General features: G+C 35.8%; 17 protein-coding genes and 1 long non-coding RNA gene across 63 annotated transcripts in view; 7 read left to right on the top strand and 11 right to left on the bottom strand.

The window, feature by feature from the left end:
• The window catches only part of ube2g1a (ubiquitin-conjugating enzyme E2G 1a (UBC7 homolog, yeast)), a 215,238-nt gene extending 207,365 nt beyond the window's left edge, over positions 1 to 7,873 (bottom strand). For 3 of the 5 annotated variants that reach the window (XM_073949894.1, XM_073949890.1, XM_073949892.1), the window contains exons 1-2: positions 7,758 to 7,873; positions 6,827 to 6,920 (exon numbers count right to left, since the gene is read on the bottom strand). The gene's annotated coding sequence lies outside the window, so the exon portion shown is untranslated. The remainder of the gene's footprint in view (positions 1 to 6,826; positions 6,921 to 7,757) is intronic. The other 2 variants (XM_073949893.1, XM_073949895.1) reach the window with 1 other exon arrangement.
• Positions 7,874 to 17,612: 9,739 nt separating this feature from the next.
• ruvbl2 (RuvB-like AAA ATPase 2) lies at positions 17,613 to 29,188 on the bottom strand. Of its 2 annotated transcripts, none has more exons than XR_012405746.1 (15): positions 29,129 to 29,171; positions 28,396 to 28,450; positions 27,800 to 27,855; positions 27,559 to 27,700; positions 25,714 to 25,843; positions 25,290 to 25,356; positions 24,165 to 24,271; positions 23,743 to 23,836; positions 23,515 to 23,638; positions 23,306 to 23,400; positions 21,503 to 21,621; positions 21,245 to 21,364; positions 21,033 to 21,162; positions 20,121 to 20,920; positions 17,613 to 18,657 (listed from the first exon to the last, which is right to left on the bottom strand). XR_012405746.1 is itself a non-coding variant. In NM_174860.2 (15 exon segments), coding segments are annotated over 15 exon segments (1,392 nt in total). In that variant the 5' UTR covers positions 29,141 to 29,188; the 3' UTR covers positions 17,616 to 17,884.
• Positions 29,189 to 38,961: 9,773 nt separating this feature from the next.
• ftr83 (finTRIM family, member 83) lies at positions 38,962 to 46,731 on the bottom strand. 4 transcript variants are annotated; one of them, XR_012406032.1, is made up of 8 exons: positions 46,093 to 46,729; positions 45,423 to 45,518; positions 44,762 to 44,995; positions 44,464 to 44,623; positions 44,168 to 44,239; positions 42,322 to 42,387; positions 40,246 to 41,060; positions 38,962 to 40,081 (listed from the first exon to the last, which is right to left on the bottom strand). XR_012406032.1 is itself a non-coding variant. In NM_001326488.1 (8 exons), the coding sequence occupies exons 1-7, from the start codon at positions 46,666 to 46,668 to the stop codon at positions 41,002 to 41,004; spliced, it is 1,263 nt and encodes a 420-aa protein (NP_001313417.1). In that variant the 5' UTR covers positions 46,669 to 46,731; the 3' UTR covers positions 38,962 to 39,921; positions 40,971 to 41,001. The 4 variants fall into 4 exon arrangements, 3 of the variants coding, with proteins under 3 accessions (NP_001313417.1, NP_001313418.1, NP_001313416.1); NM_001326488.1 differs by having other exon boundaries at positions 38,962 to 39,921; positions 40,971 to 41,060; positions 46,093 to 46,731; NM_001326489.1 differs by having other exon boundaries at positions 38,962 to 39,921; positions 40,975 to 41,060; positions 46,093 to 46,731.
• Positions 46,732 to 60,380: 13,649 nt separating this feature from the next.
• LOC103908733 (uncharacterized) lies at positions 60,381 to 64,590 on the bottom strand. Of its 3 annotated transcripts, none has more exons than XR_002458890.3 (6): positions 64,532 to 64,590; positions 64,343 to 64,404; positions 63,804 to 63,870; positions 62,953 to 63,005; positions 62,727 to 62,842; positions 60,381 to 62,135 (listed from the first exon to the last, which is right to left on the bottom strand). It is a non-coding gene; the product is annotated as an uncharacterized lncRNA (long non-coding RNA). The 3 variants fall into 3 exon arrangements; XR_012406905.1 differs by having other exon boundaries at positions 62,953 to 63,000; XR_012406904.1 differs by lacking the exon at positions 64,343 to 64,404.
• An 8,635-nt stretch (positions 64,591 to 73,225) lies between these two features.
• ftr82 (finTRIM family, member 82) lies at positions 73,226 to 81,326 on the top strand. The gene is given in 7 exon segments (NM_001075103.1): positions 73,226 to 73,934; positions 75,407 to 75,502; positions 75,865 to 76,098; positions 78,020 to 78,179; positions 78,750 to 78,806; positions 79,275 to 79,343; positions 80,407 to 81,326. Coding segments are annotated over 7 exon segments (1,722 nt in total). The 5' UTR covers positions 73,226 to 73,349; the 3' UTR covers positions 80,928 to 81,326.
• Positions 81,327 to 84,061: 2,735 nt separating this feature from the next.
• ift22 (intraflagellar transport 22 homolog (Chlamydomonas)) lies at positions 84,062 to 86,608 on the top strand. Of its 2 annotated transcripts, NM_001017884.1 has the most exon segments (5): positions 84,065 to 84,329; positions 84,409 to 84,491; positions 85,295 to 85,384; positions 85,474 to 85,676; positions 86,069 to 86,362. In NM_001017884.1, coding segments are annotated over 5 exon segments (564 nt in total). In that variant the 5' UTR covers positions 84,065 to 84,290; the 3' UTR covers positions 86,218 to 86,362.
• On the bottom strand, positions 86,564 to 89,133 carry atp5l (ATP synthase, H+ transporting, mitochondrial F0 complex, subunit g). Its single transcript, NM_199757.1, has 3 exons — positions 89,046 to 89,133; positions 88,462 to 88,622; positions 86,564 to 86,766 (listed from the first exon to the last, which is right to left on the bottom strand). The coding sequence occupies exons 1-3, from the start codon at positions 89,095 to 89,097 to the stop codon at positions 86,668 to 86,670; spliced, it is 312 nt and encodes a 103-aa protein (NP_956051.1). The 5' UTR covers positions 89,098 to 89,133; the 3' UTR covers positions 86,564 to 86,667.
• A 1,413-nt stretch (positions 89,134 to 90,546) lies between these two features.
• On the bottom strand, positions 90,547 to 108,968 carry nherf4b (NHERF family PDZ scaffold protein 4b). Of its 5 annotated transcripts, none has more exons than XM_021476283.3 (10): positions 107,574 to 108,968; positions 107,277 to 107,341; positions 105,511 to 105,722; positions 96,206 to 96,407; positions 94,196 to 94,332; positions 92,863 to 93,067; positions 92,594 to 92,790; positions 91,716 to 91,940; positions 91,140 to 91,364; positions 90,547 to 90,991 (listed from the first exon to the last, which is right to left on the bottom strand). In XM_021476283.3, the coding sequence occupies exons 1-10, from the start codon at positions 107,615 to 107,617 to the stop codon at positions 90,911 to 90,913; spliced, it is 1,593 nt and encodes a 530-aa protein (XP_021331958.2). In that variant the 5' UTR covers positions 107,618 to 108,968; the 3' UTR covers positions 90,547 to 90,910.
• A 2,206-nt stretch (positions 108,969 to 111,174) lies between these two features.
• abcg4a (ATP-binding cassette, sub-family G (WHITE), member 4a) lies at positions 111,175 to 164,295 on the bottom strand. Its single transcript, XM_682593.9, has 15 exons — positions 163,783 to 164,295; positions 152,926 to 153,154; positions 133,287 to 133,404; positions 133,037 to 133,169; positions 130,022 to 130,072; positions 127,148 to 127,293; positions 126,913 to 127,036; positions 125,112 to 125,226; positions 122,642 to 122,787; positions 122,447 to 122,545; positions 118,765 to 118,933; positions 118,477 to 118,577; positions 118,141 to 118,299; positions 116,437 to 116,555; positions 111,175 to 116,204 (listed from the first exon to the last, which is right to left on the bottom strand). The coding sequence occupies exons 2-15, from the start codon at positions 153,143 to 153,145 to the stop codon at positions 115,979 to 115,981; spliced, it is 1,926 nt and encodes a 641-aa protein (XP_687685.2). The 5' UTR covers positions 153,146 to 153,154; positions 163,783 to 164,295; the 3' UTR covers positions 111,175 to 115,978.
• A 2,153-nt stretch (positions 164,296 to 166,448) lies between these two features.
• Positions 166,449 to 181,437, bottom strand: si:ch211-117m20.4. 2 transcript variants are annotated; one of them, XM_073952271.1, is made up of 6 exons: positions 180,462 to 181,437; positions 180,176 to 180,337; positions 179,900 to 180,067; positions 176,037 to 176,240; positions 175,922 to 175,940; positions 166,449 to 167,986 (listed from the first exon to the last, which is right to left on the bottom strand). In XM_073952271.1, coding segments are annotated over exons 1-6 (669 nt in total). In that variant the 5' UTR covers positions 180,577 to 181,437; the 3' UTR covers positions 166,449 to 167,985. The 2 variants fall into 2 exon arrangements, with proteins under 2 accessions (XP_073808372.1, XP_694967.3); XM_689875.10 differs by lacking the exon at positions 166,449 to 167,986 and having other exon boundaries at positions 173,552 to 175,940.
• tcnba (transcobalamin beta a) lies at positions 167,854 to 170,427 on the top strand. Its single transcript, NM_001128735.3, has 4 exons — positions 167,854 to 167,957; positions 168,724 to 168,865; positions 169,991 to 170,124; positions 170,290 to 170,427. The coding sequence occupies exons 1-4, from the start codon at positions 167,879 to 167,881 to the stop codon at positions 170,361 to 170,363; spliced, it is 429 nt and encodes a 142-aa protein (NP_001122207.1). The 5' UTR covers positions 167,854 to 167,878; the 3' UTR covers positions 170,364 to 170,427.
• tcnbb (transcobalamin beta b) lies at positions 172,703 to 173,922 on the top strand. Its single transcript, NM_001252649.1, is given in 4 exon segments — positions 172,703 to 172,824; positions 173,054 to 173,207; positions 173,415 to 173,548; positions 173,671 to 173,922. Coding segments are annotated over 4 exon segments (432 nt in total). The 5' UTR covers positions 172,703 to 172,745; the 3' UTR covers positions 173,736 to 173,922.
• A 210-nt stretch (positions 181,438 to 181,647) lies between the features above and the next one.
• On the bottom strand, positions 181,648 to 191,888 carry hinfp (histone H4 transcription factor). 7 transcript variants are annotated; one of them, XR_012405835.1, is made up of 11 exons: positions 191,853 to 191,888; positions 191,242 to 191,456; positions 188,793 to 189,022; positions 188,309 to 188,408; positions 186,519 to 186,671; positions 186,277 to 186,354; positions 186,010 to 186,140; positions 185,755 to 185,893; positions 184,472 to 184,596; positions 183,159 to 183,369; positions 181,648 to 183,088 (listed from the first exon to the last, which is right to left on the bottom strand). XR_012405835.1 is itself a non-coding variant. In XM_068221133.2 (11 exons), the coding sequence occupies exons 2-11, from the start codon at positions 191,402 to 191,404 to the stop codon at positions 183,080 to 183,082; spliced, it is 1,329 nt and encodes a 442-aa protein (XP_068077234.1). In that variant the 5' UTR covers positions 191,405 to 191,456; positions 191,525 to 191,888; the 3' UTR covers positions 181,648 to 183,079. The 7 variants fall into 7 exon arrangements, 5 of the variants coding, with proteins under 5 accessions (XP_068077234.1, XP_068077233.1, XP_068077232.1 ...); XM_068221133.2 differs by having other exon boundaries at positions 186,020 to 186,140; positions 191,525 to 191,888; XM_068221132.2 differs by having other exon boundaries at positions 186,020 to 186,140.
• A 652-nt stretch (positions 191,889 to 192,540) lies between these two features.
• dpagt1 (dolichyl-phosphate (UDP-N-acetylglucosamine) N-acetylglucosaminephosphotransferase 1 (GlcNAc-1-P transferase)) lies at positions 192,541 to 199,927 on the bottom strand. The gene is made up of 9 exons (NM_001089411.1): positions 199,442 to 199,927; positions 199,211 to 199,331; positions 198,651 to 198,864; positions 198,149 to 198,295; positions 197,293 to 197,377; positions 196,833 to 197,021; positions 194,374 to 194,461; positions 194,103 to 194,258; positions 192,541 to 193,219 (listed from the first exon to the last, which is right to left on the bottom strand). The coding sequence occupies exons 1-9, from the start codon at positions 199,594 to 199,596 to the stop codon at positions 193,154 to 193,156; spliced, it is 1,221 nt and encodes a 406-aa protein (NP_001082880.1). The 5' UTR covers positions 199,597 to 199,927; the 3' UTR covers positions 192,541 to 193,153.
• c2cd2l (c2cd2 like) lies at positions 199,553 to 253,853 on the top strand. 20 transcript variants are annotated; one of them, XM_073950771.1, is made up of 16 exons: positions 199,553 to 199,941; positions 202,106 to 202,359; positions 204,317 to 204,752; positions 226,802 to 226,897; positions 233,325 to 233,444; positions 233,801 to 233,914; positions 234,047 to 234,160; positions 234,348 to 234,450; positions 238,697 to 238,829; positions 239,961 to 240,025; positions 240,215 to 240,336; positions 244,070 to 244,241; positions 244,324 to 244,428; positions 245,799 to 245,929; positions 247,894 to 248,131; positions 250,420 to 253,853. In XM_073950771.1, exons 3-16 carry the CDS (start codon positions 204,378 to 204,380, stop codon positions 250,668 to 250,670), a joined length of 2,139 nt encoding a protein of 712 aa, XP_073806872.1. In that variant the 5' UTR covers positions 199,553 to 199,941; positions 202,106 to 202,359; positions 204,317 to 204,377; the 3' UTR covers positions 250,671 to 253,853. The 20 variants fall into 20 exon arrangements, with proteins under 20 accessions (XP_073806872.1, XP_073806871.1, XP_073806870.1 ...); XM_073950769.1 differs by having other exon boundaries at positions 199,715 to 199,941; positions 245,796 to 245,929; positions 250,420 to 252,658; XM_073950772.1 differs by having other exon boundaries at positions 199,836 to 200,270.
• On the top strand, positions 253,231 to 253,847 carry h2ax (H2A.X variant histone). The gene is given in 1 exon segment (NM_201073.1): positions 253,231 to 253,847. A coding segment is annotated over 1 exon segment (429 nt). The 5' UTR covers positions 253,231 to 253,273; the 3' UTR covers positions 253,703 to 253,847.
• A 269-nt stretch (positions 253,854 to 254,122) lies between the features above and the next one.
• Positions 254,123 to 270,070, bottom strand: hmbsa (hydroxymethylbilane synthase a). 4 transcript variants are annotated; one of them, XR_012405796.1, is made up of 15 exons: positions 269,904 to 270,070; positions 268,089 to 268,142; positions 265,958 to 266,030; positions 265,596 to 265,645; positions 265,400 to 265,455; positions 263,607 to 263,684; positions 262,835 to 262,912; positions 262,556 to 262,631; positions 262,240 to 262,353; positions 259,898 to 259,936; positions 259,446 to 259,565; positions 259,278 to 259,331; positions 256,406 to 256,492; positions 254,729 to 255,162; positions 254,129 to 254,567 (listed from the first exon to the last, which is right to left on the bottom strand). XR_012405796.1 is itself a non-coding variant. In NM_201154.1 (14 exon segments), coding segments are annotated over 14 exon segments (1,077 nt in total). In that variant the 5' UTR covers positions 268,257 to 268,300; the 3' UTR covers positions 254,123 to 254,991.
• A 1,834-nt stretch (positions 270,071 to 271,904) lies between these two features.
• On the top strand, positions 271,905 to 286,300 carry arcn1a (archain 1a). Of its 2 annotated transcripts, none has more exon segments than NM_201459.1 (10): positions 271,905 to 272,076; positions 275,327 to 275,590; positions 277,290 to 277,469; positions 278,012 to 278,211; positions 278,294 to 278,458; positions 280,150 to 280,315; positions 280,522 to 280,669; positions 280,781 to 280,889; positions 281,036 to 281,240; positions 284,872 to 286,300. In NM_201459.1, coding segments are annotated over 10 exon segments (1,530 nt in total). In that variant the 5' UTR covers positions 271,905 to 272,073; the 3' UTR covers positions 284,962 to 286,300.
• Positions 286,301 to 288,358: the final 2,058 nt, after the last annotated feature.

Raw genomic sequence — 288,358 nt, 5'->3', positions numbered from 1 at the left:
ATTATGGGATAGCGCAACGTGCATGGGATGCGCACTCTAGAATCTCGCCGGAAGTAGCAAGTCATCCGGGTATTTCTCGCCGACTAATTTCGAATTCTATGATTTCGGACATACTACTCGGCTCGCATACTGATTTTAGCGTACTATATAGTATGGAAGTATGCGGTTTCGGACGCAGCCAAGGACTAAAATACACAGCACATATTAGGACTAATTAAGGAGACGCAGGTGAAACTCATGAGACTAACAACAGGTGGGAAAACTGAACAAAGGAATCACATGATGACAACAAAAGAACATGGAACAGCACAGACCCAGTCAGGATTTTTTCTATTTTAATTTTTTTTTCTATATTTCTGTTTCACAGAAAAAAAAAATTCAACCAATTTGCAAAAATATAAGTTTTAATAATTAATTTCTTATAACTGATTTATTTTATCGTCAATATGAGGACAGTACATAATAGGTGTTAATAATTTCGACTTCATGCAGCGCTGCGCAGATCGATCAAAATCTGTCTAAAAGCGGTACATGCTGGTTACAGATTTTGTCCGCATCGACGCTATCACATGTGGCATCAAAGTATTGTGACAGCACTCCGACACCAGAAAACTGATTCAGCCAGTGCAGCATCTGCGATGACAACACCAATATTTAACGATTGGCCGAGTTCACCGCATGACAACAACCATGTGTGTTTTGAGTAACGTTTTGACAACTTCCGATTCAAAAGTTTCAAAACAAACAATTCACGTTTCATAACCTCTTGTGCACATCATGCTTATTAAAAGACTACCAATATTTTACTGAAGTAATCTTTTTTTGTTAAATAATTTGGTTAAGGCTAGATTGTTTGCACAGGTTTATTTTCAACCTTTTTTATACAGACTATTTACTGCATTCAGCTCCATGAACGATTTAAATAATACATTTTAGTGAATAACCTAAATATTAACTCAAATAAGTCTTACAGACTTGAAATAAACAATGAAAAAGAACTAATATAAATTAGTAAAATCTCTCACCAACAACAACTGTTAAGTAAAGAGTGAACCCAATAGACAATCCCTAGAGGAAACATAAGATCTGGAATGAAGGTGAAGCAGCAGAACTGAAGCTAGTAAGTGATGAGTTAATGATCAAATGGCAGATGTAGGATGTTCAAATTCCATTCATGCAACTCATTTTCAAGGTGCATAGAATTGTATAATACTTTATTTGACATGCCGTATGTTTAAATTAGTAGTACTCAAAAGGTATGCAATTTCAGCACACCGTAGAAAGTAAAGTTTGAGCCAAACTCTGTAGAAAAGTGGAATTCAAAGGGCAGACCTGAGAATCCTTGGTTTAGATCAGGGGTCTCAAACTCAATTTACCTGGGGGCCGCAGGAGGCAAAGTCTGGGTGAGGCTGGGCCGCATAAGGGATTTTACAAAAAAAAGTCCTCAAATGTCATTATTAACAGTTTTAATTATTTCTTCTGAACATGAAGTGTCCTGAACATTAATAGAACATTGAGTGAAGATTATGAACAGTTCTTCTGATCATGGCATCTTTTGCCTACTCCTTGCTGCCAGAGACTTGACAGCGCTTCTTCTCACAAATCTGAACCACATTTGGCTTAAGAGCGGAAGCAGTTGAGACCCTCAGTATGGCTTGAAGATGATCATCATTAAGTCTAGACCTGTACTTTGACTTATTGAAGTCCTAGGAAAAAAAGTGGGGGAACTCACTCAAAACTTCCATTCCCTCACCTAAAAAAAGGCGAATATATGTATAAATAAAACACCCCCACCCCACTCCAGTCACATCAGTCTGTACCAGTCTGTATCTACCTATAATATCAATATATATAAGATGCAGGGCAGGCACGTGCACATATAGGGCTCAACCTGTGCAGAGCACATGCCCTTTTTAGTCTTGCATAGAAAGTGCCCTTCCAAAATGATCAAAAGTGCCCCCGCGACGCGACACACCCTCAGTCCCGCTCTTCAGTAGGCGCGCGATAACACCGCTCTTGAGTACGCGCGCAACAACACAGCTGACCAGAACGCGCGCGACAACGCGCATTGAGTGACAAGCGCGCTGTGTAAGGATAGAATCAGCGAAGCGGGGAGCGCTCTCTCTCCCCGCTCCGCTGATTCTGTCAGAGTACAGCGGTCAGCACGGGCCACAAAATATTGCACTGAGGGCCGCAAATGGCGAGTTTGAGACCCCTGGTTTAGATGAATGTTTAAGTGCTGAATGTTTTACTCTCAATAGCCAAAAAAAAAAAAAAAAAACACAAAAGAAATTATAGAGTTCACACATAAAGTATTGTTTAGTTACCTTATTTTGACTGCCCGCTTTACTAAATAGTTGACAATGTTTTGACTGTTTTAAAAAAAAGACATTTAAAGAATGACTGATTTAAATAATGGTTTACACACACAGCATTGCTGGTTCACAAAAAAAAAAAAACAAGCAACATAATCTTGTTGCACTACTACACTGGATTTTAATTTTATTGTAAAAAGCCAACAAGAAAACATGTTAAATGAGATTCTGAAGTATTTTAAGGCATAATTAAAAAAAATAAAGATGATTTAGTGTTCAGAAATGTTTAATTTTGATTATGTTATTAAATAAATTGGTCTTTCACTTCGTAAAATCAGATTTTTCATAGTATAGTATAAACTGTATTATTGTATTATGTATTGATTCCGGTACTTTTACCACAAACCGACATAAACCATTTGGTAGAGGCTGATATTTTAGAAATGATGGGGTGTTTTGAAAAAAAAAATGCATTGAGTGTGTTAACTAGCGACATTACGAGTTAAGAAATGCAATCCAAACATTTTTTTCTAGGTGGGGTAGTTAAAGGGTTAACTGAAAACCCCATTGCAAAAACCTATAGGAATTCTGAAGGGAACCTACTGTGAATTAGTTTTGACTTAATTCTTGCACTACTCAATTGTTATGCTGCTATGGGTAAATCATATTCCATGTTGTATCTTGTAAAAATGACTTTAGTTCATTTTTAAATATTGAGTCGTCAAGAACAAGTAAAGCACTATGTATTCTGAATAATGGTGGGATGGATTGATCAATAAGTAGCAGTTTATTTGACAACTCTTAAAACTAAAATGACCATTTCATTACCAAGATATCATGGAAGGTTGCATTGGCAATAAAAAATAATTTATATAATTCTTATTACATCCCTGTAATGTTTATGGCACATTTTAATTCCATCTGCATAGTCAATCTACCTAAATTTCTATAAACCACAACATCTCAATAAATCATTGAAAACTAAACACACTAACATTACTATAAACACACATGAATGTTTATATAAAGCACTGAGTTTCAAAGCTGGTTGAGCAATATGACCGAACACAGATACCAGCGGTCCTTCAACTCCACCAGTCCTTTAACCCTGTTACTCTCACACCAGTGAGACAATCACATAAACATTCCATCAAAATAAAAACAACTTGTTACATAACTAAATGTGACTTTAAAATCAGGTCATCAAATCTACACACAACACGGCTAATCTGTTCTTTCAATTTGAGCGTGCTTTCTAAAGCGCCATTATGAAAACGGAGCATCATCAGCCTGAGAGCGATGCAGTCGTAATGATAATAGAGAGAGAGAAGCAAATGAAGGGGAAAACTGTTTACACTGCCTTGTCACACCCCTGCAGCAAAATCTCCCTCTAATACTGCGGCAGCAACAAGACACACACACACATCAATAGAAACAAACGGGGGGCTATTCTGAAGGTGTGTGTGTGTGCGGATGCACGCTCAGCAGTCTTCTCTAGTCTGTACTTGACTGAGGAAAATTAAAAGAAGCCACAGATGGAAAGAGGAAGAATAAAGTGATGTAAAGCCTGTCATTTTAGTCTCGTTTAAAGTTCAAGCGGGCTGATGTGTCAGAACAGACAGAACAATAGCTCTCAGGAAAATGTCACATCGGAATGCCAACAAAACATTACTATATATTGCTGAACCCATCCATGACACTGGGAATTGCTTTGTCAAAAATTATCCCAATTTACTTACAATATAATAACTATTATATATATATTTTATTTAAAATTATAGGCAAACCAAGTGTGTTTGTTCAAAACCTGTGTAAAATTCATAAGGTTTTTGGAAAAATTACAGTTATGGTAAAAAAGGCTTTATTTAGTTAATCTAGAAAACAGTAATAAAAAAATAGCAATTTTTCAATTTTTTTCTTTGTGTAGTGCTTTTCACAATAATGATCAATCTAAAGCAGTTTTACAAAATACACATATTGCTAAATTAGTTAAAATTGTAATTATCACGTTAGAATTACCTAATTGTATGTGAATATACTTCAAAATCTCAGGAATTATTTCAGTCTTCAGTGTCAAATGAACCTTTAGATAAGGGTCACCAACCCTGTTATTGGAGAGCTACCTTCCTGCAGAATTCAGTCCCAACCCTGATCAAACACACCTGAACCAATTAATAGTACCTAAAGCAGCACTTGATAATTACAAACAGGTGTGTTAGGTCTGGGTTGCAACTAAAATCTGCAGGAAGGTAGCTCTCCAGGAACAGGGTTGGTGACCCCTGCTTTAGATGATCTACATTTTAATACGCTGATATTGTCAAAGTGACATTTCTTATTATTATCATTGTTTATAACAGTTGTGCCACTTTTTTGTGCATTTTATTTTGATGAATTGAAAAGGGCAATGTGGTGGCGGAGTGGGTAGCACATTCCCCTCACAGCAAGAAGGTTGCTGGTTCGCGCCTTGGCTGGGTCAGTTGGCATTTCTGTGTGGAGTTTGCATGTTCTCCCCGTGTTCACATGGGTTTCATGTTTGCTCCACAGTCCAAAGACATGTGGTACAGGTGAATTGGGTATGCTAAAATTGACCATAGTGTATGAGTGTGTGTGTGAATGTGTGTATTGATGCATACACTCACTGGTCACTTTATTAGGTACACTTTACTAATACTGGGTTGGATCCCCTTTTGTCTTCAGAACTGCCTTAATCATTCATGGCAAAGATTTATCAAAGTACTGGAAATATTCCTCAGAAATTTTGGTCCATATTGATGCAGTTGCTGCAGATTTGTCGGCTGCACATCTATAATGCGAATCTCCCATCCACCACATCCCAAAGGTGCTCTACTGGATTGAGTTCAGGTGACTGTGGAGGCCATTTGAGTACAATGAACTCATTGTCATGTTCAAGAAACCAGTCTGAGATGATTTGTGCTTTATGACATGGCGCATTATCCTGCTGGAAGTAACCATCAGAAGATGGGTACACTGTTGTCATAAAGGGATGGACAAAGTCAACAACAATACTCAGGTAGGCTGTGGCCCTGACAGGATGCTCAATTAGTACTAATGGGCTCAAAGTGTGAAGATCTCCACCACACCATTACACCATCACTAGCAGCCTGAACCGTTGATACAAGGCAGGATGGAGCTATGCTTTCATGTTGTTGACCCCAAATTCTGACCCTAGCATCAGAATGTCGCAGCAGAAATCGAGAATCAATGTTTTCCAATCTTCCATTGTCCAATTTTGGTGAGCCTGTGCAATTGTAGCCGCAGTTTCCAGTTCTTAGCTGACAGGAGTGGCACCCGGTGTGGTCTTTTGCTACTGTAGCCCATCCACCTCAAGGTTGGATGTGTTGTGTGTTCAGAGATGCTCTTCAGCATACCTCGGTTGTAACGAGTGGTTATTTGCGTTACTGTTGCCTTTCTATCAGCTCAAACCAGTCTGGCCATTTTTGTCTGACCTCTGGAATCAACAAGGCATTTGCACCCACAGAACTGCCGCTCACTCAATATTTTCTCTTTTTTGGACAATTCTCTGTAAAACCTAGAGATGGTTGTACATGAAAATACCAGAAAGTAAGCAGTTTCTGAAATACTCAGACCAGCCAGTCTGACACCAGCAACCATACCATGTTCAAAGTGGCTTAAATCACCTTTCTTTCCCATTCTAATGCTTAATTTGAACTGCAGCAGATCATCCTGACCATGTCTACAAGCCTAAATGCATTGAGTTGCTGCCACGTGATTGGCTGATTTATATATATATATATATATATATATATATATATATATATATATATATATATATGGTAAAAAAAATAACAAAAGTTCATGAATCATATTAAACTAGAACAGATTATAACTGATTTTATAGTTTCATCTTTATAATGATTTTTATGTCAAAGTTATAATTCAAGCTACACATGATTTATTTTTATGAAGTGGCAGAAATGGGTTCTTATAGAAACTATAGCAAAACAAATTTTGGTCCAGCAATGTTTTCTCTTTGTGCCAAGATACAACTGTGTGCAGTGTGTACATTACCCTATTTTGGGCTATTTTGAGCAAACACAGAAAAAAAGCCCAAAAACATAAATGTAATCGTCAATTCCAGAGAGCATTACATTTGTATACTTATTCACACATTTACGTCGCACATTATTTACACAGTCTTTTTCAGTGCATTTGGTAAATTTAATAACCATGAAACAAATGCACAACCCTGTGATGTGCTGCAAAAAGATGCCCACATTGGTGGCTTAATTACACTTTCATCTGAACCAGACCAGAAACACTGTTTGTTTTCCCCTTCTATATATAGCATGCCAATGTGTGTGTGTGTGCGAGCATGAATGAAGCTCAAACATTGTGCAGAACTCTTCAGGGGACTATCACCATCACACACCTGCATGTTTGTGTACCTGTCAGCGTTTGCCAATCATGTGTGTGAATGTTTTGCTACACAGTAGGGTGTGTGTTTGCTTTAACAGCATATGCAGAAGCACCTTTTCGGGATGATGACGTTCAACCAGTATGTGGCACAGAAGAAAGTGAGACTGTGTGGAATCAGATGGAGAACTGAAGGAGACAGGAACTATCCTAAAGGTAGCGGTGTTTAAAAAGAGAAAGACAAAACATATGTGGGTACTTAGTGTAAATTCCATTATATAAAATTATTTAAAAAATTTAAATAACTAGACTTTAGAAAGTGTAGCTTGGTTATTCAAAACTAAGGGTATGCAGTATGCTATAACAAACATCACTATGCAATTTCTGAGATGCTCTGATTGGTTGCCAGATATTGCTGTGTTGTTTTTATGTTATTTTGAGTGGTACTGTAGGTATTTTTCATGATTATAGGTGGTTGCCAAGATGTTACTAGGCACTTTCTATAGCATTCAGGGTAGTTTGAGTGTACTGATATGCTGTTTCTAGATTAAGGTGAGTAGATTTCAGAGATGGAAATTAAACATTTTCTAGTTTTCTATAGTGTCTAAAATGCCCATTATTACAGAATCAAAGAATCCAAAAAAAAAACTGAGCATGCTTTTTAACATTTTCTATTTGTATTTACTATTTCCATTTTTTGCGTTTTATGCAAATATGCATAAACTTTTATTCTCAGTTTGAGCACAATATATACACCTTATCAACTGCAGTTGTTTCGTTGATTTTAATTACTTTGACCTATTAATTAAATGTTTAAATGTGCTGCGTTTGTAAGTGTGTGTGTGTGTGTGTGTGTGTGTGTGTGTGTGTGTGTGTGTGTGTGTGTGTGTGTGTGTGTGTATGTGTTTTATTGAATAGTGATGGTGGAAGTTTCGTGAACCTTTAAAATTGTGTCCAAAACAAAACAACACGCTGTTCGGGCCCTGCTACATCATGCACAAAAACAATATTATTTTAATTTATCATGAATATTCAGTATGTGACTACCTTGAAGCCAATAGCGTCTCCTTTGATAATTGATGATAAAAAGCGGTGCGGTCTGCACCTGTTCATCTGTGTCCATCTTCGGTTCTTCATGGATAAAGATGGAGAAGAACTAGGTCATCAGTGGAGCTCGTAGCGCTCTCTATAGGTGAAGATGATCAAGACACGACGCTGTGTGAACAGTTTGTCAGTGTGCTTGCTGCAGAATGCTTCAAGTCACCCTATCCACGGTGAGTATGGTTCAGTTCTAGGTTCACTAGGTGAAAGGTGAAACGTTTTTTTGTTTTTTTTTAATCTAATAGTTATTACCACACAATAATAATGGCAAACACTGGTCTTTCTATTAGGCTACACATTTTCTACAACCTTATGTTTAACTATTATGTCAGTGAGAAAACATTAATGAAATACATGCTAATTTGCATATATTTCTGTTCCTTTTCTTGGAGGGAGGGGGGTCTTTTTTTCAGTTCATAATTCAGGCTGTCAACTTGCTGCTAAGCAGTTTCTGTTCTGTTTTACTTTACTTCTGTCTTTAAGCTCAATACTCCTCAAACATAACATAAGCTATCACTGCTATGCTGATGATCTCCAACTATACTTTCCAATCAAACTAGCAAATTTATCATTAGAAAATCTTTTCCTATGCCTTACCGACATTAAGACCTGGATGACAAATAACTCTCTGCAACTAAATGAAAATAAAACAGAAGTGTTAATATTAGGTCCTGCTGCTACCAACAATTCAATTAAAACTCAGCTAGGAATCCTAAATGACAATCTGTACAATCAAGCCAAAAATCTCGGAGTTATCTTTGATCCACTCTTGCAGTTTGACAAACATGTAAATGCGGTTGTGAAGAGCAGCTTTTTTTCCAGCTTAGATTGGTGGCAAATGTTAAACCATTTCTTTCTAAAAAAAGATTTAAAAAATCGTAACCCATCCTTTAATCTCCTCTCGGTTAGACTACTGCAACTCTTTGTACATTGGCCTACCTTAGTCAACACTCTCTCGGCTACAGTTGGTTCCAAAATGCAGCCGCCAGATTAACAACAGGAACTAAGAAAAGAGATCATATCTCTCCTGTCCTCGCCTCATTGCACTGGCTACCTATAAAATACAGAGTTGATTTTAAAATTATTCTTTTCACTTATAAAGCTTTGCACAATTCTGCCCCGGCCTATGTCAGGAAGCTTATTAGGCCATATAGAGCTTTTAGACCACAGGTGTCAAACTCAGTTCCAAAAGGGACGCAGCTCTGCACAGTTTAGTTCCAACCCTAATTAAACACACCTGATCAAACTAATTGAGTCCTTCAGGCTTGTTTGAAACCTACAGGTAAGTGTGTTGGAGCAGGGTTGGAACTAAACTGTGCAGGGCTTCGGCCCTCCAGGTATTGAGTTTGACACCCCTGTTGTAGACCATTAAGATCCCATGACCAGTTTCTTTTGTCTGTCCCTCGGTCTCACTGCAAATCAAAAGGTGATCGAGCTTTCAGTGTTGCGGCCCCAAGGCTCTGGAACAGTCTCCCTCTGAACATCAGAATCTCTCCTTCTTTGGATGCTTTTAAATCTAACTTAAAGACTTATTTTAACTCTCTTGCCTTTGAGTGATGCATGCATGTTATTTTTTATTATTTGTATTTTAGTATTACTTTTAAATATATTTCTTTGTAATTTTTAATACCAGTTTTTTTTTTTGTTTTATTGTCTAGCTTATTTTATTGTAAAGCACTTTGGATCAACTACGGTTGTGTAAAATTGTGCTCTATAAATAAAGTTTGCCTTGCCTTGCTTTTTACAGTGATTTCCAACATATTGCTAAGATACTGTCAGTTTGTTTTAGGTGGTTGCTTGGACTTTTCTGCGCAGTTTCTGTGATATTCTTTGTGTTATATAGTCATTTTGTTGCTGTTTTTTTTTTCTAAGCTGTATATGGTGTTACAAAGTATCACCTGAAATGTTCTGGGACATTGGGTCTTTCTGGCTCAAGCTATATTTGTAGATATATTTACATTTTATAATTTAGCACAGGAATGTTCAAAATTTTAGATGCCAAAGATCTCTAAATATGATCATCTTTGTGTCAAGGAGCCATCCTCATTCTTTTAACTTAGTCTCTTTACTCATCAGGGGTGCCCAAAGCAAAATGAACCGCCAACTTATCCAGCATGTTTTACACAGCGGATGCCCTACCAGCAGCTTCCTAGTACTGGGAAACACCCATACACTCTCACATTCACACACACACACTACAGCCAATTTAATTTCTTCAATTCACCTGTACCGCATGTCTTTGGACTTGTGGGGGGAAACCGAAGCACCTGGAAGAAACCCACGTAAACACAGGAAGAACATGCAAACTCCACACAGAAACACTAACTGACCCAGCTGAGGCTCGAACCAGTGACCTTCTTGCTGTGAGGCGACAGCACTAACTACTGCAACACTGCGTAGCCCCAATAAAACACATACATAAATTTACTTTTAAATAAAGAAATAAAACCAAACGAGCAGGTCTAAAGCATTATAGGAAGAAAATTTCATTCTATTCCACTCATGACCACTCAGCTTAGCAGATACTTTTGGCCAAAGTAGCCTAACATTATTTATAAGCTAAGACAAGGAAGCATCCATCATTAACGCTCTTAATTTCAGCCCACCAGCCATGACTCTTGAAAACCCTTAAGATTTAACATATCACATCTCCCTAACAAGGAGCACAGTTTGAAGCAATATTCCTGTCCACAGGACAAACCGTACAGGACAAATTACACATCAAAGTTTAAAAGTTGAGGTCAGACGTTTGTTCAGACCCCTAACTCAGTCTGTACAGTCTAGAAATAGTCTTAGCAGGCAGCACTAATGAGACAGAGAAGGTGAAGAAGAGCAAACAGAAAGAGAGGGGGGGAACAGTGTGTCCTCAGTGAAGAAGATGCTGCAGTTTTCTCTGAGCTTTATGAAGATGCCTGTTTCTAGGGAGAGCAGATGATGACAGACGCTTAACGCATCACAGCGTCTCCACCACACATCATCCTCTGGGAGTTATCCACCTTTTTTACTATTTTATTTTAGATTATGGATTGCACTTCCGTTATGGAAAAACTTCCATTCAATATTATTTCAAATAATAGGTTTGCACTACAAATAGTACTTATATATTGTGTAAACTGTCTGAAAGTAAGGTTTTCTTACAATCATATAGAATCGTCATATATAATTTCTCCATATCTCTAATAAAATACATTGTGCATTTATAAAGCGTGCTTCATACAGAAGGCCCGTAGTCAGGGCGGATATATGGTTCGAAAGACCCACACTTCCTCTGACAAAGTCCAGAATTTGACCCCAACGTGAGCTCATTTGTCCCACTTTGACTGCTATACCGTCATAAAATGTGAAAATAACCAATAGAAGAAGACTTTCAGACAAATTTCAAAATTAACTATTAGCCAAATTTGACTGAGAAAGGTGGAATGAGCTGTCCCGTTTGTTATTTGCCTATAGGCTGTTAGAGTTTTTATTTCAAAACAAGTTTTAACAGATTTCTAACTGTTTTCTTTTTAAATAATGGATGACAATAAAGTTGTATTTTAAAATGAAATATTTTTTCATATTTCTTTTTTTCATTACATATTTTTCAATGCTTATCTTATAACAGCACCCCTGAAAAAAAAAAAAAAAAACTTGGTCCAGGAGGGCCGGTGTCCTGCAAAGTTTAGGTCCAACCCCAATCAGACACACCTGGGCTAGCTAATCAAGCTCCTATAGGCTTTCTAGAACCATTCATCCAGGTGTGCTGAGGCAAGTTGGAGCTAAAATCTGCAGGACACCGGGTCTCCAGGATCAAGTTTAGACAGCCCTGTCTTATAACATTATTTATAAAACTGTAATAACTTACAGTTTAAACGCAAGTTTGTAAACATATACCTTGTAGTAAAATTTGGTAGCATTTTGACAAAATTGTAGGAAATTTTGGTACGTATCACGGGGGTAGCACAATCGCCTCACAGCAAGAAGGTCACTGGTTCGAGCCTCGGCTGGGTCAGTTGGCATTTCTGTCTGTAGTTTGCATGTTCTCCCCGTGTTCACGTGGGTTTCCTGCAGCTGCACTGGTTTCCCCCACAAAGTCCAAAGACATGCGCTATAGGTAAATTGGGTAAGCTAAAATTGTCCGTAGTGTATGTGTGAATGAGTGTGTATGGGTGTTTTCCAGTGATAGGTTGCAGCTGGAAGGGTATCGGCTGTGTAAAACATATGCTGGATAAGTTGGCGGTTTATTCTGCTGTGGTGACCCCTAATTAATAAAGGGACTAAGCCAAAAAGAAAATGAATGAATGAATAAATTGTTGATACAATAGATCAATGTTTAAAATATTACTAAAATATATAATTATAACTTATAATTAAATAGAAAATTAGGCAAATAACTGCAAAAAGGTCCACTTTTTGAGAAAGAACCCCCCCTTCCAATACGCTGCCTACGGGCCTGTACAGGTGAGTGGGTTTGACAAAAACCATTTATCAAAACACTCCACCCAGCACTTCATTCTCTGAGCACAGTTCCTTTGTATAAAGCATATCTTGTGTGTATTGCCTTTTCTTGTTGAATTGCTGAATGCCTCTTCAATTCAGGGTTTCTGCAGATTTCACCAAGTTAAATGTAAGAATTTATAAGACCTTTTTAAGACCATAATGAAGGAAATTTTAGACTTATACAAAACTAACTGCTAAGGTTTTTTTTTCAAGAAAATATTTTCACTTGCCCTATCAACAAAAAAAATTACAATTTATTATGTTTAATAATACAATAATTATTATTTATTTATTCGTTTTCTTTTTGGCTTAGTGCCTTTATTAATATGGGGTTGCCACAACGGAATGAACCGCCAGTGGGATTTTTTTTAACCAGTGGATGTCTTTCCAGCTGCAACCCATCACTGGGAAAATAATAATAATAAAATAATAACAAATAAAAAGAAAAACTTTTAAACAAATGTTACGGTAAGGAAAGTAATTAAAACATGATGGTAAAAAAAGTAAAAAATGATATTTTTAAATAAAAGTTTTATTAAGATTGGGATTGTTGGTGATTGTATGTTAATGGACAAACTGGGAAGCTGTACATAAGCAAAGAAAAGTTAAGACCTGTTAAAAAAAGAATTAATACCTACATTACAACACAATATTTCAGTAGATTTAAGATTTTTTATTATATTATTATTATTATAATTTTTTTAGATTTAGGACATTTTAAGACTTTCTTAAGACTACGCAAATACCCAGTCTATTGTAAGTCATTTTGGATAAATGTTCCAGCGTGACATTAGCATCACAATCAACTCTGAGTTCAATTTACTTTGTTCCACCATGTTAGTTCCTTTTTGTATACCTTACAGTACAAAAATATTAAATTTTGTTATTATTTTCCCATAATTTTATTGTAGGAAATATTTCCTGTCTCACTTTTCGAAGTTATTCATAGTCTCCTAACAGTAATTTGTTAATTTCAATAAGTTTCCTTTTCATACCTTCTATACTCGAATACCCTATGAACGACAGCTCATTATATCCAGTTGTTTAAAACACTTTTTAAAATACAGATTAAAAGAAGTTACCTCCATTATTGACACAAAGCATAATGCAGCATAGGAAAAACATGGATTCCCACCTGACACCTTGCATTAATGTACAGTTGGTGTGGGATGCAGCTTGATATGGGGGTCATGAAGTTGATGAAGAGTTGCGTCTGGTGGTTTATTAGCGATTATGTCAGGATGACCCGTGCTGACTGAAGCAATCTGTCAGGGTTGTTCAATCCCTGAGCGAGAGCACTAGCTGGTGCTCCTCAACACACACAGATGGATCACGCCAGAAAACAGATTGCTTCATACCTCACTGTCCTCAAATCCAGCAACACAACATTGCATAACACACAACATGGCAACCAGGCCTGGGTGTTTATTTACACTTTCATGCATGTTTAGTGATGGAATGCAAAAGATGTAAACCTCTAAACATCAGTATGGCAAGATTTTGGGAGATGTGGAAGGACACTCGTCGGCATTTTTTGCTCAGTATACAAGCTGTTCACAGCGTAAACGCTATTCCAGAATATCAAGGTTCTTATTGCTCATAATTTACCTGGGTTTAACAAACAACCCTGACTTTTCGTACACAAAAATCCCAAAACACTGATTTAATGTCATTATTTGCAGTCAATGGTGCGAATTTTCAGCATCATTGTTTTGCAAAACTCTTGTGTTCATGGATGCTTCAGAAATCAGTCTAAGTTTTCCATTTGATGTTTAAGTTTTTTACTAACAATGCTGAAAGAGTTGTGCTGCTTCATGTGTTTTTTGTGCAACAGTACTTAAAAGGGACACCTTGTCGGCACAATAGCCTAGTGGTTAGCACTTCGACATATGGTGCAGTAGCACTTCAGGGTGTCCCAAATTCGAATCCCAGCTTGATGACATTTCCTGTCCCTGTCTCTCTCCCACTTCCTGTCTATAATACTGTCCAATCTACTTAAAAAAGGTCAAAAATAAATCTTTAAAAAAGGGACACATTACAATGATAAATAACAGACAATTATACGTAACAAAACATTTGATGTAAATTTAACAGTTTTGTTCGGCCACTTTATTAGGGACAACTTACTAGTACTGGGTTGGACTCCCTTTTGCCTTCAGAACTACCTTAATCCTACGTGGCATAGATTCAACAAGGTACTGGAAATATATATTTTTAGAGATTTTGATCCATATTGACATGATAGCATCACGCAGTTGCGGCAGATTTGTTGTCTGCACATCCATGATACCAATCTCCCGTTCCACCACATCCCAAATGTGCTGTATTGGATTGAGTCTGGTGACTGTGGAGGGCATTTGAGTACAATGAATTCATTGTCATGTTCAAGAAACCACTCTGAGATTATTCATGCTTTATGGCATGGTGCATTGGAAGTTGCCATCAGAAGATGGGTACACTGTGGTCACCATAAAGGGATGGACATGGTCAGCAACAATACTCAGGTTGGCTGTGTCGTTGACACAATGCTCAATTGGTACTAATAGGCACAAAGTGTGCCAGGAAAATACCCCCCCCCCCCACATCCCTACACACCATGACCATTGAACACCACACCATGACCTCTGGCATCAACAAGGTATTTGTGCCCACAGAACTGCCGCTCACAGGAGATTTTCTCTTTTTTGGACCATTTATGTAAACCCTAGAGATAGTTGTGCATGTAAATCCCAGTAGATCAGCATATTATAATGATTTCTGCAAGATCACGTGACATTGAAAACAAGTAAAAACATTTTTAATAGATTTTATACATAACTTCATAATATATAAGTAGCCTATTTATAATAAGAACTGCACGTTTGATCAAATAACTACAGCACTTGCACAAAAACATTTAACTATTCCATTTGACTTATGAACTTTATAATGCATATAAATCCTCACAGAGACAGCTAAACCTTATTGATGACACTCTAAGATTGAAATCTCCAGTCTTTTTAAATACTTTCTTTCTTTTTGCATACTCCAGTGACATTCATTTCAGGATTGCAGCAGATGCTTCGGTGATGCTGAAGCAGAGGATGTTGGGAGAGCTGCCCACAGATGGGATACAGATGACAGATTAATCCTCTCGAGTGAAAAGGAGAGATGAGGAGAGTTATGAAACATCACAAACATCTCAGGTAAGAGGGAGCAGCGAGGCTCTTTTCACCCTTAATCTCTCATGAAAGTGATTTATATTTCAATATCGCTCCCTTACAGGGGATTTTTATCAGTGCACTAGTCAGAAAGTCTACAAAGAGGAAAATAAATGGGTTATGATCTTAAGATTAGTCAACCTAAGAAAGCAGAAAAAATAATGTCCCCCCCCTCCCCCTGGCCAGTCTGCGACCTAAAATAATCACGCTAAAAAAATTCCTCCAGTTCATTTGTCTTAAGAAACAGTCCAGTATCCCCTTAATGGTAGCGGATGTCATAACTTTGAGGCATCGCGCCGAAGTAACTGGGCCTGGATTTAGCAGAGCTTTCCAACGCTTTTCCTTCCCTCGCTGCCATTTATCCTGACATGTTAATAGGTGGTTTTGAATTACGGCCTTATCTCTGGGACTCTGCAAAGAAATAGAGAATGCGCACTCAGCTCTCACAGACCTTTTCAATTTATATACCTTTGATTTCATCTAGCTGCCCATTTTCATCCGAGGCTCTTTTGAGAGCCAGCCAGCGGCGTCTACTCAATGTGTCTCTAAGGATTATATCTTATGTCCTTTCCTCCATTTTAAAGCGGTCTGCTGTTTTGTTAGTAATGGTTCTTTTTTAACAGGCAGCAGACAACCTGTAAATGGAAGGCTGTGTTCAGTCATGCGACGTACGGAAAACGTTGCTTTGTAACCTCAGACATGATGACGACTGCGTGAGGCCGTTCTGCTAAGATTACCCAAAAGAAACGCTCCACTGTCCATCTATATCCATATACTCATTGCACGTGAATGAATTGGCCTGTCTTCTGTTTGGTTAGCAAAGACCGCACATCATCTTTTGGGTTTCTAAATCTCGCCCTGGTTTTGTTAAGTACATACAATCCTTGTAAACTATTATAGCACGTGTGGACACTGGTAAAATATTGACAAACATCAGAGTTCTCAAACAAGTAAAAAAAAAATGAAGAAACTTTCTGGTACACTGATACTCTTGGTGAAGGATAAAGTGATGTCCACTCCACTGGCAGGTTACCGAGTAGAGAATTTAATATTGATTAAATAGTGCCACCTAGCCTTGGGTCATGGTCATTATTATTGCTCAGAGTAATAAATATTAAAGGGATAGTTCACCCAAAATGTAAAAAAAAATTCTGTCATTTACTCACCCTCTATAACAGAGGTCACCAACCTCGTTCCTGGAGGTCAGGTGCCCTGCAGGGTTTAGCTCCAACTTGCCTCAACACACCTGCTTAGGTGTTTCGAGTATACCTAGTTAGACCTTGATTAGTTGGTTCAGGTGTGTTTGATTAGGGTTGGAGCTAAAATCTGCAGGACACCGGACCTCCAGGAACAAATTTGGTGGCCCCTGCTCTTAGTTCAAAAGCATAATTTTGAGCTATTTGAAAAATGTTTTGGAATTTTTGACTTCTGTAGTTTTTAGTTTTCCTTCTATGGAAGTAAATGGTTACCAGTTTTCATCATTCAATATATTAAATATTGATATATATCTATATATTTTTCAATATAAAAAAAAACAATTGAAAAACCCAGCTAATTCATTCATTTTCCTTCGGCTTAGTCCGTTTATCCATCATGGGCTGCCACAGCAGAATGAACCACCAATTTATACAGCATTTGTTTTACACAGCAGATGCCCTTCAGCTACAAACCATTACTGGGAAACCTATACACATCTACCTTCATACACATACACTACAAACAATTTAATTTATCCAATTCACATGTCTTTGGACTGTGGGGGAAAACAAAGAACCCAGAGGAAATCCACACCCAGAGGAAATCCACAACAATATGGGGAGAACACCAACCTCGATGCTGTAAACGGAAACCTATTAATTAAAAAATTCACATTAAGCTTTTACCAAAAGAGTTCAACACTGGCTGAAAAACACTAGTTATGCATATAGCCCGTTCTAATTCGATATTATTCATAATCCAAAATATTACTAATTACTGAAATAGTATATAAATAATAAAATATAAGTCTGCCTACTTTAACATTAGGCTTGATTCATGACTATTGCCAAAGATTTTTTATTATTTCATTTTGACAATCAGTGGCTTGAGGGTCATGAGAATGACTAATAAGAGTCTCGTCATGTTCATGGTCAAATATCTTTTATTTCATCCTTTAAGTTGCCATGTTATACAACCAAACAAGAAGAAATTATTTTTATTCATTGCAAAACATATAAAATCTAGCAATAGCAAAAAAAAAAAAAAAAAAAAAAAAAGGACTTGAAGATGAGGATTTGAGTGCATGAACACTGAATTGCCTGAACACTTGAGAGGTGGCTCAGCACTAGGAGAGGTCATAAGAGAAAGGTCTTCACAGGAGCAATGACTGGACATGCTTATTCACAGCTCCACTCGTTACGAGGTGTCCATCTGAGAGGTTTCTGAATGATGGAAAAAGAATGGCTAGGTAAACTGGATGTAGACATTTTAAAGCAGTTATACTGCCTAATTTTAAATATGAAGCACCTATTTGCTATCTGACTGAAAGAATGATGACTTGCATGTTACTCCATGATTTCAACAGAATAAACCAATAGCATGCTCATCCATATACTACAAATTATCCTTACTATTAGTGAATGCAGACCTATTCATGTACATAATTGAGTACAGGCCATTTTGAAAATGAATATTTTTCTCCATTTCTTTGTGAATTTAGACTATGTATTTTGGTGCATTTAAACAAAAGAAGATTTATTGAACAGATATATTTATTAAAATAATATTTTAGTCACCAAACATATTTAGAAATTGAAAGAATACAATTAAATTCAAAACAAAATATTGCAACAAAAAAAATTACAACCTACAAAATTTCAACCAAATTTTACATTTTTTCCCTTCTTTTGATTTTTCCTCTTTTAAAAAAAATGTATTTAATATTTTTCTATAACATTTAAATTTGGGTGCACTAGATTTTGGACCGTTATCATAAGTTATTTTGTTAGATTAGCTCCAGAATTGGCTTCAGAACTGATTAATCTAATGTATATACACAAATATAATATTGCATAGCTTCCTATTAAATATGAATTTAAAAGATAGATTTGTGAGGGGTGTACTTTTATATGTTGAGCACTGCACATGTGTCAAGTTGCCGTTCATGATGGTTTGGCGCCATCTTGCGGCTGAATTTTAAAGGGGTGGTCCAGAATGTTATTTTTAAGGCTTGGTTGTGTTAATAAGATGCAAAGCAATGTGTGCTCATGTTTAACTTGAAGGAAATCGTGTTATTTTTTCATAAATCTCACTTTGATTATACACAGCTACTCAGCTAACATGAAAACGACTGTCATATTTCCTAGTTCCTCTAAAAGGCCCACCCTCAAGTGACTCTGATTGGTCATCATCATAATATGCTGTGATACGCCGATCGGCTTCACGTCACGCCCTGACAAGCACGCGCGTTTTGTGTAAACAGTCAGTCAGTCAACACGTGTCTGTAACGAGTGAAAATGGGATGCGGCTCCTTTAACTGTTTCTGTGCCTTTTAGTGTGTTTATGCGTGTATACGATGAAGTATTTGTAACACGAGAAGCGCATGTGCGCGGGAGAGATTTTTATTGTTCTTTTTCTCTCATGCTCGGATTAAGTTATTTTCTGTGGTGACAGAATAAAGCACAAGATGTGAGATGAGACCTTTGTGAGCCTGGATTGATTTGTTTTTGATGTTACACTCCAGTTGGGAAATCATTGCTGTATTTTTTTTAAATCAATGCGTTACAGGACGTCTTTCATGCATATGGGGAATATGCCTGTGTAAGTAACATGAATCGTTCACATATCTTTTGCGACTTTATTGTCCGAGTTGTAAAACGCATAGCAAAGCTGCCTATAGAGAGAAACTCTGCCGTCTCCCACAGATAGACGCAGGTGCTGGCCAAGAGTGCGTGTATGTGTATGTGTGTGTGTGCGTTTACAGCCGTTTGATAAATATGGATTTGTAACGTTAGCTAAGTCGTTAGCGGTTACCATAATTTCCCGTTGTTTACATCTTTGCTACAACACACCGTTAAAGTTAGACACTGTACATGTCATGATCAATTTTAACAAATAAAAACACTTACAGGTCATGACTCAGAGTTCACAGCGTCTCCTTGCTCCATCTTTGAGGAGATTTTAACTGAATCCAGCACTGAACTGGGAGAGATTCTGGAAGCTGTGTTTTGTCAAATCATGCTTGCTATGTATTTTATAGTTCTCTGGAACATAATTAATATTGAACTGTAAGCACTTCTGTGTTTGGGTCGTGTCATTTGGAAGCCCAACAACAGAAACAGAACAGCTCTGTGGAAACAGCAGGATGGCATTTCTCTCTCTGCAGTAACGTTACAGCGCCTCTGGCCACGGCCTTTACCTGCGCAGTGTGGGATGCGCAATAACGAACTTTTGTGATCTCACAGGGGGCGGAAGTATTTTTTGTAGTCCCCAAAATTCGTTAATTGTAGGCGTTGCTAAGCTAACTCTGTACAAATCAAGGTCTCCCTTTGCATTAAACTTTGAATATTTTACATTCAGAGATGCTGTTTATGTTCACACAGCTACATTACACATCAACTGAAGTTTAAAATATAATATCGTAGTGGACCACCCCTTTAATAGCCTAACAATAAGTAGGGTAGCCTAATGTAGATTGCATCCAATATTTTTTTCCCTTTGGCAAGATTTACATTTAAGGCTCAGATTAATGACAACATATGTAAACTGCTTTTTAATTTATTAAAAATATTTTCCCCACTCCTGCAAAACACTTGCGCTGTTTGAATGCACATAGATCTGCCCCTTTCCTGTCATATATTACACATGCGCACTTCATTGCGCTAATGCAGTTCATGGTGCTTACATGCCTTATGGCATCAATCTAGTTGCATGAATAGATTTATTCTTAAGTCAATTGTTAAGATCTTACGCCAGTAAAGAAAAACAAGTTAACATATTTAATCATTGATCACATATGTGGTCTGCTTATTAATTATAATCGGGTTAAGAACATAAATGTAAATTGTCACTAAGAGTTTTTGAGGCTCCACAAATAAAAACAGCTCCAAAAGAAAGTAAGCTCAGTAGTAGAATGCCATAACTACCACAAACAGTATACAGACAGTATACAAAAACTCTTATAGAAATGATTTACCAATCAAATTGTAACACTTTTGGTACAGCGTCAAAATAGCACTAAAGCATGTGCTTGCTGGAGAGAACAGTTTTTGTAAAGATAGCTCTTTGCTGCAAGATCTCCAGAAATCTAGGTTATGTAAAGTAGAGAAGAATCTTACGTGTTTCATTGAAGAGGAAGGAGTCCTGATACTCTTTCATGTACTGTGAGGACCTGGCCTCATCCAGGAAGAGAGAATAAACCCTTTTAATGTCCTCCACTTGGACTTCTGTGCCCTGTGAGAAATGTACGATCACAATCAGAACACACACAAAAAAAACGCTTGTTTCCAGTATTATTATTTTTTGTAGCACAACCATAATGTGCATGTGTGTGTGTTGACATTACCCTGCGTTTACGGCACACCAGGCCTGCAGTACTGATGAGCTGGATGGCGTAGCGGAGTGAAGTCTCCTGTCCGATACGTGTTAAAACTGTATGTGCCTCTTCACTGAGCTCAACATCCTCCTCCTCACAGCTAAAGCACAGGTGTGTATAGCAAGAAATGAGGCAAAACTCGAAATTCACAGATTTGATATGATACATGAACGTACTCTCACCGAATCTTTAGGATCTGTCTGGTCTCTTTCTCTGTGTAAGGAGTAGTAGCGATGATAAGCAGACGGTCCAGCATGTCTATGGGAATACCATGAGGACTCTGGTAATTGGTGCCTCTAATTCTGTTAAAAGGAAACGACAGTGGATGAGGACAAATGACCCACTTTATTATCATCGACTATATTATTATTGACTACTATATACTAATATATAACCCATATTATTATCATCTGGCAGTTGTTGTTGTTTTTGTGTTATACCGAGTGATGCCTCTGTTGGTAGCCATGATGAGTACAGGAGAAAGATCACTCTCTAGGGCTCGGTTCAGGAATGAAAAGCATTCTATGTCCAGCATGTGGACCTCGTCTATGAAAAGAACCTGCAAGCACAAAAATGCTCAACAAAGGCAGTTTTAAAGCAGCCATAAATCATATTTATTGATTAATGCTCCTTTTAACTAATTTCGAAAGCATTAACATAAACACAGAAACAACCCACATGAAGCATTTCTTGTCAGTGACACAAAATAAAATAAAAATTCATAGTGTTTAAATTCTTGTGTCATTATAGCATAAGTAAAGCTTTTTTATTTTATTTTTTTAATAAAATTTTTCAACAGAACAACAGTGGTACTTGTATCTCGTAACAAGTACAGACAGACAGTTTTTGTTAGACATTAAAATGCATACAAATAAAAGACATTAAAATTTGTTAGACATTAAAATGCATACAAATAAAATAAAAAAATAAAAGGAAATTATAAACTAAATTTAGAAAGACATAGTCACTGAATGCCCTCAAGAAAAATCTAGAGGGAGGACCAAATGCACCAGAAGTCCTGAGTAGGTTAATTTTTCCAGTGGTAAAATTGTGATCACTCAGCCACATATTGACTGAAGGTATCCGAGCAGTTGACCATAATTTTATTGACAATAAAATCTAACATTGCAATATTTTTTTATTCTGCGATATAGTAGTGTGTGATTGAATACAATTTCACTGGACTATTAGGAAAGAATTTGAAATTTTAGATTGATTGGGATGAATCTGTAGGGGAGTGCATGCATAAAATAAGAAATAACCATAGAACAATTCAATAAAAAAAAGATAAGAACAGCATTTAATTGTTTTTCGAGGAGTCAAAATGTATTCAGGTATACAGTAATTGAATAGTCAAAAGTAAAATAATTCTGCATAGTCTTCTTTTTATAAACAAATCAATAGAATTTATCGCTATTCATTTAATTTAAAGTTAAAAACAGTACAATTTCTTACGTCCAAATGCTTTTTAAAACCCTCAATATAATGATAAATTATAATCCAGACCCAACATTGCGTATACTCGTTATGTGACGATTGCGAATTTTCACATTACGATATCTATGCTCAAACGATATATTGTGCAGCCCTAAATAATAGTACTGAAACAATTTCTTTACTCACGATCAAGACACAGTTCCACTGTACAATTCAGAAGGTGTACCTTTGGGGAAGTTATGTTTTTTTAATCTATCAAAAAATGTATCATTTTTAATTCATGTGGTTGTCTTGTTGAATGCTGCTATTTTGTGACTGTTGTATGGTTGTATTTATGTTATCAGTGTTAAAGACAAATTTCCTTTTACTGCCAGAATAGACAAACTTAAAACAAACAAACTAAATTATTTATATTCAGTGAACAGAAAACACTTCAAAATATTTAAAGGCATGGAAATTTTCGTACGAGAAATTGCTTGAATGTGTTTTTTTGGATATATTATTTTACCCATATGTTTTACATTTTATTTTCACAAAGATTATTTGAAACTTTAAATCTGAATTTTTGTAAATGTAATTCTGAGGACTTGAAAATTAGATGTCATTTCTTTGATCATAGATTTAGTTATTATAAATTCAATAAATAATACAGCCAGGAAAGATTTTTTGCTCTTTTATAAAAAAATTTTAAACAAATAATAATGCATTAAAACATAGATTTTACTAAAAAGAAAAAGCCAACTCTTTCTGTTGGCTGGTAAGGTAAGGTAACACTTTGACTACCTTACTAGTCTGGGTCTACTTACCCCAGGAATAATTTCAGCTTTGCCTTCCTCTCTCCATTCAGACACTTTAGCATTGATCTGCTCCCGAACCTCTGACTTAATCTCTCCTGTGTCGCCTGCAGAACAGACCATCAAACAACACAGCGCATACTCAAACATCTATGAACAGATATTATTAAAAAACACCACTCAAAGAGCAGTATAAAAACAATTACAAGAGCATGGCAAACCTGAAAATAAGGCCAAGAATCCCTGTGTGCGGCTGTTGATGACGTCAATTTCATGAAGAGAGACGGTGTGAACAACCTCCTTCCTTTTTTGAAGTTCCCCCTCTGGACACTGCACAAACTGCGTCTGAAATAAACATTAAACACAATAAACATATATAAAAAACTCTCTCTGGGAACTGGTGGCATTGATTGATGGATTCATTTCACAGATGAAGACAAACTGTGTACCTGTGCTCCCATGGCATCATAGTCTCTTGCTCGAGTAAATGACCGTCCAAGCTTGCTAATCTTCCCTGTGGCTTTATCAATAGTAATCACATCTCTGCAGAAAATGAAATATGACATTATGAGGTCATTTAACAATTTAAGCACATGAAAGCCTGAATAATGAGGTTTGGCTCAGACCTCAAAAGTTTAGTTTTGTTGTTTATTCATATAATAAATGAGAATTATATTGTATAAGTCTTGCCAAAGTAAACACACTGTTCAAAGCATATTTAATCATTTATCAACCTAGCAATAAATAAAAGTAATCATCATCATTTTCAAACGATCACTATAATTATTAACACTGCTATTGTGCAGCCCAGTCTGGCGAATTTGTTATAAATAGAAAATGACCACAGATTTCAGCTTTAAAATCCACCTACCCGGCTTGTACTCTCTCTTTACTGAGGCTCTCGATCATCTTAGTCCCCAGATCATATATGGTTTCCATCTCTGTCGTCTTCAGAGTGAGTTTACCAACTTTTGCACCCTTAACACAATCACAGAAAGGAGATAAACTCATTCACAACCAACAGGGTTTACTTAAGGACATTCCAAGCCTCTATGTAAGCTCAACTTATAAAAGTAGCTGAAAACTAATTTCTCACTTTCATAGTAATTTAAAAATTCATTTCCCACTGAAGGATGATAAACATCTTTAATAATGCTTCCTAGCCAAACAATTGAATTGGTTTAGAGAGCATTCTAGAAAGTGTGTTGCCTGATTAAATCTTCTGTTTGTCAGGGAATGTTTTTTATCTGGATTTTATCAGATTAAATAAACCTTTATTTTGGTCTATGGAAAATAGACATATGCCGAATTGCAGATATTCAATAATTCACATGAACGTGAGCAATATTGCTATCGTGGGCACAAAATACAGTGACTAACTTTTAGAGTGCCTTTGAGGAATATTCAGATTGTTGTATTGGCAGTGGTTCAACACAGCACCAAATGATTGAAGTCTAAGCAGGGCAATTTATTTTCAAACATTAACATTTTCACATGAACATCTATACAGTAAGGCTTCTTTTGTTAACATCAGTTAATTTAATTAAAGCCTTCTGTACACACCATTTAAAGAGGAGCTAAAGTGCAGGACACTTTGGGATTCAGGTGTGTGATTAAACAGACAAATACACTTAATATGTAAACGTGTGCCCTGCGTGTTTTATTTTAAACACAACTGATTTTCTCTTAAATGAGCGCAAACAGTTACTAAAGTAATCGAATGCTTTCCTTATAGATCTGTGCATTCTTAAAGTGACCTCTACTATGAAACAAAACGAGAGATTCGTTTTTAGCTCTTCACTTCTTTAATAACAGAGGTGTCACTTTTTAATGGCATGTACTGATTTTGGATAATATGCCTGTTTAAGTAATCTTTTTTAAACAGCTTAGCTTAATATTTTAATACAGAAAACAGTTTAATCGGAAAAGCAATTAATCTGAACAAGACAAAACTAATACCAGCAGAAGCCTAATAGAGAAAGAGGAGAAGACTCACTGTTCCTGTAGCAGGTCTGTCAATCTGAATCTCTACCACCTCTCCTTCAATGATCTCCGTCTCCTCTCTGGCAGACCAAAAACACAGAACATAAGTCGTCATGCCATTGTTATTGCAATTAAACTAACCACATACCAGAACAATCAAAACAACTATGAATCTATAATATCCAATGAAACATGATCCAAAATAAATGTTAATCCTAAATTCATTACACACTTTGATAAGGAATATTATAGCTCACATAAAACAGCAAATGAGTAACTTATATTTTCAAATCCTTAATCTGCAAATCTTTTAATCCTCAACTGAAGATGTCCACTCACTTTTCACAGCTCAAAATGTCAAAGTAACAAGCATATAAGGCTTGTCTTTGATTGAAGATTTGACAGTAATGTTTATTTCTTCATTCAGGCTCACTCACTTTATTCTGACTCCTATGGCCTTGCGGAATGCTTGGCTCAAAGCCTCAGTCTTGCTCATCTCCAGAGAGAAAATCTCACTCCCAGCCAGAGCAGTGAAAGGTGTGTCAGGACCAAGTGACTGGGCAATACCTGGACATTAAACAGAGCTCACAGTTATGAACAGGTACTGCACTTTATTTACTATAATATAATATAATATAATATAATATAATATAATATAATATAATATATGCGTGTGCATACATTGATGAACAGATATATAACATTTTAGTGAAATAAGATGATAAAAACCATAACAAAAATAAAAATAATAAAAAACAAACAATAACAAAAAAATTAATAAATAAATATCGCCGTTAATCTCATTTCAAAGTTGCGTTGGAAGCTGGGTCTATTCTACGCAAGCTATGGTGACTTTCACCTTGATATTTTAGCACTGATGTATACCTGACCGGTGAGCTGTGCTCTTCAGGAGTAAGGACTGGTGAGAGTGTTATGGAATTTAATAACGCACGCCAAATGGAAAGAAAAAAAAGCTTCCGCATTTTGCGATGTGTGTGTGTGGTCCTTTACTGACAGCTGCGTGTGGATCTTGAAAATATGGCAAAAAGTCCTACATGACGGTAATAGTTTGATCGCAGTGTTTACTTTAATAATGCCACTAATATATACATACTCCACGTCTTAATTCCATTTCTGTTAAGTTCAGTTATGACTTTAGTCGGATTAAGGTGATCAAAATAATAATAATAATAATAATAATTAGCTGTTTCGAGCTTATGTAGGCCTACAGTTCAAAATCCGTGTTTAACTGAATAAACAGTTAGTAAACACAAGTACGTCTTATTGAACATCCTTTATTTTCATCACCAATTATCATAGTAGAACAGTTTCTCAAGCAGTTTGTGATGCATTTTGGAAACAGGAGATGAGTCCCCGGTCTAATGTGCCACCTGGCTTTAGAAACTCGTTCTCAAAGACTTAATATTTGGGTAGCACGCATATTCTGAATGCCTTCGGCAGAAATCAAATGAGCCATTTTAATCTAGATTAATTCCAAAATTAATCGAGATTAAAAAAAATTTAATCTATGCCCATCTATAATAATAACATAATATTCCATAATTTAGCATAAAAACATAAAAATTATATGAAAAAAAACTAAACAAATTTTTGCAAAATTAAGTAAATAGGACACATTCTAACGTATGTGGATGACATATAAAGCTTTATTAAGCTTTCACTGTTTTGAATGCTAAAGCAGAGTTCAGACAAATTTTTACTACTAAAATTTCATTAAATTTAACATGATTTTTCCAAGGCTTTAAAGTAAATTTTCATGACCTAATGTTTCATGCAATGTCTACATATGCGTAGTAAAAGAAAAACAATGCATATTCCAATTTCTTACAACATATCGTAAAATACCCAGCAATCTACTTAAGTTTCAATTAATTTTTATTTCTATGTAAAATTGATTTAGAAAATGCTTACACAGCACTAATAATGTGAGAGTACACAGTACAGTACACAGATATCTGTTTTTCATGACTTTTCCAAAACTTTGTGGGTTTTTTGTTTTTCCAAAACTTTTTCAGGCCTGGAAAATGTCATGTGAAAATTCCATGACTTTGCAGGTTTTCCATGACGATATGAACCCTGTTAATGAGTCCTTTATGCATCTGTACCATTTACACATAACATTTAAGAAATTAATGATACACACAACTACAGTGATTTAAAAAAAAAGTACAAATGCTGTGCAACAGCTTAGTTTAACTTTGTAAATGAGTTATTTACTCTAAATTGAATTATTCATAATAATTATTATGAAAATAACACACCCATAGCAATAGCTGTCTTGCCCGTCCCAGGTTGGCCAGCGATAAGGACTGCGCGACCAGCAATCTGACCATCTTTGATCATTTCAAGAATCAGCCCGGCTGCCCTTCGAGATGCCAGCTGGCCCACCATCCCCTGAGACACCTAGTGAAGGAGAAAGGTTTATAATTTAGAATTGTTTATTATAAACACACTGTGATTCACATTTAAGCCACTGGTAAATCAATTAGAGTCTAAGATTACCTGTCGTGGCTCCAGAGCATCATCCAACCCAAGGCCACGAATGTGAGAGTGTGCGCCTATGAGAAAAGCCAAGATGTGTGTCACTTCAGGAACAACTTTGCTTGATTTTGTATTTCCATTTAGTATATTCATTCATTCATTCATTCATTTTTCTTTGGCTTAGTCCCTTTATTCATCAAAGGCCGCCACAGCAGAATAAACCGCCAACTCATACAGCATATGTTTTACACAGCAGATGCCCTTCGTGCCTCAAACTGGTAGAAACATCCATACGCACTCATTCACACACATACACTATATGTCTAATTTAGTTTATTCAATATACCTATAGCTCATGTCTTTGGACTGTGAGGGAAACCGGAGCACCCGGAGGAAACCCACGTCTACATGCAAACTCCACACAGAAATGCCAACTGGTCCAGCCAGAACTCGAACTAGCGACCTTCTTGCTGTGAGGCAACAGTGCTAACCACTGAGCCACCATGTTGCCCCCATTTAGTATATAGCAAATAAAATATCTTCTCATTGCATTAGTGCTGTTTTGTATTTTTTTATTTAACTTATTTTAGGATAGATAACGTTAGGTGTTTTCTTACCGATTCTCTCAATGCGAGTGATGTCCCGCACCTCCGGAACCTTTGTGGTTGCCACCTACATTAGTGAACAAACAGGTAAATATAATATTCGTTTAAAAGTTATTTATAAAGACATATTTTATTGTGTTTTTGTGTATGTGAGTGTTATTTATATGTAATTTGACCGCTCAATAGACGTTAGGCGCTTGCGTTGCCATAGTGACACATTCAACACAGCAGAAGAACTAACGTTAGCTGAACGGCAACATTAGCAATGTAACGTTAACTTAGCACAAATATATAACGTAAGATGCACAGTTTTAATACAGTAATTCGTGGCATATGCTCTAATAAAGCGATGTACGTAATGTTATATGAATTTCATATTACAGAAACGTTGACATGATAACGTTAGGTGAACAACAATAAAACAAGCTTCATGTTCACGTTAACGTTGGATAAGAGTTCTCTGAGGATTCCCAAAGTCCAAATGTCTCAATAAAAGCAACTTTCACAAATTCACACATCAAAATACCAAACTTCTGTATTCGGAATTATTGTTGTAATACATTGACGCACATGTGCTAAAAGCGAGCTCACTCACATATGAAACGTATTTATTGTCATTAACAAAACATTTCAACGGCATACATACAGCACAAAGTAGTGGTGCATACATTTGTGTTATGTGTTTAACCTGAGCAGGTAGCAAATAGGTCAAGAAAGCAGAAATAAAACGTTATTTATAACATACCTGCGCTGCCATGTTCTCTCGCGAAAGGCGGTTGTATCTGAATGGGTGCGCATTGGAAATTCGTCCGGGGGAAACAAGTGACCGTCTACATGAGTTCTGGATTCTTCGTTCATGTATCAAATATCACACATGAGAAAAAACATCACTGATGATATATTTTGTTTCTATATAGAAGATCAGTGGTTAGTTCTTCATGTCACTTTGTTTTTGAATGTCAGCATGATGTAGACCTAGTTATAATAATGTTTATACAATACATTTATAATGATATTTATACATGATCAGACTAGTCCGCTACTTAAGCAAAACTGATACAAAAACTTAAATTTGATTTTCTAGCTCAGGCCCAAACAAATATTTGTTGCATTTCTTAATAGTTTAAGTTCATTTGATTGACTGTATTAAAATTAGAGGATAGTATCAATGCATTTATTGGGTAAAATAAAACTGCTACCTTTTACTGTAATACGTTCCCATTCCCAGAATTAAGCTTGGTACACGGTCATAACCATACATGCAAAAAAAAAAAAAAAAAAAAAAAAAAAAAAAAAATATATATATATATATATATATATATATATATATATATATATATATATATATATATATATATATATATATATATATATATATATATATATATATATATATATATACACATACACACACACACACACACACACACACACAATCACTCCTCTAAACTCATTCAACTGACTGAAATCTTAGAGCGATCTCAGGTAGACAAAAGCCCAACCCAGCCCATCCCTGATTGTGGCTATTTTAAGGCAGTGCCGTGCCAATGTTTTTTAGGAATTATATATTAATTTAGTTCCTTAAAAAAGTAAATAATCATATAAAAATAACCTTTGGGTGTCATCACCATACAGCAGGGTTTCTGCGGGGTCCTAAAAAGTCTACAAATTTAAAAATCGAACTTTTAGGCCTTAAAAAGTCTTAAATTTGCTGTTCTAGGTTAAATATTTTTGCACAGGTCTTATTTTTCCAATGTCCACGTAACGTGACAGCAACAGCAGTGGGAAAGGAGGAATGTTTTTATAAAAGTTTAGAAAAACTTGAGGGATAAGTTTGTTAAAACCAAAAAAAAAAAAAAAGGCCATGGCAAAATTTTGGCAAAAAATTGTAGAGCAACCAATTTTCTGTAGTTATTAATACTTAACTTTAATTGGTAAAACTGTCAGAGATATGAACAAAAGTGAATGATGCATTTCATTTTAAAAATCTTGAATGGTTATAAAAATCTTTATAATCATTATTAAAAAATCATGAGAAATAGTTTGTTTAAAAAATCTTGAAATATATTAATTATTTGATGTATAGTTCTGGAAACTTCCTACTTCTCAGTTTATCTGTCTGACTTGTCGTTTTCAAGAGCCTTGTCCATTTGGGGATGTGTGATTAGTCAGCAGAGCTGCGCGATGCGGTGCCAGGCGAAAGTATAAATCCGCCTAAAGATGTTTGTTTTTTTTTCTTTTTGATCTTGTGATTCAAGTCTTAAATTTAATATGTAATGGTCTTACAAAGATCTAAATTTGACATTACGATATCTGCAGAAAGCTTGTACAGCTGTCGCCGCCCCTCTATTCTCTATAAATGATATTTTCCTTGTTTTATCAGGAGAAGATGGTAATATTCAATTAGTATTGCATCATTTAGGTGAAATTTTATTGATAACTGCAAAGTGTCTTAAAACAAAACCAAAGTAAATCTTTATAGTTGTTTTAAAATCAACATAAGGAAGAAGACTGTTTAGTTTATTGAAACAAATTAAATGGATAGAAGAGCCTGTAAAGTCATTCCTTGTCTGTGTTTGTTTGTCTATTCTATGTTTTTATTTATTTTTATATTATTGGTTTGATTAGTATTTGTGCTCTGTTCTGTAAATGTAGATGAAAATGTTTGAATTGTGCCTCGTATTTTTTTTATACTGCAATAAATTAAAACACGTGACCAGAGTTCTGACGTGGAAACGTATGACGCGATGTTCAAGTTCAAAGATGAAAATAATAAAGAAAAACGGGGACATTATTTATCTGGGTATATGGGCCCTCTGTTATTATACCTAATATTTATTAAGAGATGTTCTGTGTTTAATAACATTTAACAAAAAACTGTAGTGTACATACAGCTCCTGCTGCTCTAATTGACTTAAGGGTGAAATTGTGTACATTTAAATGACCCTCGTCATTCTGTCACCACGGCAACACGAGTTGGTTTACAAATCCACGCTACTGTCTATAGAGTGATCGATTCTGATCATCCCGCTGCACAACTCTGAGCAAATCTCCCCTCGGCTGAGTTACATCAGTTTGGAAAGTTGTTTTGGAGTTGTTGATGATGACGCTGCGACGCTCACAGAGGACCAGGACTGTCCCCGGACACCTCAGGGACTTCTTGCTGGAGCGACACCTGAAGAACGCGGCTGTCCTTCCTGCCCTTCGTCCCGCAGCCCCAGTCCCCCCAGTGGGTGAGTGTCTGCAGGAAGAGCCGCTCTCCATCCACGGTCGGAGTGTACAGGAATACCAGGGCATCTACCGCAGTGTGATGGACTCCACAGTGAAGAAGCGTGCTGGCCGATACACCCTTCAGAAAGGATTGGAGGTAAAGCAGCGGCTGTGGGAGAAGCTGGGCCGGCCTGCGCTGCTGGAGACCGAGCAGCCTGATGGACGTGTGCTCATCACGGAGATCAGGTCCGAGTCCAGCGTCCCCCCTCAGATCAAGGTGGACATTAGCAAGGAGCCGCTGCCCAAGGAGCCCCGGAGGAAGAGGCCCAGGCACTGAGCCATCCTAGTGCCAGATGAAGGATAATGGGCACGTATGTACATACTGTATATATTGTATATAGTTATAGAATAAGTTTTCAATTAATCAAATTGAACTTTTCATTCAAGTTTATCACATTGCTGGATGTTTTGGTGATTGTCCGTGCTGCTCATATTCGGCTCTTGGGTTCTTTTGGATGTTGACATGCGGTTAGTGAGGTTTTCTAGGCGGTTTCTTGCGTGTTGCTGGTCTCCTCTGAGTGGTTTTTGGCACATTAGTGGTTGTTGTTAGGGTTGTTAGTGTTGGCTGTTGGGTTAGGGTAGGTTAGGGTCCCTCACATGGTTTGCAGCTTGACGTGCTGTGAGGGCTTGTGTGCATCAGTGATGCTGAGAGCTACGCCACTGGTACTTCACAGCTACCGGTAGGGTCACCCATAGTGGACAGGTCTCAGCTGAGATGCCTGACCAAGACAAACCACCTGATTATGGACAGCAGAAGATTGGCCTGATGCTCCAGACAGAAGATGTCCCCTGTCACCACACCACGCACACACACACGCACACACACACACAACACACACACAACACACACACAACCACCACACCACACACACACACACACACACACACACACACACACACACACACACACACACACAAACCGCACACACCACACACACACACACACACACACACATACACACACACACACACCACACATACACTCACACACACACACACACACACCACACATACACTCACACACACATACACCACACACACACACACACCACACACACAAACACACACACACACACACATACACACACAAAAAAAACTAAATGTTTATTGGCAAAATATTTATTAATTACCTTAATTTAGGAATATTTTTAATTATTTTGTTAAAGAAACTCTTATCCGTGTCTTGAAATAGGCGAGTTTCACTAAAACACATGAATGAAATGAATAGATTGTGTCATCAAACATGTAATACTTACGGCCCTGAAGAAAAAGAAAAAGAAGTGACCAAGTCATTATTGGTGTTCCTGAATTGAATTCATGCAAATTATTGCAAAAATTCTATTTTAATGTTTAAAGTTGACTCAGAAATTACATTATTGTGTTAAATGTGAAAATAAGTAAGTAAACATTTACCAAAACTAGTCTACAATACAGAGAAATTGATACAGATTTAAATGGCACAAAAGTGTGTAAATGATGACGACATTATTTTGTGTGTGAACTCTCCCTTTATTTCAAAGAATAGAGTTTATTGCACTTTATTGCATTTTATTATGAAAAAGTGTGATTTTGATTAAAAATGAAAATAATCCTCAAAATAAGAATCTAAATCTTCCAGCAGGTGTAGTAATGTCTAACCAGTGAGAGGATTCGCTCAAACAACGGAATCATTCAACAAAGAAGTAAAGCCAGCGCTGTCTGGGCTGTTTAAAACAAGGATTCGTTCAGAAAGTAGACACACAAAAGTTCTTTTGAGGCTATTAAGGTAGGGTTTAATGATGTATTCTCAAACCTCTGAGTAGCCATGAGCATAAGATCTGAGTTCAGAGTTTTCATTAAAGAATTGGTATTGACCCAGAGATTACTCATAGCCTACTGTATTACTACTACTATTAATGAGGAGCGAGGCCAGACATTTTGAAATGGGGTTGGGCTTTAGTGCCTACTCTTATACTCTTAAAAGTGAAAAATAACTAGTTTCTTATATTTATAATCTCTGATAATTTAGTAATTGATTTAATGAGTGACATTTTTGAGCATCCAGTCCTCATTTGTAAATAAATAAACTGCAAAAATGTGCAGAGAATCTGAAATCATTCACTTTGCCAGGAGGCCAATAGAAAACTGACATTGTTATTCAGCAATAAATATAAGTAATTTAATTCGATTCTGAAATCAAATTTTTTTTTTCTTTATTAAGCTAGAAACAATAGCAAAAAAAAAAAATTATTATTGGCAACCACTGCAGTAACAGTGATCCACACAGTGGCCATTAGCTAGCTTGAGTCGTTGTTTATTTAAAGTCGATTTATTATTTCAAAGTAGGAATTAAATGCATAATTAGAAACAAATCTTGGCTTGGCATTATTCACCCCTGTAGAAACACTGTGCAGAATAAAAATGCTAAATCATTCTCTCCCAGTAGCTGGCGCAGACAGATCAGTAATGATGACCAGTGAAGTATCTAAACTTTTGATTAATAAAGGGAAGTAAAAGTAGACTGAATTAAGCCTATAAATAAAAAAAATAGGTTTAGATGATTAATAACTGCAAATAAGCAGAGGCCTTTATAAGCCCGTACTCTAAATAAAAAAGTAAATAACACAAACGTTCACATTTATTTCCTTAAATAGTAACTAAGTAACACATTGAGCTACCTTTTTAAGTGACTTTAGATTGTAACGGATTACTTTTCCCTCAACAGGAAGGAGTTCCTCAGACAGGAAGTGGAGACCAGTACTTTAGGAAGCCCTGCTGCTGCTGCTGCTGCTGCTGAGTGTCTAGAGCACCTTCAGTCCAGATACTGGATCTCTGCTCACCTGCACTCGACTCAACTCTGATGCAGCACCAGGTGGGTCCTCATTCACCGTCACTCTGTGCTTTTGATAAATAAAAAGCTTTTGGTTCCCTTTAGTTTAAGCCTGTTTCACACACTACATGGCATTCATTGCAGTATGTAGTCAAAGTTATTAGCCCTCTTGTAAATTTGTTTTATTTTTCAAATTTTTCCCAAACAGAAGAATTTTTCACAGTATTTTCTATAATATATTTTATTCTGGGTAAAGTCTTATTCATTAAAAGTATGTAGTAAAATTTTATGAGCTGTCATCAGGGCAACGATCATAGAAATCAGTTATTAGAAAAGAGTTATTAAAACTATTATCTTTCGAAATGTGCTGAAAATACATATATTATATATTAAGTTGTGCACATATTAATTGTAACATAAACTCACTGGCCACTTTATTAGGTACACCCTGCTAGTACCGGGTTGGACCCCCTTTTTCCCCTCAGAACTGCCTTAAGCCTTCGTGGCATCTATTCTACAAGGTACTGGAAATATTCTTCAGAGATTTTGGTCCATATTGACATGATAGCATCATGCTGCAGATTTGTCGATTGTTGATATGATGCTCAATTGGTACTAACGGGTCCAAAGTATGCCAAGAAATGATCCCCCACACTATTAAACCAACACCACCACCAGCCGGAACCGTTGATACAAGGCAGGACAGATCCATGCTTTCATGTCCTTGATGCCAAATTCTGACCCTACCATTCGAATATCGCAGCAGAAATTGAGACTCAGACCAGGCAACATTTTTTCAATCTTGTTTTGTCTAATGTTGGTGAGCCTGTGCGAATTGTAGCCTCAATTTCCTGTTCTTAGCTGACAGGAGTGGCACCTGGTGTGGTCTTCTGCTGCTGTAGTCCATCCGCCTTAAGGTTGGACTTGTTGTGTGTTTAGAGATGCTCTTCTGCACACCTCGGTTGTAACGAGTGGTTATTTGAGTTACTGTTGCCTTTCTATCAACTGGAGCCAGTCTGGCCATTCTCCTCTGACCTCTGGCATCAACAAGGCATTTGCACCCACAGAACTGCCAGTCACTCGATATTTTCTCTTTTTTAGACCATTCTCTCTAAACTCTAGAGATGGTTGTGCGTGAAAACCCCAGTAGATCAGCAGCTTCTGAAATACTCAGACCAGCTCGTCTGGCACAACAATCATGCCACGTATAGAGTCACTTAAATTACCTTTCCTTCCCGTTCTGATGCTCGGTTTGAACTGCAGTAGATCGTCTTGACCATGTCTACATGCATTGAAATGCTACCATGTGATTGGCTGATTAGAAACAAGCAGTTGGACAGGTGTACCTAATAAAGTGGCAGGTGAGTGCACACTATATCTGCTATAACGTATGCCCACAGAACATTTGTTTTCATCCATATTTGAAATTGAGTGTCATGAAAGTAATTTTAAACAAAAAGTGGACAATTTACTTGCGAACGGCTTGCATGCTGTCATTATTATACATCAACATCAGCGTGAACTCAAGTTTGTTTCTATATCTCTTGCAGTTACAGGTTTCAGACATGAACTTTGTGAAAAAGGCTCAGAATAAAATGCAGATATCAGTTTAAAATTTATAACAACATGTTTGTCCCTTCATGTTAAGAAAAATGAATAATGCTGCCCCGAAGATCAGCAAGTTTCTCTAAGTTGACCAATGTCTTCATTCTGAAGGTAATGATCCTGCCGTCTTCCAGCATGGTAATGAGATCCAGAAGTAGATTCAGTTGTTTTGTCATTGCAGATTGTGGAGGAACCTTCTAGGAGATGCTTGAGTTTGATCCAGAATGGCTGGCCATCCTGAAATGGACAGACAAACCTTCAGAAACCCTCCCACAGTTGCTGGAACCCTCCGCTGGACAACAGACTACACAGCAGATACAAAACACTTGACAATGATCACAATTGCTCATTTTCTGAAAGCTTTCTGATACCACATATTCGTTTCTATTTCTAAATGTTTTAGCATCCTGTTCCTCTGCTTCTTTCAGGTGGGATTTCAGCCCTTCAGACAGACATCTATGTCCTGGTGAAGGGCAAAGTGAACAGACTTACAGGGAGGAGTTTTTTCAACTTCCTTGATGACTTGAAGTTTCAGAAGAACTGCATTTACGGGAATTAAAAATGTAAGACAATATAAATGACTTTATCCTCACTTTTGTTCAATGTAAAGTATCCTTCGCTAAATAAAACTGTTCATTTTAAAGTGTTCTTTGACAAAAAAGAAGAAAAGGGAAAATTTACTCATTCCAAGCTGTTAAATATTGTAATATAATGTTAAAAAAGCTTTGTTATTTCTTCATTAAGTTAGCTTAATAGATGGGGTTTCCTATAAAAATAATCAACTGATCGTGTTAAAATCAGAGATTTGACTCATTTTAGATTTTGTACATTTCTCTGGTAATTAGTCAATAGTTTTTTTTTTTGTTTGTTTTTTTTTGTAAATTACTGGTGACATTTCCTAAATATAGAAATGACGTTTAAACATTTCTCTCTCTTTTTTAACTAAAATAACAAGATAGTATCAAGTTTTCATACATGCTCATTTTACTCGACACAGTACTAATGTTTTAGCTTTAGAGGAGTTTTCAGTCACAGCGAGTTTTTCTGGCAGCTGCCATTTTCTGAAGAAATGCTCTAAACCACAATATTTTTACTTGAAATGTTAAAGAGATGTTATCAGACCATAATAGAATAAAATGCATATGAACATTTTACTTAAACCCATACATTTCAGTCTCCTGTCTCCTATTTCTTCTGATAAACAACTGTGTTTGAATGGGATCATTATTATAAATGACGTCCATTCATTATCAGCATCATTAAATGTAACATCAAACCAAAATATGAAATCAAACAAATGTAAAATTAAGAAGAAATTTAAAAATAAAACACCGGAAACTAATGTTTTGGGTTAAAGGGGTACAAAGAGTTGAGATTCCTTTATCAAATGACAAAAGTATGCATGGATCACAGAAATTAAATGAAAAAGACAGAATCAATGAACTATGAATAGTTTTACTGCTCGTCTTCAAGTATGAGCGGGCGCCGCCATTGGAAACTGTTTGGCTGGAGACTTCCGATCTGGTTCACATCAATTTCTAGAGGTTAAAAACAGCTCGTTATGCTGCTTGATGCTCTTATATGTTCTTGTTGTATTATTCTACTTTTCATGTAAAGTCATGAACACACTTTTTTGTAGAGCAGGTAGTAAAACTGCTCTAGGCTCAGCTCAGGTGAAAACACTGAACTGAAGAGGAACCAGAATGAAGGAGAGGACCAGAGAGAGACCCAGCGCTCCTGACAGAACCCAATCCCTCTGGTTCTAGCTGAACACACAACAGTCAACAAGATCACACACACACACACACACACAAACCGCACACAACACACACACACACACACACACACACACACACACACACACACACACACACAAACACACAAACACACACACACACTGGGTGTTGTCAGACTCCTTGTGCAAACAAAAAAGCAATTACAATTGCAATTAATAGATAAATGTATTTGAAAATTGAAAAATGAGTCATACTTCTGTGGTTATTTTGGTTAAAGTAACCTAAAAGTAATACAAAAGTAGTGTAACACATTTCTGAGATATTAATATTGTAATGTAACTAATTACAAAAAATGACAGTAACTAGTAATATATAAGGTATTACATTTTGGAAGTAATTAGCCCAACTGTGCTCGTAACATTGCTAATGTTACGTTACCACCAGGATTATATTTTAACAGGGGCTTGAAGCAAAACTGGCTATGCACATTTTAACACAGCAGCTGTTGCATTAGAATTTGTGAATTAGTTTAAATTGTTAAATAGGATAATCTGTAAAATATTTTAAATAATTATATATATTTTAATACTGGTCTTTATTTTTAAAGTTGTTTATTCTATGAAAACAACTTATTGGAGATTTATATTCTCATGTACCTTTTGAGAAATAGTTACTCTTTACTGGTGAGTACATTTTGAGTTAATTTTAACTTAAGTAGATTTATAGACATATAACTTTACTTTTACTTAAGTAAAATTGTTTGGAAGTAACAGTTCTTTTACTTAAGTAGAATATTTTATTACTCTTTCCACCCCTGCTGCTTTACCCAAACCATCCAGGTCTGTTTTGACCATTGGCAAGTTTTGACCCTCGAAATACTACAATAACTATCACTTTTATAATTCTAAAGTTAAAGATTATGCAATTAGCCTAAAATTACCCTTTTTTAACTTCTCAGATGTCAGAGCAAATCTGAAGCACTAGGCCAACAGAAACGAACCTTATTTGTAAGTTGTAAATAATGCGGTAAAAATGAAAGCAACCACCAGAGGCAACTATTGTAAAATGTCAGAGGTTGCACGTTAGATTCAACACTGTGTAGAAGCATCTGTGCATCCCAAGTTAGATTTTCCCCAATTTGTCAAAGAAATGATTCAATAACAGTCTCAAAGAACACTTTATTATTATCATTAATGGTAACAAATTGACCCACATCAATCAAACATATTATATAACCTGTGTAAATCTTTTTTCTGAGCCAGATTAAACTTCATAATAATCAATCAGAACAATCACACAGATGGACACAAGGTAAAGCATAAAATAGATTAAAAAAACAAAAATATAATAAATCTATAATATTCTTCACAGTTTATGCAAAAACAAATCGATGTAAATGTTAAGATATTTTGCGCTTTTAAAAAATTCTCAATATAAACATATTAGCTATTTGATATGCCACAGACTATGACTACCAGTTTTAATACAATCCAATCATCTTCACAAGAATCAGAATCTCATAAAAAAGAGAATAAAAACTCAAACTCATTAAAAAGAAGGAAACAATGCCCTCATATCCCATTTTAACCATCTACAGCTGACAAATAGTAACAGCAGACTCGTACCACACCCAAAAGCCAGGATACACTGGCTCACTGAAAGAGGCTTTAAACTGATGAATTAGTGACATAGACTCAGACACGGTGTAGAAAGAAAGAGTGCCTCCTGCACAGTCCAGAAAGACCCCGATACGGGAAGAATACGGCGCTTTAATCTCAAGCTGGTCTTTGTTGTGTCGGGCTGAGTAGCTGGAGTCAGAGCAGAAGAGGCTCCAGGACTTGCGGTTGTAGCCGATTCGAGCAGAGTCTCCATAACCGGCCCTCTTGATGCCTTTATAGGTGATACCGACAGAGGCTCCCTCACCGCTCCACTCCACCTCCCAGTAATAAGCACCTCCTGAAAGAGACTCCTTACACAAGACCTGAGGCAGGCAGTCAAACCTCTGGTTGCTTTCGCTGTAAGATTGAGGATCTTTCTTCAGTGCTGCTTTCCTGTTGCTTCGGGAGATGTAGATCTGTCTGTATGCCGTGTCGGGGTCCAGAGTAAGCTGGCAGGCATCTGGAAAATAAACAAGACAAATGGTGAATGATCAGGATTGGTGAAGTAATTGAAGACAAATGTCAGTTTTGTTGAAGACACCCCTTCTCAAAATGAATTTCTGCCCACTTTGCATGAAAGTATCTTCATCCATGTACAGCAGGGATGTCGAAACTCGGTCCTGGAGGGTCGGCATCCTGCATATTTTAGTTCCAAACCCAATGAAACACACCTGAACCAGCTAATCAAGCTCTAGGTATACTAGATACTTAAAAGGAGGTGTGTTGAAGGAAGTTGGAGCTAAACTATGCAGAACACCGGCCCTCCAGGACCGAGTTTGGACACCTTTGATATACATAGTAATTTGGTGCTTTAAAAACCCGAATTAATCTATGAGACACTGTATTAAATAGATGCTGTAAGTAATTTTGTATGCATTAACCAATATGCATGGGTTAAGTACAAAAGACCACAGGTTTTACTAGGTGATTTTTAATTGCAATATGTGAGTTAAAGGGATAGTTTGGCCAATGATGAAAATTTACTCTTTTTTTACTCACCTTCCAAACCTTTATCAGTTTCATTTATTCTTTTGAACACAAACCCCCACCCCCAATAGAAAAAAATACTATTAAAGTCAGTGGCTAATGGTCTCTAACATTCTTCAAAGTACATTTGTGTTCAACAGAAGAAATGAACTTTACACTTTTACTGTGGCTCAAATAAAAGAGCACTGCATTTGCAATGGCAAGGTTGTGGGTTTGATCCCCAGGGAAAACCAGAACTGATCAAATGTGTAGATTCAATGCAATGTGAGTTGCTTTGAATAAAAGTGCCTGCCAAATTTAAGAATGATAAAAAAAAATCTCAGTAAACAGGTTTAGAACAGAGAACCCCAAAATGACAAGACAGACAGCATGTGGTTTACTTTAAGCTACCCTAGACGAGGATTTCTGATCTAGGAGCAGTTTTGCAAATTATAGCTTATAAATATGAATATGTCAAAGCAAATATGATCTTAGATCAGCATTTCTGATATTAAGGTACAACATGGATGTGGATAAAATCACCTGCCTAGTGGTCGAGGCTGCATATTGGCTCTCAGAGCTGGTTGGACATTTGGTGGTGGTGTCTGCCAGAGGTGCGCGAACGTCTCTGATCTAGAGGGCCGAGAGTGTCGATAAACATTTAGGACACCCTGTATATTCATTTCTGTAATCTTAAACAGCTTAAGTTTTCATAAGTCTTAGAATTAAGTATTAGTCTTCAAACTTTACTGTATTTATTCATGCGTTAGCTTACCACAGATTAATTAACTTGAACAAAATGACAGATTACAGAAAAATCAACAATACTGTGAAATATAATGAACTGATTTTTCAGTTGAGCACATTCATTTAATCCTTCATTAATTCATTTTTTTTCCGGCTTAGTCCCTTTATTAATGTAGAGTCGCCAAAGCGGAATGAACCGCCAACTTATCCAGCACATGTTTTACGCAGCGGATGCCCCTCCAGCTACAACCCATCACTGGGAAAAATCCATACACTCTCATTCACACACATACAATTCATCTATAGCGCATGTCTTTGGACCTGTGAGGGAAACCCACGCAAACACAGGGAGAACATGCAAACTTCACACAGAAACGCCAACTGACCCAGCTGAGGCTCAAACCAGCGACCTTCTTGCTGTGAGGTGATCGTGCTACCCACTGCGCCACCGTGACGCCTCAGTTGAACTCATTTAAAGGTTAATTTATCTTGTGATGGCAAAGCATATTGTCAGTCTTACGTATCAGAAATTACACTGTTTACAAAATCAAAATAATTTCCTCTCAATATCATAATTATATAAAATGATATAATTATAATGATAATAATGGTAATTATCATTATTAAGAAAGCATTTTGTGAAAACCTCATTATTAAATAATTTGAATAAAACAATTCCTTGCTTCCATAAAAGTTCAATTCTTTTTAAAAATTCTTCTTATTTTTTGTACAGCTTGATTTGTTTTGTCCTCTGAATTAATACAGCTGACTTTTCTTAGAAAAGAAGACGACTACATTTTTAATAGCTTGACTGATGGCAGTTATCGTGAATCACCCATACACCCACACACTAAGCAGTCTACGCCTGTTCTTGCAGTGTGTTTGGACACAAACTCAGTATGTAAGGAATGATGTTCGACTACTCCCACTAGACATTTAACAGGACGAAAGACAGCCTGTTTTCCTAACACTTCATGCAAACTATCCCAACATATTAAAAATGATTTGATTAATCAGGAGTAGAAGAAGTGAGAATTTTGCTGAGCTTGAACTTAATATCTTGTGCGTGTGTATTCTCTCTACAACAACGCCCTCCGTTCATGGGCATACACAAAAAAAGGAAATTCTTGTATGAAAATAAACTTACACTGAAGGAACTCGTCTCTGGTCCGGGGAGCACTGCTGAGGCTCTTGTACATGTCAACATCATCAGCTAGAGACACAATAAAGAGAGATTTAAGCAAACTTCTAATCATTGAATTAGTCTGATATTTTATAGCAAACAGATTAAGTTACAAAGAAAAAAAGCAGTTGTAGGTACTTTTTGGATGGCGTGAAAGGCACTTTCAAACTTCATAGCATAGAATGCACTTTAACCAATCCTAACTTAAAACAATATTGCCTACAGTAATTTTTCACCAATAGTCAAACTCTGTGTACACCCTTTTTGACAGTGCAGTTGTCTATCTGTGCCTACATGTGTGTATTTTTCTTAATGCTTTCATTTGTTTTTTGTCTTTTACGTATTACTGTCAACATTGCCAATTGTATATTGTTTTGTTTTTTGAAGTATGTTGTTGTATTTTGCACTGTCTGTATTTGCACTGTCTGGAGCTAGCACCTAAGCTTTTCACTCATCATAGTACACATGCTGCTGATGATGTGACAATAAAAGTGATTTAATTTGATTTGTTAAATACAGTGAGAAGTGAAAAAACAAAGGTTTCAGTAATTTTTTTAAAGAAACTATCACAACAAAGACACATTACATTGATTGAAGATAAAGTAAAGATTTTTAAATTGGAATTAAATACTAATGTTTCAACAACTTCTGTTCTTTCCAACATTTCTATTGAATTACTGTCAGGGTCACTAGCGATCCAGTCTGTGCAGATCGCTAGTATACACACAGATCGCTAACTGACCACAAATCCGCCATTTTTAAGAACTACAAGTTGCAGTCATGCGCCAGAGATACACACACCGGTTCCTGGTCCTATTTAACCGCACTAACACAGCTGAAGCTGCTCAAAGACTAATTAGTTGGACTATTTATACAGCACACAAACACACAGACTTGTCTTGTTTTGCAGTTTTGTGACGTTAAAACGCATTTTCCTTGCCTTACTTTGGCATGTTTTGACCCTTGCCATGTTTGTTTCTTTATGTTGTTTGCTTCCTGCCTGTACTGACCTATCGTCTGTGTTTTTGACAAGACTCTGGATTTGCCTACATACATCCCCTGTGTTGACCTTTGCTTGCCTGACCATTCTGCTGAATAAATTCTTCATTTGGAATCGCACTCCGTTGTCAGCGTCCACTTCACATTACAATTACAGTTTCCACCAAAAAACTTAAATAAACAACCATTTTAAAACAGATAATAATAGTAAGTTATTTCTTGAGTAGTATATTAGAAGGATTAATGAATAATGATGCTAAAAGTTAATATACTTTGTCTGTTGTCTCCTTCAACAGACATTTAACTGACTGTATGAAACTTTGCAAGTACATGTCAACTTACACTAACTCAAACCCTAACCCCAACCTAACAGTCTACTTATAATCTCATGAGAATTAGTTGGCATGTAGATGCAATGTAACTTAAATTCAACAAACGGACCATCAAAATAAAGTGTGACCAGTTTTAAACTCCAATATTTCAGAAGATTACTTTTTACAGTATTTCTCAATAGTTGATTGCTTTTATTCTGTAAGAATCCAACAGATGCCAGATTTTGCAGTGTACATGCAACTGAAAGCCAAATTAAAACATCCATTATGTATGTGTGTGTGCATTTCAGAGAGGAGAGCGTCTAATAATTATGTATTTTTAATGTTATGCTAGGCTTAAGATCATTGCTTAGCAACAGGCAACCCATTTCTTGGAGCCCAACACTAGCTTTTGACAAATGCCATTCCAAAATTCCAGCTATTCTGCACAAAGCAAACAGCGGGACAGCTAAAGTTTCTCATTATTTTCATTAACTTACCCTTCATACTCTTTTTGCGTTCCTCATTTTTCTTCTTGCGTTCCTCCAGCTGGCAGAAAGGCATTTTGTTAACTGGAAAAGAATTGAGAGTTTTAAAGAAGGCCGGTTTAATATTTAATAATCTCAATATAATGAATGAGAGAACATGTGATTTGTTTAATCATTCCCAAGAAAAAAATATATAAAGTATTTAAAATAGACATGACACAATGTTTAAAATAAAGCAAGACTGTGTTTGAACACTATATTCAATTCTATGTTGGATCCAAAAAATGCTTTACAACTAGACTACATACCTGTCTTTGCCACTTTGACCAGCTCTTCATTGCTGAACTCATTTAGATGCTGCTTCATCTCAGAAACAGCCTTGGTAACAGGGCCGAAGGAGTAGTAAGGGTTCACAGTCACAGACGGCAGCTCCTCAGCATCAGTCTGGGCTATCAGCATATGATAACTCTGAAAAAACAAACAGAACGGGTTTCAATATCTTCTCTATGTGGAAAAAGAGAATAGTTTGCATAGTATTTAATTTCATCGCTTGTCAAACTGCACATTGTGCTTATGCTCAGTGATAATATATTTTGTGTCAGTCACCTGGATGAAGTGGATGTGGTCCTCGGTGCGAGAGAGTTGCGTCAGTTCACCGTCTCTCCTCTTCAAATCTGCAATTTCTTGCCCCAGACGCTCCATGTGGCCCTCAGCATTGTTCAGCGCAGCTTTTTTATTGGTGGAGATGAGTTTGGTCATTTCCTGCTGCATTCTTTCAATGGAACGAAGCATGTCGCCAAACATCTTTTCACTTTCCTGCAAGGCCCTTTGAGCTGAGTTCTGGAAGAACAAATCAACAGGTTTTCTTAAATATTGGAAACTCATAATCCTTTCTATGGTACACACACGTCTGTTTACAAAGTATACCTGCTTAATTCTGAATAAGAAAAAACAATAAAAAAATCTGCAAATACTGCAAAAAAAAAATTATTTTTATTTTATGTGATTACTTTGGTAACATTTTGTACTAATTCCCACTATTAGTTACCATTTACCTGCTTATTATTAAGATATTGGCTGTTTATTAGTACTTATTTTTATTCTACATCCCTAATCCAATACCTTAACCCAACTACTACCTTACAAACTAATAATAAGCAGCAAATTAGTACTTAATTGACCAAAACGTCTAAATTAATAGTTTGTTATTAGTTCGAATTGTAACTTAAAATAAAGTGTGACCCTTACTAATTATTGTTTTACAAACCTTAAGAGCATCCACAGCCTGTTTTAACTCTTCCATTTGCTTGACTCTGTCATGGATCTTCTCCTGGATCTCAGCTTGGGTGGCGCCCAGCCGTTGCTAAGAACATTTAAAAACAACAAATTTAAGACAATGAGGTGTACCGAAAAAGGAAAGTCACAAATACAACATCCTTCCACACCACAGCCACTTCCAAATGACAATTCAGTCACTCCTTGACAGATTACGCAACTATTTGAGCAACATTGTCATCATTCTAAAGCTTATTAATTCATTTCTTCATTACTTATAAAATAAAATCTTCTTTAGCAATGAATCCCAGCTTTGTCTATAACTCACTATGCATTTTTTTTTACTGTTAATAATAAACCCATTTCTAAAGCATGCCTCATTTCCTCGTCTTCTCTTTGGGTGGAGAGCCCTCACTGCACATGTTTGTTTAAGGGGGGTGTTGGCAATTCTTACACTCAGTCTAGCATATCCAGACATACTGTTTTTAGCATGAATAGGTGCAGTATTTCATACAGCTGGTGGAAGGTCTTCCATACTGTTACATTCACTGGCATTTATCACCATTTAATCTGTTGCCAAAACAGATTGACCGGCATAACATTTCTGAAGGTAAAAATATGATTGCAAATGCACTTTGGTATAGCTTGTGACATGATCTTACCTGCATTTCCGCCCTTTCCTGTTCAGCGGACACCATGTCATGACCCTTGTGCTCCTTCACGGTACACAAAACGCAGATACACATCTGGTCAGTCCGGCAATAAAGCTCCAGACCTTTCTGGTGCTGAGGGCAGATTTGACGATCCAAGTGTCCGATTTCATCCACCAGCTTGTGACGTTTGAAGGTGGACGATTCATAATGGGGCTTCAGGTGCTTCTCACAGTAAGAAGCCAAACACATCAGGCAGGACTTGACAGCTTTAAGTTTCTTCCCGATGCAGATGTCACATCCCACATCTTGGGGTCCAGCATAGTTGTAGTCAGGGGACGGAGGTGCTGGTGGGAAGCCATCTGAGTTTCTCAGAGTTGAAGATGAACGTGAGGATTGAAGGCGGCGTGGGCTGGGCCTCTTGTTGTAGGTGACCCTGCACTGGGGACACACATATTGTCCAGTTTGATCTGCATGATCCCAGTAGGTCTTGATGCAGAGAGAGCAGAAAACGTGACCGCATGGGATGGAAACTGGGTCCCTGAAGTCTTCCTTGCAGAGGTAACAGAGGTCCTGGTCATACGACATGGTTAAATCCCCAAAGACCTCAGAAGAGGAAATGTACGTTTGTGTGCGAGACAGGAAAAGTGAGTCAGGAGTGCCACAACAGCGAGTTATATAGAGTAAACAGGGAGGGAGTCTAAACTGGTTATGCAGAAACCAGCAGATGAATGGGGGAGTGGCTGAGGCACAGGTGAGGAGAGCAATTGAGAGAAAGAAGAAACATGTATTGCCAGATGTCAATGAACATGATGACAGTGAAGAAGACAAGCATGGAGGAAATGTATGATCTCAGGGCATAACATTTCTTGAGAGTTGAAGGACTGTACATTTGTTAAAATAAAGGTTGGGTGTTGCCGCAATTCTATTCAAGAATCAATGGGTTTCTTGAAGAATCTTTTGGTGAATAGTTCTTAAAAGAAGTAGTCTTAGTCTTAGTGTATAAAACAATTGAATAATCTACAGAAACCTTTTCACTATAAAGAACCTCTTGTGCAGTAGAAAGATTTAATAGATGTTAAAGGTTCTTTATGGAACTACAGATGCTGATGAAGGCAATTTAATCTTAAAGTATGCCAAAGCTTTTATTTAATTATGAGAAGAGTATGCATATACTGTAAGCATGCCGCCTGATTTTTGCTATGCATGTACAAACTTTGGATGTGTGCTTTAAATTTGTTTGCATTACTTTGTTTGTTCACAAGGTCAACACTGAACCACTAGGTTCTGTAGAAAACATTCTTTCCTCTCTATATGCACCATATACTTTCCTACAAACACTGTTACAAGAACTAAATAATAATAAAAAAAAATACAACAATAAAAATAAATAAATAAATAAATAAATGTAAAATAATAATAATAATAGAGACACCACGGTGGAACAGTGGGTAGCACGATCGTCTCACAGCAAGATGGTAGCTGGTTCGATTCTTGGCTGGGTCAGTTGGCATTTCTGTGTGGAGTTTGCTTGTTCTCCCCATGCTTGCGTTGGTTTCTTTTGGGTGCTCCGCTTTCCCCCACCATTCTAAAATTGTCTATAGTGTATGTGTGTGAATGAGAGTGTATGGGTGTTTCCCAGTGATGGGTTTCAGTTGGAAGGGCATCTGCTGCATAAAAACATATGCTGAATAAGTTGGCGGTTCATTCCACACTAACGACCCCACACGCTCAGAAATAAAGGTACAGGAGCTGTCATTGGGGCAGTACCTTTTTTAAAAGATACATATTTGTACCAAAGAGTCCACAGTGGTACCTAAAAGGTCCATATTAGTACCCAAATGTAACTAAAAAGTACATTTGAGGTATTAATATGGACCCTTCAGGTACAAATATGTACCCTTTGAAAAGGTACTGCCCTAGTTACAGTCCCTGTACCTTTTTATGAAAGTACAGAATAATAAAGGGACTAAGCCGAAAAGAAAATGAATGAATATTAATAATAATAAAAACTGCTAATAAAAAAAAAACCTGCTAAACTAATTTGTAAGTTGCCTTGGATTAAAGCATCTCCTAAATGAACAAACATATTTTGTTCTTCAACAGAACGTGGAACAGGACTAATAATAACAACGACAACAACAACAACAATAACAATCATCTGTACAAAGTTATTTTTGTTACTTTTAACCTCTGGGTAAAAAAGTGCAGAATCTGGACAAGGTAGGATTTTTAGGTAGGATGTCAACATGACGTCAGATTGCCATTGTACACAAGTGTCATGGGGACATTGCATTTTGGGTGAAAATTTCCAAATTCCAATGCCGGACAGACGTTGGATTTTGGTCACTTTCAAGCTCAACCTAAAAACAACCAAGTAACAATGTCCAATGAGCTTAATGTTGAGTGGACGTTACCACTATGATGTCTATCAGACGTTGGATTTTGGTTCCCATACCTGATGAATAAATGTTAGTATTTGACTTCAATATGACGTTGGTTTAAGATGTTGGATCGAAGTTGGATTTTGGTTACTTTCCAACACAACCTAAAATCAACCAAATGTCAACGTCATTTGATGTCATTATTGGACATCAAAATAACATTGTCCTTGGACGCCGACTAGTCATTGAATTTTGGTCACCACAACCAAAATCACGACCAAAATCTAGCCTAATATTAACACTGTGGTCTAACATGGTCTAAATTTAATAATAATATTAGGTTATATAATAGTTTAAAAGACTGTGGTTTGATTGTGGTTGATTGCAGGTTTTATTTGGAATAGAAAAGCACTCTTGCATCATAAATAAGCTCATTTTACTTGCACATGCATTTCTGTTATCCTTGATAAAGCTTGTCTTGTGACTACTGCGTCTGTTGGCAAGCTATGATCTCATCGGTGGAGCATTTATGAGTAGTTTTAGGGGCTGGCAGACACCTCAACATTAGGTATAGCACTCCACTGCGGAGGAGTGCTGTGATGGATGAGCGCTTTGAGACCAAGTATATAGTGACCTTTGGCACACGCCATCAAAGCTAGGAGGGTTATTTATTTGGAGGGAGGATAAGTGTACTTTGGGTTTTTTCCTCTCTCCTTGAAAGACTATGAAGAGTGTTTCATATTAAAAGCCCTTTAGCAACCAAACATATGGACTGTGTAAATAAGTTGGTGATAGCCAGGATGGTTGTAGCATGAGGAGAGCTGAAACACTTTCAGTTTAACTGCTTACTTTATACATAGTTTGAATTAATTATCATAAATGACCACCATCTACCTGAATTAAGTTTTGAAGGACTTTATATACAACTAAAGTTGCATTCAAATCAGATTAATGATTGTTCATCCACTAAACCTGTATCCGTCATGTTATACACAGGAGAATACATGAGGGATAGGTGCAAAACCAGATAATTTATGCAACAATGTCAATAGAGTGCAGAGAAGGTAAGTATTATAGTTGGTATGGTTCTTGTCTGGAAATGAGTCTTTTGTAAAACGCTGAGCAAGGAATGCAAAAGTAGCTGGAATCCAGAGCAAAAGCTCATCTGGTAAGTTCAGGTTGGTAAACAGTAGACCGGACGGTGATTGAAAAGAGAAGGGATTTTTATTTGTAGCGTGTAAAAAGTGTGGGGATTATAATGCAGATGATGGTGATCGGGGTTGTAGTCCAAGGTCCAAGGGTGATGTGGCTGCTGGTGATGAGTCGCTAACGATATCACCTCAGTTACAGATTATCTTATCCCATCTTTCAGATGAGATGTTAAACCGAGGTTCTGACTATCTGTGATTATTTAAAATCCCATGGCATGTCTCGTAAAGAGTAGGAGTGTAACCCCGGTGTACCAGTCAAATTTCCTTCATCTGCCCTTACCGACCATGCCTCGCCAATCCTCAACCACCGAATTGAACAATCTATCCACTCTACCAAGCTGGTGTGTGGTCAGTGCACTGGTGCCATTGTCCTATGATTGCTGTCTCATCAGTGGATGCTGCACACTGGTGGTGGTGTGTAGAGACCCCTCTCATGATTGTGAAGCACTTTGGGTGCAAGGCCATACACAATACATGCGCTATATACAGTAAATACACATTACATTATCTTGATATGGGATCTACTTAAAATCTTATGATGTTTAATAAATGTAATAACAAATAGCCCAGCTAAGAAAAGTAACAACACAATTTGTTTTTTAATAATTATTTTTTACTAGATCCAAAAAGATGAGACAAGAGGATACAGTAGCTAACAAGCTGGAATTCAGTTTTATTTATTTATTTATTGCACATTTTGCTCAATCATTTTCCCATCTTCTCCACTATTTTAAAGTATTACATCACCCCTATTTAAAACTTTTTTAAATAAATGCTTGACTTTAAACACAGAGCTCCCACTTTAAGCAAAAATTCAAATTTGCTGAATATTTCCCTGATTTTCACTCACTTCAAAAGGCAAAGTTTCATGACATCTAATGAATAGAAAAACAGGCCACTGATGTCATACATTTATTAATTTTCTTTTCAGCTTAGTCTCTTTATTAAGCAGGGGTTGCCACAGCAGAATGAACCACCAACTTATCCAGGACGTTTTACACAGTGGAAGCCCTTCCAGCTGCAACCCATCACTGGGAAACACCCATACACTCTCATTCACACACATACACTATGGCCAATTTAGCTTACCAATTCACCTATAGCGCATGTCTTTGGAGATGTACTGTTATATTAATAGTTATTAAAATAATGTTAACATATTAACAATGGTTTTAGTTTGCATATGATTTTGCATGAATTTAATAGCCACTATGAGAACAATAATAGGTAATTTATCTCAGATTTAGGGAAAAAAATCTGAGGCACTTACCAATTGCATAGTTGCAATTGCTTAATCTCCCATATACAATAGCTAGATAGTGATTTGACTAAACTGTACATTTAGCTTTTTTGTCATTAATTTTTAATGCACAATATTTGAAGTGGTCATTTTAAATCCAAAACCTTTAAAATGTACTTATCCTGGCATTTTAGCAATAGTTAATAGGTACAGTCAGGTGATAGCATTTGACTTCAACAATACAATATAACGATGCAACTACAACGATGCATAGTGAAATGCAATATAAAAAATAGGATAAACAAAAATCCCTGATATTCCATGTCTTGGACATATTAATAAAATGGAAAGAAATAGACTTTTTAAAGTTCCAGGATATTCCAGAATTTCTATGAGCAGAGTGGAGGAAAGGTGTTGATGATGGTTGATATAAAAATAATCTTTACAAGAAATTTGATTCACAAAATAACATGTAGAAAATGTAAACTTGTCAGGGGAGCGGTTGTATCACAAACTTTCTTAAACTTGATAGTTATTTATACAATTTAGAGAAAAGATATAGACTTAAATTTTTGTATATAAATGTTTTAAAATTGGAGAATGCAAACTTAAAAGCTGAGTAACAGATGTTAAAGGAATAGTTCAGCCAGATATGAAAATGTCCATTTACTTACACTTAAGTGGTTCTAAACCTTTAGTAATTTCTTTCTTCTGTTAAGCACAAAATAAGATATTTTGAAGAACGTTGGAATAAAAGCAGCCACTGACATGTGGAGTCAGAACAAAAAATGTTAAGGAAGTCAGTGGCTGCTTTTTCCAAACATTTCCAGTATCTTTATTTGTATTTGACAGAAAGAAAGAAACTCAAACAGATTTGGAACAAGTGGAGGATGACTGAGTAATCACAGTATTTTCCGTTTTGGGTGAACTATCCCTTTAAAAGTGGTGTTAATTGACTGAAAGATCAAATATATTTACAGTAATAGCCTAGAAAAAGTGCACAACATGGCACATTTTTTCTTCATTTACAGTAAAAATTTTAACAGAACAGCAGCTACTTCACCAGCCACGCTAGACCCATTTTCCTAAAGAAAAGGCGTTTATTCCTGTTGCTCAAAGAAGATGGAAATAAGTGTTTGTTTTAGATTAGCCTCTCTCATCTCTGTAGAGCATACATCCTCTGTACGGCACAGAGCACAAAGCTCCAGGAATCTGTGTTGCAAAACAGGAAGTGGAAGTGAGTTTGCTGTGCCTCACATTCAATGTGGTGAAAAGCTAATTAAAACAAATCAACTGGGAATGCAAATCCCTTTCCCATATTTCTCTGATTCATTTCTTTAAACTTACCAATGCCATAATCGTTCTATGGTACAAAATGTATTTAGTGCTTTTAAACTTATGCTTATTTAGAACTATAAACATACATAATTAGTTTATTCCCAAAATCAACTGTCAAAAATGGATTTGAGCAAAGATATTGCACATCTAAAAGTAATACTAGAGGTTTCTATTACTTAAGATGTTGGTCAGCTTGTTAAGTTTCCACAGCGAGAGCAGAAATGTTGGCAGGAATGCACCCAGACCTGATAAGTGAGATAACAGCAAGTCAAGAGAGGCCTGCAAAGGTGAAAGTTTCCACTGTTGGAGAGAATATCCAGACATCAGCAGGACATGTGGTCTGACAGTGCAGGAGCGTCTGCAGCCAATCTAATAGTGTGTCTGACTCTGGGCCACCAACTGATCCATGTCACCCCTGCTAATTTATTTATTTATTTATTTAAGCAAAGCATGTGTTTTGTATGCTGGGACCAGTAAGCGAAGCTGGATGCTGGTATGTTGGTACCCAACTTGAAGCTCGGCTCAGTTTTTTCAAGAACAGCAAGGACTATGCTGTTTACTAGCAAGACCAGTGCTGTACCAGCTCTAACCAGAATAAATCAGCCTGGAGCATCAAGGAATTCTAGTTAGTTTATGCTGGAATTTTGTTCAGCAGAAACTGATGTTACGCCATATAGTATTAAATGTCATCTGCGAAAAATAAATTAATAATTAAAGTAAAAGAGATTTGCAGTCTTTAAAAAATGTTATGTTTTGCTAGAAAATGACCAGCACTTTTTCTGTATGAATACATACACATAATGTATACATTGTAGTGGGACTCTTTTCTTGCACATCCTTATGTACCACCTTTTGCAGCTAGTCCAACTACCAGTATTTGAAAGGACGCGAGTAAGACCGAATCTTTTTTTTTTTTGGTAACGCTTTCTTTTACAACCCGCAAAGTACCGCGTAAGTACAGTGAAATTACAGTGTACTTTTCTGTACGTACTGTGTAAGTATAATGAACGTATGTGTAGGTATGAGGGAACAAACCGTAATGCTTGGGTAAAAAGGGGGTAACAACCAGATGTTCATCACGAAAATTACCGCGTAAGTACAGTGAAATAACGGTGTACTTTTCTGTACCTATAGTGTAAGTATAAATAACGTTTACGTAAGTATAAGGGAACAAACTGTAATGCTTGGGTAATAAGGGGGTAACAACCAGATATTCAGCATGAAAGGTACCGCGTAAGTACAGTGAAATAACGGTGCACTTTTCTTTAAATTGCAAAAGAACAAACCATAATGTATGCGTAATAGGGGAGTAACAATAAGATATCCATCACGCAAAGAAGTATATTAAGTTTACGATGTACATTTCTTCAAGTATTGTATACATATAAAGAATTATGCAAGGATGGTGACAACCTATTGCTATCTGCAAATGTACTGTATATGCACCTGCGTGAGTACATTAGTACTCTTATTCAGTGCTTGGGTTTTATATGGGGTGTTTAATGAATAAAAGGTTTAAAACCTGTGAAATTATGAACCCTTATTGTATACTGTATGTATTTTAAATCTGCAATTCAATATAAAATATATTTCCATACACTACTTACCTTATGTTTACTCGTCGATCTCACCAAAGCCATCAATGTCTCCATAACTCACTATCAACAAATAACTTTGCATGACATTGGCCTACCGTCAGGGTTCAATGCAGATTAAAACAGGCTCGCATCTTTACTGCTGTTGCACAGGGGGGCTAACTGTTGCATTTCAGTAAATGTATAGCTGATGCTTTATAGAAAAATCTAGTAATTTGGTCTTCAATCAATAAAAACTGCTGCTGTAGTTTACTCTGTTCTTAGTGTTCAAGTATACACTAGTATGTTAAGGTTCAGCTTCTTCCCTCTTTGTTCCCTGTAGTTAAAGGGTAAATACAGTATTTGTTCCCTCCTTGTTCCCTGTACTTACAGGGTAAATACCACATTTGAGGGTTGTAAATTAAAGTGAAGCTTTGTTCCTCCCTTGTTACCTGTACTTACAGGGTAAATACCACATTTGAGGGTTGTAAATTAAAGTGAAGCTTTGTTCCTCTCTTGTTACCTCCTTGTTCCCTGTACTTACAGGGTAAATACCACATTTGAGGGTTGTAAATTAAAGTGAAGCTTTGTTCCTCTCTTGTTACCTCCTTGTTCCCTGTACTTACAGGGTAAATACCACATTTGAGGGTTGTAAATTAAAGTGAAGCTTTGTTCCTCTCTTGTTACCTGTAGTTAAAGGGTAAATACAACATTTGTTCCCCCCTTGTTCCCTTTAATTTACAATGTAAAATCTTGAAGGCAGTGAAATAAATATACAAACACACGATATATTTCTTCTTTACTTTGTAACCTTTATTTTAATAAATAAGCATTTTAAAAGACTTCATATTAATCAAACATTGTCTTGTCTATCATTGCCTATACTCATTCATTTTCTCTTCGGCTTTGTCCTTTTGTTAATCTGGGGTCGCCACAGTGGAATAAACCACCATCTTATCCAGCATATGTTTTACGCAGTGGATGCCCTTCCAGCTGCAACCCATCTCTGGGAAACATCCATACACACCCACTCACACACATTCACTACGGACAATTTAGCCTACCCAATTCACCTGTACCGCATGTCTTTGGACTGTGAGGGAAACCGGAGCACCCGGAGGAAACCCACGCGAACGCAGGGAGAACTCCATGCAGAAACCTTCTTGATGTGAGAAAACTAGGGCTGCCCCCAAATAGTCGACTAAACTTTAGTCGATATGAAGAGGGCTTGGTCGAATACATTTTCATTAGTCGGTGAGTTGCAAAATAAAAAAAAAAAATCACGTGAAATTACGCAATCAAGGGCTGCGCAGTCAGTGTATGACATCAGCAACGAGAGATCAACGCCTAACGCCTAAACGCCTCCACTGTATCCCTTCCACATCCACTCCATCAGAGCGCATGTTTTCAAAGGCCGGCTTCATTGTGAACAAGTCGAGAAGCTCCCTTCTTCCCAGCAATGTGGACAAGCTGGTGTTCCTCTCACATAATATGAAAAAAATTAAATCGAATTGAAAGCTTAGGTAAGAATGCTTAATTTCCTTTTTGTAGTTTTTCTGTTTGCTATCCGTTAGGCTATATATATAAAAAACGGGTATTTTATTTTTATATCGGGTAGGCTATACAAATAAATAAATACATATTATTTTTATTTTTTCGTTTTTATATAATGCAGAAGTTGTTTTTTATTCTGTTAGAAAAATTAGTCTGATGTTTTTAATTTGTTGTTTCAGGTCAAGACTCATCCGTCGTCTTAATGGCAGTTTGTGGCTTTGCTCTGATATTTTTTATTTGTATTAGTGTTCTTTAAATTATTTGTTCCACATTTTGTCGTAAATATAGTTGTTCTAAACAATTCAATCATAATTAGGCTGTTAATTTGTTTGCTGCCTTCTTTTTTTATTCTAAGTTTTGGCGTTGTGCGATGTGCATTTATTAAGTTGTTCGTTTTTGTTAATTTTCCTTTTGAACAATATAAAAATTATATAAATTTTAATTTTCCACTGTATTTAAAAAAAAAGTATTTTAAAAACAGTGTATTTTAAAAAAAAACTGTGTTTTTACTACAGTATTTATTTATTTATTTATTTTTATTTTTTGCCTAGTTTTGTACTAGGCCTAAGTTGCTAATAAGTTTATTTGATTTATTTTGAAGAACAAATTTGTTTATTTTATTAAAAACTGTTTTTTTTTTGTTTGTTTGTTTGTTTGACATGTAACTGTTACAGTTTGTATTTTTGATAATAAATTATTAAAATGCACAGGCAGTCTGATTGCTGTTTTTATGTCATAATTAGCCTATAACGTTCTGGTCACTGATTTTTGTGTGTAAGCATTGTATTTAAATGCTTTACTATTTCGTTTTAAGCGCTTAATTTTCGTTTTGAATGCGCTAATATCATGTTTTAGCATTTTCTGTCACGTGGAAGTGTTAAACTTCAACTTGGACTATATTCCTAGTATATACGCAAGTTATTATATTAATATCATAAATGAACGATTATTTGATTAATCGCTAAAATGCAGGAATGTTAGTCGACTAGGAATATCTTTAGTCGGGGGCAGCCCTAGAGAAAACAGCACTACCTACTGTGCCACCGTGTTGCCACCCAGCTGCAACCCATCACTGGGAAACATCCATACACACTCATTCACACACATACACTACGGACAATTTTACCTTACCCAATGTCACCACATATTTTTGGACTTGTGGGAGCACCCGGAGGAAACCCATGCTAACATGGGGAGAACATGCAAACTCCACACAGAAATGCCAACTGACCCAGCCGAGGCTCGAACCAGCGACCTTCTTGCTGTGAGGCGATTGTGCTACCCACTGCGCCTGCCTATACTCAAACAGCAAAATAACACATTATTTCCTTCCCCCTTTTTTCTGGCATCTCTTGCTTGGCTTCCTCTTCTCAGCTTCCACTGAGGACTCTGATGGTGAGTGGCTGATGAAATCCCATGGGTCTTGCTGCTCTGCATTTATATAAAATATATGAACAGACAGAAAGGCTTTTAGTAAGCTATAGACATGTTTATTTTCCTGTTTAATGTGTGTGTAGTGGTCGTCCAACAATTTCACACACTAAACATTTACAGATACCATACACACACTATACATTACTATCAAACAAAAGTACTATCATCAGATCATATGGGAGATTGTGATCATTTATAGTGATAATAATTAAAGCGCAGAGGGGAAAAGGCTTAAATATATGTGCAGGCAGTATAGACTTTGAAGTAAAGATTATTTGCAGTTCAGTGTACATATTTAAATTCTGTGTCACTCATTAAATGGTAAGTAAATGTAACGTTTGGGTGAACTACCCCTAAGGTTAGTTTTTGATTAAAGTACATGTCTTAACCCATCATTAGTCCTAAATAAAGTGAAAGATAACATAATATGGTTGATGTACTGTTATGGACCCTTTTTACATTTCAGCACAGTGAATGGGAAAGTACAACACATTTTTTTACAATCTTCTTTGCTCAAATAAAATGAAAACTTCACGATGGTGTTGTCTCGACAATTAGAAAAATAAAAAAATAGTGTGAAACTGATAACGCCAGCAAGAAGAGAGAATAACTTCTAATTTACTCATGACCATAGACACTGTTTGAAACACCTCGCACATGTAATCATATTATATAATGCATACGTAAATACAAATAAATGTTATTTTATAAAAAAAAATCATATAAAAAACTCAAGGATTTTAGATCCTGATGATCGTTAAACGCGTCATAACAGTGTTGTGAAAAGGGTGTAATTGTTAAAAATAGGTACAAACATCAGATATAAACAAAAACCTAAACAAACACTTCTATGTACATAACGTCATAAAAATACTTGGTTTATTTACCTCGCGCTGCCGTCCTTGTACTGCCGTGAACAGGAAATTCTGGGAATGGAGGACGGAGAGTTGAATCAATTCGTCTTCAACAAACCGATCAGTGTGACATCAAAACATCGCGAGAACAACATACAGCTCCGTGTGCATTTGAATCCATCTCGCGATATTGTATCACTTCAGGTACGCGCCTACTGATTCGTTGATTCAAACGAGTTGTGAATGAAGAAGCCTCTAAAGATCCGAATCAAACTGCAGCAGCACGCCACGAGGTTTTGCTCAGACTTTTGGGACGTTTGGAATTGCTCCGTCTTGTCACCATGTAACACATGTGAGTAAATCGTTGTCAGTAAATAAGGCTATTGTTACGATTAGAAATTGTGCATTAACCAGATTATATTTATTTTGTTTCATTTGTTTTTAGCGTAACATTAACGTTAGTTCATGGCCGAATCTAAACGGCCAGCAGCGAATATTTACCAATGTTTACTGTCGTTTACTTTGTACATCTTAGAAATGTTGCCAAAGTTCCTATGGATTTAGTTTCTTCATGTCATTCCAAAAAGACTGGATGATGAGCAGGTCAGATCTCTGTGGCTGTTGTCATACTGACTGTGCAGACGATTTTCTACCTTTATACGTTAATTACAGCAAAGTTAATGACAAAATTAATGTTTGGAAATGTAAATTGATATTTTCTGTAGCATGCCAGTTTGATATATCAATACCCCCCCCCCCCACCCCCCCACCCAATTACTAGTAACGTTTGCCTTGGACTTTAGCACAGTAGCCTACTATTTAAGCCTTTTCCCCTCTGCGCTTTAATTATTATCACTATAAATGATCACAATCACCCATATGATCTGATGATAGTACCTTTGTTTGATAGTAATGTATAGTGTGTGTATGGTATCTGTAAATGTTTAGTGTGTGAAATTGTTGGACGACCACTACACACACATTAAACAGGAAAATAAACATGTCTATAGCTTACTAAAAGCCTTTCTGTCTGTTCATATATTTTATATAAATGCAGAGCAGCAAGACCCATGGGATTTCATCAGCCACTCACCATCAGAGTCCTCAGTGGAAGCTGAGAAGAGCAGAAGAGGAAGCCAAGCAAGAGATGCCAGAAAAAAAGGGGGAAGAAAATAATGTGTTATTTTGCTGTTTGAGTATAGGCAGGCGCAGTGGGTAGCACAATCGCCTCACAGCAAGAAGGTCGCTGGTTCGAGCCTCGGCTGGGTCAGTTGGCATTTCTGTGTGGAGTTTGCATGTTCTCCCCATGTTAGCATGGGTTTCCTCCGGGTGCTCCCACAAGTCCAAAAATATGTGGTGACATTGGGTAAGGTAAAATTGTCCGTAGTGTATGTGTGTGAATGAGTGTGTATGGATGTTTCCCAGTGATGGGTTGCAGCTGGGTGGCAACACGGTGGCACAGTAGGTAGTGCTGTTTCCTCACATCAAGAAGGTTTCTGCATGGAGTTCTCCCTACGTACGCGTGGGTTTCCTCCGGGTGCGCCGGTTTCCCTCACAGTCCAAAGACATGCGGTACAGGTGAATTGGGTAGGCTAAATTGTCCGTAGTGAATGTGTGTGAGTGGGTGTGTATGGATGTTTCCCAGAGATGGGTTGCAGCTGGAAGGGCATCCACTGCGTAAAACATATGCTGGATAAGATGGTGGTTTATTCCACTGTGGCGACCCCAGATTAACAAAAGGACAAAGCCGAAGAGAAAATGAATGAGTATAGGCAATGATAGACAAGACAATGTTTGATTAATATGAAGTCTTTTAAAATGCTTATTTATTAAAATAAAGGTTACAAAGTAAAGAAGAAATATATCGTGTGTTTGTATATTTATTTCACTGCCTTCAAGATTTTACATTGTAAACTAAAGGGAACAAGGGGGGAACAAATGTTGTATTTACCCTTTAACTACAGGTAACAAGAGAGGAACAAAGCTTCACTTTAATTTACAACCCTCAAATGTGGTATTTACCCTGTAAGTACAGGTAACAAGGAGGTAACAAGAGAGGAACAAAGCTTCACTTTAATTTACAACCCTCAAATGTGGTATTTACCCTGTAAGTACAGGTAACAAGGGAGGAACAAATACTGTATTTACCCTTTAACTACAGGGAACAAAGAGGGAAGAAGCTGAACTTTAACATACTAGTGTATACTTGAACACTAAGAACAGAGTAAACTACAGCAGCAGTTTTTATTGATTGAAGACCAAATTACTAGATTTTTCTATAAAGCATCAGCTATACATTTACTGAAATGCAACAGTTAGCCCCCCTGTGCAACAGCAGTAAAGATGCGAGCCTGTTTTAATCTGCATTGAACCCTGACGGTAGGCCAATGTCATGCAAAGTTATTTGTTGATAGTGAGTTATGGAGACATTGATGCACTCTAAAAACTGCTGGGTTGAAAACAACCCAATTTGGGTTGTTTTGGTAACCCAGCGCTGGGTAAAAAAGGGACAAACCCAACGCTGGGTTACTTTAACCCAGCAAGTTGGGTTACAAGTTTAACCCAGCATGCTGGGTTGTGATTTTAACCCAACTATTAGTTAAAAATTACTACACTGCTGGGTTGAATGTAACCCAAAATGGGTCAGAAATTTAATCTAGAAACTGATGATTAAAATCACTAAAATAAAAACAATTCTACAGCAATACATAGTTGTTCAGTAATGGAATTTTATTTATGACAAAAGATAAAATGTGTCCAAATGAATTTGAGATTTTTCCCATCTGCACCTCAGCATTAACCCTTTGACTGCCTGCTCTACCAAATGGTTGACCTTGTTTTTACTGTTTTAAATAATGACTGTTAAAGTCATAAGAAAAAAGATGATTTAGTGTTCAAAATGTTTATATACATATAAAAATATATATATATATATATTTTTTTTTTTAATTGGTCTTACACATAATTTTTCAGATTTTTCATAATTCTGGTACTTTTACCATAAACATACATATCAATCATTTGGTAGAGGTTGATATTTTAGAAATTATAACATGTGTTAAAATGTACTGATTGTGTTCAATAGCGACATTAGCAGTTGAGAAATGCAATCCAATTTTTTTTTCTTGAAAGGGTTGTTAAAGGGTTAAGACGATTTCTGTGAAAATTTATCAAACTGTATCACAGAAACACTGACTAAAGTTCAGTAACAATGCATCAGACTGAAATGAGACAAATTACCTTAAGAAAATGCATATTTGAAATACATTCAAAAACATTTGCATCATTTATAAATCAGGAATCATCAGTAAGTCAATTGCAATGTTATTGCAGAGTAGAGAAAAACAATAGTATAAGGAAGTAATAATGAAAATGCATCTAAATGACTGAAGTCAGAAAGTAATTTGAGCACAAACATCAACATATTCTCATATAAATCATCAACTGCAATGCAGAAAAAAATATGTGAAAGTAATAATGAAAAGGCATCAAACAGCTTGAAAAAACAAAACAAACAATAAAAACTAAGAAAATACAAATTTTATATTAAGAAAAAATAAGAAAACATTTTATAACTTTCCCTTTAACAATTATGTGCAAACATCAATATATGAGATATAAAGCAATCATCAGTAAGGATGATCAAGTTCAATGTAAATGCAGTTTTGAAGAAAAAACAGATATAAAAGTTAAAATGAAACCTGAGGATGGAAGCATTTTAAAACAAATTTGAAATAGGAAAACTTTTTTTAACTTTTACTCGAACAATCATGTGCAAACATCAATCCTGAGATATAAAAGAGTCTGTAAGAAACATTAGTTGCAATGTAACTGCAGTGTAGAGTGTCTTAAAAAATATCGAGTCCATTATTATGTGCCGTCATCATAGCAAAGAGAAAAGAAATCAGTTATTAGAAATGAGTTATTAAAACTATTCTTTAGAAATGGGTGTCATGGTGGCACAGTGGGTAGTACGATTGCCTCACAGCAACAAGGTCGGTGGTTTAAGCCTCAGCTGGGTCAGTTGGTGTTTCTGTGTGGAGTTTGCATGTTTTCCCCGTGTTCGTGTGGGTTTTCTCTGGGTGCTCCTTTTCCCCCACAATCCAAAGTACAAGTAAAGAACACAGAATCCAAGGAAGCAGTGAGGTCACAGTATTAATTATTACTGTTTGTCAGCAAAAATTAATGCTAGCAGAACCCTTACTGCTAGTGTCTCCTCCCCAGGATGTCCATAAACCACAGTCTGCCACACCAGGGAACACTGCTTGGGGTAGTTCACACCAAAGATGTAGAATGCTTTATAGCAAACGTCCACTTTGGCAAGTAATGTACTTTGCAATAATAAATAGCACAGCACGTGAGCAAAGGCTTGAAAGAAGTGGTGGTCTCCAAGGATGAGAACATGAGGAAACTCAATAGATTCTTGAATTCAATGGATGAAGATACTCAGCAATATTGGTCCCAATCTGAAAAAATAAATAGAAGTAAGATTTATTAAAAACTCAAAAGTGTAAAAGTTAAATATCTTTAGAGTTAACTTTAGAACACCTAAAATACCTTTAGAAGCAATTAAGGCCATAACACACCAAGCTATCAGCCAGTGTTGGCATTAGTTAACCACTGACCATGGCACCATGCTGCAATTTTTTGGCCCGAGTGAAGATGACAATGCAACAACAGGTTTGCCTAAGGAACTTTTTTTAATAAGTAATAGTAAGGCAAGATGAGCATTTGAAATTATTAAGTATTTAATTGTGTTTTCTTAATGAGAATAGATAAGACCCTTCTTCCTGAGCTGGGACTGTTTGCAACCGTATTTGTATAATTTGAAGCCGCATTTAAATTTTCTTTAAAAACTTCAAAAATGAGGCACAATCTCAGTCCAAGATGGATAAAATTGCTGAAATATTTTCCTAAAAAAAAAATCTTTCTGACTGAAGAAAGAATGACATGAACATCTTGGGTGACATCTTTTTATGTTTTACGCAGCAGATGCCCTTTCAACTGCAACCCATCACACTCTCATTTACACACACACTATGGACAATTCAGCTTACCCAATTCAGCTACACCGCATGTCATTGGACTGTGGAGGGGAAACCCATCCAAGGCTCAAACCAGCGACCATCTTGCTGTGAGGCGACAGCACTACCCACTGCGCCCCCATGCCACCCTAATAACAAACATAAAAATAACATTTTCATTGTTAATAAAATAACTAAGACAATCATTATGCATTAAATGCATCATTATGCATTGAGAAACCTTTAATTGAATCCTTACCCTCTGAATTGTATTCAAATTGACCTAAAAACGAGGAAAGGTTCGCTCCTGTGCTAAAAATAAAACAAGAGAATGTCACTGGTTGCATGAACAGCAGATTTTAAAAAATAACCAGACAAAAACAAATTGGCATTAGAGTTCAATCTCTCAGTTTAAAGTGTTGAAGTGGCTAATGATTACTAGGGCTGCCCCCTAATAATTGAATAACCATTAGTCAACTAAAAATTTATTATTCATTCATTCATTTTCTTTTTAGCTTTGTCGCTTTATTAATCTGGGGTAACCACAATGGAATGAACCACCAACATATCCAGCATAAGTTTTATGCAGCGAATGCCCTTTCAGCTGCAACCCATCACTGGGAAACAAATACTCATTCACACACATACACCATTGACAATTTAGTCTACTTAATTCACCTTTACCACGTCTTTGGAAACCGGGGCACCTGGAGGAAACCCACGCGAACACGGGGAGAACATGCAAACTCCACACAGAAAGGCCTATTGACCCAGCCAAGGATCGATCAAGTGACCTTGTTGCTATGAGGCGAATGTGCTACCCACTAGTTGCAGAAAAAAAGTCCACACTGGCAAAGTCAATGTATGCTGCATGAATCCGCTGTGTAAAAAATATGCTGGATAAGTTGGCGGTTCATTCCGCTGTGGCGACCCCAGATTAATAAAGGGACTGAGTCAAAAAGAAAATGAATTAATGAATAAATGGTTTATTAATAAATCTGTAATTATTCAACTAATGCTTCAAATGAACATCACAAGTCAACCAGACAAATGTTTAGACAAGGGCAGCCCTAATGATTACAATGAACCAAGTAAAATATTATTACATACCTTCAAATGTGGGGATTAACTCCTCAAGATTGCATTCTTTTAGTTTGATTTTCACGCAATTATCCATCTGAAAAAGAATAACAGATAAAAGCGTTTAAGCAAAATTAAGTAAAAAAAGATCATGTTAGCCAAAAGTCACTATATCACAAAAATACTCCTAAATGATAATAATTATCCAGGGTGTCACATAAAACGGTGGTCAAACTTTTTCTTTTTGCAGTCGAAGATGATTAGGTTGGAATTAGTCTTAGCTCAGACATTTCCGTTAGCATGAAACGACCCTTACATACAGGATTAATTAAAGATAGCTCAAATCACGTCTAGAATGTAAAATGCTCATAGTAAATTAATAACATTTGCTATTCAATGTACAGATGTACAGCTAAACAAAATGTACATGCAGAGCAGGACAATTATTGTATATATTTTGATAAAAAAAAAACATTGTTAGAAGCTGAATTCAACACTTATGCATCAAAGTATTGTCACAAAAATCCATGAACAAACTTAAGAAATACAATAGTAAAAATACTACTTACTGCTTTACAGTTAACACCCCAGAAAGATCACAAATCACAGTAACGTTACTTACTGTCATCACCTAGCCAACATAAAAATCTGTGTCATTCAAAAGGTATTTTATTACAATAAAAAGCTCCTAAATTATCCTAGGTGTTGTGTTTATAAAGTGGTCATCAAACATGCTTCACGTTAGTTTCATTAGTTACCTTATACTTTTCGAGCTCCTTCCGATGCCATGCGCGCTTACCCGTCCACCGATCAACAGGCTGGGCGTGAGGTGGAGCAACATGTCGGGCGTGAGGCGAGCACAGGTCAGGAGTTAGGCGGAGCAACAGCTCGGGCGTTAGGCGGAGAAACAGGTCCGGAGAAACAGGTCGCCGTTAGGCGGAGAAACAGGTCCGGAGAAACACGTCGCCGTTAGGCGGAGAAACAGATCCGGAGAAACAGGTGGCTCGTCAGGCGGACTCGGAGCAACAGTTCAGCCATAAGGCGAGCACAGGTCAGCGTGAGGCGGAGCAACAAGTCGGCCATCAGGCGGAGAAACAGAAAAAAAAGCGCGTGTATATTATACTAAGTAAACTAAGTGTGTTATTTCTTATGAAAATTGTTAAAAACACACTAAATAACTTACGTCTCACACAGAATTTCACTCGCTTCCCCTCAAAGACAGCGCAAAGAAAATGGCGGTTTCTCACGTTGATGTCCCTGCATGTTGACGTGACGTGCGTGCTCTCTTTCACGTCCGCGTTCCCAACCCAGCACTGCTGGGTTATAGATAAAGATCGATTTTCAACCCAAATTGGGTTGAATCAACCCAATTTTGTTACCCAGCAGTCTCAACCCAGCATTTGGGTTAAAAAACCAACCCAGCATTTTTTAGAGTGTGGCTTTGGTGAGATCGACGAGTAAACATAAGGTAAGTAGTGTATGGAAATATATTTTATATTGAATTGCAGATTTAAAATACATACAGTATACAATAAGGGTTCATAATTTCACAGGTTTTAAACCTTTTATTCATTAAACACCCTATATAAAACCCAAGCACTGAATAAGAGTACTAATGTACTCACGCAGGTGCATATACAGTACATTTGCAGATAGCAATAGGTTGTCACCATCCTTGCATAATTCTTTATATGTATACAATACTTGAAGAAATGTACATCGTAAACTTAATATACTTCTTTGCGTGATGGATATCTTATTGTTACTCCCCTTTTACGCAAACATTATGGTTTGTTCTTTTGCAATTTAAAGAAAAGTGCACCGTTATTTCACTGTACTTACGCGGTACCTTTCATGCTGAATATCTGGTTGTTACCCCCTTATTACCCAAGCATTACAGTTTGTTCCCTTATACTTACGTAAACGTTATTTATACTTACACTATAGGTACAGAAAAGTACACCGTTATTTCACTGTACTTACGCGGTAATTTTCGTGATGAACATCTGGTTGTTACCCCCTTTTTACCCAAGCATTACGGTTTGTTCCCTCATACCTACACATACGTTCATTATACTTACACAGTACGTACAGAAAAGTACACTGTAATTTCACTGTACTTACACGGTACTTTGCGGGTTGTAAAAGAAAGCGTTACCTTTTTTTTTTAAAAAAGGGCTTACTGAAGAAATGTAGAACTAAAATACAAAGGTACATGAGACTCTATATAGCTCAGTCAAAAAATTGTGTTGCTTCCAACTTCCATAGCTGCAATCTGATCCAAATGTACAAAATAATGACATCATGACGTATTACTAACAAAAAATACAAAAAAGTATTCAAATTGTATCAATTATTAAATTATGATTTTAGATCAATCAATCAATCAATCAACATTATCTGTTAGCCAAGACCATTTGTGCAGTACCAATTAAAGATAACCCAGAATTTCGTCCTTCTATAATGGATAATGTCTTCAGCAGATGGAAAAAGAATGGTTTAAAGATAACTAATCAACTTTTCAATGGGGAGACCTTAATATCCTTTTCTCAATTATCTAACAGATTTACACTGAAATCTAATGATTTCTTTAGATATTTGCAACTGTGACACTATATCACAAACCATAAACAATGTGGTATAATTAAAAGATCTCTAACAAATCTAGAAAAATATTGATATATTATTGAACATGGTCTACCTACTTAAAATCATGTAGCCCATTTATATAAAAAAATGAATGCAGGATAAATCTGACAACTCTTGTTATATAAACGTGTTAAATATGCACAAATTGTCATAAAGGTATTAGCAGTCAAACATGGAAGGAGTTCGACTGGAAGATGAAGATGAGGTTCTTCAGAGTTCCATTAGTGCTTGCTAAATTCTATAGTTCCTTACAGTTATCACAATGCTGTACAGATTGTGAAGAAGTGGGGGACCATGTTCACATATTTTGCATATTCAACACATATTTAAATTTGAGAAAATGACTGCAGATTTGCCATTGAAATCAGATATTTTCCAACAGACCTGGGCATTAATCGAAACATACTTACTTGATCTTTAAAATACTGTCAGGGGATTTGTAGTTATTTCCTTTATATTGGAGTTTATTTATCTACCCCCCCTCTCCCACCCCCCTTTTTAGACTGTAACTACTAATTTCTATCTATTATTATTTTTATCTATTTTTTGTGTGTGTGACGTTCTAATTAAATGCTATTTGTATACTATGTTTATAAAAACTTTAATAAAAACAGTTTAAAAAAATTCATATTTGTGTTAACAATTTTGTGCTAAAAATATATTTAAAAATACCTTCTTGTAAAATACTTGTTAAATACTGCAAAAACAAACAAAAAATGGACCCAAAAGTATGCAATGTATGCAAATGTGTGCACTGCACTGTATATATAAATGGCTGATCTCGTCTTTCCTGATCGCTGTGTAACTGAAACTGCCTTTCATGCCACAGTGACATGTTTGTTAAGAAACATGCAAAGTTTATAACAATATTAGAATAACAGGCATACTTTCCTGACAGCTTATCTTTCTTTCTTCATTCATTCATTTTCTTTTCGGCTTAGTCCCTTTATAAATCCAGGGTCGCCCCAAAGGAATGAACTGCCAACTTATCCAGCATGTTTTACGCAGCGGATACCCTCCCAGCCGCAACCCATGTCTGGGAAACATCTACACACTCATTCACACACATACACTATGGACAATTTAGCCTACCCAGTTTACCTGTACCGCATGTCTTTGGACTGTGGGGGAAACCGGAGCACCCGGAGGAAACCATGCGAGTGCAAGGTGAAGATGCAAACTCCAAACAGAAACGCCAACTTACCCAGCCGAGGTTTGAACCAGCGACCTTCTTGCTGTGAGGCGACAGCACTACCTACTGCACCACTGCCTCACCAGCTTATCTTTCTGTCTCTCATATTTGTTAAAAAATAGCTGCACAATTTAGCTACTCAGACTATACCTCACAACTAATGTGTACATCAGCCTTTTAAAAACAATTATAAACCGAGCTAAAGAAGAACATAAATAATTGAGCTTTAAGCAAGTCATTTTAGTTATTGTGCTGATGCATAATCACATATAAATCAAAGCTTCCCTTCATAGTCAAGGAAAGTGGACATGCAGTCATGACTATTTTGAATCAATGCACTTTTGAAGCTCTCTGCATGCCTTCCTTCGAATGCTGGTGCTCCTTTGTGCTTTTTGAGAATTTCGTTCTGCACAGCCTGTTCAATTTTATTTGGCGATATGCCAGATGAGCAGTCAAACACACACACACACACACACACACACACACACACACACACACACACACACACACACACACACACACACACACAAGTGTACTCTGCTACTTTCAGCCAAGACGCACAAAGGTGACCATTGTTCACAGGAAACACTTGTAAATACCTTGTTTCCACGCACTACAAGCACTGACCAATCAGATGGACAGAAGCAACCCCTTGGTTTTACAATAACAACATGCACTTATGCACACTCACTCTCCACACCTTCTCCGTCACCCTCCACCGGGCAAACTGCCCTTAATCAGGTACTTTAATGAAACTTGTCCTTTGACCCTTAATATACAGAAGGAAACACGAGACTTCTGGCAGGCTTACTCAAGTATGCAGCTCGCTCAATAGGAAAATGGTCCCTCGTGAACCAACGTGAACTCGGAGGGGTCAGCGTGAGGGTGTGGAGAACAATAAAGGTTGTGTTAAAGGAACTGATTTCTTTTGTACGCTTTACAACATTTCCTCTCTAAGAACCATGAGAACAATGAAGAACGACACTCCACGAATAGACCAGTTCCGCCATTTTATTATTTCATGTTGCAGAAAAATGAAAATTTGAGGCCTGAGCTAGCATGCTAGCCTTTTGACTACGTGTTAATGAGTAATCGTGGCTTATATCTTGCACTGTAACTTCTGGACTTTATTTAACTGAGGGAAAAGGGGAAGAGAAACTGGCTTATCAGAGCACAAGACCATATAAGGACTGAGGTGAAACTATTTATCAAGTGATGCAAGATTTGTGTTTGGGGCAGAGCTGATGACTGCACCTTGTGTAACCAATCAGCAAGTACTAGGTGTAGGTTTCTGTCAAAGTGGCGTCATCTGGGTTTAAATTGGGCCAATAGCTTGCAGTCCTCAATAATTAAAAAGAGTTAAGAGAATTAAAAGGATAGTTCACCCAAAAATGAAAATTACCTTGAGTGGTTTTAAACCTTGAGTTTATTGAGTTTTTGTTGAACACAAAAGAAGATATTTAGAAAATTGCTAGTTGCTGCCACCCATAGACTTCCATAGTGTGAAAAAAATACTATGGAAGTCAAAGGATGCTAGCAATCAGCATTTTTTGAAATATCTTCTTTTGTCTTTAACCTAACCCTAAAGTCAAGTGCTATGTTGGGGTTTCCGCCTGGACTTTGCCTACCAAAATTTAAAAGCTTACGAAATCCACATGCAGAGGTGTAAATGCAAAAGTTTGGTATTATTTTAAAGAAAAACCTTTGAATTTTCATAAAACGTTGTTGAAAGTGATTTAAATAGTTGTGTATGTTATCTGTGTTATAATAAACCACAGTATAAACTCAAATTTGAAAGTGTACCTTTTAGGTTCTGTGTGTTCTAGATTGCTGTAATTAATTTTGGTGGTTCCTACACATGTCAGTAATTATAGGAAAAAAGAAAAATAGGGCCAGTACAGACCGTTAAAATTTGAAGAATGCGGAAGTAAATGACATCATGGACCAGTACCGGGTCCCAGAGTTTAGGAGGTTAACCAAAAGATAGGCATGGGTCAAATAGGCATGGGCCGGTATAAGATTGTTAACCTTGGATAAAAATATCACGGTTTCATGGTATTGTGATCACTGCACTAAAATATGTTCTTTTTAAATGTCTGAGCAAAAAAACAACAATTTCTTTCCCTTTTAAACACACTATATTTTATTTCAAGAAACATTTAAAATATTTTGGAACAGTTAACATGTTAGGCTAAATACTTCAAATTAATTATTGACTTCTGCTGTCTTCATTTGTTTCAAAAACAGATTTTTTTTTTACAATTTAAAACGGCATCTTTGGATATATTTTCTGCTGGAGATACTGTTGTCCTAAAAAATACACAAAAGAGTTGATAAAAAATTGTATTCCTTAGGAACAATGAAAACACGCCTAGGGTCGATAACCGGTTTGCAGATATAATGCGGTTTGGAAAAGTCAACGTTTTAAAATGTTTTTAAAAAAAAATTTCCGTTACACCATTCCTAAGGTATGTGTAAGATTTATTTTATTTTTTTAGTTTTTTTGTTTTGTTTTTAATAAACAACAGTATCTCCAGCAGATATCCAAAGATGCTGTTTTAAATTGTAAAGAAATCTGTGTTTTTGAAACTGATGAAGACAGCAGAAGTCAATGATTCCTTTGAATTATTTAGCCTGACATGTTTACTGTTCCAAAATATTTAAAAAGTTTCTCAAAATAAAATATATTGTGCTCATCTGAAATCGCCTACTACTCAGTAGTGTAATACATTTGAATTTACTACTCGACCGATAGATATGTACGTTCTATAAATCATGAAAGCGAGTAGTGTGAATGAAGCTCGATTGTACTACATCCGCCATTTTATCATGATCACGTGAAACACCCGCTTCACTCTCATTCATGAATTCTCTAATGGTGCATCATGGGATAGCGTAACATTCATCGGATGCACACTTCAGAATCTCACTGGAAGTAGATCATCCAAGTTCTTCTCCCATATTGTTTTTCGACTTCTATGAATTTGGACATATTATTCAGCTCACATGTTGTTTTAGATACTATATGCAAGTATGCAATTTCAGACATAGCCATAGTGTTCAAAGCAGATAAAAGTTCTTGTTTTGTACGCAAATGTTTTTTTTAAGATATTTTAGAGCAGCAATCCCAATACCATGAAATCAAGATATTTTTATCCAAGGTTATCATACCGTTACAATCTTATACCGGCCCATGCCTATACCGAAGAAAGAAGCTCAAATGGGTTTTGAACAAGCTTAAGGTGCAAATGTGTTTTCTCCAGGGTTCCCACTTCAAGCCAAATGTCAAAGTCCCATGTTTTCCCTGACTAAAAAGCTGTATAATGAAGGAAATTGAACAGTCTCTACAGAACTTTGAATTTAACACAAAATAAAACATTTAGAACATTAGAAGATTTTTTCACTGATTTTGGGCAGCCAGGACACGTTTCAAATTCCTTCTGTGCAATATGCACTGCGTTATATTAAATAACATTATATTATTGCACAGAAAGTGCTCATCCAGTGTGCAATACCTCGAGCTATCATAGACACATGCACAGTGATTTGCTTCTCCATAGGTGTAAGGCATGCTTTAAATACATCATGTGATATTAAATTGCAATGTGCATTTAGCCAAAGCCTATTTAAACATTGCTACGTTTGTTGTGTTGATTGCATAAATGAGAAATTCTAACAGGATTTTTCTAATGTTCAAAATATTTCAAAGTTTTGTTTATTGATCAAATATGATGTAGAAGCCTTTATATGATTATTCTTCCTCTTTGTTTTCTCTAAGTGTTCCCTTTATATAAAATACAAAAAAAACAATGGTTCTTAAGGTTATGAAGTAATAGGAAAGTAATGAATGAGATAAATTTGTAAATTTGTGTTTTCACAAAAAAACAGCACAAGAAATGCTGCAATGTTTGCCACTAATTTTGATCAAAGGCACAGTCATTCAGTCATTTTAGGCTGCAGTAATAAGATAATTTAAAAAATTTTTTTGTATATATTATTGAATTTTAAAATAATTCCAGAAATTCCATGATTTGTGGGAACCCAGTTTTCCCCCACACCAGAGAAAACATGCAGGAAATGGTGCAAATTAGGTGGAGGTGTCGGGGGAGATGATACCCTTTTGGCAAACACAGACAATATAACAGCTATATCCCAATCAAAAACAATGATACCTTTTTTTACTAGCATGGTCTGAATGTTGTTTTTTAAAAATGATAAAACATAAAATAACATAATATATAATGCACATTTAATATATACTAACTGGCAAAAAAAATCTACATTTCTGTTTGGATTTAAGCAAATACTTAAGACTCAATGGTTTTATATATTTTCGATTGTAGTGATTAATATTAAGCCCTTTAAATTAAAGTCTGTTTACATAATGCCACTGCTGTTATTTATGGAAGGAATCAAAAAGTACAATAAAATCTATTATTTTCCATATACTAAATGCTAAGCAGATTAAAAGATTAGTCTTTTAAAAAGGTCAATGAGAATGTGCCTTGCTTTAAAAAAAGAAGGAAAAAGCTAAAACTCACACACATAAAAGAACATAAGGGTAAAAGCAGTATCTATAACTATTGCACATCTAAAGGAGGTGTGTGTAATACTGTCACACATGACTAATGCACACATCATACTACTACACATCTTCTAAAAAATGCAGGTCAGTACCTTAAAATATTAAAGTATATTTGCTTTGGCACTTACGTTGTCCCATTTTATGTTAGCAGTAATTACCAGTGCAAATAAATCAGTCAATAAGGATAGTGCCAAACCAATAACAGTCTGTAAATATTTGTAGCTAGTACAAATTATTTTGAAAATGTCAAAAGTGACGTTTGAAATATTTTCAACCTAAAATACTGTGCATTCTTTTTCTGCCACTCCCATCGATAACAAACGAATGACGTTTGCTTCAAGTCTGCAACACCCAATCCAGTCCAACTGGCCTTAGTTCATACATTCAGATCAAACTCACCTCGTGACTGACTGTTACTACTATTTGTTTAGTGCGGCGAGCAGAGAACAAGAGCATTATGAAAAAGAGTTTCAAAGCAATAAATTTTACAATGAAACTACTGGTTGGTATACTACATATGCATCTAAACTACTTAAATAAAACATGCGCTAAATGTGATTGTTGTAAATTCAAATTCGCCACTTTTTAACCCAATATTACTTAAAGAATGAAAGCATGATCGTAAAAATTAAAATTAGCTTAATGGGCAAACAAAAATGGGCAATTATTAACAAACAGTGGTTTCAGGGTAACTAATGCAAATGTCCTTCAGCTCCCCCAGCTAATGGCCAATCTGTTTATGTGTATAAAAACAGATAGCTTTTCTTGTTTAAGTTTCATCCTGGATGGCCCTGCTTTGTACTACAATTCATTCATTCTCAACTGTACCTTTTTTTCTTCGATGTCTTTCACTCCACCCCCATCCCTCCCTTCCTCTCTCACTCTCTCTCTCTCTCTCAAGACTCCTGGCTCAACCTGTTTATCTGAGCTGGGCTGTGCTTTAATCTGTCTCTCTCTCTGTCTCCCCCCTTCCTCTCTCTCTCTCTCCACCACAGTACAAAGGGGAGGGCTTTGCTTCCTTTAATTAATAACCTGTGGAATTCAGAAACCCAAGGCTGTCTGTAGTAAAACACCAGCCACGTAGCATTTGGCTTCTCTTTCTCTCTCGGAAACATTTCAGACGTTGTTTTTTTTTATTGGGAGTAAAAACATGGCTGAGCAAATGTCTCCAGACTACTTCAACTGTCCTCTATGTACGGAGCTCCTGAGGGACCCGGTGGCAATTCCCTGTGGGCACAGCTTCTGCATGGACTGTATCAGTGGATACTGGAACGAGGCTGACTACACCGGCATCTACATTTGTCCCCAGTGTCGGATCACGTTCACCCAGAGACCCGTTCTCAGGCCGAATGCCACTCTCACCAAAGTTGCAGAGAAGATCAAGAAGACCGGCTTAAACTTAACGCCTCCAAGTAATGGAAGCTGTGCTGGGCCTGGGGACGTTCCCTGTGACTTCTGCACTGGACAAAAGCTCAAGGCGGTCAAGTCCTGCCTTAATTGCCTTGCTTCTTATTGCGAAAAGCACCTGAAGCCCCACTATGAGTCTGCCACCTTCAAGAGGCACAAGCTGGTGGATGAGCTGGGGAATCTGGACCGTAAGATCTGCCCTCAGCACCAGAAGAGCCTGGAGTTGTTCTGTCGCACTGACCAGATGTGTATTTGCGCCATCTGTACTGTCAGCGAGCACAAGGGACATGACATAGTGTCAGCCGAAGCAGAAAGAGGGGAAAAACAGGTAAGGAAAACATAGCGCTTGAGTAAACTTCACTGAGGTTACTATGAGGCTAAAGCTGAGGCTGTGGGGTTTAAAGCTTTTTCTGTTTTGTTTTAAGTGTATGACAATACTGATTACCTAGAATGTTTTATAAAAGGTGAAAGAAGTCAAAAAGTCAAAAGACATGGAGACACACTTCATAACCGGTTCTGTGCTATCGCAAACACGCTGGTACAGATCATGACAAAAAAAACTGATGAGGAAATATGGAAAAGATAGGGAGGAGATTGTGATTAGTGTGTATGCTGGAGGTTTTTTAGTCATGCACTAAGTTTCCAAGTTGTGGGAGTCACAAAAAGGGTGTGTTGCTTTCTAAAGGACAACTGAGAGGTTATATATTACATAACAACTACTGTCCTTACCTGAAAAAAATCAGTTATTTTGTTGAAAAAATGAATTGTTATGATCAACAAGGGATGGGAAGCGGGGTAGGTCTGGATTCTGGTGTTGGGAGAGGCAAGGAATGTGAATTTGAGAAAATCAGGCGGGAGCTTACGGACCAACCCCAACCTCCCTCTGCGCTACGAGCTAGAAAAATAGCACACTGCTTTTTGTACCTTGACCCAAAGTCATCATAAACCTCAGCAGATGAGTATAGCTAAAAGGATAAGAACAACAATCTCATGAAACTTGAGTTTCACAAAAAAAAAAAAAAAAAGGATATATAAAATAACTGAGGAAACTGATGACACACACAACACTGAAACTATTAATAGATACAGGCCAGATGTTTACAGTTCCATCAGTACATTGCTGCACTGAATGGAAGGAAGACCTTCAAAGGCTTAAGTTTTAAAAGCTTTTCCTTCGATTCATTAGCCCTGACTGAGCTTGAGACGAGGAGGGAGCACTTAATGTGTTTCTGTACAGTTTTGACTAAACAGTCACAGCTGCCGTTCAGATAAAGTAATTATATCTGTAATCTAATGCTTATCACATACACTAATTGCCATTGGTTTGTTTGTTCTGCTAAATGCAGGGAATCCCAGATTTAAGCCCTCATGTCCCATGGCACACACCAAACACACACGCACACACAGAATTTTATTCACCCCCTCCCCAGATTCTCCACATTCCTTCAAGCTTATCTTGAAGAATGGTTCGGTGAGCTTGGCAAGGGGCTGCTCAGAAGCCCCCCTCCTCTTTCCCTAAAGAATCAAGCGTGTGCACCTTGAAATGTCTCTTCGGTGAGCAGACCCAGCTAGTTTTACATTCCTGGCGTGATTAACATTCCCCTCTCTTTTTAAAGATAAAGGTGTCCAAGTGAAGCAGGTTCTTCAAATTCTAGCAAAAAGAGTAAACATAGAATTAACATGAAGATCTGTGACGTGAGAGCATGTATATTATATAACAAAGATGACGATCGATAACAAGAAATATTTTATCTATGTCAACAAACACTAAGCTATGATTTCTTTTGATTTCATGAACAGAAACTTCTTGGAGTGTCCCAAGCAGAGATCAAACAGAAATGTCAGCAGAGGACCAAAGAACTGGAGGAGCTGAAGACAGCGGTGGACTCTCTCAAAGTAGGTTTCTCATATCAAAGTCAGACTGTAACATACTGCTTCATCTGAGCAAAGGTTACACAGCACAACGCCTTTTATCTGTTAAGTCAGTGTGTAACTGTTTCAATCTGGGAAAGCAAACAGTCCTTGAAAGTGGCAATAAGCGTACTTTTGTTCTTCATGAGGTCATCTAGATGGCCGTTCATTAGATACAAGCTGATACATGGTGTATTCAGCTGACTTCAGCAGTCGCTTGAGTAATTTTAATGAGCTGTAAATGTTATCTAGAAGTTCTTGCAAAACTGGTGCACTAAAATGTAGAGGCATAAACTAGTGGAGGAATGAACTGACAAGAATGGCTGATATTTTTTTTTTTTTTACAGGGCTCTGCACAAAGAGCAATGGCCGAAAGCAAGAAGATGTTTGACGAGATGATCACATCTATCGAGAGGATGAGGTCAGAGGTCACCAAAATGATCAACATCAATGAAAGGGCTGCATTCAGTCAGGCGGAGGGACTGATGGAGCGACTGGAGCAGGAGATAGATGAACTCAAGAAGAAAGAAACTGGGCTTAAACAGCTTTACAGCACAGAGGATCATATCCACTTCTTACAGGTACTTCACCTACTTCTGATCTCTTTACTTTAATAGCGAGTTAAAAAAAAGAGCAAGTAGAAAAAGTCTACTCAATATAGAGTACATTACTTTATACATTTAAGTAAGGTTTAATAGACTTAACTATAATATTTTGATTATTTGATCAAATTAAATAAATGTTATTGCAAAAGTGTAAAATATAGCCTCCCTTTTTAAATATTTCCTAATGATGTTTAACAGAGCAAGGATATTTCACAGTATGTCTGATAATTTTTTTTTTCTTATTAATATTTCAGCTAAAATAAAAGCAGTTTTTGATTTTTAAACCATTTTAAGGTCAAAATTATTAGCCCCTTTAAGCTATATATTTTTTCTATAGTCTACAGAAAAAAAAAACATGTTATAATAACTTGCCGAATTAACCTAGCCTGCCTACTGAAGCCTTTAAATGTTTCTTTAAGGGGTATAGAAGTTTCTTGAAAAATATCTAGTAAAACACGATTTACTGTCATCATTGCAAAGATAAAATAAAACAGTTATTAGAAATGAGTTATTAAAACTATTATGTTTAGAAATGTGTTGAAAAAAAAAATCTGCTCTCCGGTAAACAAAAATTGGGGTAAAATATAAACAGGGGGCAAATAATTCTGACTTGAGCTGTGTACTGTTTATAGCTTAGCATTAACATTCTGAATATATTATCAATAATTTTCATGCTGTAAAAATACTAAATACTACATAAAACTGCTCTTATATTTTTTGGGTGACAGTTCACCCAAAACTGAAAATTCTGCCATTACTAGAGGCATCTTACAACTTCCCTAGAGTTAAACAGTTGAGTATTACTATGTTTGAATTATTTCAGTCGACCAATGAGTTTCGATAATGGTATAATAATAAGTGCATCACTCATTAGTCAAAACCCTGTTTGAATTTCATCCTTCTGTTGAACACAAAGGAAAATATTTTCAAATAATGCTGCAAACATTTAACCATTGACATCCATAGTATTTGTTTTTCTACAACTGGAGGTCAATGGTTACAAGTTTATTTTGTCTTCAACAACAAAAACATCATCTAATGAATATCTAAATGCACTTGAGGCTGAGTAAACAGTGAATAAATGTTATTTAAATGTTATTTTTTGGGTGACCTGTCCCTTTTAGACAGAGGTTATTATTACATATGGCATAAAAACATAAAAAATATTTGGCTCTAAGATGTTGCACAATAGTTTCAAAGGCATCCGATAAACCGTAATCCTTAGAAATCAAGAATTCCAACCAGGGATTCTGCAGGTTTCACCTTAAATCTTAAATTGAAGACTTTTAAATACATTTTTAAGACCCTTATGAATTAAATTTTAGACTCATAAAGGGCCAAAGGCTAAGGATTTTTTTTTTTTAAATGGAGCAGATTGGAGAATGATTTTTATTTGCTCTATGAAAAAATATTATAATTTAATATTTTACAATAATAAATGAATAATAAAAAATTTAAATATGAGATATTTCTTTAAAAAAAACTAATGTTTTAAATAATGTAAAAATTAAGCTTGTATCCATACACGTTTTTACAACATATACTTTCTTTAAAATATATAAAAATAAATAAATAAACAAATGCTTTAAAAGTTTTAAAAAGCATAATAATATAAATGTATGCACACCAATCGGTTCACGTCAGTGTCCTTAGCAGTAAACACATGGAGCGCTTTTAAACAAATGTTATTATAGGGAAAATAATTAAACCATTATGATAAAGAGTTAATAATTACCTTTTTGAATAAAAAGTTTAAAGTATTATTGAGATGGATTGTTGGTGATTATATGGGTTTTGGCCAGATTGGGTAGCAATACATGAACAAAAGAAAAGTAAGACTTTAGTAAGTCAATGCACTGCACAATCTGACTTTTCTCTATCTCTTTTTTTTAACCAGAACTTCAATTATCTCTGCACCCCGACTGATGACGGCTTCATACCACGAGTGACTCTGAATCCAGATTTCTCGTTCAGCTCAGCCAGGAAAGCTGTGGCTGAGATCAAAGAGAGGCTGGAGGAGCTGGGCAGAGACGAACTGCGAAAAATCTCAAAATCAGGTCAGGAACACAATGCACTGCACATCAGGTACTGGAGGAGTTGCCGGGTGAAGCTGCCCTTCTTGCTGATCTGAACACACTGGCCTCTAATTTATATGAACTTAGTTGTTAAAGTTGCAGAAGTGAACTCAGTTTGCCTCTAAAGAGCTACACTGTGCACTATAGTTACAGCATATCAGCACATATAATTTCTACTGTCTGGCATTGTAAAATAACTACAATTAAATAGATCTGTCTTTAATCATGATAATTCAATCTTTTCATTGCCAAGTGCGCATGATTTTGCAGTACACTCTTAAGTGAGCAAGGCAGTCATGTGATTAGAGAGTGTAAACAGGGTTTAGAGTTCCGCTACTCTGTTTCCAATTCACTGAGCAAAGTTCAAGTGATAAACAAAAGAGCTGTTCTGATTGGATGATGTAGCCAGCAAACAGTTCTATTATTAGAGTTGGAAAACAATAGGATTTAGTGATTTATGTAGAGCTGCTGTCATAAATCTTGCACTTCATGTTTAAAAAAACAAGAACGTAATGTCAATTTTGTTTTCCTGATGTGTTCTTTTTACCACAGTAAATGAAGTACCAGTTTACACTGTGGAGAATCGCACCAAGGAGAAGACTGCCAGAGGTAAGATATAAATTATATTCCTACTTGTATGTGATTGGGGCAAATATAAGCTATAGACCATTTCAATGTGGTCATCTCACTGGCCTATAAACATTTCCTGCTTGTAATCAAACAATTTTATAACTGTAACAAAAAGCACTTTTAATTTTTGTTTTGTTTGAAAATCAGCAATCTTCACTTCCTGATAAAGATAAGGTTAAAATGTTACGGGTAACTGTAAAAGCACATGTTTTTTTATTAAAGATGTCTTTTACACTAATAAAGGCTGGATATATTATAAAACAAAACCCCTAATATTATTTTATATCATACAAATATTAAATAACTGTTGTTTGTTTAAATACATTTTGACAATGGCATTCTGAATTTTTAACAGCAAAAAACAAATGTAAATATCTGACTCTAAATGTTTGGATTGTAGTACACATAGTGTGTGGTATAATGAAATGTGTGTTCCTTTTTGTTCAGCTAAAGAAATTCATACAGTGGACAGTTCGCCTCCTGTAGAACCTAAGACCAGATCTGAGTTTCTGAAATGTAAGTACATACAGTGGAAAAATTATGATTTTACATTTTTAAAATTCTATATGTTTGTCTACATCAGGGGTGCCCAAAGTTTTTTCTTATAAAGGGCCAACAAACCAAACTTGATAGAGGGCTGTAGGCTGAATATATACTAAACCATATTTATTCAATTTGCCAAGGGCAATTTCATAATGTATTTGGTAATATTTAAAAATATTTTTCTTTAAATCATTAACTAATACAGTATCGTTTTAACGTTTTATAATGAACTTATTGCAGTAAAAACATAAACAATTCCATTTATAACACAAGGGATTTCAATGCTGAAAACACTAGTTGAGCTGCTTCTGCCTTTACCTTGATTTGCTCGCAGATGTCTTGTACATTGTCCTATATCTGTCAAGTGACAGTATTTATATTTTAAAAGTCTGATTCCTTTACAACATTTAATTAAATCGTTTAATTTCAGTAGGCTTTTTTGTAGCTCAGCAATAAAACAAAGAACAAAAGGTTGTTAAATTCAAAACGACAATCTCCATCAAAGTGAATTCGCCCCAACCACCTCCCCATCATTCACCCTCTCTATTCAGATGGGATGGTGGGACAAATCAAAGGTTACAATGGGCCAACTTTGGTCTATTCCCGACTTTGGGCATCTCACCATTATCTTAAATCTGTTAAAAAGGACATATTGTTATGCATGCTCATTATTGCTATTTTTACATTTAAATAATTTAACCAAGAACCAAGTTAACGATTAATAATCTAATATGTGTTACATATAGATATTTTTTTTCAAAAAGTATTCATTATGATGCCTGAACTGACAGTATTAAGAGTTTAGTTTTATAATTATTCAGATGAATTACAATAGAATATTGGCCATTTATTGCTTATTAGCCACATCATGAAAATAATCATTATCTTATCTGTATTGATTATAGTTTTGAATACTTTTTCAAGTCAAATAACTGTTTTCCTGACATTACTCACAATAACATCGTGTATTTTGAAGACATGCACAATATAATATAAAGGCCAACACATTAAATCAATCTTTCATGCTCCTCTACAGACTACTGTCAGCTGAAATTAGACTCACACACGGCACATAAGGAGCTGTACTTATCTGAAGGAGGCAAGAAGGTAATTCGCACCCGGGACCTGCAGCCGTACTCTGACAACCAAGATCGCTTCGATAGCTTTGCTCAAGTTCTGTGTCGTGAGGGTCTGTCTGGTGGCCGCTACTACTGGGAAGTGGAGTGGAGTGGGGAATTCTCCATCGGAGTGGCCTATCGGGGCATTAGCCGTAAAGGTAAAGGCTCCTTGTGTTTGCTGGGCTACAACGATAAGTCCTGGAGCCTCCTCTGCTCTGACACTGGGTACTCGGCCTGGCATAACAGGGCAGACAAGGCTGTTAGTGGCCCTCACTCTTCCAGAATAGGTGTCTTCCTGGACCACTCCGCAGGGGTTTTGTCCTTCTACAGTATCGGTGATACTATGACACGTCTGTATCGCTTCGAGACCACATTCACCGAGCCCCTCTATCCTGGGTTTGGTGTTGGAACGTCAGTCAAGATCTGCCAATTGAAATGAACACTGCATGAGATGTGTGCTTTTTTATTATTAAGAAACTAAAGTGATGAACTGACATTTTTGATCTTTGTTGAATGATTTTGTATTTGTTTTTTTTACTCTGGCTTTAATGTTGAATGTCATTCGTAAGCTGTCGTTTAAATAATTTTAACAGGTTCAGGAAGGATTAAATAACTTTTCAGCAATGACGCTATACACAAACTGTGTACTTTTCTCTTAAATGAAGGCATGATTGATGGACATTCTTTCCCAAGTTGATCAAATCTTTTTCAGTTGACTATTGTAATAAAATCTCACCATGTGTGTATCCAAATGCAAGACCTATTGTTATTGTAAAGCAACATTATTCAGCAATGACTTCATATTTCAATAAAGTTGTTATACATATTGTTCGCTAAAGAAATAATATTTTTTGTGAAATAATTGTTGTCATACATTTGTTAGTAAACATGATCATGTTTTTGCTGCTGTGTTTACAAAATTAACAAAAAAGCTATACATTGTATCCTAAGAAAGAAAATTACATTATTTTAATGCACAATAGATGAAAACACATCTCAATAGCAAAGCTTATGTGATTTTCACATTTTGCATAAACGTTTTTGTTCTTTCACTGTGGTGAATTGAATAATTTCATTCATTCATTTTCTTTTAGGCTTAGTTATTAATCTAGGGTCGCCACAACAGAATGAACCACGAACTTATGCAGTATATGTTTTACGCAGTGAAAGCCCTTGCAGCTGCAACCTATCTCTGGGGAACACCGATAAACTCTTTTTCACACACACATACACTAAGGACAATTTCAGCCTACCCAATTCACATGTACCACATGTCTTTGGACTTGTGGGGGAAACCAGAGCACCCGAAGGAAACCCATGCAAACGTGGGGAGAACGTGCAGTGTGAACATGAATATGATGCCACAAGCTTGGCACACCTGTCTTTGGGATTTTTTGCCCACTCTTCTTTGCAGTACCTCTCAAGCTCTATCAGGTTGGATGGGAAGCAGCCATCTACAGCCATTTTCAGATCTCTCCAGAGATGTTTTTTTTCCAAACGTAGCGCCTGGCATTCAATGCAAAGGGTTCAAATTTAGTGTCATCGGTCCAGATAATTTTCTCTCTTATGATCTGTGAGTTTTTCAGATGCCTTGTGGCAAATCCCAGGTGGGGAGCGTCTTCCGTCAGGCCACTATACCATACAGGCCTGATTGGTGGATTGCTGCACTAATGGTTGTCCTTCTGTAAGGCTCTACTCTCTCCACAAAAGAACGCTGGAGCTCAGACAGAGTGACCATCAGGTTATTGATCACCTCCCTGACTAAGGACCTTCCCCCCTGATCACTCAGCTTAGATGGCGGCCAGCTCTAGAAAGAGTCCTGGTGGTTCCAAACTTCTTCCACTTGTGATGGAGGCCACTGTGCTCATTGACATTTTCAGAGCAGCAGAAATGTTTCTGTAACCTTCCCCAGTTATGTGCCTCAAGACAATCTTGTCTCTGAGGTCTACAGACAATTCCTTTGTCTTCATGCTTAGTTTGTGCTTTGTCAACCATGGGACCTTATATAGACAGGTGTATGCCTTTTCAAATCATGTTCAATCAACTGAATTTACCACAGGTGAACTCCAGTTAAGCTGCTGAAACATTTCAAGAATGATCGGTGGAAACAGAATGTAACGGAGCTCAATTTAGAGCTTTACAGCAAAGGCTATGAATATTTGTGCACATGTGATTTTTTAGCTTTTTTATTTTTATTAATTTTGCAACAATTTCAAAAAACCTTTCTTTACATTGTCATTATGGGGTGTTGTGTGTAGAGTTTTTAGAAAATTTAATCTATTTTGGAATAAGGTTGTAACTTAAAAAATGTGGAAAAGGGGAAGCGCTATGAATACTTTCCAGATGCACTATAAATGAGCAAAATTATCCCACATAGAAAAACTTCTCTTGGCCAGTAATTAAGCTATTCAAGGTCTTAATTACTAAGGTGGGTGTACTCAAAACTTCCAGACAAACTGTCATTCCTCCAGAACCAATTTTAGTGACCCCTGGTATAGTGTTGGACATTAACTGTATGTTATGCAGACATTCAGGTTTTTAGCCTTTAATATTAATTAAGATGGACATAAATTCTCTCGTCCAAAACCTTCCTAAAATATTCAGAAAAATACAACAAACCAAAAGACCAAAATTCCAACACAACTAAAAACTCAACGATTTACTAGCATTCATTTTGAATGTTCATTTCACCCAATAAAAAAAAAAAAATCACACACTGATAAGACGTTTGGAGGTCAGTGGTCACTGTCTTGTTGACCAGTGTGCGTGTAAAACAGGTTTTTTCAGTAAAAAAAAAAAAGATGTTTATTTTGAGAATTAGTTGTAAGCTGCTAAACAATTCTGTGGGTGAGCGTGTTTATACTGCAGCAGTGAGCAATGAATCATACAGCTGATATGAACGAGTTTTCTCAACATTTTTTCAAAGAACTTCACACTTTTATAGTTTTTCTAGGGTAAAGTTTTTTTCCTTGAAACTAGCTACGTGTGGTTTAGGTAGGCCTACTATGAACGAGGTCTTTGGATAATTTCACATTGTCATAGTTTATGCTAGCAGCTCTGTGTTAACTTACCTATTTAGTTGTTAAACCTGCTTTCCTTGGCCGTACAGGTGTTGTGTTTGCAGATGACTTTACTGAAGACAAAAATGTGCGGAATTCGCTCAATTCACAGGCATGTCGGATTTGAAACAGATGTGTGCTGTCCTCATGTGGCTGTTAGAGGAAACACAACTCCCACACTTCAGACATAAAGCAACCTTTTATGATTAAGTTTCAAAAACTAAAACTGGTTTAGAAAAACCTGAAAAAATATACTTGTAAAAAGTCTGCCAATACTTAAAAGGTCAAACATACATGTCCCTTGTTAAACAAGTTGTAATATTATGCCTTTGTTTTTTTTCTAACTTTTATACCCTGATCTTATGTTTGTTAAGTTAGAAAAACGAACTCATATTTTGCTAGCTACTTCATATTTCCAACTATGTCGTTTTTAAGCGAATTTAGCGAGTTTTTAGCGAGTTTAGCTTTTTGGCGAATCTGCAGGTTTAAACTCTAGCATCATTGCCTTGGAAACGAGATGTTTATGTCAGCCATAAGTTAGCTTTAGCTCATTGTACGCTTTATGTAACGTTAGCTGCTTGTCGATGTCTGTTAAAATGTCGCTTTGATTTGACGCTTTATTTATTTGTCTTTTTTAACGTATACGCAGTAGAAATGTTAATTTAATAACAGAAGATAGCGTTATCTCGTTTGCTAAGCAGAATAGTATTTTTGCCTTGCTTCTATCGTTAACGTACTTCACCATGTTTAAGGTGAAAATATTATTAATTGGACCAAGCGAGGTAAGCAGTTTGATTGTCAGTAAAATGCGGTGTATGATTAATTCACTGTTCATCACTGATTGATATATTTTACTGTCAGTGTGGGAAAACAGCATTGGCCAATTTTCTCTCCGATACAACGGAATCAATCGGAGCTGATTACAGCCCAACACAAGGCGTTAGGTGGGTTGATTTAAAGAACTTATATATATATAGAAATAATATATTTATAAGTACACTATACATTTACTATAACGTTAGTTATCTGTGGTGTATTGTAGTATAATATACTCTATAGTTAAAGAAATCTGAAAATCTGAAATCTTCTATCTATCTATCTATCTATCTATCTATATATATATATATATATATATATATACATAGTTGAAGTCAGAATTATTCTCCCCCCTTTGAATTTTCTTTCTTTTTCAAATATTTCCCAAATGACGTTTAATAGAGCAAGGAAATTATCACAGTGTGTCTGATGAAATTTTCTTCTAGAGAAAGTCTAATTTGTTTTATTTTGACTAGAATGAAAGCAGTTAATAATAATAATAATAATAATAAAAACATTTTAAGGTTAAAATGATTAGCCCCTTTATTCTGTATTTTTTTCCAAGTCTACAGAACAAACCATCGTTATACAATAACTTGCCTAATTACCCTAACCTGCCTAGTTAACCTAATTAATTAACCTAGTTAAGCCTCAAAATGTCACTTTAAGCTGTATAGAAGTGTTTTGAACAATATCTAGTAAAATATTATATACTGTCATCATGGCAAAGATAAATAAAATCAGTTATTAGAAATTAGTTATTAAAACTATTGTTTAGAAATTTGTTGAAAAAATCTTCTCTCCATTAAACATAAATTGGGGGAAAATAAACTGTGGGGGGCTATTAATTCAGGAGGGCTAATAATTCTTACTTCAACTGTACACAGTTTTGTTGTTACTAGACACTCAAATATTAATTCTCCATCTTCAGGATTCTTGAGTTTGAATCACACAATTTACATAATGGCAACAAAAGTTCATCATGTGATGTGGAACTGTGGGATTGTGCGGGAGATTTTAAGTAAGTGGACTAAATATTAACCACTTTGCTCAATCAAAGTTGTTCATTTTTTTCCTTTGGTGAATTCATTCAGTATTGTATGTGCACAGGTTTGAATCATGCTGGCCAGCTTTGATGAAAGACTCCAATGGGGTAGCTGTTGTATTTAACCCAGATGTGCCCAGTCATCTAAAGGAAATTGAGACCTGGTACTCTGCATTCATCTCATCACAAGGGCTGCTGGAGGGCCAGTGTTTACTCATAGCACATCATAAACCAGGGAGTGGGGCTGACACGAACCGTCCATCATTAGGTAACTTCCACTATAGTAGATAACATTTAAAGTGGATCAAAAAAAGTTTTTCAAAATCATCCCAAAACAAGAATAGTTGTTGTTCAATAGCTTTAGGACAACTTTGATAAAAGGTTTTGATCCACTTTAGATGTTGACTATTGTATCTTTATAGCATCAGTTCTTTTAACGTGTCTAGGAAAAAAGATTGATTAAATAAACTATAATTAAATACATTAATGAATGATTGACTTAAGAAATTATCATTACATTAAATAAATTAATGATTGATTGAATAAAGAAAGATACTTTTGTAAACCTCTGGGCACCTCATCATATACATTATTTGTTGGACGCATGACATTATGTATCCATTATGAATATGACATTATTATAATGTATTTTCTTTGCAGCTCCACAGTTAAACAAACTGCCTCTCATTCACTCAAACCTTGAGGAAGAGCCTGAAGAGGTCCGACAGGAGTTCAACAAATACTTGGGAAAAGTTATGCGGATGCTATCAGAAAGCCAAGAACGTGAAGAGATGTCAATTATAACATAATACACATTTTGTACTTTATGTATATTAGATAAGTCTATACATGAAAAAAAATTATGTTAGTCCTCTGTTCGCCAATTATATTGTCAAAATGTGATCACGATTCAATTTATTATACAATCGCATTAAAATCACCTTGATTTAAGAGTAAAGGAAAGATTCTGTATCCTTCAATAAGGGCTCTCTTTGAAATCGCTAAACTAGTGTAAAAATTGGAAAATGCATGGATTCTACTTTAAATAGATCTACGATTGACAACCACAAAGCTTAAACGTTATTGTTAATTCACTGTACCGTTATACAGTGGCAAATATGTCCACTGGAAGTAAAGAACCTCAAAAGGGTGATATTTCGTTAATAATATTCATTTATTTCGTTCCTGGATTCCAAGAATCTGATAAAGAAAACAGACAAAGCTCAGCCAAGAGAACAAGCAAGCAGGACAGTCCACATTTATACATCATAGCCAATGAGGCCTCTCTTCCCAATGATCTCCCCGATGTAGAACCACATCAGAACTTCTGTGGCCACAAGACCATTCCTCACAGCATCCTGTGGCAAATAAAGGAAACATTACATGAATATTCTTGGAACTCTCATTGATACAATTTACAAAAAAGAGAATTAAAAAGAAAAGAACAGCTTAAATAATACCCTGTGAAAAACTGAATGTTCAGTTTGATAAGTGAAAAGAGCACAGAATAGTACAGTGCATTAATATTAAACTGAACTGAATTAAGCTTAACTTTAGCAGTGACATTTATACTAAACTGCACTGTATCAGTTTTAATTTAACTCTAACTACACAACCAGTATTCTGCCACTACTTCTGCCTGGCTGATATGCTGGAATGCTTATACAATCTGATATACGGTTATGGCTTTTTATCCTTTCTTCATCCATGTAAAGATGTTTTGGTACAATCTACATTGTACAGTGCTAGAAAAATAAAGAGAAATTTTATATAATAGATAAAAAGCTTTGATTTACAAGAAAGTAAGAAACTAGCAAGTGCTTCAGTTGGTCTTATGAAGTTGACTTTTAGACTTAGTGTTAGGGAGAACCTGCCTGTCATTGCACATATGGAGCATATTTCTTTAAATGCAGCAAATAAAGGTAAATTTAAGACTATTTAAAGACCAAGTAAATAGCATTTACAGAGTTATTTGATAGGAACACGTCTACATGTTCTGTACATGAAATATATAGAATTTAGACAAATTTATAACAAAAAAAGGTGTATTAGCAATACTGTTTGTTTGAATAATTTTGCTCCCAAATGCCAAACACTTTTGATCACACTGCAAAATAATTTAATACATAACTATATATACATAACTATATATATATATATATATATATATATATATATATATATATATATATATATATATATATAATAATTTTGTTTATGGTTTCAACATCTACACGTTCTTCAATCAATATCCTTTATCATATCAAGTAAATATATGTTGATTTAAAATGTTTTTGAAGAATATTATACATTACATTTACAAATTGAGATACATGGAACATCTTATGCTTGTAAACCTTATGAAGTTAAACCTTTCTGCTCTGATTTAGGACTTTTTAAATTCTTAAAATGTAGAAAGGCAAATTAATTCTTCTACTAAGATAATACCTGTAACTTGCTAAAAAATTCCAAACATGGTGGCTAACACTAACATTTCCAAAACATTGAGCACAATCTTGAGATTTAAACATTTTAAAAAGGATAGTCTACCCCAAATCAAAAATTTACTAAGTTTCTTCTTTTGAACACAAAAAAAGAAGCTATTTTGAAGAAAGTTGAAAACCTGTAAACCCACTGATGTTTATAGTAGGAAAAACATATACTATGGAAGACAATGATTACAGGTTTTCAGCTCTCTTCATGACATTTTTGTGTTGAACAGAAGAAACTCAGGTTTGGAACAAGTGAAGAGAGTACATGACAATTTAACATTTTTGGGTAAAGCTAAAAGATCTTGAACGCGATTATGCACCTCAGACTAATTACAAAATACATTTTAACAAATATTTTATGCCAATTTCCCAGTGATGGGTTGCAGCTGGAAGGGCATCCGCTGCATGAAACATATGCTGGATAAATTGGTCGTTCATTCCGCTGTGGCGACCCCAGATTAATAAAGGGACTAACCCGAAAAGAAAATTAATTTTATGCCAACACAGTCGTATGATAAATTAATGTAAAACTGAATTTTAAAGAATCCAGTTCATACTAACCCTGACTGTTGTCTGACCGACCCGTCCTGACTGAAAGGCCTTGAGCATGTCCTGGAAGCCGCTGATGGCCTTGGGAATCTCGGCAGGGGTTGGAGGCACCAGCTCCACACGGGCGTAATACCAGAATGTGGCTAGCCGGGGCTTGGAGTAGTTGACTGCGGCTAGAGAAAGATCAATATACACGTTAATAACCGAGAAAAATACAGACTCTTATTTATAACGAGAACATCACAAATTCAATAAGAACAAAGTAACTCGACAGTTTGATTAGAATGCATATTCACACAATGACATTTGTCCACTGCTCCGAACTGACAGCATTAGCATATCGCTGCGCGCATACAAAATGAACAGTGACACACTAAACAAAATACTAAAGCGATAACGCAATTGTTTGCGTTTTCATTTGCACAAGCATATCACCACTTTAATTGTGTGTATAATAATTGTAGTGTTTGTCTGATTTCACGCGCGAAATATTTTACGCGGCCTAACCTTAATCTAACAGCAGCGGAAACCAGAAACACTCAACTCTAAAGAGTAAATGTTCTCTACCTCATAGATAAAAAGCACATTTTTCTTACCTCCGACAAGTGTTGGCACTTTAGCCACGAGTTTCTGCACCGCCTGTGCCATGATTTCTGTGACTGAAGGTTTTTTAGCCGCTTCTCTCCACAAACCGGGGGCCCTTCAATGAATGTCACCTCCAGCGAAGGACCCTTCATTCGAGGAGACAAAATATATGCCTGACGGAAATTCCGAACATCCGTATAATTACATGTCTGTTGTTTAAATAAGAATATTTATGTAGCTGGTATCTGCTAATGTTGAACAAAACAGTACTGTTTATGAAAGCAGTTTTGTGAATCCCAACTAAAAACTGAAATATTATATTCAATAAGTATAAATAAAGAGGGCATAAAATGGCCGACTAAAATGTTACTGTACGAATACTAAAGGGGACAAACGGAATACAAATGTAAATAAATGTTTGTTGTTATATTAAAGATTCAGATATAGTCAAAATGTATTCCTGACATAGGACCCCCCCCCCCCCAAAAAAGGCTATAAAACAATAGAAAAATAAGCAAATAATTACATGAAATTAAAAATATTTTTGTAAAGATATACTAAACCCAATGTCAGCAAAGTCAATAGGTTTTAGTCCAATGCATTAATACCAACAAGCATTTTCAGAAATATAATATACTCTCACCGGCCACTTCTATTCTATCTGCTCGCAAATTTCAAATCAGCCAACTACATGTCAGCAACTCAATTTAGGCATGTAGACATGGTCAAGAATACTTGGCGCAGTTCAAACAGAGCATCAGAATGAGGAAGAAAGATGATTTAAGTGACTTTGAACGTGGCATGGTTGTTAGGGCCAGACGGGCTGGTCTGAGTATTTCAGAAACTGCTGATTTATTGGGATTTTCACACACAACCATCTCTAGTGTTTACAGAGAATGATCAGAAATAGAGAAAATATCCAGTGAGTGGCAGTTCTGTGGGCACAAATGCCTTGTTGATGCCAGAGGTCAGAGGAGAATGGCCAGACTTGGAGCTGATAGAAAGGCAACAGTAACCCAAATAACCACTCGTTACAACTGGGGTATGCAGAAGAGCATCTCTGACCTCACAAAACGTCGAACCTTGAGGCAGATGGGCTACAGCAGCAGAAGATCACACCGGGTGCCACTCCTGTCAGCTAAGAACAGGAAACTGAGGCTACAATTCACACAGGCTCACCAAAATTGGACAATAGAAGATTGGAAAAACATTGATGAGTCTCGATTTCTGCTGTGATATTCAGATGGTAGGGTCAGGATTTGGCATCAACAACATGAAAGGATGGATCCATCCTACCTTGTATCAACCTTGGACCAAAATGTCTGAGGAATATTTCCAGTACCTTGTTGAATCTATGCCATGAAGGATTAAGGCAGTTCTGAATCAAAGAGGGTTCAACCCGGTACAAGTATAGTGCACCTATAAAGTGGCCGGTGAGTGTATTTTTGTGTAAGTAAATAAATAAATAACTTTAATATAATTCATAAATGAGAAAGAGAAAAAAAATAGAACTCATTTTAATCATACTTTATTCAGGATGAAATGATACAATGCTTAAATAGTTTCATAACTCATAAAGGTCATAACCTGGCAAAAACATAGTGAATACAACAGTAATATCAAAGAAATAATACTTCTCAGAGACACATAAATAAATGTCTTTATGCCACAGTCATACTGATTTAACTATTCAGACACACATATGCTCTCAAAATTGTGAGTGTTTCCAATCGTTAAAAACGGCAAAGTGCAAAGTGTAGTATGGCTATTGGTCAGAGAAATTAGCCAACCAGTGGATCTCTGTTTATTCCTCATCCTCAATGCATCGATCTAATGGACAATATCAGGTCTGTTTAAATGCTCATCCTAAATGAAACTAAATGGACAAAGTCTGGCCATCAGAGTCACCGGTCTTCACTCTTGCTGGTTCAGCAGAACTTGAAACACTTTCCTCCACCTGTAACAAATAGTACATGATCAACTGTAACATGAATAAAGTAATATATATAAATCAAATAGATTGTTTAATAGTGAATTTTAAAAAAAAATGTTTGGTTTGTGCAGTACAAAAGTGCTCGTTAATGAATAGATACTGCATACTGTACCTCAGAGATTGTTTCTAATTTGTTTAGTGTGACTGGCTTCCCGTTCTGCTTCAGCCAATCATAACCTTTTTGATCAACGACCAGTAAAGAAAGGGTTTCTCCTCCTCTCTTCACATGCATGATCACATCCTCCAAAGACTCTTTCTCCACATTTTGTCCGTTCACCTCCACCACCACATCACCTTGAAAGAGACCTGAACTCTGTCCTGGACCGCCTGCCGCTACCTAAACATGTAATGCATGTTGCTATAGTAAAAGCAAAAAGGATGTTTGTTGCTCATATTTACTTGAAATTATACATTTACCCATAGTGTGCAGGAATATGTTTTTGAGTTGTATTAGTTCATTTTTGAACTGTAACTTGATGTTTATGTATTTCAATGATTTCAATGACAGACTGAATATTACACAGTCTACTATGAGGCCTACAAGTGGCCTGATTTTCCAGGTTTTTGTGAAGAATTACCACGGATGAGTGAGTCCAAAAAAAATCTCCATTTCTCTTCTGTCTCAACATCTAAAGTTAGTATCGTGTAAGGGCTGATTTGCCAGTGAATGGGCTTCATTGTACTGTACCTGGCTGATGAAGGTGCCAGGTTTCTGTTGGACGCAGCCCAAATGGAAGCCAAAACCAGCCGAGCCCCTCTCCAGTATACAGCGTCTAACATTAGGGTTGATCTGCACCTCCTCCTGAGGCTCAACAGGAGGCACTGCAGGCTTTGGCGTCACTGGGATTTCCTTTTTTACCTCAGGGATGGCAGATGGGACATCCACACAGAACAGCAAGGGAGAGAGACCCAACTGAGAAAAAGTTTGAGGTTTAACAGATGAATAACAGGCATAAGAACAGAGGAACCTACGCATAAGTTGCTATTTTAAAATAAAAATTAAACAGTTCTGATGAGATTATCTTTTTTGGTTAACAAATCTGATGATGTGTGATTTTTTTATTAAGGGACATGTAATAAACAACAAATGATTTGTGTAGTTTAGTATTTCTGTAATTATTATTATCAGTGGTGCCAAGATAAAATTGTAAGAACTTTAAATAATAAAAAAAATTCATTAGTAAACTATTTTGTAGTGTTTATTTTTAAATAAAAAAAAATGATATAAAAAATTGGGGGGTGATATATATATATATATATATATATATATAGGCCTAGGCCTAGTTTCATAGCTCTTTATTTTCATAACTTTTATTTTTAGAATTATAATTATAATATATTTATATATTATTACATATAAATAATTATTAATATATTAATATACCTAGAATTTAGATATAATATGACTTAAAATATAATAAGCATTTACAATGAATCATCATTTAAAATAAAAATTAAATTCTGTGCCAACAGCCAGTAAGTAACCATCCTCATCCTGCTCCTCATGCCTTTCCTGTTTCCCGATGAAACCCCCCAATCGTGTTTATTTGCTCAGTCAGTATTCACCTTAGTGTAGAAGTCATAACCCTGAGGTGTCATCGTAGTTAGGGTGACCTGCTGTCCACTTTGTCGGATATTGCTGACAACATCTTCATGGCTCAGTGGGTCTGTGGACTCTCCATTCACTTCAAGAAGCATCTCACCTTCTTTGACTCCTCCCAGTTCAGCAGGGCTGCCCTTATCCACCTCTCTCACCATGTGAACTGTATAAACCAACCATAAATATGTGGACTATACATTGATATGCATGTCTGGATGAATATGTATCCGCCTACCGGTGCGTCCAGCTCCACCCTTCTCCTGTCTGAGCAGAAAGCCGTATCCATCAGGCCCCATCACCAGATGCAGTCTCTGAGGCCGATACGGCATTTTTTCTGCATCAGCCATGGCTGGGAGAATTGGCATTTTGCGGCGGGCATAACTCTTCTCAGTGTCACTGTCAATCACCAGCACTGTCATGTGACTGCTGCACTTTTTCACCTGCAAACATTGTTATGTCGGATGAAATGTACACCATTTAACATGTGAATGACAATATTACGCCTATATCACAGAGAAGAGAAGCTCAAAAGTGTTAGCAGTTTTAACAGATACTGACCAGAGAGTCTACTAATACTATAACGACTGCTGGCTGATGTGAAGTTGCGAAAATACTTGTAGTCAACTTAATGTTTAAAGGAGGATAAAATGAAAATAAAATGTTACCTAAAACGTTACCTTTACTGTGTATGTGTAAGTAAGTGTTGAACATGTTTAAAGGACAGGGCATGTGCAATGGAATCTAAATCATAACAATACTTTCTGCTTTAATGTCTGTATTATAATCATGGCTATTACATTATTGTCCATATTACATTGTACATATTACATACAGTTGAAGTCAGAATTATTAGCCCTGCTGTTTATTTTTCCCCCGATTTCTGTTTAAAGGAGAGAAGATTTCTTCAACATATTTCTAAACATAATAGTTTAATAACTCATTTTTAATAACTGATTTATTTTATCATTTCCATGATGACAGTAAATTATATTTTACTAGATATTTTTCAGGACTCTTCTATACAGCTTAAAGTGACATTTAAAGGCTTAATTAGGTTAACTAGGCAGGATAGGGTTATTAGGCAAGTTATTATAAAGATGGTTTGTTCTGTAGACTATTGAAAAAATTTAAGCTTAAAGGAGCTAATAATATTGACCTTAAAAATGTTTTTTTTAAATGAAAAGCTGCTTTTATTTTAGCCAAAATAAAACAAATAAAACTTTCTCCAGAAGAAAAAATATGATCAGACACACTGTGAAAGTTTCCTTGCTCTGTTAAACATCATTTGGGAAATATTTAAAAAAGAAAATAAAATTCAAATGGGGGCAAATACTTCTGACTTCAACTGTACAAACAAGATAAATAGCAGATTTTAAATAAATAGTAGATTATATGAATTTTATATTAATCTATCTAAATGATATATACAGTTATAAGCCGTAAAACACACAAGCACTAATATGTCGTTCTGTAATATTTGAAATATTTTCATCATATTTGCAGACATATTTCTGGACAACCACAATTGAGTAAAAATGCTTTGCAGTTTATCTAAAGCAAGTTCTTACCATTTTGCTGATGGCAGAATGTGTGAGTTCAGAGGCCATGGCACCATCAATCCAGATTAAGTGGTCTCCTTTCCTCACTCCTGCCCTCTCGGCAGCACCTCTTTTAACTGGGCTCACTGCGAATTTCCCTTTCTCACCTTCATGCCACAAACACATAAAAAATACCCAGTCTTTATTTATTTTAAAAGGTTTAATTGGGGGGGGGGGGGGGGGGTTGGGGGCCGGGTGATTAGGGGGCCCCGCGTCGTCGCGATTTTCAATAAACTCTTGGGAACAACTGTGGTCTGAACCAAAGTTCACACGTCTGTGTTCTCTGAACATCTCTCAAGCGGTGGACTACTTTATTCTGATTGCTTGCAGCCAATGTTGCCAACTTAGCGACTTTGTCACTAGATTTAGCGAATTTTCAGACCCCCCTAGCGACAAATCTAGCGACTTTTTTGTGTGTTATTGAAGATTTTTTTTTAGACTGTCATTTGTCCATACTGTACCGTCCCTACTCTTCTCAACGAGCTGCGTGTGATGCATAGACTGTAAAATATGGTGTGATGCCGCCGGCCCCTCCCCCGCCTCACAGCACTGACAGGCGGCCCAGTCAGTCCTCGTACAGCAGCCTCTCCAACCTGCAGCCCGAAAGCAGATCACCCCTCTGCATACCGACGACAAATGATTTAGCACAGGCAGTGTGAAGGTATTTCCCTTGTACAGTCAAACCGATGTACTTCTCCTTTATTTTAACAATTTAATTGGACCGTTTATTTTTTTCTTGTTCACAATCACAGATATTTTATTGACAGTTTCTGAACTTGTCTGAGTTTATTACATATGAGAGATTACTGCACATTCACTACACATCTATAATGACATACTGTATTCAAACAGCAATAAATTTAGTTAAATAAACATGCTTATATAAAGTGTAGTGCAATTATAAATACCCCTTTATTAACCATATGCTGTTAAACAGAAATGGTAGAACTTGATGACGTCAGTGATATGCAAATTGACGTATGACGTATCCCCCCCTCTTCATCAGGGGGCCCCGTCAGCGATCCCTGCAGGGGGGCCTCTGCATTTTGCGCTACGCCACTGGTTTTTCAGTGTCATAGAAAAAAATAAGTTTTGATCCAAAAGAAAGAGTATTTCATTAAAGAGATGGTGTAACATTTGAACAGTTTAAAGATTTTTTTTTTTTTTCACGAAAAATAATCTTTTAAGGAATGAAAAGTTTCCATGGTTGAAAAAAGTTTTCCATAGAGCCATCAACACCAATTGAGAACCTTTATATTTAAGACTTTGGACCACAAGTAACTCAACTACATGTCTGCTAGGAGTCATTAGTGTATAGGAAGACTAACACTTTATTTTGATGGTCCCCCAACAGACATTCAAATGACTAAAGCTTTGATTATGATTTTAAGGTTGACAATGTTAAATATGATATATATTTATTATTTATATATAACAGGCCTGGAAGATTTTCAGCCTGTCCACCTTTTCCCACTTATTGTGAAGTCTGCATTTTTCAAAAATACATATGTAAAAATTCCAAATGTTTTCTTTCTTCTGTTAAACACATTTACACACAAGAAGACTGCTGGAATGCTGGAAACCAGCAATTGTATTCCATGGTATAGGAACAAATGTGGATGTCAATGGCTACCAGTTTTCAACATTCTTCAAAATATCTTCTTTTGTGTTCAGGAGAAGATGGAATTTCATACAGGATTGGAACATGTGAAGCATCAGAAAATGATGACTGTGTTAAAAAGTCTCCAAGCATATTTCACAATTTTACATTTACACATCTAACACAGTGCACATTCATGCACCTTCTCATAGACCCTCGCTCATCAGAAAGTGATCAACAAAAAGTTTGAAGATGTACAAAAGATACTAATCAATAAAAACATCAGTTAAGTGTCTCCCTAAAATAATAACACTTGAGATAAGATAGATTTAAAAACACATCTTGAAAGCAAGCGTAAACAGGCCTCAAGTGGTTCTCACCTTCCACCGGCAGTATGTTGAATCCCATGCCATGTGCATCTTTCCTGATGTGGCAAAGACGAGGTGGCCTCCATCCTTCTCCACGGGCGGCTTTAGCCATCTCTCGGAGATCACGTCCCTCAGACACTACCTGCTCATAGGCCTTTTCATCCAGCACCAGAAAACATATCTGTGATCCGCTCACCTGTATCCAACGGGCCACCTAGATATAATAAAGCAGTCTCTTTCAAAAATTAACACACTAATATATGGTCATAGGTTGTGCATAAAAACATAGAGCAGAGGTCACCAACATTATTTCTTATAAGCTATACTTTTAACAAATGAAAGTGGCCATGATGACTGAATATTTTAATAAGTCTGATCTCCTAAGTAATGTATCATGCATCTTAAATGATTTAAAATCCAAACTGTTAAATTATAAACAAATTTGTATGTTGCCCTTTAAACTTAGTGTGCTGTATTGTCAATACATAATTATGTTGGCTTGAGAAAGCCAACATACTGTAATGCTACTTAAACTTATTCTTATTATTATTATGTTGGCTTGAGAAAGCCAACATACTGTAATGCTACTTAAACTTATTCTTATTATTATTATTATTCTTATTATTATTCCGGCTTCTGACCAAAAAAAAGCAATCGCTTCTCCTCCCAGGGCTTAGATGCTACAAGCCCCAAATTTGGTCAAAAGCTGTCTATTGCCCATGAGATGGTTGCTGTATGTCCTCATGCCGATAAGATTTGTAGTTTTTGAATTAAAAATTTTTTGAATTAAAAAATTGTAAATATTACAATCAAGTATTTGGGGCATATAAAAAAAGTATACAATCCTCAAATTTGGCCAAAAGATGTGCTTTAAATTGAAGATAATTATCATATTTATTTGGTGTAATTATAAATAACAGTTTTCCTATAAATATTTTTTTTTATATTAAATTTGTAAAATTCAGACTCAAAGCGTGTCAGAGTGTCCACGAGATGGCGCCAGAGAACCATTTTTGAGCCCTTTGTAATTTAGTACTGGCCCTTTAAGAGGCGGGGATATCCGTGTTGACTGTTTTGAATCTACAGAAATTCGGGCTCATTTCAGACGTGCTTGTTACAACATTTGAAGCTGAAATTGCGACCATTTTGGTCGCATATGCGCCTGAAAATTAATCTATGTGACCTCATAACATATTTGGGCGCATTAGTGCGACTGCAGATGGTTGTAGTGCGACCTGTTTTGATTTTTTGTAAAAACGTGCTGATTCGCTCTTCCCTGCCGCCATATTGGTTCATATTAGCTGTCAATCACTCAAGATATTCCGCTGTCAGATGACAGGGAATGAACTTTTATGACCACGGGAAATGCAAACGGCTGAAGAGTAAAAACTTAAAGCACACAGGTTTGCAAACCCCACCTAAAATTGAGGTGTAGATGAGAGAGATCGTGACACGTCACGTGGTGAATAATGATCCACCAGCTGAGATCACTGAAACTGCGGCTCATAACAAAGACCAGTATTGCGCCGATGGTTAGTGCAAAATTCCTGCTCTGCCTGCTCATAAATTGGGTCGGCTGACTCGCCAGCTTTTCCACAAACACAGAAAAATGAAGATCATCTCAGACTGAACCTTTAAATTGACACAAACTGAAACCAAAACTTTTAAAGAGTGATAGAAGTGAGACTTTACTTTCTTTCTTTTGTCTATTCTTTTTTTGAGGTGTATATTATTTTTTATTTATTTACTGATGACTGCTTTGCAGCTTTCATCATTGAATTGAATTATTTATTATAATCTTTTGTTTGTTTTGTAGCAGAAATATTATTTATTAAATTGACATGCATATAAAAACAGCAGTACAAAATCAATATTTCTTACTGCAATGCTTCATTTTTGTTTGATGCAAACTATACAATTATTTTTCATAAAGTAACAGACTTTTTATAGCAGATAACCTACATTCATGCACATTCAAGGCAGTATCATAATGAGAAATGGAATTCATTGTTACTATTATTGTCATTTTCATCATCACTAATATTCTATAGCCTAATTATTAGACATTCATTTTAGAATTATTGCACACAAATATCAATGTCTTCGCAGCATTAGTTAGATAGTTGTTTCTGGTTTTTGTCAGTCCTATTGATGTTGTTTTAAAATACAATAAATCCCTTAAAAAGCAATTTGCAGCGGTGCTCATTCATTTTTGGTGGGTGCTCCTAAATTTTTTCTGGTGCTCCTAAATTTATTTTGGTGCCCCTGAATATTTGAAGTTGGGAGCACCGGTGCTACCAAGTAAAAAAGTTAATTTCGAGCCCTGTATATATATATATTCATACAGTTGATGTCAGAATTATTAGCTCCCCTGTTTATTTTTTCCCCAATTTCTGTTTAATGGAGGGAAGATTGTTTCAGCACATTTCTAAGCATAATAGTTTTAAAAACCTATTTCTAATTACTGATTTATTTTATCTTTGCCATGATGACATTAAATAATGTTTGACTTGATATTTTTCAAGACACTTCTATACAGCTTAAAGTCACATTTAAAGGCTTAACTAGGTTAATAAGGGTAACTAGGCAGGTTAGGGTAATTAGGCAAGTTATTTTATAACAAGGGTTTGTTCTGTAGATTATCAAAAAAAAAAATATCTTAAAGGGGATAATAATTGTGTCCCAAAAATGGTTTTTAAATAATTAATAACTGCTTTTATTCTAGCCGAAATAAAACAAATAAGACTTTCTCAAGAAGAAAAAATATTATCAGACATACAGTGAAAATTTCCTTGCTCTGTTAAACACCATTTGGGAAATATTTAAAAAAGGGAAAACAAAATCAACTGGGGGTTAATAATTCTGACTTCAACAGTGTATATATATATATATATATATATATATATATATATATATATATATATATATATATATATATATATATATATATATATATATATATATATATATATATGTGTGTATGTATATATATATATATATATATATATATACATACACACACACACATTTATGGTTAGGGTTATAAGGATTATTTTTTATCCCCCTTTTATGTTGGCAAAAACATAAGTTTACTTCAGATATTTCTTTCAAAACAGAATATTCTGTACCGCAAAAAAGCCTTCTCCTCACTTGTGATAATGACAATGAAAGCCAAGCTTTTGGTCTATGCTGTACCAAAAAAAAAATAAAATCACCCAGGTGATGACAATTAAATATTACGATTATAACATTGTGTTAGTGGCCAGTGGGGTGAAACAACGTCATTGGTCAGAATTAACCACGTGATGAAGATGGCCTAATATTGTATTTAATGCAATTTTCTTCCTGTAAACTGTATATAACTATATAACTATAACTATATATATAATGCTGCAAATTACTGTAAATTGACTGTACTCTATATTAACTGCAAAAATTATAAGACTGATTAAATAAAAGACAAATTAACTAAATGCATGTGCTATTGTTTCATTAGTATTTTAATTTAATATTTTTCTTTATATGATATTTATTATAATGTAATTTTGTTCAGATTATAATATATACTATAAATACTAACTATACTATAGTGATCTGCATTAAACAACCTGAACAAATCAGTTCTCTCTCTCTCTCTCTCTCTCTCTCTCGATTTGATCAAAAATGTAAATGAGGCCTTCCGATTAACAGTCCAGTGGACCCTAGCAACAGCCTAGAAACCACTCAGAACACCCTAGCAACTACCTAGGAATGCCTTAGCAACATCTTAGCAACCGCCTAGCAACCACTTCTCAACCGCTGTGCTTCCTGCCAACTGCCTTTGAGTCCCCGGCGCAGTCACGTTGGCTTTCTCAAGCCAACATCAAAGTTCGTCAACGAACTTTAGGTTCTAGTTATTCTTATTATTATTCCGGCTTCTGACCAAAAAAAAGCAATCGCTTCTCCTCCCAGGGCTTAGATGCTACAAGCCCCAAATTTGGTCAAAAGCTGTCTATTGCCCATGAGATGGTTGCTGTATGTCCTCATGCCGATAAGATTTGTAGTTTTTGAATTAAAAATTTTTTGAATTAAAAAATTGTAAATATTACAATCGAGTATTTGGGGCATATAAAAAAGTATACAATCCTCAAATTTGGCCAAAAGATGTGCTTTAAATTGAAGATAATTATCATATTTATTTGGTGTAATTATAAATAACAGTTTTCCTATAAATATTTTTTTTATATTAAATTTGTAAAATTCAGACTCAAAGCGTGTCAGAGTGTCCACGAGATGGCGCCAGAGAACCATTTTTGAGCCCTTTGTAATTTAGTACTGGCCCTTTAAGAGGCGGGGATATCCGTGCTGACTGTTTTGAATCTACAGAAATTCGGGCTCATTTCAGACGTGCTTGTTACAACATTTGAAGCTGAAATTGCGACCATTTTGGTCGCATATGCGCCTGAAAATTAATCTATGCGACCTCATAACATATTTGGGCGCATTAGTGCGACTGCAGATGGTTGTAGTGCGACCTGTTTTGATTTTTTGTAAAAACGTGCTGATTCGCTCTTCCCTGCCGCTATATTGGTTCATATTAGCTGTCACTCACTCAAGGTATTCCGCTGTCAGATGACAGGGAAGGAGCTTTTATGACCACGGGCAATGCAAACGGCTGAAGAGTAAAAACTTAAAGCACACAGGTTTGCAAACCCCACCTAAAATTGAGGTGTAGATGAGAGAGATCGTGACACGTCACGTGGTGAATAATGATCCACCAGCTGAGATCACTGAAACTGCGGCTCATAACAAAGACCAGTATAGCGCCGATGGTTAGTGCAAGAATCCTGCTCTGCCTGCTCATAAATTGGGTCGGCTGACTCGCCAGCTTTTCCACAAACACAGAAGAATAAAGATAATCTGAGACTGAACCTTTAAATTGACACAAACTGAAACCAAATCTTTTAAAGAGTGATAGAAGTGAGACTTTACTTTCTTTCTTTTGTCTATTCTTTTATGAGGTGTATATTATTTCTTTATTTATTTACTGATGACTGCTTTGCAGCTTTCATCATTGAATTGAATTATTTATTATAATCTTTTGTTTGTTTTGTAGCAGAAATATTATTTATTAAATTGACATGCATATAAAAACAGCAGTACAAAATCAATATTTCTTACTGCAATGCTTCATTTTTGTTTGATGCAAACTATACAATTATTTTATATAAAGTAACAGACTTTTTATAGCAGATAACCTACATTCATGCACATTCAAGGCAGTATCATAATGAGAAATGGAATTCATTGTTACTATTATTGTCATTTTCATCATCACTAATATTCTATGGCCTAATTATTAGACATTCATTTTAGAATTATTGCACACAAATATCAATGTCTTCGCAGCATTAGTTAGATAGTTGTTTCTGGTTTTTGTCAGTCCTATTGATGTTGTTTTAAAATACAATAAATCCCTTAAAAAGCAATTTGCAGCAGTGCTCATTCATTTTTGGTGGGTGCTCCTAAATTTTTTCTGGTGCTCCTAAATTTATTTTGGTGCCCCTGAATATTTGAAGTTGGGAGCACCGGTGCTACCAAGTAAAAAAGTTAATTTCGAGCCCTGTATATATATATATATATATATATATATATATATATATATATATATATATATATATATTCATACAGTTGATGTCAGAATTATTAGCTCCCCTGTTTATTTTTTCCCCAATTTCTGTTTAATGGAGGGAAGATTGTTTCAGCACATTTCTAAGCATAATAGTTTTAAAAACCTATATCTAATTACTGATTTATTTTATCTTTGCCATGATGACATTAAATAATGCTTGACTTGATATTTTTCAAGACACTTCTATACAGCTTAAAGTCACATTTAAAGGCTTAACTAGGTTAATAAGGGTAACTAGGCAGGTTAGGGTAATTAGGCAAGTTATTTTATAACGATGGTTTGTTCTGTAGATTATCAAAAAAAATTGCTTAAAGGGGATAATAATTGTGTCCCAAAAATGGTTTTTAAATAATTAATAACTGCTTTTATTCTAGCCGAAATAAAACAAATAAGACTTTCTCAAGAAGAAAAAATATTATCAGACATACAGTGAAAATTTCCTTGCTCTGTTAAACACCATTTGGGAAATATTTAAAAAAGGGGAAAAAAAATCAACTGGGGGTTAATAATTCTGACTTCAACTGTGTGTATATATATATATATATATATATATATATATATATATATATATATATATATATATATATGTGTGTGTGTATATATATATATATATATATATATATATATRTGTGTGTGTGTGTGTGTGTGTGTGTGTGTGTGTRTATATATATATATATATATATATATATATATATATATATATATATATATATATATATATACACACACACACATACACACACACACATTTATGGTTAGGGTTATAAGGATTATTTTTTATCCCCCTTTTATGTTGGCAAAAACATAAGTTTACTTCAGATATTTCTTTCAAAACAGAATATTCTGTACCGCAAAAGAGCCTTCTCCTCACTTGTGATAATGACAATGAAAGCCAAGCTTTTGGCCTATGCTGTACCAAAAAAATAAATAAAATCACCCAGGTGATGACAATTAAATATTACGATTATAACATTGTGTTAGTGGCCAGTGGGGTGAAACAACGTCATTGGTCAGAATTAACCACGTGATGAAGACGGCCTGATATTGTATTTAATGCGATTTTCTTCCTGTAAACTGTATATATAACTATATAACTATAACTATATATATAACGCTGCAAATTACTGTAAATTGACTGTACTCTTTATTAACTGCAAAACTGATAAGACTGATTAAATAAAAGACAAATTAACTAAATGTATGTGCTATTGTTTCATTAGTATTTTAATTTAATATTTTTCTTCATATGATATTTATTATAATGTAATTTTGTTCAGATTATAATATATACTATAAATACCAACTATACTATAGTGATCTGCATTAAACAACCTGAACAAATCAGTTCTCTCTCTCTCTCTCTCTCTCTCTCTCTCTCGATTCGATCAAAAATGTAAATGAGGCCTTCCGATTAACAGTCCAGTGGACCCTAGCAACAGCCTAGAAACCACTCAGAACACCCTAGCAACTACCTAGGAATGCCTTAGCAACATCTTAGCAACCGCCTAGCAACCACTTCTCAACCGCTGTGCTTCCTGCCAACTGCCTTCGAGTCCCCGGCGCAGTCACGTTGGCTTTCTCAAGCCAACATCAAAGTTCGTCAACGAACTTTAGGTTCTAGTTAAAGTTTATTGAACTTCAAACTTATGTCATTTAAAGCAGTGGTTCCCAACCTGGGGTCCGCGCCCCCCCAAGGGGGGCGCCAGAGTTCACAAGGGGGGCGCGGAAGAGGATAAGTATTGAGGTAGAAAAAGGCATAAAAATGCTCCACTATTATATAGGGCTTTGCAATTAATCAAAAATCCGATTTCGATTTCGGCTTCAAACGATTATAAAAAAGCATTAATCGAGATAAATGATTATTGCATTATATACCGCCACTTTCTAGTTGTACACGACGTGTTGCTCTTAAAAGCGCGAAAGAGCGCGTACTTATGTGTGTGTGCCAGCACACGCAGTCAGAAGCATATGCGGCCGGTCAGCATTCGCTCTCATTCACACACTGAGAGGAGCAGAGGAGCGCAGACATCTAAAGTCATCTTAACGTGAGCGCTTTAATGGTCAAAAAGGTGTCAAAACGCAGTGTTTAGTGATTATTCATATTAACCCTCATTTGTGTAATAAACAAACGAGTTGAGGATCAAAAGACGTGAAAGAGAAACTATTAAAGAGACAGGGCGCTATAATCCTTCTGCCACCTGTTTTTATGATTATTAATCAAACAACGAGAAAACCCTCGCTGCTCTTGACTGAAGGATTTTTGTAGCTAAAGTGTTTTTCTTACAGTGAAGATGCTTAAAGCAGTTTGTTTCATATTTTTATTCTATTGTATTTATTTCTCTTTCCTTTGCAGGGTGGAAAATAACTGTATGTATACACTTGAAGTCAGAATTATTAGCCCTCCTGAATATTAGCAACCCGTTTCCTCCCCAATTTCTGTTTCATGGAAATATTTTTTTTAACTTATTTCTGAACATAATAGTTTTGATATCTCGTTTCTAATTACTGATTTCTTTTATATTTGCTATGATAACAGCACATAATATTTTACTAGATATTTCTCAAAATACAAGCATTCAGATTAAAGTGCAATTCAAAGGCTTAGTGTAATTAGGCAAGTCATTGTATAACCGTAGTTTCTTCTGCAGACAATCAAAAATATATATTGCTTAAGGGGGCTAATAATATTGACCTTAAATTGGTTTCAAAATATTTAAAGCTGTCTTTATTCTAGCTAAAATAAAACAAATAGAAAAAAAAAATTTTTTTAGGAAATATTGTTAAAATTCCTTGCTCTGTTAAACATAATTTGGGAAATATTTATAAAAAAAAAAAATCTCAGGAGCGCTTATAATTTTGACTTCAACTGATAATCGTTTTGAATAATCGTGATTTTTCCCAAAATCGAGCAGCCCTACTATTATACAGTATATGTATTTTTAAGTACAAAAAAAAATCTAAACATATGCTTAAAATTCCAACATAATAGTAAAAATAATTAAAATAAATAACTTTAAATAATTATTTCAATTTTGCTCACTCACACAATGTGCTTGTCAACGTGTTGTAAAGGCAAAACCAAAACAAAAATGGCAGAGAAACGTAAATGCAGTGATTCTTCAGAGGCGAAGAAAAAGATATACATATACATACATAGTATATACATAAATACACAGTACATATGTGTGTGCGTGCGTGTGTATTTATATGGTGGGGGGGCTCCAATGTTTGTATATGTTCATGTGGGGGGGCCCCAAAGAAAAAGGTTGGGAACCACTGATTTAAAGGTCACATATTATGCCCATTTTTATACAATGTACAATGTGTTTATTAAAAATTTCAGCTCAAAATGTCCCATAATATGTTTGTTTTTGTGTGTTATTTTAAATGCATATTACTAGAGCTGATTACCAGAAGAGGGCGGAGTCTTTACATGACGCTGACACAATACTATTATAATAATAAGCAAGAATGTCGGTGATGACCACAGTCCGAAAAGGATAGAGAGGGAGAGATTACCACTTCAAGATTGAACCAGGATGTTTATGAATGGTTATTGGACACATTTGTGTAGTTGTGAAAGTTGTGTTGAAAATTTTCAGCTATAGTTGGAGACCCCTGACCAAGTAAGTTAACGATCTCCCACCTCTGTGTGCTCCAAGTTTTCCACAAACACCTCATTGACCTCCAGCAGACGGTCTCCATCTTTGAGGCCGCTCCGTGCCGCCGGGCCCGGTGAGTCCAGCAGGCGGATGACGTGACCCTGTCGATCTCTCTCCACACGCAGGTGGAAGCCAAAGGTTTCTTTTTCTTCCCTCCTCAGCACACACACACGGGGCGTGGGGTTCCACACTCGCTCTGTCAGCGCAGATTACAGTCAAATGACACACTCTGCACTTTACGCTACACTATAAACTATAACTATGATAACACATTTTAGCTAGCAGCATTTTGTTTGGTGTAGGCCTAATTCTTACTCTCGTATACAGACGTCTAAAAACATTAATAAGACCAATAAATGTAAAAAAAAAAAAAAAAAATGAACGATTGGGATTGTAAAGTTTACTTATATAATAACAAACTATATACTATATAATGTATGTAATATACTAATAATATAATAACTTAGTTTAAAAAAGTACTAAATATATTATGTATTTGATAAATTCCTGGTACAAAACAAACTTTGGAATGCAGCTACTGTATATGCAGTGTAATAATGTTGTGGCAAAAAATCATGACAACAAATCTTTCTTCAACTAATTTTAATAAGTTAATCTGGTTTCAACAAATTTTTTTGTTTGGAACAGTTATACAAAGTTTAACTTATTTTTTAGTCAATTTAATAGGTTGAGATGACTACACTCTCAGAAAAACAGAGAGTGGTACAAATAATGTTCTTTAAGGAACAGTTTTCTTTTTAAAAGTTGCACCTTATATGGTACAAAAAAGACCTCTTATGATACTGTTCTGGTTCTTTTATGGTACAATTGAAATGGAGGTACACAATTATTCTCATGAAGGTATATAAGTGTTGGACAACTTCTTCTGTATTACAATATATAAGAAAATAATTATGACTGGAAAGGCAAAGTGATTTTATGAATAATTTCCATAGTAAAACATGAATTATCATTTAAAAGCATATGCTTAAAGAAACTTGTAAACATTAATTATAAAGAACTATAATACTGGTAAAAGAAAACTATAAGTATTGTAAACTAAACATTTAGGGCATTTTAATAAACTTTTGGTAAGCATTTTCTGATAAATACAGTTTCATGATTGATATCCTCAATGTTTGTCGTTTGTTTTCCACTATGCACGTGAGCTGGCAAAAGTCCAGCATATGCAAAGGGTTTATGCAGACATTTTACCATTGTAAAACTAATCAGACATTGTGCATATCTCATTATAATACTTGGTAACACTTTATGTTGATGGTCCACTTGAGTATTAGTATTAGACTGTTGGCTTAATATCTGCTGATACTGCTCCTTCAACAGACATTTAACTGACTATAAGAAACTTTGCAAGTACATGTCAACATACACTAGCCCTAACCACAACCTAACAGTCTTCTTATAATCTCATGAGAATTAGGTGGCATGTAGATAAAATGTAACTTAAATTCAACAAACAGATCATCAAAATAAAGTGTGACTCAATACTTTTGCATAATTCTATTTCTATTTTACAATTAAGTAAATTTAATGAACATTTAACTGATTACAAAGGTATTGTGTAAAACTGGAGAAAAAAAGTTTTATATTGCACATGGGAGAAGTTAGCCAGAATGTTTTTACAGTGTGGTATTTAAAAAACACAGTAATAAATAATATATACAAATATTTAAAATGTTTTCAATCCCAAAATAGCAGAAAAAAACTAATAATAATGAATCCCACCCACCTGTTTCATCTGCAGTAACCATGACTGGATTGTCTATTCCTTTCTTGGGATTGAAGGTAAACTTCCTCGGTGAACAGAAGAGCAGGCTAAGAGTTAGTTTTGCCCTCTGATAAGTTCAGTACCAGACATCCAATGAGATCCGGTGCATTACCATAAACAACATCAATACACAATCTGCACACTCCAGTGAAGCCATAAGATCAGGTGTGTTAGTCCATGTGCTCGCTTATCAACGCAGAAGGCACAAAGTCAAGAGCTACAGCGTCTGTGAAGGGCCATAAAAACAACATTACTTACTTCGTCAGCTCCATTGCATCCAGCAGCACTGCAACTGAAGTCATGAGGGAGATGAGGAACAAGCAACGGGACAAAACACACCTCACATTCCTGGACAGAAAGCTACATTTCTAGTACTGAGTCAAGATTAGTCATTTTGCTTAGATTAAATATAACCTTGAGATTTCATGAAGAGATCTTGACTCAGAAAATGTAGCTGCAGCTTATCTGCTCTGCCCTCCCTTTGTACTTTAAAGAGAGAATAAAATACACAAAATATTGTTTGCTTCGGTTGATGGGCTTTGATAAAAAGGCCTTAGTTAAATAGGCTTTGGATGTTTGCTTTGTGGCCGTAAGTTATTGGCAATCAGTTAAGTGCTGTATTTTGTTGACAGTCTTTATTTTTCAGGAACTGTACATTTCAGTTCCATGAATTATATACAATACTTGGCTTTAAAGTTTATGCAAAATTGACAGATTAGAAACTATAGGAATTATATAAGTTGTTAAGATGCAATTGACTTTTTAGCATGTAAAGCAATGTTAAATGAACAGAAGCCTTATCCTTCACAAGTTCACACAAACACCCAAGCGCTGATGTGTGGTGTGACCATGAGTTACCATTAACCTAATCATCAAAACAAGCGTACATTTATAAAATAAAATAAAATATGGCTATTATATTATATTATGTTATATTATATTTCGCCTCACATTGCTCAGACTTTTTATTTTTTAAACGATGAATTAGTAACTAAAAAAAATGTAAGAAAATAAACAACAATAAACATGCATAAGCCTCATGTTTTCGCCTAATCTTTCAAAACAGAATGTTAGAGTTAACTATTAAATAAAAAAGGTGAAACAAAGTGAGCCGGAGGTACCTAAGCTGCTTTTTTGTCTCATGAAGTCTTTAGTGGAAGATAGAGCAAAAGTCAGGAACACTTTGAGCTGAAATAGATGCACTTCTCTCATGCGTTCCTCACCCCGCTTTGCTTTTAGTGGTTAATCTGACTGTGTGCTCACAAAAATAAGCAATCTGTTCCTGACCTGTGCACAAAAAACCCACACACAGTCATTCTGTACATCCGTACATCCCAACTTTACTGCAGTGACTGTACTTATGTAACTGCTTATGCTTTTAAGACTCTATGAAGGAGAAAGAATCTGTTTGAGACAGATTAATTTAATAGTACAACAAGTACAATTGAAGTCAGAATTATTAGCTCCCCTGTATATTTGTTCTCCAATTTCTGTTTAACGGAAAGATTTTTTTAAACATATTTCTAAACATAATAGTTTTAATAACTCATTTCTAACAATTGATTTCTTTTATTTCCCAGTACTGGTTTGTGTCTGGACGGGAATCCACTGCGTAAAACCTATGCTGGAATAGTTAGCAGTTCATTCCGCTGTGGCAACCTCTAAAATAGACACTAAAACTTATTTTTGCCATGATGACAGACCATGATATTTTACTCTGTATGTTTTAAGATACTAGTATTCAGCATGTGTAATTTCATCAAGTGCAATTTAAAGGCTTAAATTAGGTTAGGTAATGGTTATTATGGGTAATTAGAGTCATTGTATAATGATGGTTTGTTTTGTAGACAATCGAAAAAAAATCTGAAATTAAACAAATAAGACTGTCTCCCAGAGAAAAAAATATTGTAGGGAATATTGTGAAAAATATCCTTGATCTGTTAAATATCATTTGGCCAATTTACTTTATTCAATTCACCTGTACCGCATGTCTTTGGACTGTGGGGGAAACCGGAGCGACCGGACTAAAACCCATGCAAACATGGGGAGAACATGCAAACTCCACACAGAAATGCCAACTGACCTAGCCAGGACTCGAACCAGCAACCTTCTTGCTGCGAGGTGACAGTGCTAACAACTGAGTCGCCATGTCGCCCTACTACAGAATTCTGTATTATTCTATTTATTTCATGCCAAAACTCATCACAAATCATTACAGTATTAAGTAGATTAAAATCAAATAATGTTTAATGAGAATACTTCATAAATTTCTCACTATAAACATATCAATATTCAGTTTATGATTAGTAATATGCACTGTTAAAAGATTTAAAAATGTTACACTATAATTTTATTTTATAAATAAATTAGCAGTTTTTCGTATTTTTTGATTCATGTTTTTATTTTTTTTGTGATTAATGTTTTTATTTTTCTACTTTTATCAATGCCTTTGAGTTGCATTATGGGACCTTGATTTTTCTTCCAACTACTGGAACCTTGAAAAGTTGATATATTGTCTTGATACAAAAGTGATATATTGTTTAGGTTGGTGTTGTATATTACATTACAAAAACTTTCTAATAAATGGCCAGCACATCTACTATTTTACAGACTTATTTCTCTATTATTTCATTCACATAAAATGAATATTTCAATATACTAAAATGACAATAAAAGTCACTTCTTTAAACTGTAGCGTTGCATTTTCAACATTAAAAAGCGACAGAGAAGAGATCAAGGTCCCATAATGTAATTCACAACTGTAAATAAACACTTTTATAAACGAACAAAATATGGAAAATGCTAATCAAAATATACATTTTTACATAGTAGGTGATTTTCTCAATATTTAAATGTTTTGCAGTTTCAGTTAATAAATAAATCTCATTCAATCATTCATTCATTTTCTTGTCGGCCCTTTATTAATCCGGGGTCGCCACAGCGGAAAGAACCGCCAACTTATCCAGCAAGTTTGTACGCAGCAGATGCCCTTCCAGCTGCAACCCATCTCTGGGAAACATCCACACATACATTCACACACTACGGACAATTTAGCCTACCCAATTTACCTGTACCGCATGTCTTTGGACTGTGGGAGAAACCGGAGCACCCAGAGGAAACCCACGCGAACGCAGGGAGAACATGCAAACTCCACACAGAAACGCCAACTGAGCCGAGGCTCGAACCAGCGACCAAGTGACCTTTTTGCTGTGAGGCGACAGCACTACTGCGCCACTGCTTCGCCTAAATTAAAAAAAAATTATATATATATATATACACACACACACACACACACACACACACACACACACACACACACACACACACACACACACACACATACATATATATATATATATATATATATATATATATATATATATATATATATATAATTTTTTATTTATTTAGTGTATATATATATATATATATATATATATATATATATATATATATATATATGACTTGGTTTTGTGGTTCAGGGTCAAATATTAGGAAATCTGGGGCTTTTTTTTACTCACACCTATTTATATGCATCTTAATTCCTTGAAACTGTTATTGTGTAGGTCTAATAATCTTAATTGACTGATGTATTATTCAAATCAAAAATATTACTGAACATCACTAAACTAACCTGTTTACATTACGTACATACTATACATTAAAAAGAGCGAGTACTTGAAACAAAGTATTCTTCAATTGACTAAGCAGAAGTTATTAACTGGCCAAATAAAATGGACTTAAACTGTTTGCTTGTTAATTATTTAATTTAAGCAGAAGTGAAAATGCAGAAAATCAGTTTTAATAAACCAATGTGATATGTTTGGCAGATAGACACAGAAATCATTTAGTGTAGGTAATATATAAATGCATTTATTATACTCATTTGAACATGGTTTAGCACACATAACTTGCATTTCTGATGATGGCAAACATAATAATTATGCAGCAAATCCGGGAAGCTAACTGCAGCAAATCTTGTTCTCTGCACATCGGCTGTGCAAAACCTTGCAGAACTGTTTCATATGCAAAAATCAAATCAACAAAAAAATAGATTTTCACTTTTACCTGCTTATCTTAATTTCTATTCGGACAGAGATTGTTCGAAGGCTTTTCATTCGTTAAGACATGCATGCTGCGTAACGAAGAAGATTATTTTGCGTAGAGAGAAATGAATGTAAATAAATGTAAGTGTGTGAAATATGATCTCATCCAGCTACCTCACAACATCTTCCAGCTGAGGCTCAACATACAGGAACCCATATCGACACGCAAAATGATGATTCGTACACAATAGAGGACTGACAGACGAGCACTGGAAATATATTGAATATTCAAGGATTAGATAGGAAATATCACTCACTAGGCACAGAACAATACTATTGCTATTAGAAACAGGTATTACCCAACTCTTTACGCTAGACGTCTGTGTACCATTAGAAAACAGATTCTTGATGTGAACATTTCCTTACTCTAAACCTCTCCGATGAGTCTAAAGCAAACAGAACACACAACACCCTTTATCCAACTGGTAATACTGAACACAGAATTCTTGACTTTCAAACCATTTTATGGATCCATCGTTTCTGGAACTTCAAAAGCATCCAGAGTCTGGGTATACCACATGGCAAAAAAGCTAAATTGATTTTTTAAAGCAGCAATTCTTCAATTGCAGAATGACGGAAAGTCATTTTTAAAGCTGTGTGCAGTGTTTTGTCGGACAGATTGTTCTAGAAAAAGAGCAACCATACCTTACAGTACTAAGTGTGCACGCTAAATGCTACTGATTTCTCTGAGGGATGTCTTCCTGTCTCAGAATCTGTATAACCAAACTAATCTAACAGTGAAACTTAACTATGTTGCACTTTGACAAATCAGTGGCTAATTCGCATGAATTTATACAATCTCAGGCATATGAAAATGCACTACTTTTAGATATGTAGCCCACCCATACCCTTGCAAAAACTGTTTATTCTGGTGTGCTATAAGTAAACCTCTTTTAAAATAAAAAATAAATGTAAATTTGTCTACTAGCCTTATACTAACAGAAATGTCTGAGTGTATTTATAATCATATTAAGTGTAACATGTTTTGATAAAAAAATACAGTACGTTTTTAAAGTAAACTTGGCTTGTGGTTGTGTTGACTTTTTTGATTGAGTAGCCTATTAAATACACTTTTTCATACAGTCTTATAAATTTATTTTATATATTTGATATAATATCAAGCCATCTTTGAGGTTGAATAGCTTAGAGTAAGTGAAATATGTAACTGAACGTGTAATTTGGTAGTCGACGCAGTGGAATATCCAAATATTCACAGAATATCTGCCAATCCACATTTAAAGGTGCAGTTGGTGATTGTCTCCAAAACATTTTTTTTGTTGTGCTGGCTGAAAGTCTCTTCACATTTCAACAGTAATGATCATAGTAAATGATCTAAATATATTTATATGCTTTAGCACATTGTAGGAAGGATGACACCATGGCTAAAGAATTTATTTTAGACATATTAAAGTTATGATTTAAAAGTATTTTAGTCACGCAAAGCTGACATAGATTGTGTTGTTTTACGAATTAGTTATATGCATGGAAGTGTGGCTTTTGACAGCAGGGGAGGGTCTGTGTATCAAAGATATCATGCTAATTGTTTGCGCTTAGGCAGACCACCTACTGCACCTTTAAATGAATAAGTCAACACTGTAGTACACTGTGAGTGTAAACATTAATAGCAAACTATAAGTTGTGACCAAGTATATAAGTTCACTTACAAGTATATTTGCAGTATTCTTTTCGATTATGAAGTACACTTTGACCTGTACCATTGAAAAACTACTAGTTTACTGAGAATATGTTTCCAAATGTACTTCTAACTTAAAAAGCTCATACATCTCATAAACTATCGATTTACCTATTAGTTAACCCTTGGTATAATTTTTTTTACTCATTCAAACTACTTAATTAAAATGAGCCAAAACAACACAATTCTTGAGATTTCATTGGGAGAACTTAATTTTTTTATGTTCAATCCACATAAATTTGTTAAAAGTGTTAAGATAACTTAATCGATTTGTGTTGGGACAACATGAATTGTGTGGAACCCTGCATTTTTTTACAGTGAATGAAAACCAATGTAAAGTGGTTGAGTACTAATAAGTACCAAGTTTAAATTTGTAACACTTTAAAGTATACTTTAATAAGCTTGAAACATCTCAGGCAGTCTACACTGTACAAATGTCCATTATTAAACTTTGTAAGAAAAAGCTGAACTAATATTATAGTTTGGGTTTAATTAGGAAGCCGTAAAATATTCCGTCTTGCTTAAAACATTAAAAGCATTTAATTTTATGTAATTAAAAATAACCTTGAAATAACAATAATAAAAAAGTCACTTCAATTAATTTTTTGAAGTGAGAAATTGAACGAACATATAAATCTGTTGAACTAATCTCTAAAAAATAATTACACTGTAAAAAAAAATCCTGGTTGCCTTAAATTTTAGCTGAATTAAATTAATCTTAGGAGTCCATTGAACTTATATTTTGTTAAACTGATTTAAAACAGTGTGCGTAATTTATCAAATTAAGTTAAACATGATTAACTTACTTTAATAGGTTACATTGACCTAATACATATGCTGGCAGGACTAATTGATCATATAATTGTTTTTCAATGTAGCTAACACTTTTTATCAGTGTAGTTGTACACTAATATTAGTAAACTTAGTAAAATATAATTTAATTAAAAGTATACCTAATCAAATTAATGATTTTTTTGCAAGGGTAAACATATTTATAGGGTTTGAGCAGTTTATACCAATATGTACAAATGTGATCACACAAATTCATTACGAATTAGCCACTAATATAAAATAGTTAGGAAATGTTGTAAAATTGTGTTGGTATACCACAAATGTACTACTCACAAGCTGAGTCAACTTTCCCAACCCAAACATTCTCAAAAATTAAAATGAAATCATCCTAAAATTAACCGGCAGCAAATTAATGAACTATTTTGGGAGTATTTTCTGTATTGTGCAACATAAATTCCTCAGTTGCAGCATCGTCCAAATGTGTCATGCATTTTCCAGCCATTAAACTCCCTTTTCCAGAACCGCATGTCATATTTGCGCATATAAAAATAAAATCAATTACAAACGAATGTCCAAAAAAGTTCCAATAAAACATCAACAAAAAAAAAAGTGCATACATGTATTTACAATCTTGCTTGAAGCATAACACGTATACTTTTCTTTGTGTATATACTCAGGTTATTAGTAGTCTTCGTTATATAAGGAGACATAACACATAGCAGGACTCAAAAAGATCTCCAGAGTAACACTGACTCAGTTGTGAAGATGTTTGCATTGCATTGCGGCGTTGAATGTCCTGACTGCTAGAAGAGAGAAGCGAAAAAGAGGAAGTGTACATACGAGTGCAAACGAGGCATAAATATTTCCATCCAGAAAAAAAGCGTTCATCCATCATTACGATCCAGGTATATGATCGACACATCCAACCACACATGTCCTGACATACTTAGCAGTGCAGATTAAGTTTCCAGGGAACAGTCGCAAAAGTAGCAGAAAGAAACAAGCCAAGCCAGACCCGTAAAATGTTCATTATCAGACATTAGGACTGCAAATGATTTTCTGACATCTGATGATTTGTGTCATTCCTGTCGAAACACAAGTTGTTCAAGAGGTTCATCGAGATTAGCCCCAAATTCACATTGAGTTCTTCATTATTTTGGTCACTGTAGGGAGTTTTTTTTTTATTATTATCATTGTACAAGGTCAAGGTTTGTTCCCTCCTGATGAAAACGAGAGAGCAAAAGCTCACGAATTATAGTTCGTTTCTCTCTCAGGAAACCAAAGAGGCAGTTGTCAGAGAATTCAAGGTAACAAGACAGATGGATACTGACAAAATGCCCAAAAGTTTCCCTTTAGGAAAATAAAATAGGCAGTTCACATCAAGGGCACTTGCTGCAACATTCCTCAAACGGTTAGGTTTAGTTTGACGTGGATGCCCAGAATTGCCTTGAGAGAGTCTTTATATTCAGTAGGTGACAGAAGATATTATTCCCCTCAAGCTTAAAGTGTATTGTGGGAAGACAAAGCTGGAGTTGAAGATACGCTGCCTGGACAATTCTTAAAGTATATCACGCACAGTTCTCTCTTCAGCTGCTTGCTTGTCCTGAAAAGTGCCCCAAACATGCAGTGCACTCTTATTTGAAACATGTTATTGATGACTTTTTCATCTCGGGTTGAAGTAAATCCATTAAACGCAAGACAAATCCTTCAATCTAGGCATAAAGAGACTTGTTGGCCAGTCCACATGCTATTGTGTGGGATTGTCGTTGTAAATACATCCACTCCTGACAGCAGAGACTCATGCTTGAAAGTTCTGGTGGTGGGGAAAATGAACCTACACAGTTAAACTGCATGAAGACATAAAAAATGACAAAACAACTCCTATGTTGATTTACTATTCTACATGTAGAGAATTAAAAATAGTTTTCAAGTAACAAAAATTGAGGATAAATGTTGCACTGCCAAAACAATGGCCCCGGTATCGATGTGTATTGGTTTGCAAAAAGAATGCTGTGTTGATTTACGGGAGTGTACGTGAAATGAAATGTACGTCTGGTGATGAGCTCCGGACTCTAACGCTCTGACTTGACTTTGTAACGCAGGACAAAGTAAGTGGCAAGTCTGAGAACTAAAAAGAAGACCCCCAGCACCATAAAGTCCACATAGAGCTTTGCGTCCTCCACATCCAACAGCTGCAGGACCTCCTCTGGTTTCTGGAACTTGCACACTATGCCGGGACACTCCAACTCTGAGCGGTTCATGCCGTAGATGGAGAGGATCACACCCTCAAAGCCATATCTGAAGAGGGAAAGATCAGATGTGTGTGTTTTTTTTCCCATTGAGAGACCCGGCAAGCATTTTTTGTTTCTAAAAGAGGTCTAACAGATGACTCATAGATGTCTAAACATAGTTTAAATGGACTAAAACAAGGCAAAATGTCTACATAAGCTGTCTAAGCTGTCTACATTTAGATGTCTATTCAAAATTGTTTGCTGGGATGGATGACAAATTGTTATGGTTCTTGACTGACCTGACATATGACACATAAGAGCTCCATTGAAGATATTTCGGGATGGTGTCAAAGTTGACAAAGAAGCCAGAGAACAGAAGGACTGGGATGGCGGAGACCGGTCCTACAAATGTGGCAACCTGAAGATGCAGAAAGATGGTGTATGTTTATGTTACAGTGTCCATATTATGTTCTTTTAAGGATTCTTTAACTTTAAATAAGAACAATTTCTAGTTTTAACATTAGAACTACAAAGGCACATATAAAAAAAAAAATTGCCATTCAATAACTTTGTTTGAGGCAGCACGGTGGCTCAGTTGTTGGCACTATCACCTCATCACAAGAAGGTCACTGAATTTAACCCTGGCTGGGCCAGTTGGCATTTCTGGATGGAGTTTGCATGTTCTCCTCTTGTTTGTGTGGGTTTTCTCCGGGTGCTCCGGTTTCCTCCACAGTCCAAAGACAAGCGCTATAGGTGAACTGGGTAAGCTAAAATTGTGCGTAGTGTATGTGTGTATGTCCTGGTCCTCCAGGTTGGGGAGTGTTAGGCTAATGACCCACCTCGTAAAAATGAGTTGTTACGAAATACCAATATATGGTGCGGCTAAATATCAACTTCGATATAAATGGCCCTGGGAGTAAGTAAGAGTAAATAATAACTTTGTTTAAACAAAACCCTCATAATTATAGGACCCTTTCTTGTCTTGATTGTGTATTTTTCAATCTAACATTGTTTTTTATTAAAATTAAGAAATACAAAAGAGTTTTGGCTATTTCTGTCTTTAATGGTCATAGCAGTCAAATTAACCAAATACATTTCACAGTGTCTTTGTTGTCTAGCAACTTTCTGAAAGCAATAACATACATTGACTCTCTTTCAGAACAAACTTTTCACTGCAGTGAAAAAACTTTGATCTCCCGCTTGCTGGACAAAGTGAAATAAACAACTTTGCAGGCGGTTTAGTAACTCGAAGACAATTTTAGTCTATATTACAAAAAGATCCTATTTGTAGGCTTACAACACTGATATAATGCATTCTGGTGTTTAAAATTTTGCAAACCTTTAACATTCACAAACAGTCTCTGACTACAGTCTCATCACATCGCCTAAAGACTATTTGAAATTATGCCAATAATAATTAATAAAACTATTCAGTTTAACAATTGAAAATACCAGTTTTAAAGAATGTACTGTAACGTGCAGGAACTGCTAGAATACATTTCTGCATTTAATGCATCTACAAGTAAAATAAAAGTAATAATTTCTTTACAAATTAGTTAAAAAATCTATGCATCTAAAGGTAAAATAAAAATATGAATTCTTTTAACAATTACTTAAAACTCAAATCTTTAAAGAGTAGATTTTTACCATAACTTTTCTTTTTCGTTTATAATTACTTTTACGTTAATCATAGCTTAGAGTAATTAAATTATGCTAGACAGTTATCATAGGGGTTACATTTCCAAATCACAAAACATTTAATGCAAAAATTCATATATTATCTTCATATATTATATATAGTCCATTTCTTCCAATATGTGTCACACTTTTTTGAATTTAGTATCAAGTTAAACGTGAGACTCTTCATACAGTGTATTCATTGGGCCTTTGTTGAAGAACCGCTTTTGAGTTGAGTTTGGCTTTTCGGCTCCAAAAGTATTTGTATTAAGTATTTCTCATTGGAACAATTTCTGGCACCACCACTTGTTTGAAGACCTTCATACCTGAAGTGAAGTGGATGCAGCTCCGATGAGAAGCCCCAGAGACTGAGCCACCAGGGCAGTGGAGGTGGACAGAGCCATAAACAGCAGATATCTGCCTGCCTCTGGGGGTTGCTCTGTCATCCAGTACACTATACTGCAGTACATAATCGGACAAATGACCTGGAAGAGAGAGAAGAACACTGAAGAAGTTTGCCTGGGGCTCAGGTATGCTTAGAAAAATGACACACCTAATTGCATGTGTCACATTTGAACATTTCAGATCCTTCTAAAAGGACACATAGGGTTGAATACATTTTTCAAAATAAAAAGTCACATGAGAAAGATAAACAGAAGTACCTGGAATGGAATGTCAGCCATGGTCTTAGCCAAGTAATACGCCTTTAAACTGTACCAGTAATTAAGATGCTCTCTTATGAACACACCCATCTCCAGTGGAACTGAAAGAGGAAATACATCATCGCTTCAGTGCTTAATTCAATCAGATTCTGTAAAGACCATAACCCTCAATCAAGCCAATAAGCGCTTCTAATCCATCACAAATCAAAAAAGGATTTACTAACTACTCGAATCAAATCTATTTTCCATGCTCATGAGGAATTGAGCAAAGCCAGTAGGTTGACTTACATGTTAGGACGGTGGGCATGAGAGCAGCAAACATGAGAAACAGCATAGAGAAGAACAGGAAGCCAGTGTTGTTGAACACTTTGCTGGCATCATTCCCAATGTTCAGATACAGCAGGCCAATCAACACGCCGATACACAGGTGCGACATCACTCTCAGGTGGGTTAATACCTGAACATACACACACACACACACACACACACACACACAAAGATTGATTGAACAGTTAAAAGATACAAACAATACAAAAGCTATGTTAGCACTTCATTTTGATTTCTGATTTAGAATCCTGTTTAATTTAGATATTCTGTTGACTTTAATTTACATAGCAGCTACAAGTCAATTAGGAGGTTGTTTACACATGGTATTAAGATGTATTTTAGCTGATTCTATTCCAAGTGTACAATGCTAAAAATACAGGTGTTTGTCGGATGTCAGCACAGATGCCACACTCACAGACCATTGGCTGAATGTCTGATGCATACAGCACACATAACTAGAAACACCTCACACGCATATTCAAAGATGTCTTAAAAAGACATAAAAAGGCTAACAAAGCTGTTGTGTTTACATCATTCTCTAACGTATGGAATGTGCTGATTATGATGTTTCGTCAAAGTGAATTTTATTTATAAACTAATTTCGAGAGGATCATGTGCTTATGATTGCTTGCAGCTGGTCCCGCATTATTCAATTTATGATTTACCAATCAGACAAGTCACTATAAATACCCTAAGTTCCATTTAACAGCCATCTTCGTTTTGAAGAAGCCCCCCTCCAACCCCTACTCCTCCTGTATTCCTAGACAAGTGGCGCTGTGGCCGAGCGGTTAGCACTGTTGCCTCACAGCAAGAACGTCACTGGTTCTAGTCCTTACTAAGCCAGCGAACGTTTCTGTGCAGAGTTTACATGTTTCACCCTTTGCTCACGTAGGTTTACTCCGGGTTGCCTGGTTTCCTCCCACCGTCCAAAAACATGCAACTTAAGTTAATTGACTAATCCAAATCAGCACCAAAGACATGCACCTAGTAAGTAGTTATCTCTTAAGAGCAATCTCTATCTGTTCATTAGCCACTACAGCAGGGGAGTTCTCGAGATCTACCTGAGCTCAAACTCCTCTCTCGCCTTGCAAACATGAGGGAGCTCTGGGCTCGAAGATCTTATGAGCTCACGGCTCTCTCCCGGGACAACATGCCAAACAAGCTTAAAATAAATCATCAGCTAAGTGTGAACTCTTGGAAGTATGTGAGGTTTACAGCACAAATTAGACAGCACAAAAAGATGTCCAAGAGTTTTCTTTGAGGCACTAAGAAATATTTTCAAAATTTAAAGAGATCTTTTATCTCTTTTTTCTTATTTATTGGCACTGTTACCTCATAACAAGAAGATCACTGGTTTGAACTCCGGCTGGGTCAGTTGGCATTTCTGTGTGGAGTTTGCATGTTCTCCCCTTGTTCGCGTGGGTTTCCTCCAGGTGTTCCAGTTTCCCCCCACAGTCCAAAGACATGCGCTATAGGTGAATTGGGTAAGCTAAATTGTCTGCTGTGTATGTGTGAGGATGAGAGTGAATGGGTGTTTCCCAGAGATGGGTTGCAGCTGGAAGGGCATCCGCTGTGTAAACATATGCTGGATAAGTTGGCGGTATATTCTGCTGTGGCAACCCAAGATTAATAAAGGGACTAGGCTGAAAATGAAATAAATGAATGAATGTTTTATCTTGTCTTGGATATTTCAAGAGTCTAAATTGGCAAGTGTGTGCAACAACATTCCATAGAAGGTTTCCCTAAAAGATTGCTCTTCACATCTATTATGTAAGATGAAATGAAATACCCAAATGAGAGAGTTAATCAACTGCATATGTGGACGAATATGAAAGACCCAATGCTGACACAGCAATTTTTAGTGCTCCAGGATTGCTTGCTGTCGTTTAAAGTAGAGTGATGTGTACCAAACAGAGTTTACCAACACCAAATAGTTTACCAACAGAGCTTATCAACACCAAACACAGCTTACCCACACCAAATAGAGTTTACCAACACCAAATAGAGTTTAACAGCACCAGGGTTTACCAACAGAGCTTACCAACACTAAACAGAGTTTAATAACCGCAATCAGAGTTACCAACACCAAACAGAGTTTAATAATACCAAACAGAGATTACCAACACCAAACAGAGATTACCAACACCAAACAGAGTTTACTAACACCAAACAGTTTACTAACACCAATCAGAGTTTACTAACACCAAACAGAGTTTACTAACACAAAACAGGGTTTACCAACATCAAACAGAGTTTACTAACACCAATCAGAGTTTATTAACACCAATCAGAGTTACCATCACCAAACAGAGTTTACCAACATCAAACAGAGTTTACCAACACCACTCAGTTACCAACACCAGAGTTTACCAACATCAATCAGAGTTTACCAACACCAAACAGAGTTTACCAACACCAATCAGAGTTACCAACACCAATCAGAGTTTACCAACACCAATCAGAGTTACCAACACCAATCAGAGTTTACCAACACCAAACAGAGTTTACCAACACCAATCAGAGTTACCAACACCAATCAGAGTTACCAACACCAAACAGAGTTTACCAACACGAAACAGAGTTTACCAACACCAATCAGTTACCAACACCAAACAGTTACCAACACCAAACAGTTACCAACACCAAACAGAGTTATCAACACCAAACAGAGTTTACCAACACCAAACAGAGTTACCAACACCAAACAGAGTTTACCAACACCAAACAGAGTTTACCAACACCAATCAGTTGCCAACACCAGTTACCAACACCAAACAAAGTTTACCAACACCAAACAGAGTTTACCAACACCAAACAGAGTTTACCAACGTAAGTAATGGGAAAAAAGAAAAAGGGTGACAGAGTGCATAGGGAACTGACAATCTCTAAACAGTATTGAGTCTTTTACCTGTCAGTCAAATGGCCTCTTGGGTAATCCTTGATCATTCAAAGTGGCTATAGTTCCCAAAGCTTCTACCATCAGACTATATAAAGGCAGGGTGCAAATTACAGTTACAATTTAACACCTTATCCCCTTGAAGGACATCCAAACAAGATATTTAAAGGTCTGGACTTTAAATAGTGAAAAATAATTTCTACTGCTCTGTGTCTTTTTATAATAAATAACAATAATAATAATAATAATAATAATAATAATAATAATAATAATAGCTGAGTAATATATACTAATATATGACTTAATAATAAATAAGTTAATATAAATATAAATTTGGCTGCACCAATAATGGTTCATTCCATTGTTGATGCATGGTTGTGCCCAGCTAGGATGCAGGAAAATATTCAATCAGTTGCCTGAAAATGGCGGATTTGTTGAAAAGACAAATTTTCTTGTAAAGTAGATCTTATTATCTGCATATAGCCTAAAAGTAAATCCAATTAAATTCATAGTGTGTATTTTAATAGACTAATAGATACATGAGATGTCAATGAATTGCAAAAATATATATTTGGTTCAATGAGTCAGGCATATGCCTGTAAAACAGCCATTCTGACTGACTAACACATCTGTCTACTAACAGACTACTACTAATATCCCAATGACTTTTAGTTTGCATGTAGTTTCAAAGTCAACATAATGTCTAAAGTGGACCATCAAAATAAACATAAAAATAAACAGTCTTACCACGTCCCTGCATATAGTAATGAAGGTTCTCTTGAAGAGGATGCAGAACTGTGTGAGGGTACTGGTGGCAAAAGTGTGTTTCTCAATGTATCCAGAATCCTTTACAAATACAAAATAAGACAAGAGGTGGTGGTCAGAGACTGATAAACAGACTGGTTATGTGTGCAAGATTGTGTTTATGTGTTCATCACTCACAGGATAACACTGGGATGGACAGGAAGTGGTGGGGTCATTCTTGTCACTGGAGTTCTTCTTACTGTCATCTGAACACAGGCCTCCTTGAACAGCTTCGAAGAGCACAGGGTTCAGGTCACCGTACTCTCCCGAGGCGACCTCGATTACTGCCCGCAGAGAGACAGCACAACTCATACACATGCTGAATGACCCACAAGAAGAGCCCAAAACCCTTCAAATACACTCATATAATTCACACAAGCAACTAAACTAAACATAACACGTAATGTACAACAAACCAACAATAAATAAATAAATTAGGAGATACCCTAATGTTTAAACCTTGGAACTCAACCCATTTTTTAAATTAACCACCCTTTTTCAGGTTAGTGACTGTTTTTCCCCCGATTGACGTTCATTATAACTACATTTTTTGAATGGAAAAAATTACAAATTTCACCTCTTCCCAACAGGGAAAAACCACCAACAACAAAGAACGCATGATTATATGGTGTCATGGTATTGCATTCAAATTCAATTTAGTAAAAACAGTCACTAACATTATAAAAGTGTAAGTTGCCAAGAATGTATTGTTGAGTTTTTTTAAAATTCTAAAGCATTTTCCCAAAATATGTTTTAAGATAAGTCTTGCCATCAAAAATCTTTACTAAAATACAGAAAAAGTCCTAGCTAATCACTCCAGAGTTCTTTTTAATTTTTAAAATCTCACAAATTCTGCATTTATTTATCAATTTTTAAATAGTGTTACATCAGCAGCCCTTTGTGCTTTGCTACCAAAACTTAATACAAGGACTGATCGATACACCGGATTTGCAACAACTGGATATTTGGCGTAATCGGCTTTTAAAAACTGTTATAGACAGAGATCTTTTTTTTTACAAAAGCCTGGAATGAGATCCCACAACATCTAAAAACAATACCAACACTGAGACTTTTTAGAAAATCCCATGCTCGTCATCTGATGGTCAACTATCGCTGCAGCCACTGGGATATTAGCCTGTCTTTCTTTATTTTGTATGTTTGGGGATTGTTTGTACTGTTCTCATGTGTTGTTGGATGAGATGTTAACAGTGTCTGTATGTTTTTATGTAAAAAAAACAGCATTCATGCTGATTCCGTCATGATTATCTTATAATCTTTTCCTGTTTAAAAATTATAAATAAATAAATAATTTGATGTAAATAATGTAATGCAGGCATATCTCATTATATATAAAATTTAATATATTTTAAAATATATTTTAGGTGATGGTAAAGCTGAATTTTCAACATTCAATCTTCAGTGACATGACCCTTCAGAAATCATTTGAATGTGCTGATTGGCCTTAGATAAATATATGTTGAAAACAGTTTTGTCAGTTAAAAAATAATACTATACAGGTTTGGCACTACTTCATCAATAGAAAATTCAAAAGAAAAACATTTATCTTTATCACTCAGATCTTTAGGATCATATAAACTAGAAATTCCACGAGTTTAGTCAAAGCAGGGTAACTCAGCTTTCAGCTACTACGCCCCTCGCTGCAGGAATCAGCTTCCAGAAATTATCAGATGTGCTCCAACTTTAGGCACATTCAAATCGAGACTGAAAACACATCTGTTTAGCTGTGCCTTTACTCAATGAGCACTGTGCTAAATCCGACAGATTGCACTATTATGTTTTTCTTTTCTTTTTCATTCTTTTACAACCCGTTTTAACACATTTTAATCTGTTTTTAACTGTTTTTAATAATTTTTATTATTCGTTTTTTATTTTCTTATACTTGTCTTTTTTATTCTTGTTTATGTAAAGCACTTTGAATTGCCACAGTGTATGAAATGTGCTATATAAAAAACTTGCCTTGCCTTGGCTATAAATATGAAAATCTGTTATTTTTTATTATGTGATTATTATTATGAAGTTTATTACTTCACATTTATACTATTAATTATATTATATAATATGTTTGGTTATAATTATATGACATTATTCATTCATTCATTTTCTTTTCGGCTTAGTCCCTTTATTAATCCGGGGTCGCCACAGCGGAATGAACCGCCAACTTATCCAGCAAGTTTTTACGCAGCGGAGGCCCTGCCGCAACCCATCTCTGGAAAATATATTATATTATATTATATTATATTATATTATATTATATTATATTATATTATATTATATTATATTATATTATATTATATTATATTATATTAGAAAACTGTCATGTAGAATGTAGAATAAAACAGTACAGGTTCTTCATCTCAAGTACATTATTCCCTTTATACATCATATCTATAAAAAACATGTTCATTCATATGTAATATTACTTCTGGAAGTTCAGAATCAATCAAACAGAAATCATAAACTATCACATCAGAGCTGCACAAGTTCCACACATAAAGACAGAGCGTACATAAAGATCTATTTCTAGGTGCAAATCATCTCTCTCTCTCTCACACACACATACACACACACACATACACAGTAGACCTACTAAAGTCAGCAGGATTGTGGTAGGTGGGGCAGTGGAGTCCAAGGTTTTTCAGGTAAGGGATAAGATACGGCACCGTCCCCTTATATATACACTGACCCTGACTCAGGATATAAAGCTACAAGAAGAACAGACAAAGTATTAAAGACGAACATGAATACATTAGCATCTTCACACACTTAGGGGCAGATTTACTAAACAGGGCAAATTAGTGTGAGAGTGCAAACACACAGAAGTGCTGATGGGAGTGGAAAGTTTTGCAAATGATCTACTGACAAAGCACAAATTAAAGGACACAAATGCAGCAGCTCATTTTCATAATATCTAACGCAACACACACACTAACTAATATTGGGTCACAAACAAATGATGATGAAAATTTAATATCTAACCTTTTCTGACCTTTGCCTATTTAAGAATGGAAATCTGAGTTTGGATTAATGTATGTCTTAGAAATTCAGTAAATAAATATTTAAAATGTCCTGATACTCTTTATATTCTTACATACTATGTTATTTACGTAAAAAAAAAAAATTATAATTACAATTACTCTCATTGGTTTGTGATTTTTTCGCGCACAGTAAGCAGAGAAAATAAATAATGGCATGTGAAGATGAATCTGCGTGAATGGATCAGGATATCGGGAGACGAAGCAAAGCGATCTCAAGTCAACCAGAAAACATGGCGGAAAAGCTACTTTGGGCTCTTCTTGAAGATTAGACACAGTCATTTAATTTTTTTTCACTTCACAATAATAGTGAAGTGAACTGAATTGTGATTGTACATAGGATTTATGTTTGTAGCTACATGTTTTTTATTATCCATGACTGACTTATAACCTTCTATGGCACATAGTAATTAAAGACGGTTTAAAAATGTGATGCTTTTTTGGGCAGTCACTGTTTAATGACGTCATGTTCCGGGAAAACTGAAATTGTTTGGTGGACATCAGTCATGGCAACTTTTATTTCCTGTTTTTATTTTTTAATTATTCATTTACAAATTAAGCACTGCCTTGAAGAGATTCCTGGAAAATACTATGAAATTACTTTTTATCTCTCTGCTTTCACCGATTATCTGTCACAAATTTTCCCCCTTTTTATTACAGCTTACCCCTAGAAGTGTATTTCCAGAAAATGTAATAAAGACACAAGACATAGACATGCTTTTTGACGTTAATATGGATGCAAAAACCTGTAGTTCCAATACCGCAAACATTGTTATACTGTTTACAATCTCTTTTATTTACAAACTCTTTTACTTTGTGTCTGAAACGAAAACTCATAAAATGCATATTCAATTAACTCATTACCTTCATCACTGAGTTTAAAACTCTTTTCAAATAAGCAGAATTAACTTTCAGTAAATTTTGAGTTAACTACACTCATTTCATTTGATAAAGCTGACTGTTGGGTTTTACAATGTACAATCTTTTTTTAATGCAAAAAAGGTGGTAAATATACTAGTAAAATGTTCTTTCGATTGTTAAAAGTGGTAAATACTTTGAATAAACCAACATTCGTCAGGTTTTCATTTTAGCTTTGAAGATAAGCAAAAATGATGTGGGAGAGTAATTGATGAAAGGATTCATTTTTGTGCGAGTTATTTAATTAATAATTGAGATTAGACAGACTTTTGAAAAGTTTAAATATACTTTGAACAGGTCAGCCATTAAAAAAAAAAGGTGTCTACACCATTTCACTGCATGTAGTTTTTGAGCTGACGTAAGCTGTTAGTTAATCTGGCCTTTTATTAAGTCCAATGTTTACAATTGTTTTTTTTTAATTTACAATGCAAAAATTACCTTGTCGAACATTTCGAACAGTTTTGCGCTGGGCTGGTGGATGGTACAGATGATGGTTCTTCCTCCTTGAGCCAGAGATTTCATCAAGGACACCACCTGGAAACAGGATGCGCTGTCTAGACCACTAAAACACAGAGACAAACATGCACATTTGGGGATTTTTATTGGAAATGTTGACGCAAACATTAAATTCTGGATGAATTGTGTCAGTATGTAATGTTAAAGCTGTGTGTACCTGGTGGGTTCATCAAAAAACATGACTGGAGGGTTGTTGACCAGCTCCAAGGCAATCGCCAAGCGTTTACACTGGCCACCGGACAGAGAGATGGTGCGAGTTTGGGCACACTCCTGTAGTCCTAATGCTGTTAGAATCTCATTAACCTGTCACACAACATACCAGTACTTACTGTCTGCTTTATGGGATAAGGAAAGGGCCACTACAGATTTTAGAGAGCATTTGATTGAACAGAAGATCTAATGTAAAGTAGAAGTGCAAAGTGATGTCATCAAAACTGCTGACTGCTATTGGCTGGAAGTGAGAGACTGTTAAATACATGTATCTACTGAATTAAAATCGTGCTATTTTTGGAAGCTTATTGATAACCTTGAAGTAAGTGTATATTGTGTTATGACCTGTAGTTTTTTGTTTTGATCAATGACTGTGTTATTTATTTTTTTTCTTTTCTCTGTCTCTCACTCTTTGTTCTAGATGAGCGTGGCCAGTGATGATCACATGGTTGTTGATTGGCCCAGAAGCATGACTCCAACTTTAAAGGCCCTCTAAACCTTCGCTCTGAAACCAATTTATGCCCCTTTTGTGCATTGTCATGAAATTCGAACAGTTTGCTCTGGTTATATTCTGAGTTGTTCATTGTTTGGTTAATTGCTTGCGTTTAAGAGAGTGCTTCCCTTCAAAGCGAAAGTTGCTGTATTTGTGGTTATTTGTTACTGTTCTGAGACTAGCCCATATTTTGACCATTGACAGGCAGCGGTTATAGACTTTGATAAAGATTTCTTATTCTGAATTATACATGTTGGAAATCTTGTATATATTGTATATGTAACCCTGCCGGTCCTACACCAGCCAAACCCCTCTGAGCTGGGATCGAACTGGCTATTTACCTGCATAGCACTTCACTAGCTGGCCTCTGTTACATTCACCACTCTAAACCTTACTCCTACCCGGGTCATGGCACCAATGTAAGTAAGTAAGTAATGTGGATTTATATAGAGCATTTATAGTGTATGGCCATACACCCAAAGCGCTTCACAATCATGAGGGGGGTCTCTCCACACCACCACCAGTGTGAAGCATCCACTTGGATAATGCGACGGCAGCCCCAGGACAACAGAGCCAGTGCGCTCACCACACACCAGCTATAGAGTGAAGAGAAAGTGATACAGCCAATTCGGTGGATGAGCATGACTGGGAGGCCATGATCGTAAGGGCTGATAAAGGGAATTTGACCAGGACAACCCCTACTCTACAAGAAGTGCCATGAGATTATTGATGACCACAGAGAGTCATGACCTCAGTTTAACATCTCATCCGAAAGATGGCACCCACTGACAGTTTGGTGTCCCCTTCACTTTTACTGGGGCATTGGGACTCACACAAACCGCAGGTTGAGGCCTCACTAACTCCACTTCCAACAGCAACTTAGTTTTCTCAAGCAGGTACTAACCAGGCTCACCCCTGCTTGTAACCGTGCTGGTTCTAAATTAGCCAAACTGTTCCTAGCTGGGATTGAACCAGCGACTTGCTGCATGGGAGCTGGTCACTCTAACAAGAAGGCTGAAGACCATGGCCTCTAGTGTCTGTCGCTAGAGCACCTTTTAGTTGTCAGAGGAGTGAGATTTACCTGCATAGCACTTCACTAGCTTGCCTCCGTTACATATATACTTAGTTTTTTGTGTTTAAGGGAATTTAGTTAATTTAACAAATGGTGTGTTTTGTTTATTATTTTGGCCTTCTCGTGGCCATTTTCAAAACGCTACAAATCTCTTTTCTGTCAAAAACAGCAACAATTGCAATCCTTTTGTTGTACAGTTGGCTGAAATGAATGAAAAGTCTTTTTACAAATATATTTCAAGTTGTGGGCGACACGGTGGCTCAGTGTTTAGCTCTGTGGTCTCACAGCAAAAAGGTTGCTGGTTCGAGTCCCGGAAGGCCAGAAAGCATTTCAGAGTTAGCATGTTCTCCCCATGTTCTCGTATGTTTTCTCTGAGTGATCTAATTTCCCCCACAGTCTAAACACACATAGGTGAATTGGGTAAACATAAATTGGTGTGATTGTGACAGTGTATGGGTGTTTACCAGTACTGGATTGTGGCTGAAAGTACATCCACTGCGTAAAACATATACCAGAATAAAAAAAAATTAAATAAATAAATAAGGGACTGAATGAATGAATTTCAAGTTGTTTGGATAATTGCATTTTGCCTGTACAGTGCTTTGCATAATGAAAACACTATGTTTCATATATAAATATGTTTTTAAGCTATTCTTTTATCCACCCATTTTTAAGCGGCAACAATATTTTGATATAATTACAATAAGTTGTATACTATAACAGTAACATTAAAATAATTATTTTCGGGAAAAATAGTATCAACAAAATCTTGGTTACCAACCCTTGCTCTAGACTAGAGTGAAAGGGAAGAAGTGTTAAAATGTGTCATCTCCTTCCCAAATTAAATCTGTGAAACAAATCACGGGAGTGAATGAAATCATTTATTTCCAAAGACCCTTTCAAGTAGTCTGTTTTGTTATATGTCGTGGATGTAAGTCATTTGGAACAATTTTAAACCTGGAAGAGTTCAAGTAAAGATCTAATTAAATTAATTAGTAAGAAATGTGTTTTGTAGTAGATAGGTGACATTCATGTAACCTTCTATGAGAAGATTAGAGTTGTCTCTCTCTGCACGCTTCTCCAAGTGTTTTCCCAAACAACTTAATTACTGTATGATACTAGTGCAATTACTTTTTCCAATCTGCTCCATTCAAGAGCTCTGCCCTTCAGAGTGAGCATAGGGCAGAGGGAAGCTCATTTGAGAAATAAATTCACCTATTATATAGAGAGATAATAGAGGTACAGTATACACTTACCAGTTCTTTTTTCACCTCCATATTTTCGTTAAGTTTAAGGTTGGCTGACACCTAAACAAAACAAAAGAAAGATTGATTTGAATACTGTTTGGAGTAATGTGCAATCAGACGGTCATTATCCACAAACCAATACCATTATGAGGGTGTATGTTGAGATGATGACCAATTTAGTGCATAAAATATTGATCGGAGTTGAAATTATTTTATATTTTGTCAGAAAGTGAGATTGGCTGCCAGGGGAATTGGTTAAATGAACAGCTTAGTGCTCTATATGCAAAATCTTGTTTACTGAAGGCGAGACACTGCAGGAAAAATACTGCTTTTCATCCACTAGTCAGGCTTGATATTTTGAGATTTTTAATAAAGTGTTTTCAGTCCAATGGAAAGAAAACATCCAAAGCATATTTGTAAATGTTTCTTTGATAATCTTTTATCAATTTCTGTCTGTAGATTTGTAAGATGTTTTTTTCCCAGCACTGAACCATAATCTCCACTTCAGCAGCACTTATATAAAGCATACTTTACAGTTTTATTCTATTCTTAAGATTTTTCGGAGGTAGTGATATACACTCACCGGCTACTTAATAAAGTAAACCTAACTAGTACTGGCTTGGATCCACTTTTGCCTTCAGAACTACAACAATACTCAGGTAGGCAACAATACTCAATACAGCAACAATATTCAGGTAGGCTGAGGTGTTTACACGATGCTCAATTGGTACTAAAGGGCCAAAAGAATCCCAAGAAAAGTCTGAACAGTTATAAGGATGGATCCATGCTTTCATGTTGTTGACACCAAATTCTGACTCTACCATTTGAATGTCGCAGCAGCAATCGAGACTCATTAGACCAGGCAACATTTTTCAAATCTTCTATTGTCCAATTTTTATGAGCCTGTGCGAATTGTACACTGTAAAAAATTTCCAGGTTTTCACAACAAGTTACTGTAATTTTTCACAGTAAATTACATTAGTATCCCTTCACAGTATTTAACTGAAAAATTCACAGTAATATGTTGTATTCATAATTTTATTGTGAAATTACGGCAGGTAGCATGATTACAGCAAATTACTGTGAAAAGGGCTATATCTTTTGCACGTTAGTTATAGAAATTCAAACCTTTTTTTAACTCAACGTAGAAATTAATACAAATGAACTTTTAACAGATAATAACAGAATGTTATAGCCCCCAAACCGATTTGGTTACCAACATCTTTTTATTTGTACTGCGCCTTTATTTAATTTTATACAGTTAACATAGAATAGGAAATAATATTTAATGAACAACTGTGTGCTTAGCCAAAACATAATAAACTGGAATAAAAAGTAATTAATTAATGAAACCAAAGACTGTTAAACAGCCAACAATTATTTCAATGTCAGGGTAAATGTCTGCTTTAGACGGTTTCATGAGTATTGGGCACCTGTCATCGCCTGGAGGTCACTAATCTCAGAATTAAATATATATATATAATTTTTTTTTTTTTAATCTATATAAATAAACCACATATTAGAGTTTTAAACAACTACATTCACAAAGGGGAATATTTGATATTTTTATTCCTGTGTTTAACAAAAAAAATCATTTTTAACAGAGCTGGAACAACCTGGGGGTGAGTAAATCAAGATAGAATTTTCATTTTTGTGTGACGTAAAAAGCACCAAAAAAGCACCAAACTGTTAAATTACAGTAATCCGGGATATAACTGTAACTTTACAGTTAAATCAGGTATTTAAACTGCAACCTACTGCTAAATCACAGTAATCGTTTTGCAAATTCACAGTAAAATATAGTTAATTCTACAATATAATACTGTGAAATTACAGTAACAGACTTTATTATCTACTGTAAAGTTACAATATATGGTTGTAATTTCACAATAATTTAATGTGACAAAACCACAGTAAATTACTGTGAACTACCTCACAATAATTTACTGTGAATTTACATACAGTAATTTACTGTGAAAGTAATGCAATTATTAGCCAGTAATTTACTGTGAATTTAAGGTCAAATTTTTTACAGTGTAGCCTCAGATTCCTGTTCTTAGCTTAAAGGAGTGGCACTCGGTGTGATCTTCTGCTGCTGTAGCCCATCTGCCTCAAGGTTGGATGTGTTGTGCGCTTAGAGATGTTCTACTGCATACCTCGGTTGTAACGAGTGGTTATTTGAGTTACTGTTGCCTTTCTATCAGCTCGAACCAGGCTGGCCATTATCCTCTGACCTCTGGCATCAACAAGGCATTTGTGCCCACAGAACTGCCGCTCACTGGATATTTTCTCTTATTTGGACTAATCTCTGTAAACCCTAGAGATGGTTGTGCGTGAAAATCCCAGTAGATCGGCAGTTTTTGAAATACTCAGACCAGCCTGTCTGGCACTAACAATTCAAAGTCACTTAAAACACCTTTGGGTGTGTGTGTGTGTGTGTTAAAAATGTGTGGCTGTTTGAACTTAAACTTTGAACTTAACTTCATTCATTGTTAAGTTGTGTGTAGATTTTTATGCAAATTTACACATTTTTAATTAAATCATGCCTTATTTGCATTTATTAAGGGAGTAGTTCACCCAAAAAGGAAAAAAAAATCACTATTTACCCTCATAAATATTACCCTCAAAACACAAAGGAAGATTTTTGAAGAAAGCTGATAACCTGTAACCTGTAGTAGGAATGCAAATACTTTGGAAGTCAATGTTTACAGTCAATGGTTAACCCTAAAAAAATATCTTCTTTGGTGTTCAAAGGAACAAAGAAACTCAGATGGGTTTAAAACAAGTAAAGGGTGAGTTCATTATAACAGAACTATGCCTTTAAGGTTTCAAAATGTGTAATTCTAGACAATTTTAATTGTGGAGGCATGGTGATAACTTTTATTTTTTAAATCTATTCACCTGCAGTGTCTTGCCTGAAAGCAGCAATAAGGACTAAGTGTTGCTGAGTGCCCCCTACTGATCATTGACATCTATAGAAAACTTCTCATGCTTCTCATGAAAAAGTCACACACACAACCTCACCATCATTGCCTCTCGTGTTGTCAGGTGTGGCAGTAGCATGTCATCTTGCATGATGTAACATGACATTTTTCTGAAGGTGCGGAGGTCACGGGGTCGCCCATTTACCAGGATCTGACCTTTCATACCCGTCTCTCTGTAAGAAAAGAGGGACATGGAATATAAACCTTAAAAGTGTGTATAAGAAACTCCTGAGACGTGATAGACAAGAAACAAATTGAGAAATGTTTTCTCGCCACACTTTCATGCTCACCTGTATCCAGCAAGGATGTTCATGAGGGTGGATTTGCCGGCTCCTGAGGGCCCCATGATTCCGATCAGCTCCCGACTGCAGAATTTTCCGGACAGACACTTCAGAAGGGCCTTAAATCCTGCACACAGTATATTGGGTACACTGTGTTTATTGACAATTTAAAACAACAGGGTTATGTATTTACAACAAACAAGGGTGTAGTTTGATGACACTGTGACTGAGGGTGGAATTATGAGAGTTGTCATCTTCATTACTTACTACATAGTCTCAGCCACAGATATCACACTTTACTGAATGAAATTTAGCAGATCCTCAGTCGAACTTTGTTTTTAAATGTTCTTACATATTCTGTTTAAAATATAATTTCCGGAAGTCGAGTGTGCATCAATCTTAGCCAGTCCACCTTGAAACAAGTCTGAGTGGATAACAAAAGCTGCAATGCTTACCTCAGTCTATGGCTACATGTACACACATGTCCAACTCATTTCCTTTATTTTTTGCTGACAGATCATTTTGGATATTAATGTGTTATTGTAATAAACTTTTAAAGATATTTGTGAATTAATTACACTATTTTGTGGGCATTTCCACATCTCTAAACATGACGGAGCACAAAACAAAAGCTGATTGGTTGGTTCACCTGTCAGTCAATAAGCATCGTGGACAGTCATTGACCATTCAGTTCTCAAATCTTCAGCTGTCAGTCTAAGGTCTGGCTACATGACACTACATCTTACATGACTCCGGTAGAAACATGTTCATGGGTGAGCTAAAGCAGGGGTGCTCAATCCTGTTCCTGGAGATTTACCTTCCTGCAGATTTCAGTTGCTACCCATATCAAACACACCTGCCTGTAATTATCAAGTGGAGTTCAGGTCCTAATTAATTGGTTCAGGTGTGTTTGATCTGGGTAGCAACTGAAATCTGCAGGAAGGTAGATCTCCAGGAACAGGATTGAGCACCCCTGAGCTAAAGTATTCAAAACTTATTATACATGACTATAGCGGAAAAAGACCACTGAAGTAAATGCTGATAAGACATTTGTTTTCACTGATTACAAAACCACATCTGTGAACTCCACTGTAACAGTTTTTACTTAAAGTACTTTGATTATGCAGTCAAGAGAAACATTTACCCTGATGTAATATAATTTAAAATTATGTAAGTGACTACAAACAAAATATGTGATTATTTGAGCCATCTGAACTATGGGATGAAATGTAGTAAAATTCAATGCAAATCTTTCAATTTACCCATATTACATGATGAATAAAGAGTAATGCAATACCTCACATTATTACCAACATCACATGAGTGAAATTTATATTTTCAATTTCACACTAAAATGTTCAAGTAGATAACAAAATAATAAAGAGATTAAACAGCTTAACTGACCTTAGCTAGATGGACTGAGATTACATCATTTTTTCTTCCCTGCTCCCTCTCTAAGGTCCCTGGTATTAATATAAAGACATACTCTTATCTCAGCCTCAAGAGGGAGACAGAAACTTGTGCTGCTCTTTGTAAGCTTCTTGTTTATGACAAGGGCCTTTAAGCATTTTAAAATGACTGTATGGAGAGACGGAGAGAAGCTTGCATTCAAGTGCTGATTTTTAAGCCTAATGCAAAGAAACATGCATATTTACACAATGAAATCTGATTAAAAATGATTTCTTTGTCAGAATTAATAATTTATTTCTGCAAAGATGCATGAAACTGATCAAAAGGGGCTGTGACTTTCACAAAGTTACAAAAAAAGAATAAAAATATTTTCTTTTTACTAAAGAATCATGAAAAAAAATCTTCAAAAATTGCATAAATGTAAATATCACTATATTTTCAACACTGACAATAAAAAGAAACAATGATAACACACAAAAAAATCAAAAAAAATTTTTTTTTGCTTGTTCAAACTACTTATCTAATATGACTTGAATCAACACAATTCTTGAGATTTCATTGGGACAACTTAATTTTTTTAATGTTCAATCCACTTACATTTGTTAAAAGTTTTAAGTTAACGTAATCGATTTGTGTTGGGACAACATGAATGAATTGTGTGGAACCCTGCATTTTTTACAGTGCGCCTTACAATAACAGTTAACAGTTTGTTAGTTTATGTATAATATGCTTAATTTAACCATTCTGAACTTATGATATGTTAATGTTTAGTTATATCATGACTTTACTTGGAGGAGCACATCATCCTTAACCCATTCTTAGCTACTCATGAACCTTTTATGCACATTCGTCTAGTTTGTTTACACTGAATAAAAATACAAGTGTTCGGTCAGCATAAACACCAACAATTTAAACAGGAGTTCATAAGCAGTTACGGATGAGTTAATGGTGATGTACCCCTCCAAGTAAAGTCATGGCATAACTATTCATTAACAGCTCATGAGTTCATGTTGGTTACATTCAGCTTAAACTTAAATGTTAATTAACAAGTAAATGAGGAAGCTGTTAATCAAACATGAGCTGTTGTGACTCATGTTTTAGTTAAAGTTAGTTGATCTTTAGCATATACATTAACTATGTTAATGACATTAATTCATAATAAAGTATTGTTTAGTTTACATATTAACACATCATTATTCATGTATTGTTTTTGTAAAGTGTAACAGAAAATTCTTACTTTCTCACACATTATTATAATAGATAACAATTTTTAAACAGTTATTTTAAATGTTAATATATTAGCTTTTAATATATATTTTTTTATCAAATAAATACTTATTTATTTATTAGCACTAAAGTATTAATTAGCATGAGAGACATCTTTGCAAATGTTAAGGAAAACCAGTAACACTTCCTAGTAATGTTCATTGGTTATCAATAGTTAAGAACGTAAACTAACAATAAGCAATGTCACACCACTATTTATTAATCTTTGTTAAAGTTCTGTTGTTTATTGTTAATTAATTTACAGTTACATTAAATATTACTGTGCAGACCCCTTTGAGACCACTGAGAACCTGCTGAAGATTCCTAGTTCACATGCCAAATTATATACATGTTGTCTATCCCATTGATCTATGTGTCACTCTGTATTTCAATCACAGTCTGGAGTCATTAGTTAAGTGCTCTCTCTCTCTCTCTCTCTCTCTCTCTCTCTCTCTCTCTCTCTCTCTCTCTCTCTCTCTCTCTCTCTCGCTCTCTCTCTCTCTCTCTTACTCTCTCTGCATTTCTCCATCCTTCTGTACATTTGCATCACAGAAAATTGATGCCAGATAAATGACAAAAATGCAGAAAGAGAAAGCGAGCGACAGGGGCACCACCCTCACATCACCCTATAATTTCCCGTGCTCTTCTTTGAATACCAACAATCTGTGAGGATTAAATGCTGATAACTCATCCACACATGATATGCCCCGCATCCTGCTGCAGCTAATAATTCATCTTTAGATTTTGCCACTTGCTGACTCTGTGTAACCTGAGCATCAATCTTCTGCATTCAGTCTCTTCTCCATGTACGACACAAGATAAAACAAACAGCACCGTGTGAGATCTCTTACATGGGGCTGCGTGCTATATAATGAGCTGAACTGGGATCAGACTGAGAGCGCTCTTGGAGGGCTCAAACACATTTAATCGATAGATGCAGCCGTGCAGTTTGTGGTTGTGTGCTGATAAGGAAGAAGGCAACTGTAAATCTGTTAGCAATATGCTCTTGTGCTAGCAATGTATAGACTTGCAGAGTTGAATGGGTTTAAGGGAATATATTGTAATAGTTTAAACATAAATCATACCTAAATATTTTGTAGAATGAAAATTCTATATTTTTACAAATCTTAAAATACCATTATCTATTCACACTAGTTTTGTGTCTTTTAAATGGTCTAAATGTAAGTTTTTGACTCTTCTAAAGCATAAAAATACCACAATATGTTTGCAGATATAAGAAACATGCTAAATGAATACACTTGTTTATCTAAAAAACAATGCTGAAGTCAGATATTTTGTGCTTCAATTGCAGTCTTTGTTTGGATATACTGTAAAAAAAATCTGTTATTTTACGATTATAAAAATATTGTAAAATAACGGTCGTGAAATATCAGATATTTACTGTAAAATAGCAGACGTTAAATTACAGAAATGTACTGTAATTCAATTCGGCAGTAAATTTATGTGATTTACCGTCCACTGTTTTACAGTAAATTTCTGTTATTTAGCAGCTGTTATTTTACAGTAAATTTCTGTTCATGCACCTCAGCTGCCGAAAAAAAGTAAAATAACAGATTTTTTTTTTCATTGAAACCCATCCAATGCCAGTTTAGCCAATTATATTTCAGCGTCCCAGGTTGCCTTTCTGGAAAACAACGCACTTCAATAATTCAGTCAAGATTCAGGAAGGCTCTCAAAACATGCTTCCGTGAAATGCCTACTCTGGTGGACAGTAGCAGACTCAGATTCAGAGTTTCACATGAGGTGGTTATTAATGAGCAAATAATATTAATAATACAAACATAAACATTAGATGAGCAGGTTACATTGTAACCCCATGTCCTAAAAACACACTAAGTGATGAGATACAAAATGATAAGCAATTTGGCTGTTTGCACCAAAGGAAGCATGACAGAAATTTAAATCCAGCCATTCAGAAGCACAGTATAGTGCACTTACTGCACTTACTCCAATAAAATGGTAAGGTTTACAATCTAATTAATGCATATTAACCCTCTTTAGCATTATTAAATGTACATGCTGAATCACTGCGGTGTTGGATTGCACTGAGCCACAGTTCTAAAGTTCAATTTCAAACGGTTTATTTTGTTTTCAAGTTTTCATCTGCTGCTGCTTTAAGTGGTATGGCAATAAATGTCATGTAAAATGACATTTAAACTCACATTATTAACATTTAACACAGAATAAAGCACATGAGTTGTACCTGAGGTGATCACAGTTTATCCTGTTGTTCACCAGTGAGAAATAGAAGCCGTGTTTGATATTTAAATTTCAGGTGTTGGTTAGAACAAAAACTCCCTTTAATATGGAAAATATTCCTTCTATCACGTGCCGTTGCTTTTACAGTATGTAGAACACGGTTTGAATCAGCCTATAGGCTTGACAGTCAGGCACACACACTGATGTTGGTGTCGTCAATCTGGCAATCTGGAGTACAGGGCCGGCCCAAGCCTTCAGGGGGCCCTAAGCAGGTTTTTATTCGGGGCCCCCAATATGACAAATTTGATGCAAACAATATGACAAATTATCATCAATCCTTGATAATTCGCACTATAAATTTAAAACACACATTATCGATTTTATTCGCTGTAGCTGTGTTGCTTTCATCATAAAGTATATGTTTTAAGACAATTGTAAATATTATTCTGCAGAAACAACTTCCTATTGATCCAACTTTTTATATGACTACTTGCCACAAATCTAAATAATTAGACACAAAACATTAATATGGGCTGGCAGAAACAAAAGCAGCTGAAAGTAGCCAATAACATACTTATTTTTATTATTATTCAGGCACAAGAAATTGTGAATAATTGGATATAAAATTTTAAATTGGATATAAATGTTAACACTGAAAAAAATTCATATTGTATTTTGTAGTTCAAATAACTTTAAACATATATTTAAATTAAAATCAAATTAAATCAGGAAGCATTTTCTAGACATACTCGCATATAAATCAAATGAGTAAATATGTACAAAAATTATTCAGTTTTCAGAAATAATTCTAAATTAAGTGAATCTTTTTGTAAAATAATTTAATCTGCCAATGAGATAAGTAAAATAATCTTATTTAAAACCTAAAACAATATTTTTTATTTACCCTAATTGGCAGATTATTGAGCTTTTTTTAATGAAAAATTCACATAATTTTGACTAAAAATCCTTCTAGAAAATGTTTATTGGTTTAAGAATTTTTAGATATTTGGACTAAAAATCACACAAAAACTATAAGGAAGAAAATCATTTTTGCAGTTTATTTACCAACTGTCAATTGTATAAATCAGAAGCGTATTTTCATGAAAAAGCATTTTGCTGCTGTTCCGGGCACTGCTGCTTCAATCACGATATCAATGATTCTGGGATATATTGATAGATCACAAGAAAATCAGCCACAATATAACACAATTTTGGTAAATGAAGGGGGAAAATGCATCAAAAATTTATGATGAATTTCTTTTATAAACATGCATTTATAGAATTGCAACAATGTAAAACAAGTGCACATCTGTCAAACAAGCTTAAAAATGCTGACGTGCAGAGAGCAGTTTATGACTGAAGAGAGCACATCTCTGTCACAGCAGCAAAATCTCAATTTAGTGGAATATGCATTTAAGAAAAAAAACTGCCAAAATAGTAATTTATTACTTATTATTATTATTTATTAAAACACTTGATAACTTGACCAACTAATTTTATGTAAACATGAAAAAAAAAATTATTCCCACTATTTTTTCAACTGATCAGAATGCTCTGGTAAGCACAGACTCCTCTGAGCACGTATGTTTTCAGCAGTGGAGAACATTAGTTATTTACTCAAATATTTAAGTTTTTTAATTCCCCTAATATTTTTTGCCAAAATACCATCTACAAGACTTTGACAAGTTCTGTAAGAGTCAAATAAACGCAGGGCCCTTCAAATTAAATGTTCATGTCCTATTGATATCTTTATATATTTTGGCGGAGTTAAAAAGTTTGAGCACATAAAAAGTTGCCTTGGCCGCGGGCAGGCGCGAGCAATATAGCGAAGTGAAAGCGTGTCTGTTAGAAATAAACTATAGTGGCAAATTCGGGGGAGCTGGATGTCTGAAACACACAAATACATTGGCCCAGCTTGGACAAAAGAAAGTGTCTGTATGCCTGGGATTTTCACCAATGCAATGGCTCATCTGTCTGTCAGTTGTTTACATGACGCTGGTTTATGTCCGATGATCCGCCATTACGGGAAGCGTCACCTGGTGGCAGCTGGGTGTACTGTAGCTAAAGCGGTTATCTGCTGCAGTCAGTGTGGAAAACTGATTAATTAAATCAGATCTTTTGTAAATTTAGGTAAATATCTTGGCGCCAGAGTATGTATCGCGGTCAGAAATAACAAAATAAATGGTGGCCACGGGGCCCTAAGCAGCCGCTTAGTTCGCTTATGCCTTGGTCCGGCTCTGCTGGAGTATGTTTTGAACCAGGTATGCAATACCTAGTTCAACCACTGGGTGTCAAACTTAAATACTGCAATGATAAATAGTAGGGGTTTTTTCTTCAAATTATATTATGTTTAAAAACAATATTATTTAATTTAGCTTTAGATTACAATGGAGCTTCACACATGAAGATTACAATGGAGCTTCACACATTTCACAAAAATGTGGCAATTTATTATTATTTGTTTTTGTTTCTGGTCAATCTTGTACTGTTTTGTTCCTTGATTGAATTAAAAATCATGGTTTGACTATATAACAAACAGGTTCTAAACCATCTTCACAATTAACATTAAAAAAACTAAATAAAAAAATACATTTTGGAAACTAAATCTTAATTTATTTTTATTGATTTGACATAAGTTACCTTTCTGAGCACTGTCACACCAAGATTACGACCAAAAAAATAAATAAAATACCATCATTCAAATTATACACATTTGATACTTTTAAATCCTTCTTCTATCTCTTTTACTGTCACGAATAAATGAATCCTGTTCAATGAATGTCTTTAACTCTTCATATACCAGTCACTGCTGCGCAACATCTTTTTACCTTCTGTTTTAGTTTCTATCATTAAAACACACCTTCTGAAAAGATTTGTCTGATTTGGTTCAGTCTGTTGTGATTGGTCAACCCCTTAGAGCAGGTGTCAGCTTAACTGCTGTACGTAAAACCACTTACCATAATTGAGTTTCAGCTCCCAAGGGTTTCCGAATAGCTGTAAACAGTATTGTATGTATTTCTGTGGTAAAGCAGGCAGTAGGCGGGCATTATGCAAATATGTAGCATGGTGACAGAGCCAAGTCCATAAATATAAGACTTCAAACAAATCGTTTCAGGAAACTATTTGCTGCAGCTCTAATGAAATTCATTTTTACTTGGGCTTTGCTGCATTCACGCGCTATTGGAATTTTCATAAATAGGAGTTTCACAGTTTGAATTTGGACAGGAAGGGCCTCTCACATAGCTTTTGCTACAGGGAAAATGCGTTAGCATGAATTGATACCAGAGTTTCAGAGTTAGGCAGGCTATAAACTTTAAACACTGCAAAGAACAGATTGTGCTGTGACTGTCTGTATTGTTATGTGACTGTTTTCCTTTCTAAATTAGTAATTTTTGTAACCTAAGCTTGACTTCTTGCTAAATTATTGCATATTTATTCATTGTATTCGAAGGAGCATTTGAAATGTAAATTTTTATGAACAGTGAAATTGGCTTGTATTTTATTACAATTGACAGCCAGACTATCCAGGTAGGACAGTGAATGTTCATAGTTGCCAACAAATTGGATGCTACAATTTATTCAAAAGAAAATATCTTCAAAACATTTGAGCATGAATCAGATTTCCCCAAGAAATAGGCTTTCTAGTATTCCTGCTTTCAACATCAAAGCACTCAAGTGAGACAAGATCACAACTGCATATAGTCTCAGAAATAAAGATGAAAAAGCTGGTGTGGCTTTCAGAAGAATACTTTTGTACTTTTAGGTGCTAATGTGTAAACTTTATGTTCTAATATGTGCCTTTAAAGAGATAGATTACCCAAAACTAAAATAGAGTTAACTTGTTAACAAAGGTTCGGCAATGGAACCATGCCCCACTTTTCCTCCTTAAATAATCACCTACTCCCTAAAAACTTATTTAAGACAGACCAGCCCTCTAGTACTGTTCTTCTCGTTTTCTTGAACCCACCCTTCCTTCCTCTATTTGTTGATTCCCATTAACAATCCTCATAGCCCTCTCTTCCCTCCTAGGAACGTGGGGTCTAATCACTCTACCAAAATATTACAGGGACTTTACCCCTACTCTGAGTCTCTGGACATCATCGTAGGACACCTGATCAACCTACCTACCTGTTCACTGTTTATCCTCTTACTTCCCTTCATCACACTGTTCCCTTACCATCCCTTTAACCCCTACATCCCTACAATAAAGTCTGGCTCAAAGTCTGGTGTGATCCATGCTGGTGAAATTTACAGTTAATCAAGTCACCCTCAGGCCTTTAAAGATGTAGGTGACTTTTATTCCCCGTCTTCTTCAGTAGATTTTTAGCTGAATCCATGGTCCTTGGTGGTTTCTATAATGCAAGCCAATGGTCCCATGTTTTTGAGATAAACAAGAAAAACAAACACATACAAACAAGTCCAAATCAATCCCAATTTCTGATGATACACGGAGGTCTTATGAAGTGAAATGATCAGTCTATGTAAAAAATTGAACATTATTTAGAATATTACTAGCTTTAATCCAAAGCCAGTCTAAACAGTTCTGAGTGTGTGCACAAGTGTAGTGAGCGTGAGCTTCCGGATGCTTGATGACTCTTGTGTAGTTGCACACTCAGATATGACTTTGTTTATCAAAAGGGAGTCAATCCTGCAAGCTTAATTCATTGCAGTTGCCACATCTTGGACATTCATACCATTTCAACAAAATGTACATCCTCATTCTTGTCACCTCATGCTTGAGTGAACACTCGTGCACATGTCAAGCATCAAGGCCCATATTGTGGAATAAAGACAATATTAAGATTAATATTCAATTTCTGGCGCAGACTAGTTATTTCACACATACATTTTAATCGCAAATTCTGATGGTCAGAAGATTGTATGTCCAAGCTCACATCATGAGCGAGATTATAGTCCATTTCACACATACAGACCTTCCTGGAAAATCACCGCCAATTTTCCGGAAAGGTCTGTATGTATGAACAGGCCCTTTTTGAAAACAACAGTAAATTTGTTCTGTCTATTTTCCAGACAGTGAAGTTGTAACATTACCGGTAATTTGCCGGTAATTGTGAATGCAGAAGGAAGATTGCCGGAAAGAGCGAGTTCACGTCTAGAATGCGCTGACGTGAGACGTCAATTCTAGCCAAACAGAACACTCAGACGCATTCACATCCACACAGTTTATGAAAATAAAAGCCTAGATGTTAGTCAGATAACATTTCTATGTTCCTTTTTAATGCCAACGGTGTCGAAAATTATCAATAAAATGCTTATGATAAACCGCTGATTGTTTACCTTCAAGCTCTGCTTCCTTCAGTTGCTTGACGCATGTGCATGTGAAGGAGCCGGTGAGCGCCAGCACACATACATATTCTGTACATTTTGACATGTGAAAGTGTTCCTCCACATGTTTTCATATAAGCTGTTCCCAATACTTATCCATCCACATAATTTGTAATGTAGTCAAGTGTGTAAACATCTAGCTGTGGTTTGCGTTTCTGCCTTTGGATGTCTCACAAAGCAGCTGAATGAATGCTAAAGCTTTAAATAAAAGTGAAACCATCAAGAAAAGGCAGACTTTTCTATGTTTACAAATACAAGTGCTGGCGTTTAGAGCTCATTTTTGGTAAGTGATGTCGGAATTTACTGGTATTTTGGAATGGATGTGTAAATGATCTTTTCCGGAAAAATTCAGGAACATCCATGCCTGGATTTTAACAGAATATTCCTCGGTATCACTGTGTGAAAGCGGCTATAGATGTCATGTGAAAACAACCAATAGGCCCTTCAGGAACAAACATGTAAGAGAAAAATTGCCCTATTGACAGCTTTTACATCTTTATTTCTGAAAGTACAGAGGGACATAAACACTCTAAAGGTAAGATCAGAAAAATCTCTGACTCAAAACTCTGAAGCAAGAGCACAATAATAGATTAGAACAAGCTAGTAAACTGACAGAAGCTGGAAAAAGCATATGTTGAGTTCAAACTGAATGAAATACTGTATCTGGTGCGATATTAGAAGTCTTTGGGTTAATGAGCTGCTATTTAAGTACAAAGAGAGTCCCCATGGAAATCACGTTGAAGGCAAAGTATAGTCACAGAGAAAATTGTAACGAGCTCTGAACTTCAGCTTTACCACTGGGTTTGTTTGCATACGCACTGTTGTATAACATCTGTGGCAGCTATGTACACTTGCTCTCACTGGCTCCAATCAAGGCAAGCATCCAAAATTCAGTGTGTTCACGACTCAACATGCTCCAAGAGAAGTGAGAGAGGAGAAACGGAACAAGGGATAAGAAATTGCAGGAAGAGAGAGAAGATAAAATATGACAGGTGAACAGGAGTCCGGAGGGAGAGACAAAGTGGAGAGAGAGGCTAGAGGTAATACAGAAAAGCAAAAACAACAGAGCGATCGATAATGATGAGAGGCTAGAAGAGGGAAAACAGAGAGAAGAGGCCGTATGACATCTAAGGAGGAGGGTTAAATGGCAGGAAAAGCCACACAAGCTTGAATTCATCCATCAGAAATGAAACCATCAGCGTGCACATAACTATTAATCCATCTTCGCTGTCATATTCACATGCATTATCATGCAAGACATCGGGCAGTGTTTATAGAGGAAGAATATGCCCTTGACTATGAAATCATGCTACATGGACTGCACAGTAATGTAATGGGTAAGGAAACAGCAAGGTTAGCCTGGATCGGTATAGATCGAGCAAGCAAGCAAGTACTTTTGCTTTTAGAGCGTCTATAAAATTTTCGTCTCTGGAATGAATTTTAGTTTTTCATGCCACTTATAGATTATGCTTGTCTGGCTGATGGAACAACCAGTTAAAGATGTTAGATGAATCGTATATAGTTTTGATATTACTCGCTATATGATGCCAGTCCAAACAATATCAAAAACCTGACATACACAACCTTTTTTAAAAAAGAAATAATACTTTTATTGAAGTGTATGAATTGCTCAAAGGCGACAGCAATAACTTTCACATTGATACAAAAATGTTGATTTCAAATTATTTGTTTTAATTATTCATTAAATAATCTCTGAAAAAATGGGTAATTCTACAAAATATTAAGTATTACTTACAACTCGTTTTGACACTAATAATGATAATGAATCCAAGTCAGCACATCAGAAATATTTCTAAAGGATCATGTGACACAGAAGACTGGATTAGGACTAGAAATTTATTTTCTAATTACCTATTCTAAATTATAATTTCTTTTCATAATACTGTTTTTTTATATAAAAAAAAATACCATTTTCGTGACAGTAAGAGACTTTCTAAAAATATTAATGGGGTGGTCTATAGTGTATTTTAAGGCTTTGTTGTGTTTATAAGATGCAAAGCAATGTGTGATTATGCCTAATTTGTAGAAAATCACATTATTTTTTCATATGTCTTACTTTGATTATATACAGCTACTCCGCTAACATGAAAACGAATGTCATATTTCCTAGTTCCTCCAAAAGGCCCACCCTCAAGAGGCTCTGGTTGGTCAGCTAACATAATGTGCTGTGATTTGAGGATTGGCTCTGCGTCACCCGGAAAAGCGTCATGCCCCTACAAGCACAAACTTTTGTGCTGTGTAAACACTGTCAGTCAGAGTAGCTGTTAGCCGTATCTGTTTGACATTGAATTAGACAGAAAATGACACAGATGACAGCTGAACCTCACGCCTGCTCTCTAAAATAAAATCGGACAAGTGTCTTTCACATATATTCAGAATAAGCATGTAAGTATTATAGAGCGTTCACATATCTTTTGCGAGTTTGTTATTTGAGATGTAGAACCCAGGGAAAGTGTCCGTTTAGGGAGACACTGCATTGCAGTGAAGATTGTGGGTGCTTACAGGGGTGGGCTGGAGCTGCTCCTTTATTGAGGAGTTTTTAGCCGAATCCAGCACTGAACTGAGAGGGATTCTGGAAGCATTCCTTTGTCAAATGCTAGCTATATCTTTTTATAATTCTCTGGAACATAATTAAAATAAATAGTAAGCACTTCTGTCTGTTTTGTTGTGTTCTTCGGAGGCCCAAATACAGAAACAAAATAAGCTCTGTGAAAATAGCAGCAATTGGACGGCACTTTAGCTTTCTCTGCTATAACATTACAGCGCCTCTGGCCACGCCCCTTTGCTGTGCAAACCTTAAGCGCTTGTTGTCTCACTAACCCGGATGTATTTTTTGTTGTCCCCAAACTTAATTCGTTGTAGACTTTATACAGTCTGTAAGCAAAAACAGTTGGACAAAAAGATTATTTGAAATTTACAATGGTTTAACAACTTAATTAAATTTGCCTCAGCACAAAAATATGACATGTATAAAACTGCTGATACATGAACGAGGCATAGAAAAGCTTGTTTCTCAACAGATGGAACAGCAGAGGGACTGTATAATGAGGAAATAATGAGAGAATAGCACTAATGTATGGGATGCTAACTCTGAAAGAGCACAATACGTTTTACACAATGCCATTTAAACACATAAGGAACATATATTCAGTCTCAGGAGTGGCCTGCTATCCATATTATAGAGATCACCACTGTATGATTCACCTTCCTCCATTAAGGAAGGGCACATGTGTTCAAGAGACCTCATCTCATCCCTGTGTGTGTGTGTGTGTGGGGGGGGGGGGGGGGGGGTATGTGGGGGTGGAGCTCAGCATGCTGGAGGACATGAACCTATAGGAGCTGCTGTGTGTGCAATAGCCATCATTCACCAGCTTTAACACAGCACTGCACCAGCTTCTCCAGGCTGCTTACTGGCTAAAGTGCATTAGAGAGAGAAAGAGAGAGAGAGTACAAGGCAAAGATTGTTCTAGTCTGTCATAAAGCTCCACCAGCTATATATTATATATAATGTTCTCTTTGTTTAGGATGTACGTTACAATAAACATGCTATTTAAATGTTTACATCTGTTATATTGTATGGTGACAACACTTTGTCACTCACATTTAATTTTCCACTAAATATTTACACCAGACATTTAATTTTAATGTACATATCACAATTTATTTGTTCCAGACTCCATATCTTTTTTTTTTTTTTTTTTTTTACCAATCTCATATTAGACAAATACAGCATTAACCTGTGGTAGATTTCAGGGTCCCACTTTATATTAAGTGGCCTTAACTAACATGTACTTACACAGGAATTAATAGTTTGATATAATGTACTTATTGTGTAAATACATGTATTTACTGTGTACTTTTGCTTGATTAAATACATGTATGTAATTACATCAGTACTTAACTTTTGTAATTACATTTGTAAATACACTGTTGACCATCCCTTACACCTTAACCATCCTTAAACCTACCCATGCCATCAAACCTGTCCATAACCCAACCTCTATCCCAACTCTAAAGCACCCCAAGTGTTCTTAAATACATTATGAACACAGTAAGCACATTGTATTTATTTTTCTGATGCAAGTACATAGTAGTTAAGGACACTTAATATGAAGTGGGACCGATTTCAGTACTGTGAGGTTATAACATGATTTAAAGGAACACTCCCCTAGACAACTAAGAGTTAAACAGTTGAGTTTGATCATTTTTGAATCCATCCAGCTGATCTTTGGGTCAGGCAGGAGAAATGTAAACTTAGCATTAGCTTCTTGCTCAAAAATGAGTTTTAAACCAAAGAGTTTTAATAATTTTTCTAAGTTAAACTTGACACTTTCATAGGTACATTGTGTACTAAGACAGAGGGAAAATTAAAAGTTGCATATTTTACGCCAATTTTTACACTCGTAATAAACAAATGCCTGTGCAGAAGGTGCAATGATATTATCCAGTGCCTGAAAACAATCCCCATCTATAGGTAACTTTCAATGTGACAGCACACATTCTCTGTGCTAGCAGATGGTCACATTGGTTATATTGATGGGGGGAAAAAAACAGGTGCTGCGAAATATCCATGAAACGGCAGCAATGTTCCTTGATTATTATGGCAGAATGAGAGTATACAGTTCCTTGTCATATCGCTTTTCATTTTCTGTTGATCGTACTACACAATTCAACTACAGAAGTGTCAAGCTTAAATGAAGAAATTTATCAAAAATTCTTTGGCTATTATTGCCTGAAATGCTAATGGCCAGAAATTTTCTGAATGAATTAAAAAATGTTAAAACTCAACTTTTTAACACTAGTAGATTTTTCATATTAGCCTATTTCCAAAAAAAGTATACTGCTTCTTTAAAGATAAAATACCCCCTTTTACAACCCAGATATGCACATCCACCCAAAGCTAAACTAATAATCTTAAGCACAAAACACTCATTCTTAAATCACAAATGACTCTTATATCCATATGTCTCTATATAGCCTCACTATGTGTGTCAACTATACATTTGCATAACATCACTGTCTGACTACAATACTGCAGAAATCCATCTAATCTGGTATCTGTTTTATCTGATCTAATCTCTCAACAAAACCTATGCAGTCTCATATGCCTAAAACCAGTCAATGCTGCAGAGCGAAAAACACCATGTACAATGGATCACGGCAACCAGGAAGAAGGGGAAAAACCCCATGCGGTGTAAATTGAGAGTGCCCTTATTCTCATCGATACGGTGTGAGTGTACATGTGTGTGAGCTGAGCTCATCCTGGGTGAGTTCAGCTGGGCTGGGCATCAGACAGCAGAGCAGTGTGCCGTCTGGAGAAGTGAATTATTTACTATATCTAAAGTCTGCTGAGAACAGCAAACTCCAGCCCTGGACAAGGGGTGTGTGCATGTGTAAGGGGCTAATAGTATTACACTTGCATATACGTGTGACTGTGTGAACATGTGTGCTTGTGGATCATGCGTTAAGATGTTATATGTGTCTGTATAATATTATTGCAAAACAATCCTTGCAGCTATCTATATATAATGTATATATAACATAATATACTATAACAACTATAACAGCGGCCACTTTATTAGGTATACCTGTCTAACTGCTCGTTAATAGAAATTTCTAATCAGCCAATCACTTGGCAGCAACTCAATGCATTTAGGCATGGTCAAGGCGAGCATTAGAATGGGGAAGAAAGGTGATTTAAGTGACTTTGGCATGGTTGTTGGTGCCAGACGGGCTGGTCTAAGTATTTCAGAAACTACGGATTTACTGGCACAATCATCTCAAGAGTTTACAGAGAACTGACCATCTAAAATTTTCTATATAATAGAAAACATCCAGTGAGCGGCAGTTCTGTGAAGCCAAATGCCTTGATGATGCACAGTATCTTCTGATGGCTACTTCCAGCAGGATACTGAACTCAATCCAAAAGAGCACCTTTGGGATGTGGTGGAATGGGAGATTGGTATCATGGATGTGCAGCCGACAAATCTGCAGCAACTGCGTGAAGCTATCATGTCAATATGGACCAAAATCTCTGAGGAATATTTCCAGTACCTTGTTGAATCTATGTCATTTTTTTTATTTACAAAAATGTACATTTCAGTAAAAAAAAAACAATAGATGTATTTTGCATGTTTTCTCCACATTAGACAGAAAAGCAAACTGTTTTGTGAATTCTACAGAGCATAACCTAAGCTGTAAATTATATGAATACTTTATTCTACTTAATCTATTTTAATACACACAACAATGAGTTTAACAAAGAGATGAAATGTGCAAAAATATTGCAATAAAGTACATTTTCTCTGCAGTTGATAATTGAGACACCATTTAAAGTGCATAAAAAGAGCACAAAAAACTAAAAGAAAAAACATGGTCATTGGCAGTCTTACAGCTGATCAGCCAGTCAAACATTTATAATGACTTCTGACACAATAAATGTGATATGTTGTGTTTAAAGTGTTGTGTGATTTATTGCATAACAGCAGTTCATTTTATAATGGAATTATTATATCCATGTATTTGTTTGTAGATTATCATATCTAGATTGTTTGTCGTGGGTTGGGAGTAATAAATAAAGTAAACCGGCAGATCACTTTTGTACTCATGGGCAGTAAAAGGAAAATAAAAGTCAGTGACTTGATTTCTAACACAATATAAATCTTAACGGTAAACTGTGCAACCTGCTAAAAAAAAAAAAAGAAACATGGAAAAAATCTAAATTAGCTAATTGTCAGTTATGCTTTAAAATCCCTAATAAAGTTCTGCTATACAGTTAAAGAATCACTGTTCATTTCACATAACATAACCCAAATATGTTGGGTATTATGACTAGAGTGAAAAGTGACTGGAGATCACACATTGCACAACATTTCACAAGGAAGAAATGCACAAGCGAGAAGTGATAAATGATAAAGGCCACACATAACTGGAAAGAAACTGAAAGAGAACTCCAATAAAATCTAAATGTTCTAATCTGACTTATTAAAAGCTTGCAATCTAAGATTTCCATCCAAACTACATTTCACATCTCAAAACTCTGGGTCTAGATATTTGCATCCTACAAATATCTCGCAAATCATGTCTCTATTTACAGGTGGTTTTAAGATCCTTTTTCCCTAATCCACTTCAGTGGCTAATGCTAAACAAAGCTGTAAATAGATGTTTTAAAAACGCATCTGATTAAACTGTTTATAGTGTAAACACCAACATTATTCTTATTATTATTAATATTATATTTATAAATTTATTATGAAGTGTGATGGATTGCGTTTTTCATATTGGTTGTAAGTGATTTGTGTCTGTGTGTGATGTAAGTGAGATGTTTGTTGTGTCATGATGCTACTGGCCTAATTTAATCGCCCCTGGTGGGATTAATAAAATTGTTAACCTTAAATGCAGTCATCCATCTACTTTTCGTTTATATTTTCTTGAACCTTTACAGAACATTTCAAATGTCATTAGAATTGGAGTAAAAAGCATGAATCACCGATTCATGGCCTTAAATCAGGCATGTCCAAACTACGGCCCGCGGGCCATCTGCGGCCCGCAATCAGTTTTTTGGCGGCCCGCGAGGCTTTTTATAAATATCAATAGAATCTGGCCCGCTATACAAAAATGAACGTAATTCAAAAAATAACCACCGGGTGTCGCTATTACATGCATTCAATTAAGCAGCAGTTCTTGTTATGATCTATCTATCTGTCTGCCTGTCTGTCGGTATGTCTGTCTGTCTGTCTGTCTGTCTGTCTGTCTGTCTGTCTGTCTGTCTGTCTGTCTGTCTGTCTGTCTATCTGTCTATATATCTATCTATCTATCTATCTATCTATCTATCTATCTATCTATCTATCTATCTATCTATCTATCTATCTATCTATCTATCTATCTATCTATCTATCTATCTATCTATCTATCTACACACAGTTGAATTATTAGCCCCTCTTTGATTTATTTCTTCTTTTTTAAATATTTCCCAAATGATGTTTAACAGAGCAAGGACATTTTTACAGTATGTCTGATAATATTTTTTCTTTTGGAGAAAGACTTTTGTTTTATTTCGGCTAGAATAAAAAGCGGTTTAAATTTTTTTTTATGAACCATTTTAAGGTCAAAATTATTAGCCCCTTAAGTCTTTAGAACAAACCATTGTTATAAAATAACTTGCCTAATTACCTTGACTTAACAAGTTAACTTGCTTAACCTAGTTAAGCCTTTAAATGTCACTTTAAGCTGTATAGAAGTGTCTTAAAAATATCCAGTCAAATATTATTTACTGTCATCATGGCAAAGATAAAATAAATCAGTTATTAGAAATGAGTTACTAAAACTAATATGTTTAGAAATGTGTGGAAAAAAAATCTTCTCTCCGTTAAACAGAAATTGGGGAAAAAATAAACGGGGGCTAATAATTTAGGGGGGCTAACAATTCTGACTTCAACTGTATTTATATATATATATATATATATATATATATATATATATATATATATATATATATATATATATATATATATATGCGTGTCTGTGTGATGTATGTAAAATTTGGCCCGCGACAACGTTTGTTTTTTTGCATCTGGCCCTCGGCCCAAAAAGTTTGGACACCCCTGCCTTAAATAATATAATATTTGCTCCAGAAGTCCAGAGAGCCATTTGGAATCATTTCTTCAAACGATGCATTCAAAACTATTTGGTCATTGAGCTACTTTCTCAATTGATTCATTCAAAACTACTGATTCACCATGCCTAGTAAATTTGCTGCCAATATTGAAGTACTTAAATAATTTCTAGCCCCCACAATTGACAAAAACACAATGACAATGTGTCACAGTGACAATAAACAGCCTAAAATACTTTCCTCATGTGTAAAAACTCAGCATCCCTGAACAGAGAGCTTTCTGTCACATTTTATTTGCGTTCGAACAATTGCAAATGTTTTTTCAACAACATTTTTTAATAATAATCATTTTCAAGGACAATTCATGTCTCTTCCGTGACTTGAAAACTAGTCAGTTAATTTCCAGGGTTTTGAGGACGAGTTAGAATCCTGATGTAAATGAAAGAAGTTCAGCCTCAAAACACAATCTACATCTTCTCTATCCACTTAAAGTACTGTGATCAATATTAATATGATATTAAGCATTTAACAGATATATTCTTTTTCTGTGTTGTATTTTTTTGGCAAGCCATGCCAATAAACCTCATTTGAAATTGAACATGTGATCATTATGAGACATGCTAAGAGAAAGCATGCCAAAACAAAGTATTCATACTTCAGTGCATTGCATCAAACCATGGATTATGAATGAAATCACTAAACCAAATCTAGAATTATGTAGCGTGTACCCAGTAATCACCACAGATTTGATCATGAGAATTTATGCAGTACCTCGCCTCCTCCAACAGGGGCCTTCACGGATGGTGTAGGAGAGCTCTGTAAACTCCAGATCCACTGTTGAACGGCGGGGCAGATGTGAAAACCTCTGAGCCTCAGTGATGTGGTTCTCCACCTTCTTCAGGTGGGTCAACATGGCAGCATCTCCACCAGCACGCTTCGTCTCCTCCATAGGAATGGAGACAGACCCCGGCTCTAAGGTCTTCTCAGCCATACCAAGAGCCTGAGAAAGGTTAAATGACAGTTAAACGTATACAGACACAGCAAATTCATCACAGAACTATAATCTGCAATCAAACCTACATCAATGCAGTCACCTCACACATACACATGCACGTGGGATTCTATGTGTGATGAGCAGCTATTTAAAGACTGTGATGTATATTTGAGATCAGCTAAAAAGAGGAACAGAACCAGTCATTCAGTGTTTTGAAGGGAAGCATAAATGAATCATTATGAATGAATGTTCGCTCATCCTAACCACATTATATTCTGTTTTAATGAAGTGCATTCGGTTTAGCTGAATGGCATTAGGATGCTAACTATATTAGCCCAAGAGCATCTAGAAAGATGTTATTCTGAGCACAGAATCAGTGACAGAGGAAACATCTGCTCAGACATGAGGGTTATGCACTTGGAGACAGTTTCACTTAGAAGAGTAATTACCCTTGAAGCCTATGGAATCTGATGCCAGCATTTAAGGCTTTGATGGAAATCTTTTTTTTTTTCCTTTTATATTGGGGCTGTGCTCAACGAACAAGAAAACAGCTGACCGTTGGGTCAAGTATCTTTCTATTTCATATTTGTGTACTTTTAAACAGTAATACACAGCTTTTCTGAGCACTGTCGGTGCTGTTCTTTACTCAAAGATTAATCCACCTTAAAATGAAAATTCTTTTCATATTTTCTCACCCTCTTCTTGGAACGGGCCCATAAGATTTTCATTCTCATATCGCACAAAAGAAGATATTTTTTTCTGTGGAATTTTAACAATTTATGTCCTTCCATCAAAGGTCTTTACATTAAAACATACATAAGGAATAAAAAATACCTTAAAATACCTTATAGAAATACCTTAAAGTTTTTAGTTTAGTGATCAGCAAACATTAACAGAAGCTCAATCATATCTGTGTTTAAAGGCCCATGAAACCCCCCTTTTTCGAATTCTTTCAAAAAATGCCCTGAGATGCACATGAAGCGCAGCGAGCAGAGGGAGGAGAGAGCATAGCCGGCAGAGCAGGGGAGAAAGAGGGGAGCGAACAACTGTTATTTGTTGGCTCACAAAGAGACACAAACCGTTAGCAGATGCATGATTTTATAGTTTACAAAATTAAATTTAAAGAAATAAACAGTAAGTAAGTCCTGCTACATTTGTTATTCGTAATTTCATATTTACATATCCACAATTTGTTATATCATTATAAAGATAATCATGTAAACACTAAAAATGAGGAGAACTTCTCTTCTCCTCAATCCCCGGGTCTGAATGCAGACACAGTGGATAGCAGTGCAGCAGATCTCTTGCCCTGTCTATTTCAACCATTAGCCCTGTCAGTAATGTGGAGGATTTTAAACATGGGCAAACACAGCAGCACGGATATAGGCGATGTGTCTGAATAGTAACAAACTCAACTGATAAAACACAAAGTCTGGCATTCTCCAATTCTCGTACAGCTCTCTCGGCAGACATGCTTGTTGCAAACCAACAGCTTTGCTGTATCTGCCTTGACAGAATCGCAGGGGAAAGCATGCAAAACAACCACGTGGATCATGGAAACAAACACATATGACTCTTGCCGTGCGCAGATGCGGTCTCACCCAGTCATTGGGTCTCACAGCTTGGCAGGTCTGCCTTACCTTCAGAAAGCACATGCTCACATGAATAATTGAGAAGCAGGGTCTTCTCATAGGATAAGAAAACTCCGCTATGAATAATATAGAGAAACCGACGCGTCATCACTCCAATAGCAGATTCCTGCTAAGTCACCGATTGTGATCCTGCCCCAAAAATTATTTTAAACCGGAAGATGAAATTAGCAGACAAAAGCTCAAAATTATCCAGGTTCTCGTGCATCAAGCAATCATGCTTGAGATTTTGTGAGCACTGTTTGAATGCTGTAAACATGGTTCACTGATCAATTCTTACATGTGAATAGAATCCTAAATAAAACCTTAAATCATAAGAAGCTTTTATAAAAACCTAAGTTAAATTACTTAATTTATATGTATGTTTTTTTTTCTTCTTTTTCTTTTTTTTTTTACTTGATGCATTGAAGCTTTGCAGTACATAAACTTTTATTTTCGGGTATAAACTTTTAATGTAGGGAAAGATCTCAGATTTGATAAAAATATATTGATTTGTGTTTTGAAGATAAATTATAAATTGGTCAGTTTCTTTTGTCTTTTGCTTACATGATGGTAAGGACATTATTGGTCTGAATTTACAAAGACTTTTCCCTGTTTTTTAATAAAAGCTTTATTTAGTTTTAGTCTCATTTAGATTCAGTTGGACGCTCACATCATTCTGCTGCATGTGGGAAGGCTGAGGTTGTAATACTATAACTGTTGTGAGGACTAAAGATCAGATTACAGCCTGACAACAGTATAATGCTGATTCACAGTAACTTTCTGGATCACACACAATATGAAAATGCTACACATGCACATACAGACACACACACGTATAGCATATTGTCACATACTATATATTATGTAGCCTCATATAATATATATTATAAAATGCAGGCAAAACCCAACTTCAACCTCATTAGAGACAGTAAAACTGACACTCAATACAGAAAGACTAAAACACACACAATAACTTGATTATAGCCCACAGCATACACAAGAGCTGCATTACACAAAGCAGCACACAAATGCATTTCAGCAAGGTATGTCCAACAGTTAAATGTAGTAATTTCAGCATTTAATTCAAAACCCCTACCCAGATTCAGTGACACTGAACAACAATGCATGGAACCACAGAAGTACAAACAGTACTGACAGCACTGCAAACGTGGAATCTATAAGAGTTATTGTGTTTCACGTCAATGAGAATGCACTTAGGCTGCAGAAGCATCTAAACCAGTTCCGGGTGCTGTGCTTGAGAGAACCCTGCGCTATACAGAACCAATGTTTACACTGTTGCCAGCTAGCAAATTATATCGTTAAAGTGCTTTTATGTCAATATAGAATATTCCATTAAGAAGTGCTTAGTTTATTGTCCATTATGACTCAAAGCTCAAGACCGAAGCATACAGAATCTAACATCATCAGTGGTGTAAAGTAGCAAATCACAAATACTCAAACTACTGTAAGAGTAATTTTTCTCAAGAATTGTAATTTACTAAGTAGTTTTAAAAATGTGTGCTTTTACTTTACCTTGAGTATATTTTTAGAGCTCTATCAGTACTTTTACTCCACTACTTGATTTTTTCTTGTCAATGGGGATTAGGAAAAATCAGTCCTGTGATTCCTGTCCAATCAAATCGCACATAGAAGGGAAATCGCATCAAAATGAACTACCTCAAGACATAGGCACTTTATAAATGCATTCGGAATAAATTGGGAAGCACAAAAAGTGTCCAAAATCCTTACACACATTGACCCAGAGACTGTTTAGATGCATGTCACTTATGAGAAGATGACAGATGCTTACTGTATGATGACCGAAATGGCCTTTAACACCCAGCAGGCATAGGATGTCAACATGACATCAGATTGACATTGTATTTGATGTCGTGGGGACATTGTACTTTGGTTGAAAATGAAAATCGGGTTGACATCAGAACCCAACGTCAGGCCAACATTAATGCAAACCAAAAATCAACCAAATATCAATGTCTAATGAGGTTACAGGTTGACATTGTGTGGACGTAACCACTATGACGTCTATCAGATGTTGGATAATGGTTGCCATATTGAACCTGACGAATAAATGTCATTATCTGACGTCAATATAAGTGAAGTTTATTCATAAACTAATTTCGAGAGGAGCACGTGATTATGATTGAACACGGCTGGTCCTGCATTAGCATGCTTGATCCACCAATCAGGCCATTCCTAACCACTATAAAGAGCCAGGGTTTTCTCACTACAGTCATCTTCGATTTGAAGAATACACTGCTCTGCATCAAATGCTACTGCTACTGCTACTGCTACTGCTACTGCTACTGCTACTGCTACTGCTACTGCTACTGCTACTGCTACTGCTACTGCTACTGCTACTGCTACATCTACATCAACTTCTCCAGCTACATCAACTTCTCCAGCTACATCAACTTCTCCAGCAACAACAACAATAACTTCTCCAGCTACATCAACAACAACTTCTCCAGCTACATCAACTTCTCCAACAACAACAACAACTTCTCCAGCTACATCAACTTCTCCAACAACAACAACAACTTCTCCAGCTACATCAACTTCTCCAACAACAACAACAACAACTTCTCCAGCTACATCAACTTCTCCAACAACAACAACAACAACTTCTCCAACAACAACAACAACAACTTCTCCAGCTACATCAACTTCTCCAGCTACATCAACTTCTCCAGCTACATCAACTTCTCCAACAACAACAACAACTTCTCCAGCTACATCAACTTCTCCAACAACAACAACAACAACTTCTCCAGCTACATCAACTTCTCCAACAACAACAACATCAACTTCTCCAACAACAACAACAACAACTTCTCCAACAACAACAACAACAACTTCTCCAACAACAACAACAACAACTTCTCCAGCTACATCAACTTCTCCAACAACAACAACAACTTCTCCAGCTACATCATCAACAACTTCTCCAGCTACATCAACAACTTCTCCAGCTACATCAACAACTTTTCCAGCTACATCAACAACAACTTTTCCAGCTACATCAACAACAACTTCTCCAACAACAACTTCTCCAGCTACATCAACTTCTCCAACAACAACAACTTCTCCAGCTACAACTTCTCAACCTTCTACTTCAATTGCCTCACACAATGCAATCTCTGTGTCTTCAACCCAATTCTCCAACAAGATCACAGTAAAAACTCGATCACCATCCATGAACTTTGCCTAAACTCTCGATGCCTGCGATCCAAGCTGAACTCTCTTCTAGGGAGATCATGTCAGCTGGTTGCAGAAGCTGACCCTCATCCAACCTATTACACTCCACATCCATTTCTAAATACATTTACACTCTTTGCAAATGACACTTTTCCACTCACATAGCCCACACCCTCGATGCCATATTCACACTAGCCTTTTTAATTTAAGTCTTCTGAACTAAGTATGACATTTCAATCCAACGATACACCTAACCATATCTGATCTATCTTCGCAGGATGAAGGGATGCAGGATGATATCCGTTCCCCCACACACCTGTTCTAAACAGGCCCGGATTGACTAATCGGGAGGACCGGGAGAATTCCCGGTGGGCCGGTCCGTTTTTTTTTGCCGCGAGGGCCGGTGTCCCTAGCTCCAGAATCTGTTGCTCTCAGCAGTGACACTTTTTTAATTCATTTACTTGACCACAGCCTTTTTATTCATTATAAAAAAAAAATAAAATAAATAAAAAATAAAAAAAAAGGATAGTGCCATTAGAAACTGATTTGGAAATATTTATTTACTTATTTTAATATAGTCAGTCGTGAACTGAGGTGGGCTGGTCTGAGGCTTGAAACTCCAGAGCTGAAAAGGTGTCCCACTCCGGCCCTGGTTCTAAACCTCTTAGCATTTTTACACCACAGAAGAGCAATAACACCTCGGGGAAGCCCAGCCGATCATCTCCAGCCAACTTCCACCATCATGCATTATTGGGTATGAAGTATGACTCTGTCATTTCCTTCCTATTTCCCTTCCTATTTAACATAGGAGCTCCTTCACTACCCTTCCCTGTTTTTCTAGCTTTAACTTTTTCTCTCCAAATTTAAACTATCCTATACTTCTATTCACTTTCATTCACCACAGCTCCGACCAATTCAGGGGTTGTCTTGAGTTTCAGTTGCTGCAACAGGAACGTTCTAAATGAGCTTGCATACACTTACAAATTTTCTAAATACCACTATCGTTGCACTCCCCGCACTAATACAGCAGTAAATGCTTCTGCGGGAGCACAAGTTGCCTCCATACTGGCCCACTACACCACTGCAGCCGCAGAAATGCTCCGCAGAGTTGCACACCCAAAGCACCACTGCTACCGCAGTGAACCTCTAGCATATGCCTTATTCACCTTCATCTTTACATATCACTAAAGGCAGTATTTAACGTCCCTGCGGGAGCACTCAAAACTTACTAATATCGACTGTTTAGGTGCTCCACTTAACTATACACCCCATTAACATCACGGCAACTGTAGTGACGCTCTAGCTGAGCCCCTTTATCACTTTCATCTCTAAATATCACTGCTAATAGTACTTAGTATTTCCGTGTGAGGCGCTAATACTGAGTACCTCTGCTACTGCAGAGATGCTTTGCCGAGCCTTATTCTCCCTCTGCACCACTGCTGCAACAGTTAAGCTTTGCCTGAGCTGCAACTGCAGAGACGGCTGTTTAGCCTTAATTCTCTGCACCACTGATTTTATTGCACTTCTGTAACTGCAGAGAAGCTCTGCTGAGATTATTTTTTCCCCTGCACCAATGCTGCAGCAGTGACGCCCTGCCTGAACAGTTTTCCAACAACAGATATAAACTCTGTCATTGGTCCTCTAACACCTCTAAATCCTCAATTTGCCTCAGCCAATATTTCCTCAGAGAAGCCCAGCTGATTCTCGGTTGCAGACTTCAACCTAGTTTCCAAGCAGCACGACTCTGTCTGTTCTTCCTACTTTCCGTCTTAGTTGCATAGGACTCATTTTTACTAAACTTTCCTTTTTTATTTTATTAAACTTCCCTTCTCTTCCTCTTCATAATTTTTCAATTTCACTTGCACTCATTCTCCGCAGCTCGGACTCCCACAGGGGTAGCCCCAAGCTCCCACTGCCACAGCAGTGAAGCTCTTTAAGAGCTCACATGTACACTTTTCAAAAAAAAAAAAAAAAAAAAAAAAAAAAAAAAAAAAAAAAAAAAAATTTTACCATTATCACACTCCGCCGCAATAATACAGCCGTAAAGGCGTAGCGGGAACTCGTATTGCTTCCATACTGACTACAATTACACCTCTACAGCAGCTCCACTTAATTACATTGCATTGTAGCATCAATTTATTTTCCATCACCACACTCCCCGCAACAATATAGCCATAAAGGCTTAGCGGGAACTCGTATTGCTTACATACTGACCACCATCACACCTTTACAGCAGCTCCACTCTATTACATTGCATTGTAGTATCAATTTATTTTCCATCACCACACTCCCCGCTATAATACAGCTGTAAAGGCTTAGCGGGAACATGTATTGCTTTCACACATATAATGCACCAGACTCTGAATACCTATGCACCCCTGCAGCCACAGAGTTGCTCTACTGTGCCTGATTCCTATCTGCTACACCGCTGTTAATCAGCTCTCCAAAGCGCACTTCCCTTTAGAAACTGACTTTCACCGCACCTCTGCAGCAGCAGAGACGCTCAGCCGAGCATCACTCCCCTCTACATCACTGCCGCAGTAGTGACGCTTAGCAAGCGCATATACACTTCCACTTAGCAATCCACTACTGATACACTCTCCAGCACTGCCAAAGCAGTTAAACGTCTCTGCGGAGGCGTATTTACCTTCCAGATACTGACTTCCATTGCACCTCTGCAGCAGCAGAGACGCTCAGCCGAGCATCATTTACATCCCCTGCACCACTGCTGCAGCAGTGACGCTCTGCTGGAGCTCATGCACACTTCCATTACACTTATACCACTTCTGTCACTCCCAGCACTGCTAAAGCAGTTAAAACGCTGCTGCAGAAGCGTATTCTTCCCCTTAGGACTGACTACCACCGCACCTCTGCAGTCGCAGAGACGCTCTGCCGAGCATCACTCCCCTCCACATCACTGCCGCAGCAGTGACGCTCAGCGAGCGCATATACACTTTCATTTAGCAACCCAATACTGATACACTCTCCAGCACTGCTAAAGCAGTTAAACGTCCCTGCGGAGGCGTATTTCCCTTACAAATACTGACTTCCATTGCACCTCTGCAGCAGCAGAGACGCTCAGCCGAGCATCATTTACATCCCCTGCACCACTGCTGCAGCAGTGACGCTCTGCTGGAGCTCATGCACACTTCCATTACACTTATACCACTTCTGTCACTCCCAGCACTGCTAAAGCAGTTAAAACGCTGCTGCAGAAGCGTATTCTTCCCCTTAGTACTGACTACCATCGCACCTCTGCAGTCGCAGAGACGCTCAGCCGAGCTTCATCCCCCCTGCACCACTGCTGCAGCAGTGTCGCTCCACCGGAGCTCACACACACTACTATTTATCCATACCATTACTGACACACTCCCCATTGGACTGCCAAAGCGGTTAATCAGTTAACCGCTTCTCATCTGCAGCTACAGCTCCGCAGAACCTTACAGCTTCATTTTCCATCACTACTATACTAAACCTTTACGAAACCCACCACATATGTTTTAAACCTTTACACTTACCCCACTCACTCTCCCGCTGGTCCTTACAATTAACAGGACCCGGGGGCACACATAGTCATACATAAGCACCTTCAGTTAATTTTTACACCCACACCAGTCTCTGTTGCTCCTCCAAGCTATTTCTGTATCACTTTTCAGCAGCCGGATATGGCATTAATCTCCTGTGCCTTTTGGGGGGTTCTTCAAATACGCGGCTGCTGTCCCGAGCTGAGCATTTTGGGGAGTTGTCGAGATCTACCTGAGCTCGAGGCTCCCCTCTCTTCCTCCAAACGAGAGGGAGCCCAGGGCTCAAGAACCTTCGAGCTCAGGGCTCTCTCCCGGGACAGCATGCCAAACTTGCTTATAATCAATCATCAGCTAAGTGTGAACTCTTGAAGTGAAGTTTATTCATAAACTAATTTCGAGAGGAGCACGTGATTATGATTGAACACGGCTGGTCCTGCATTAGCATGCTTGATCCACCAATCAGGCCATTCCTAACCACTATAAAGAGCCAGGGTTTTCTCACTACAGTCATCTTCGATTTGAAGAATCCCCCCTTCCACCCCTACCTTTTCACCTTTCCCTCCATAGGGCAGCACGGTGGCTCAGTGACTAGCACTGTCGCCTCACAGCAAGAACGTCACCGGTTCTAGTTCCTTAACAGGCCGGTGGTCGTTTCTGTGTGTAGTTTGCATGTTCTTCCCGTGCTTGCGTGGGTTTTCCCCGGGTTCTCCGGTTTCCTCCCACATTTCAAAAACATGTACAACAAGTTAATCGTTAAATCTAAATTTCAATACAGGTAATCTAATAATGCAGCATATCTTTTAATAGCCTTCAATCTTAATCTTTAGCTATTATAAAAAGGGGAGTTGTCGAGATCTACCTGAGCTCGAGGCTCCCCTCTCTTCCTCCAAACGAGAGGGAGCCCAGGGCTCAAGAACCTTCGAGCTCAGGGCTCTCTCCCGGGACAGCATGCCAAACTTGCTTATAATCAATCATCAGCTAAGTGTGAACTCTTGAATGTTGGTTTAAGATATCGACATTGGATTTTAGTAACTTTCTAACACAACCTAAAATCAACTAAATATCAACGTCATTTCACGTCATTATTGAACATTAAAATAACAATGTCCTTAGACGCTGGCTATTAAACTTATGAGTTTATGATGTTGTGCCTGCTGGGCATTAACTATAAATGCACTACAGAATGTTACGTTTACACACACATTCACTAATTAGATGTTAATGCATCAGTTTTTACAGCTTAATACTCACTTCTCTTGAGTACTTTTAAAAGGGCTTTTAACTCATACTTCGAGTAATATTTATAAAAGATACTTTTACTCTACTTGCACAACATTTTGGGCAAGTAATGGTACTTTAACTTAAGTATGATTTTTCAGCACTCTTTCCACCACTGAATATCATACCACAAGACTTTTCTAGATCTCCACATGTCATAATTTGCATTGATTGGAACATTACATTATAAAACATAAGCCAAAAATCTTGCTAGGAAGAAAAAAAAAGGGCAAAATTCACCAATTATGCCCATTAATTTCACACATATAGTGCTGCCTATGTATATGCAAATCAATTCCAAAAGAATTGACCTTAAACCTGAACTGAAAGAAATGTATATATATATATATATATCCCAATCAAAAAAAGTGTTTAGGAGCATCCTTTTTTTTTAAATCAGAAAACAAATCTGACCAGATATATATGGTTATGAGGCTTGATTAACCATGCACAGCCTGAATTAGTCAAACAATGAGCATTTTCTTAAGCAGTGGACTTCACTTCTGGTCCTGAAGTACTTTAGAATGCCACATTTTGGATGTCTTTCTTATCTGACACACCCAATTAAGATATTGGGTGCATTAATGAGCTGATAATATAAATCAGATATGCTAAATAAAGAAAACATTAGCGTAATGTTAAGGATTGTGAACCAGTAGTAAAAACACTGTCTGGCTCTTTTATCATCTGTCAGAGAAAGGTCACAGTCTCCCTTCACCCACTTCCCAGCACAGATATAGGACTGAATACATAATCAGCTGTTTTGAGAAAACAATACTCATAAATAAAGAAACATATGATGCTGAAGTTGATGAAATACCTTTCATATTCATTACCCTATGGCGAAGAGTCAGTGTTTTAAATAACATGCATCACACGCCGTGTCAATGACATCATCACACGCATTCAAAACACAGAGCAGTGTGTTTAGAGACCCCGCACAAATGTTGACGCACACACAGACTCAGAATGACATGACACCTACTTTTTTGACGCGCTGAGTTGAACAAATGTCTATTTGGCAGCGTGTTTTGCTTTTATAAAGATGTCCAAATCATTCCTTTGAGCATCATACGCAGACCCCCACACACATAGGCTTCAGCAACAGGAGCGGCCCCGCACTATACTCCGAATGAGAGAAAAGATGCTCCGTTACACGCCCGATCCCGCTCACCGGTGACGGCGAGGATGCTCTTCTCCTTCAGAAAGCCGCTACGCGTCACAGTCATTTCGTTCACTGAAAACACCCCGAGACAATTCACATCCAAAACAAACATAACAGTTATCAATAATTGAGCAGATGCAGCATCCCCGTTAAACCGGGAGTTTCATCTCGGACAGCTGACGGAAGGGCAAGCCGTGAGTCGATCATTGCGCATTTACACTCATCCGGAATGCGTATGGAGCGGTGTGTGTGGAGAGGGAGAGGAGTAGTCTAGTGCTCATCCTGCCGGTCCTCCGGATGCTGCAGCGCAGTGTGATCTGGCGCGCACTGGACAGAGGAACCCTGGCACGCCCGGCGCTCTGCTGTGCTGCGGGGCGTAACTTCTCTCGTCCGAAATAATTCTCAGTGGTAATCACTGGAGAACAATTAAAGTTGCAGTGATGTATTTGGTTACGAAGAACGCTTGTGTTTTGATATTGAGCTTCGAAAACAACAGCAAAATCCTGCAGAGTTAATTAGCAAATTAACAGTCATAATTTCTAGAACTTTGCAGATTAAATCTAGTTATATTGTTACAGGCGTTTTGGTAATTGTCATTGGAAATAGGCTAATATAAGCACAAAATTTTGTAGTTAACACATGCAGAACAAACACATCATGACAACAAAATAATGCTATAATAACATAATTTTTTAATTATGACACAAATAATAAAAAGAATAATAATGACATTCCATCATTAACATATTTTTCTCGTTCTGTCTACTTATGAAACACGACTTCTTTTCCACTTTATTTTCTATCTTTTTTATTTATTTATCTTTTAAAACTCACCATCTTCTGACTTTAGTAGCTGTAGTTTGTACAGGACAGTATAGGATATTAATTGCTTAATATAATATAATAATGACTAATATAATATAATAGAATAATATAATATAATATAATATAATATAACAAATATAATATAATATAGACTAATATAATATAGACATAATATAGGCATATACATAATATAATATAATATAATATAATATAACAAATATAATATAGACTAATATAATATAGACATAATATAGGCATAGACATAATATAATATAATGAAATATAATATAATATAATATAATATAATATAATATAATATAATATAATATCAGTAATAAGAAATATAATACCAGCTTAATAATTTTTTATGATAAAGCCAAAAATTAATAATAAAAAATGCTGTTTATTTATTCTAGTGCATCTACTGATTTCTGTTTTATGAACGCAACTGTCTTTCAAAAAACTAAATTTTTTAAGCGTTGTTTATTTGTGATGGCAGAAGCACGTGCCACTCACTCACCATTGGTTGGTTGTGAGGTGGTTTACATTACAGAGACCCCTCTGCAGGAAGGAGAGAACAGAGTTGGCCAGCTGCCATCTTACGATCTCTGGACAGGTGGGGATCTCACTTTTCCTCTGAATCAGGAAAAGTCAGCCAGGTGCAAATATGGCGAGCTCTGAGATCTCCATATGTGCCATATAAATGATTAGATTTTTCGAGCATATAATTCTCAAGACTTTTGTTTTTCGTAATTCGCCAGCAACAGGGTTGTTTTCTTTTTTTAATAGGGCAGGAGGAGGAAAACGTAAGTCGAATCTATTTTTAGAACCCATTGCCTATGAGATTGGGGAGGAAAGCAAAGGAACGGATGGGGATGGAGATGATGGAAAGTAAAACAAAGGGAAATTACAACCAATCCAGCAGCAGCACTGGTGAATTGAGAGCGCGGTCTCTTTAAAGGCGGCACCTGCGCATCGGCTGCTGCTGGTGCTGATGCTGCAGTGCTCGGGTTATTCTCGGTGAAACCGTCGGGGTAACTCGCGTTCAAACGACGCCCTACATCATCCGTGCATGGCGAGCCGAGCACACAAACTCACACACACAAACACGCGGACGCTGTCGGGAGATGCTCGTTTTCACATTCACTTCTGCTTCAGGCTAACTTGATGTTATAGGGATGAAGAGGGCACATTTGCTTACCTTGCAGCCATACCTTAACTTTTGCCCCTGGTTGCAGTCTTTTCAATCTTTTTTTAGCTTAAACAGAGTGAATGAAGAGACACAAAAACATTGCATAAAGAAATTCTTAGTTTTTACTTCTAAAATCTTTATCAATAAAGTGTTTTGTCTTTTTAACTAAAAATAAGAAATGATCATTTCAGTTTTAAATTATATTTTATAGAAAATAACTATGCAAAAGGTAAATTAAAGATATACTGTAAAAAAAAAATCCTGTCAAATTTACGGTAAAAAATGGCAGCTGGTTGCCAGAAAACGTAAAAATACGGTAGAGATGTTTTTCAGTTTACAACATAATAAAGAGGACAGTAAAATTCATGTAAAAAAACTGGCAGCGGTTGCCAGAATACTGTTAAAAATATGGTAAAAATGTTTTTCAGTTTACGGTATTATTAAGAGAACTGTAAAAGCCATAAAAATAAAGACTGAGAAATATATATTTTTGCACATATAATATTAAGAGAATGCAACATGTACTATTAGTATGACCAACAGGCAAAAATGAAGTCAATACCTTTGAAACATCACAAATTAAATTCAATATAAATTGAAATTAAAGGAGCCCTTGATAATAATAATAATAATATGCAATAATAATAATCAAAATCAAAATAATGTTAAAAAAGGAACAATCATGCAATTAAATTATTAAACACTTCCATATAAATACACACATATTCCTTTAGACCATAACATTGTGATTTACTGTTTAAAATAAACAAGAAAAAAAAGGATTTTAACAGTATACATCTGTAAAAAATGGTGGCTTACTTTTTAGCGTTTCTTTGAATTTTACCATTGTTTTAAGGGTTGTTATGGTAAAATAATGTAATTTTAGCAATACAATGTTGTAAAGAGTACAAAGTTTTTAAGTATTTATATTAACAGTATTTAACTGTTAACTTACCTGAAATTTCATGTTTCATAATTTACAGTTTTTTTACCTTCATTCTTTTACAGTCTTTTACAGTGAAAACTACAGACATTTTTTACAGTGATACAAAGGGATAACGTCGACAAATGACAAATTTGACAATAAATCAAGAAGGAATCAGGCAGGCAGTGGCTCAGTGGTTAGCACTGTTGCCTCACAGCAAGTAAGTCGCTGGTTCAAGTCCAACTGGACCAGTTGGCATGTTCTTCCTGTTTTCTTGTGGGTTTTCCTCAGGGTGCTCCGGTTTCCCCCACAGTCCACCTGTAGGGCCTGAGCAGTTGAATGTTTTACATCAATTAAACAATTAAAAACAGTCCTTATTATTGAGAAGAACAAAGTTAAAAGGCATGTGGATTATCTGTTGGTGTTTCAAGTGATTTACAAAAAAAAAAAAAGTGGCCAAATTTGTATAAAATAAACTGATACTGTAATGACATTCTGACTTCTGAAAAATGTACTTTCTTGTCACAGGACAGAAAAGATGGCAATAGTACCCATGTCGCTTATGGTGGTTAATAATTAATGTTCGTTAATAAAAAATTACAAAAACTTTTAAGAGTTGAAAGAGGTCATTAAATGATAATATCAGCACATGATCCTCACCCCTTACACTGTACAGCATATTTGACATGTCATATTTCACAACACCCAAGACAGAATATTGACTTGGCCTCCAAACAATTACCACTTACAATGTTATCAAAGTTTGTCCTCAAAACAGTTCCCAGAACTGTCCATCAATGAACAGGAATATCAATTAATCCCTGCCAAAACCTTTGGCGGACCACTCCTTACCAGGAGATAAGACTTACAATAAAACTGATAATTTATGATCTGGAAATTGGCATACAAAGAAAACCCAGAATATAAATAGAGTGTGAGGTCTTTAGAGACATTCAGAAACCCCGACTAGTAGAATGGCTCTGACAGCGATCAGTCTTTTGTGCTTCACGGCTTTGCTGTGTTTCCCAGCTCTGGGACTGCCTGCGGACTCAGGTGAGTTTTTATTTTTTTTGCTGTGATATCTGCATGAAATGAGGAGAAATATTACAGATTTTAAATCTTTTTTTACCACATATATTTAAAGTAAAACATTCATTATGTTGAGATGTTGAGTTTTATTGAGACACTACACTCAACTCACGACACTTGCTGTTTGTTCAACCTAAAAAAAAATCTGTAAAACTAATTAAAAAAAATAAAAAATCTGCCTGGGTGCCGGATATAAAAAAAAAACCCCATCAAATAATGGCCGTTAAATTACAGAAATTACCGTAAAATAATGGATATTAAAATACAGAAGCTTCCTAAAATTTATATTTTCGTTAAATCTGGCACCCCAGCTATTTAAAATGATAATAAAATAAAATGATATTGTGTGAAACCCAGCATTTTTACAGTGTAATAATGCATACAAAAACAGATTGCATTATAGATTAATTCAATTATTTTTTTGTTGATTTCTATAGAGCTTTCACAATGTAGATTGTGTCAAAGCAGCTTAACAAAGAAGTTCTAGTAATATGAAACTGTTTCAGTCCAGTTTGAAGAGTTGAAGTTCGGTTTAGTTTAGATCAATGTGGTTTAAATTTAACTGCTGAAGTCCAAAAACTGAAGAGCAAATCCATCAAGTCTCAAACAAAGCAAGCCAGTGGCGACTGTGGCGAGGAACAACTTCATTACCACTAAGCAGAACTACAAACATTCTATATTACTATTTTTTTCAGGACATTTTTTGAGTATTATTTTCTCTCCCGAATAGGCAAGCTGGAAGAGATACCCGTTAAAGTGACAATAGTTAATGATTTCACCAATGAGCAACTCTCCTACTCTACCACTGTGATCCAGGAAGGCCTGATGTTTGGAGTGCTAAATCAACTGATGGAATCCAATGCAGACTTCAAGTATTCTATACATTTTTCATAAACATTCTGCTTCAATTTGCTACTTAAAAGAACTAAGTTTCTTCAACTTAATTAATTACAGAAAACAGTAATAAATTAATTTGAAACTGTAATTTTTCAATTGTAAAAGTTTTTATTATTATTATTACTTATTTTATAAGCTGATCTGATGGTTCACTTTTCACAGTGTACATAGTAATGTAAATGTAGTATAGAATAATGTACCAGATTAGCTGGTTGTGATGATTCAGATAATTAAAGTCAGTTCAAGAGTTCACACTGGCTGACGATTGATTATAAAGCAAGTTTGGCATGCTGTCCTAGGAGAGAGCCCAGAGCTCAAAAGATCCTCGAGACCAGGGCTCCCTCCCGTCTGCAGGGCGAGAGAGGAGTTTGAGCTCAGGTAGAACTCATGAACTCCCCCCTTAGGACTAATGACAGATTATAAATTGCTATAAAGAGATATACTGCTGGTTAAGAGCTTGACTTTAGTGCTAATTTAGATCAAATCACTCATGACACATTTTTTTGGACTGTGGGAGGAAACTGGAAAACACAGGGAAAACCCACACGAGCACATGGAGAGCATGTAAACTCCACACAGAAACGACAACTGGCCTGTTAAGGATTTGAATCCTTTGAACAGGATTTGTGACGTTCTTGCTGTAAGGCAACAGTGCCAACCACTGGGCCGCTGTGCCACCCGATAAAGGGAAAGGTAGAGGAGTAGGGCTGGAAGGGGGATTCTTCAAGGCGGAGATAACTAAAGAAAGAAACTCTGTTCATTTATAGTGAGTTGGGAATCATCTGATTGGTGAATCATGTGTTAGATAATGCAGGACCAGCTGTGGTCAATCATAAGCACGTGCTCCTCTCAAAATTAATTTTTAGATAAACTTTACCTACTGAATACGGTTAAGGGAAAATTTGGCACTTATAACTGCCGGGTGGTTTACAGGAAAAACAAGAGTAAGTGATGAAAGTAGTTCTGTAATAAACAATTAGTAATACATCACTGCTAGTCAGATGTTTTTATAGACAGACCTGACTCTCATTAGACCATTGTAAAAGTACTAAGTCAATTCTGTGCTAATTCTGCTACCTTCGTTTCTGTTTTACCAACAGATTCAGTTACACTATTCACCATACCTTCGGCATATATCTGGAGAGCGTGAACGGACTGGCTGGATCTGATGAGGATCAGACATACTGGGAGCTTTTGTCTGAGAAAAGCGGAGTCGTGACCCGGCTGGAAGTGGGTAAGTGATTGAAGACAGTAGCATAATATTACTGTATAATTATGAAGCAGTATATGTGATTTGAGTAATTGCATTTCTAGATTTAATTAGTATTAGATTGTACAAAATACAATTATCTCTATTGTAAATATTAATTACGCTCTCAACTGCATTAATCTTTTGCAGGAATCGGCTGCTACCAAGTTCAGAGGGATGAGAATTTGATCCTGAGGTTCACCACTTGGGCCACAAAGAAATGAATGAATTGAATTTGTAGTTTTAAAAGTTACTGCTGAATTAACACCACATCTTGTTTCAGTCATGTAATCAACAAGTTTAACTGAATAAATAAACTCATTTCATTGTGTCGAAGTAATACAGCACTAATAAATATAAACTGACAGATCTGAATCAAATCTCTGTTTGATTAAATAAATAGATCTTTATTCAGGTTTATTTATTTAACTCGCACACTCACGGTTACCTCTTCACTGTATGCTCAAAGAACAACAAGATTAGAGTTCCTCTCTGTACTAAACACAGTTAAAAGAAACAAACATCAGCATTCCAGACTACTGAGCTTTTTGAAGTCAGTGATTTATATACAGCGCTCAGATTGCATGTGACGTCTTTGCACTGGGTGGATGGAAAAATATTTGCAGAACACTTGCTACGTGCTTCAGACTACATATTTTGTACTTAAACAAGGCATTGACTGCAGATTCAAGGTAAAAATGAAAGCTACAGGGTTTTGATCCTTTTGACATGAACGATATTTACAAGAACATATTATTGACGAAAATAATTATTTACATGCAGTTTTTTTTCTCAACATTAAATAAATACCACAAAGCAAGTTCAGGGTGGCTATAATTTGTAATCGAATCCATTAGCCTCACCCATTCATCTATATAAATATGGTTATTTCTTAAATATGAGAACAGACATACTGGCAGCTTTTCCTTTTTTTCTTTTTTTGCATACACTGTTAAATAAAAGGTAAAAAAAAAAAAAAAAAAAAGAGTTTCCACAGTGGTGCCACAGAAGAAAAATTTTGGACACCCTAAAGTGAACAGTTCCTTAAAAAAATTCTTTGTATAAAATAATAAATAACCCAAAACACCTTTTCATGCAACAAAGTACATTTTGTGGCATGTAATGGTTCATTAAACCACCAATGTCAATAAAGTGTGTATAAGACCTTGACAAAGCGCAGTGTAAAGTAGATTATACTTTACAGTTGTGATATATCAAAGTACTGGTCTGGAAAAGTTATCATGGAATTTTACAAAATTTTACCGAAATCTGACTTCCAGGTTCTGAAAAATCACTGAAATGGTGATACTAATAACTACCAAGAAAAAAAAAAAACTAGTAAAATATGGAATGGAATATGGAATAAATTTCTACAGATGCTGAGCTCTGAAACACTTTTATTATAATTGGTATACATTTGGTTCTATTTAAAGTTTTTCTTTATATTTTTTGCAATTATTCTAAATATATTGTATTTCTTTTGCTGGCAAAATACATTATAAGCAGTACTGAAACATTAATATGTAAAGCTGCAATTAGAATGAGCAAACCCCCTTTGAATTAGTTTTTTTTTTTAAATATTTGCCAAATGATGTTTAACAGAGGAAGGAAATTTTCACAATATATCTGATAATTTATTTTCTTCTGGAGAAAGTCTCATTTGTTTTACTTCGACTATAATAATAGCAGTTTTAGTTAAAAAAAAAAAAAACATGTTAAGGTAAAAATTATTAGCCCCTTTAATATATATATATTTTTTGGTAGTCTACAAAACAAACCAACGTTATACAATAACTTGCCTAATTACCCTAACCTGTCTAGTTAACCCAGTTAAGCCTTTAAATGTCACTTTAAGCTGTATAGAAGTGTCTTAAAAAATATCTAGTCAAATATTATTTATTTTTCCCAGAGATGGGTTGTGGCTGGAAGGGCAACTGCTGCGTAAAAACGTGCTGAATAAGTTGGCGGTTAATTGTGCTGTGGCAAGCCCGGATTAATAATAAAGAGACTAAGCAGACAAGAAAATGAATGAATGAATATTATTTACCATCATCATAGCAAAGATAAAATAAATCAGTTATTAGAGATGAGTTATTAAATTTATTATGTTTAGAAATGTGTTGAAAAAAAAATCTTCTCTCCATTAAACAGAAATTGGGGAAAAAAATAAACAGGAGGGCTAATAATTCAGGGGGGCTAATAATTCTGACTTCAACTGTATATTATTCAAATCTAATAACATTACCAAATTCAGAGCAAAATTTAAGTAGTATTTCAAATCAGTTGTCAGCAAGTTTATGGGAAACAAAAACAAAGGATCAGCGCAATCATAATTATTGCATAATCTTTGATGAAACTGGAATGTTTTAACAGCGAGGCATGACTCAGCATTTGACTTGCACAAGGCATAGGGACAGTCAAATTGTTGTTTTTCACTTGACACCATTTCTACATTTCCTTGTTTGTAATGTTTACTTGTTTTTTTCAGTGAGCCACTCCCTGAATTTCTCAAAAATGACGTGATTTGAAAAATTGGCTCGCAAACAATATATAAAGAGCTTCTGCGGCTGTTCTAAACATTCAGAAGCACTGGGAGGACTGGTAAGATGACTCTGACAGCGATTACTCTTTTGTGCTTCGCAGCTTTGTTGCCTTTCCCAGGGCTGGGTAAAGGAGGCCACTCAGGTGAGCTTTCCTCTAAAACATGATATCTTATGAATGTGACTGAATTTTAGTCACTTTAGGTTAAAGTCCTGAGTATCATTTGTTAAGTTCGGTATTGTTGTTGAGATGATTGCTATGCACAAACTCAAGTAAATAGTGAAATCCGTTACAGTAGTATTGGTTGAAGTAACTGATATTGACTGCATTTTTTTCTAAATGGCCTTTCTCATTTTTGCTTCTGGATCAACAGGAGAGCAACATGGAGGGGTGCCAGGTCAGGTGTCCATTAATGTGGTGGTCACTAATAAATTTGCTAATGAGTTGAACACCTACCCTGTCACTGCACCAAAGGGAATGCCGATATTTGGGGTCTTAAATCAACTGCAGGACAGCAATCAGCTGAAGTACGGCACAAATTTCAACAAACATTGTAGTTTAATGCACTTCACATGCGATAATGTATACTTAGAACAAACAAAATCATGAGTGAAGGAGATTATGGGAAGGCTGTTTTCATACATCTGATCTCACAAGCTTTTTTAATCAGACTATTATAGACAGCAGTGATTATTTTATGCTTGTATTAATTCTGCTACATTTATTTCTATTAGTTTCACATACAGCATCAGCAAAAGCTATGGCATATTTCTGGAGAGTGTGAATGGACTGGCTGGATCTACGGAGAACAAAACCTACTGGGAGCTTCTGTCTAAAAGAGAAAGGAAAACAACCCGACTGAACGTGGGTAAGTGTATGAGTTTAATATAGTATCTGTGCCGCGTCATCTTATTTACAACAAAAAACACATGCTTTAAACACACAACACAAAATATAACTGAACAAAATATCCTCCTCAATCTTTTGCAGGAATTGGCTGCTACCAACCCGAGAGGAATGAGAATTTCATTATGAATTTCACCACCTGGGCCTAACCACTTCTGTTGCCGAATTTCGTTTCGCTATCGAATTCATGGTTGCAAATGAAACCCCTTTGATTTAGATATAAATGAACCAATTAATCAATAAAATAGATAACTGCAATAATCAAGTTACAAAGTAATGTATTTAATTGTATCTCCAGCATTGTAATACTCCAATAAAAGCACAGTTAGGATTAAACATGATTCTTCTGGTTTTTCCACAACTATGACTAACTAGATCCAGCTAAATAGCGCACATTATCACTAACGCTCACAGAGTTTCCTCTTCACTAGACTTATGCTCAGAGAGTAATAAGATTACAAGTCCATCTCTTTACAGAAACACATGAAAACACATAAAACTGAGATGAAAACTGCAACATCTAGACTGAATATCTGGGCTTTTGTTTTGTACTCAATGATTAACAAAGATTTGAAACATATCTCCAAAATAAAACTATATGTTGTGTCTAAATGATATTCAGAATCTTAATGCCTTAAGATTCAGTGTTGTGATTGTATGTTGTACATTCAAAAATGATTAATCAAGTAATTTCCTAAACCCTCCTAATGTCTTAGAATTCACCTTTTGAGTCAGAAATTATCTGCTTTCACAACACCTTTCAAATAAAGCAGCTGAATTTAATTTCAATCCTCAAATCTATATTGCATTAAGAAACAGTGAGGGCTCTATTTTAACGATTTTGGCCAAAGTCTAGTGTGTCCATATCCACTTTTGCTATTTTAAGGATGAAAAATACACTCTGCGCCTCGGTGCATGGTTTAACAGGGTTGTGCTTATTCTCTTAATGAGTTATGGGTGTGTTTTGAGCATAACATGCATTAAACCAATCAGAGTCTCATCTCACATCCCCTTTAAGAGTCAGTTGCATCGCACCATGGTGCATTTGCTATTTACATTTGTAAGTGGATAAACTGAATGCTTCACTAGCAAGAAAACAGTTAAACAGACTCTTTGCAGCACAAGAATAAAGAACAAGCCTCCTCCATTGGGCCTCTTTACTTTTTTGTTTACTTTTGCTCTTTACTCCTTTACTTTTGTGGAGTATGGAAACTGTGGAAACTCACTCCACTGAAGACATCCATTAGCCTACATAATTAATTTAGTTTGTTAAGCGCAAAGATTTGCTTCAAAACTATTTCTAAACTCAGATCTAATTTCCAGCAAAGTAATAAATGAGCAATATTAACGAAGTGTGTTCAAAAACATATCCAAACACATGTCCTATTCTCATGCCCCATATAGTGACACATAAGTCCCCAAAACGAATGAAATGGAAACAAATATAAATATGCATATAATAAATCATACTGCTAATAATAATAATAACAATATACAAAAGCAAATTGTCATGAATAAACAAAAGAAAAGCCCCCCGACATAAAGGCATAGATGTCGTAGTTTTTATATTATGTCAAAAAATATTTTTTTCGTAACATTTTAATTTAATTACATTAAATTAAATTTAATTTTAATTTAATATTTTCATATGTAAAGATTTTTGTGTATTGCTGTACATCCTGTGTGTATTAAGCAATGTGTAAGTGTTTAGACCTACACAGGCACATAACTAAAATGCCCTGCACTAGACTTTAGATCAGCTTTCAGTTGGTCAATGGCGTGGTCTTTTTCAGTTATTCCAAATAGCAACGCACCAACAACACACCTCCTTTATAGACCAGCACAACCATGAGTCCACAAACTGGTTCAAATGGATTTACTAATGCTTGTTAAATATTTCATCCCTGTTTAATCAGAGAGAACCACTCATGGTGAAGGGTATATTTTCTAATGCTAAATGTACCTGTATATGTATAAAATATTTAACGTTTTTACAGTATTTATAAAGGTTAAAGCAGCAGATTCTTCTTGTGTGTGAGTTTGGGAAAGTGTGTGTGTGTTGAAGTGTGCCAGTAGTTTTTAATGGTGCACATCGTATCAAATAGATCAAAGGACAGCCGTTGTGACCTAAATGTGTACAGCCCTCATGAAAATATGAAAATAGAAAATGATTCATTTTTTCTAATGTTGGGGTCATTTTAGAAAAAGTTCAACTGTTTTAAGTTTTTTTTCTGCTGTTAAACTGTTGTCCGGGTCATTTTTGTCCTACAAGCCAACAAGGGGGTAATTAACATGCTAATAACTTCATTGAGTAGAATAATAAAAACAGGTTCACCATCTTCTCTCCTGTAGACCTGAAAGAAAGAACACAAACATTGATTGTTGTTTGTTACTGCTGCATTAGTCAATATGTTTTAACTATAGCTGCAGTTTAAATGACAAACACTCACTGCAGGGAGTGAAGCAGTCACAGTCGCAGTAGTTGCAGCGTGTAAACCAGCGCTTCCAGCCTGATTCCTTAGTCCTGCAGTTCTCAATGCGACTGCATTTGTGGTTTAGAGGGACTGCGTAGCTCTTGGCATCAGGACAGGTGGATGAACATGTCCCATCAATGTCCTTCTCGTTGATTTCAACCCGACCTCGATGACACACTCCTATTGTCACATACAGCAACAGAATGACAAGAATGAGGAAATGTAACTCAAGCCATCTTTATTTCCACAGCATTTCATGCAAGATTGTGTCAAAGCAGTTGTGCAAATATAAAAAGACCAAATAGTTAAATTGATAAACAGGGACAGTGTGAAAATCATCAGTTTGAAACAAGTTCAGATCAGCAATAAGCAGTGCCATGAAAGTCAGGATTGATGTTGAATCAGATTAGTTCAATACCAATGTCACTGTTTCAGGATCAAATGCAAGGCAGCTCCAAAAACCCTAAGCAGGGGAAAAGCAACAGTGACTATAAACCCAAACTCCATCAGGTGACAGAAATAGGGAGAAAATAATCTTGTGAGAAATCAAGCTCAGTTGTGGACCAGTTCACCTCTGGCCTAAGTGAATGTAAAAGAAGAGCTGAACTTTAAATAGTACACAGCTGCCTTTCGATGGCCCCAAGAACGACGAGTGTCCATCATAACCCAGATTTTGTCCTCTAGACATTTGTTTTAATATTAGGACTAGCAGAAGATGAACAAGAACTTAATGCATGATGAATACACTTCTCATTAGCAATAATATCTAGTTGTCAGAACTTCATCCTACATGCACTGCCTTCTGGCTAATACCACCTGAAAACACATTTAAAAGAAGGTCTCATACTGGAAAAGAACAAACTGTGCAGCATTTGTAACATTTAAACACGTTGTTTTCTATTGATTGGACAAGTCTTCTCCTTGCTAACGTGATGTTAAGCGCAATAAATGCTAGAACCGTGCTAGCTATTTAGATTAAGTAAACAGTTTAGTTGGTTTATAGTAGCTCCAGTTTCCCCATGTACAGGAATCATTACATTATGCATTGTACTTTAAAAAATATAAATTAAGGCAAATTATTTATCAAATTTAGATGTGAAACCATTACCATAATTTTTTTTTAATTGGATGAATGAACATTTTATGGGAAATGTTGTTTTGATTAAATCTTTATCTTCTTGTTTTAACATAAAGAGAATTTAAATTAATTGACTTTCTTCAACAAGACAAATATGCTTTGTACCAGGTTGTTTAAAATTGTTCTCTTGGAGATAGAAAATATTGTTTAAGGCAAATTATTTATTTTTTATTGGGTCAAGTTATAAAATTTAGAAGTGAACCATTACAATAATTTTTTTATTGGATGTATGAAAGTTTTTTACAAGCACACTGGCAGTTCCTTAGCCTCCGTCCATGATTCCCAACTCCATCTCTAGCTGTTCTTGACTTATTAGGTATGAAGTCAAATAAAGTGCAATATACAGATCGTCGAGAACTGAAATCAAAGTATGGTAATGTAATTTTATTACACCAAACATGGTTTGAGCATAAACAAATCACAAAATACCAAAATAACATTTGACCAGAAAAAGGTCGGGATTTATCAATGATTAATTTTAGATAGAAAATTTTTAAAATAGTGACTTTGGATGAATGTACAATAAACCTTTTGTAAAAATCCTCCAAAACAAAATGGTCCATCTTTAAAACAGCATTACACAGACACTTTATAGCACAGGTGTCAAACGCCGCAGCTCTGCACAGTTTAGTTTCAACCATAATTAAACACAGCCAAATAAACTAATTAAGTCCTTCAGGCTTGTTTGATACCAGGTAAGTAAGTTGGAGCAGCGCTGGACCTAAACTGTGCCAGTCAGCGGCCCTCCAAACTCCAGAGTTTGATACCCCTGCTTTATAGGAAATGTGAATTTAAAGGCACATTTTACAAGTCACCTAGAGTTAATGATTTGTTTTACCATTTTTGGTCCATTCAAGTATCTCTGGGTCTAAGAGGAGCACTTTTAGCTTGGCTTAGCAGTGGTCATTGAATCAAATTAGACCATTAGCACCTCATTTAAACATGGCCAAAAGAATTTGGATATTTTCCTGTTTATAGCTTGACTCCTCTGTAGTTACATCATGTACTAAAACTGACGGAAAATGACAACTTGCTATTTTCTAGGCCGAAGAACTTTGGTTAAAAACTGTACTTTCATTCCAGTGCATTTCAGCAAACGCAATCATATTATGCAGTGCTGCTAGCTAGATTTATGCTAAGCTAAGCTAAAAGTGCACCCGCTAGACCCAGAGATCAGCTGAATGGGATTTAAAAAAGGTAAAACTGAACTATTTAACTCTGGGGGAATTGTAAAATAAGCCTATTTTCAAAAAAAAGTGGATCGATATTTTAACAAATAATGTTCTGGCAGTACAGTGTGTGGTCATTCTAAGTGATTTTTTTTGTTACGACCTCTCATACTGACTTTAGCTAGTGTTGAATTACTCATACACTCACCGTCCCTTTTATTAGGTACAACTCATTAATACCGGGTTGGACTCCTTTTTGCCTTCAGAACTGCCTTAATTCTTCGTGGCAGAGATTCAACAAGGTACTGGAAATATTTTTCAGAGATTTGGTCCATATAGACAAGATAGCATCATGCACTTGCTGCAGATTTGTCGGCTGCACAAGTGCACATCCATGATGCAAATCTCAAGTTCCACCACATCCCAAAGGTGCTCTATTGGATTGAGATCTGTTGACTGTGAAGGCCATTTAAGTACAGTGAACTCATGTTCAAGAAACCAGTCTGAGAAGATTCATGCTTTATGAGATGGTGCGTTATCCTGCTGAAAGCAGCCATCAGAAGATGAGTACACTGTGGTCATAAAGGGATGAACATGGTCAGCAACAATACTCAGGTAGGCTGTGGTGTTGACACGATGCTCAATTGGTACTAATGGGCCCAAAGTGTGGCAAGAATATATCCCCCACATCATTACACCACCACCACCAGCCTGAACAGTTGATACAAGGAAGGATGGATCCATGCTTTCATGTTGTTGACACCAAATTCTGACTCTACCATCTGAATATCACAGCAGAAATTGAGACTCATCAGAACAAGCAATGTTTTCCAATCATCTATTTCCCAATTTTGGTGAGCCTGTGTGAATTGTACCCTCAGATTCCTGTTCTTAACTGACAGGAGTGGCACCTGGTGTGGTCTGCTGCTGCTGTAGCCCATTCGCCGCAAGGTTCAATGTGCTGTGCATTCAGAGATGCTCTTCTGCATACCTCGGTTGTAACGAGTGGTTATTTGAGTTACTGTTGCCTTTCCATCAGCTCGAACCAGGCTGGCCATTATCCTCTGACATCAACAAGGCATTTGCACTCACAGAAGAGCCACTCACTGGATATTTTCTCTTTTTCTAACCATTCGCTGTAACCATAGAGATGGTTGTGTGTGAAAATCCCAGTAGATCAGCAGTTTCTGAAATACTCAGACCAGCCCATCTGGTGCCAACAAACATGCCACATTCAAAGTCACTTAAATCCCCTTCCTTCCACATTCTGATGCTCATATTGAAATGCAGCAGATCATCTTGACCATGTCTACATGCCTAAATGCATTGAGTTGCTGTCATGAGATTGGCTGATTAGAAATATGTGTTAACGAGCAGTTAGACAAGTGTACCTAATAAAGTGGCTGGTAAGTGTACACAGAATTGCTAAAATACAACACTTGAGACAAATCCATAGTCGCATTCATCAGCATTTTCCTGTTCCCTGCACTTTCCTTTATTTGTGTGCGACATTCGGCCAAAAAAGGACTTACTTAGGCAGGATGGTTTAGGCGTCCATTTTCCATTAGACTGGCAGGCTCGAGCAGGATCTCCCACCAAAACGAATCCAGGCCGGCAGTCGTAACGCACCACAGATCCGACCCACCAATCACTCCCATAAACAATCCCATTAAAGTCAACATCAGGCTTCCCACAATTCACTAGGGCAATAAAAACAGCATATTAAAGCATACCAATACTCATAACATGGTCTGTACGGGAAAAATGTCTATAATGATAGCAACAAAAAATATATTAAAACAAAGTACCTCTACAGAGGGATTTGTATCCCACCCAGCAGCAGTCTGAATCTCCACAGTTGTCCCTCTTCAGCTCCATATGTCTGCCTTTACACCCTCCAAAGCAGATCGGGGCTGTCCCAGACCAGTAAGTGTCCGCCAGTTCATCCTCCTGTTCCACTTCTAACAGACCTGAGGAGCACAGAGCAATCTCAGGAGCTCAAATCCATGCATCCTCTACCAATTTTCAATGTACTATAGCCTATTTATCTTTTTCAATTTGATAGCAGCTTAGTTTAGATATTCATCATCTTACCACTTCCTTGGCCTTCCTCCACAAGCGATCTTTCAGTAAATGCAGTTATAGGAAGTTGTGCAAAGACATGTTGCAAAAAATCCAAAAGCAGCAACAGGAAAACTCCTAGTTTCATGGTGGATTGCCTGGAAAAATCTTTCTCGTTTGCAGAAAAGGTTAATATCTATTCAGTTTAATCCCTGATTCTGATTGTTTCAGATATCACTATGAAGAATATATTGTTCAGTGGGAGTTTCAAAGCACCTGTTTTCTTGCAGAGCGAGACAGATGGAAAGAAAGGGGAAGTGTTGCATCGTAGCTTACAGTAAGCCTTTAACGCAAACTAATCTTTTAAACACACCAGCACAGCAGAGAGAAACAGATTATAGAGAAAGGAAGAGAGCCATGTGAAGTCCGAATTAGTTTAGCTAAACTTTCAGTTGTCCTGATTGTAAATTTCATGTTTCTCGCATTTAACAGTTACTTTTTGTCTGATTTGTTTCCCGATAGGCAGAGTGTGTGGTGTGCTTGGGATCTGCAGTGCGTGTAATTACTGTAAGGATATAGATTTGTGAAAAGCGCTCAAACACTGACCTCTGACTGCTGCAGTAATGCATAAACTTCTGCCTAACCCAGCACAACACACCTGCTGACTCCTGTCCAGAGAGATTCAAACACACAAGACTAACACGAAAGCAATCCTGCAGACACACACAGGACCAGTAATTACCACAATCATACACAAATATTTACTACAGATTAAATGTTTAGAGCCTGTAAAAGAGAAGAAGTCTTAAAAGCACACCAAGGCTACATTTATTTGTTTAAAAAGAAAATCCTATTAATGGTATATTTTAAATTGAACTTTTTTAAATTGAATGTTTCAGCAGTCTTTACTCCACATCACTCTTCAGATTTCATTCTTATATGCTGACTTGGAGGTAAATAAATATTTAGTATACTAATATCAATGTCAGAAACATCTGCTACTTTTTTTTCTTGTTGTTGTAGAAAGCGTAATACATTTTCTAGGGTTCATAGAAAGTTATAAACAAAATCGTTTATTCTTCAGTGACTGTGAAGCTCAAAACATTCAATGACTATTATAATTATGATAGATAAATAAACAAAATTATTTTCTTATTAACCCCAAACCTTTGAACAGCAAGGTAAACAAAACATGTAAACAAAAAAGGGACAAAAAGTGTACTGAAATATCTGCCTTTGTTTATTTCAAATGAAATTTGGTCATGTAGTATCGTCAGTGAATTTTTGGTTCCCTATTAGACTTAGTACTCAATAGCATATACAATGAAAAAGTTTAACAATATAGAAAGTAGCCAAAACTATTTTAGAGGCAGTAAAATGTTAAAGGAACATTACTTTTAATTCAATAAAAAGTGCTAGGAACTGGAATCATCCACCATAATGTGCTTTCCTTCAAAAATACAAACCGCAAAAAAACTGACCTCGATATAAAGCTGAAAAATAAATTAAACAGGCATGGTGGTCAGTTTAAAGATCAAAAGCACTTCCAGTACAACTTCACAACAAGCAATTCACCATGTACTGTATAAAACTATACACAATAAAGAGTTCTCCACAGAGATCCATCCTGAAATCTTCACATTGAGACTGAACCTGCAGAGCTAAAGAAAGGTGATTAAGCTGTTCAGCAGGATTAAACATTTCCATTCACCTTTCCTTTTTCTCACATGTAAAGGGATAGTTAGGCCCAAAATGAAAATTGTCATTTAATCACCCCATATTAAGTATTTCAACCCTTTATTTTCCTTCTTCCGTGAAACACAATCACAACGTGACCTTTATGGTGGGTTTTCCCGTTCAAGGAAACTGGTTTATTCTTCCAAAACGGTAAAACACAAATACTTGCATTAGCATACAATTCATTTGTATTTTATCTGTATTATCTTTAATTGTGCTTTATGTTGTGTTTGAAAGATGGCAGTCTAAATTACCATTAATTTTCACTGAATGGAAAAGACAGCTCATTTGTGCTTCACAAAAGACTAAATAATATGGTTTGAAACGTGAGTGAGAAAATGATTTTGAACAAACTATCCCTTTAAATGGATAAAAATTTAATTCTATCATAGTCTACTTACTCTCAGGTAGTTCCAATCCTGCATGCATTTATCTTGTTTACTTGTGAACACAAAGGAAGTTATTTGGAAGAGTGTCAAAGAAACACCCATTTACTCCCATAGTATTTATTTTTCTAATTATATAGCAGTAAATGGATGGTGAGATCTGTTTGATTATTATCTATTGTGTTCAGCACAATAAAAGCAATGAACTGGAACAACCTAATGGTCAGAAACTATGGTAGAATTTTTCATTTTGGAATAAACTATTCCTTTAATCACCTTCTCAGAGCTTTACATGTTCTGTCCAGTGCTGTGTTCAATGTGCTTGAAGATGAAAGCTTCCTCAAACACACACTATTCCAGCATTGGTCCCCTGTTTGCCTCATAAGTACAGTAAGTCGTGTCACAGATTTAACTGTAATGTCCTGACGTCCCTCTCTGTTGACATCTTGAGTTCCAGGTGCAGTTAAACCACCTCCATGCCCAGCTGTTGGGCAGTGTCCTGCAGCTGCAGCATCACTGAGCCCTCTCTTATAGAGTCTGCTTGTGAAGAGGTGCCAGCAGTTAAAACCAAAAACACACTTTCTGAATTATCCTGTGTCCTACAGACCTCCGTTTCATCCTTCCTTGATTTTGCTTCTGTAATGGCACTGAAGGGCTCTGGGGTCTCCTCTAGCTCCTCACCAGGATGGACATTCTGCTGGCTGGACTCGCTGCCGTCCCCATCCCCCTGACGCTCCCGAATCAGCTGCTCCGTGAGCTCCACACTCTCATAGCGGATCAGCTGCAGACGCATGAACCCATCTTCATGCTCTTTATACCTGAATGGAGAGAGATCTTAGGCCATGTTCACTACTAATTGGTATTTAAATATCCCGTAAGAAAAAATTAAATTATAATATATGCATTTTTTTTTTTTAAAACACTTTTTTTTTTTACTGGGAGGAGCTACTCCATGTCCCGCCCTCTCTACATTTTTTAGCTAAGATTATTTTTAACATATAATAATAAAAAATGCACATTTCGAAACACTTTACGAGACCTTTATGATGTGTTTTTGTTGATCAGATCAGAAGTAGGCAAGGTAGCCACATTCACATGTCTCTTTGTACAACTTTGCTGATTTCTTGTCAGAGGGAGGGTCTACAATAGGGCTGTGCCGTTTAAAGAAAATATCTAATTGCGATTTATTTGACAAATAATGCGATTGCGATTGTAATTTGCGATTTAATTTTGAAGTGAAGGTTCAGCTCAATAATCCATAGCTTCTTACTGCTAAAATGCAGTGAGAGAATGTATGGGCAGGACAGTCACTTTGATGTTGTTTTCTCTTCTGGCTGCATGACATTTTCAGTCTCACATTATTTCTATTTCCTCTAAAAGTCTTGATAACACCATTATAAAGTTTTTCTTTTATTATTTAAGCAAATAGGAATTAAAAAAAATATTTGTTGTATTCTCCAATTTTCTACGCTCTAGGTTTACACAATTATGACGACTACTGCTGCTGAGAAACCCAGAAATGTGAAAAGTGAAAAGGGTCCATTAATACTAGTAATAATAACCAATGATCACTAGATTTCCATTACAAGAGGAAGTTAGATTTTATAATACATTAAAGTAGAAATGGCTATATTAAATTACCCTTAGATTAACAACAGTAGCGCTTCTTACTTCATTCAAATCTAAATAAACATCCTTCTTTTAGAAACCGAAAGGAAATCAGTAGGGAAAAATCTACTTAAAGTAAGATACACATGCCCTAAAAAAACATATAAAGACATAAAACTAACAAAAGCGTTAACAATAGCATTGAGTGTTTTGCTACTAAAGTGGTGGCCAGGCCAGAATGAGCTGGAACGCGAGACGGTGATGATCAGACAATAGAAGATAAGAGAACAAGGAAGTTGGAAGTCTTCATACCTGAACCTGGGATGTCCTGAAGGCCATTTGAACTGATGTCTCTTGCGTAAGTGGGCTGTGAGGTTATTCCCTCGGGTGAAACACTGCTCACAAACATGACACTTATAGCGGGGAGTGTAGTCTCCCTAAAGACAAAACAGCATAAAAAACATTCTATTTATTTTGGAAAAAAAAAAATATATATATATAATAATATTAACACATTAATCGAGGGCACATTAGGTTAAAAGTGATAAAAAAATACATGTATCATGTTACAAACATGATTTGGCCTTGTTTCCACTAGATAAACCCATGTTTTCAGTGATCTAATTAGTGATTAACAGAGATGCAGAATTTTCAGTTCTACCCGATTATAATGTGGATTCAAGTGTATCTTTTGTAAACACTTGTGCTTGGATTTGATCATGAGCTGAATGCAAATGATGAGATGATTACAGTACAACTGTAATTATGTAAAAGTGATGTAGATGCAGAGTGCTTACATCCTTTCACACGAGTTTTCCACCTTTTATTTTTATCACCACATTAATGACTAAAATTTATCACCACATTAATGACTTGGATCAAACATTAGAGCTTATCTTTCCTGCTAATGATTAATACTTAAATTGCAGGCTTTAAAACCTGCTGTTTTATTCTTAATGAATCACTTTGTAAAATAACACAGATGTACACATATATTTAATACATTTGTTTGTTAAAAAAATAAACAAACATAAATAAACTTTCCTATTAATTCTAAACTTAAATGTATTGGTTTTATTTTCAGCACTCTTTACACCATATGACTCCAAATCATATGGTGTATGAAATAAAAACTGTTGCACACAAAGGAAAGCTGAAAACATGTAACCATTGACTTACATAGTAGAAAAAATAAATACTATAGAAGTTAATGGATACAGTTTCATTCAAAGTATATTCTTTTGTGTTCAATGGAAGAAAAAAAATCTCATAAATGTTTGAAACAAGTAAAAGGAGAGTCATTGATGACAGAATTTTCCATTTTGGTTGGACTCTTGGTTGATCTCTTTAATATGCGTGTAAGCCCTAGACATAAAGGTAATATTTATAATCAGTTTTGATTGTTTTTATTGCTATATTAGCAAACTTAGACTCATGACAAAAACTAAAAACAGCATATTCATGGTAAAACTTAAAAAGTTCCTCCGAAGCTGTACACCCAACTATTTTCTGCTTTATCACAAATGATGTTACTTTACCATGTTATCATCTGTTTGTTATTGACTTATTATAGGGCATTATTTAGACCTGCTCACCTCATGAGCACGTTTGTAGTGGTTCTTGATGGAGTAAAAGGAGCGGGTGGAGTAGTCACAATCAGGGAAATCACAACGATATGCTGGCTCACTGCTATGTGTGTCTAAATGCTTCCTCAAGTCTATCAGGTTTTTACAGCTGGGAACAGCAAGAACAAACAAAATGACACATCATTCTTTGCAAACCGGTCTTACATGACAGGGCACAGTATTTAAAATATCCAGAAATGATGAGTCATTGTCAAAAGTAATGACCTGTGCGCACCTGTACTCGCAGTAGTCACAGCTGTAAGGCTTCTCGTTGGAATGACGAAACTTGATGTGGTTTCTCAACGAGGACGGCGATGGACAGGTCATTTCGCATAGTGGACATTTATAATGGTTGACTTTAATCAAGAGAACAGGGAAAAACATCATTAGAATGTCCAGGTCATGCTATATTAAGTGATAAAGGTCTATGAGGTCTAATACAGTAGAATAAAGTACAACTTGATGATAATTACCACACATAAAGACCCATACCATGATTCCTCATGTGGTCTCGCAGCAGCCTCTCAGTGGCGAAACGTTTAGAGCAGTGCGAACATTGAAATCTTTGACCTACGAAATACACACAAAACCAAACGGTTGTTATAGATTGCACTAAGAAGTTTAATGGCTTATTTATTTATTTATATTATTATGCACGTTTAATGAAATGATTCAATAGAAGACATTTTACAGATTCCCTGTTATTGCATGAGCTGCACATGAACAACTATCACCTTCTATGGAGGTTTGCCGTCGAATGTGATCAAAGAATTTTGTGTTGTTGGCGAACATTCCTCCGCAGGTGGGACACGCAACCAGCTTTTCCTGTGTGTGACTGCGCATGTGCTCCCGCAGCTTAAACCTGCCCTTGAAAGAGGCCTCGCAGTCTAAATTTGAAAAGAAAGATTTTTTTCTCAAACAAAGTGAAACAATTTGAATTATTTAGCGTGACATGTTTACAGTTCTAAAATAGTTCAAATGTTTCATGAAAAAAGATATATTGTGTTAAATGGGGGAAACTGTTGTTGTTTTTTAGCCAGACATTTAAAAAGAACTTATTTTAGAGCAGTAATCATAATACCATAAAACTCAGAAACACATTTTTTTTAGATGTTGACAGTCATATATGCGTCCCATGCTGCTAAAAACAATATTAGGACACATATATATGAAAAAAAAAAGTGAAAATTTGTTGTTATTGTGTTATTTCGAGCAAATTTGTTCTTCTGGTTTAAAAAGAAATTTTAAAGCTACGTCACAGTCAATAGAACCTTGTGTAAAATCCAGCGTAGAGATTGAATGTCTGTACCAGCGGGTACAACATGACAAGTTTTCATCATTAATTCAAGAGAAAGACTTGGTTCGAACCAATCAGTGTGAATATGTTTGTAAGGAACATTTTTTACCAGAGAGCTTTTTGCATCTGGAAAAGGTGAAATGCCACTGGTCTTTTTTTTTTTTTTAAATACACAGTTTCAGTTGATGTTGATTGTCCTGTCTCTACAGTTTTGGTAAGTGTTTGATCAGTGCTCTTCATTTATGTTTATTCAGATGGCAAAATTAGTTAGTATTGTCAGCAGTACTCTTTCAGTTTTTAAAGATATATTGTAGTGATAGTTTACATTTACTATTTCCACAATATTATGGACTGAAAGATCTGCTGGAAATGCTGCTCTTCGAATGCAAACATGTAAATACCTTAATCAAACTATTTCAGTAGTGTAGGATTTTCATTGCATTTTGTGACAGGATAGTCTATACACACACACACAGCTGTCTGACTATTCTCTGCACCTACTGAGTGCATCTAAGTAACCGACAAATAGGGAGGGTTTTATTCTCTCATACGGCATGCAGTATCAAAAATTCCATTAAAACAACACTCTTCCAGCAGCTCCTCGCATCCAATATCTCGTTTGTCACGGGGGGCATGCATGACATGTTCCTGAATGAAAGTGCCGAACTGCAATTAAAGTTGACAAATTGAGAATAAAACATCCGAAATTACACAAATCTCCAAAGAAAATGTGGATAGCACGGTGATGGCAATGACGTTAATTGAATTATGTGCTATAACATGTAAAACCGAATCACGAAAGGAGCATTCAAAAACCAACTCATGTAAACACCTTAATCATATTATTGTCTTATTCACATTAAGGCAAATAATTTGATTTCTGATGTCCATGTAAACGTCATTACTGTCAATCTCCCTGCACCTGTTGAAACTTCCCTTTTCATGCAAACCCTTCCCGCTTTCGCCACTCGACACTCCCACCTAAACAAAGCTGGACTCACCCACTTTCCTGACTTTATTCAAACTAGAGTTGTGAAAACACCCTGGTGAGACAGGGGGGGTTCATAGCCCTTTAAATCTCTTCAATCAGGTAGAAAATGCAAGTAATGATGTTTAAAAACAATATAAAGAATTAATCTCAACCCTCTTAAAAAAAAACTTAAGAACCTCTGAGTGAAACATGTTAATGTTCTGCAAAACATTTAAATAACAATACTCATTTATTACCTTTCCAGCCACAAAATAACACATTCTCTTCGTTGGCCTCTAGACATTGGGCGTGCATCTCCACATGCCTGTAGAACCACTCGGGATTATCCATTGACATCTGAATACAAACACACTTATTAGTTAAGGACTTAATTTCTAACTACATAACTGACAAGCCCAATACACCCAACAGCAGAATAACAACCTTCCCGCTTAATAAACTTGAATAATAAAATGTAAACATAGGCATCATCTGTATACTATATATCTGCAGGTTAACTATGTTTATATATAATAAGTAGAACTGCTAAAAGCTATTAGTTACTAGTTAATTAAATAAAGATATTAGTAACTAATACAGTTATGGTAACTAATAACCCATATTTGTAATGCATAATGTACACCTTTTGTAAAGCTGCTTTGAAACAATAACTCCTGTGAAAAGCGCTATACAAACAAACTTGAATTTAACTAAATTAAAGACTTCTTATTGTTTTTGTACCTCACAGTGCTCCCATAGGCAGAGGAAGTTCTCTTGGACCTCAGGAACGATGTTGCGGTTGTGGAGGCCGACGGAGCAGGCACCCATGTCGCTGTGGCTCTTGAGTATAGCAAGACCCCATTGCTTCAACTTGGTGTGGTAGCAATGGAAGAATATGTGTCTGAGAAACTCTTCATCTCCTTCCACTGAGCAGAAGCCACAGTCTCGCCACAGACAGTTATGCTCCTCTTCTGAAAGACAGGCAGGCAAGCCAAGCTATGATTATTGCCAGCAGAGCCAGTGACTGCCAGAAAACTTGAGCTGAGATGCTCAACACTCAGAAACAATCCTCTGATGATGTAACATTGATACAGACAGACAAACAGTGGATAAATGTGTGCCAGTGACTAGACGACTGCCCCCGAGTGAAATAAATTTTTTTTATAATAATAATATTAATTAATTAATTTTCATTTTGACTTAGTTCCTTTATTGATCTGGGGTCACCACAGCGGAATGAACCACCAACTTATCCAGCATACGTTTTATGCAGCAGATGCCCTTCCAGCTGCAAGCAGTCACTGGGAAACACCCATACACTCTCATTTACACCTTCCTCAATTCAACAGTACCGCATATCTTTGGACTTGCGGGGGAAACTAGAGCACCAGAAGGAAACCTAAACAAACACAGGGAAAGCATGCAAACTCCAAACAGAAATGCCAACTGACCCAGCCTGGGCTCGAATCAGCGACCTTCTTGCTGTGAGGTGACAGCGCTACCCACTGCGCCACCCAAAATAGATATTAAAGTAATAACAGTTTATTATTCATAAATACAAGCAGTAACCATATAGTGAGTACATGTAGTTAATCATTATTCAGTAAAAAAATATAGTTAGTTTCACTGTAACAAGAAGAGTGTAAAATAGTGTAACCCATTCTTGTAACTAAAACTTTGATCATAATCTTTTAACTAGACTTTCTATAGTATTATTTAGTTGAGAATTGTAAATTCTTAAAAAAAATTCTTAAAGTTTTTTTATTCAGCTTTCATTTTAGTTTCAACTGAAGTAATTCTGTTATGTACTTTGCAATGCATTTTATAATTAGTTTTTTTTTTAATAATGTTATTTTATTATTTAGTTTTTTTATTGTGATGCATATTTTACAAATGAACAAAATTTTTTCAAACTTTATTAAAAATATATATTTCATGTTTCAGATGACAATAAAAAGAGACTAGAGAATATTATGACAGCTTTATGACAGAGATATTTTGAACAATGCCTGACTTTGGCCTTTTCCATTTTCTGACAATAAATGGTGACTAATAGCAAACTTAAAAAAGGTTATAAAAACACAATATAAAATATCCATGAAAACCATAAAAAGTGGTCCATATGACCAAAGATGCATCATTTTTCAATGCTATTCTCCAGTGGTGCCCAAACTTTTTCCTATAAAGGGTCAAAAACCCAAGGGCCAAGATGATTGAGGGCTGTGGGCCAAATACCCACCAAACCGTATATATTCTATTTGCTAAGGGTAATATGCTAATTTATTTGGTAATATTTAAAAATAACTAGAAACATTGCTTTAAATCATATTAACTAATGCAGAATCATTTTTTAACATTTTATAATGAACTCATTAAAGTAAAAACATAAACAATCCCATTTATAAGACAATGGGGTTAAATGTAGAATACACTAGTCAAGCTGCTCCTGCGTTTACCTTAATTTGCTCACAGATATCTTGTGCATTGTCCTCTATCTGTCAAGTGACCGTATGTACATTTTAAAAGTCTGATTCATCTACAACATTTAATCCAATCATTTAATTTCATTTGGCTTTTTGGTAGCTCAGCAATAAAATGAAGAAGCAAAAAGCTACGTTAAATTTGAAAAGACAATCTCTGTCAAAAACAGCCCCAAAAATTCGCCCCAACCACCTCTCCATCGCTCTCTCCCTCTCTTTTTACATGGCATGGCAGGCCAATTCAAAGGTTACCATATGCCAACTTTTGCCTGTGGGCCCTACTTTTGCATCTCTGCTATACTCACTAATACTAATACTGGCACTTTCCATTCCTTATGGTTCATTTTCCTAACAGATAAATAAAAAACAAACAAACGTTGTAACATGACTAACTGGAACTTGTCACAGCAGGTATTGCTATCTTATTTTGTTGGTTTAATTGCTTCTTTTGTTCTCATTTCGGTGTAAGATTAAAATGTTATATAAACGTGTTATCTCCTCCCACAAAAAAAACATTTGTTTTCAGCGATCTCAGTAGAAAAAAAAAGATCTGGAACAGCATGTTGTTGAATAAGTGATGACAGATTTTTTTTTTCTTTTGGGGGTAAAATATATACTTTAACCAGGATAATAAGTGAATAGCTAAATACAGGTTAAATACATTTCATTGACGTATCTTGACCCCTGGCCCTTCCACATGTTTAACGCACCTGGAAAGTCTGTCTTGTTGTCCACGGTGACTTTATAGTGTTTCTCCACATGCTGGCAGAAGTCCTGCATCCTGTCAAACGTCTCCTGACACGAGCCCCATTCACAGACGAGCTCCATCTGCAGCTCCTCTCTGCGCAGGCCTCGTTTGGCTGACGGGGGCATTATACAGCATATAAAACTGAATATAAAGCACAACGTGTGGTCCTCCAGTCCTCTGAATAACAGAAACGTCACATGTGAGACCTAATATGACTGTTAAATTCTGCACACCGCAGCTCAAGCCAAGTGTCAGTTTGTTTGTATTGAATAACAACACACAGCGATTTTCAGCACACGAACTCCACCAAAACGATTACATCCATTACATGAAAGCTTATTAAACATCGAAAGCACAAACAGGTTTATGAAACCATAGTCAGAGTTGTTAAGCTAGCATGGTGCATAGCTGCTTAGCACAACAAAAAGGGCAAGTTAACATTCTGCCTTCGTTTTGCTGGTTGAAGCATTTTTGTTAGTTTCGGGTTATAATAAACGAATGTGTTTTCTTTCAAGACTATTATTGTGGGCGCGAGCAGTTACAGGTGCTTAAAAGTATTGAGAAATAACTCACCTTTAACAATTACTTGAAACATTTCCTCACTTTTTTGCCCAGAAATTAAAGAAACCAATCAGAAATCATCTTTGCGGCGTTGCGTTCAAATCTAAGCCAATCAAATTGCAGCTTTGCTGTACGTCATGATAATCGTTCCCTCCAACATCTAAATTCTTTCAAGTGTTCCGGATTGCACAATGCGTTCACTGGCTAGAAATGAATGTCTCACAGCGCTCAAAACGATTTTACTTGATGCACGACACTGTTTTCTGTTTGGAGTGGACACAGTATCATTCTACTTTAACAGTAAATGTGAATGAAAGTTATATTCTATTGTTAACCATACTAAAGTACTTGAATTAATCTGTGGTAATTATATAGTTGCTGCGGTAATACAACTACACTACTATAAACAAATCATCCAATACTTAATTTTTCTACAATCATATAGGGCATGATATACTATAATACACCACATTTTACTGTAGAGCTAACTTAACTGTACTTCAATGTTTTTTAGTTTTATCAGTTCACTATAGTTAATTCTCTGGTATGTGGTAGCATTTATTAACTGTTGCAAATACTGTAATATACACAGTTTAAAATGCTTTACTGTAGTATGGTTCCAAAACACTATAGTGTCTTTATGTGGGTAACAATTATCTATTCTCTACATATATCAGCTAGACACACTACAAATACACTATAGGTTTATATATATTTTTTTATTTTTTATCAAAACAATCAGCATATTTTGGTTATGTTGGATTTCAAGTTTGAATGCTCCATTTTCTTTTCTTGAAGCTAACATGGTCCATTGTCACACTGGTTTATTCAAATGAGTCATGTTATTTGCTCTGACACAGAAAAATATAAGTGCACATGTGTTTCAGCAATATTTCAGAAATGTTCACACCAACTGTCTAAAATATCCCTGAATGTAAATGCTTCACATAATTTTTCAAAATAGAACCGTCTGCTTTTCAGGATGCCCCACATTATTGGAAATCCTCATGCTGACATTGTTATTTACAGAGCCTTCATGTCCCAGTGAGTATTGGGGGCTTACGTGTAGATTGTCCCTTCACATGCAGATACACAAACAGAAGAGCTGAAATACACTGTACTGCAATGAGATTTTTATAGAAAACAGGCAGTAGATAGTAATAATATATATATATATATATATATATATATATATATATATATATATATATATATATATATATATATATATATATATATTAAAAATCAGTTGATTCAGTTGTTTGTCCAAATGAAAGCAGCAAGTTGTAGAGTATCTCAGGTTCTCAAGTTTTCTAGACGTCATAGAACAGACGCACAAGGTGATAACGAATGCCAAATGCCACAGCACTCCCCAAAACCTGCATTAAAAAATAGATAATTGTATTATTAATAATATCAATGATATTTTAATCCAAGTTAACAGTTCCCTTAAAATAACAAGAATTCACACAGTCTTGGAAAACCTTGATATCTAAAGCAGTCTAATTATAAAAGTGGTATTTCTAGACATAAAAAAGTCATGCAAATTAATAAAATCTTGAAAAACTACGAGCAATTTTACAATGAATATACATTTTATTATTGATGCCAGTCTTTTTTTTTGTATGAGAGCAGACATACAAACATATCCCCTTATGCAGTAACTCACAGTTGCTTGAAAGAGTCTTTAAATTCCAAAAGAGTGGGTCTCCTGAAGAACATGTTGCTCATAAAGCTTCCAGAATAAATTGAATTTATTATTAATAATAATAAATTTAGTTTAACTAAGAGTGCCATTACTTTAATATATGTTTTAATTTAATATATGTTTGGACAACAATTCTCACGTAGGACTGATGATAATGATCAAACAGATGCCTTCTTATCTATCTATAAAGGGTAGTTATATTTATATCTATCTATAAAGGGTAGTTCTCCCCAAAATGAAAATTGACTCATAAATTACTCTTCCTCATGTGGGTTTCCATCTTTATAAGTTTCTTTCTTCTGTGCAACACAAAAGGAGATATTTAGAAGAATGCTGGTTGCTGTGTCCTATCAACATCCATAGTTGGAAAAAATTACTAAGGAAGTCAATGGGTACCAGCTACCAGTATTTTTCAAAATATCTTCTTTTTGTGTTTAACAGAAGAAAGAAGCTCAAATAAGTGAAGGATGAGTAAAGGATGACATTATTTTTATTTTAAGGGGAACTATCCCTTTAATAAGTCTGTAACTCACAAATATCCCAGCCTTATTTACCTGCATTAACAGCATGATTGCAGTCAATGTTCTCTCATGGGTAGGTCCCAGTATTTTCAGCACCAGATTGATAAGGGTCATATTGTTACACTCAATAAACTCATCATCTCCTTCCTGCCCTCTACGCACATCCAGAACCCATAACTTTTCTGCCACCTGCAGGATGAAAGAGGAAATTACATTTAAACGTTCTCAAAATAGGATGTGCAATCTAATCAAACAAACAGTCCTAAACCCATATAACGTGATGTGGTGTCATGAGTGTTTTTACCTTTAGAATAAGTTGCCCTAATTTGCCAAGGTCTTTCTGTTTGAATTTGGAGTAGCTCATGCCCAGCTTTCCTGTGTCTGACTGTAACCTGTATTAATCAGATTTAGATGTCAAGCCCACACAATAATTTCATTTTGCTTTACTTTTGGTGTAACTGCTAAGGAAGCACTGTGTGCATTCACTGATGGGAAACTTAAGATCAACAACAATAAATAAATGTGTAAAGTCAATATTACACACTGTTTACACATTTTAATTTTTAAAGAACACTGATTTCAGATTAGATTCAGGACTTTATTTAGTAGATTTCTTTGAAACAAGTAAATCTGCAGTTTTAAGCATGAAAAAAACAACAACGTCAGTGTTGCTTTATATTTTTAGTATAAATAATCTCTTGTTTTTACTTGTGGACATCTCACAAATTAAGTGAATGAATAAAGAAAATAAACCACAAAAGAAAAGAATGTTTCAAACATCTGAAAAAGCTTGATTTTGGCCCGATTTTGTTTAAAATAACAACAAGCCAGTTTGTTTTTTAATCTCACTTGAAGTATATCAAGCAGGGCTCAACAATAAGGACTGCCCGATGGCCCGGGGCCAGTGTGTGAGATGCTCGGGACAGCAGACAGAATCGTTACTGGCCCGATCGGGCCACTGCTGAATTGTCACTAAAGTTTAATTTGCCTGTGACTATTTGTCAATTGCGTGCAAATACAGTTTTAGAATTGAGAAACAGTTTGTACTTTCAAGCCTTCAAATGCTACCTTCTTGGTTCTTCTTATCTGATTAGATGTTGTGAACATGTTATTAGTACAGCGAAGAGACAGCAACATGGCGGTAACATCAAATGATGATGCTAAAGGAAAACATTTGTTTCTAACGTCTTGGAAGCAGACATATACGAGCGTACACCATGACTAAAAAAATTAAGTTATGTACAGTTTGCCATCAGTTTAGCCAGTCTTTAGCCATCTTTTTTTTTTCAAAACACTTTGAGTTTTGCTTATTACACATTTATTAAAATTTTTTAAATATTTAAATTCTAGATTTACAAACATTTTGACACATTTTCATTTTATTTGTGGCTAAGAAATAGCTATAAACTTTTTTTGGTAGGGCCAGTGAAAATATTGGCAGGGCAAGTACAAATCTGAACTACTAGTACGATTGGGCCAGTAGAAAAAATCCTTTGCGTTCAACCTTGTCAAGGCTTTTAGAGATCAGCTATGTTACCATTTAGACCACGTTAGACTAGACTTCTGTTTTTTTTTTTCAAACAACTTGTGCTTGCCAAGTTATTTCTGATTCATCTGCTTGATCATCCATTGTCATAAAACCGAAGGCTTGTAGTAAGAGGCATTACATTTCTGAAACACTCATAGCTTTGTGAAAAAATAGAATGCAATCTCAGCATTTAAGACAAACTATGATTATAAATGCTTCAATAATGTATATCATATGGGAATTTTTTTTTTCAACATTAAAGCATGTTAACCTGTTCCCTTATTCCCAATTTACCAAATGTCCCTGACTTTTACTGACGAAAAGCTGAATATCCATGACCTATTATTCAGTCATTGTATCCTAAATGCATAGAGACTTACTGTCTCATTCACTTCCATTCATTTTCGCCACACAAAACAACTAATGCTGTTTGATGTTGTAAGCTGTAATTTTCTTATCATAATATTTAAATGTAAATGATTTGATGTGCAAATACTTTGACCATTTTATAAGCCTAGTTATGTAGGCAAATGTATTGGAAGACTACACATTTAAAGAAAAGAGTTGCTTGCTTCCACATTGCAAAATAAGGTGAATAATTGACAGAGAAACAGGCAACTGTTATGTTGCACACTAAGCACACACAAAACAATGTAATATTTTAACAGGACCAGGCTGGTAACTACATTTGATTTAAGGAGATAATGAAGGAATAATGTGGCACTGAAAAAATAGGCTAACTGTATCTAACAAAGAGCTGACAAATTTAAAATAACAAACAAAAATTATTGATATTCCTTGGTTAAAATATTCTAAACAAAGATCTCCCTGACTTGCAATGTCTGGAACAGACCTTCTAAAATTCCCTGATATTCCAGAAACTCCAAAAACCTTAAAAATGCCCTTTAAAAAGGCATCATAGGACCTATTTAAGTAAACAATAAATATTTAAATAGCAATCAAAGATGAAGCTTATCTTTAACTATTTTATTAGACAGACTAAAATATCAAAAATTTTCTAAAATATGCATATTTAAACCCATATCCTCACTTCTCTCTATCCAGCAAATCACTTAAAATTAAAAGTAAATCACTTTAAAATTGTAAAAAGAGTGTGTATAATGAAGAACATATAGCTCTCATAGCTTCCAGACTACTAAAATTTAAATTATTTAATTGAAGTGTCCTTACATTTATAATTATGTATAAAAACAAATGTTAGTGAAATTACCTACCTAGGCAGGCGATGTCTAGGGCAGGGAATGATGTGAAAGAGCTGAGGCAGTGAGTAAATAAAGTTGATGACTTGAGGGATGAAGAAAAGCAGCATTGTCTTGCTAAAGTGGCCGAGTATCCCGACAACTGCAAATGTCATTCCAGCAAAGTAACAGAAAGTGTCTCCCACAAACACAGAAGAGGGATACCTAATAGGCAGTATTCAAAAGAGAGAATTAAAGGTGAACTAAGCAAACTTTTAAAAAAAATTAATGTCAGTGTTGGAGCAAGTATCAAAACACACTTGAAATCAATCTGCATTACGGGACATATCTAGTACATCTTGGCAATGGGCATGTTTGTTTTTAGGGATTTTAAATAATAACATTTCCAAAAATTGCTTTATGCATGGCAAATATATAAACAAATATATCTTTGGTATATGCCAATGATAATCAAAAGGCAAGAATTTGAACAAACCAATTGTGGTAGAAGAGAGCTAATGTGGTGAAGAAAAAAGGAATCATGAAGTACAAGGAGAAAACATGGTCATCTCTGTAGTCTCCTGAAAGAGAAATGGCATTCAAAGATCAATATAACAATCCAAGAGCAGATATTAAATATAGCTGCAAACTTTAAACTCTGACTTTAAAAGGCAACAATTATAACAATGTAACTGTTTGCAACATTGATTAATAAGCAGTGCTGAGCAAAACTGACCGCATCTAAAATAAACGTATGTTTTGACATAATAAACTGTATGTGTGTGTACTGTGTATATTTATTCTGTATGTAAAAAAACACACATGCATGCATACATACATTTTAGAAAAAGTTCATTTTTATTTAGATATAAAATATACAGTATATGTACATGTGATACAAATTATATATTAATTAAAATATCCATGTGACAAATTTTTTTGTTGTATCATATATACATGATAAATATACCATATATAACACACCCATATATTATGTCAAAACAAACATTTATTTTGGATGCGATTAATCACGATTAATCTTTGCTGAGCACTTTTAAACAAATGTTGTTGTTTTTTTCAGCAATTCTGAATATTATTTACATTTTTGACTATAATTTCTGAAGACTTCAGTAGCCTTCATATTTACCTTATTTTAAAAATCATTTTAAACAACAATATTTAAAGAGTTTTCTGTATATTTGATCAAATAAATGCAGCTTACATGATTATATGTAAAAACGAATCTCAATTATTGATAGTGTACATACACGTGAAACAAATTACGCCTATATTAAAACCATGCAAAGAGATTTTAATATAAAAATAAGAGGAAAAACAGACCCTCAGCTCACCATTGAGTTCCAGTAAATTAAAGAGGATGATGGACCCTGATATGAAGAGAGCCTGTCCAGACTCAATGCCATTGATGCCAGCCAAGATGTTGATCGCATTTGTGCAAAACACAGCCAACATTCCCATATACACATAATACAGAATTCCTAAAACACAGTATATGCAAAACAGTCAGTTTATAAGCATGTATCATACAATACAATTCAATTCAAGTTTATTTGTATAGCGTATTTCACAATAATATTTGTCCCAAATAATTATTGTCACCTTTACAAAAAGCCAAGGTACACATTACTATTACATTACAGTCAAAAATAAGTAAGTTAAGGAGTTGTGTAAAGGTTAGACAGTAAAGAAACATAGTTAACCTGCAGTTACACAGCATATAGTGTCCTTCCAAAATGGTGATGTACATGTGTATAATACCTACAAAATAAACTTCTCTCTGTCAAGAAAGAGAACACCCAACACTTCAGCAGACTCTCTGACCATCACACTCACCCAGGTCCAAATGCATCCCCAAAAGGAGACGGAAAGGTTTTGGCACGACGATGACAGTGTTGCCAAAGTTAGTGAAGTAAACCATGAGGAGAGGCAGAGAGGCCATGGTGGGCAGCAGAAGTTTGTGTCTCCATCGCAGGTTCAGAACATCATCAGCAAAGCCCAGGAAAATCATGCAGCAGATGGCCAACAATGCACCGATCAGCTGAACAAACTATGTGGATCAAAAAAATGACAATGACTACGTTTCCATCATTCTTCAAAATATCTTCTTTTATGTTCAACAGGGGTAAAAACACTTCTAAAGCTTTGGAACATTCTGAGGAAGAGTAAATAGTGAGTAAATCATTCTTTTTGGGCGAATTATCCCTTTAGATAATATTTCGGAACATCATAAAAGCCTTTGCACAGACTTTGAAACAATTGATCATGTTCTTGATTATTTTAAAACGTTGCAATAACTAAAAGCCCCTGCTGACCCCTAATTCTGCAACATTACAGTAACAAACGATGAGTTCTTGATATTCACTTCATGATTAAAGGATCATTCGTTCTCTCACCTCGTTGTGAGGAAACCGTTGACACTTCTCTCCCATAAAGCACTGTAAGAATGGAACAGGGATGAAGAGGAAGAGGATGATGAGGAAGACTGTCCCACTGATTACACCCTGTGACTCGGGTCTGGTTAATAAAAAGGAAACAAGAGTTAAATTCAGGTGTCAAACGTCATATAGCAAAGCAACACATAATATCGATGCACAATAACATAAGAATAAAAATCCAAAACTTACACCTCTTTCTTTGTGGTTTTATTTAAGTCCATGCCATAAAGTCTTGCAGATATGAAATGTTCCTTAAAGGCAGGAATAAGCTTGACTGTTGCAATGCACCCAAGTGCAGACATACAACAGTTGATGATCAGAGGAACAACAGGAATTGGAGACATCTTCTCGATATAAAACTACAATATACTGAATCTACTGTACTAATATATGTATTGTATTACAACAACTCAAGCGTTCGTTTCCTGTCAGCAACATTCAATGCTATTGCGTTTTATAATCATAATGAAGCAGACATTAACTGAACATGTTTCTTCAAAGTTTACAGATGTTTTAACTACATGTCCGATACGCGGCGGAAACCGTTAATGGATAAAAGCGCGTACAAAAATAACATTTGTTTATTTTCGAAGCGAATGAACGATGTTTCTCTGCAAAGTAACGTTAGATTCATCAGTAAACGGTTGTTTTCTGGCTCAACGTTGACAGCTAGATTTCCACAACCTCATGTAAGTAACCGGCGGTAGAGGAGAACCTCCTGCCTAAATAAATCCCGGCTTAGGTTATGAGTAACTTATTACTCCTACAACAAATGCAAACAGCGTTGACGTCAAATGGTTATCGATATGTCAGTTTACATTGTACGTTTGGCTCTGATCTCATCACAAAATCCACGTCTACTTCCGTCAACATAATCCGTCCGCTGACCGCTTGCATTTACACAACTATCTTAATATACTCTCATGATCTAATGCTATGAGAGTTAACGATTAAGGTTTTAAGCGCAATGCCGTACAATTCAAATGGATACCAAGGAGGTGTTTAGTCAGAGATATGTGTAAGTATGTTTTGATACTGTCATATTGGTTTTGAGTCGAACTTTTTGCAGGCGTAACACAACCGGAAACTGAAATGAAAAGCATGTTAAAAGTCTCAACTTCCGTGAAGTAATATTTTTGACATTGTAGTGATACCTGGCAATTTGTTAAATGCAGGGCTACAATATTATTCATGAAATAAATTAATTCATTCATTTATTTTCTTTTCGTCCTAGTCCCTTTATTAATCAGGGGTCACCACAGCAGAATGAACCGCCAACTTATCCAGCACATGTTTTAGGCAGCAGATGGCCTTCCGGCCGCAACTCAACACTGGGAAACCCCCATACACTTTTGCATTCACACATATACACTACAGACAATTTAGCTTATTCAATTCACCTGTATTGCATGTCTTAGGACTTTGGGGGAACCGGGGCTCGAACCAGCAACCTTCTTGCTGTTAGGCAATTGTGCTACCTACAATTGTGCTACCCATGACAATTGCTATGTCATGTTAGTTTTATTTATCAAGATATTATTATTGTTTGAAAAGTTTAATTGCAGACAGAAAAAAATCTACAATACGATGTTTTTATTTGAATATGTGATTGTATGAAACTTATAAGAGCATTTATGTATTGAATACAATACCATTCAAAACTGCTTTATTGGCATGACTGTAAATGATAAATGTTGCCAATGCTTGAAATACTGTAGGTGGACAAATACAATATTAAAATAAAAGAATGGAAATAAAATATCATAATAATTTAAACTAAAAAAAAAACTATGTAAGAAATAAAAACATGTGAACATTTAAAAAAAAAACACAGTGTTTACCATATAAACACACACAGTCAAAGGGTCACTGTAGTATACAGTAGGGAAGCATACACTAATACATTCCCAAAAGACGTTATAATTTGAACGACATTTAGATTGAACAAAAACAGGAGAATGGAAAAAAAAACATTTTATTTCTTTATTAGAACAACATGCAGTGTGATATGGAAAGCTGACAGCCTAAACCAATTTTTATTTTCAGGTGAAAAAAAAAGGTCATTTAAAGAAAAAAATATTTCAGACTCATGAAAGTATATTCTGAGAAGTTTAAAAATCAAAGAAGGCCTCAGTCAGGGGTATGCCAGAAGAAAAACAAAACACAACATACTGTAGGCTATACATGCTTAAAGGCATAACAAAAAAAATAATAATTTAGTTCAATTTGTTAATTTGTTAAAACATTAATTTGTTTTATAATATATTACAGCATATGACATGGATAGAAAAGTATTCTGAGCAGTTGATTAAAGTTAATTAAATGAGCCAATATTAACATCTTTCTTGAGATTTGCAATTAAATTTATTTATCATTTTAATAATAATTATAAACCCAATATGGAAAAAAACTACATAAATATTCCACAAAGACAACCAGTCGAACATATGGGTTCATTAATTGTTAATACATATATTTGGGAATGAATTGTTTTTTTCAAAATTAGAGAAGTCGATTTGAACCACTTAACACCAAATGAAAAGATGCTATTAAAAACTGTTAAAAGGAGCTCAACTAACCTATGATTTTTACCAAGTCTAATAAATCATGATAAATCAAACAAATACAAGATGCATTTGTAACAACAACATAAAAAAAAAAATTACTTGACATAATGTAACAAACGTCAGCGAAAACTCTTTTAAGGATCAGCCAGGGAATATGCGCTTTACGCATGCGCAGCCTGAAGTGTGCGTGTCTCTTTAAACGCGTTGTCCTTACGCGGTATGTGTGTTTGTGTTGCTACACTATTTGACAGCTCGACTGTTCTGTTCCTGCGCATTACCATTACAGACCGTCCAACACCGCCGGTGGGAGGAAGACACATTTTCTCCTGCGTGGACTGCACTGGTCATTGTAAATGTGTGATTTTATGTCGCACGCTAAAGACTGAAGAGACGGAGGCCATGTACCGATCAGCTCAGGTTTGATCGTGGAAGATGCTCGGACCTGAAGGCTGGTGCTGGAATTACGAAGACATGATGTAGCCATTGAACCACTCTTCTGTAGCTAGTCAGCGCGCGAACACGGCGTTTCTCATCTGATCGGTAATAAATCCTTCATATTGTTTTCTCTTGCACAAACATTTATTCGGCGTCATATGCGCGTGCAGCATTTTGTTGACGGTATGCGCGATTCGAGTCAGCTGAACTGACTGAACTGAGTCAAATGCTCAAAACATAATGATGTCTAGCGTTTCATAGGCAGCTCACTGGGGTTTCAAACGCCGCTGCTTTTGTAATGGTGACCAGTGAGGGAAAACATGCATGGTTTGATAAGAACGCCATCATTTGTGTTAGAATTAAGTACACCCTATCACAATGAAGGGACTGAAACTGAATCGCTAGATGGGTCATGGTGAGCTCGTTCGCCGTTGCAGTGCAGCACTGACCCAGAACACAGCTGCTTCATCGCTGCTGCTGGGCTGTCAGAAATGTGACAGAATCGGAGCGGCTCTCATACACATACACACAGGCTTCACACAGGACTAGACTGTGCAGCCGAGCTGAGTTTTCTGGAAGAAGTTGGCCACTTCTCCGGTTTCAGGAGAGGCATTGAATGTCACACTTTCACCGAAATGCTTAGTCAGTTTGCTCAACTGCTGAAACTTTTAAGCACAGGTGGGAATACTAACAGGAGATGCACTTGTAAATCTAGTGATAAGAACACACGCTGTGAACCTTGGGAAATGTAAACATTATAATATTAACAGCACAATAAATAGTAATAACAGTAACTGTGGTGTTGTTAAAATTGTTCACTTTCTTTTAGGGAAGATGGCCTTCCTTCTGGTATGTTTGGTTGGATAAGAGGAAAATTTTAGCCAATAATGTAATTGAAATATAAACAGAAAACAAAAAATATTTCTGATTTGCAAATAAGCATCAAAAAGGTCATTATTTACTCCTCCTCATTGTGTTCCAAATGTGTATTTATTCAGATTTTTATGCATGTAGAACAAGAAAAACCCCTCTGTATCATTTGTTGTGAAAGTAAATGTTGGCTTAGGGGCCGTTTGCATTTTAGCAAGAGTATTTTGATTTTTAGTATTTCTATAAATGTGTTTTATAGTTTTCAGTGGTTTTCTATGGAATGACATTGAGAACCACTGATAGACATGTTAGACCATTGTACTCACACTTTTTACTATGTCTCAAGCATATCACGGTTATATTAACATGACTCTGTATTTATTCTTTAAATATTTCTGTATTTAACTCTTCATATATATATATATATATATATATATATATATATATATATATATATATATATATATATATATATATATATATAAAGAGTTTACATGCAAAAACCTATAAATGCTGCCTGAAACTTTCTTCTAAAATTAGCATTTTTGTCAGGCTCTTATTTAAAAGTTGAGTAATTTCTCTTTTATGTCAATTAATCCGTTATTTTTATTGCCTTTAATGTGAAATTAGTGAAAATAAGTGTTGGAGTTTTAGAAAAATGCTCATTTTAGAAGATTTTTATTTTAATCTTTTAAAATGTTTTGATTCTACTTCCCTGCAACTTTCAATTTCAAATAAAAAACAGATTTTTGGTGAATGACTAAAGGGACAGCTCTCCTAAAAATGTGACTACACCATCAAATGTATGTGACTTTATCAAACAGATTTTAGGTGTAGTTGTGTAGCTCCACTTCGAGAGTCAAAAAAAAAAAATCCATGTAATATAATCCATGAAACAAAATTAATGCCCACGACTTCTGATGATACATTAAAGTCTAGTGAATCAAAATGATTAGCCGGTGCAAGGTAATAAACAGCATTTGCAAAATCATTTCAGCCTCTTCACAGATATACTCTATATACTCTATTTTGGGGGCAATGGCTTAATTTTGACAGAATATTAACTCTTTAGTGATCTGTCCCTTTACATGTCAGTGTTCCTATGATATGTTGGTGCCACATGGCTGCATATGCCTGCATCTGGTTCTTTTCCAGTCTACTTACTCTCAATCTCTCTCCATCTTTTTCCCAGAGTTCCAACCTTCGTGAGTCAATATTTTCACCCCTTCATAAAAATGGGACTCAAGTGATCAATGCCTTGGGAGATGACGACTTTCCAGGACGTGAGCTGGCTGGTTCAGGTGGCACTTTTCTGTGCCTCGCTGCTGGTCGTACTAGCCTGGCTCGTTCAGTTCTCACTGGCGTTAGTTCGCCCTAGATGGTGCAGCAAGCTGCAGGGCAAGAGGGAGACCCCGTGGCAGCTGCCCTTGAGTCTCACCCATCAAACACTGACCGGAGGTGTGTGGGGATCTCTCCTGAGGCTGAGGCTGGGACGAGACGGGGCAGGAAGTGACACTGAAGCTGGCGTCAAGGGCCTTTTGTCCTCGCTCTTTGCCTTCAGGTCATTCAGGGAGCACTGGCAGAGAGCATGGGTGCGGGCACTCAACGAACAAGCCTGCAGACAAGGGGTGAGTTGGATCCTGAGAGGAATTAAATTTAGACCATATGATGTCGCAGCAAATGTGGGAGGTTTTGTGTATATATCCGCATGTGCTTTCATTGTTTCATGCATGTTTATACATGTGTAAGAGTATTTTTAGACTGCATGTGTGTGTGGGCATAATATCATGGCCTAGCTACTTGTTAGCGAATGTGTGGGTGTCAGAGTGTCAGGGGATGCAGGTTCTTGTGTAACAACCACACACACTTCTCTCTCCTCCCAAAAATCTGCTCGGCAGTGAGTATTACATATGACAGGGCTCCGTCTATCCTCTCCTCCGGGGCTTTTTTTTTATTGAGCTAAATTGGCACTTATTTTTCTTGACTAATCAGTGTAAATAAGAATATTTTAATAACTGTCCTAAGCATAGAGATTTTGCTAAATATGTGACAGGTTATTCTCAATACACCTTATATGTAGCTTTACAAGCCATTTTACTCGCCTTTCCCTTTAGACACTAGCAGAGCTAGTGTCATGATCACGGGACTGATCAACCCCTTGGCCCTTCCCCTTACCCCTACCATTCGTTTTGTGTGTTCCTGTGAAGGGGTAGGGGTGTGCCAATTCTCTTTAGCTTGAAGGCATAGGGCTAAGGGGAAGGGGTAAATACCCCTTGGAATGAAGATTTTTCAGGACCACTCTCAAAACCAAGGAGTAAGAAAATGTCCCAGAATACACGGTCCACAACAGCAGGATAGTTACACCCGGAAGTAAGGAGATCCACAAAGTATTTTTTTGTCATTATTACGAATTTTTACAACAAGCACATGTTTTAATATATTCATAACCACGTTTATGTTTTACCGTCATGCTAAAAAAAATGCAAAAATAAATCCATAATCATTATAACTCCTGTATAGCAGTCCCACAAGATTCAGACACTCGAATACTCTGTCAGAAAAGTCTAGTGGTTGGACCTGGGCTTTTTACAGTTTCTGCTATAATGTTAATGTTGTTTTTGGTGTGTTTGCATTGATAAATATGGCCACTGTGTAAATGCACAGTATAGTTATGCTGTTATGCTATAGTTAACTTATTGCTGCATTATATTGTTATGATAACATAATATATGCCTTAAGTGATTTCCTGAAGATAAATACCAAAAAATAAAGCAACTTGAATAACTACAGCAGTCGCGGTCGTCTAATCTCATATGTAGCATGAGATCGTGATGACGTGTAATTATGTGTGCAGGTGCTGTAGTGCTGTCCTATTTCCTAGGGGTAAATTTTAAAGCCCTTTCCCATACACACTCGGCTTTAAGGGCCAAGGGGAAGGGGTAGGGGTACAAAAATAGAATTGGGATTGGGCCAAAGATGACGATCACTGACAGATAGAGATTCGGCTATGGAAAATAAAGAGTTAAAGTTGCTATTAAAGGAAGAAGTTGCAGAGACTATTATGGATGGGACTTTGACAGGGACTTTGTCAGTAACTTTTACAGTTTAATGGACCAGTTTCTTCTTCCTATGGATCATAACATGTAAGTTTGGTTAACATTGTTGCCTCGTTTTGTTTAGTTTGCAAAATATGTGTTCAATTGTGTGTTCCAACTTGTAAGCGCTCTGCGCAGCTTGTAATCAATCATCTATTATAGATCAGTGCTTTTACTATCTTTAAGGTTAAATTTTTTTGGGCTATTCACATATTGCATATATACATACTTTAACAATCGAAATGTTTTTCTGAAATCGCGATCCTCTGCCGTTTGCCTTTTGCAATGGCCACCATTATCTGTTTCTCACACTCGCGGCGCGGTCAGTTTTCAAAATAGTTAAATTTTTGCCACTGTGTGATTTAATACTGAATGCGTGTCGTTGTAATTACTTGGGGTTGGAATTAAGAGTAGAGCTTGTAATATGCTTGTGTTTACCCGCAATGCGTTATTGCATTTTTGCATTGGGCTCTCACATACTCTTTGCTACTTCATAACCATGGTGGGCTTTTTTCTGTGCCTTAGTGCAAGCTTCGTGCTAAGAAGGGGTTTGGAAGCAAATAAATCGCTGAACAAATCATCGTATAATTAAGTAAAAATAAATACATATTAAAAGACATTAAAAGTGTTTTTTGACCTTGCATGCATATCAGCCTGTTTTTGGAGACTCACAAAATTTAAATATGACTTTTTATGATGCAAAATAGGGGCTTTTTAAGGTTTCTAAAAGCTGACTTTTTTTTTTAAGAAACAGTGTTTTGAACACTGATAATAATAGGAAGTGTTTCTTGAGCCGCAGAAGTTCAAATGAATTACAATAATTTTTCAAAAATATTTTTAAAATTCTTACCAGCCTAAACTTTGAATGGTAGTGTAAATATAATCACACGTCTCTTAAAGGTCTCTTTAACAACTGGTTTCCTCTGTAACCATTTGTCTGGGTTAAGAGTGTGTTTGAGGGCTGGTGAGTTGTGTAAAGGTCTTCCCTTCTATATTTAACTATAACTGTATTTGATCTGTCTCTGTATCAAAGCCCAGTCTGCCCAGTAGGTGCTTAAAAAAAGACCATGTCCATCCGTTCATTCTCTAGGCGAGTTTCTCTGTGAAGCCCAGTTAAAATGTAAAAAATGCTTTTAATTGGAATCTCTGAAGATCAGTTCATCAAAAGACTTGTAGACGATGACTATCTGCATATTTACTTTATGAGATATGGGAAGAATGTAAAAATGGCATTTATCACCCAACAGGCGCATCCGGTCGGGTTTTGCAGCAATGTAAGCCTTTAAGGGATTTAAACTTTAATACAGTAAACTTTGCTTCAGCACCTGGGCTATATAGAAAGATTGGAAAAAAAAAAGAGAAAATCCTTCCATCTCATTTCCTTACCGAGGTCTCCAGCCGATAGTTGTGCCAGTTCAGCAACCTAGTTATTTTCTCAGGTTGTCAAAGTAGGGGGAGGGAAGGCTACAGAACGCAGTTATGCAATTGCTGTACTTTATCTTAAATTTGTTCATAGTGAGTTTCTCTGGGACAGGAAAGGAGATTGAGGCTAATAAATAGCCAGTTATTAGCTCGCTGTTTAATTTAAGTGCCTGTCTTGGCTGCATGCCATAACTGCAGCACTGATTGTAATGTGGTCAGCTGGTCCAAAAAGCAACTTAGCGTTGTGAAGCGCAACGATTCTGCAGACTCCGTATGCAGTAAATCAGGGGGTCCTGAAGTAAGAATTTTCGCTAATAAGCATTCTTGTCTCCAAGAGTCCCCATATGGCAATGAGTCATAGAGATTGATGTTTCTCCTTTTGAGAGGTAATTAGATTTTAATAGTAAATTGACATCAATTTGAAAAGACTTGGTTTGACAACGTTTCTGTTCCTGAAAGCTATATTGAGAACCATTATTGATTTATTAATGCTTTATGTGAGGTATTTGGATGATCTGATAGAAGCTACACCCATCAGTAGACCCACTCGGTGTATGCTGCGCAGAAATCCACAGATTTTTAACCCATTAATGAGTCTATGTATTCACTTGTGTAAATGTGTGTAAATTTATAAATATTCATTTTTTATTTCACTAATATTATTGACATATAATAATAGTAATATTAAAATGTTTATGATTTATATGCAATACAGTTTGTGAAGTAATATTTTCTGTTTTAGTAGATATACTGTATTATATGAGAGTCTTGCTGTGTTTACCAAATAAGTGGATCTAATTGGATTTGCATTGTAAACATAAAATAAATGTTAAAAATGTATTCTTTTTTATATTTCATATATTAATTTTCTGATACTTCTAAAATCATTCCTCATAAATCCCCAGATTTGTTACAAAATTTTCCGCAGAAATAGCAAAAAATGTCTGCAGATTCTGTCTGGCCTTACACTCTCAGAAATAAAGTGTATGTAAGCTGTCACTGGGGTGGTACCTTTTCAGCAGGTACATGTTTGTACTTAAAGGGTCCATATTAATACCTCAAAAGTATATATTAGTACATAAAAAATTTAAGAAGAACACTTTTGTACTTTGAAGGTACTAATTATGTACCCTTGAGGGATCAATATGGACCTTTTAGGTACAAATGTGTTACTATGACCCCAGTAACAGCTCCTCTGAGAGTGTATGCATTAATATAGACAATCATGATACGTTAGTTTTATGAGTGTTAGTAAACATACTGGTTATGTTAGTGGGATGATAGTTTCAGGGCTGCATGTAAACATACAGGTTGTATTAGTAGAATATGTGTTGTGTGATTCAAGCTAATTAAAACTAGGAGTGTAGTGTTTTTGTCATGCGTTTCTTCTCAGTATTTGCCAGACAACATAATAAAGTAATGACAGTCAGTCACATATACTGTTGCTCAGTGAAATTTCACCAGCACAATCCAGTCATTTCATTAGGAAATCCTCATGATCAGTAAATCAGAGTAAGGGTGAAGCATTCCCAGACAAAGTCCCTGTTCCCAGGTGGTATTAATATGCATTCATTTGGTATTAAAGCATGACCCATCAATCTAATTTCATCACTCTCGAAATCACTAGCAGGAATGCTCAGTTTGATTAACAAGTACTGTTGAATGAGCAAAGCCATGTCACAAGGCAACAAATGAGTGGAAAGCAAGTCAGTGCAATGGTTGCAGATCCCATGTGTTTTGTAACAACATAGGAAAGTATGAATATCTAAGGCATTAAAAGATCACATGAAGCACACAGAATGTAGGTGGTATTGTGTCTGCTTGAATGTATGGGAGCACTACTATAAAAGTAGTCTGATCAAATGCAGTTTTGGCTTAATCTTAAGTTCTCTGAAGCTCAAAACATTTTACAACTGTATTTAGTGGCATACACTTGTGATCGGATTGAGGAAAATCCATCTTAGTACCATGAAAATGGAGCTGAATATACAACTTTTGGAAGTTTTTCAGTAAATTGATTTAAGAGTATCTTTTGTGAGCAGTGCGTCATGCATCACGACACTATTGGCTGAAATGAGATTGCACCTTAAACCCTGTGCCTTTTACTACAGAATATTAGCCAAATGTCTTTCCAAACCCTCTGCTGCATCTGTTTTCAAGGTCTTTTCATGTCATAAATCCCTTCACACAGTAGCACACTGTTGAATTCAGTTTTTCTCCTATGAATTTAGTTTCAATTACACAAAGCAGTGGAGCATACAGAAGAGTTTCAAAGTTGAGCTGAATTAAAAAGACAGTTAAGTTTTGTTTGTTCTTTTTTCTTTTAATGATTTTTTTTTTATGAAAGAAAACCATTAACGTTTTTTTCTGTTCTTTTGATAGTTCCACCATCTGTGATAATAATAATGTAGGAAGAGGGAGGGTTGGCTAATAGAGGGAAGACAATTAACTGGCGCCAATGAAGAGTGGTATAAGGGAATGGAAATGCTTAGGATATAAATACCTTTCGAATGATCTTGATTAGCAAGAAAAGGGATGTGGGTGTCAGTGTTCGACTAGGCCTGTCAATTGAACGTGCAATAACTGGATCATCTATGAGAATTTATAGTGCCGTGAAATGTTAGTCATGTGACTCTCCTTTAGAGGTGACCTCTGTGAGCTAGTTAAATCTTCCTGTGTTAGATTGGGCTTTGGGGAAAAGTTCCCATTTAGGAAGCTTTGATCTAAAATCGTGTCTCCAAGTAGACTGTATATTTGCTCCTTCGCTGTGCCAACTCATTGACATCCCAAACCACTCATATCAAGTTCTTCTGACCTGAAAAACCTGCCAGAGGGGTTACTCCAGTGCTTATTAGTTGTTTTTTGTTTGTGTGTGTGTGTGTGTGTGTGTGTGTGATCAGACTGAAAGCAAAAGAGCTTGGGTAACTTTTGCTCAGCCCCTCTGAAGCACTGAAGCCATCTGTTGACACGGCAACATGAAAACAAACACCAGCCTTGGCCATGGTGACCACCTCTTAGGTTAGACAGTCAAGGGCAAGAGAGTCATTATTGTTTCTCATTCTGTATTTCTATCTTAAACAACATCTGCCCTTTTTATTAAATCATTTTGGAATAATAATCAGTTATTAATTAAATACCACGTTCAACACATACAGTGGTCAGCATATATGAGTACACCCCCCACCCCCCGCCACAAATCTCTCAATTAAATTAATTTTCAATAGGAAGCTTTACAATATTATATTTGTGCATATACATTAAATTAGTCAGTACTGAAGCCAAATCTGGAGCTTATCTAAAAAATTACTTGCAATAATGGTTTAAAAATTAGTTGCCCAATTGTATGTTACAAAAAATATTAAATAGAAATTTTCAAAAATAAAAAAAATCCAGAGAAACCAAAAATATATAAAATTTAGTTGAAATGTTTTTTTTTACATTTTAAATGTATTATCTTGTCATTTCTGAAGATGTTCTGTGACTAAAGTATTATGAATATATATTAATTTTCAAAAAGGAGTGTACTCATTTATGCTGAGCACTGTATGTTTAATCATGATCTTTAAATGTATCTTTAATCTTTAAGCCTACAATATATGAAGTAAAAAAGACAAACCGAACTTTATAAAACATGCAACAGCTTGTCATACCTGTAAACTCTAAATGAATAAATAATACATTAAAATATAATAAGTAAAGAAGTACAGTATATATTAAGTATTATGAGAAAATAAATAATTTGATAATAATCACATTTGTAATATTACATTTGTGTTTCATGTATTTGATATAATGATACATTATGACTTTTAGGTCCTGTTTGCCACTGGTAAGATCTTTTTTTATTGGTCCAGTCACAAATGGAGAACACAAAGTTACATGTGTGAACAGGGTGTGAAAAGTTTTGATCTTGTCCACTTTTAAATGCATTCTGAGGTAGTCAAAAACACATTTGACCAGATTGCTCTAATAGTGCGAACACGCATGTGGTCGAATGTTTTGAAGTTTCCTTAAGGCAAGTAATTTCACTCGACGGCTATCTTTGAAATGCCTCTTGGGCAGTATGCTCTGTCATTTTGTCTGAATGAGGAAACTTCTTCAAATCTGTTTGCCAAGCTAACGATTACACATATTTGAAACCACAAATAAAATTAAACAACATTTGTCTCATAAGTTACGTTTCTAAACGTTCCAATCAAACAAAACCTGCATATTTTTAGGTTGCCCAAGCTAATGTGCATGCACACTCAAAAGGAACGAGATCACAACTCCAAACCTCATTTATGGCCGTGTCACACATGATCAACCTCTGGATAATGCTTTGTCAGATCGCGCTGATGTTCTGTAATTCACAACTTGGCTTGATGGAATCTCCTGCAGAAACGACTGGATTCTCCCATATTTTACAATTCTATCCTGATATCATCCCGTAAAGGTATTTACCCATATTTCTCCCGTATTTTCAATCTTTCTATGAAGAGTGACAATAAACATTAAAGAGCCGAACCTCCCTATAAAACACATACTGCCGAACTGCCAGGGGAATACTCATGCTCTCATATGTGAATTTGTTCTATGGGGAGGGGGATTATCCCTTATTTTTACATCCCAATGTTGACAGGCATGGACTCTTTTACAAGTGTGTGGGGGCGTTTGAGTAGTTGATGTCATGTGATGTGCGTTTGACAGGACAGGCTGTGCCTTGCATTCATTTCATGCAGATTACAAAACCAAAAAACTTTTGTTTTCAAGTGCACTTGGTTCATTTAAAAGCTTTATTTGAATATATTTCCTATGTATGTGAAGCAAGTATTTGCTTATATTCCAGTGTGTTTTTTGACCAAAAAAACTGTCATAAAGGCAAACATCTGATCTGAGCGTCCCCCTTAGAGAAACGTCAGTCTATAATGTTCAATGATTGGCTCCTGTACTAGTAGACAGGGCTTCATTCACCATATTGATCGTCCATTCAAAACTATATGAGTGACATGTCTTGTGTATCCTATTGACCTTATTCTAAAATGCGGAAGTGCGTCTGTTTTCGCGATTGTCTTAGAACTTCCGTTTCAGTCGCCTATGGGAGAAATGACTAGGAATAATAAATGGCAGAAAGCGGTCAAACTACTTGCTCTACAACATATGTTTGCATGACTATACAGACCAAGTAGAATAATATAACAAGGAAATATCAGTTTGCAACATCAAACCACGAAACGAGCAGTTTTTAATGTCTAAAAATGAATGGAAGTGAATGAGACCGGAAGTCTTGTGCCAAAAAGATTCAAATGGCAGCGCCCACTCGTCCGCGGAGAATAAGGTCAATAGTCTGTAAGGTGTTCAAAAAGCCACTAAAAACACCATCTCTCTGTTGCTGAGCTAGTGACCTAATACTGTTGTGGAAATTCTGAAGTTTGCACACGGTGGACTTTCACTAATCCATTAGGCCACTAAAGGTTAATTAATGGCATTGAAGTGACTAAAATGATGCAGTAGCTAATATGACAGTGACAACATAGAGATTATCTACTTTATTTACCTATAACAGCTTACTTGGTCACAATAACATAAATATGTTGAACCCTTTGGTTTCATCTCGTAGTATATAGAACATACTTTTTCAAATAGTCTTGAAGTTTCAACTCAATGTGATTTTTTTAGACAGAGCGATTGTGCATGTTTTGTATGTAAAACCAATGAGAAATAATTTATCTAATCAAGTTGGGAGCAAATTTTAATTATAATCGTTAGCACAGAGGTCTCCAGATAACTTCCTACTTGGAGGATTAACCAGCCACTGACCACTGGTTAATCTCCTCTTCACAATTTTACACGCGGTGGGATTTTAATCCGATTATCAGTTATACTGTGAGTGTGAGAGTGGGATTGGTGTTTCTATAAGGGAAGGATTATTGGGAAGATGATGAATAAAGGATGTGATCAAATTAAGCAGCGTTGAGTCTCCACAGTGTGTGAATCCAGATTAAACTTGTGCCTGTGAATTTACCTCAGGTGTATGAATCAATTTAAATAGCCTTAAAACTAGTAAAAGGTGGATAGTTATTACTCTAACAATGCCCCAGTGAAACATTGACTCACTTGTTTAGCTACTTGCATTGTTCAGCGTTGTTTGCTCTGCAGTTCTGGTCATATTTGGTCATTTTCAGGCTACATTACTGTGATGTGCGTGAAGAACTGCTAAGAGGCTTTATCCTTTACTTGTTCTTTGCTTCCTCGGTCTTTCTCACCCAACACACTCGCACACGTAAACTCCCTGTAGTAATCCAGGGATTTGGCAGAGGGGGGGGATCTGCACAGCTGGTTATATGTGACAATAACAATAGAAGGACGTCCTTTGAGATTGTATACACACACATACACACCCGCACACTTAAGTGCACTACTTACTAATAAACATGGCAGAAAAGCATACAGCTCTTTGATTTAAACTAATATATGTATCTAACCTAAAAAAAACTTGATATCAGTTATCAGTCGAGCTGTGCGATTTGGAGATTAATAACTTATGCAAATTATTATTATAATTATTGACAGATATTGAGATTTGATTTGCGATTTAATTTTGTAGTCAAGCTTCAGCTCAATAATCTGTAACCTGTTGCAACAATTCTGCAACAGCTCTTAAAAATTACCTGTTTTTATTTGGTGTCTGTGACTTTGAAAACAAAATATTTCCATGTTACCGACATGCTGTTTTTCTTTGATATTAATTCGTCTATTAATGCTTTTGAAACGGCAGACACCATAATAACACTTGTGAGCGCTTTCCTGTTTTTTTTTTTTATTTGTTTATTTATTTATTTTTATTTATTATTTTTGTGGGCATAGTTCGGTTGTACAATTCTGATTGTGCAGAACGAAAGTGTGCTCACTCAATTAACTAGTAAGACTATAAGACATGCATTTGCTCTGGGTGGGGAAAAATAAACAATACATGTATTTTTCATATTGCAGCCTCTTGCAATTTGAATTGCAACATTTCAAATTGCAAATGCAATTCGATTTCGAATAATCGCACAGCCCTAATTATCAGTTTATTTTGTTACTAAACTTGTTCTAGATTTAAAGGTTAACTGACCTGTCATGTCAATTCCATCAGTCAAGAAAAGAGTGAATGTATACTTTTTTGAAAAGCACTTAAAAATTAAAGTAATAATGTTTATATTGTATTTTCAGTCAAATAAATGCAGCCTTGGTTACCATAAGATACTTATTTGCAAAAAAATAAGTAAAATATTGCCAATTTTATTGCAATTACATGCCATTTTGTGCATCGGCTTTCTGTAGCATGGTCTTGAAATGGTCATCACATGGTCACTTAAAACCAAATGTGGCTCTGCACATATGGTCCACATTAAGAAAAATACAGATTCAGTTAAGATCCATGGCTTCTCATTGCCTTCAAGAGCAACTATTTTTAAATGTATTTGAAATACTGAATAAACATCTGATTAATCGTGGCTGAGATTGAGCTTTCGCTGTCTCTTGCTCTCCCAGCTGGCCTTCTGATACCGTCAATGCTCTGAGAGTTTAGCTCTTGCCAATATGGCACAGTCCTCCAGGCATGTGTGTCGGCATCGTCTGTGTTTGAGTATGTGTGTGTGTGTGTGTGTGTGTGTGTGTGGCATCTGTGCATATGATGGAATGGTAGGATGGCACATTATCATGCCTGCAGTGCACAGAATAGCACACTGTCTGCACACACACATATCTCAAGGTCAAGCTAGTTTATTTTTGTCTTTCTGTCACCCTTTTGCTTTCTTTTTACTTTTTTTGATGGAATAGTTTGAAGTATTGAGTATTGTGTATAAACAATTTTTGTGACTCAGAATGGAAGTAAAACAGCTTTTTGCATGCGCTGTTTTCATCATTAGTTCTGATGAATGAATTTGCTTTACTGTGGCTTATTTGCAATAAAATGTTTCTTCACATTAATTAAGGTTCAATTCTTGCTATTAACTAAGGCTTCTAGCTTAATAACGTACTAATTTGCGGCTTATTAATAGTTAGTGTGGTAGTATTTGGGTTTAGGTATTGGTACTTTAGGTCCTTACTTTATAGATACTTATAAATTCCCACTATCTTAATAATAAACAGGTAATAAGCAAGTACTCAATTGTGGAAATTGGTATTTTATTCTAATGGACACCAAATGTTTTAAACAAATTACACAAAATTGGATTATTATATATAATAATTTGTGAATAAAGCACGAGTTCAAAGAAGTAGCCTATGTACTATGAGATCAGATTACCAACCTGGTAAAGATGAGAATTTGTGCTTATATGTAACAAAGAACTGAGACAATGAAGATTTCGGTGACAAAGTTTTATTGCATCTAAGTAAACAATTTAAATGCATCTGTCAAAACTCTCTGCCTCCTTTATTGAAGCTGAAGGGCTGCTACACTGGCACAAATGCTCAATGATAAACTGAAGTATAGTTCCCGCCAAGGAACCCACTGTAACACTGTTTTCCAACGTAATACTTGTGCTTCAGAGCACATACAGTACATGTCACAATAACAAACACTATCATACTATGTATTATATTTTTGCTTTTTGAAATAGATTCCAGATTTTTGTGAGCACAATTTTGTTCGACATTTTGGGGTTGTAATTTAAAGAAATCATTCTCATGACTGTATTTAAAACAACTAAAACATTTTGGAATGGTCTGTATTAAGATTGGTCCATTGGGTAGTCAATTTAGTTTTCAATTCAATTCTTTTTTTCTATAGTGCTTTTTACAATGTAAATTGTGTCAAAGCAGCTTAACATAGATGGAAAAAAAAGACTAAATGCCATAAATATTTCCAGAAATTCAGTCATGACAGGAAAATGGTGTAGAATGCTGGTGTAGTTCTAGTAAACTAAAACTGCATATAAATGTCACTGTTGAAGTTCAGCCAAGTTTACTTCAGATCAGTGTACTGCAGATGACACTGTTGAAGCCAGATGCTATAGTTACGTTTATGTTTTTATATATATATATATATATCAAAAGCGACTTACTTTTGCATGTCTTATTAATCCAACACACAACTTTGTCATTGTTTGCAATAGCATCATGCTCTACTATATAATCTCAAGGAAAGTAAGTTGTCCAGTCACTGCTGAGACAAATCCACTTAAGGGATAGTTCACCAAAAATGAAAATATACTCACCACTTACTCATCCTCAAGTGGTTCCACACCTTTTTGAGTTTCTTTCTTTTGTTGAATAAAAAGAAGACATTTTAAAGAACGCTGACTTCAGAAGTAGGGAAAAATACTATGGAAATCAATGGTTACAAGTTTCCAGATTTTTTCAAAATATCATAAATTTTGTTTAACATGAGAAAGGAACAGATTAGGAACAAGTGAAGAGTGAGTAAATGACGACAGAATTTTCAGAATTGGGTGAACTGTCCCTTTACATTTTTTGTTTCATGTTTAATTTATAAATGTTTGTTAACATATTTTATTCTTTTTTTATATAATAATGCATACATTTCATTTGATTGCATGATATTCCCTATGTTTTTCTGCAGATTTTCTGCACTTTTTGAATTTAAGTCATAACACAAAATGTCCATACAAATATGTGAATGAAAACACAGCTAATGATGTCCCTCTATTGTCCTTTATTTTGAGATTGCATTGCCATTGCATTGCCCTTAGTTGTTGGCACCCAGTGATTAAAAATTGCCTGAAGGAATCTTTGGATTCCTAGTTTTGTCATCAGCTTGCGTCACAGTGCCTAAAGAAGGATATTTTTGGTTGGTTCAAATGGTTGTTGTGGTGCTTTTGAAGAGGCCAGAGGGGTTTTCAAGGCACTGAGACTCTAACTAAAAATGACATTATACCAATGTGTCTAGAAACACACTATGTCGTCCACATTCAGGCTCACACATGTTTTGTATGAAACATGGACACACACACACACCAACAAACTGTCAAGAGCCGGTATAAGATTAACCTATTAATATGTTAAAATAACACCTTAATTTACAATAGCGCTGAGAGAGTAGGTGGAGGAAATATACATTACAGAGATGTATAAAGTACTAGAGACCCATACTTAAGTAAAAGTACAAGTGCTTTATCAAAAAGTGACTTGAGTAGAAGTAGAAGTGCTCTTTAAGCACCATACTTAAGTGGAAGTACAAAAGTATTCAACATTTTTTGTACTTAAGTATTGCAAGTAGTTTTTTTCAAAATTTACTACTCAAGTACTGAAAGTAAAAGTACAAGTATTGCGTAATGTAGTTTTAAGTTTATTAAAGAAAGCAGTCAAAATACACTAATTGTTTTGTTTATTTTAAATATCTTTTTTGGGGTACTTAAGCAGAATGAAAAGAAACATGGCTTATGATACTGTTTTTCTCAGTAAATAGTTTCTATGGTACAAGAGCTCACATCGTCAGGCCCTTTTACCAGAAAATGCCTTCACTGATGAGATAATTCAGCATGTTCACTCACATACATACTCTCTCTCTCTCACACACACACCACACACACACACACACACACACACACACACACACACACACACACAGACGCACACACAGGTACAATCTGTTGTTTTCTCTTACTCACACATTATTCACTCTCACTCACACACAAACACACACTCACACTTTGGGAGTTTTGAAGTTTGATTGGTTAATACCACAATAAACAGGAGTTCTGTCTTCTGGAAGCACTCGTGAAACTAAACTAAACAAGCAAACTAAATCCTGCTTCACTAATTCACTTGATTTTGATTTTATTGTTAAAAAAACAGGAAAATGTGTATATTACTGTGTTAAATGAAAATCTGAAATATTTTATGGCTTATGGCTATGATTTAGTAATAATTGTTATTTATTTTTATCATGTTTTTAATGAAATTGGTCTTACAGTTCATATTTTCTGTAGTATATTTATTAATTCTGGTACTTTTACCATAAACCAACATCTCAACCATTTGGTAGAGGCTGATATTTAAGAAATAATGTGATGTGTTGAATAAAAATGCACTGATTGTGTTAACTAGCGACATTAGGAGTTAAGAAATGCAATCAAAAAAAAGTCTATTGCTTTTGTCTTGGTGTGACAGTTAAAGGGGTTTTTGTAATAAAATTTTGTCCTTTAATACAGCAGTCAGATATACGAACTGTGCCCTTAATTTGACCTGCTCAAAGAAAACACTCTTCCTGGATGTATCAAACAAAACTCATGCACAGAAGACAGCACAAGCATTTTCAGCTAATAAACTCATGTCAATTATATCCCGCCTGCTTTTTGAGCGATGACAGGCGGGTCTTACACGGCTATGATTGGTTATTGTCCTCAACGGAAAGGGCTTTAGAAATATAAGCGCTGTTCACCCATGGCGGGAAGAATACGCGATTATCACAGGTAATAGACACAGTGGAGAAAACTTAATTGCACATGAGGCACGCTCATGTCTGGATCCACAGCTTTAACAGCTAAGAAGAGAGGAAAAGTTACCTTACAAACTGGCCAGCAGGTCAAATGTCCAAAGTGAGAGAGCGAGAGATAGGCAGGGGTGAAGTTTTACAAAATTTCTCCCTAACAGTAAACTAGCGGCTGGAGTAATGTGCCGCCTTCTCTCGCCCTCGCGTCTCCGTCCTTCGCCATAGTATTGCGACATCGCGCATAGAAGATAAATGACGTCATCACGTAATAACCGGTTATAACCTATTATTACTGAACTGATATCAATCATTTTGACACCCCTAGTAACGAGTAACGATGCAGCACACAAAAAATCTATCGGAGTAAAAGTATTAAACTCATGGAAAATATGTACTTAAGTAAAAGTGGAAGTAGGAGAAAAAAATAATACTCCAGTAAAGTACAGATACTGACTTTTAGTACTTAAGTACAGTAGTGAAGTAGTTCTACTTCGTTACTATACATCTCTGATACATTACCTCAATCTCTATAACTGGATTCTACAGCTCAAATGACCTGAGACTACCAAGGTGGGGGTGCTCATTAGAGTTGATTGAACAGTTGAACAAATGAATGTGAATATATGTATTCTAAAAATACAACTAGCGAAGATGTACCATGACATAGAGGCCCACTCCCAATTAATTTTTTTTTTACCCCTTCCCCTACCTCTCATGCTGGCCCTTGAAACAGAGTGTGAAGGGAAAGGCTTCAAAATTGACCCCCAAGAAATAGGACACCACTACAAAACTGGCACACATCATCATTTGTCATCACGATCTCTTACTTTATATGTGAGAACGACAGAGACTGCTGTAGTTTATCCAGTTGCATTGATTTTTTGGTATTTTTCTTCAGGAAATCAAGGCAATGGTATCATGTCTGCATCAAGGTGCACCCAAGAAACAATTAATTTTGACACCCCTACTCCTTACCTCCCTGTGCAGCCATTTTGCCGTTGTAGCTGCTCTAGTCTAAAAAATTTCGTACCCCTTGGTTTCGAATCTGGTCCTGAAAAATACTCTGTTTCAAGGGCTATTTAGCCTTTCCCGTTAGCCTCACGCCTTCAAGCTAAAGAGAATTGGGACAAATGGGAAAAGGGAAGGGGTAGAATCGGATATGGGCCATAGACTTATATCTTGTTCATACTTTGACTATCACGTTTATAAAGTGCAACATTCAGGATGCAGAAGAAAAAATCCAATGTATTTTCTCCTCAGGGAAATATAATTTTAACTACAGCTTATAAATCTTTCAAAGCTCATTGGTATAGGCTTTTTTACAGCCATCAGCTCCCTTACCAATCAGAAAAAAATACATATGGACTAAAACTGAAAGTTTGACACATGTATTGTCTTACACTTATTGTTGAGTCTGACCTGTCAGACCGGAGTTGTACCCCTGAACACAGTTCATGCAGTGCACATGCCATTTCCTGCATATCAGTTATTTGTTTCATGCCATTTATCTCAAACATGCATTCTACGTTATCTTTATAAGTTTGACCTGTGTTAAAAATGCAAACTGACGTGGACTAAAGTGGAATGTGTAGTGATTTTTGTTCAAGCGCTTGACTGTGCCCTGTGGGGGTGGACGGGTCTGGTATTTTTTTTTTCATTACGTATGCTGATTTCACTGATGGAACCTGTACAAACTGCTGATGCGCAGGACAGAACAAGCTTTTTCATCTGCGCTCTAGTTGGATATGCAGTTTTTTCCTAGAAACTCCTTATCAGTGCGTGTCCCATTAAAAAGAATATAAACTTGCAATAAATCAACAATGTTTCAGAGATTTGATGCAATAAATGGGTTAATTTCCAGCTTAACAGCCTGCTATTGTTCTGCTGGCCTTCCCTGGTTTCATTGGACACGTCTGCTTGTAGTGGATAATAGCCAGTGTCAAACATGTGGATCACAGCATGATGTTGTGGAAGAGCACAGATGATCATGCAAATGTATGATGTAAATGACAAGGATTTGTCTCTGTATGCAAATGGCACATATTGTGGTGATTTGTTGCTGAGGATAGAATTAGAAAGACGCGCTGTGATGTAAAACCATCAGCTTCTGCATCGGCGCATATTTGAATGGAATTGCTTTTGTGGTTATTTTCGGTGTGTCACACTCCATGAAAAATGAATCATTCATGGCTGATATTTAAGCATCCAGTGTTGGGGAAAAAATCTTTGTAAACAAGATGAAATTGTAATAGTGTTTAGCAGCAACAACTGAACTCATCCTGTTCTGTAATTGCATAACATATCACATATCCATTTTTTATTATTCTAATCAAGTATTATTAAGTATAATCACACCATTCATGTATCAAGCAAAAGTTTTATTAATAGTTTTAACATTGTGTCCAGTTAACCTGTTTTTTATTGCTTCTAAATATAATTATTAGAGCGGTGTTAAAAAATCATTCGAGAAATTCATTAATTTGCTCTTTGAATTTAATTCATTTCAATTAATGTTTATTACTATAGCACTTTTACAATGTAGATTGTGTCAAAGCAGCTTCACATAGAAAATTATAAAAAATTTAAACTGTCAGTCTAGTTTTCAGAGTTGAAGTTCAGTTTAGTTCAGTTCAGTGTGGTTTAATTTTCAATGCTAACAGTCCAAACACTGAAGAGCAAATCCATCGATGGGCAATTTGAAGGACTATAAATGGGTTTTTGTAATTATATCGCGTTTACCTTTACAATTATCGCACTATTTCAAATTGCAATTTTAATTCAGTTATAATTGTTCAGCCCTGATAGCATTGATATTCTCTCTTTAGTCAAAATCTATTCTCCATAGTGTCATTATACTCTCTTGAATAGGTTCTGAGATTAGTTTTTAACAGCAGATGGCGCTGTACGCCTTACTAACAGCCGTACTCTGCTTGCATCCAATTTCTTGCTAATACCACTTGAACCAAAATGATTTATTAATAACCTTAGGAAAGGTTCAAGCAAATTACAAGAGTGTTCATAGTAAGCTGGTTTACATTAATCCCATGACATAAAAGCCAATTTACATCACTCAGCCAAATGCAAAAATTCCTTCCTTCTGAGTATTTGTGTTAGGGCTGCACGATGTTGGAAAAATCTGACATTGTGACATTTTGTTTTTCTGTGATAATATATTGCACATTAAATTAAATTCGTCACGATTTAATGAAACGTTTCTGCTGCAACTAAACAAAGTTATAGTTTGTTTTAAATATAGGGAGCGACACAAACACGATGTGCACAGTTGAAAGCATCTCATGCTTTAGCAGTAAGAAGTGTGCACACCTTTTAGTGCAACGTAAATAAGAGGTGTTCGACGAATTACTACAAATGATTAAAATGAATATGTATTTATGAATGCAGATGATACCGACAGTTCATTGAAATATTTTGCTAATATATAGCTTGGATTTACATTAGACAAATGATATAAGGAGTTATAAAATATAAGGAGTTTTCACATAATTTCTAAACTAGTAGTGTTTTGAAATTAATTAATGCATAATAATCGAGGTAATCATAAGTATTCCTCAGAGTATAAGCGTACAACCAAAATCTATAATAGTTGCATCCCTAGTTGTAGGTTAATTGTGCCGAATACTTTACACTCTCTTGAAATGCCTTTAAAACACATACAAATGATAAAGTTTCAATCCGTTATGGGTATACTTCACAATGACTCCACAAATCTAATGTATTGTCAACTGTTAATCGACTGTAATCCCAACTCAACATTGCATATTTTGCAATGCGACTAATGCAGACACACATTGCGATATCGATGCTGAAAAGATATATTGTGCAGCCCTAATTTGTGTGTATGGTTAAAATCCACTGTGTTGAAAACTAAGCAGAGAATCAATTCAAAAGAGAATAACAAAAATCTCAGTATCAATTCAGAATTAATTTCTTAAATTATTTTTTTCTGCTAATTATTTTTCTAATATTTAATGTCACACTAACATCAAGAATGAGTAAAAGTCATAGCAAGCAAATGAAAGTGCTTTACTGTATATTAAGATTTATATTTAACGATCAAATTTAGCTGATTGTCTTTTTATCAAATTGTCATGGAGAGATAAAGAGCATGTCATGTCAACCAGCATCAGGTAAATGAAGCTTCTCTGATGTTACACTATTGAATAAGCTTAGATCATTTCCCTTATAAGATGTCATTGTTTTTGGTTTAATTTGTATGATCCAGTGTTTTCTGTATGAACTTATTAACTTACACATTGAAAAGCTGTGTAGGATGGAGAAAGCTGTATGATATAAAGAACATATGCTAGTGCAGTAGGGGATTTGTGTTTTCTCTTCCTCCTCTCCGAGAGCTCAGGGGCTGAGCCAGTAAATGCTACCCAGTCAAACACGTCCTCTCATCCCATTGGCTGAGTTACAGAGAGGGAGAGCGAATCTAAGTCAATTATGCTGAGCTCCTTTCATTTCAAAGCTCTCAGGTACTTAAAATCTTACTCTTAGAGATTTACATTTGTCTTTACTTTCTGTGAGCATTTACATGTTGATCGATTGTTTTTAGAATGGAGAGAATAATAACCCTTTAACATTTAAAGCGGATAGCAGATTAGGGCTGCACGATTCTGGCTAAAATGAGAATTACAATTTGTTTTTGCTTAAAATCATGATCACTATTTTCTCATGATTCTGTACATGTAAAATAAAAGTAATATGAGAAGGCTATTATTATTGTTAATTCTCAGGCCTATGTGTAGGTCTACTAAATGCTACATTTTGTATAGACTTTGAATGGTGGACTTGAATAGACTGTCCTGGTTGTTAATTAACAGTAAAGTGATGACATCAGAATACAATTCATAATTCTGAAGTTGAATTATGTTTGAGAGATATGCTTGCAATCTGACAACATTATTAGACAATTTTTTTACTGGTAAAATGAGACATTTGTCATTATCAGATTTCCTCATGCATAATATTCCACATTATGTAGATTAGAGTAGTTAAACTGGCAATGTTAAACATTTATTCTCGCCCACAACACTGTGTTCGCTATAAAAGACAAAAAACATTAAATGCTTATCGTAATCAAAACTCTAAAATGCGATATGATTATTTAAATGAGGGGTTCCTAAACTTTTCAGACCGCGACCCCCAAAGTGACAATGCCATTGACTTGCGACCCACAATATCCTCTGAGGTGGTTATAAATACAGTGGTTATAAATGTAATGGCGCACACACACCAATAGACCCAAGTCTATTCTTCGTTTAATTTTTTTTATGTATGTTAGTGCTGTAAATGGGCCAGAAAGTTTAACCTGGTGTTATAAAATCAATCTGACGCCATTGGTGTGTCTTTAATATGATGTAATTACCCCAGGTGTCGCAATCCAATAGAATATAGTAGCTATATATTATATAGTAACTATAAACAACTATTTTTTTCTCTTCAGTAGTTTATGGATAAAATATGGTAACTCATATGGTTTAATAAAAATAAATAGATTTTTGGAAATCACCAGGCAACCCCCTCCCCCTCCCCCACCCTTATTGCCCTACGACCCCTTGGGGGGGTCCTGACCCCCACTTTGAGAACTACTGATTTAAATGATGTGCAAACTTTCGGTTTCACTTTTACTGCCGAGTGTGCTAATGTCATGGCTGCCTTCATTCCAAGAAAATAAAATCACACATGCAAATCAGACCTCCCACTGCAGCTCCCAAACAATTGGATAAATTACACCTTATCAATACAGTAGGTGACTCTTTCAACACCATTTTTGAGGCATGACCTTATTCTCAAATGCGGAAGTGCGCCTGTTTTCGTGATTGTCTTAGAACTTCCGTTTCAGTCGCCTATGGGAGAAATGACAAGGAATAATAAACGGCAAAAAATGGTCAAACTACTTGCTCTACAAACAAATGTTTGCATGACTATACAGACCAAGTAGAATAATACAACAAGGAAATATCAGTTTGCAACATCAAACAACGAAACGAGCAGTTTTTAATGTCTAAAAATGAATGGAAGTGAATAAGACCGGAAGTCTCGTGCCAAAAAGATTCAAATGGCAGCGCCCGCTCGTCTGCAGAGAATAAGGTCAATACCGAGCAACGTATATAAAACAATGTGAAGATTTGTGCGACCGCCTTTACGCATCTCACCTGACCTTGATAATATAATTGGCTGTATCGTAGAGATGCTGGATTAAGATCGTGTGGAGGGTCGAATCGAGGTTGTGATCTTTTACGATTAATCGTGTAGCCCTAGAGCAGATGCTTTTTTTTAACTTTCTTAGGACACTAGTAGTTGCACAAATTTTGCGTAGCAATTGTCTGGTAGGATTTCCATTACATTCACTAATTAAAGCTGAACTGTTTCACATTTAATAGTTTCATTTTTCATATGTGTCATGGGATATTTTTGGTATTTTTTTAATCTATTTATAATAAATAGCACATTAGTCCCCTCTTTAACACCACAGTCAACATCATGGTATCATGACGTGATTTGCACATAGCTACTCACTGATGTCATTTTATGGTGACTCCAGTATCTGTAAACTTTTTTTTTATTAAACCAGTTTCAGGTTGACGTCTTTTTCTTGCTTCACAATCATCATTTTCAGCCTTATTTATTTCTCTCGAAATGACATACACAATGAGGAATCTTGTAGTCAAAGGATTAGTTATGCCAATTATATATAATAATTATGTTATAATGATAATTATCCACACACCCTCATCTTACGACACATTCGTTTAAGCAGAAGGCTGTAGCTATAGTTCTCATTTTAAGTCCACCAGCGACAGAAACAGCAGCAAAAGTCAGCTTTGTCCATGTAGTTATGCGCAGTTATTTCCATTACCACACTGCTCACTTGCCAATCACTGTTGGCCAATGTTTCTGCCTTGCTGCAATATCCTGCGATTGGCAGACGTTTCTCTTTAGTGTGATCTGAGGCCATTGCTCTCATCGTGATCTTTAACTTTGGGTGTTTTACAAGCTTATATTGAATTAATATGTTTCTACCTGGCGCCCTGGCATGTGATGTTTGTTGCACGATCTCCATTTGTGAACTGTGGAGGTCTGGCTCAAATAAGTACACTGGCAGCTTGTCGTCATGGCAGTCTGCCCAGAATGATGTCATATCCCTAGTATGCTATTCGCTGACCAATGTTTTTGGCTAGAGATAATAGTGAGTGTGCGCACTTTTGTGTGCATGTGTGATCAAAGAGAGACTAAATGTATGTTATTTGCATTAATCTTTGTTACTAAGGACACAATGGTTCGCACATGGACACCATAAATGGTGGAAGAACCTGTTTTCTCTTCCACTCACCCGGAATGATGACTGTTTCATATTTCCTCTCACTTTTAGCACTGCTTGATTTATGCAGATTTTAATTAAAAGGGGCGTTTTTCGATTTATCCCTTGCTCTTCATATAATTGCGAGAGACGCATTGCCGTGAATATAAAGAAGAACATACTGCAATGCTTCGGTTGCTTATTTATTATTCTACTTCATCACAGGGTGGCTGGGATTTCTGTTTTGAAACTGTGAAGATTTATGGATGCACCATCATCTAGCTTCTTAATATAAACATGCAAATATAAATTTGGCTCGAGAGGCACATCCGAAGAGTGATTGCACACACAGAGGGTTTTTATTCAGTGATTTATGTGCAGATGAAGTAACTGACTATCTCCATTTCCTTTCAGAGCTCCATTCAAATCACCTTTGATGACAGCCTTCAACTACCAACTTCTGCGTCCATTGACCGTGTGACTTGCACTGACCAATCAGTACGCAGCATGGTAAGAATTAAGGCCATTGCTTAGTTTTGGAGGCTGGTGGGTATTGTTGTTGTCAGTTTATTAGGCTTATATGAAAGCAGCTCTGATCCACTGCAAAACATATGGGTTTGTGTAATGGCAGCCACCAATAAAGTCCTGCAGTGAATGCACACGTCTGAGCTACAGCAGTGAGCGGGTGCTTTGAGCACAAAACCCCAGAGAGCAGTGCACGTCGGACAGTTTATCAAGGATGTATCGCTGGATCGCGTCTCACTATAGTTGTCAAACGTGATATTTAATTAACCTTGTTTCTATTTAACAACTCTTTGGTCTTTTGAATCTATGAGGTAACGTGTCATAGCGTCAGTACACTGCTTCAAACTTTCGCTTTCACGCTTGTACTTAATAATTTTAGTGAAAACCTCAGATACTTTTGGTTGGGTGCTGTTGTTGGATGCCTTTTTTACCAACCAAGTTTGTCAATGCCATTATAACGACACAGTTCACTCTGCCTATTTATGCCAAAGTCCTGCGGAAAATGTGATTGACAGGTGGTAATTTGTGTGTAACTTTTATCTTTATTTAATTATGATTTGGTTATGGGTAAAATAAAGACCATGCGGGTCAGGTAGTTAAAACCGTAGGCTACATGTAATTAATTCATTATGAATTCATAAATTATTCATAAATAATTTATTTACCACCACCTATGATGATGATGCCATCGTTCATCGCAATGTTTCACATTCGACATTGTACGATGCCAAATTGGTCGACATCGCTCAATCCCACTCTGATCAATGGAAGGACTGTTTAGCTCAACTATGACTTGCCTACACACATTGTGGTGCACTTAGTAAATTTGCCTTGTGAAATCTAACCTAACCAAGAAAAAAATGCCGCATAGTAACAAATTATATTCCTGCATTAGAACAAAGCAAATGAAAAAAAACTGATGAATAAACTAGATGCCAAATATTAATTCATTCGTTTTTATCCTAAGTCCCTTATTTATCAGGGATCGCCACAGCAGAATGAACCACCAACTATTCCAGGATATGTTTTACGACGCGGATGCCCTTCCAGCTGCAACCCAGTACTGGGAAACACATAAACTCTTACATTCACACACACTTTTCAATTCACTTGTACCACATGTCTTTGGACTGTGGGGGAAACCGAAACACACTGGAGGAAACCCACGCCAACAAGGGGAGAACATGCAAACTCCACTGAAATGTCAACTGGCAAAGCTGGGACTCGAACTAGCAACCTTCTTGCTGTGAGGTGTCAGTGCTAACCACTGAGCCAATGTGCCGTCCCAGATGCCAAATAAAGCCCACTAATTTTTTTTTTTTAACAAATATAAATTTATTGTTGACTATTTTTATTACTAAAATAAATGTAAAACTACTGCAAATAAAGCTTCCAGGTCAATTGATCAACCATTCAGTTCTAATAATTTAATTCCTAATTAAAGAACCCTGTACAAAACATTTCTCCAATAAACTGAGCAGCCCAACTGATTCCAAATTTGATAGCTTAATAGAAAAAGTACCAAATATATTAAAATAACATTAAATTGAAATCGTGTTTGAAATATTACTGTTTATGTGTTGTATTGTATTGTACATATAATTGCAGTAATATATATATATATATATATATATATATATATATATATATATATATGGGTCAGTGACAAAACAGGTTTGGCAAGATGGGAAATTTAAAAATCTTTTATAAAGTTGATTTAAAAGCATCCGTCAGATATTTTAAAATGTACAGATTGTATTCATGTTGATTTTATGTAATTAAAAATAACATTTACACCAGTTTTTACAAACATTAAGACTGAATGCACCTGAAAATGTCAAATGGTGTAACTGCCAAAAATTGTGAAATATTAAATAGTTTACTCCTCCTACATGATATGCAAGTGTACACACTGAAATAAATACTTTATTTTAAAATACCACAATAACATTTATTTTATTCGCATTCTCTAAATGTACATTTTAATGAGTTTTTGCAATATTCGACCGGACACATGCTAAAAACTTATCTGATTTCTAAATAATCTTTGACAAATTATGTAAAAAAATGTTAAAAACTATTTTATTGCACTAAACTGGGTGTTTTAATTTTAATTTCACATTATTTCCATGTACATAAATATATTTTTATGTAAAATACTGGTTACACCAATTGACACAAACCAGTTACACCACCTGACAGTGTTGCTTCTACAGCCAAAGATTTTGAAATTGACAATTAAAATCAATTCAAATTAGGAATGATAGTCAACAATTTCAGCTGAAGTGATTTTAATTTGTTTTAAATGTTAACCAAAATGTCTGGCAACAAGAAATCATCATGGCGCATGAACGGTGTATCCATGTCTCATATTGTAATGACAGTTGAGGAACAATATCTGAGGGGGGTGGGATTGTCATTGACAAATGTGTTTAGAACAATGAAACCAAGTTGCTGAACTTTAATACACCAAGTAATAACATCCTTTACATTAAATGTGTGGCCCTCATCAATAGAATATTAACAAACTAAAGAAACATGTTTAACATTTAACACCTTTTCCATCACTGTTTCTTTTCAGTTGGCTAAAGTAAAATAAAAATAAGTAGATGATATTAGAAAAAATCCACTATTTTACTTCTAAGCTATTTACAAACAATTTGCCAAACACTGTACGTAAAACACTAAGAACTGCTGCTTACTCGTTGTTGCCTTGGTGCTGGGATTAAAGGCCAATTTTTGCAAGCATACACGACTGACTGACAACAAATCATTTCATGAGTGTATCCACAACTTATCCACAACCTATTTATTTTATACAGTTGAAGTCAGAATTATGCAGAATTATTATTAGTCCCCCTGAGCTATTAGCTCCCTTGTTATTTTTTCCCCAATTTCGATTTAACAGAAAGGAGATTTTTTCAACACATAATAGTTTTAATAACTCATTTAACTGATTTATTTTCTCTTTGCCATGACGTCAGCACATAATATTAGACTATATATTCTTCAAGACACTTCTATACAGCTTCAAGTGGCATTTAAAGGCTTAACTAGGTTAACTAGGTTAGGGTAACTAGGCAGGTTAGGTAATTAGATAAGTTATTGTATAATCATGGATTGTTCTGTAGACTATCGGGGGAAAAAGCTTAAAAGGGCTAATAATTTTTACCTTAAAATGGCTTTTAAAAATTGAATTTTATTCTAGCCAAAATAAAACAAATAAGACTTTCTCTAGAAGAAAAAATATTATCAGACATACTGTAAAAAAAAAGAATGATTTCAACTGTAAATAAATTCATTTGTTTAGCAACTTCTGACTTGTTCTTCACAACTTTTTATCATTAATGTTCCTCCGAGTCACTTCCAGTTGTTAATAATAATAGTACAACAGCGAGCGCATCAAGTATGAAAACCTCCAAAACTTAAGGCTGTGTGCACTCAGTCTATAAAGTCTTGTCAACCTTGTTTCATTTCCCATGTTATTTTTTCTTTTATTTAAAAAAGAAATTCCCAAGTGCTCTTTAACAGGGAGAATATAATTGTCAACACATTTCTAAACAAAATAGTTTAAATGACTAAATTCTAATAACTGATTTCTTCCATAGTCTTTGCCATGATGACAGCAAATAATATTTGAGTAGATAATTTGTAAGACATTATTCAGCCTAAAGTGACATTTAAAAATGTAATTAGGTTAATTAGGCAAGTAAGATTTATTGGCCAAGTCATTGGGTAACTGTGGTTTGTTCTGTATTTAAGAAGGCTAACAATATTGACCTTAAAAACTGTTTAAACATTTTGAAAACTGCTTTTATTCTATCCAAACTAAAAGAAATAAGACTTTCTCAAGAAGAAAAAAAATACATACAACATTTCAAAGGAGGGTGATACAGTGGCTAATGTGGTTAGCACAGTTGTCTCACAGCAAGAAGGTTGCTGGTTTGAGTCCCAGATGGACCAGGATGGCTTACTGTGTGGAGTTGACATGGGTTTCCTCTGGGAGCTCCAATTTACCCCACAGTCCAAAGACTTGCGGTATAGGTGAATTAGAAAAACTAAATTGACTGTAGTGTATGAATGTGTGTGTGAATGAGAGAGTGTGTACATTATGTTGTGTGAATATAAACATGGATTAACATAAAAAAAAACATTCATGTTGTGCAGTAAAATAACTTTATCCTAGGTTTACAGAGCTTTAATAGTAAGGTTGTGGATTAAGCACCTATTTCTCAAACAAAAATAAATAAATAATCTACACTATGAACACAAATAGTTCCAAATAGTAGTTTAATTTGTCACATTTTTGATCAGCATCATGAACTAATGATATTTGACTAAATTGACCCCCAACAGAAAGACTCCTGCAATATGAGTCAAATGGTGTAACCAGTTACACCCCTTGACATTTCAACCTAAAATGAAATTTGACAGGCATTATCATTAACATCTATGTAAGCACATGGGCTTGGTGGGAATATTTCAAATTTAACTTTTAAATATAATACTTATTTTTATAATATTGAACAATTATCAGAGCATTTCTGGGGTCTTACCATTTGACATGCATATCTAAGAATAGCTGACTATACCTTAAAAAGGTCAAAGTATCTCACATTTTAAAAAGAGTTACTAACATTTGCATGCAGCAATTAGTCTTATCAAGAGTTCTTCTCTGTGATCCAATTTCCTGTCTAACTGTCTTGTGCACAATATTAACAAAATGGCTCAATAAATGGTGGTTACACCATCTTGACATTTCAGAAATTTGAGGTGACAGACAAAATTCCCCAAATGAATTATAATATTTAAAACAATTGTGCTATATTTACCTTTATTTACTATTAAATATGTGTAATGTAAAATTATGCCAGACTAGCCGATACAATGTTTCATTGAGGCTTTCACATTTTTTAAACAAGGTAAACTATTTGGTACCAACTTTTTTTGGTTACACCACATTGACATTCTTGCAATAATCCCCTAAAAATAATCTTCAAATGGATTAAAACCAAATAATTAGACTTGGTCCTCAAAATAGAGAATGTATGCAAGTAATTTGCTTATTTATTTTGAAACTGTAACCTACTTGAATTTATTTAAAAGACATGGACACAAAAAAATGAGCGTCACGTCATTGACCCATATATATATATATATATATATATATATATATGTATATACTGCAATTATATGTACAATACTATATATATATATATATATATATATATATATATATATATATATATATATATATATATATATGTATATGTATATGTATATATATATATATGTATATGTATATATATATATATATATATATATATATATATATATATATATATATATATATATATATATATATATATATGCTTCAGCCATCCAGTAGGTACAAAAATGAATGCATTCCTAGATGTGGTATTAATCTATATGTGCAAATATTAGTGTAAAAAAATTTTTTTTGCACTGACACCACTTTTTTTGCATGCATATGGAAGTAAATTATAAGTACAGCACACATCTGAAAATTGGTTTCACTTTTTCGACAGTAGGGATGCAACGATAAACGGATTTCACTATTAACCGCACTTTTAATACATCACGTTTAATTAAATAAAGGCTTCTCAACACTGTGTTTCTGCACAGAACAAAACTGTTGCAACTAAACAAAAACTGCACTAGTTTAAAGTTCTGAGCTTGTACACTGATGGGAATACCCACGCACACTGGATTAAAGGCTGATTTTAACTGTTGAGGCTATTAACTAAGGGCCGTTCACATAACATGTCTTTTGCGCATGCAAGTTCACTATTTCCAATGGAGGAGCGCAACTTGCACACGCATATTGGAGTGATGTGGGCAGGGCATGAAAGTGGCTTGACATGCTCACGATTTCCAGGCGCACCTAGTGAAAGAACCACAAACTCACTGCAAGTCATGTGACAAAAACTGACCGGTCAGCTTCATACTTTTGTATGTAGACATTTCTACTCCAAAGAGAAAATTTAATTTTATTTAATTTTATTTTATTTTGTGTTGTTTAGTTTTGTTTTGTTTATTTTATTAAATGTCATTTTATTTAATTAATTTTAATTTTATTTATTTTCAGTGTAAAATTATTACTCATGTTTAAAAGCTAAAACTTTTTTTCACTTAATTTTTTCTAAACTAGTGAATTAACCCTGATTGAACCTGAAACCGTGATTGTTCCTCAGACTATAATCCTGCAACTAAAATCTATAATCGTTGCATCCCTATTCGACAGACAATAGTTTGTAGATTAGCACAGATATTACATGTATATTTGTTTTTATGAATGCTTTCACACACTCAGTAGTGACCATATATCGAGCAACATTCAATATATATGAAAAGATACCATGTTGTGTGTTTATTTGTCAATCACATGCAGGTCCTGCAGTGCAATTGTTCGGTCGACACCGTGTCATTCCCTGTGACTGTCACTCAGCAGTCACCTGCCACCGTTTCTATGGATACCTACCAGATCACGATGGATCCCATGCAGGCCCAGGTAAAATACAAATGAAAGGAATTTGCATCCGCGAGTTTGCATCCGTCTGCATAGTTGCACACTCAGCTTTCATTAGTCTGACTTTGCCTCTGCCACCGCTCACATGAAGGAGCTTCTCAGTTTGCCCATTTTTTTCTCTCTCATCTCGAAAGCTTAATGTAGATCGTGAGGTTTAGTGGCTATGAATATTGCATGCGATACTCATCTCAAACAAATGACACCACTTGATGCATAGAGTCGCAGCTTAATGTTTCATCTCAGGGTTGTAAAAAATTGAGCAGCCTTTGATGAATATATTACTTTTGCAAATTCGCTGTGAAATAGGAGTTCAGACGTTCTGTGTGGGGCTTCTGTAGTTGCAGGTCTGTCTTGAGGAAGTGGAGGAAGAGGGTCTCTTGGTGTCCTGGACTTTTTCCAAGCAACCTCATCTCTCTTTAACCGTAACATCACGCCAAAGAGCCCAGAAGGAGGTGAGGGAGTCATTTTAGGCACATAGATCATGTTCCCTTTTAGCTTGTCATCTTGTGGTTTGTAAAAATGGCACCGAAAGGAACTACTTTTTTGAGCTATGCAAATAAACTTAAGTCTGTTTTTATCTTGAGGGCTCTGATGTGGAGGTGGACAGCGATATGATTGCTGCTCTGGTGGAGGACACGCTGTACACAACGCACCCTGCCATGATCCTCAACCTGAGAGCCTGTGTATCAAGCCCTGCGGTAAAAATACCAGTATCGATTGCTATATCACACAGTAGGGGTTATGACCATGCAGTGGGTCAGTGTGGCGAGCATTTGAAACTCTACTGAGTAATGGGACAATGCTGTGTGTTTAGATTTTGGTGTATTTGAAGATGGAATATGCTTTTGGTATTTTTTGAAACTTTCACGTTCTTTGCTATTGTAGTTTCCCAGGGAAAAGCAGATTGGTGGTCTTAACTCTCCATCTCAGAGCACACCAGGCAGGCGAATACTGGTGCACCAACTCAGAGCAAGCAATGTCAAAAAAGGTATGCAATTTTGCCACAAATGGGCTGTCTGTTCAAATTAAATGACTCTACATATTAAAAATCAGATACTTGTCTGAGGCCACGTTTACAGTAATACATTTTAGTTTCAAAACGGTGCTGTAGAATGAAAACAATTCGATTCACACTGGCGTTTCACCTAGCATTTCTGAAAATATCTTCATCCACACTATACTGCTGAAAATGCAAATCACATGACCACACACACACTCTGGCTTGCGCTGCAGGATATGCAGAGATCTCCGCTCCAGGTAGTCAGTGGATGCTTTGAGCACAACTCCCCAGGTGGGAGCAGCGCACGTTGGACGGTTCATAAAGGATGTTTTCCTGGATGTCATCTCACTATAGTCGTTAAATGTGATATTTAATTCATCTTGTTGTCTATGTCTAATGACTCCTTGGTCTTTTGAATCGATTACTTGTTCTTAGGTAACGTGTTTTGTCTGAGTGTTAAGAAGGTAATATATTAATTTATGCAACCACTTATACTGACCCTGCACATTTGACTCATTAGTTGCCTTTATTTCCTATATTGTATAAATTTATTGTACGTTATACTTTTATAATGGCCATTGTTGATTATTAAAACTAATTTTTAGCAAAAGAGAGGGTATGTTTCATATTTTTTAATAAAAGAGGCAGTTATGTTATAGGCTCTGTTACAGTGAAGATGACGGTCATAAAAACATGTAGCTACACAAAGCCTCCACATTTTTGGTGTCTGTTAAGTTGTTAATATCAGATTGAAAATAGGCAGTTCCTTACGTCATGTTTTTATTTTTTTGTTAAGATAGTGAAAATCGTAGCCAGGGTGATGCGAATGATGTTATAAAGTACACTGTTCCCTTTGAAGATTTTCCAGACGTGTCCTCTGCAGTTTGTTTTTTATATCACACTTATGAAGTCTGAACTCAAAGTATGGATGCGAGACTGACATTTGCGCACTTAAGGAGGAAAAAGCCCCAATCAGATAGGCGAATGTTTGCAGCCCTGCCTCCGCTTTCAGATGTCTCAGTTTTTCCCCATCCACACGAACACGAAGCAGCAGTATTTTCAAACTAAAATGGCCTCTTCAGTGGTTTTAAAAAAGCTCAGTTTTCGGCTGTCAAAAACTCTGAAGTGTGGACGAAGGCGTACCCATAGAAAAACGTATGTGTTTTAAAACTAGAATGTATTATTGTGAACAGGGCCTGAATGTCTAGTTGACTAATTGGTAAAAAGGAGTTTGTATTTAATTCAACTAGTTTCATATTAATTTATTTGGCATCAATATTTTGTGGGCTGATGGTAGCTGGTTTAATCAATAGTCAATTACATTTTGATACCAGTACAGGCTAACGTTTGAGAGCAGTTGCATCGGTCCCACTAATATCTAATGAGAAGGCCCCACACGGAATTTCACAGATTTTTAGCCCATCATTAATTTTGTTTATTTACTTTAGTAAATGTATGTAAATCTATATTTATCCAGTTTTTAAATTAATTACAGTAATATAATTGACTAATCTAAAATATTAATTTGATTTATGTACAATGCAGTGTGTACAGTAATATTTTCTGTCTTTTAGTAGATGTATTATATGAGAGACTTGCTTTGTTTACCAAATGAAGTGAATCTAATTGGATTTGCATTTTAAACATTAACTAAAAGTTTAAAAGGTATTACTTTTTATTTCATATATTAAGGTTTTAGTTATGATACTCCCAAAATTATTCCGCAGAAATCCACAGATTTTTACCAAAATTCTCTACAGAAATAGCAAAAAACGTCCGCAGATTTCGTCTGGCCCTACTAATGAGTCAACTCCTCATTGAGTGATACTGCAGTAAAAGCATGATTAATGGTATTAATTTGTAAATGTCTTGTAATTGCTCATTCGCATTGAGCAGGATAGTTTGGTACAGTACAGTTTGATTTTGTTTTTTGTTTTTGTTTCCATTGTCAGAAATATTAAATTGGCAAACCATATGTACCATTTTTGGGCCCCTTTTATAAGTTACCTAGCCCAACAGTATGGCACAAAGGGGGTGGGGCTGCTGATTAACAATTAACAATTAGAACACAGGTTAGCAGAGAATAGTCACATGCATATTCAACAATGACAACACAAGAAGCACCATTTTTAAGTACACAGCCTAAACACGACACCATACTAATACAATGATGGCACGCAGCAAAGAACCTGTTGCTTCCTCTCTCTATTCATCTACATTTGAAATAATGAACTTGAATGTGCAAAAGACTCCATATGTGAACGGCTCATTTGACTTTCTTTTGTAAGTGTACCATTGGCAATGGAAACACAAGTCTGGTCAGTGTGTACTGTTCTGTACTGAACTGTACTTCTTAATGAAAACAAGGCATAACTGGATCATTTTTACACAGTGTTTCAGCATTTATTTTTTGGATTTTGCTGTTGAGAAAGACAAGTTTGATCTATTTTTAAATTGACTAGTTTTATTTCCTGAGAAATTTGAGGTTGCTAAAATAACTTTTTTTGTCTTACACCACTGCTAAAATGCCACTTGAACTGTGCGCCACATCAATTTACATCACATAATACTCATTCTCTCAGTGCACCAAGTCCATGTGGCACACTAAGTAGTGCTATTTTGTTTTGCTTGTGGCACATTTGACCTAATATATCTGATATGAAAGAGAATGTCAATACTAGCTGTTGGGTAAATTGGTATTTGCGCCAATGTGACCTCTGATAAAGTGTAGTCTGTTTATATAAAAAAGAGACGCAGTAAGCAAGGTCCTTCAAATTTAATGACTCAATATATAAATTATTTTACCCAGACAAAACGTGACACTCATGGCATTTGCAGTTACGAATCTTTCTTTTTCATGCTCTTTACTGAGGACACCCACTAAAATGTCATTTAGTGAAACAATAGCTTTTATGCCAAGACATTTTGCTAGGCGCATTTATAAATAGAAACATTTGATGATATAATAAAAGACTCTATTTAAAGATCAGTGCTGTTCAGCTCCAAAATATTCATTGGTTTTCTTTTTTTAAATCTGTACACTTTGCAGCATTTTTTCAAACCGCTAGGGTTTACATGGTTGTCAGCAAGAAAAAGTCTAGCATTTACAATATTATACAGCATATTATATACAATCCCTTATTATATAATAAACTGCAGGTTAGTACTCCTATGTTCATCACTTTGGTCATATTTGGTTGTTTTTATATGTGCTTTATAAAAAAATATTTTATTGTATTTTTAGAACAAGTAATTTGTATAGTTTTTCAAATAAAATCCATTAATAATTCCTTACATTTACATAGTGCTTTTCTGGACACTCAGAAAAGCTTTGCACAATTTTTGGGGGAATCTCCGCATCCATCTGAATGATGTGATGACAGTCATAATGCGCCAGACCACACACCAGCTGATTGGTGGGAAGGAGCCAGTTATGATATGGGGATGGTTAGGAGGCCAGTGGGCAAATTTGGTCAGGATGCTGGGGTCACATCCCTACTCTTTTTCGAATGACATCCTGGGATTTTTATTTACCACAGAGAGTCAGGACCTCGGATTAAGATCTCATCCAAAAGACTTTATTATGCTGAATCCATCTTTCGGGTCAGATGTTAAATTGAGGTCCTGACTCTCTATAATTGTTAAAAATCCCAGAATATCCTTGGAAAAAGAGTAGGGATTTAATCCCGGCATCCTTTCCAAATTTGCCCACTTGCATCTGTCTATCATGGCTTCCTAACCATCTCCATATCATAACTGGCATAAAAGGAATTACTATTATCAATGATGATGGAATGCTATGTCACCCTTATTTTTACATTAAATTTTCTCACAGATTATTTGAAACCAATGGCGGCAGACAATTTAAATGTAATACACTTCATATCCATAAATATTCAATAATTTTTGTCAATTCAGCTTGATCCCAGAATGGGACTTCTTGTCTTATTTTAAAATCCAGACATTCCACATACGCTTTAAAAAAATTAGTGTGGGTTTCTCACAATTCCTTCATGTTGTCCCAACACAAATCGATTAGGTTAATGTAATTGCTTTAACAAATTTAAGTGGATTAAACATAAAACAATTACTTTATGAGAAAAAAACTCAAGATTTGATTTCTTTCAGCTAATTTCAAGGTAGTTTAAAGCTGCAAATATATTTTTGAGTGTGTTCTCCAGATCTGAGCAGTTCTTGAAGAAGGAAGTGTTTTCATAAGGGTTTTCTTTTCCAGGATGTCAGTCTCATGTAGGAGAGCTCTGTTGCGTGCTGAGCTTGGACACTCCTTCCATTGAACGGAGAACCGGCTTCCTCACTCCTTCCCCCAGTTCTGGAGCAGCCCTGCACTGGACTGACGACTTCACACTGTAAGCACGCCATTCTGCCATTACGTGACTGTAAACCTAGATACAGATCAACACAGACTGAAACTAAACCAAACCTTCTGATTGAGGTGTTGACATGTTGGACATTTTGAAGATTACAAGTAAATGTTTCTTTCATAATGACATTTTCTATTTCACAAGGTCATTTTTATACGTAGATTTGTTTTTAATTCAACTCTGTGCTGCAGGACTCCACTGATAATCCACTGAGGTTTTCTAACACCTTCCATTTAAAGGTCAACTGCACCAGCTCAGTTTGACACAATCAAGTGTTTTCATCAAAGTCTGCTTTATAATGGCAGCCCTTCTGTCATGAATGAAGGTGTGAAGCTGTGAACGGCTAAACCAATGGCTCTTAGAATAAAAACAGGCAACTCCCAAAGAAACAAAGAGCTATTTAGCACATTTAATTACAGCCATTCCCAACACATCGCTGCTTCCTGCGATGCCAGTTACCAGAATGGCCGATTAAATTCTCATTTCATAGAGATTATTGCTCCTGTGGGGCCAAAGGGGATATTAGTCTGCAACAATATTCATAATATACAGCCATTTCATTATCTAAAACCCAGTTATTAGACTAGACAGCTTTTTAATGACAGAAGAAGGCTGTTAGGTGATTAATCGGTAGGTTTCAAGTAAGAATCAAATTTGGACACCTCTAAGAACAGTGATGACGACACAACACAAGCTATATTTTTCACATAATCATTTAATAACGTTTTTAAAAGTACATTATAGACAGATATTTTGATTGTTTCATATACCAGTAACATTTTAATTAATCTTCACAATAATTGGCTAGACTGTTCATTTACGGTTAAATATAAATATACAACAGTGTCTGAAAAAAGTCTCTTTTTTAATCGTTCTTATGTTATTTATAATTAGTGCTTTAGAACATCTCTTAAGGCAGCACAGTGAGTGTCAATGCTTCCTGATTTTTACGGTGCATTGTGAGACTTTTCAGAAAGGGAACATTTCAGTGCACTAGAAGAATTATGCAATAGAGACAGCCCTTAAAATGGCTCCCAATGACTCCCGGATCAACGCACAGAGTTTTTTCGTAATTATTTACATGTGATTGCTCAAAGTCTGTTGTTATCTATGTAGGGATGTAGGACCAGACACCAAAGAACTCAAAGTGAGACTCGTGGAGAAAAACAGCAAAGGGGAACGTGAGTAACTTTTCAGTGCCCTCACCCAGGATTATATTAGCAAAGTTGAATGAATTGATTATTAGAGAATGATTTTTTTCCCCCTCTAGTTTGGTTTGTCTAACGTTTCTCTATTTATTTTTTTCTTTGTTGTTTGAATGCAGATTTTATTTACAAGTGATTTTGTTTCTTTTTTTTCCCATTTGGTAGAGTTTCTGCCTGGTCATGCTTCTTTGGCATTGGATCTCTCTAAGAGAATTCCTAATGGACAACATAAACTGTCCATTGCTCCAGGTCACGGTTTGGCTCCTACCGCTATCGTATCATTAGAGGTGAGACATTTGGGATTTGTAAGATTTTTTTAACATCTTTGAATAAATTCTCTTCTGCACGATATTTATAGTAATAGGTTTTGAAATGTCATTTAAAAATTGTAAAAGTTATAGAATGGAGATGAAATAGATTAATTAGTTCTTATATTTTTTCCCCCAAACAAAAGCACTACCATTCAAAAGTATGTACACGGTATGATTTTACATTTTAAAATTCCAAAATTCTTCTGTGTGACTGTAAAGCTATTTATAATTTTAAATAGTTTCTATTTTGGAAGAATAACTTTTCTTTTAGAAAATATTAATATCGTATTTTAACATTTAAAATTTTGAATGGTGGCGTGAATGTGCAAATTATTTTAGAATTTAATAAAATTATGTAAAATAACTTTAAACTGAACAAAGCAGTTGCAAACATTTTAAACTTGCATTCACGTCCCCTCACCCTACAACAAATCCCTTATGTTTAACAGTACTCTAAATAAAAAAAAAATGAACACAAACATAAGATTTAAGAAAAATCCACTCCATCTAAAACCAGCATGTGTGGTAAATGCAGTTTAACCACACATCTCTCATCTTGAGCTTGCTTGACGTTAATTCATTATTCATTTCAGATGTTAAAAAATAACCCACATATAATATATTAATATTTTGGTCACACTTTACTTTGATGGTCCGTTTGTTGAATTTAAGTTACATTGTATTTGCATGCCAAATAATTCTCATTAGATTATAAGTAGACTTGTGAGTTGGTGTAAGCTGACATGTACTTGCAAAGTTTCTTATAGTCAGTAAATGTCTGTTGTAGGAGCAGTATCAACTTAAGCAGACAGTCTACTATTACTCAAATGGACCATTAAAATAAAGTGTTACCAATTTTATATATGAATGGTTATATTTAGAATGGATTTATAGCTTTGACTTGATTGGGTGGCCACTACATGATTTGCATGTGTTAAAGTATACATATGTATAGGTTACTTTCAATGATAATACAGTGTTGTGATAGTGCTAATGCTTAAGGCTTCCACCAGTCTTGTGTTCACTTTTCCAAACACTGCGATAAGTCCCTGTTCTAAATGTCAATGTGAATAATTTAATAGAAAACATATCTTATTACAGTGGTCTGCCTTGTGAACTGAACGCTCACCTTGTCTCTGATTAACTAGATAACTGACTTATTTCTTTATTTAACTTAGCCCGTTAGTTCACACTTTACTTTTTGCTAAAGTTATCTTAATGGTACAAAAGGATAATTCATAAATCTTTATGTTTGTAAACACACAGGCAAATTCAGCTCAGAATAGCACATATAGGGATTGTTTATGGATATCTGTGGCTCAACGAACCCTAATCTTATATCCGTACTCATAGTTTTCCTTTTAAAATTAGAGTATATAAATTAAGCTTACAATGTTATATGGTGAAGAACTAAAATGTCAATACTACTTATGCAACTTGTCTTAAAAACATATATTTTTTGGACTGCCTAATTTTTATGTTATTAAAACAAACTTTTAAATAAGTTCTTATTTACATTTAGTCACATAAAATGTAGTCTTATTTACATTTAGACGCTTTTGTTCAAAGCAACTTAAAACAGGAAAAGGCTATACACAAGTGCTAATTATACAAAGGAACTGTTAGCGCTCAGAGAGATAGGAGAGGGGAGTGTTTTTATCAGAGAGAGTGTTTCTACTGGTGTTTTGTCAAATCCACTCACCTATGTGTGTGTCACACTCGGAATTGCATAAAGTGTTGAGGTTGTCATGTGGTATGATGGGGGAGAGAAGAGGGGGTCCAGGTTTTGTTCACAGCAAGTGTAGGTGATTGCGGAAGAGATGGGTTTTTAGTTGTTGAATGATACAAGTGAGTCAGCAGTCTGTGTGGGAATGGGAAGATATAAATTTTGTTAAGTGACTTATAGCCTTTCTGCGATAATACCGCAAGGGGGCGCTCACTTACCAACTGCTTAGTTGAGTCAAAATGATCTATTTTTCTTTTATTCCAAAAATCATTACAATATTAAGTAAAGGTCATTTTCCATTTACATTTTGTTAATTTCCTACTGTAAATATATGAAGAGTTATATTGCTATCTGAGTTATCTAAGTCAGAATTGTTAGCCCCCTTCTAATTTTTTCTTCTTTTTTAAATATTTTCCAAATGATGTTTAACAGAGCAAGGAAATTTTCACAGTATGTCTCATAATATTTTTTTCTTCTGGAAAAAGTCTTATTTGTTTTGTTTTGGCTAGAATAAAAGATATTTGAATTTTTGTAAACTCCATTTTAGGGACAAAATTATTAGCCCCTTTAAGCTATATTTTTTCTTGACAGTCTACAGAACAAACCATCCTTATACAATAACTTGCCTTAAGACCCTAACCTGCCTAGTTAACCTAATTAACCTAGTTAAGCCTTTAAATGTCACTTTAAGCTGTATAGAACTGTCTTAATAATATCTAGTCAAATATTATTTACTGTAATCATGGCAAAGATAATATAAATTAGTTATTAGAAATGAGTTATTAAAACTGTTATGTTTAAAAATGTGTTGAGAAAATCTGCTCTCCATTAAACAGAAATTGGGGGGGGGGGAATAATCAAGCGGTCTAATAATTCAGGGGGGCTAATAATTCAGGGGGACTAATAATTCAGGGGGACTAATAATTCTGGCTTCAACTGTATGTACTATCTGAAATTGTCCTCTAAAATAAGCATATTTTTCTCTGTCTTCTGTATTTATGTTTAGTTGTTTCACTTTAAAGGCAATAAAACAAACCTGTTCATTGCCATAAAAGTGACATTATTGATCCTACACACACGTCACATTTTAGAAGAAAAATGTAGATGCCACTTGTAAGATTTTGCATCTGAACTCCTTACTTCAAAACCTAATTTTTGAAAAGAAGTATGCATTGCTAAGAATTTAAATTTAAACTTTAATAAAATATTACTAAAAAATAATGTTTACTTTAATAAAAGCAATATTCTCAATATTTAGATTTTTCTGAAACTTCAGATTCCAAAGTCAAATTTTGGCCTATCCCAACAAACTATACATCAGTGGTCACATTTACAGATTTTTTTATAAAGTTAAATGAATAAATAATCATATGAATTAATAATAATTATTTTAATAAAGTTGAAAGCCATTTTGCTTTTAATCATTTGGTCTGTTTTTAGTTTATTTTATTCATGATATCATGCTGTTCAATTTTAGAAATGTATCTGCCAAGCTGATAATGCCAATAAACATAAATACAGGGTGTCTGCAGAGTCTTAAAAGGTCTAACTTTTCAAAAACATAATTTTTGGCATCAAAATTTACTGCAATATGGTGTTGTAGGTCTTAAATCATTTTATACAGGTCTTAATTTTTCTTTGTCCTAGTAAAGCTACACAATTGTTACAACCAATAATTCATCTAAAAAAAAAACATTGAAAAAAAAATTTTTTTTTTTGTTTCTTTCTTTTTTCAAGTTATGCAGAAAACAAATGTATATAACTTGAGGTAGCTTGTTTTGAAACATTTAAAATGTGGTTAAGTTCAATTTTAATGGGGCAAGTAAAAATCTTTTTCATTAGCCATTAGAAAAATCTTTAGCGTTTTGCCCTGTATAAGTCTGAAAATTGATTCATAATGGTCTTAAAACTTGACTTAGTGAAACCTGTAGAAACCCTGTAATTATTTCTGCTATATTAATACTGATGTTTGTGTATCTATAGCTGGCGTATGTGGAGTCCGGTGATCTTCGCGTATGTCAGAACGCCACACCTCTGCGTTCCTCAGTCACTCCCTCTAAAAAGGTGGACGTGGACCGCACCATCATGCCCGACGGCACCATTGTCACCACTGTCACTACTATACAGTCACGACTAAAACTGGACCGAAAACTAGGTAAAGCTTGACAAAGGAACACTCAGAGCAAATACACTTGTCGTTCTGTTTGCATCATCCAGTTTTTCCTCTGAAACGGCAGGCGAATCTCCGTCTAGATCTCCCTCAAAGGTGGAGGTGACTGAAAAGCCTCCCACCGTGCTCACCAACAGCTTACAGAGCACCAGTGGCAGTGGCACCCCCAGCAGTGAGAGACACATTAAATTCAATGCTATTATTCAAGAGTTTGGGTTCTGCCAGATTGACTTGAAAGGAGTTGTTGATTTTATTAGTCGAAGATGCATTAAATTGGTCTAAAATTACAGTAAACCTATTGGTAATATTGCAGTATTATCTGTAACAAAAAGTGCTGTTGATTGAATTAGGGCTGCACATTATTAGGGAAAATCTGAAATTGTAATATATAGTTTTTTTGCAATGTATATTGCAATATGAATACAATTTCACCAGATGACTAGAATATCTCTATTTGGAGAGAATTTATCATTTTTACATTTATTAATATGGTACTGTAAAGAAGTGCATCTGCATAAAATACAATAAACAGTCTATCATAGAAAAACGCAATAAAGAAAAAAATACTAATGAAATAAAAGGTGTTTTATTGTTTTCCGAGGAGTCTAACGGTATTTACTCATACAGTAATTGAATAAATCAAATTTAAAGTAGTACTATCTTTGTTTTATAAATAATTCATTAAAATTAATAATTATTGAAGTTACAAATGCTACAATTTCTTAGGCTGTGATGCTCAAAAACCCATGTAAATGATAAATTACAATCCGGACTCAACATTGCAGATCCTGCGATGTGACTAATGTGAATGATCACATTATGATATCAACTCTAAAATATTTTATGCAGGCCTAATTTGAATGATCTGATAAAGAATTCTTACATTTATAAAAAAATAATATGAAATGTTTCTTGAGCACTAAATCTTCATATTAGAATGATTTCTAGAGGATCATGTGACATTGATAAATGGAATAATGACTGCTAAAGTTTGGTTCTGTAATGAGGAATTAAATACATTTTTTAGAAAATGATAAAGCTAAAAATATCCATGTTTTACTTTTTCTTAGAAAAGACCACAATTATTTTGAGTAGACATTTACTTTATTTATTATACATTGGGACTTCTACATTGACCTGTTGTCATTTTCTCCAAATATTTTTTCTAAAAGATAATTCTCATTTAAAAGTAGATTAAATAATTGAAAATATTTAAAAATGGTGATTTTAATCAAAAAACATGTATATTAATGGAAAATCAAGACCATGATAGTAACTTAATGTGGTGTATTGTGTATTTTTGCAAATATTTATTTAGTTAATAAAATTAATTTATTATAAATATTTTATATTAATATAATATATTATTATATTATATTATATTATATTATATTATATTATATTATATTATATTATATTATATTATATTATATTTAAATATTTATTTTTTTTATTGTTATATTATTGTTTTTACAGTGTCATTTGAACGAACTTCAGAAAAGTATTCCGATGTGTTTGTATCTCTGTGTTATTTCCAAGCAGAAGGCACCCTTCCCAATGGGCTGGATCCCGTAGCAGAAACAGCCATTCGACAGCTGACAGAGTCTGCTAGTAAGGTACCCAAGAAGACGCCAACCAAACGCAGCACTCTCATCATATCTGGGGTGTCGAAGGTCAGAGCCTAAACATCATGCAAATAGACCCTTCATAAAAACATCTTGGTTACAGTGAGATAATCGTCCAGGGAAACGATCACGAGAGCAGTCTTTTTAAAGCTCCCAAGGGTAATCTGTTTGTTAAGCCATCGCTTTTACTTGCACAATGTTGATGTAACCATCATCGGCTAGCAAATTGGCTTGCAAAATCATTTTAGTTAGCAAATTGTCATAGATGTATCTTGAACACTGTTAAAAAATATAAGAAGAGACACAACAGGCAAAAACAAAACAAACTGTTTTTGTTTCAGCCGAATGTAAAGAAAGCATCTATAATACAGGGCGTTTCTTTTATTACTCTTTATTTCTGTAGAATCGAATTACAATGCAATTTTCTACAGACATTTTTTTTCTTCTGCACCGAGCCATATATGACCAATTCAGCAGGACTTTATAGCTGTATTCATTTATCAAGCTTTTTATAGAATGATACACAATTTGCTTGATAATATACAATTTTATTATATATTTCATTTTACAAAAAGTTCGTTCATCAGGAGTCGCCACAGCGGAATGAACCTCCAACTTTCTGCAAAAAGTTGCAAGTTGTAATTTATTTTCTGGCTATTTTGTTTTTTATATTCTGGATTTGCAGTATTTTCAGAATAATGGAGAGATCTAATATGCAAGAAAAATTATTTTGAACCTGACTTTGTCGAGTGTTCAGATTTCAAAAACACATGTAATACAAAAAGTGTTTGCAGATCATAATGTAATTACAGTGGGGCTAATAAGTATTGAACATGTCACCATTTTTCTCAGAAAACAAATTTCTAAAGGTGCTGTCAACTTGAAATTTTCTCTGGATGTTAGTAACAAACAAAGAAATCTATTTATGCAAAGAAAACAAATCTAATGAGTTCAAAAATGAAGTTATGTGTAATAAAATGAAATGACACAGGAAAAAGGTATTGAACACATGAAGAAAGGGAGGTGTAAAAAGGCAGTGAAAGCCCAGACAGCAGCTGACATATCTCAGTAGTTATTCAGAATACCTCTGCCCTTCGTTATTGTAAAGTAATATCAGCTTCTTCAGCACAAAAAAAATCTAGATTACAAGGATAATGAAAATAAAACCAGATTGGACATTTTAGCAAGACAATGATCCAAAACATAGCCAAGGAAACTCTCAAACGTTTTCAGAGAAAGAAAATCAAGCTGTAGAATGGCCCAGCCAATCACCTGACTCGAATCAAATAGAAAATACAAAATAGAGCTCAGGTTTGATAGACGAGACCCACAGAACCATCAAGATTTTTTTCTCTGTTGAAGTCTGTGGAAAAACTCACACCTAGGCAATTCATATGACTTCTCCATATACGAGTCGTCTTTAAACAGCCATAATAAAAGAAGCCTTTTATATAAAGTATTAAATACATTTCGATAGTTTAGATTTTCTCCTTGTGCCATTTCATTGTTATTACTCAACTCATTTTGCAGATTTTTTTTTTGTTTAGTTTTAAGTTTATGTTTGTATAATTTGTGTTTTTACCAAAATCTGGTTCAATTCTGTTAACAGCTCCTTTAGAAAATGGTATTTCCAGGAAAAGAAACATGACATTCAATACTTATTTTCCCCACTGTAACTGGTGAAGTGTGGTAATAACTTAGTAAAAAAAAAATTTTTTACCATTCACTTGCAATATCTTGCCTTAAACAGCACATTAAACTATTCATTTAAAACATTTGTAAGTCTAAAAGTCATCACAAGCACAGGCGTCTCAAATAACATTATCAGAACATGCGGATCCTCGCTTTAGATGTCAAAGCATTTAAAGAGTTTCAAGTTCACTGTCTGTAGGAACAGAGTTCGCAGAAAGGTTGACAGTGGAGCCGCTATTGCAAACACACTTTGGAGATGTTGTGCTCTTGTGCCTGCAGGACATGTACATGTTAAAACTAATTTTCTGTCCTTCCCACAGGTGCCCATTACTGAGGATGACTCAGCCTTATCAGTGGGCTACGCTGCAGCCATGGACGCAGCCCTACAGGGGGCTCAATCTCCCAGTGGAGCCCCGAACCACCACGGAGCATCCACACACCAGGAGCCAGACGAGACCACGCCGTCTGACGCCTCAGAGCGACCTTCAGTGGATGACGCGGAGTCGGAGACGGGATCAACCGGCGCACTGGAGACACGCAGCCTCAAAGACCACAAAGGTGACAAATATACATCCTATATAAATCCTACATTTTTAAGGAAGCCGCTTGTGCTCATCAAGATTGCATATATTTGATCAAAAATGCAACAATAATTTTATTATTCAATGCTGAATTTTAGCATCAATAAAAGTGCAGTGTTATTAACAATGGTTTGTATGACTATGAATGGGAAATATATTCCATATTATTCTGGAAACTGCACGGATTACTTTCTATTTCAATGTTTAGACTTTCAGCAGTGAAAAATAAATGGCACTGAACTGAACTAAACTTAAATTCAACTCTGAAAACTGGACTGACACAATTTTAATTTACTAGAACTTCTGTGTTAAGCTGCTTTGACACAATCTACATTTTAAAAGCGTTATAGAAATAAAGATAAATTAAATTGAATTATTTATCAAATAATTTTAACATAGCAGCATTTATTTGAAACAACATATTTTGCAACATTATAAATAGGGATGTCCCTTTCAGGTTTTTTTGCCTGTGAGTCCGAGTCCTAATCATTTGATTCTAAGTATCTGTCAATACAGAAACCCGATCCGATACTTCCATAATACATAAAAAAGAATAAAAAAAGAGTGAAGAAACTGATCCAGGATGATCCTTATTTTTTATTTACTTAACCTCATTTTAACATTCAACAACTATGTTAACAAACAGAGCACTTCTGTGTATATATAGCACGGTCTGTGTATATATGTGTATTTATGTGTATGATGTGTATGTTGTGTGTATGACTTCACTGTGGACGGCAAAGTAAGAATCTCATTGTACAGGGAAACGTGTTTCCTTACTGTGCACATGACAATAAACAGTTGAATTGAATTGAATTCTGTGAGGTAGCTTGAACAATTAAGTAATAAATCAAATAAATTCTTCACTTCTGGACTTTAGTACAACAGTAAATATAACAAAAATCTAAATATAAAAACAAATAGCACCTCACCCTAAAATACCCAGCAGGCAATCCCAAGTTTACATATCTCACAGTTTGCTATGGCAATGTTGTCGTCATCAACTTTATAATACCTCCAGACTGCAGACATACTTGCTCTTTCGTGCTTTAATTTGCTGGCATTTAACCAATAGCATCTCTGCAACAAAGTGATGTCATGCTGCACACGTTGCTGTTTTTTGTATACATCTATATCCTGATTTGAAGGTAACGTCAGATTGCGATTGCGTCTGAAACTGCATGATCAGGCTCCCATTTCTGATCTCGTAATCGGATTTGGACATCCCTAATTGTAACCTATTGTATCTTCTTATTGTTAGTCTTAAACAACTTATTGTTTTCTTGAACCATTTGTACTAGTATTTTTGCATGATTATATATCATGGATTGCACAAGAATATAAATCTGTTTTCATCACGGATTATCAGAACTATTTCCTGAGCAACAAATTAACATGGTGATGATTTCCAATAGTATCTAGTTGCAGACTTGCAAATGCAAGCTGAGACATACAGTCTCAGCCATGCAATGTCAGACCCCTCTTATACTTATTTCAGTAACATGTAACAGTTCTGTTGATGAAAATCAAGTGGTTCAAACCTTTGAGTTTCTTTCTTCTGTTGAACACACAGGAAGAAATTTTGAAGAAAGTTGAAAACCTGTAACCATTGACGTCCATGGTAGGACAAACAGATACTGTGGAAGTCAATGGTTGCAGGTTTTCAGCTCTCTTAAAAATTTCTTTAAGAAAGGAATGTTCTCCCTGTGGGTTTCCTCCGGGTGCTCCTGTTTCCCCCACAAGTCAAAAGACATTACCAGATTGCAGCTGGAAGCACATTCGCTGTGTAAAACATATGCTGGATAAGTTGGCGGTTAAGTTATTCTGCAGTGGAGACCCCAGATTAATAAAGGAACTTAGCCGAAGGAAAATGAAGTATTTAATGAACAAATGATTGAATGAATGAATGATTGAATGATTGAATGAATGAATGAATGAATGAATGAATGAATGAATGAATGAATGAATTGTCCCTTTAAGGCAGTGATATCCAAATTCTGTCCTGGAGAGCCGGTGTCCTGAAGAGTTTAGCTCCAACCCTAATCAAACACACCTGAAGCAGCTAATCAAGCTCTTAGTAGATATACTAGAAACTTCCTGCCAGTGTTTTGAAGCAAGTTGGAGCTAAACTCAGCAGGACACCAGCCCTCCAGGACCGAGTTTGGACCAAGTTTGCTTTAAGGTTTCCAACCTTCGACCTGTATTGTGTGTTATATGTTATATATTTACTGTTGTGTATTGATGAACATGCATGTTCTGTTTCAGTGGGCTTCCTCCGCAGTGGCACCAAGCTGCTTTTCCGGAGGAAAAACCGAGAGAAAGACGCCAGTTTCAGTCAGTCTCACGAGGACATCTCTAACCTGGGCAATGACTCCTCCACGGCCTCCTGCTCCTCCACCAGCCGTAAGAAATCTGGAAGTTTCTCTCGTCGCCTCATCAAACGCTTTTCCTTTCGCTCATCCAAGACAAAGGGCAAAAGTACAGCCAACGGCGGGTCCAACACTACAGACAACTAGAGGGGAAATGGGGAAAAGAAAAGTGAAGGAAAGAGACACGGTGCGGGCACCAGTCAAATCAATGTGGAATAATTGGCTTTATGTTTCTTCAGAACAAGTTATTTATGTTATATACTGATTGTCCACAACCTAAAACAGTAATATCATACTTCTGACCACACTATATACCTATGAAGCCAGCCTTGCTTTGGCGTTAATGGAAACGCCAATAAATGCGGAAAATAAAAGGATTTATATGGATGCATTGCTTATCTAATTTATTTGATACAACGGACAAAATGTTGCTTTTCTGGATGATTTCAGGCGAACAAACTGGAAAACCCCAAAAATGGACGGGATCGTCATGCGGTTATTGAGCACAAGGGGGCGACAGAGACCAATGACTATTCAAGCCTCCAAACTGTCGCTGTGTCGTTTTTCTTATTTATTTTACTTCATCATTTGCACTTTGGATCTTATTCTGATTGTTTACAATGCTGGGGAGCTCTCTTTCTGTCGTTTTTAATCATGTTTGTGTATCGTTTACTGTTGCTCTGCACTGGTTTATTTCTCCTGCGCTCATTAGGAGTATCCGGAGAGTGTGATATGCTAGGACATGCTGTGAGCTTTGTTCTCGTTTTGCTGTTGCTATATATAGCATTTAGATCAAGGGATGGGATTCCCTGTTTTCAAATAGTGGTACGTTTGACTTTCATCGTGGCTTCAGTAATATTTTATAACGATGTTTCTATTCGTTTAAGAAACGGAAACGTTCATAAGTTACTGTAGACATATCGCACTAAATGACGTCTGTCTGTGTGTTTTGGTTGTAAAACACGAGCCCTTCGTTTGACAAAAGGGACACACTACAGGTCAAAAAAACGCATTTGTGCATATTTATAAATTATTCCAGGAATTATTGTAAATCTACAACCTCGTGAGATGCATCAGGCTGGATCTGCAGTGGGAAAGTGCTATTTTCAGGGTCCACGTGAAACCTCAGGGGCTAATATAAAAGGTATAATAAGTTTCATCGCTTTATTTTTTTCAGAGATGGCTTTTTAAACCGAACAGGCGCTGCCCCAGTAACACACAACCGCGTTTATTTAAAGTGAGCTGCAATAAAGGTCTTTTGCACGTCAAATACATAAAGTAGATTTTATTAGTGGTAGCTTTTTATTGTAATACTAAGCAGGAGGCTTTGTTGTTTTCTGGTAATGTAAGGTCAAATATAGGAGTAGTTCATACTCAAACCTCCTACTCAACGTGGTCACCATTCATTTTCATTTGATGGATATAAAGATGCTGTGGTAACTGAAGCTGGTTATCTGCATTAAACTCTTCATGTTGCACGAAACAGGATTGAAACCCCCAATCAAATATCATTTTGATGAACTGTCCCTTTAAAGAATCTCTCGCAGTATCTTCCCTTTTTAAGATGTCTAATAGACGTCTAAACAGTCCTCATGGCTAAATAAAGGGCTGTCAGTGAAACTCCAGTAGACGTCTAAAATAGGCCAAAACTAGACTAGTCATCAAATAAACAGAAATTAATGACTACATATATAAAGTCTGTCTATCTGACGACTAGTGTAGTTTTGACTAATCCAAGCTGTTTATGTTTAGATGTCTATTAGACGCCTATTAAACTAAAAAATAGTCTGCTGGGGTTCCCCACCCATACGACTCAATGCAATTCTCAGACTTTTGTTTTTCATTCCAAATAACCTGAACTTATAATAAAGGCAAGGGTGTTCTAACCAAAATAATAGCTACAGGAAAGCATTTTAGCAATTATACAGTGAATTGCAGGTCACGAGTCAATGGCTCAGCGCTTTATAGTCATTTTGGAGCATAAAGCCTGAAAAATGTATGAGCAAAATGTTGTGATGACAGCGAACAATCTGAAGTGAAGGTGCTGCTGCTGGGCCTTCTGAGGTATTCGGAGCTTTATATTGTTGTTCATTTGATGTTTAATTTATTCTGAATAAATTATTTTTGAAAAACCATTCCTCCTTTCTTATTTCCCATTATTAATCAGCTAAAAGTGAATTTATCTAAAATGCACACTGAATCACTTTAGTGTCACATCACGACAAAGTGATTTAATTCATTGTGCATTTTAAAGAAATCGCATACAAATCACATTTTAAAGACATTTACATTGAGTGAATTAAATCTATAAAATATTACGTCACAATAAGTGTACATGAGAGGGTTAAACAAATGAAAAAATTGGTTTTGCGTCAAACTGTGTTAAAATTCAGAGGGAATATGTTCAATTGGTTTGAACTTACCGCCGAAATGTGATTGAGGTAAAGAAAGACCAATACTAGCGCAGACGAACCAAGCGAATCAATCAGCTCTCGCATATTCAGATACACTCTGATTGGTTCGTTACTTTGCGCTGTTTATGCACTGCAAGTTCAAGCCAATGGGGGATTACATCCGCTCTGGTTTCACCACCGACAACCAATCAGGTCTGTACTTCCCTTCGCGCAACCAATCAAATGTGTGGGCGGGACTATGCTTTGAACGTTCAACCAGTCTTTAAATACTGCAGCAGTTTCACTGCCAATGTACTGATTTCTTGCACACGCGAAGAGTTAAGTAAGCCATTCAACATGTCTGGAAGAGGTAAAACCGGAGGAAAAGCCCGCGCTAAGGCTAAGACTCGCAGCTCCCGCGCCGGTCTTCAGTTCCCCGTCGGCCGTGTTCACCGTCTCCTTCGTAAAGGCAACTATGCTGAGCGAGTGGGCGCCGGTGCCCCCGTGTATCTGGCCGCCGTGCTCGAGTACCTGACTGCTGAGATCCTCGAGTTGGCGGGAAACGCCGCAAGAGACAACAAGAAGACTCGTATCATCCCTCGCCATCTCCAGTTGGCCGTCCGTAACGACGAGGAGCTGAACAAACTGCTCGGCGGAGTGACCATCGCACAGGGCGGTGTTCTGCCCAACATCCAGGCCGTGCTCCTGCCCAAGAAGACTGGCCAGGCTGCAGCCAGCTCCGGCAAATCTGGAAAGAAGGGATCTTCCCAGTCACAAGAGTATTAAATGTTGAACTGAGCTAATTCATCCAAAGGCCCTTTTAAGGGCCACCCAACTCTTCTGAAAAGAGCAATTTCCATGTGTCTGAATGTGATATAGCTTGTATTTTTGAGATGCATGCTTTGCTTATTAAATTGTCATTTTTTAATAATGTTAATGTTGGTGTTTTTTGAACCGATTTAGGCTAACTGTTATCACAATTTAAGAATTTACGTTACTTCAGTGTTTATTTCTTAACGGTACATTTTTTTTTTCTCATAATTAATTTATACGAGTTAATTTGGAAAACGGAAACTAGGTTTTCATAAACACAAGGTAAGGCAAAGTAATTCTCTGGTCTTTTTCATAATGTAAAAAGTCTTTATGTATGAGTGAACGATAGTGTGAGTCTTGTTTTCCAGTGTCAGCAAAAAACCAAAGAACTCATCAGGGGGTTGTTGATATACTTTATTATTTATAACACATTTTTTAATTCATTCTCATGTTGATTTGACAACACAATGTTGCTGGCCAAGTAATTGCTATAGTATAGCTGGTCAATTTCACATTTGGAAGGCACTTTACAACTTGCTACATAAATATAAAATATTAACACGAACTTAGACAGCTAATTTTGCCAGTAAAAATCTTACATGGTGCTAAAACACCCATAAAATCTTAGCACCTCAGTACTTTGATTATTACATGAATATTCTTCCAGTGATAAAAGGAAATGTGGGATACTTTGACACATTTTTTTTTACTCCGTTTACGTAAAAGCTAAAGATGAAAAAAAGCTCTGATGTAAAAAGTAGACATCTGTTCACTTCCTTGTAATAATGAGGTTCAGAGACACTGTAAAGCATAGGTCTCAATTCCTGGATGGTTGCAGCTCGCAGTTTTGCTTCAACCCTGATCAAATGCACCTTATGAAGATGTTCATAACTCTCGAACACCTTGATTATTTGGGTCAGCTGTGTTTGATAGGGTTGGAGAAAAACTGCAGAGCTGCAACCCTCCAGGAATTGAGTTTGAGACCTATGCTGTAAAGGCAGAATTGGCGGTTTTTTAAATTTATTTATTTTTTACAAAACTCAGTGCTTGAGACCAGAGAATAGCAGTCATCTAAAAGTAGTGTCTCTGTTAAAGCAAGGCACTGAGGTATAGATAAAACAACATGTTCCTCTAATCATGGTAGTTATTCAGCTATCGTTGATTTGACTGTTTATCCAAGTTAACAGCATGTCAAAGTTTCCAAAATATCTAGGTCTAATGATATTCCAGTGCACAACATGAAATGAACAGAAACATCAGGGTTATCGAGCATCATTTAGTTTTCTGGCTGTTGTAAGAATGTCTTTGGCCCCTTTATTAAGGAGAACATTTGCCAGATCCAGCCCCAGTTTCTCAGCAGCTTCGAGGGCTGATGATGAGATATTGCACGCAGTGACTCCAACATTTGCAGAGCGCTGTGTACTCTCGTTCACCTAAAATATTAAAAAGAGATTACAATGAGGTCAATATTACATTATGCAATTTATCACATATACATTGATGCCTAAACGTTTAGTGTTTGGTAGGAACCTAGGAGGTTTTAATGTTTCCGAAAGCTGCTGCTTATGCTCACGGAAACTGCATATATTCTAAAATAATCAATTTAAAAATGTTGTTTATGACTGAAATAATGCTGAATTGTCAGCATTAATACTTCAGTCTTTAGTGTCACATGATCCGTAAGTAATTGTAATGTTTTCAAATGGTGCTTGTTAAATATTTATTATCTTCAATGTGTAGATGAGCTCATCAAAATTATATATATATATATATATATATATTTTTTTTTTTTATTTATTTTTTTTTTTGCCACAGAAAAATTATTAATAATTTGAAAATGTTGCACCACACACACACACACAGATACACATAAATAAATAATAATAATAATAAATGAATAAATATTAGAAACTAAACTATTGTTTTTGGGTATATATATTTTCTAAAATAAAGATTTATTTGAATTAATTTTATTTAACAGGGACAATGCTCATTAATGAACAGTAAAACTGTAAATAAGCCAGAGTTAGCAACAAGGGCTAGTTTTCATCTGTTGTCCCCTGCTAGATTTTAAAAGGCAACCTAAAATAAAAAAACACATCATCACACACACAAAAACAGTAAAGTTACATATGGCAAAGGGATAAAACATGTAATAAAATTTCTTAAAACGTTAGATAAAAGAATTAAACGATTACAAACTTGATTTGCTTTTAGCCATTTCTTTAACTTGTATTTAAAACTTGAATAATTTGTAACACCCCTTAAATGAATAGGAAGTGTGTTCTAAAAAGGTAGATTTACATCAGCTGCAAAATGGTGAAGATGAAGATCAAAATTAAAAATACATTTCTTTAATTTATGCTTACCTTATGCTTAAATCAACTTAAATGATTTGTTTTTCTTGGCCACTGGCAGTTTTGTCATGTTTTAAGCATAAACTCACCTAATTTTTGATAATTAGATAATTAAACAAGGTTTTAAAAGTAATTTTGCTCAACTAAATGCATCTTGATTTAAGAATGTTTACACTTTTGTACTGGAAAACAATACACAAATGTTGTGCAAGTAAGTTTTTCACAATGGAAAGTCACATATCAATGAAAAGCATTCTCTTTGAGTAAAATCATACTGAACCCAAACTTCAGAATGCCAGTACATGCGTAAGACCCTTACTTTGTTGTCCAATTCCACACACGTCTGCATGGTGTCCTTTAAACAATCAGCTCCATCCAAACTATACACAGCTCCAGTCAGATACAGCTGAAGACAGAGCTCGTTTTAATAATCTCGGTTATATAAACATCAGCAACACAACTGTATAGACACGTATAGGGAGAGTTCACCCAAAAACTTACATTTACTTATTTAACCTGTTCTATAATTTAAAATGCGTATTCAATCGTGTCTTTTTATTTTCACATGCAATAACTTTTTTTACCTGGCATATTAGGACTCCAAACGAGCCGATCACATTTTACCATCTGGGCACAAACAAATCACTTGACACATCCTATTGGATCCAGTTCAGCACACACATCCAACAAAGTCAGAAGCAGAAGTCTTGCACTTGAAATGATGTCTTGTAAATTTTGCTTGTACTTATTCCTTTTCAAATGTCAAATTACTTGTAATTGAACACATTTTTCTCAGCAGTATTTGTACATTTTAATACATTTAATGATGTAATCCTTTTTTGACCAAACTGTAGTTCTATTATTATTATTATTATTATTATTATTATTATATCTATGTTATTAACTTTTTACTCAAGTGGTTGTAAACCTTTATAGGTTTCTTATTTTCTGTTGAACACAAAATAAGACATTTTGAAGAATGTTCAGTAACACTTTAGGTCTGAATTCAAGCTATAAACTACTTGATCATTACCGGTCTATTATTATTTTGATTTGAACCGGGTGACCGGACAACCAAATGCTTTTGTTTTAAGTGTTTTAGCACCCTTGCTAATTCTCAACACCTCTCCACAGGAGGCTTGACAAAACTGACAAAATGCAAATTTAATAAATACATATAAAAACATTATAATTCTGTACATAAATTACTGAAGGCAAAAGCAAATTAGTAGTTGATAGAGCTAATAGTCTAAGTTAATGGTTTGTTAATCATTTGGATTGTGACTTAACATAAAGGGCTCTATTTTGATGGTCCATGCGCAGAGCGCAAAACGCAGGGCGCAAACGATTTCAGGGCGTGCCAGGACGCATTTTTGCTAATTTAAGGGCGGGAAATCTGCCTTACGCCACGGCGCATGTTCTAAAAGGGCTGAGTTTATTTTCTTAATGAGTTATAGGTGTGTTTTGAGAATAAACCAATTAGAGTCTCATCTCCCATTCCCTTTAAGAGTCAGCTGCGTCGCGCAAAGAGCCCATTCGCTATTTACAGGACGCAAAGTAAGTCTAAGTGGAAAAAATGAGCATTTCACTAGCAAACAGTTGACAGTTTTTTAACAGAAAAAACTGTTAAAAGGAGTTTAGACCGGCTTAGTTTTGGTCTAATGAAAAATCTATTATAGATTCTCAAAATAGCAACGCACCAGCGGTCCGCCTCAGAACACCTCCCTTTTTAGACCAGAACGCCTATGGGCGCAAAAATGAGCGCTAGTGCATTTGCTATTTGAACAGCGTAGCGCAATACCTCAAAACGACTCTTGCGCCAAGCTGAAACTACCAAAAGACTACTGCGCCACGCCTTGCACCACACTGCACCGGGTGTATGATAGGGCCCAAAATCTTATCTTGACACCCAGGAAAAAAATTTTTTGGATGACAATCTGTTTTCAGCAATCTTAAAATATCTTATTTACGTTGCCATTTCAATACAATTGGCTAGTTAAAGCAATCACTCCTAGAAGGGGAAATCAGGGGCCATGCGGTTTACTTCCAGAAGGAAGTTGAAATTGGGGGGCAGGTAATTAGAGATGTAAACTTTTCAACTTTAGATGAAAAATCAAATCTGTTAGGGCCTACTCACACTATGCCATCCATACCGTGCCCAGGCCCGTTTCCCGGATCGTTTGAGAAGTGTGAGTGCGCTGAATCGGGCTCAAGCACGGTTCACTTGGCAGGCCCTGGCCCGGTTGGAAGAGGTGGGCCTGAGCGCGGTTCACTTGGGCTTTGGCGCGGTACGCTTGTGTGTGAGTGCAAAACATGCCAAAGCCCGAAACTGAAAGTGAGACGTGACTTTTAAGGGACTGTTTCATATGGATTTATTAATCATTCTTACTGTTCAGTGAACGCAAACTGCCGTAGTTTATTAAAGACGCAAACCTCCCACTGCACGACAGCTGCACACCTTCAGCAGATCTCCTCATTCCTGCAGCACGAGAGCTTTATGATTATGAGCGCCAAAAGTGGCGGATCTGTTTGGCGAAATATTTGAATGCCTGTCACCGCATCCCTAAGGACTGTTTGGCGAAATATTTGACTGCATGTCACTGCATATCAAACGACTGACACGATATAACTAGAGAAATCTCCACTGTGCTGCTGAGTGAGAGCGAGTGAGAGCGCTTCTCACTGAACAGCACAGCAGCGATGACGTAAGCGTGCCGAGGTGTGTGAGTGCGGGCCGTCGGGGGAGACGGGAAGGGGGACAAGCGTGCTTTGGCCCGGTTCAAGGCAACTGTACATAGTGTGAGTACGGCCTTAGAGACGTCCAATAGATTAATAGGTACTGAAAAAGCCCAAAGAAGGGGGGTGATCAGCGGAATAGGAAAGTCCCAGAGTAAAATGAGAAAATATGATACTCCGGTGTTTTGGAAATGCAAAAACTGTCTTTACACTGTTTTCATATTATTTGTTTTTATTTTATTTATACTTGTCTCTTTAATTGCTGTTTATGTAAAGCATTTTGAATTGCCACTGTGTATGAAACGTGCTAAATAAATAAACTTGCCTTGCCTTATTTTGTGAAGAAACTCAAACAGATTTGCCACAAGTAAAAAGTGAGCAATCGATGACAGAAGGATCATTTTTGGGTGAACTATCCCTTTAGTATGCATTGATGGTGAGATTTGTATTTTTACCATAGACCCTTTGACTTCAGTATGAACAGCCACAGGTACACTGCAGCCTCCTTCCTGAAAGCAGAAAAAGGGAATGAACAGTGCTGGACTACATGTAATATGGTCAATTAAATATATGACCTACGTTTCACGTTAGTTCGGTTTGTGTGCGTACGTAAGTGAACCCACCAGCTGTTTGAGGAAAGCTCTCTCGGAGATGCAGCGTAGAACTGTGTCGGGATGATGCAGGACGGACACCATTTCCAGAATGTCTTTATCTTGAGCTCGGACTTCCACTGCCAGAGCACCCTGAGCATAACACACACACTTTCAATAAAACAGATTGACAGATTTCATCAAGCCAGTTCTGCAGGTGAGTACATTTATTTTATGAGTGTGCATTCAGTCTGATGACAAATGAAGCATTACATTTTTATGCGCATGCAACGTGAACTTAAAACCGTTGACAAAATGTTCCACAGCTGTTTCCTTTGGTGTTTATAACACAATTTTGAGGTTGCACCTGCTTCTTTCAGCAGTATCAACAACTGAACAAGTGCAAAAGCATGACGGTATAAACAATAGAAATGTTCTGCTATGGTTTCAGAATTCTCCTATTCTCAGTGTGTTTGCACACTTACCTGACCCACGGCATACATGCAATCCTCAGGGCCCAGAACCTGCAATATATGAAACAACAGTTGTTGCATTCGAAATAAAATGATAAACAATATTAACAATTGTGTTGGGTGGATTAGTTCTAATAAACATTTAATTCTATGTTTTAAATCTATGGGCATGATGGGTTTTAAAAAATACATACAATTATGACTTTTTTCCCCATAATTCTGACTTTATTTTCTCTCAATTAAGAAAAAATGACAGTTGTGAAATATAAATTCTGAATTAAAAGGTAGAACTGTCAGAGCTGACAGAAACAAATGTGAAATTCAGAGAAACAAGATTATAAATCTTGCAATTCTGACTGCATTTCTTACATTTGTGACTTGTGAGTTTATAGGCATTTCTGATGTTATATTTTTAAATGATATTTTATAGTTCTCAAAACTGACAGATCCAGAGTTCCCACACTTTTATAAACAGCAGATTCAAGGTCTTTCAACCGCTTTTTTAAAAGCACCATTCATTTCAAATCAAGTACCTTTGTAATTCACACTGTATTTAAAGAGCCCCTATTATGGGTTTTTGAAAATGACCTTCCATGCAGTGTGTAACATCTCTAAGTGAATTAAAACATCCAGCTGAGGGTTAAATCCGAAAATGCACCTTGTTTAAAAATATACATTTTTAATAAAAGATTTAACTCAGAGTCCTTTAAATGATTCGTCGTTCATTCGGATCTTTCGCTTGTTCGTATCAACATCAACACGAAACAATACCAAATATGAACTACTGCATTTGGTAAAATGTGAACACGCCTTTCCCTTCAGACATTAGCGGAGTGCGAGGGATCATGGGATTGATCATAACTCGAAGATTACTATCACTGAGAGATGGCCAGACATGCGACTGGATAAAGGGTAGAAGTTAATTTTCACAAAAATACCACATTATAGCCAACCATGTGTTGCATTTGTTCCTGTCATTTTTCTGATTATTAAAACAATAGCCTATGCTACAGTGTGGGATTCGCCAACCGATTGTTATCAAGGGAAGGATCAGCAAAGAACACTAATGTATGGGACTTTGTCAGTAACTGTTAAACAGTTTATATGGAGTAGTTTCTTCTTCCTCCAGATCCTGTAAGTATGTGTGTCATTGCAATTATTTGGGGTTAGAGTTAAGAGTAGAGTAATATGCTGGTTTTTAACTGCATTGCTTTATTGCATTCCTGCATTGGGCTTTCACATACTCAGTGTGCTACTTCATAAGCGTGGTGGGCGTTTCTCTCTGCTTTGCACTGAACGCAGTTGACCAATCACAACAGACTGGGTCATTGGATCAATCAGTGCAGTTTAGCCTCACGCAAAGGATGAGTTTGGGCACAAATGAATCGCTTCACAAATTATGGGCTCGTTGGGATAATTAATAAAAATAAATGCCTATTATGCAGGGTTCATACACATTTTTACAACTAAAAATTCCATGACTTTCCAAGACTATCAAGTAAATTTTCATGACCTAATGTTTCATGCAATGTCCACATATGGTTGTAAAAGAAAAACAATGCATATTCAAATTTATTACAGCATATCGTCAAACACGCAGAAATTTATTTAGTTTCAATTTACTTTTATATCCATGTAAAGCTTATTTAGATAATGCTTACACTGCACTAATAATGTGAGAGTATGTTATTGGCCAAGGACAGAGAACAGGTAAATAACCTATAATCAAGTATACAGATATCGGTTTTCCATGACTTTTCCAAAAAAAGTGTGCTTTTCAGTTTTTCCAAAACTTTTCCAGGCCTGGAAAAATGCCATGTCAACAATCCATGACTTTTTCAGGTTTTCCATGACTGTATGAACCCTGATTATAAGATAATGAAAGTGTTTTTTGACTTTTCACGCATATCAGCCTGTTGTCGGCGACCCCCAAAACAATAACAAACAAAAAAACAATAAACAAATTAACAAAACAAAACATGACCTCTTTATAATGTAAAATAGGGGCTCTTTCACTTGCACAATATTTTCTCAAAATGTCAGAGTTTTGATTATGTTTTTAATGTGTCATTTTCAAAAATGTAGACCATTTTAAACAGTCATGTTCAAAGAATTTTAATCATTTTAATAATTTAAATAATTGAATGAACAAATACAAATTCAAATGCAGTTTCTAAAACGTGCTTTTTTTTGGCATAGTTTTAGTACACATTTTAAATATAAGATTTTTAAATTAAGATGAAAGAGTTCTTAAACTCCTGTACCTTAAATTTATTTCACTCAGATGTACATTACAATACAGTGAAAACAAATCTAATTATAAAAGATCAACTACATTGGTGATTGAAACCAACCTGACTGATTCTGCTTTCCCAGCCCATACGTTTGAGGCCTGCAGCAGCCAGAATGATAGCAGCATAGTCGTCCTTTTCATCCAGCTTCTTTAAACGGGTGTTCAGGTTCCCTCTCTACAGTAGCGATGTCAAGGAGGAATACTCCAATAACATTAAACTGATATAATGCAACGCACAGAAAACTTGCTGGTATAAGAAACACACAGGAAATTGGTGCGTGCTTCAGCAGTCCATCAAAATCAATGATGAAGCTGCTCCTATTAATAATAAATACACATCCACAGATGCACAAGGCAAGGAATACAATAAAGGATACAATATTTTCAAACTCCAGTTGAGGAAATCGTTTCTTCAGCTGAGCTGCTCTGCGAAGTGAACTTGTGCCAATCACACTAGATGGGGAAAAAGGAGATGTTTCTGACAGCTTTTGGTTACATAACTATCGTAACATGACATCTATGACAGAATGTAGATTCTGAAACTGAATTCTAGCACTATGAAAACTACTCATCTTTCTTGATTATTGGCTCATCAATCAGTTAAGGTGGATAAATAGGTTCTTGTGCTTTTATAAATAAATAAATGGCGAGCTCACCTCTTCTCTGGCAGGCTGTCAAGGGTCAGTCCAGCATTTTTTGGATGAAGCACCACTGCATCATGAGGATTTTCACGCCTTCACAAAACAGTATACGCAACGTATCACACACACAGCTTCAACAGGTTTTCCAACTACCTACTACAATGCCATTGGTCATTACCAGTCACACATATGTACTTATTTTACATGTATCTGTTTAGTTTATTATTAAAATACAAGGCAGTTTTTTCAATTGTGATAACATCTATCTATCTAACTGTCTATCTAACTGTCTGTCTATCTATCTATCTATCTATCTATCTATCTATCTATCTATCTATCTATCTATCTATCTATCTCAGCAGAAATGGGAACATTTATATTTTTATCCATTTCTCAGTTAGAATAGGCAATATATTTTGGTACATTTGAGCAAAACAGATTTATTAAATTGATATATTTATTAAAATAATATTTCAGTCACCAAACACTGATAATACATTTAAATTTATACAAAATATTGTAAAATATCTATCAATCTATCTATCTATCTATCTATCTATCTATCTATCTATCTATCTATCTATCTATCTATCTATCTATCTATCTATCTATCTATCTATCTATCTATCTATCTATCTATCTGCACAATGCTACACACGCATTTTTGTTACATTTAGTAAATGCATGCTTTTAATATGAATTATAAAATTTTGTCAGATTTTTTTAAATTACTCATTAGCAAACAAACATAGATACTGGTTAAACATTACAAATTGGTGGTACTTACTCAAGAATGGCTCCAATAGTGAATCCAGGGGGCAATGAGGTAGGTAAATCCTTTAGAGAGTGCACCACAATATCCACTCTAGTGGTGATTAATCATAGGAAAGGAACAAATGTAATACATAAAAATAACTGTATTAATAAAGAAATTGCCAATCAACTTCTGCTTAATTATGTTTTCTCCATACTATATTTAATAATGGGTTTTAATATGGTTTATTACACAAAGCTTACCAAGAAGTATTATTCAGTGTAAAACTATTTTTGATCTAAACCATTGGAAACCAACAGAACAGAGGGTGAACAGTAGAAAATAAGACTGAAGTATTTTAATACAGTAACCCATGTCATCCATAGTATCAGATACATAATAATACTTACAGGTTCAGTCAGTCTAAAGCATAAGTGTCCAATCTCGGTCCTGGAGGGCCGGTGTCCTAGAGAGTTTAGCTCCAACCCTAATCAAACACACCTGAACCAACTAATCAAGCTCTTACTACATATATTAGAAACTTCTTGGCAGGTGTGTTGAAGCAAGTTGGAGCAAAACTAAACAGGACAATGGCTGTTTCTCAATATGCGTTCTTCAGCGGTCTTGCGTCCTCGTGTTCTCGTGCAACGTCATCATCTGCTGCCTAAGTTCAGTTCCAATACTCAAGACCGCAAGTACGGAGGACGCGTGAAACTTCCCGGATGTGTTCTTGATATCGAGGACGCACTGATGCAGACTTGAGCACCGAACTCGCTCTGGAATTCCCAGAAGTCATTGCGACTGGAGGTGGGAAGCGCAGCATTTAATTTAGATTTATTATTAAAGTTCAGAGATACCTCAGAGAGACCTCAGGACTTACCCTAAATGAAACGGTGAAAGTAAACATTAACATGAACATCTTAATAAAGGAATAAACACATTAAGGATGTTTGTTTGCTGAAATTCGTTTTAAAATTTGTTTTATTTAAATTGTGCAGGGTATATTTATAATGCTTTTATGCAAAGTATATATTTTGAAGAGGGGATAAACAATAAATCGTTGTATGAAGGCTGTAATGTTTAAATAATTTCCATTTAAAACGCCTGAAGGTAACGTGACCATCAGGAAGAACGCAGCATCTCATTTCTCAAAGGATGTGTTCTCTGCCCTCGCGGTCTCCTGAGTTCGTTCTTCCGAGGACACCTGGCAAGACCGCTCTCCACAAGAACGCAAGTCAATTCTCTGCGTTCTTGGAATTGAGAAACAGCCACAGTCTCTCCAGGACAGAGTTTGGACACCCATGGTCTAAAGCATATTACAGCATCATCAGTCAACTGTATTTGTGACCCTGGACCACAAAAAGAGTACATTTTTTTTAAAATTGAGATTTATACATTATACAAAAGCTGAATAAGCCTGCAATATCAGGGTTAAAAACCCTAAATACACAGAAAATTGTGTTTAAAGTTGCCCAAATTAGGTGATATTATTATAATACTCTAATTAATAATAAAAATAATAACATTATTATTATTATCATATTATTATTCAAATTATTTTTGGTATAAAAGAAAAGCAGATAATTTTGACCCATAAAATTAGTTTCTGTCATATTAATACATAAAAAGTAGATAATTTTGACCCATACATTGCCAAAAATATATCCAGGCAACTTAAGACATTTTTTGACATGTTAACATTTGTGTTGATGTGTTCTCCAACTGTGTTCTCTTAGGAAGGAGAACCCTTTATTTTTGCTGACATGAGATCATATTCTTATCATCAGCATCCAAACAAAAGCTCAGTTTTGAGTGATCAAACTTACTCGTTTCTCTCAAGCGCGTTCTCCAGCTCTTTGGTGAAGAGGCTCTTTTCGCCAATCTAAGAACAGACACGTTTAAAACAAACCTAAGAGGATGCATCTGCCGGGTTATAAAGGATTTGTACATGCTGGAATCAAATGTACTTTGTCCCAGACAAACTCTGACCTAAAATACATGGAACTATGGATGGATTTCTACCTTTGATAATGCAGTGTCCAGGATCTTGTCTCCAATTGTGGACATGGCAACTGAAATGTGCACAGACAAAAAAGTTAAGAGCTGAATAGCTGTGCACACTGGCTCCAATTCTGACATCATCATTCATGTATTTGACACAGACAGTAGGATTCAGCAGAAGCGGTGGTATAGATTACACATTCTCAGTACAACACAATCCCTCTCTGTTCCTAGATGAGTGCGTGAGGACAAGAAAACCAAGAGCAGTGTCTGTGCGTGTGTGTGTACAGAAAAAAACTGCTTTTTAAAAGTGCTGCACCCAAAGCATTTCAAGTAGATGGAATTCATTTGAATTATGGAATGAAAAAAAATTGCCTGCTTACCAATCTCTAGATGAACGTCTGGATAAAGTTGTTTTAGTGTGCCGGCCACACTGTCAGTTTGAATGCGAGCCAACTAGGAGACACACACAACCACATTACTGAAGATACAAAATCACATTTTTGACAATGTCATAAAGCCTCTGTGCAATATCTGAGGCAAATGCAGAAATAAATCTACTTAGAGAGTGGCTTTCTCAACATTTTAAGTCAATGTCATTAATAATTCTAGATTCCTAGAGTTACCCAAAAGATTTTAAAAAGTAAATTTTGCATGCTTATGTAGGGATGCAACGGTTATAGATTTTTGTAGGTTGTAGGTTATAGGTTGTACGATTATAGTCTGAGGAATAATCGCGGTTTTACTGTTATCACGGTTATTACGCATTCGTTAATTTCAAAACTTTACTAGTTAAGAAAATAATGTGAAAACTCCTTTTATTTTAAAGAGTTATTTATTGCTGCTCAGTAACCAACTAATACAGCACAAAATAATATTCAAAAACAAACAATCGTGCATTTCCCTGTGGACTTAAATTCTTTTTTTATTTTTTTATTGGCATTTAAATAGAAGCAATAATTTTAATGATAGAACAAAAAAAAGTATTTATCTAGTTCAAATGTGAGCTAAATATCAGCTAAGTATTTTTGTTTTAAACAGAACAAATGTAGTCGAAGTCTGCTGAACCGCTGTCTGAAATGCACTGCTGATCAACTACATTACAACATTGTTTGGCACTTTTCATTTTGTATTTTATTTTCTCTTTGGAGTAGAAATTAAAGCTGACCGGTCAGTTCTTGTCATGTGACTCGCGATCCGCACGCAGCATTCCATATACTTTCTACTAGGTGCACCTGAAAAGCATCTGCCAATATTCTCCAATGGAAATAACTAACTTGCGCACGCAAAAGATGGGAGATGTAAACGGCTCTTAGTTTATAGCCTCAGCCATAGTTAAAATCAGCCTTTAATCCAGTGTGCATGGGTATTGTGTAGAAGCTCGGAACTTTAAACTGCCTTACAGTTGGCATAACTTATAGTTGCAGCAGTTTTGTTCTGTGCAGAAACGTGGTGTTGAGAAGTCTTTATGATTTATAAACTGTGACGAATTAAAGCAGGGATAATAGGGAATAAAACAATTAAAATTAAAACAAAAACAAAAAAAATTTCAAATGCAAGAGATCATCCCTGTAATCACTATGGTGGCTCTGAAGAGTAGTTTTTATCTGATTAAAGCACACTGGTTAGCACACCCATTTCCATTTCACTATCTAACCCTCACTTCATAACGGCTCACTTTATAATCTACACACTTCCCTTTTAATGGGAACACTGTAATGTAAAATAAAGTCTTAACATTAGTTATTCCAATGGTTTGTAAAAGCTATGTTTACCCAGATATACAGTGCTCAGCATATACAAGTCCCCCCTCACAAATAGAACTTTTATATTCATATTTCAATAGGAAGCGATACAATATTATATTTGTGCATATACATTTTACTAGTCAGTGCTGAAGCCAAATCTGGAGCTAATCTAACAAAATAATTTATAATAACGGTTCAAAAACTAGTACTCCTTAATTTATGTTATAGAAAAATATTTTTAAAAAGAAGAAAAATCAAGAGAAGCAAAACAATTGAAAAATGTAGTAAATTTTGTAGATTGCAATTTTTATTGCGATACTTTGGCTGAATTTAATTGTATTATCTTTTAATTTCTAAATATATTTGGGACTAAAATATTATTTTAATAAATATATCTGTTTAATAAATCTGTTTTGTTTAAATGCACTAAAATACATTGCCTATATTCATTGAGAAATGGTTACAAATATTCATTTTCAAAATGGGGTGTACTCAATTATGCTGAGCACTGTAGATATAATCACATCAGCATTCTATAATGACCGATAGTGTAAAAATATACATATCTCCTTAATATGTATCTGTATTTTTAATTATATTTATTTAAATAATTTTTTTTATAGTTTCACATTTCAAAAAGTTCAATGTTTTTATAGTTCATTAGTTTTATAGTCTAAAAACAGAATTAATATTGTTATATATAATTAAAAAATGCCAAGGTTAATTATACATTAAATAAAAGGCATAGGAATATTAAAATAAATACCTGGCTTTTCCTCGTTCCCATGCGAATAACCCGACTGGCTTTGCCATTTCCCTCCTGAAAGAAGAATAATATCACATAAATTCCTATTTATCCTCAACTTAACTTCAGTAAAGATCAAAACAGCATTGATCAAACTCTCACTCTAATATACTTGAATGGCCCTTCCATGATCTTTGCTGACACTTTAACAGTTCAGGATGCTGTGCTGGGTCCGAGGCCTAATGATTGACTGAATGAATGAGACACTGCTGGAGGGGCATTTTATTCCTTGCAACGTCCTGTAATCCCCACACCCTGCGTTTCTGGGCTGAGCTGATAAACTATAGGCTCCATGAAACGCATCCAGTTGCAAGCAAGATATATGTGTGCCATTCAGCCAAGTAAGTCCAATTGTTCCACAACACTGCTATTGTGAGAGTTCAGAAAACACTATGACAGAAGAGGCTAGAAGAGATCAGCTGTATAGAGGCTGCTTAGGTCACCAATCTAATAAAATGACATTTAGATTACACTATGCCAATTGCCTAAGAGCCTGTTTTTTTCATGCACCTTTCAATTTTGATATTTAGGGCTTTTTTTAAAGGAAAGAAAACATCCAAAACTCCCTTAAGAGTTTCTTTTACAGAAGTTTAAATATTTTTTGTGTCTGTAGATTTCAATTACAGTTAGTTTTTTGTGGTTTCTCAAGATTTTCCCAGTACTGGCTTGCAACTGGAAGGGTGTCCGCTGTGTAAAACATATGTTGGATAGGTTGGTGGTTCATTCCGCAGTAGCAACCCATGATGAATAAAGGAACTAAGCAAAAAGAAAATGATCTTTTTTTCTCAATACATCTCTATCTATCTGTCTATCTGTCTATCTATCTATCTATCTATCTATCTATCTATCTATCTATCTATCTATCTATCTATCTATCTATCCATGTTACAGCAACATTTGGTCACTACTTTTCACAATATTTGAACAGAGGAATATGAGGCAGAGGATTTTGGCAACACTTTACAATAAGGTTGTATTAGGTAAACAATGAACAATACATTACAGTATTTGTTAATGCTCTATAACGTTACTTAATGGAAATAAAGTTATTCATTGTTAGTTCATATTAACTTACAGGGCATTAACAAATGTTAACAAGCATGAATTAGTAATTGCATTAGTAAATTGTGAACTATGATAAATGCTGCACAAGTATTGTTCATACATAGTTCATATTAGTAAATAAATTAACTACCATTAACTAACGAAACCTTATTAAAAAGTGTGACCAAGATAATCTACCTGACGTCATATAATTTTAAGATTTAAGTAGATGCCCATGCAAATTAGCGTTGCAAATGCAAAGTAAACTTACATATTTATTTAAGCATACGATTTTACAAAATTCTTGGGAATAAATTAGTTTATTTTTCTTTAAATGTAATGTCTTGCCTTAAAGACTATCAAAGTTACTTTGTTTATTGTGACTCACAAGAAAGTAAACAGTACAAAATAAGAGATTTTCTTAATTATAACACATTCAACTTAAACATTTAATTAAGCGTTATATCATGGTGAAACATTTTGAACAGCTTGCTTATTAAGCTAAAGCATTTACTAGAGTGACCGCTAATCCCGAAAATCATGTGAAAATTCTTATTTCGAGATTCCAAAGCTACTTGCTTCTGAATCCACATGTTTCTATACCCGCCTACTTTTATAACCGAAATCTTCTCGTCCACCAATAGAAAGACAGAACGGTTGAAATGACAGTTCAGTGAGCCAATGAGATCACCGTGTGTCACTCACCTTAAACTGTGTAGTTTTTCTACTTACTTGAGAGATAGTATCGTTCCCAGACATCTCCATCATGGAAGTGGAACGATATGTTCCCCAAACTGTGTCGTCACGGTTTTTCGGTCATTTGCAACAGTTGTTTTGGTTGAATGATTCCTGTAATGTCAAACTGCAACCGCAAACTCTGCTCGTGACCCGATTTCTGTGGCGTGACCTAGACGGGAACGAAACTTCCGTTTGCTGTGAACACGCCGCGCTGGGGGTGTGTTCAGTTCAGGCTCGTCATGCAGCGCCACACAGCGCTTACTTCGACACAACAACACTGATGTCGCCGCACATGCTGTAAAATCACTGAATTCATGCTGAAAAATGTCGATTGAAACATCATTTGACATTTCTCAGTTTTTTCACAGTACTGGGTTGCATCTGGAAGGGCATCCGCTGTGTAAAACATATGCTGGAGAAGTTGGCAGTTCATTCCGCTGTGCTGTGGTGACCCCTGATTCGTCGAAAAGAAAATGAATGAATGAGTTTCCCAGTTTATCTGGCTTTACTGGAATCTTTTGGTTTAGAATGTGTTTGTATAAAATATTAAAATGTGAGAACTGAGAACATACTGTATCCTCTAAATTTCAAATTACAAAGGCCACACATTATCCAATAATAATAAGTCTAAAACATAAAATGTTATAAAAAAAAAATTTAAATTAATAAATAACAGTCGATGGAAACTGTATGTAAAATAGTTAAAATAAATGAATAATTAGAATGATTGTTTGATAGTTAAATCATCTTTGTAACTTTTTCACCCTGCAAAGGTCCTTCCAATACTCAACAAATGGCTGAAATCCCTTCAGGAAGCATACATCTGTTCAATTTCTATTTTGTAAATGCCTCTTCCCTGTTCTTGTGTCATGCTTATGCTTGAAACGTTGTATTGCTGGGACTTCGGACTTCACATATTAGTGCCTCTTTAAGGATGAATCAACTTCATTCATTCATTCATTCATTCATTCATTTTCCTTCGGCTTAGTCCCTTTATTAATCAGGGGTCTTATCCAGCATCTTTATGCAGCAGATGCCCTTCCAGCTGCAACCCAGTGCTGGGAAACATCCATACACTCTCGTTCACATATACACTATGCCCAATTTAGTTTATTCAGTTCACCTTTAGCGCATGTCTTTGGACTGTTGGGGAAACCAGAGCACCCAGGGGAAACCCACGCAGTCAACACATGGAGTAAATACAAACTCCACACAGAAATGCCAACTGACCTAGTTGAAACTCAAACCTGCAACCTTCTTCATATGAGGTGACAGTGCTAACCACTTAGCCACCGTGTCACCTCTGATAAATCAAGTTGTATTATTCAATCGTATGTCACTTTAAAACTGTATTTTCATTTTAAAGGGATAAAAAATGTCTGAAAACAGAACAGTTCATATAAGAGAGTGATAAAATGACTTATTTGTTTCAATGAAAAGAATAGGACAATGGCTGAAACTAAAAAAATTAAAATAAACTCCATAAACTATGCAAAATAAGCTGAGTGTTACACATAGAGCCTAGGTAATACAAAAAAGGGTTATGAAACATTTCAAGCATTCACTTTTATTTTTTTATTAGACTTTTGTCTGTAAATTAATATATATATATATATATATATATATATATATATATATATATATATATATATATATATATATATACATTAATAAAGAAGGTGTAAATAAATATATTGCATAAAACACTTTATAAAGAGTACACTTTAAAAATGAAATACTATAAAATAAATAGGAAATCTGAATTATCTGTAAACCAAATTCACAAAAAAACTGAGGTCCTGCCACAGTTTCCTAATGTACATATTCAACTCTGCTGTTGTAATGGTATTTATTCATTTATTCATTACTTCCTTGTTGTTGAGATTTCCCAAAAGAAGGTGTATTTGTTGTAGTTGTGAGAGGGTTGGGCACTGCTGCTCCTGTGCTGCTGATGTTGGATCCTCCACATATGCCGTGCTGCCCTTTTACCCCGCTGACGAGCCGCTTCCGGTTGGAGACGTGGCTTACACTTCTGCCATATTGAGCCGCGGAGCAGTGCACTGCACACAAATAACACTTTTATATATACATCCGTGAAGCATTTATACAACAACACAAACGGCGTTCAGAAGATTAAACGCAGGAAACAAAGCACACACTGAAAATGGTGAGTTGGCCTTTTAGTTTGTGAAGAATCGGCTGATTTTGACGACGGGTTCCGGTTTTTACATGAGAGGCTGCTGCTAGCTAACCCAATGAACCGCAGACTGATTTATTGCTCGATATGCGGATTCTAGCGAAGCTCTGAAATCGCGTATTGTGGATTTGTATATTAGTTAATTCATCACGTGGTTGTATATAATGGTGTTTTTTAAGCTGTTAAAGTTGTGCGTGAGATGTGTTTGTGGAGCAGGGAGCTAACGTTAACGTTACATCAGTGTCAAATACTCGCTCTATTAAGGAGGCCTGCGACTTTCCCTATCAGTTTCTGCTTTATCATACGTGTTTGTGATAACACATCAGTTATGCAAGTCTTTGATTAATAAAAAATCGGACGACGTGGGCATAAATTACTTGTCTAAAACATCTACTCCATTTTAACATCTGTTGACGTGGTCAGGTTGTGTTAGCCTTGAATTCAGTGGTGCAGTAATGAATGTACAGTAACGTTAGATTGTCATGAAAATAGCCACCACTGACCATCAAACATAAGCTCCAACTAGCATGTGTATTCATGTAAATGGCCTTGATAAAATATTGGTTAATTACTGTCATGTCAATATGAATCGTTTCAAAGCTCATTCTTTAAGTTTGTGTGAATTTGAACATTTCATTTTCACAGGAAGAAATCAAGAAACCATTCAGGAATAAGCTAAAAAAATAAGGGTTGCTGAATAGAAGCTGTACTATGTGAGCTGTACTGTTAATGGTTGTATAATCTTTTGGCAGCCATATTGAAACTGATAAGTAATGGATAATATACATAAAATTGTTTGTTTTTCTTGCAGATTAACAGCTTATCCACAGGCCTAATAGCATTATTTAGTGTTTTATTTAGTGTATAAGACTAAAGGTCTTTATTATGTAAAACAACTGGCTTGATGTACTTTATCCCACTTATTACTCTGCTGCATGCCACAAAATTCAACTATTAGACTCAACACATTGATCTGAACTGTAATAGTTTATCAGCTCTTTTATCATACGTAACGTTTGCAGGAAGAACAATTGTCAACAAATCCCTGAATGCAGTCTTTGTTGTGCTGGGCTGGGCCGATAAACCGTATTGTGATATAATTTGTCAATAACGATAATTAGCTTTGGACTTTTTTTTACTCTATATTGATCTAAAAGCCAATCACACAGCAGAAATGTGCAACGATGAGAATCTAAAAGTGTGTTGATATTAGAGACGTACCAAATTTTCAGCCACCGAAAATTTATCGGCCGAACATATGTTATGCCATTTAATGGACCCTCTAAGTTTTGCAGCGTCAGTCATTGTTGAGTTGCTCTTTTACATCTGGAAGCATTAACAACTTTGAAATGTATTTCCTTATCATTCAATATGGAAAATAATGATCAAGATTACATTTTTGCCATATCCGCCAGCCCTAAGCCTACACTAACCTACTTGGCATTCAATCGCAAATTGATGCTAAATGGTCTAGAATATCGGTGTGAAGGATATAAATATGTGACAGATATAAATATGTATTTATTCACTAACAGTCAAGATGATTTGTAGTACTAGTACCCAGATGAGCCTGTGTTATTCATTTCACTGGTTAGATTATCTGGAATTGAACATACCTTGGAATGTTGTATTAGAAGGAAGTCTTCCAGAGAAAGGTATAACAAATGAACCTGTACTATTTGAATTCAGCATAGCAGTGTATTGCCATCTATACATTTGTGGGATGATAAATTATATTTTTAATGTTATTCTTATTGGTCAGATAAGAAAATTAGGTTACGCATTTCACTTTATTGCAAAGTATAAGCTTTTCAAACTGACCTCTGCATTCGCAACTCGTCAAACTGTGCAACCAATAGAAGTTTGACACACCATATAATGACCTTTACAGTAAAGCAAAAAAAGATGAAGCACTAATATTAGCCATATCACATCATCCTTTATTATAAAAAAGATGGATAATCTAATTTCATACAAAGTCTTTGCTCTTTCTTTGGGAGGGTTGTCTCATAAAGATGATGTCTAAACAGTTTTCTACTGCTGTGAATATATGCCATGTGAAGTGTGATTCAATGGCTCTCAAAACTGGCCACATTTATTTGAAATGGTAGACACTTCCTTGAATTTATTATTCTTTCTATGTATACAAAATTACTTTTTTTTGGTACATTTTATTGGGTATAACACCAAAATAGGGCATCTCATCTTTGATTTTCTTTTTATGTCTGAGACTCAAACATTTCTTTGGTTAGCAATACACATTAGGGCCGCACAATATATCGTTTCGGAATTGATATAGCAATGTGATTATTCACAATACTCAAATCAGGGGTATATGCAACGTTAAGTCTGGATTACAAATTTTTTTTTCCCAAGTTATTTTTGAGGCCTGTGACTGTGTGAGGGTTTTAAAAGCATTCAGGCTTAAGAAATAGTACCGTTTTTAAAATTAACAACAATTATTGTTATTGAATTCTTTTAATAAAAAGAAGACTATGCAGTATTATTTTACATGTGATTCATTTGAATATACAATTACTGTTTAGCTAGTTAAGACTCCTCTGTAAACAATAAAATGCTTTTTTAAATAAATACAATTTTATAAATATCTTTTTCTTTACTAAATTTATCTGTCCTTGTAGATGTTTATTATATTTTACACACTCTCCTACAGAATCATCCCAATCAATCAAAAGTTCTAAATTCTTTCCAAATCTGAGTGAAATTGTATTCATATCGCAAAATACAAAATATTGCAGTTTTTTTTTTTCCAATATCGTGCAGCACTCATACACATTGTGTGGTTTTTCAGTTGTTGTTGTTTTTTATCATGGACAATTAAAAAATCATGGTTAAGAAAGTATGCTAATCCTGCGTGATATGTAATCACGTTGTTTGTTTTATTGGGCGTTTCTCTGATTTGCTTCTAACAGCCTTCATTACAGTAATCCATCTGTTTTGACAGTGGATCATGTGAATCTTTAGGAGACTTTCCTGTTGAGAGATGGGCTCTGTTTGCTCTTGAGAAGAACTGTTTAATCTCAAGTTAAACACTTTCTAAATAAAGTACAGCAAACTTGAGCTAAATAAAGTTGTTAGTCTTGGAAAGAACGCTAATATTGAATCTTCTTTCCATCTGTACATTTAAGTGGCGCTGTGCTATTTGCCCACATTCCTACAGCTTCTTCCCTGACCTTCTTGTTGTGTAACTCTTCTCCAGGTGCTGTTGGCAGCAGCGGTCTGCACCAAGGCAGGTAAAGCCCTGGTGTCGAGGCAGTTTGTGGAGATGACACGCACGCGAGTGGAGGGTCTGCTGGCTGCCTTTCCCAAACTGATGAACACGGGCAAACAGCACACGTTTGTGGAGACGGAGAGCGTGCGCTATGTCTATCAGCCACTCGAGAAGCTCTACATGGTGCTGGTCACCACAAAGAACAGTAACATACTAGAGGACCTGGAGACACTGCGTCTCTTCTCACGTGTGGTATGAATGAAATTTATATCAACTCTGTAATTTTCACTGCTTGAAATTCAGCATGAAAATATTGTGACTGGTTGTTGCCAATAGCCTAGGTGGGGTTAGTGCGATGACACATCACTGAGGTGCTCACGGCAACCTAATTTTAAGACACGATTTCGGGTCCCTTTGTCAATCTTTCCCTTCTCTTTGCTCCCCTCACTTTTCTGTCAATCTCTACTGTCCTGTCCATTAAATTTAAAATCCCCTAAAAAATTATAAAAATACTGTGTGTGTTTAAAGTATTTTAGAAGGTTTGTTAGAGCTTGTGTGTTTTGCTTGCAAACATGTATTGCAAGGTTCAAAATATCAGCGTAGTTAAACTGGTTTTTACCTTAAAATATGCTATTTACAATGACAATGTTAACATAATAACATTATTAAAAATGATAAATAGGAAACTTTATTAGCTTCACTTCATTCAGCGTTTATCCTGTCTGTATCACAGGCAATATTTGTGTATGGAATAGGGCTGAACAACATATTGTTTGAGCACCGATATCACAATGTGTGTACACTATCTGCAATAGTCACATATCAGGATTACATTATTTATTAAAGATTAAAAGATAAAGATATTATTAGATATTTTCAGTCATTCTTTTATTATTTTATTTATACAATTTTTGCTTGTAATTTGTTACAATTTATGCAGATGCAATGCATAGAAAAAGAGTTCCAAAAGTTCCAAAAGTTTCCGGTAAATTCATTCAGGGTGCCACACCAAAATTTATCCTGCCACGGCTACATTGCAGCTTCTCATTCAAAACATTCAGTCATTTTTTTTTAACAGCAGGTTATAATCGCACCAAAACATAATAAACGGTAAGTGAATTATAACAGAGCAAACTTTTTTGTAATCGAAGTAGTGCTGTATGTTATTTGTTTAACCCTTTAGGGTGACATGCTGACTGACTGGTGCGTGATGCCGTTAAGATAAACACATTTTCCACAATTATACTTTATTTATAGATAAAGGTCTATGGCTCTGCACACAAAGACTTTGTCTTGCTGGAGTTTAGAGCCTTTTCACTTTACTTCAGGATGCATCAATGGCGTTCTGTAGGTCTATAGGAGACATAAATATTCCTAGCAAATCTAATAAATGTTGGAGACATACCTGTTACATTCATGTAATCAATCGCTCTTCAGCTGCGTTTATTTGAAAGAGCACAAAAAAATCTGTGTTTGAGCAGCATATATTTGATGGAGTTCAAGAAGTTTTGTGCACAAACAGGAAATCAGCGTCCAAGCAAAGAGATTTACAGGCTCGTTTAACGTAAATGCAATTTTGACTTGTAGTACTGAACTCATGACATTTGTCATTGAAATAACACCATAGGTAGTTGTAAGATCAATGTAAAAGGCCTGCTGCTACAGCTGGAAAAAAATCCTAAAATAAACACTGAACTTAATTAAATCTATTTAAATCATCTAGTGAAATGATATTCATATCGCAATATACATTGTGGCAAAGAAAAATATCGCAATGGCTAATATTTCCAAAATCGTGCAGCCCTCTAAAGTAACTTTCTTTATATATATATTTTTAGTTTGGTATCAAATTAGTGATCATTTGGTTATAATTGGTTTTAGTCAGTTTAAATGCAGGAAAAATATCTATTTCAGTTCTGGAACTGACTGATTTGTGTTACTTTTTTGTCAGATTCCTGAATATTGTCGTGTCCTTGAGGAGAGTGAAATTTCTGAGCACTGCTTTGACCTCATCTTTGCCTTCGATGAGATTGTTGCCCTCGGTTATAGAGAAAATGTCAACTTGGCCCAGATTCGGACATTCACAGAGATGGACTCTCATGAGGAAAAGGTGTTCCGTGCTGTAAGAGAGGTAGGAAAGATGTTTACTAAGAAAATGCTATTGTGCAGTCCATGGCTAGAGGTCTCCTGCCACCACGGTCTAATTAACAAATCTGGCAATTCCCCAAAAACTACAGAATTTAATGATGGTTTAGTAAGTTCTCTAGTGTGCTAGACTGAAGCACAAGCACTGATGCAAAGGAGGAGGAATGATAAGTTCCTAATGCTTGAAATCAGGTTTAAAATTAAACATCCATGCTGTTGGTTAAGTGTACATTGTGGTTTTTTTAAACACTCTTAACTGTTATTTACTGAATGTATACATAATTCTTTGCTCTTTTTATCTTTAAATGTCTGTACAGTTATTCTTGTTTTATGTTATGTTAACATTTTGAAAAAAAAAAAAAAAGATAATCACAAAAAACTATTAAACATCAGTAATCCCAGCCATGTGTTTGCCATTTATAAATACCATGCTGCCAAGAGCCCTCAGATGACCCATTACAAATGAAATTCTCTAATGGAAATATAATTTACTGTCAATCACCCTGTCCTCAATTAACTGTTCACCAGACTCAAGAGCGTGAAGCAAAGGCAGAGATGAGACGGAAGGCTAAAGAGCTCCAGCAGATACGGCGAGATACTGAGCGTGGAAAGAAGGGGCCAGGCTTTGGTGGTTTCGGCAGCTCCGGCATGAGCAGCAGCAACACAGCCATTATCACAGACACACTGATCGAGCCTGAGAAACCCAAACCCACCCCTGCACCTGTTAGGTATTGCTATAGTCTTATTGGAGTACAGCGTTCATCATTTGCATAAAGCAGCAGACTCTAGTTACAATGCCCTTTGTTTTAGATCCACTGGTCCAAGTAAAGCACTTAAACTGGTTGGCAAGGGGAAAGAAGTGGATGACTTTGTGGACAAACTTAAGTCAGAGGGAGAGAATGTCATTTTGCCTGGCACAGGAAAAAGACCCTCAGATGCATCCAAATCACTGCCGCCTCCAACCCACACAGAGAGGTAATGATATTTAATTGTTTTAAGGAAGAATGCAGTGCTGTTTAAAGAATGCAGTGCTGTTTGTTGATGCTTTAAAGGTCTATTGGTAGGTTTGGAAATATTGAGGGACAGATTCGCTAAAACAGGGTAAATCAGCTTGAGACTGCAAATCTGTAAAAGTGTGGATGGATGTGGAAAGTTCTGCAGGTGATCTACTGACAATGCACAAATGAAGGAATCACAGATGTAGCGGCCCAGTTCCATAATGACCAACACATTCTGCTAGGACCAGTACTAATTAAAAATATTGTGACTTGATAATTGAAATGCTCGATAATGTTGTCTTCTACCCTTCCTAAGAATTAACAGGAGTGGAGAAAATGTTCTCTTCTACCACACGCTGTTCTCTGTGGTGCCAGAATCTATTACTGCATTTCAGCTGCGTAATGGGTTTAGACTTGCTTTTGTAGCATTAAATAATGGTGTGGAAACCGGACAATTGACCACCACAAATGGAACTTTAAGAATTTCATTGTGTGATTTAGTTAAATGGTCTTCTACTATATATTGTACATCTGAAACAAGCAAAAAAGAATTATATATAAAATGTATATTGGGGTATTTGATTGGTTTCAGATTAATACCTGTTTTGCAGGTCATGTCAGCAGCATGTTGGCATTACATGTTCTATTTTATATTGTCCATGTGAACAGTTCCAGAACTGAACCTATTTTTGCTATGGGTTATGATGTGAGCTCAGTGGAGCATATGGTGAAAATGCAACTATTCATCAACTCATAAGCACCATGTTCAAACTGTCTAATTGAATCTTGATTTAAGCTCCTGCACCTTCTACATGTGGATAAATTTAGCAGTGAGAGTTCTTATTAACCCAATTTTTGTTTTTTAATTGTAATCAGAGGTCAACGGAGGTGCCATAATCTTGGACTCATTTTATTGTACAGAGCCAAAACTGTTATATAACATTAACATAAAGTTATAGTTCACCCAAAAATGAAAACTGTCATCATTTACTCAACTTGTTTCAAATCAGTTCTTGTTGAACACATAAGAAGATATTTTAAGGAATGTTGGAAACCAGTATCCATTGACTTCTATAGTATTAGTTTTTCCTACTATGGATGTTAGTGTTTAGCAGTTTCTTTCATTTTTCAGAATATAATTTTTTTTTCTGTTCAGCAGCACAAAAAACACTCAAACTGGTTTAAAACTAGTCAAAATAGAGTAAATGATGACCATTTTCATTTTCAGGTAAAATATAACATTAAACTCCAGGCAGGTGGATCAGCACCAAAGGGTGTTGCACACTGGATGCACTATGTCGCGACATGCATTTTACAATTGTAAACATGGATTTCTATGAGGGTATGCACACCAGCGCAACATGACATTAGCTGTCCGCGATACCCAGGTACAACTCAGGACACTGTTTAAATTTATACCGTGACACAGAGCATTATCAGTATAGTTTCAAATGAAATAACATTATATTGGTTTAAATCACTCATCTATTATCAATAAAACAAAATTAATTAATCAAGCAAAGTTTAAGAAGAAACTTCCATGTAAACATCAGTGTATGACCCTCTTAAAACTTATCCTTATATTATTTGACCTTTTTTTAAAATTTTTTTTTTAAATAATTTTTTTGCAATAATAAGGATATAAAAACATTTTTGTCTAATTTTCAGTGTGCATCTTCGAGTAGAAGAAAGGATCACCCTAACATGTGGTCGTGATGGTGGTCTCCAGAACATGGAAATTCTAGGCATGATTACCCTCAGAGTGTCGGATGAAAAGAATGGGCGAATAAGGCTGAACATTAACAATAATGACAAGAGAGGAGTCCAGTTGCAGGTGAGCATTTTCAGCTGCAATGTTGAGTCATTTAAAACCCCAAATCATTCTAATATGGATGCAACTTGGAATGAAAATAAAGTGTAAAAAAAAAAAGAAAGAAATCATAGTACAAACCAGAGTTAAAAGCTAGTAAAACATTTGGTGTTTTATAAAATAAAATAAAATAAAATAAAATAACACTTTTTAACCTCTTTTCCTTGCAGACCCATCCCAATGTGGACAAAAAACTTTTCACATTGGACTCTGTGATTGGTTTGAAAAACCCTGACAAATCCTTCCCCTTGAAAAGCGATGTGGGTGTGCTCAAGTGGAGACTACAAACCACAGACGAATCTCTCATTCCACTAACAAGTCAGTCTAAACATCTGGTTTTAGTATTACCAATAAAACAAACAATTTCTGTGTCTCGTTGTCCCACATGATGCACGCTTTAACCAAAGTCTGTCTGTTCTGTCTATTTAGTAAACTGCTGGCCCTCTGAGAGTGGTACTGGCTGTGATGTAAACATAGAGTATGAGCTGCAGGATGATTCTTTGGAGCTCAATGATGTAGTCATCTCTATTCCTGTACCGTAAGTACCACTTAATTAAATTGTTTACAATAATACAGTCAAAGTGTATGTGTTGTCATATTATAGCACTTTCTGCCTAATCACGTGTAGAGAAGCATCTTGAGATTTTTTACATTTTATTTACATCTTTGTTTTTCACATCACAGGTCAGGGGTGGGAGCTCCTGTGATTGGTGATCTAGATGGAGAGTATAGGCATGACAGCAGACGGAATGTTCTGGAGTGGTGTCTGCCTGTGATCGATTTGAAGAATAAGACTGGTAGCCTGGAGTTCAGCATATCTGGTCAACCCAATGACTTTTTCCCTGTCAATGTGTCCTTTGTCTCCAAGGGAAGCTACTGTGACATTCAGGTAAGACAAGAGGTCAGGATGCAGCATGTTGGAGCAGGGTTTCTTAAATATATCTGTCTCTGTCTGTCTGAGAGTCTATGAACTAGAACAAAATATAAAACCATATGGTATAACTTTATTTTGATGATCCCTTAACGCATTTTGTTGATTTTAAGTTACATGCCAACTAATTCTCAATAGATTATAAGTAGACCATTAGGTTGGGGTTAGAGTTAAAGTTGACATGTACTTGCAAAGTTTCTTAAAGTGAGTTAAATGTTGAGGAAGCAGTATCAGCAGATGATAAGCAGACAGTCTACTAATACTCAAATGAGAAGTAGTTGGCATGTTGCTGCAATGTAACCTTTAGTCAACAAAATGTGCAATAGGGACCATCAAAATAAAATGTTATCAACTATACAAATAATTTTATAATAAAAACGGCTATGAAATATAGAAGGTAAATCCTGCCAATTTTAAATAAATCAAATAAACATTGGAAATGAAAATGAAAATCAGATTAACAATTTCATTTTAAAACACTGTTCGCAAAATATCTGCCAAAATTGAAAACAAAATGAAATTATTTAATTTCGTGTACGAGCAGGCGCAGCTATATGAATCTTTTTGGCTCAAGACTTCCGGTCTCATTCACTTCCATTCATTTTTAGACATTTAAAACAGCGCTTGTTGCAAACTGATTTTTTTTTTTATATTATTCTATTTTGTCTGTATAGCCATGCAAACACTTGTTTATACAGCAAGTAGTTTGACCGTTTTCTTCTGTTTATTATTCCTAGTCATTTCTCCCACAGTCAACTGAATCTTATACACTAATACCGAGTTCTAATACAATCGCAATATGAGCGTGCTTCCACATTGAAGAATAAGATCAATATAAACATTCAAAATTCAAAGCGTTTATTGTCATTTTCAACCAATTTCTTGTACAATTGAATTTTTACTTTGCTGTGAAAGGCAAGTACAGTGTAAGGTATTTTCACAATATTATAATTTTACAAAATAGCCAATTAGAGCATGCAAAAAAGTAAACATAATTATTAATTTAAACTATAGATAAATAATAAAAAAAAAGGTTTGCCATATACATGCAGGTGTGATGGTACACCAAATCATCATCATTTTAAGTCCCTTTAAATCTTTAAGACTTTTAAGTTGATGCATGAATTGTACCACCTTCCATCCATTCAAAAAATGAAAGCTTTTTTACTTTTGATATGGTCCTCCGTGTCTTCTTTCAAATTCTGTTTTTGCAGAATTTACCACAAATTTTTCTGTTTTAATTTACCTGGAGAGTCAATAAAAATTAAAAAAAAGTATATTTATCTATGACAGTTTACTGTGTCTTAGTTTAAACTGCAGTGGTGCAAATAAATGTCATCATTGCTTCCTCTTTAGTACCAGTGGTTATAACAAAAAAAGACACGAAGGAATATCTCACATGACATGTAATATTTCAATGATATTAAAAGAACTGGTAAACAATGTAATCACGTGTCATCCAGTAAAGTGTGTGTGTGTGTGTGTGTGTGTGTGTGTGTGTGTGTGTGTGTGTGTGTGTGTGTGTGTGTGTGTGTGTGTGTGTGTGCGTGTGCGTGTGCGCGTGCGCGTGTGCGTGCGTGTGGGTGTGTATATATTCAAAAATGAAGATAAGGGAAATAAGGTGAAATGGGCTATTTATTGTAGGCTTGGATTAATCTGTTTTATCGATAGTTTACCTGTTTACTGATGATTGAGGATAAGGGACCAGACGCGATCAATCATATCACGTGCTCCACTCGAAATTGGTTTCAAGAGCTCACACTTTGCTGATGATTGATTATAAAGTATGTTTGGCATGCTGTCCCCGGAGAGAGCCCTGAGCTCATAAGATCCTTGAGCACAGGGCTCCCTCCCGTTACAGGGCGAGAGGGGAGTTTGAGCTCAGGCAGATCTTGAAAACTCCCCTGCTGTAGTAGCTAATGAACAGATAGTGATTGCTCTTGAGAGATAACTACTTACTTGGTGCATGTCTATGATGCCGGATTAGTCAATTAACTTAAGTTGCGTGTTTTGAACTGGAAAGAAACCGGGGGGCCTGGGGGAAACCCACGTGAGCAAAGGGAGAAAGTGTAAACTCAGGCCCTGTTTACACTAGTGCGTTTTAGTTTTAAAACGGCGTTTTAGAATGAAAACGATCTGCGTCCACACTCGCGTTTTACCCAGCGTTTCTGAACTGCTCTCCGTCCACACCAAAACGCTGAAAACGCACATCACGTGACCACACAGACACTCTCGGGCAAGCGCTGCAGCCCATCTACCCAGATGAGAGCTCTGCTAGTCGGACTTCTCATCAAGCATCTCCCGCTGGATCTAATCTCACTATATTTATTAAACGTGAAATTTCATTCATCTTGTTGTCTTTATCTAACGACATATTCCCTGACTTGGTCATTGGAATCTATTACTTGTTCTCAGGTAACGTGTTTTGGCTGATCGCAAAGATAAGTTAATGATTAATGTAACCACGTACATTCTGTATATTGACTGATCGCTTGCCTTTAATTCCTATAATGTATAAACTTATTGTATGTTATACTTTTATAATGGCCATTATCGATTTTTAAAACTGATATTCAGCAAAAGAGAGGGTGTGTTTCGTATTTTTACTGAAATTGAAAGGAGGCAGTTGTTATCAGCTCCGTTTTGTTATAAATATCCACACAGTGAAGATGACGCTCATATGTGCAGCACGACGCCTCAACATTTCTGCTGTCTAAGTTGCTAATATTAAAATGAAAATAGGCAGTTCCTTAAATCATGTATACATTTTATTATTGAGAAAGTGAAACAACGTAGCCAGGGTGATGTGAATGAAGTTATAAAGTACACTGTTCCCTTTGAAGATTTACCCGTGTCCTCGGTGTAGTCTGTTTTCCATATCAAACTGAGAAGAAGAGACTGCAGCCTTGATCAAACTTGCGAAGTCTGAACTTACACGGAGAGAATGCAGGACTGAACTGTGTGTGTTAGGCTACTTAATATTCAGGAAAAGCCCCAATCAGAGAGGTGAATGTCTGCAGCCCCGCCTCCGTTTTCAGATGTCTCCGTTTTCCATCATCCACACTGAGACGGAGCAGCAGCGTTTCAGAATGAAAACGGCCTATCCAGCGTTTTCGAAACGCTCCGTTTTCGGCGCTCGAGAACTCCGGCGTAGTGTGGACGGATGGCGTAACCGTAGCAAAACTTATGCGTTTTCAAACTAAAACGCATTAGTGTAAACGGGGCCTCAGTGCTAGTCATTGTGCCATCCATCTAGGAAAGGAGGAGGAGGATGAGGGGTGGAAGGGGGGATTCTTCAAAACGAAGATGGCTGTGAACCTAGGGTATTTAAAGTGGCTTAGGACTCATCTAAACGGTGAATCATGAATTGGCTAATGCATGATTAGCTGTTCAATCATAAGCACGTGATCCTCTCGAAAAACAGTGAAATAAATATATATTTTTCCATAAGACAAAAGTAATCGTGCTTGAATTTTTTTTTTTTTGATATGTTGGTGGTTTCTTTAAACAATATTGTAGGATGTTGTAGCAAAGACAAAAAAAAGACCTTTTGCTTGTTTTTAAACTTTATTTATGTTCTCCCTGCCAGGTTGCTAAGGTGTCTCAGGTGGACGGGGACAGTCCGGTTCGGTACTCCACAGAAACATCATTTGTGGTCGACAAGTATGAAATACTGTAAAAGGAAAATCACTAACAGAATTCCACCCAACCTGACAGAAGAGCAGACAAATGGACTGAAAACATTCATTTATATTCAAGAAGGGAGAGACGTACAAACGAAGGGAGGATGCAATCTTTATCATCTTTAGCAGTACTTTAACAGGATTCACTTTGCCTTTTTTCCTTTTTATCCCCTTTAAAGAAGTTATTTTATCCTTTGCTGGCAATATTGGCTCTTGTGGTACCAAATTTGTTTAAACCTTATAAAAGGCCAAACCAGCAAAAAACATTGAGGATTTGGGGCTAAAATGGAGACTGTACCAGGAGGGAGCAGGCTGGTGGAGCTGTATTTATTTGAAGCAGAATATTTTTGTATTGACGGTTCATACACCTCCTCTGTAAGGGTCAAGTTGCTGTCATTTCCTTCAGTTTGTGGCTTTCTAAGCTTTTACTCATTGTGCTGTAAACAAATTTTTTTTGAAACACTAGAAGATTGTTGCACCTTCTTTGTAGCAGATCTTTCATTTTCATGCCCTGAAATGGACTCTAGTCACTGTTTTGTCTGTCTTTTGTCATCTAAGCTCTTTGTTTAGTCTAGAAAGTTTTATCTTCTGGTAAACATCATGACATGTTTACCCAAGTCTGTGCTCAGATCTTTGTCTAGCTTGCTGTTCTCCTTTTTCACATTATGTAGTAATTCAAACTTTTCAGCTTGTAGTGCATCTTTAAACCTTCTTTCTGATTTACCATGGCTGTTTAACATCATAAACAACAACAGATTAGAGAGAGATTCAAGATGAGAACATCGCAGTCTGAAGAAAGCTTGCTTCCAAGTTTACATCATGTTTTCTATTGAAAGCACGAACTACAGAACACTTCACACTGCTAAAAGTCAACCTGCTTGGACTGTGCTGTTTGTAGATGGCGGCTCTCAGTGGAGGATTGTTTCTGTCTCTTGACTGTCTGTGAGTGGTTGTGAATAGGTTTTCAGGTCTCAGGTCTCCAATCAGCATTAAAAGAGTGAATTCCCAGCCTGCCAGGTTATTATCCTGAACTTCAGTCTTCAACCCTACTTGCCCCCCGCTGAAGAAGAAAAAAAAGGAATCCTTTTGCTGTCTTGGTTCCCAATAATGCCTTGAATGTCTCTGCATTTTTTGATGATGGGAAGGGCATATTAAATGTTTTTGTTTATCTATTTTTTTTTCTTTTTTTGGTTTTCATGGAATCATAATGTGGATTGGGGAATGGTATAAAGAGATCAGAGATTGTTTTTGTAATCTTGTAAAATAACGAATTAGGAATCATTATGAAGAACATTCCAGTGTAAACTTATTAAAAAAGATTAAAGAGTTTAAAAAGAATCTTGTGAACTGTCCTTTTTCTATAGGTAATGTCATTCAAATAGGACTATCACAATGTCAAGTGTTAGGGGTCCATATAAATCTGGAGAAAAAACAATAATTTTTATGTAATAGAAATTATAAACAAAATTATAAAGACAGAAGTGTAAATGTTAGTGTAAAAGAAATTACGTTAATTCATTCATTCAATTTCTTTTCGGCTGAGCGCCTGTGAGAAAACCCAAGACATGTCACTTCAGGAACAACTTGTTTTTGAATATCAATTTAGTATATTCATTCATCAATTTTCTTTTAGGTTAGTGAGGGGTAATCAGGGGTCACCACAGCGGAATGAACCGCCAACTCAACCAGCAAATGTTTTACGCAGCGCATGCCCTTCCAGCTGCAACTCTCATTCACACACACACTATATGGCCAATTTAGCTTACCCAATTCACCTATACCACCTGTCTTTGAACTGTGGGGGAATTCGGAGCACCTGGAGGCAGCGGCGGATTAAACCAATAAGCAAGGTAAGCGGCAGCTTCGGGCATATCTAAAAGTGTAAACCATGTCAATAAACCATATTGTTTTGCATGGTATTTTGTATAGTGAGAGTCAAACAATTTTACATCGTTAAATGTAATTTAAAAAGCAATAAAACATGATAATGTAATGTACTATAAAAAAAAAAAAATATATATATATATATATATATATATATATATATATATATATATATATATATATATATATATATATACTATAAAATATCTACCCCCAGTATCATGGAGCAGTCAAATTTATTCTGTAAAAAAATGTAGAGCTGTATTAAGATAAAACGTAGAAAAAAAGATTGAGAGACGAAAAAACAGCTAAATAAATAAAAATTAAATAAAGTAGAAATAGTGCGTTTCAGCTAGGACTTGGGCAACATGCCTGGAGTTGCCTGCCCCAAATCATTAAATCCACCTCTGTCTGGAGGACGCGAACACTGGGAGAACATGCAAACTCCACACAGAAGTGCCAACTGACCCAGTCGAGGCTCGAACCAGCGATCTTCTTGCTGTGAGGCGACAGCGCTATTCAGAACTTATCTAAAAAATTTAATTGAGTTTTAGATTTACTCACAATAATATACAATATAGCCTGCATATTAAGTAAATAAATAAAAATACATCGATAATGCCTTTAACTTATTTTAGGTGAATGAAATATCAGCATCTTGTTTTATTATAACATGATTAAAAAGCCCTGTTAGTCTGTCAGGATATCAGTGAAGCATGTTCTTATATAGTGTTGTACTTCACCCAGTCATTTACAAGTATTTTTATTGACCACTGCGTGATTCATGTTTCCGTTTCCCCCCACCTATTTCTGTTCCTCTTTTTTCCACCTTTTTTCAAGCAGGGGTGGAGAGTTGATGGAACACTTTTATGGGCTGGACTCTTCTCATGTGTCTGAATTAAAGTGTTAGCTGAATTTGATCAAGAGATTAGTATTGTCTGTGTGTTCATTTTGTGAAAACATCAACAGAGTCATAGAGGAGAATTCAGCTCTGTGCTGCTATCAAGTCGTCTTCAGGAATAAGGAGTGTCATAAGGAGTGTCAAACTGATTTTATGGATTCATTACTGAACAGTTCTGGCAGTTTCATTTTTGAATGGAACTAAAAGTAAAAGACGCCGAGTAGCTAAAACAATGTGTGGAAAATGGGAAAACAGGGGACTGAATCTCTGAAGGAACTATTACAGAGGTATCTTGATCATCTGCACTGATCCTTCTTTTGGACCATTTCCAAAAAAATTTCTGTGTAGCAAACCACCAACACGATGACTCCTAAAAGGGTTCGCTTTAAAGTAAGTCTGCTTTTATTACTTTTGACATGTAAATTAAGGAAGAAAAAAACATATATTTTGTTCAAGAACATCTAAAAAAATCTTTTTTTTAAATCACGGGAGGACCAGTGTCATTGACAAGAGCTTGTAAAGTTGTAACTATTAAATGATTAGACGTTGATTGAATTTGAAAATTTTGATGTAAGTGATAGTCAAATACATTTGCACAACCACCAGAG

Source organism: Danio rerio, chromosome 5 (genome assembly GCF_049306965.1).
Source record: "Danio rerio strain Tuebingen ecotype United States chromosome 5, GRCz12tu, whole genome shotgun sequence".
Taxonomy (NCBI): domain Eukaryota; kingdom Metazoa; phylum Chordata; class Actinopteri; order Cypriniformes; family Danionidae; genus Danio; species Danio rerio.
This window is presented reverse-complemented; position numbering and strand designations above follow the sequence as displayed.

Coding starts and splice junctions, on each gene's coding strand:
- ftr83 (NM_001326487.1), bottom strand. CDS start 46,668: ATGTCGTATGACCAGGACCTCTGTTACCTCTGCAAGGAAGACTTCAGG. Junction 44,240..44,463: donor GGTCAAAGTGGCAAAGACAG/GTATGTAGTCTA, acceptor ATTCTTTTCCAG/TTAACAAAATGCCTTTCTGC. Junction 42,388..44,167: donor ACGCAAAAAGAGTATGAAGG/GTAAGTTAATGA, acceptor TTGTGTCTCTAG/CTGATGATGTTGACATGTAC.
- dpagt1 (NM_001089411.1), bottom strand. CDS start 199,596: ATGTCTCCAATTCCTGTTGTTCCTCTGATCATCAACTGTTGTATGTCT. Junction 198,296..198,650: donor GGGGATGCATTTGGACCTGG/GTGAGTGTGATG, acceptor ACTGTGTTTTAG/GAATTCTGTATTATGTGTAT. Junction 193,220..194,102: donor CAATCATGCTGTTAATGCAG/GTAAATAAGGCT, acceptor TTTTTAATGCAG/GTTTTGGGGAGTGCTGTGGC.
- ift22 (XM_068221173.2), top strand. CDS start 84,291: ATGTTTAAGGTGAAAATATTATTAATTGGACCAAGCGAG. Junction 84,330..84,408: donor TATTAATTGGACCAAGCGAG/GTAAGCAGTTTG, acceptor TTTTACTGTCAG/TGTGGGAAAACAGCATTGGC. Junction 85,677..86,068: donor CACGAACCGTCCATCATTAG/GTAACTTCCACT, acceptor TTTTCTTTGCAG/CTCCACAGTTAAACAAACTG.
- abcg4a (XM_682593.9), bottom strand. CDS start 153,145: ATGGCTGAGAAGACCTTAGAGCCGGGGTCTGTCTCCATTCCTATGGAG. Junction 122,788..125,111: donor CCACAATCCTGCTGACTTTA/GTAGGTCTACTG, acceptor CTCTGCGGGCAG/TAATCGAGGTCGCCTCGGGA. Junction 122,546..122,641: donor GTCCATCCCAGTGTTATCCT/GTGAGTGATGAA, acceptor GTATTTGTAAAG/GATTCTGGATACATTGAGAA.
- nherf4b (XM_021476283.3), bottom strand. CDS start 107,617: ATGACTTCAGTTGCAGTGCTGCTGGATGCAATGGAGCTGACGAA. Junction 94,333..96,205: donor CAACATACTGCCGGTGGAAG/GTGAGAACCACT, acceptor TGTGGCATGAAG/GTGAGAAAGGGAAATTCGCA. Junction 91,365..91,715: donor CTGGCACCTTCATCAGCCAG/GTACAGTACAAT, acceptor TTACATGTTTAG/GTAGCGGCAGGCGGTCCAGG.
- hmbsa (XM_005171816.6), bottom strand. CDS start 269,939: ATGATGGAGATGTCTGGGAACGATACTATCTCTCAA. Junction 262,354..262,555: donor AACTGGAGTTTGAAAATATT/GTATCCTTTATT, acceptor TCGCTACTGTAG/AGAGGGAACCTGAACACCCG. Junction 259,566..259,897: donor GCATGTATGCCGTGGGTCAG/GTAAGTGTGCAA, acceptor TGTTATGCTCAG/GGTGCTCTGGCAGTGGAAGT.
- c2cd2l (XM_073950769.1), top strand. CDS start 204,378: ATGCCTTGGGAGATGACGACTTTCCAGGACGTGAGCTGGCTGGTTCAG. Junction 238,830..239,960: donor TGGACTGACGACTTCACACT/GTAAGCACGCCA, acceptor TTATCTATGTAG/GGATGTAGGACCAGACACCA. Junction 240,026..240,214: donor GAAAAACAGCAAAGGGGAAC/GTGAGTAACTTT, acceptor CCCATTTGGTAG/AGTTTCTGCCTGGTCATGCT.
- atp5l (NM_199757.1), bottom strand. CDS start 89,097: ATGGCACAGGCGGTGCAGAAACTCGTGGCTAAAGTGCCAACACTTGTC. Junction 88,623..89,045: donor AGTGCCAACACTTGTCGGAG/GTAAGAAAAATG, acceptor ATCTTTCTCTAG/CCGCAGTCAACTACTCCAAG. Junction 86,767..88,461: donor TCGGTCAGACAACAGTCAGG/GTTAGTATGAAC, acceptor TATTTGCCACAG/GATGCTGTGAGGAATGGTCT.
- hinfp (XM_068221131.2), bottom strand. CDS start 191,404: ATGCCCCCGTCAGCCAAACGAGGCCTGCGCAGAGAGGAGCTGCAGATG. Junction 189,023..191,241: donor CAACAAGACAGACTTTCCAG/GTGCGTTAAACA, acceptor CCTGTCTTTCAG/AAGAGGAGCATAACTGTCTG. Junction 184,597..185,754: donor ACTACAAACGTGCTCATGAG/GTGAGCAGGTCT, acceptor TTTTGTCTTTAG/GGAGACTACACTCCCCGCTA.
- arcn1a (XM_073949752.1), top strand. CDS start 277,428: ATGGACTCTCATGAGGAAAAGGTGTTCCGTGCTGTAAGAGAG. Junction 280,670..280,780: donor ATCTCTCATTCCACTAACAA/GTCAGTCTAAAC, acceptor CTGTCTATTTAG/TAAACTGCTGGCCCTCTGAG. Junction 281,241..284,871: donor GAAGCTACTGTGACATTCAG/GTAAGACAAGAG, acceptor TCTCCCTGCCAG/GTTGCTAAGGTGTCTCAGGT.
- tcnba (NM_001128735.3), top strand. CDS start 167,879: ATGGCTCTGACAGCGATCAGTCTTTTGTGCTTCACGGCTTTGCTGTGT. Junction 168,866..169,990: donor GAATCCAATGCAGACTTCAA/GTATTCTATACA, acceptor TTTTACCAACAG/ATTCAGTTACACTATTCACC. Junction 170,125..170,289: donor CGTGACCCGGCTGGAAGTGG/GTAAGTGATTGA, acceptor AATCTTTTGCAG/GAATCGGCTGCTACCAAGTT.
- si:ch211-117m20.4 (XM_689875.10), bottom strand. CDS start 180,576: ATGAAACTAGGAGTTTTCCTGTTGCTGCTTTTGGATTTTTTGCAACAT. Junction 176,241..179,899: donor GCCTAAACCATCCTGCCTAA/GTAAGTCCTTTT, acceptor ATGTGACAATAG/GAGTGTGTCATCGAGGTCGG. Junction 175,941..176,036: donor TGACTGCTTCACTCCCTGCA/GTGAGTGTTTGT, acceptor TCTTTCTTTCAG/GTCTACAGGAGAGAAGATGG.